The 288358-nt window shown below is 40.4% G+C and overlaps 5 protein-coding genes across 6 annotated transcripts; 2 read left to right on the top strand and 3 right to left on the bottom strand.

The window, feature by feature from the left end:
• Positions 1 to 13911: 13911 nt before the first annotated feature.
• On the bottom strand, positions 13912 to 21650 carry dhrs3b (dehydrogenase/reductase (SDR family) member 3b). The gene is made up of 6 exons (XM_070845884.1): positions 21407 to 21650; positions 16951 to 17094; positions 16490 to 16609; positions 15786 to 16024; positions 14851 to 14976; positions 13912 to 14740 (listed from the first exon to the last, which is right to left on the bottom strand). Exons 1-6 carry the CDS (start codon positions 21599 to 21601, stop codon positions 14656 to 14658), a joined length of 909 nt encoding a protein of 302 aa, XP_070701985.1. The 5' UTR covers positions 21602 to 21650; the 3' UTR covers positions 13912 to 14655.
• A 2504-nt stretch (positions 21651 to 24154) lies between these two features.
• Positions 24155 to 26687, top strand: aadacl4 (arylacetamide deacetylase-like 4). Its single transcript, XM_070851526.1, has 4 exons — positions 24155 to 24331; positions 24775 to 25000; positions 25730 to 25793; positions 25904 to 26687. Exons 1-4 carry the CDS (start codon positions 24155 to 24157, stop codon positions 26685 to 26687), a joined length of 1251 nt encoding a protein of 416 aa, XP_070707627.1.
• A 540-nt stretch (positions 26688 to 27227) lies between these two features.
• On the top strand, positions 27228 to 29030 carry cfap107 (cilia and flagella associated protein 107). The gene is made up of 4 exons (XM_070852227.1): positions 27228 to 27323; positions 27828 to 27938; positions 28300 to 28453; positions 28735 to 29030. Exons 1-4 carry the CDS (start codon positions 27228 to 27230, stop codon positions 29028 to 29030), a joined length of 657 nt encoding a protein of 218 aa, XP_070708328.1.
• A 1971-nt stretch (positions 29031 to 31001) lies between these two features.
• On the bottom strand, positions 31002 to 33284 carry klhdc7a (kelch domain containing 7A). The gene is made up of 2 exons (XM_070851776.1): positions 32942 to 33284; positions 31002 to 32803 (listed from the first exon to the last, which is right to left on the bottom strand). Exons 1-2 carry the CDS (start codon positions 33282 to 33284, stop codon positions 31002 to 31004), a joined length of 2145 nt encoding a protein of 714 aa, XP_070707877.1.
• A 3905-nt stretch (positions 33285 to 37189) lies between these two features.
• igsf21a (immunoglobin superfamily, member 21a) lies at positions 37190 to 209005 on the bottom strand. Of its 2 annotated transcripts, none has more exons than XM_070850545.1 (10): positions 208867 to 209005; positions 155892 to 156004; positions 115873 to 115994; positions 108471 to 108589; positions 66604 to 66719; positions 54343 to 54823; positions 47499 to 47584; positions 44278 to 44470; positions 41313 to 41351; positions 37190 to 37266 (listed from the first exon to the last, which is right to left on the bottom strand). In XM_070850545.1, exons 1-10 carry the CDS (start codon positions 209003 to 209005, stop codon positions 37190 to 37192), a joined length of 1485 nt encoding a protein of 494 aa, XP_070706646.1. The 2 variants fall into 2 exon arrangements, with proteins under 2 accessions (XP_070706646.1, XP_070706638.1); XM_070850537.1 differs by having other exon boundaries at positions 47484 to 47584.
• Positions 209006 to 288358: the final 79353 nt, after the last annotated feature.

The raw sequence follows: 288358 nt of genomic DNA on the forward strand, positions 1-288358 counted from the left end.
ACAACCTATAAGAATACATTTTCCTGTTCACTGGTGTGAACAAATGTGAAGCAAAGTTAATTTCAGTATGAAAGCTCAAATATGCCGTGAGTCCATAAAAACTGTCTCCCAGCTACTATTAATGGAGCTTTGCTATATTTTACATCTCTGTGACAGCTCAATCACAGGCCCATGTCTTTTGGTCCTTCGGTTTCTGTCTCTGAATTAGAGTCACCCCTCTTTGCAAATGGTCTGTTTGAAACTGAGGAAAGATGCATGCTGGATCTGAAAACTGAATAACGTCTCCTTTCGTAACTCCACCAACATCTGCAGAGAGTCAAGAACAGTTTATGTGGATATTCCCAAAGGGCGAAATAAAATGGTGAATTAAAATCACCAACATTAAATCATCAAGAAAGAAGAGCTATTGTTAAATAACCACACGAGATCCTCTCTGTGGCGACGTGTCAGACAAATGTGTAACAATATAATTGCACCACATGGGGGTGCAGAGGCATCATTTAGTCATTCTAAGAAGAAGCAGAGGGTGTGCAATCATGGTGCTGTGCTTGCTCAGATGCTTTTGTTTTGTTTACTGTGATTCTGATCCTGAATGTTAAATACGGGCTTGATTTGCATTAAATGTAATCTCACGAAATACTGAATCCAAGACGCAAACATACTTTCAGATTCACTCTCACTTTCTCCCACATTTTAAAATGGAAAAAAGAAAAGACCTTGCCAACAATTTAGCTTTCCTTGTTAAAATTCCTTACCATAGCCTTTAATAGAAATCCAATTTTCAGGGGGGGACATTTTAATACCTATAAATCCATCAGGCCCTCTCACTGGTATCATAAATGGTGGACAACTAAGGTGAGGATATTGAGTGTTATGGACTTTATTATCCAAAATTGACGGAGGAAGGTTTGCCAATGCCTCTGGAGCCCTGTCTGTCTATAAGCCTTTATAGTACCAGTACTGATGTCTGGTTCTCTGCCAGCCGCTCTCTGCTCTGAGCTCACCGAGGCTCAGGCTGAGTGGAAAAGTCCACGGCTTTTAGTTCTGGAGCAGCACTGAAGAGTTCAGAGTCAGAAGCAAAAGGACTTCAGTTCTTATGTACAATAACTGCAAAGGAATTAATCTCTGTAACATTATTGACTTAAACTGGGTGACTCACTGACTTTGCAGTGTTTCGTGGAGCTCAAACACATGGCAAAATAGAGACGGACCATGTCATATATCTTATCTCCTGGGGCTTGTGAACTGAACTGGTTGAATAGACTCCCTGCCTTTAGAAAGTGCAGGTAGGTTCTGCGGCTGAACGAAACCGCTGCAGGTTCACACCAGTAAGAGTAAAGTACAAGCAGTGATGAGGTACATTTGATAAGGTGAAAATCATCATAGTCGGTCTTATCTGCTGCGTGTTTTGTAATCATTTCTACAGTCTCTGCAACAATCTGCTGATGATGTCATATTACTAATCTATATCTTGCTGCTCTGTTGCATAATTTTAGAGCACAAACCCACATATGTAAAGACACTATGGCTCAGATTCTGTATCTCAGTGGAAGAAGCCAGGTACAATGTAAAAATATAGAACAATGCACAATGTGAACAATAATAAAAATCATTATTATCATTATTATATTGTCAATGGATTAAAACGAGATGGTATTATGTTAGAAGGATCACTCTTATTGACAAACTCACAGGGCACTTTCACCCCACTCTGCATTCCCTCAAAGCTCCACTGAGCACATTAGCATCTTTCAGCTCATTGTTTTGATTTTCTATGCCCACAAACTCTGCTCTCATCGACCGTGTTTCCAGCCGCAGCAGGCGTGCGTTTTAAGCTCTGATAAATCCATTGCACTGCCTACAAGCTGCTGAACACGGTGAAGTGCCTGAAGTGAAGAAAACAGACAAAACAGAACCACGACTTACATTCATCAGGTGGGCAGAAACACGTCATTGGACGTGTAATTAGGCAACGTAGTTATTATCCGAGTCACAGCAGCATACTGATGTTGACGTAATGTAATTCATAACAATGCATCATGATTTATCATAATTAGTAAGTAGTAAATGAATAACTGTTAAGTGTTTTAAAAAAAGTTACATAAGTATGAAGTAAGTATGACAACCTCAAAATAGTATTTATGTAAATATGTACTTGTGCAAAGTATACTTTCTTTCTGTCTCTCTTTCTTTTTTTTCTCTCTTTCTTTCTCACAGAAACGCTGGAAACACACCTACATACTTGATAAGGGCACAATAAACTTCAACTCCCAAAACATTAGGGTGGCAGGTGTAAAGAGGAGGAAGCATCTGAAGGGGCTATAAACATGAAAGGCCTTTCCTCTTTGTGAGAGGAGTAAGAGTTAACTAGGTGACTCTGTTTAAGACGGGGGTGTTGGAGGGGGAGGAAGGGAGGACGGGAAGCAGGAAGGGATGGGGGGGGGGGGGGGGGGGGGGGGGTGATACTTCTCTGGAAAATGTATTGGTCTAGTTGGAAAAACAGGTCCTAAAAAAGAGAAGAGCAGGAAAATTTAGGGGTGAGGGGAACCGGAGCTTTGGCCTGTGGATGAACCCATCGGGGACTTTGCTTGGTGGGGTCATTCCAAGTTCAGGTCTTTCCCTCGCTGACTCTGCGAGAGCGGAGGAGCTGTCCATGGCTGAAGGGGCCTGCTCTTGACGGCCTCCAGCCCCTGCTGCGAGCCCCCCAGGGGCCCTGTAACACAAACCCACTTCCAGCAGGAGTTCTGTGGGGTGTGTGGAGAACGAGGGCATGCCCTGGGTAAACGGAGGTCATTCTGGGGGTGGGAGGGTGAGGAGAGCCACCTTCACCAATAAATATTTTCCTGACAGTCAGATGAAGGTTTGTTTTTAAAGCTCTCATCGCTGTGTGTCTTTGTAAAGGCTCATGTTACTACTCTCACTGGACACAGAAACAGCTCTGCAATGTAAAAAACAACGTGCAGTCACACGGAGACAGTACTGTGGGTGAAAGTGAAATCAAGTAAAATAAGAGAAAATGAAAGCAGTTTATTTAATGAGTTCCATAAATGTATTAAAAAAAAAAACCTTTTTGCTCACTCAGCCCTTCTTGACCTCAGAAAATTACTGTTGGTGAGTGAACTTCAAGTAACACAAGTACCACCAGGTGGATGTGCTAACCATACATATGGCGTATAAAGGCTTTTGAAAAAGACAAATGAGAGACAATCTATCATTCGTCACTCACAGACCAAACAGCAAGTCAGGGGTGGCCAACTAATCAGGCAGTTTGCACAGGCAGCACAGCATGGGACCTTTGAGTGGATAAGTGGTGCCTCCCATAATGTCAAGAGTAAAGCCTGTACCAGGGGTTAGGGAGAGGTTGGCAGGGAGCTAATGAGATGACTGGTGGGGTGATCAGCAATGAGTGGTTTGAAGACCTATGACGAGTCTCAAGACACACATTGATAGAGACGGAATACTTTTTTAGATTTATCAAGTGTTTGTTCATTGCCTATCACATCCGGTGACCGTGAGGACACAAAGGAACAATTGGCCTGTTTTCACCCTGTTCACGTTTTTCAGGATTTTTAATGGCACGGTATCTCAGCTTTTCACTCCTCTTACTGTTCAGCTGCCATTTCAGACTGCAAGCTTGAAATAGTAAGTCACAGGTCAGCATGTGCACAACAATGAAATACGCACTGAATCATCATATTTCCAGGGCTACAAGACTAAAATCAATGAGGGCTATGTTGAAATTGCCGATGAGTCACTGACTGAAGAAAAAACATTGTAATATTACCCAGAGCAGATCAAGTCAACATCAAGACTTCTGCTCTTTGCCTCAAGATGAATAACAACCACTGCGGTTCACCCCTAATGACTAATGGCTTGTATTTCTTTTTCATTTCTGCTGATAAGATTTAATGGAAACATCCCCTTATTCATTTGCGGTTATGCAGCGATCAATCTGTGCCCGATTAAAAATGGATCATACCTGTATTTTTTGTATAAGAAATGTAGAACACTTCTGGAATACTCTTCCAATCTTGCATGACATTCTGTATTGCCATCTGCCCCACTCAAGAGTGGAAAAGTCTTTGCTGCTACTGCAGTATATGATGTGATGCTCAGCATAAGGAGACTGGATTTAATATTTCATGAAGACAGTCATCTCCTCTCAAAAAAAAACCAATGTATGTGGAGATTTAAAAACCAGACTAGGAGAGTTGGGGATAAAAGAAGGTGGTTTAAATAAGACATTGATGCAGTGGTACAAACCCGTGGCTATAAACACAATCTATATAAATGCAGAACATACATATTTCAGTCTGTGGCAAATGAATTATCCCTATTATGTACTTACTTACATAAGTAGGGGGTGTCTGGAGCCAACCCCAGCTGACATTGGGACGGGGTTCACCCTGGACTGGTCGCCAGTTGATTGGACGAGATTGGGCGTGTTCTGGGTGGAAGCTAAAAGTAAAAGTCATGAATTAAAAAATTGACTTGAAAGTACAGAAGCATTAGCAAAATGTACCTTAAGTATCAAAAGTACAAGTACTCACTGTGCAGAATGGTACCTACCTTATATATGACTGGATATTCATCACTGACACATCAACATCAAGATGGAGTTAACTTTAACTGCTTAACATACCTTTGCGTAGTTTAACAATGCATCATATCTTGTGGCCTGATCATACATGTTTAATATGTAAAATCTTAATCTGAAAAGTAACCAGTCACTACAGCTGTTAAATAAACGTGTTACCGTAAAAGGTACAACATGTCCCACTGAAATGTAGTGGAGCAGAAGTACAAAACTGTGTAAAATGGAAACACTCAGTACAGCACAATCAGTTATAAGGACAAATCTGACAAAATAGAGAATATTTTTGTCATCAGCAGTGTTTTATTTCCTTTGAACCCTCAAGATTACATCTGAATTATGCTTGTTGACCCGAAAACTGCCACTTCTGTGTAAAGGAACATTTTGTTACGCACAATGGGTGCTCATTCCACAGGCTTGATAAGGATGTTAGAGTGGTCGGTATTTAAAGACATTTTGTCTCCATGGCAAGTCTGCGGGACCCGTCTCTCCAAGATGCCAGCAGACAGTTTCTGTCTTGTTGACAACAGTGTGATAGAAATAGAGAGAGAAGGGAAAGCAGGAGGGGTTGTGAAAAAACACAGCATGAAGGGAGAGATTGAGAAAAGTTGAGAGGAGAGGGAGGGTAGAGTAGAGAGGTGAAGGAGGGTGCAGGGGGAACAGAGAGGGGATGAGGGGAGAAGGGGAGGGAGGGAGAGAGGTGGGATTGGGAGGAGGGGGTGGCTGTGCGTGAGTAGAGGACCTCCCCGTGAACTGTGCAGTCGCGAGCCGGGTCATTGGGGCGAGGTTGTCAGAGCGTGCCTGAAACAGTACACCCAGGGGTTCAGCCAGAGTTCACACACTCAGTGTGCAAGATCCATGTCCCTCAGTCAGCGCTCGCCAGCCGTACACCAGCATATACACAGCAACACAGGAAAACTCACGTGTATCATTACACACGTATGCGCAAAGACAAGATCAAGAGCAACAACAAACAAACACAGATGCACTTGCGAAACATACAGGATGTTTAAGGTATAATCAATCTTCCTCGCCCGGGCTAAGTGGGAATTCGCACAGATGAGCAAACAGTACAAGTCTCACACACCATCTCTACATGCATGGTGACATACTGTTTTCACATCACTGCAAGCAAAGTTTGTCTAGGGGAGACATGTGCAAAATAAACACGCAGACAGAAAAGTGGAAAGGTTCGCCTCTCGGTGCACACGGATTTAGTGAACCACGGAGATGGTAACCGATGGTGTCCATAGCCAGCAACAACACCAGCAACGGCACCAGTAACGTTGTAACACAGTGAGAAAGATTTTCTTTAATTCCAGTCAGTGTGGTTTAAATAGGAGAGGCCACTAAGCCAGAATCCCCTCTGTGTGACTGAGCTCTTTGTGGGAAAGCTGTCTGCTTTACTCCCATTGAAGACTGGTTGGCCCATTGTCAAACCCAGAGCTTGACCTGGTGTTGAACCCAATTGTCAAACTTGCAGTGTAGTGTGGGACCTTGGTGGGGGAGGAGAGGCACCAGAGTGTGGTTTAGCTGACTGAGGCAAGTGTTTGTCATCTCTTGGTGCCTGAAAGAGTTCTGCAGAGTGATTTCATACGTCTCAGCTAATGTAGCAAAAAGCTGTAAAAAGTGAATTCTCCCATCAAAGTCATCAAAGCCCATATCTGTATATATAAATGTATATTTCTTTATCCCTAACACGCTGTATGTTCTCACATTTCATCGAAGCCCCTTCCAGTCATGTGGTGACCACCCCAGTCTCTCTCTCGCAATTCTCACGCTGGGGATAACTCAGTCTTGTGTGTCACATGAGGATTTGACAGACAGGCCCAGCTGTGGCAGTCAGGCGCCAGAGCACCACGCCCTCCGAGTCCAAGGCAGACAAGGCCCAAACCCAGAACAATTCAGTCTTTGTGGATCTACTGGAAACCATCAACTGCATCCAAATGACCGTAAGCTGTAGATACAAGCCAGATGTTGGAATTCCTCGGCTCAGTTCAATCTCAGTCCAGTCTGGCTCATCCAAGCCCGGCAGCGGAGCAGTGGCAGGAAAGGGGGCGGGTAGTTCTGATCGTTCTGTTATGTGAAACCCGGTCTAATCGAACGGGAGACGTGCATTTCAGCCTGTCCCTTTGCCATGTACGGTAGAAGTGTCTAATTGAGAAATTGTGCAAAATTGCAACTCCTTTGTTCGGGGCTTTGTGACAATTGAAAACAGGTTGCTATGTAGTTTTCATCATTTTGACGAAATGCTTTACAATGTACCAAACTCAGTCGTGTCTCATGAGGGCAGCTGTGTTGCACATTACTCTTCCTCCTTTCAACCAAATTACCCCCAGATGCCCCCATCTAGATTAGTTATACTTTATGGAACGAGTTAGGAGAGCATTAAAACCTATTCAAACTGCTTTCCCACCCCAAGCTGCCCTGAAAAAATAGCGGCTTGTCGATTGAGTTAGATAACTTCTCATGCAAACCAAGTGATCTCAAGACCAGATACGATAGTCAAAGCCGTAAGCGGCGCTTCTTTTCCCAAACTGTTTCCATCCTCATTTCAAGAGCAGCCCATCATGTCATCGGGATCTCTAAGAGGCCATGATAATATCTTGTAAGGTCTTTAGTGGTCCAAATCTGACATGCTCACAGCGATCTGGAGGGAGACTCATTTGTCCTTTTGCAGGCTAATTACAGCAGGCTGTGCGACCACCCCCCGCATTCCACGCCAACCTTTCACCTCCGAGGTGTTGAGCAGGCAATTACTCTTCTTGGCTTCTGTGTGAAGGGTACAAACACAAACTGGCTATTCCTCTCCCTCTCCATCGCACAGTTCTCTCCTTCTCCGTGACGCCGGAGTATTCATAGCGCTTGGACAACATGCAAGCGCAATATAAACATGCTCCCCCGTCCTGAGGTTCAGTAGCGTGTCATGTGTAGGAGGATGGCTGCTGTGTTTTTGCCTCCCACACTCTCTATGCTCTCTTTTATCATCCTTTTTTATCCCTTTCACCTATGTTTGATGTCATCTGGAGATGCAGATATGAAAGCTGTACAAATGGAAAAACAGCTTTAAAAACAGTATAATGAGGGACCCATATGTCTGGGACCTCTGACAGAAATGCAAGCTCCACAAGCAAAGACTTGAGGGGAGAGACGTAGTCCAATGTGAGGGTTTTGAGTGTGATTTTTGCTCAGACATATAACTAAGCCCCATGCTGACTCAATTGTTTAGAAAAGTGCTTTTCAGCCCTCCTGCACTGCTTGATAACCCACATCCTCTCCGCAAAACCCTCAGTAACAGCTCTCCAGAGGGATGCTTTCATCCTGACGCACACTATGTGTTTGGTCTGTTTCCATTTAGCTAAGTTCAGGTGTAGTTCACAGAGGCCGCCAACTCTGGTCATGTGACTTGCATGCAGGCTGTGGGCTTGGGAGGGCTTTTTTTGTGTGTAATATAGAAGTGCGATAGATCAAGAGCTTCTGTGCCAAGACAACTCTTAAAGACTGTCTTAACTGTCAGCTATTTTACATCAGCCAAGAAAATAAGCCTGGTATTTCACCTATTTTTATTCCTGTCAGTCTTATCAGTATGTCTGTGGTTTAGTAAGAGTCTATGACATGCACATCTCAAATCTCACTTCGTCATGGTGAGTGCCATGGCATGTTAAAAAGGTTGTATAACCTTTTGGGATCTGCTCTGTACTTCAGACGAGGGCGCTGAGAGGACGGTGCCCTCCACGTGACCCGCACCTGATTCACCTTGATCAAGGCAAGCTGCTGGCAACAGACACCAAGCCACAGAGTTCACTCGTGCTGCGACATCGTTGCGTAATCTAGGAGGAAGCTGCTCTGTAATAAATAAATCTGGCTGAGGCGGTCCATCTGGGAGAAACATTTTTCAGCAGAGATCTCCTGACATGATGCCTAGTGGGCTTTATAAATATCCTGAGCCCATCCGCGCAATGTGAACTGTGTTTCACCCTCCCACACCCTTCCCCTTTGAGTGTTTGCCTTCTGCTCGCAGTGAAAAGCAGGCTTTACTCTGCTTTTGTTTGTCTCTCAGTGCTTACCTCCCACTTTCTCCCTGTTAACTGTCAGTGTTCAAAAGCAGAACACTGGAAACCACATGTGAAACAGAACTCTCTTGGCTCCACAATGTAGGTGAATGACCTGGAGGGATTATTTATGTCATATGGGAGCTTGGAAAGATCATAACTGAAGTTGCGACTTCTTTCCTGTTGAAAGGCACCGTACCAGAAACTATGCATGGCACTTTCCGTTTCAGACTTGCATCCTGCCATAGCAAAAGCAGAGCATTATTTTTTTCAACACATCTCCTGGTGTTGATCTAGTGTTGTTCCTAATCATATCTGTTGGCATGATATGAAACCTTAATGAAAAACAGGCGATAGCAAAGACAACATTTTCTGTGTAGCTCCAAAACCTTTTTCCCCACAGAGATCACCATATAGATATTCTGTGTTTCTCTGCACACTGAGGAGAAAGGACTGTGTAGATATGGCTGGCAGCCAGTGATGAATAGAATTTATGGAGAGTTCTGCCCCAACTACCAAGTGTTTGACCTTGTGTTGTAGAACTACAGCCCCATCCACCTATGCATATGTATGACTCATCCGCCTGTAAAGGCTGCATTCTTTGAATAGCCAACTGTGGCTGAATTAAACAGGCTGAAAATTGATTTGCTTCAAAATCATCTCTGCCGTGTTTCTTTGCTCTATGCGCTGCCTTTAACGACCTGTATGGACGTGACAGAAGAACCAAATACTTTTCCGGAGACACTATTTGTGTCTTAACGTGTCCCCCTGAGTGTCTTACACAGCTTATTCATTCATTAATAGATTGCAGCTAATTTCCTACATTTATCTTCTGTGTGACTGTGTGTTTTTTGTGGACTGACACCCTCTGAGCTTGCTGCTCCCTTTGACCTTTAACACCACAGTGTATAATAACTCTTACAGTTTGACAGGTCAACTGAGGCGTCACGGCTGGCCCCTTGCTGTGGGTTAGGGCTGAGCCTTTTTATCATACTACCTTCCCTGTGATGGATGAACCCAGCAGCAAACTGGCGAGGGGGCTAACAGCGTTGTTCAGAGAAAGCGGATAAGGCGTTGTAACAAATAACGCCTCACTGAACTCCACTTCACTACCTTGTCGTTGCCCCTGGCTTCAGGCTCACTCAGCTATTCGCTTCAGGCAGCGTCTGCCGGTCAACGGAGCACACAGACTTATGTGGTTCGTTACAGGTGATAGTCATAACTTATGTAGCACTTGTCTGTGTCGCTTGTTAGTGCAAAGCAAAGGGATGTCTAGAGGAGCTTTAGTGCAAATGCGACATGACCTGCTCCACAATTTTGAAATGCATTACGGTATTTTTAGAGGAGAGCAGTAGACAAACATTTTCTATATTTTACAGATATCAAGTGAAAATGGATACCAAGTGTTTGGGAAACACATTCATCATATGCAGCGGAGCCATATTAAGCTTCAAAGTCACAGTGAACCATCTGCCAGGAAACTGGGAGTCACAGGATCTGTAAGCGTATGTGATGTGAATAACGACAGAATCCTGCACTGGCTGAGGTTTTACATGCGTTCAGCATCACTGCACAACAACCCAAATGGACTCCAGATCCCGGCGCCTATAATATATTTAATGGATCATTGGAGGCCGACTTTCCGAGCCCCTGTGTTGGGATTACAAATGCTTGGACAGCATATAGGAAAAATAAACTCAGGGTTGTTGCTCTTTTTTAGAGTATAGAAGCAGGAACTTCTGGGCTGTTCAATACCAACGGTGCAGTATGGGGTAATGACTCATAAACAGATGATACCAGATAACCTGATAACAGATAAATGTATTTAAACATGTTTGTGGTCAGTATAAAAGATGACGCTTCGGTTCACTGCACAGATTTTTCAAATTAACCACACTGAAATCCCCCCCAAAAATGCTTGCAGATTCCTCATCACATGTTTTAAAACAACAGCACATACTTAAATAAAAGGAATCAAAATAAAGCTACGCTGGACATACAGCACAGACACCTGGGAATGCGGTCACAGCTGAGACAGCTCCACTCTCCGATTTCTCCCCATGTGACTGAACCTTAAGTCCTCTGCTTCCACCTGCGCCTGGTCAGTCACCCTGGAGCTGAGCGCCTTCAGCAAGGAAAAGGCTTTCCAAGCCCCCTTTGATTTATTCAGTATTTGGCTAACCTTGCTCTGAACCTGCCCCATGAGATTTCCAACCAGTTTAGCCCTCCTCTTCCAGCATACATGAACTACATGCCTCCTCGACCTAGTTCCATCCCAACATGCTCCTTCTCCCTCTGCTTTCGCAACAGCCCACTCGGAGAATGAGAAACAGGCCCTTGAAGGAGGCTCGGGTTCACTCTCGGCAGAGGCCATCAACCCTCCCCACCCAGTGTGGGTCACCTACTGATCACAATGTGCGGCCCTATCGTGAGTGCACAGGAGGGCATTTATGGTTCGCTGGGATTCAAATGAATGTTTATGAGCCTTGTCTGGCAGCCAAAGGGCAGGCACTATCCCAGCTTTTACAGCCACTCTCATGGGTTTGCCTTTGGTTGCGTCCGCTTGCTTTGACTTTTGCTCAGATGTGGGGTGTCTCTCTGTGTATCTGGATCTGTGATCCCCACATCCCTTCATGTATTTCTTACTAGGGGTTGAAGTGTTACCCTCGACAGCACGGTTTGAGTTCTTCGCGTATGTACTCTGCGTGTGTTTGTTTTACGGAACCCAAAGACCACATAAAATTCACTTGTCTTTCAAGTTGACAGTTCCTTCAATGTTGGCTGATTTCATAATGTTCAGTATTTAGCAGAGAATCTATCTGTAATTTATTGTCATGCTGCACTTCTTCTCTTTCATGTTAAGAACATTGGGTTCATGATTAACCCCACAGTGCAGGAAACAGCGTGGCTCACGGATAAGCGCAAATTTGCACATCACTGCATTTTCACTGAACATTGCCCTTAGTTCTGATCTAAATATACTATTACAGTCTCAGTAAGCAAACAGATGGAATGAAAGTGTGAAGTTTTGTTTCAGGTCTGCAGCTGAGGGGCTTTGTGTGCTCTTAGGACAAGTAAACACATTAATCAAGCTGCCAATTTATTGCAGTGACATTGTTTCGTTTGAAAACACCGTTCTCCTTCAACTGAAAGGGCTGTTTATGATTTGTATTTGAATTTTCCTATTTCAAACATGGTCTTGGCAACACAAAGAGGTTTAGTTTGTTTCTCATGAGGTTAAGAAAAGTGCAGGTGAGTGTGATCTTTCATTGTGGTAAATCTCAATGTGCTCGAAATTCCAATTCACCGTCTACCATCTGTTGAAAAAATAAAAAAATAAATCCATAAACCTTGACCTGATCATTTTATTGCAGTTCATGATCCCTACTTTTCTGGTGCTTGTGTGGAGAACTAAAACCTGAACTATTCGTTTTGCTTCCATTTAGGTTTGGCTCTCTCTGTTGGTTTTTCTTTGTCAGGATGGCCTTCACGCACTGGACAGCTGACTACTCTCAAAATTACAGATGTCACACATAATAGCAAGGACAACAGCTTCAGCATCTCTGACTGGGATGGCTTTGTCTGGTAATGATAGACTTTTGGAGAAAACAGGCTGTTACACTCACTGGTCTCGCAGTAGATTAATGACTAATCAGTCATGTTGTATAACTGAGGTTCCACTGAAGGAAAAACAACTGTTGCACCAAGTTGACTCTCCTTGACATAAAAGCACAAATACATCATGCTAGCAGGGCAGCAAAATAAAGTAAAGCGCCATTACCCCAATGTATGGACGGCACTGAAATGTTTCGAGTTCAGAAATAACTTGCAACACACAAGTGCAACACTGATCAGTGCAGAAACCTTCAAATGTTCTGTTTGACCTGCCTCAGTGAGTCAACTGTATGAGATACAGAAAGTCTGTGGAACAAAGGCACATGCAGATTTAGGCCTAGCTGCCAACTACATGCATGGTGGGAAAAATGCTCTTGGCTCAGAAGTGTATAACTTTAAGTGTACAAGTCTATAATCATAACATTATGTTTTGAGATTTGATTTCTTTACGTATTCTCACCAAATACAATCTCAACACGACTAAAAATGTTACATCTATGCTAAAATATGAGTGGAGAGACATATTTCAACACAGAATTGGGACATGCACAATTAAGCCTTCTCCTAACATCCCTGCCATGGACACAGCTTAGTGTGCAGGGTGCTGTGTTCCCAAGGCTATTTCAGTTTAAGGAACATTTAACATTCTGAGCAATGTCAATATATTGCAATATATAAAGGTAGGAAGACACAGCTAGGCTAACTGTTTAGCCTTTAAGCTAAGCTAAGTTAGGCTAAACTAAGCTAATCAGCTGCTGATTGTAGCTCCATGCTCATTGTGCACATATCAATCAATCAATCAATCAATCTTTATTTATAGAGCGCCAATTCACAACAGCGTTATCTCAAGACGCTTTACATAAAGAGCAGGTCTAGACCTAACTCTTTAATTAGAGAGAGACCCAACGATTCATGAATTCAAAATTAAGGATTCAAGAATTCCCACATATATGAGAGTGGTGTCAGTATTCTCAGGCAAGAAAGCAAATATTTTCCCAAAATGTAAAGCTATTCCTTTAATATAATAAGTTGTTGTTTGCCGTCATAGGGTTTCATTCAGCTCACATAAGATGAAAGATGATCAGTTTTCCCCCTCTAGTTAACGGTGCTCAACAACTACTGTAGTGTTAGATTTGAAGCTCCATGCACATTTCCCACCTGGAGAGACTTTGTTTAATTTAAATTCCACGTTCAAAGTTTTTTTTTTTGACAACCTTTGGTAATTCAGCTGCCAAAATTGGTTTTACCCAATTTTCAGACATGCCTTTTCTAGTTCTTAAATAATGTCCTCAATCAAAAAGGTAATTGTGAGACTCCAGCTTTGATCAAACTCAGCCATTTTGAATTTCCACAGTTCCCTTACTCTGTTTGCACTAAAGCCTTGGAAATCACTCAGATTGATATGCAATAAAGCGAAAGAGGCTCCATATTGTCCCATTATTTTTCTGGAATATTAGTCTCTGGGGTTTCGCTAATGCAAATCACATTTATTTGATCTACTACCACAAATGTGCAGCAGTTGCAAACATTGGAAGATCGTATGGGAATGTGCCGAGCTAACAGAACTAAATTTGATATAATGTCATCTTCGACAGCTTATAAGAGTTTTTAAAAGTTTACTTTAACTTTAATAATCCAGGCCTTAAGGTGACTGCTGTCCTTTCTGCCTGTCCACAATCATCCAGTGCCATTCAGACCTCTCTGCACATGTGAGAATGAGGTCCTGACCGCCTTGTTTTGAGTTCATTACATTTTTAGAGAATTACACCATCCCCCTGCACCATTTTCTGACAGCAGAGAACAAACAATAATACACATGCCCCCCGAAGCGTGTGTTTTATGTTTTGACAACATCGTCTGTCACAGTTACTGATCTCATGCTTGGAATAATTCAAAAGGTGTTATCACGCTGCCGTGGGAGTCAAAACCCAGACACAAAACAATGTCTGCCTCCAAAGTGTTCACTTGTTCTTTTTTCACCATGCACAACGAAAGACGGTGTGTCTCTAGAACTCCATTTTATTATCTTTTTTATCATTCAAAAACACATTAAAAGGAGAATAAAAAAGAAGTGTAAAAACGGACTAAAACAAGTGTCACAAAAACCTCCCAGAATTACTACTGGTACAGACCTAAGCATGGCTTCTGTTCAAAGTAAGAATGGCATTCAGTCCTTCATACTATATACAAACGCACATACGAATGGGACCAAGGTGTATCCTGCAGTTTATCAATTAATTCTACCTGCAGACCCAACCACCTTGCATGTCCTCTAAGTGTTTGTCTTCACACTGTGATGGGACCTCCTCCACTTCCAGATGTCTAAAGGTCCATATTCCCTTCATTACGCCCCAGAGCTGTTGAGGTCGCTCTCACATTGTGTGCGATCCAGGTTCATGTCCTCCCTTTGAACGTGTTCATGCACGTATAGCTTCCGGAAAATTTGTGGATCTCTTCAAGTGCAACTTGTGGCATGAAGCTAAAAGGTACAAAAAGACCACAGAAAGAATGTTAAGTATGCAGCAATTATGGTGATGAAAAGAAGACAAAACAAACCAAAACAACTGCTAATGAAAGTTTTTTTTTTACCTTTTTAGAATGACAAGGGCATGCATAGTCCAGGGCAGGTAGAGGAAGGCCTTGTCAGCTCTGACTGCATCCACAGTCCTCTGGGCAACTACCTCAGGTTTGAGAGGTGGAAAGAGCTGGGGAAACCTATGAAAGAAAAGACAGCAGCTGTGAGATAAAATGATCATTTTGATAAAATGAGGAATCCATTTTCAAGGTGTATCTATTACCCTTAACAAGCCCTTTGACAGACATTTTAATCTGAAATAAACAAAACCTACTGTAGCTAGCGAGAAACGCTTTTTATGGCAGCACGGCGACAAATCTTAGATAAACTGATGGTGTAAGCTGCTAAACTTTATATCTAATGTTTTTGACATTTCCGAAAGCTATTACACAACACTGTGAAAGGTTCAGTGCACAAGAACATTCTGTGTCAGAGCACTTAACACAGTTCAGCACAATTAGAGAGGTTCACAGCGTCAAGGTTCAGTGTAATCTCCAAAGACTTTAAGACAGCCACTAGGGGGCAGACAGACTGACGATAAGTTAAATCAAAGAAATCAAATTCCTTTTTAGGTGACTAAGCAGCAGCTATTTTGTGTTTAACAGATCAGGGCAGTATCTGCAAAGATCCAGAGGGTTGAACAAAGTCTTAAACTCACACTTTAGAGGCTGACTACCCTGAGGCTTTTAATTGTGTCTTTTATTGTGATCTTATTAGGGAGCGGCTCATTACAGAGGAAAAGAAAGGTGAACCTTACTGTCATCTGACTTATCCTCTGGGGAACAAGAATGTACAAAACATGGAAATCCATCCAATAGTTGTTGGCATATTTCAGTCTGGACCAAAGTGGTGGACCGCCTGACCTAAGGACCTGCATTGCCTTCCCTGGAACCATGCTGCCTGCATGGCTAAAAATAAAAAGACAATTACACATAGCATCTATAAATACCTGACTCTCATGCCTTGGAACATCTCTGTATTGGTGTGGAAGGGAAGCACGGTGGTGCAGCCAACACCGGGACAGTCCAGCAAGCCCAGCGTCAGACTCTCCATGAAGGCCAGCGATGAGGCCTTGGAGGTGCAGTAGTCTATGGCCCCAGGGATGGGAGACTGGGACAGAATGGAGTTTATGCACACTACATGGCCGTGCTGTAGCTCCAGCATCCGAGGTAGGAAGGCCTTTGTAGTCTGGGATGAGGGAAAAAAAAAAAAAAAAGAGAGAGAATGAAGGGGGAGAATAAAGACAAGGGGAAAGGAAGCGTGGAAATAGAAGGTGAAATATATTCAGTAGAGTAAAAAGAAGAACAGACAAGAGAAACAGGCCCACAGTGTAACCACAGATTAAATTTCCATTTCCATTTAGTTGATAATTGCATTTCTGTCTGCTTATGACATAGTCTTTTGATCTCTATTCAAAATAAAAATGCCATGAGTTTCAAAACCCCTCTGATGTTTCAGGAGCTGGGAGGCGATTTGGAAATACCCCACTTAACCTGCCATAATAGCAGTACTGATTGACAAGTCTGGGGGTGCCCACTGTAAATACTGCCATGCTATAATCAAAATAGGAAAATGATAAGGATAATGTGCGAGGAGGAATTCCCCTCCTTTTGGCATGCAAACTGCCTCTGCTTTAATTTCGGCGACTCTTACCCAGAACTGTCCCATGGTATTGATGTGTTGAGATTTCAGGAGGGCGTCGTCGTCGCTGTCCATCAGACTCTTGCCGTGGACTACAGCTGCGTTGTTCACTAATATCGTAACATCGCCAACCTGAAATTAAAAAGCATAAGAGTAAGAAGAAACAAAAAAAAAAGCACCGTCAAAGATCTTTTTCTGTCTGCTTCTGTGAGTTGATACAGTTGTGCTGCAGCAGAGCTGTCAGCAATATTCCCTGCTCTTACTCAGATAATTCAGATTACATGTAATCTATACACCAGATGGGAGACAGTGCAGCTCAGAGCCAATATACATACAGGGCAGACAGAGAGGCATCACAGAGAGATATTTTGCGAGCTGTTTTACTGTGTGCAAATGGCATTTCTGTTTGTGCAAGTAAGTGCAAATGCAAAGTGCAAATATTATAAATCTTTGTAAACATTACGACGGATTACCTTTTCTCTAACCACCTTGGCTTGCTTGTAAACTTCCTCCCGATTGGCCACATCACACACAAAGTAATGGCACTCTGTTCCTGAGAGAGAGATCTCCTCAGCCGTTTCTTTGAGGCACTTTTCTGTTCGGCCCCACAAGATCACCTAGCAAAAGATAACATTTTAAAAAGGTTAGAAAACAAACTGAGAAATGGGCAAAAAAAAACAAAAACGGTTGTTTGTACAGTCGGTATTCAACAAAACATTACGTAGGTTTTGCGCAATTTTTCTGGCAATGAGAGCTGGTGTAACTGTGGAGATCTTTGAGCAGCAATGCTCTTTTCATTCAGAGAACAGAGAGGCCATTTTCACTCCAACAAATAGTTTTCAAGCAAGATTAAAGGCTTGGGGGTTGCTGTGTGAATGAACTGTCTCTTCATCCATCCGGAGACTAAATGAAGGCCGGTCATTTGAGCAGGGAACATGGGGTTGGATGGAGGTGGGGGACTAGTGATTGGGCAATTAGATCTGTCAGTCTTTGGGGTCAGGGAAAGGTAATGAAATCAGGGGGTGAGCCCTCCTCATCTCTCAAACACAAATTCTCAAAGAGATTACACGGCCTGTTGGGCAGATGCGCCCCGTCATTTCTGGTCAGGGAGTCTGAAAACAGTGCGTGTGTGAAGTGCTGAGGACGCCAGTGTGGGATTTGGCTCGTCGCCCGTGACCAAGGTTAATATTTGAGCAAAAAGTCTTCTGGAAAGTGATCTTGTGTATGTGAGAGACAGAAAGACTGCATGTGTGTACACATACACACACACACACACAAAGGAGAGTGTGTCTCCTGCCTCCTGCGAGGGTTTCACCGCTATAGATAATCACACATCGTTTTTCGCACATATTGGACCTGTCTTGCAGTAACAGGACACTTAGAGGCAGTGCCAATATCTTGAAATTTACTCAGCATTTGTCTAGAGCCAAACATAGCATGCTGGCAATGGCAGAATGTTAATTTGCACAGCCGCAACCCTTATAAATCACCACATGATTGTGTTGGATTTCTCAATGCAGTATCCATGTGTCAATAGCTGACTGACGGTATAGTGGCGGAGGCAAACCAAATACAGAAACACTGACACTGTAAGGCTCTAGGAACATCAAAGATTACAGTCTGGAATGTGTTCTTCATTTCTTTATCAGATCTGAAGCCATAAAGGCTTGGCTCCCTGTGTGAATGTTCCTTGTTTGAGTTGCTTTTGATTGAGCTTTTTGTTTGCTTCATTTGCAAACCCATTTGAGCAATCAGCGAAGGCAGACAGGTCTTGATAAATAACTGAAAGCTTTTAATAGGATTTCAGCCTTACAAACAAAGCTGACAGCTTTCATTAAAAGTCAGCACTCAAACTGTGTTCTCCTGTTAAATTGTTATTTAATTCATTAGGTTTATCACCTGTCACAACACACAGGACCCTCAGAACAAACAAGCGTGGACCAAATTGCTACAGAAACTGTAAGAAAACAGTTTTTAATTGACCATGCACCCATCACTATCAGTAACCTACCAGTGATTGTTCTAACTTAGCATGCCTAACAAGACTTAATGTCAACACATGCTGGAGGGAAAGGCTTTCTGCTCAACAAATGAACATTGCCAAGCTTGACGTAGGACCTGGAGAGAGATTGGGGATGCCACTCAATTCTGGACGTGGTGCACATCTCCGTGTCCCAGGTAGCCGCAGCTGAATTACAGTGATACTCTATCTCTCGGTCTGAATGTATGGGTGGGTATGAACCCTCCTTTTCACACCCATTGTAAGGGCCAGCAGAGAGGCGGCACACAGAGGGGGCAGCAGGAGTTCAGGAGGCAGTCGCCTGCCGCTGTCTAATTACTGCGGAGACAGCAAGGTCAGTTGCAGGGCAATACCCAGCTGGGAGCGGTGTGCTTCCCGCCTCCAGCACAACACACACGCACACCCACATAAACCTGTTGTCAGTGCCTCAGTCTGGTTCATCTTTATGTAATGTGTTAACAGCCACTTAAAAAAAAAATCTACCTTTCCTGCAAACACTTTCTTCTGGAGTTGTTGTCACGGTGCTGAAAAAACTCTTTGAAAAAAGGGGGGGGCTTTGAAGAAATATGCTGTTTAAAATTGTCAATTGTTTACTGGGATTGTTCCGCAAGCCCCCACCCCCCCCCACCCCCCCCTCGCATTGTCTGAACTTGGATGCCGTTTTAGAAAATGCTTTGGTCTGGTTTATTGTTTCAGAGTTTCGTTCTGCAACAGTTCCCCCATAACAGCACACAAGAAGACCTGGCTCCCCTCCTGAGACCCAGGCTCTCCATCTCGCCGGATTCTTTCATCAACGCTGTAGTTAGTCTTCCTCACACCGTGAAAACACCAAAGCCCAAGCAGAGGGAAAAGGAAATTCCGGCTGCCAGTCACAAAGGGGCTCAAACTGGGGTGAGCGCAAGTTCGCAGAGGTTAGCCCTATTCATAATTACCGTCCTATTTCCTTTTAGCATCTCTTTAGGCACGGAGTAATTGTCATACACATTACCACAGGTGTTGTTTTCAAAGCCTTCACACCTTGATAATGCTCAACAATAGGGTGCTGAAAAGCGTGATGACATCCTTTGTTGTGCAGCTGCGAAGTAAAGCTTTTAAAACCCACTGGTTTCTTCTTGCTCATTCCCCATGGAAATAGCATTGAAAGACAGAGGGAGGCAGTTAGTGTTTCCTTGAGCATTTAGCGACGCTTTCAAGCTGCTAAAATTGAGATGTGGAGCCCATGTCACATGTACCGATAATTACAACCTGCAGCTTTCAGCTGGGCTGCTCACTGCTTTCCTACCAGGGAAATTACCAGCATTTTCTTCCATGTGCAGTGGTGACTCCCATCTGAGGTGATCAAAAATAGAGCTGCTCTGTATTAACACATTATAGCTAAAGAGACACCGGCGGCTCATCAGGCACTCAGCTGTGTAATGTTCACCCACTGGACTGGTAGACAAACTGTGGCTGGAAATGATGATGGAAACACAGCCTGACCTGCAGTGACGAGGGACTGTCTGTGCAGCCACTGGAGCATTTCAGGCCCGAGTGACGGCTCCTTGTTAGGGGAGTGAGGGATGGTGAGGGTGGGGAGAGACGGGAGGGCGCGTGGTTTTGATGGGTGGGGTGATTCTCTGAGATTGGCAGGACTGGATGAGCTACTTTTTTTAAACAGATTTCCAGTGACGATGATGATTTGCAGGGCATGCAAACGCGGCATCCGATGGATTAGGCCTATTTGGCGATATAATCTCGATGTTGGGATCCTCTTAACTTTGAAACCTATAGAATAGGATGTTACACATTTGGTTCTACTATACAAAGTGCTCAAAAAGTAGGTAACAACATGCAAAATTCACTTTAACACCAAGCTGGGGAAAACAATGATGAATCATAACTTCGGTCTAACAGTAAAATTGACTTTTAATCGTATTCATGTGCTATTCTGATCTAGGAAACATAAGAATCTGTCATTTGTATTACAGTTAATCTTAGGAGTTACAATTGCCACCTTTGTGCTAGACTAATCCAAGATAATGTAATCCGTTCCTGCCTGACTCTTTTTGTTCATTTAGTTTTACAGCACACACACTCCATAAAAAGGCATCTCATGTCTCCATGCTTTGCTTGAAAACAAAACTTAATGTGGCTTTTATTAAAAGCATTATGGAGCCTTTTTGTTGTGATATGCTGGCAGATTTTTTACAACTGTGCAAAGACCGCTCAAAAAAAAAAAAAAAAAAATGGCAAGAAAACATAATAGGGTAATAGCAGGACGGTTATTATGTGAATGACTTTGAAACAGTTTCAGCGAGGCTTTGTGCACATACACCCCAGTCCAAAACACACACACACACACACATACACAGAGTCAATGTCTTTATCACAGTCCAAATCTTTGGATAATACATTTTCTAGACATGTTGGTCATGCCAGAATCACCCCAGACCTCTGCAGAATGAATGTCAGCACAACACTGCATTTAATCACATCAATCAGCCATAAAAGCTGCCCAGACCTGCCCTCTGGTTGACCCACGCTGTTGTGCAATACTTGAACCAAAAATTGAGGGCAGTGTCTCCAGTCTCGCTGGACCAACTAGGCTACTTAGAGGTTATGATCCCTGCTTTCTTAGAACAGTGGAACAACAATCCCCTTGGGGCAGGGTAGACAAGGCTGAACGGGCTACCGGAAGGAGGGAGGGAGGTGTTGGAGGTGTGAGGAGGGAGGAGGAGGAGGAGAGGGGGGGGGAGAGATTCAGGCTGCCCAGCTCCTACTGCTGCAGCTTTGGACACAAACTAAACCTACAGCTGAAGCATGCCTTGCCAAAACAAATTACTTTAACACTTAGAAACACTTTTCTTTGGAGGGAGTGGATGGAGCAACATGGGTGCAACAAGTTGTCTGTGGTTAAATGAAATTTTTACCTTTTTGGCCCCCTGCTTGGCAAACTCTTTGGCCAGGTGACGCCCGATGCCTCGTCCCCCACCGGTGATCAACACCACCTCCTTGGCCAGATCCTTCCTCCTGCTTGGCAGCAGCGAAAACAAACTTGCCCTGACTATGTAATAGAGCATTTGAACCGGGAAAAGCAACATACGACACGCGCTCTTCAGCTCCATCTCGGAAAGTGCCCCGCGGGCAGCCGACGAGCAGAGTGTTTACGCTGCAAGTTTTTACGTGCACAAAACGATGTCCTCCAAACGGCGCAGAAAAAAAAAAAAACGCTGACCTGTGAGCTCCCGCAAGTTCAGCCGCATGCAAACGCGTTCATCTGCAGCCTCACAAACTGCTGCATGAGTAATCCACTGGCGCTAAATGGGTAAAAAAGCAGGAGCGCAGGACTTCGCGGAGCTCTGACATGTTAGTCGACGTGCATCACGCTGGCTGAAATGTGTGAGTGATCGGTCATTACGCCTGTCAAGAGACGCAGAGACGTGAAACACAAGTCCAGGCGACGCTCCGTGCTGTGCGCTACTGAAACCGCTGCGCTTTGGTGTTGTGTTTCTGTGCTGCGCTGCGCTGCCTTTATATATTACCGCCTCTGCTCTGGCTTCGGTACCTCCACTTGTGAAAGGACCTGGGTGAACCTGAAGGAGAGGTCTGAAAGGGCATTAATCCTGATTGACATGTTAAGTGGGGATGAATATTTTGCTCCAGTGCCCGTCTGCCCTGAGTGGTTGCGTACTTGCCTCTTCCCCACCCCCTTCATGTGGCTACAGCGGTGGTTCTCAATCTGTGGTCCGGGGCCCCCCAGCGGCCGCCCCACTGTGCCCCAGGTGGGTGCCAAATCTCGTTTTTTTTTTTTTGGGGGGGGGGGGAGTTAAACTTTATTATAATTCCGGTGACTCAAAGTTTGTTGCACAACGCACAGAAAAGCAAAGATGTTGCAATAACTGGGTTCGTCAATGCAAAGTCAACAACCAGACTCTTATATAAGAGTGTCAGATGCAACATTTGGTCAAGGGCTTCACAGAATTAGAGCTCTGGGCAGCTAATCCTTACTCCAGCCCCCCATTAGGTGGAACAAACAAGCAAACAAACAAAGAATAAGATAAGCACAAACACAACTGTGAAACCTGACAATTGTCACCAAAACACTACCCCACCCCACTAAATAAGTAACCTAATACATAGATAGACATGCAAAATCCATTTGAAAACTGGAAAATAAAGTAATTAGCTACAAGGCAGCCTAAGTTCACATCTCACAATGAGAAGTATATCTGCTGCTTAAGGCAGCTGTCGGTCTTTGTTTTTCCCAGCTTCACTATTCCGATGCTGACAAACCTGCAAACACATTTGTAAAAGATGTCAAATTCAATTCAAGGCGATCTACTGTATCAAAAGCTCACATAGTAGATTTCTGCAAATATTGTTCTCAGTTTTAGAAGCATGGGAAGGTTCTTGAATATGTTTTTTTTTTTTTTTTTTATGTGATGGCACAGAGTCTGTCCCTCATTTGTAGCGGTCTCTCATGTCCAAAGCCACATCAGTTGTTTGAACCCAATTTGTTGTGGTAACAGTATTTTTGAAGCAGACTATATCTTTCTGCCTGTGACAGCGCAATTTAGGAAATAGGTCAGCCCAGTCTCAGAAGCTCGGCAGGGTGACAAACAGAAAACTGCATGAATACCTCCTAAATAAATCCGATGAATTCATGGGCCTCAGACAAGATTCCAGTCTGTGATTTTTGGCCCTGGCACTGTGATTTTTACTGGGTATTGCTGAATGCAGGGCTTTTTCAGCAACTGGGATGGGTTTAAAGAGCAGCCTCACAATGGTTGCTTTGTGCTGGGCTCAGCTACTTAGGGAAGGCAGAGAGGCTCTCGGGGGCTGCTAAAAACCTCCAAGACAACAAGACTCCAGATGCTGTCTTCATTTTGGAAATTTGAGAGATTTGCAAAATGCGAACCCACAGTCAAGTTGCACTGGAAGCTTATACCAAAGTGTCCTCGGCTCAAGTGGAACTGAATGTAAGTTAGTGGATTTGCAAAAGCGTGACAAAAGTCTAAAGATATACGTTACAGAGAGCGACAAAATGGGTTGAGGCTGCACACAGAATGCAACGATGCAAATAGTGTATAGTGTTTACTTATACTCATGCTATCACTGCCATCTACAGATCAGCAGTGAAAGTTCAGATAAGGGTGTTTTCAGTCAGCCTTCACCAGCAGCATCTTGGAACATTTTCTTCCCTTTGACACCACACAATGAAAATGCCACTCCGTGCCAAACGCAGCAGTAAGCAGCAATGCTCTAAACATATACCAGGGGCATGAAAGAAAGGCAGGAAAAAAAAAAACAACCTATGAACCTTTAGATATCGGAAAACATGGCTGAGGATTGGAGGGCAGTGTAATGGCCACTATGGAAGTGTATGAGTAATTAAAAACTGCTCAATTAACATAAAAATTTCCTGTGCAATATTCCATAGAGTAACAACTTGGTTTCTTTGGGGAAACATATAATTACTTTGACTACACAGCCATAAAATATGTTGAAGAATATGTAATTAATTCCGGGGGAAACAGGCAACCAAACATGTCATTAAGTGAAACCAAGGTCAGTATGCATGGCACGTGGATGTGGGAGGGGTGGAAAGAGGCTGAAAGCAGGTAGATAAAACATTTACTCCTAATGACTTACCTTTAGCAGAGCACACCAGCAACACCATGGACATCGGCTTGGCAATTTTAATAATTGGCTTTGCTGCTCTTGTTGCAGCCTTCCTCCTTCTCGTAATTGGACTTGTGTACTCTGAGCTGATGAATTCAGACATTCCTCGTGGGGTTGCAAATAGTGGGAAACTGCACACGGTTCATGGCTTGTTTGTTGGCATAGCAATTGTGGTGAGTAATCACAGCATCTATGGAACTGTTCGTGAATATTATTTATGTTTCCCACATGTTATTGTATCTGTTATAATTAACCTTTTCTTAATAACGAGGGAACTTGTTCCTCAGCGTGAAGGAAGATGCCTCTGCCTGTTTAAGATTAAAAAATAAATGAATAAAATCAGCTCCATTCTTTTCAGCCCTTGTCAAAGACGGCTGTCCTTTCTTTGTCCTTCAGCAACTGATAAAGCTTAGATCAGAGAAATTTTAGATAAGAAATCAAGTCTAACAAAGGTGCAAACTAGGCAAGGTCATGTGTTCCCTTTGTTTGATGTTGTCATAGTAAATATGGTTTTTCAGTCAGATTTCAATTTGACTTTAAACATCCAAAACATATTTCTTTTTGTTTTTAACATTGTCTCCCACTTGTGGCGTGTCTGTGGCTCCTCTCCTACAAGGGCCGGATCCTACATCGTTTGGGCATTTGTCAGCAGGTCACCTTTATCCGCTGGTTTGTGGCCTCCTTTCTGACTCGGTTGAATCCAGTCCCCACGGGTCTGCGAGTGAAGGACCTGACGTTTTCTGAGGTGCCAGTGCGAGTCTATGAGCCCACCACTGTGTGTGGTGGCTTGAGAAGAGGGCTTGTGTATTTCCATGGAGGAGGATGGGTGTTGGGCAATCTAGGTATATAAAGCTCAAATGCCATAATGTTTAAAAAAAAACTCAATTACACGTAAAAAAAAAAAAATTCCATTCAAAACTACAATAAGTTCTCGTTTGATTAATTAGATATTCATTCACCTTTAAAACTGAGCTTGATTTATATATGTCACATGATGCAAACAAACCTGTAGTAGCGTCAGAAAACATTAATGAGTTTGTTTATTATTGTTGTCTTGTGTCAGGCCCTTTATAAAGGACAAATCAATTCAATCAATTTGGGCATAATAGTAATTTCCCCTCCTGTGTTTTTTTTTTTTTCCACCGAACAAGTCCAACCTTTATTTTACATTTGGCTGAACGACTGAGCCTTGCAAGGACTCATACATTAATATAATGTGGAAAAAACATTTGTGGTTTTATCTTTTTCCTATTAATATACTTACTAACATGCAAATTCTAACGCTGTATTATATCCCGGTGCTAAAGTCTACTTTCATACTGCTGGCCAGTTTGAGCTCATCCTCATATCCTCATATTCATGAATATAATACGTATCTGCACAGTAACCAGTAACTAATAATGAGCAGATAGCTTTTTGAATCTAGTTAATGTTTTTAACAACATGCTGCCTGAATGTAGATAGAAAGAGAAACAAAACTTGCCCCATTCTGTCTGTGGTGCTTGGTTGCGTCCTACACAAAACCATAAAGTATCTTTTTCTGACTGTGATGTTCTGCTAATTCTGAACAGACTCTGTTGATGAACTCTGTCGACACATCGCCAAGGAGTCGGACACCACTGTGGTTTCTGTTGGGTACTTGAACTTTTTCCCACAATGCGTATAAACATCCCAAACTTATTTTGTCCACCAAGGAGCCAGAATTCAACATATTGTCTCTCCGTCTTGCATCTCATCCCTCTTAGGTACCGATTAGCCCCTGAGCACAGGTACCCTGCCCAGTTGGACGATTGCGAGACAGCAACGTGTCATTTCCTGTCTGTTGCTGAGGCAGAGTTCAGCGTGGACTCTCGCAGGGTGGCAGTCGGAGGAGACAGCACTGGGGCTAACCTGGCAGCAGCACTGTGCCAACGGCTGGCGAGGAGAGAGGATGGACATCTGCCGTTCCCCTGCGCTCAGGTCCTGATCTACCCAGCTCTGCAGATGGCAGATTTCAACCTGCCCTCGTACCAGCAAAATCATGCTGTGCCCATATTGTTTCGTGGCCGGATGGCGTTCTACTTCCTGCAGTACCTCAATGGGGATGTGTCTCTGTGCCAAGATGTGTTGGAAGGCAATCACGTCCCCATGGAGCTCAGGGCTCAATATAAGGAGTGGCTGTCATCTTCCAAACTACCTCCTGAGTGTCTCGCACGTGGTTTCAGTGAGCCCCCAACCCCGGAATATGATGGGGAGATCTATCATGCAATCAAAGCTGGTTTAGAGCCTGAGGTTTCACCTTTGCTGGCAGAAGATGCTGTCATTCAAAAAACCCCGCCCACCTTCATTCTCACCTGTGAGTACGATGTCCTGAGGGATGAGGGGATTCTGTACAGGAAACGGCTGCTGGACCTGGAGAAGGACGTGACCTGGCAACACGTGATGGAAGGTTTTCATGGCATGATGAACTTCTTTAACCAGGGCTGGCTCGCCTTTTCCTCTGCAGCGCAGGTTGTGGATAGTGTTGTTGGCTACATGAAAGCACTGTAAATATCATAAAGAGAATCATGCAATGTACTTTTCCAACTTGGTTTACATCATTAATAACATTAATAAACAGAACTGGCCTCTAGTCCTGAGTTCTTTTCTTTATTAAAAGTAGTAAGAGTTCACAGAAGCCAAAAAACCCACACAAATCGGGTATAAACAAAACCTGTTTTATTCCAAAAGTGAAAAGTAGCCTGAGGACACGAAGTCTGGAAACAATTCTTTGGCACCATTTTAACAATATGGAGTATATTGCTAAAAGGTAAATGTCATGCCCTAGCCATAAGGAATACATGGTTTTTTTTTAACACAGATGTAGGACATCTCTCATTTGCTTCCAGGATACTCTGCTTGCCTTCCCTTTCAGTGTTTGCTGTATCCATAGCAACAGAGCTCTTCTATTTCCCCTCCACTGCCTATGCCATTATGGTGCCGGGTGAATTCACCTAGATGCTATCTGTTTGACTGGCTAACCAAGTCCTAACAGTGCTTCAGATTTCCCCAGTTAGATTTGACAGCAGGCAAAGCATGAACCAGACACCGATGGTGCAGGATAAATGGGCTCAACCTGGCTGGAGAATAGAGCAGAAGTATGCAAACAAAGTGCTGTTAGGCAACTGGGCGGAAGAAAGACTTCAGGTAGGCATTTTGTGTCTTTATTGCCTATTTCTCTTTTATGCCCGTGTCAAAATAAGATGTTCACACAACTTGAATTGAATGTGAAAGCACATATTATCAATGCATTTTCATGCTGCAGATCCAAAACATAATGCAATACCAGTGGCAGCCTGCCAAGGGTTTTTGTAGCACCTCAGATGGTAGTCAAATCTATAGCAAAGTGATTAGGCAGCCTCAGTTCAGCTACATCAGCACAGCCTCCTGGTGGGAGACGCGAGAGCTGGAGACTAATTGCATTGACTTGAGGTTCGGCCACAGGCTGCTGGTTCAGGATCTGAGAGGAGAAATGACTTAAGAAATACTGTACAACAGTGCGGATCGATAGTGAAGTGTGAGCTTTGCTGATCCTTGCGCTGGGCTCATTGCTCAAGTCCCCGTATAACACCCCCCCCCCCCCCCCCCACCTCTCTCCTCCTCCTCCTCCTCCTCTCTTTTTGTGATGTCTGTTTATTCTGTCGGACACAGTTCAGTCGGGAGCCAAAGACAGCCAACAGCACCAATCGTGTAGACTACCGGCCCCACTGGGACTTCAAGCCAGACGTCTTTGAGAGAAGATCTGCCCTGCTGAGAGCTGAGGTCAGCCTTTAACTGCTCATTCATGGCATTAACGCCAATTGAATGCCTGTCGCAGCTCTGCAAGTCAGGGCTTTCTTCTCTAGATTGTGGCCACTTCTGCATAATATTGACGGCCAAGATAAAGGCTTGTGATAAAACTCTTTATGAAAGCAAGTTTCTGGTCAGACTCAGCAGTCATGAAAAATGTGTAAAATCATCAGTCCTACTGGGCACTTAAAGGCTAGTTAGAGCAATTTGCTGCTGTCACATAGTGAGCCTTTTGAAGATTATTGTAAAAGAATAGGTCGTGCCCTCCATATCTTAATCCAGCGAAGGCCAGTGCATACGGGCTCTGTCGAGACGTCTGTGTATTGTCTTCCAGGGGCTTCCATCCAAGCTGCTATCCTCTCATTACTTGGCCACACAGTATGAAGAAAGCTACAAGCCCAAGCACAACAATGCTTTGCCCATTCTGCGACCCTGGCATCCAGACAGCTTGACATGGCAGCTGGAGAGCTCTGATTGGCCAATTTCTAGTAAGACCACAGTTTAAAGTGCTATGCCACCCCCACGCACAACTATAGATTATACACAGGAAATGATATATTAAACCATCCAGGCACCAGTGCTGTGAGTGGAGACCAAATATACTTCAGTGCATTCAATTTTGCATGGACAAAACACATCAGCAGTTGTGCTCATGAACAATTAAATCTAGGTGGCCCCAGATGCCTTTTATTGTTCCAAATCAGTCACCAGTGTAATTAATGGCTGCAGTAACATGGCAGTTAACTTTCTCTTCTGTGTTCCTTTACAGCTCTTCCAACCAACTTTGGCCCGCCGCAGTCCACAAAGCGCCGTTTGGAAGAGCAGCAGTCACACCTCCCGTTACCGACTGTGTACAGGTCAGCGTACCAGAGGCACCCACTTAGTACCTTCTGCCAGAACCGCTTTGCCAGGGCTTCACGCGGGCTCTCCAGCCACCTCCATGCAGCCAATCACAATAACAAGGACCTGGATCTGAGAGATCGCTCGCTATTACAAATCCCAGATCATTGTTTGAGTCTGCGTCCTCAATCACAACAGGTTAAGAGACAATACTGTGGCTCTTGAATTGCCTCACATGTTGCTTGCTAATTTAGATGCTCAAAGTGGTGCTGCTTTGTAGTTCTTCTTTATTAGTCAACTGCATGAAGAAAAAAAAAAAGAAGAGCAGTGCATTTGGGAAATCAAAAGGAATTTTCAAAAATTATACACAATTCTCATTATGTCGCAATGAGGACTGCTGCAATTTTAACTGTGTGTTCTGCAGTGAGTGGTTTTTTGGTCTTCATACGTATGAATATGTGTGTGTCTGTGTGCAAGAAGGAGAAAGGAGGGTGCTATAAATTATGTCCGCCCTTCCAGAGGATAATTATATGCAAATTCTTCCTCACTCTGCGCAGTAAATATCTGAGACTCAGAATGGGCTGTTAGTGTTCCCTGCGATACTCTGTGGAAAAAAAGAAAAGAAAGAGGAAAAATAATAAAACAGGTGTTTATGCCAGAGCTGACCGGGGTGTTAAAGCAAACCAGAAGCCATGAGTCATTCAAGGCAACATCTGAAGGGATGTGTCTAACTCCCATTCCATTAGGTGTTTAGTTACAGGGAATCAAAGTGTTTAATTAGAAAGAATCAAAGATGCTTATGTTCTATGGTCAACCATCTGTGTCTGCCTCTCTGTCTCCTGCCTGCCTGCTGCCTTCCGGCACAGCTGAAGCCCTCTGCTGCACCCACGGTTAGCTAGTTAGTGACTCCGCCGTGCTGCTGATGCCTGCGTGTCACATGACGCCTCAGTGTTGTGGGAAGTCTGGAGCTTAACGTGTCTCACCCAAAGAACTCTGGCGTTTGCCTTGACAGCCACATGATGGTGCTATAGCAGCACGTCACTCTCTGGAAGCTGTCAGCGTGTCTTTGAAGTCATCAGCATTACTGTCTATAGAGTGAAAGCTTTGACTGTAAGTGAGCAAACAATAAGGGATTTAATATTTGTCACATCATTCTTATGCATATTTCCGTTGTTAATGTAATTGCTCAACACTTAAAGAATAAACCTCAAGTGTTTAGATTGTTCCCATGTTATGCTTTCATTATTTATCAGTCACACAAATACTGGCTTAAGCATTTGGCTTAAAACCATTATTCACAAATTGTGGATTAATATGTAATAAACATATTCAAACACATGCATATATGTCTTTGATGCTTATAAAACAATAGATGAAACAAAGAGATTTACTTGGTACAATGAACACAGAACATGCTCAGTCAAGATTACAGCAAATGCAATTCTCGCTAGCCTCCAAAGGAGAGCGACTAAAATTATAAAAATAACTGCAAGTCTGAGTGTTGGAAGAGGTTCAAAAGTAGTAACAAATGCTTTTAGAAGTTCACCTATTTATTTTGTATGACAAACCCATTTACACTCTGTCGTATTTAAAGAGCAACTGTAGATAATGGCATTGTATCCAGGCCACTGTGTAAGTTATATGTGTGCCCTACACGGCGGAGCACAGTGATGTATTATCACTATATTGCCCAATCTCTGTAATATGTTAGAGTTGAATGAACTCATTTACTCCGAGACCCCTTTATGAATTATCTTTACAGCTAAAGAGGTTAAGCATCTGGAATAACATAAAACTAACGCAATGGCAGGAAGGAGTGGCAAATCAAAGAAGCAAACAATTTACATGGCAGCACATCCTGCGTAAATCTCAACAAACAGTACTCTGACTACCATTAACAGTCTAATACTTTACACCTACTGCTAACGTCTGAGACATGAGACGCGTACATTTCTCTGTGCAATATCAAATCCAAGAAAATAAAGTAGAGAAGAGGAAACAGAAGCTTTACGACTTTGTGGATGACAACTCAGTGGGTACAATTTTGCTACAACATCTGGGGTGGGGCAAGGTTTAGCATTAACCTGGGTGAATCAAAAACCTCCCAAGTCAAAAAGAAACTTGACATAAAGCATGCTCTTGTAGGGATACTTCATCACCACCTAATCTTATCATCGATGGAAAACTGACTCCTCGTTACACACTGGTCTGCCGAAGCTTCTTATCGGGGAGTGAAAGTACAAAGGGGAAAAGTATGCCCTTCGCCGCAGAGAGGACACTCAAATTCTCATCTATGAAAGAGGGAGAGATCTCATCAGCCTCAAACCTCATGGTGAACTGGCGGCTGACAGAAAAGATTGTCTTATCCATTGTGACACACTGGAAGGCAGGGCAGCGCACAAGCCGCTTGGAGCTGCATTGGTACCACAGTCGAGCCACTGTATGATAGCGGTACACGCTGACACCCAGCAGAGGGTTAACGTCAAACCGATACAAAAATCTCCCCACAGCTACCATATCTGCAGTTCTGTCTTTGCTGCCTACTAAGAGACTTGGCCTCCAGGTGTTTGTTTTGGGGCTGTAGCGCAGTAGCATATATCTAAGAGTTCCACCAGAAACAAAAAGCTCTCCGCTGCACACTGTGACGTGATGTGCCACAGCAAATGTATCATTAGGCAGTGGAGCCACAAATGTCCATCTGTCCAATCGTGGGTCGTAGCGCTCCACTGAGGAGAGGCACTCCCCCCCGATGGCGTAGATATAGCCCTCCAGAGCTGCCAGTTTGCATCGGGGCCTGGCTTCATTCATTGGACTGATCTCCTTCCAAATGGATGTCAAAGGATTGTAGCAAAAGACTCGCTTTGAGGGTGTCATTTCTCTGTCTGTGCCTTGGCATCCCACTGCCACAAATAAGTAGTTATCCATTGTGCACATGGCACAGGCTTTAGAGATGACCTCCTGTGGGATCAGGCAGAGTGTATGCCAGGCGTCTTTGTTGTCATCGTAATAGCACATTGCACTGGATGTACTTCTCTGCTCCGTTTCGGCTGTATGCCCCCCGGTGTTCCTCGCCCAGTCTTGAGGGTCCATATCTGCCACCATGACAAACCTTCTTCCTCTCATTCTCTGCTTCTGGATTTGTTCCCGCTCACCAGCCATTAGCCGTCCATAAAGGTTGGGGTCTCTGAGCACCTGGAGGTAGTTGTCTGACATGACTCCCAGGGCTGCTTGCTGCACAGAGGTCTGGCCATGTTTCTTGGCCAGGTACAGCGTCTCCAAACAGTTACCCAGATCAAGTTTACTCTTTAACCTTTCCAAATCTGTGCCGTCAAGGGTTTTTGCTGGAAGGTGTAAAAATGGAGCCCCCGCTACAGTCTCTAGACCTGCTTCTTTCCTTTCATTAACATCTTTGCTCTCTGTAGAGGGAAAGACCTTAGGATGAACAGAGATGGAGTCATCACTGGTTGAGGCCAGAGAGTGAGTCAGTGTAGTTGAGGGGATGGGAAGCTCTGACTGCTCAGCTGCAGACAGATAACTCTCCTTGCGTAGGAGTGCAGGCTTTGCAGGGTGCCTCAGCTTTAGGTTTCCCTGCAAGGAGGGATGCTCAAAAGTGCTTTGTGGTAAAACCAGATCACGCATAATGATGGGGCTGAGAGAGGATGGAGACTCTGTGAGGCTGCTGCCGCAACTTCCAGACTCCACTGGCTGTGACTCAGAGTTCATCTCAAACTGACCCAGCATAGCATTCGAGTCTGTGATAGAGTGAGAGGAAGACTCGACATAATAATCATATATCTTTCCGCGCACAATCTGATCTCCTGTTCCTTCCAGCACCACGTTAGCATCCTCCACTTTGATCTCGGCCTTGGAGAAGAAGCTGGAGTAGGCTCCCTGGCGCTCCAAGTCCTGCCTTAGCTCCCTGCCCACACCCACGCTGCCCTCCAGCTTCTGCAAAAAGCAAGGGGAGCGGCGCCCCATTGTACTGGCCATCCCACTTTCTGTTGGATGAGGAGAGTTCAAAGCAGATCCAAATGAAATATTACTGGTGGCAACCTCTGCCTGTATCGGATGAGTGAGCATCTCTTCTTTCAAGCCGATACCTTGGTCACTGTTTGGCGTACTTAGTGCATCCTCACCCTTTTCAGCTTGCTGTGTGTGAGCTTCTGATGGCGTTTGCTTGCTGCTGTCAGATGTCAGGTCATCAGAGGCTGAGTCCGTATGTGAGGGCGTGGGTCTCTCACTCCCATCATCTGCAGCATGTTTCGGTGAGCTTTGACATCGTAGCGTCGTCTTGCAGTTTTGGCAGGTTGTATTTTCTGCCCCTTTGTTGTCTTTCATGCAGAGCTGAATATCCCCTGCGTCCCTGGAGCTGTAAAACCTGTAGGCCCAAGAAACCAGCAGCACCACAGCCACAGAGAGACTCAGCTTCAACAGCAGCTGCATGTCGAACTGGACTCCCAAAAGCTCTGCTATGGGCATAGCTGAAGCAGTGATGGTGGCAACGATTGGTTGACTGAGCCTATTGAATGCTATTGTCAGTGCGTCTCAGCTGACGGTGGCACGCTGTCTGGTTTTCATTGTAAAAGAGCTGCTGTGATCTGATGACTGCTCCTCTTTGCCCAAAGGATCAAGTGTAAAATGATACCTTTAGAGGTACTATTTGCATCCCTGGCTCCGAAGAGGCGGGGCACTGGTCATGCACCACCTGTGGCAAGTCAGATGCTGATTCAGTAACCATACACAGAATATGTAAATACCTCGTAGATCAATATTTGGTTATGCAGTTTGTTGAGTCACCCATGCTCTTCCAATAACTATCCAAATGTCAACCAAATGTTAAAAAACTTTCTGAATACACTTCAGTCATAACTTTGTTGTTGTTGACGCATCTTTTGCTCAGTGTTTATGTGAACAGGAGTGGTTCAGGTCATATTTTATTATGCCAATGTCTGAAAATGTTATGATAGATCAAGCTCTTTAACTTGCTAAAACACACGTCTAGAGCTGCAGGAGGAAAACATGGTTTGAATAAGGGGTGGGGAGTGATGATAGGTGACATTTATCAAATACTTAATAACCAGGATACATCTGTTTGCACAGCCATGCCACAGATCAAAGGTCCATTTTTTTTCCTAAGCCAGTGCAGATGCTTAAATTACTCTCTCCAAAGAGAAGCTGAAGATTCCCGTCGAACAACAAAATGGCAGTCACTTGGTATTAGAAACACACAGAACTGTAAATAAAACAGATGGAAAGCGTGTCTACAGAGAAACCCGACAATGCCATTCATTTCCATGCATCTATGCTGAGATGCAAACATGCATCTGTGTCACGCGGGCGCCATGTCACTCATTCACTGCTGTCAGGCTGTCGTTTGTATCGCTGATAACACACTTGAGTGCAGCTGTGGTCAACAACAAAACAGTGTTTACAGTGGCACTCTGTGCTCAATTTTAAAAGTGTATCACACGGAGAGGCATACAGAGGGTGTGTCAGGTGTCCTAGCTGACATGGGCACTGTTTGGTCATCTGATAGTCGAGCCTACAGACGACACAATGGAAACCGGATTCTACTACTGAATAATTCACAGATGGGCCAAAGGGGCGGCGGCTTCTTATCCTCACCATTGCTCTCAGCTCAGGTTAACTTTTCAGAACACTGCTGAGAAAAAGAAAACATGATTGTCAGCCATGTGCATTGTTGTATACAGGCACTTTCACCCCTTCCTGCATGTGCCATCCATGATAAGTGTGCAATGTGAAACTGAACAGAACAGACAAGCACAAAAGACATTTTTTTAACAGGCGATTCCTACTTTTTTTTTTCTTCCTGTGATAACTATGCAGGTTAGAGAGACATGGCAGGCAGAGAGGGCTGTAGTCAGTTAAACACAAAAATATAAAGCTCAGCATATTGTGACCATTGTATGACTTGAATCATCATCATTATTGGTTAAGAAAGTAAAAGTGATGAAGCTCAGGTGGGTCAAACTTGGGCCACCCAACGTTCTTAATAACATTGACTTACACTGAGCATACTGAACAGTTTCTTAATGTGCGAATAAAAGGTGCACAAGTAAGCTTGCTCTTGTTTTCACATTGATGTCCCTATAATTAAGGACAATTACCACTGAAGGGAACAATTAAATGCTTCACGTCGATGGCTAAAATAGGAAATCCTTCTTTCTGGGTAACAGAAAATGTAATGATCCACATATTTCATCATCGAATTTCAAGTTGCAGGAAATGTTCATATTATCAAATTGTGGACATTTGTAACACAAAGACACGTACACACAGGCGCAAACGCATGATGTTCTTCTTCTATTGAAATGATGATTATATAAAGATCATTTGCACATTCTCTAATGTGTTCAGAAGTTACGATGGACCTGTTTTTCTCTTTCGAATGTGAAGTGAGTGAAAAAAGCAAAAAAGCCAAGAAGTGCCTCTTGAATCCAAATTATGCCATACAGTGGGTGGACAAGGATTCGTGCTCTTTGCTTCCCTCACTGGAAAAAAAATTAATTCAAAACGCATATGACTGTCTGTTAATAATGTTTGTGCTATGCAGCTCTCATCTCCAGAATGCAGGAATATGGATTGTACTTCGGCAAGGTGAGCCGATATCCCAAACGGATAGGTCTATCCTTTCTATTCGACTAAGCTTTAAAAATGTCTCCTCTTACCTCCCACCTGGTTTAAACCATAATCCCTTAATACATGTTGTGTCCTTAGAATAGCTTAAATTGCAATTCTTGTGAAGCCCAAAAAATGCAGGATTACCCTACATTAAGCTACCCTTCACTGTGTGAGAGAATACAAACTGCAAATGGTTAACAGCAATGTCAGAATCTCCTTCAAATCATGTTGGATCAGTACAATCAGAAATATCTGGAACAAAGTAATTCATGGGGCTAGCGTGTGATTGAGCAGGCATAAAAAATGAGCTTCAATTTCTCTTCTACAGTGACATTATCATAAAATTACATTCTAAAGAATTCCTGCAACGATCTATAGGGTGTGCAGTATCAGACACCGATTATTACCTGATCCCAGCAACGAGGAAGACTGGAAAATGCACATATACTACCGAACACGTTGAACACAGTGTTGTAAGCAAAGTCAAGGCTTGTAAGTTTTATCATCTCTCCATTTTAATACAGGTGAAATGAAACAAATGCAACAACCCTGTTTACACACGCTGCCTCAGGTGAGCACCTCCCTGGAATGGCGGCTAAAATGATCCTACTAGTACTGTAAATGTCTGGGTAAGAGTTCCTTTTTTTGTACACAATGTAGGTCACTTAAGATAGTATGTCACAAGTAAATAACTTGATTACAGGCCAGTGACAATGAGTTGCAGTGCTGTCAATTGCAACACACCAAAAGGAGAAAGAATCTTCAAACGTCACATGCACCACAACCCCAAAACAGCAGACATATGTTAGATAACTTTTTTTTACTCTGTCCTTGGAGACCTGCCATATAGATATAAAAAGCCCAAATGAGAAACAGAAAGGCTGTTAATGTGTCTGTCCTTTCAGCCAAGAGTTTTCTCTGAAAACAGTGTTGAATGAAGTACAAACAAAGGTGGAGAAGTGTTAACTCCGACTGTATCAGCAACCATCCCTCGCCATAACCCATATAGCCTCTTTAATTATTTTCAATATTTACACTGATGTACACAAAATACACTCAAAAAGGAGATTTTTTTTTTCTTCTAGTTTCTCAATGCATTTAAATCCTCTTGTACATTCCGAGCCATCAGAAAAAAAAAAAAAGAAATTCTTGTATGTTAATAAAAAAAGAATGTTCTCGTGGATCGTCTGTGTTTGTTCCCCCGTGGTTTATCAGCTTGTTGCTAATCAGGTGCATCCCAGGACATGTAACAGATGGGTGGGTTATATGGTGGCGCAGCCTAAGTCAGTTCCACTTTTCACATTTCAGTCAACACCAAAGACATTTTGACGCATCAAAATAAAATCCAACTGCTTTTTTCTTTTCCATTTCAAATCAACTGATTTTATTGATCAACAGGCAGACGTGGGACAAGAAACAAAAGGAGGTGTAACTGGGCAGGGCTATATAGGAGGTGGTTACTGTCATGTTCGTCACGTTGTTCTTTTGATATCATTATCTTGGTTATTCATTTGTTACAAAAACAGTGGAGGGCCATCCTGTGGTGGCACTGTTTCCTGATCGACTGACGCATGGAGGGCCTGTTGATGACTGGAGAAGGCTTGCAGGATTTGTGGAAAGTGTGTGTGGATGTTGTGTAAGAAGGACCAGTGTGTTTGTGTGTGTGTGTGTGTGTGTGTGTGTGTGTGCGTGTGCGTGTGTGTGTGTATGCATGTGAGTGACAGTGTCTCGGATGAGGGGTTTCACGTCAGTTCCACTGTCACTGTGAGGACAAGTGCCATCCACGTTAGTCCGAGCATGTCCATGCGGGAGGCCCCATCTACAAACACCAAATAAACAGTGTCAGTCATCTATAGTCAGATTTCTAAAAAAAAAGTGCTGAAATGCATTAATCCCAGTTTTTTTTTAATTTATAATCACATGCAATAAAAATGTAGTGTGAAGTAACGTGGTATTTTTCATTGGTTGTTTAAATGAATAACAATGCATATGTTTACTTCCTGTAACCTGTATGGTTGAACTGTGTGTTTTCTCATAATAATGTTATGCAAGATAACTGCTGCGTTGGTCCCCTGAAAACAAAAACAACAATGACAATAACAGACAAATAAAAAAAAAAAAAAGCGTATGACATAACTGCACAACCTGGAGTTGCCTCTCACAGTAGCTTCAGTGTGACAGATCTCGACTTGATGACAGTCACTCCAAGGATAATGATACGAATGCAAACCCATCTTAGCTTCAGTACATTAATTATTGGAAAATCTTCCCTATGTGGTTCTTTGAAGTGCACAATAATGATATACAGTCGAGTTCATTTTATTTTTGTAGCCCGATATCACAAATCACAAATTGCCTCAAGGGGCATTAGAGTCTGTGCAGGATACGGCACCTTCTATCCTTAGACCTGTGATTCTGAGAAGGAAATACAGGGAACTTTAAAACCTTTAAAAGGGAAAAATTTGGAAGCATGGCCGTAAAAATATATGAAAGATATGGATCAATACACCAATGCACACGGACATCCCCGTATAGCACACAAAGACACTCTCACTCTCTCAATATTTGAAGAATCCTCGGATAAAAACGAGGAGTGAAGCCCTAATTCCTCTTCTTTTTTTTTTTGGGCCTTGTTCTAAGGCCCACAGCGGGGATACCAGATTATAGAGGAGTGTTCAGCAGAGACAGCTGCCTTATATTGCTATTGTTTTCTGTAGCTCCCTCATAGATACCTTAAAAGGAGGACTGTGGAACTGGAGCTGTTGTGGGAAGAAAGCTGAGAGTGAGTGCGGGTGTGGCTTTGCTGACATAACCAACTGTTTGCTCAGATTGTGCCAAGATACTAGCAACACCAAGAACCACAGTGGGAGTCTGACCGCATCGGGGTGTGGCTAGACCCATTAAATTCAGTATTTGATTTGATAGTGGTTAGACCTGTCAGGTAGCTCCGCAGAGTGGATCTGGATGATAAAACACTGTCTGCATGCTGAGAAATGCTGATTGCATTATTAAAAATTGCCTCAAGAACAACCTGTTTGACAGGATTGTTTAAAATAACTATCAAGGATTCATGACGACTCTCTAATGAATATGCATCTCCGCAGAACTGTTCACTCTGCCTTTTTTATATACAGCATATTCCACTCTGTTTATACAAATCGTACAACATTAGCCAACAACAACTGGATCTTTTCAATAAGTACTTCATCTCATGCTGTAATGGACTCATCCAACCATAAGATCATCATCTGAGGTCCCCTTCCAGTCTACAATCATAGATGCAAGTTGCCCAGCCATCTGTTTGCTTTCAGATTTTGGCTCAGACCTCAGCATGTTTCTGCCAACCTGAATTTGAACTGGGGTTGAATTCTGTGGCAGCGTGCTCTTTTTTTTTTTTTTTTTACAATACGACTCCACCTCGGTTTGGCCGCACCTAAAATGCCAGCTGAAAACATCATCTGAAAACTTTATGTTCAAATATGACCGCATGACTGCTTTGACTCCTCAGAAGGTTCGAGTCAGGGTGGCCTCCGTTACGGACCTACTTGATATCTCTGACGGTGGCGATGCCACATCTGTTTGTACTCTTTCCAGCTTGGTTCATATCTATGATGTGACCGCTGTTCTAAAAGAGGATTTAAATTAGAATTTTGCATGGCACTGTGGAAAATGGCAGATGTAACTGGTCTGCCAAAAAATTTGAAAATGCAGATTACTCGATTTTAGCTCCTGGCACTAACAGCATTATTATTTTTGAGTCAATAAGTTCATCAGTTGAAACTTTGTTAGTCGAAATGAATTCTTTTTATGATTACACAGCCGTGCCTGAGCCAAGATGATGGCTTGCCCACAATCCCAAACTTTTGACGCTTCCACCAGGCTGGGCTGACAGGCACAGTGTTGTGCAGCAGAGAACATGTCACATTTTGTCCTCAATTTCACTCATCTCTTAAATTCCGTTCATTGCCATACAGTGTGGCTTGACAAGTCGTCTGGGAGACTGGGATTCTGACAAAGATGAATGAATATAACCCCTCATGGGAAGCTTAGTTTTCTTGTCTGCTGCGGCCCCGACTGACTGACAGGGGTGGTCCTTCTCACTCGCACCAGGAGAGGAGTTGGGGTATTCAGCCATTAAGCGATTGGGCACGTGTGCGGTGACCTCTTGGGGCCATGTTGTACACCAATTTGACTTGCATGCAAGGCATGTCTGCGCGTCCAAGCTGACCTGATTCTGTCCTTGCTGTGACACACCTGCTCCTGCGCTTACCATAGCATTTGCATATTCAGATTTGCATCCCTAAGATACGACTAGCAGAGACGGAAAAAGGTAGGGGGAAAAGAAATGGGGGAAAAACAAAAGGCAGAATGAAGAGAGACAGAGAAACTGAGTGTGGAAGAGAACCAGAGACAAATAATGAGATGTTTTTAAAGTAGGAAACAGGAAAGGGGAGAAAAAGAGTGAAGCCTGTGCCAGACTACAAAACTGTTCCAATCACGTCTGACTAGGGCAATTCAGCTAAAAGACAGCTCCGCATGCCATCTGCTTGGGAACATCTTCACACTGTATGCTGGGACAAACATGGGTGTCACATACATGCACAAGGGACTGTACCATTCAAATGCACTTTCCATCTCACTGCAGAAAAGAAAATCTAATACAATACAGGTGTTTTATTGATTCTTGCTTCATGGTACCGAAGCTAGAATTTAAATCTAGTGCAAAGTCCTGATGTACTTTACTGAACAACAGTGAAGATTCTTCCACTAACAACTAACTACTGCATATTTATGTGGACTAACGGTGACATGCTGCCATATTCTTCTATTTTTTAGCTATTTCCTGAGCTACTAGGAAAGGAACCCAGGAGTCCTGCTCACTGTATGCAAATGAATCTAGATGAGCCGTTCAAGGGTCTCCTCCTCTCCTCTTATGGTTCATTCAGTATTTCTTACCCCTGTATCTAAACTCTGATTGGTATTTCTATATGGTCACACTCTGATTTCAGTCTTGGTGAGTCTTGTAGCACTTAATATTTCAGAGGCCCATCTGACAAGACTCAGAAGAAGATCTTCTTTTACAGTGAAATATAATCTGCACTGACCATAAGGCCCGAGCGCCTGAAAATCTGCATTAAAATTGGGAGCCGGGCTGAAGAGGAAAAGCAGGAAGGAGATAGAATAAGCGAGGGAAGGGGAAATAAGGTCACGAGAAAAGGGAGAGAGCAACTAGAAATGGATGAAACAGGAAGAGAGGCTGGCATTGGGAGACAGACAGTGAGCATGAAAAGTCAGAGGCGGAGAGGAAAGGCAGACTGAAAGATTGAAGCAGAAAGAGAGAGGGAGTGGCAGAAAAAAGGGAGAGATGGAAAGGTTGTTGTCACAGCCCTGCGGCTTCTCCTGACAATCCCTCATCTTTACATATGATAATCTCAGAAGCCGCAAATGAGCCACTGCTGCACATATGAAACACCAATAATCTCACACTCAACCAAAAGTGACAGGCTCGGTTAGTCATTGGGAGAAGCTTGCTGCTCCTGAGCATCGGCGAAGATTAATCCTGACTGAATCACTCTCACGAAGTCTATCTGGGAAAATGCATTCAGGACAGAATGAGAGACATCCACCTGTCAATACTTTGAATGCTGAAACCGCAGTCTCCCTTAGAATTTGCCTCTCTGATCAGCGCCACATGTCTGCACACATTTTCTGACTGAACACGCGGCGGTGTCACATTTTGTTTTCATATTATATACGGCGTCTCTGGAAATGTGATGATCAAGCGATGCGGCAGGAATCAAGACATATGTTGTAATGCAAACGCGCTGAAAGACAGACAGTCATTTCTGTGGCTGAAATACTTACTGTTCTGATTCTGTGTGTTTTTCATCATGCTTGGATTTTCTGTTGGAAACAAAGAGAAAAGATCAACTGTGAGATGATCAAAAATGTAGCCATTACTGAGAGACTGAGTGACTCAGTGAATGAAGATGGGATTTATTAAGAAGATAAAGTGCAAGAGAAGGGGAAAGACGGAGAGAAAGAAAAAAAAAATAGTAATCTCTGATAGAGGTTGCAGCTTTCTAATGAAGCTGAACTCCTAAGTTCTTCAAGCACACGTTAAATGGCACATCCCCAGTGAGAAAGACTGGGCCTGTTAATGGAACTGGGAGCACAGAGCACTGCGCCAGAACAAGCAGGACACTTTTAGCAGCAGACTAAGCTACTACAGCTGTGGCCAGACAGTCTGGAAAAAGGGGGTATGGAGAAATCGACTCCACCTTTAATAAGCTGTGCCAATGTATGCCCTGCACAATACACTCTGACAACGTATTTTCAAAGTTCTCGGAGGGATAAAGTAATTGCAAAGGAAGAAGCAGAAGAGCTTGCAGAGCATTAGCAACACCCCTAAATTCCACTTTGTGAGCTATTTTTTGACATCACATACGAGCAGGTGGAAGCTACATATACAGCACAGTGGGAAACTTTTCAGGTCTCGCTGCAAACACATTAACATAGCTGCTCCTCTGAGAGGCACAGGGAAATTAGTCTGTGTACTCCGCATATGCACACTTGTGTTTGCTTGCCCCTGCAAATTTGCATAAGCATACATATCCGTGTTTCTGCATGTGTGTGCAGTTTGGGTGTCTGCCTGTGCATGTGTCACTGTCCGGCTCCTCAGTGGTGACTCACTTCACAGTAATCTCAGAGGGTATTATCACTGAGGGTGGCTAAAGATGTATATCATCAAGATGTGAGCGCTGCTCGTCGTCAGTGAAGAGTCTCTATCCCATGCTGTCATTATACTCTATTATTCCTGATGATGTATATTGAACACTTTGCCAAGCGAGCAGAGCCCCCAAATACTTCTCTCTCCTCACACCCCCCCAGCAGGCAGAGAAGTGTCTCAACTCAAGGCCACGGGGGACGGTGCCAAGGTCACTTAATCACCATTTACTACCCCTAAGCGTGAGTGGAAGCAATCTACAAGGAGCAGGCAGACAGATGGGCCATACTAGGCACGTAGCCGATGACACCTGAGGGTGCATCAGGGTGTTAAATAGACATTAGTGCCCTTCCTAGCAAAACGCCTCCCAAGGTAACGCCTCCCTAAAGTGGCACTTTCCCCTTAAAGTGAGTTCTTATTAGGCCCGCCCAGTAATTTGTACATTTGTGACATACTTTAAACCCTGTTCATAGGAGTGTTTCAGGCAGAGGATTTAAAAAAAAGAAAAAAGAAAAATGATGGATACAATATTCTTTGTTTCAGACTCGATGAAGTACAAAAATGGTGTCGACCTGATTTACGTTAATAGGGCACTTGAGGGCCGGAGTGCATGCGTGTGCGTGCCACACACACATCTCTCAGTTTTATAAAAATATTCCACACGTTTCCGTTACGTGACTTGACTTCCGCGGAGAACAAGTGTCGAAAAGCCTTAACATTCTAACGTTGCTTTCATTGACATTGTCTTTCTCTATCTACAGTATAGTAATATCCTCTGGGCTTTCAAACATAGGTCTGTTATGTAAATGGCTCTATTCAAACCTGACAGAGCCATTATGGATGGAGCTGCTATGCTTGCACGATATTTTGCATCTGGTATGTAAAAAGGATTGGTAGCACTGCTGAGGGACAATGGTGGGAAATGATGACGTCAAGTGAAAAATGTTCATGGCTCTCTTACGGGTTGCATCAGCGATGAATTTTTAAAGTTATTAAGTAGTTGAAACCTTAATTAATGACCATTATGAGCGCCCTCTAATACACTGCACTTCAATTTCACAACTGATTAGAAGGAATAAAGAAATCCTTTACCTAATTTATACAAACAATGTCTGCATATTTAACTCTGCGAGTGCTGGAGCCAGTTAATGTGTCGTATCAGTTCAGTTAGTAATCAGTTAGTGAGACATACTTAAAATCAAACGGATATGCGATGTGAGATGCGATTTTAACAAGCTTATTCAAACATGAGACCAACATGTTGACCTTCAATTACACGTACGTAAAGTGCACGTCCGAAAGGGGCTAAAGAAGCCAACCCTCGTAGCATGAAGCTATAGTAGAGCGTATTTGATTAAAACTCCCTTCATTGATATAGCTTTCTGAAGGAGCACAGAATGGCAGGATCCCAGTTCTTCCAAGAGCGTCCAAGGTAAACAGATCCAGAGGAGCATGGCACACAGATATAATAGAGCCTGTAAGCAATCCAGCTCCCACATCAACACCAGTAAATGAACTACTTCCAGGTTCCGATGAACATGTTACCTTAGTTTGGCCATTGAACAAAGTGCTTTCAAACACTGTCAACAACAAAGATCCTTTGATTTCATCGTGAGTCTTTGATGCCACTGTTGGCGGTTGGTGTTTAAGTGAGAGCAGTGCAAGACATGCCACTGATGGACTAGTCACTGCATCCCATGCTAGAGAATAGTTATCCTCACTAAGTGCAGCCTTAAAAAGAATGTGTTGTTGAGCCAATTAGGGATACAATCTCTTATTAATCACACACTTAGCTGCATTAATGATTCATACCTAAAAGCGGCCACATAAATCTCTAAAGTATTTTTCAAAGATACTGTGGATACATGAAATGAATTTTGTAGAATTATGTAATTTTCTGTGACATTTAACTGTGTAATTGCGTTCCAGATAATTCTTGCGGAGCCCAGTTGTACAGTCACAAAAAAAAAAAAAAAAAAAAAGTTTCATATTCATCTTGTTCTAAATTATTAATCAAACTTAAATGTGATTTTGGTTTAACTGCCAGTGTAGTAGCCACTGCAGAACAGGGCCGGGGTGTGTTGCCGAGCCGAGCTTACATACCAAAGACTATGAGGCGAGTGTGCGTATCCGTGGAGCCCAGAGGATTCTGGGCCGTGCAGCGATACATGGAGCCGTTGAGTTCGGCTGGCACTCTCTCCAGAATCAGCTCCTTCCCCTCTCGCTCGGTGCTGCCGTCCAGCAGGCGGCCCCCTACTCGCGTCCAGGTGAACAGGGGCTCGGGGAACACCTCATTCTATCAACACCAGGCATCGCATAGGATGGAGAGGAAAGAAGAGATGGAGAGAAAGGGAGGAGGGGGCGGGGGTGGGGGTGGTGTGAGAGGGTGGTACAGAGAAAGTCTGTGAGCCTCAGCCAAGAGATTAAGAGCAAGGGATACATGAATAATACAAGCTCCAATTTTTCCCGTAATGCAATGGCAAGTTAACAACATGCATTAATAATCAACACTTCACTTTACAACAGTTTTTGCTCTTCACATTTTCGTGTCCTCCAGAGAATATCCTCCCATTTCCAATTTAAAAATATAACCCTCCATAAAGTAGCATTTCATTCATAAGAGTGGGTTGACATGTTCATAGATAATAAGAGGACACAGTAAGAGGGTGCATCTCTTGTATGATTCCACCTCCGAGGTATTAGGCTTTGCTTCTTTCTTCCTTCTCACACCCTAATCCCTCCCTGATACCAGCACTACACCACGCATGCAAGTGCATACACACACACATGCACACACACATGCACACACACACACACACACACAGATATATATATGTGTGGGGAGTAAAGGCAACAGTGGTGCCAGTGGTGATTGGAGCAGTGGGGGCTGTGACCCACAAAGTGGGAGTGTGGCTCCAGCAGACTCCAGGTACATCTGAGGTCTCTGTCCAGAAGAGCACAAACATAGGAAGAGCTAAGATACTGCTCTGATGCTCTGATATGGCTAATTCTCATTTTGCGATATATTATTATATTTCATTGTTATAGTTTGAAGTGGAGTATAAATTGCAAATAGCACTGCCTTCTAACTTTGTATCTGCTCTTAATAACTTCATTCCTCGAGTCAGGAAAAAAAAAACTTTGAATCAACCGTCTTTAGAGCGTTTGTTTCACACTCATTCATGACAAAAGCCATGTAAGGTAAAACATCCCAAATTAATCTTTCTCTGATATGCGCTATTCAAAACACTACTGAACGCATTTGAATGTCTGTCTTTAAGCATCCATATGTGAAGTGTCTTTAAAATCCCCACTCCACGACTGCAGGGGAAGTGCTGAGCGTTAACCTTAAGACTCACAGGTCTCCTCTTGGCTAAAATTTGAATCAACTCAGTTTGGAACATGGTTTTAGCACGAGGGCCTTCGAAATATCTCGTTAGCTAATGTGTAATGAAGTGCATGCACCTACTGTACGTATGCACTCATGCACCCACACAGGCTCACACAGACACACACAAGCTCCTGGAATACGCCTCAGCAGAGGAGGTTTTCAGCGCATAAAGGCTTGTCCAGAACTCTAGTCTTATGTAAAAGGGGAGATGATCTCAGTGGGACATCAGAGATACTAGACACATGATGAGGACATACCAATTGCTAAAGAAATGCATAATTGATTCAAGAGATTGGACATTTTTTGTGACAAACACAAAAAAGAGCACATTTTGGAATCCTTCCCTTATGCAGGCATTGTGGTGCATTTGGTTGGCAGCTCAAGTTCAAGTAATGTCATTCTCACTTAGACCACAAATAGACCAGTCATTTCAGAATTCAGATAAATTGCTCTAAACATGCCTGGTGCAGAAAAGTGCTCATAAGAGCTTGAAGCGACCCACTGAAATAGTTTGATATGGTAAAAAAAAAATAATCGTCATCCTACTGGTTTGCAATTGTTGCGACAAAGCTGGTGTGAACTGTCGAACCGTTCAAAATAAATTTTAATAAAACAGTTCTCCAAGAGCCTTGTTTAAACAGAGGTTAAATGAGTTAGTAGAGTGAGACAGGTTCTTTGGAAAAAGTCACATTAAAATGAAAAAAAACCAACAAAAAAAACACCAAAACAAAAAACAAGGATGAAACCTTCCCGTCACATAACCCCAAGACTCTGCAGAATCCAAATTAAAAAGGTCTCAGTCCTGTGCTTCTGACACCATGAATGCTCCATTTATCACATGCATAAAGCAAGATGAAAAATAAATGCAAAGTAAAAACCACACTGTAGGCTGATCATCCATAATAAATTCCTAAAACAATAAACCGGAGGGGAAACCAGTGTCTTAGTTTATCCAAAAGGCGGGAGGCAAAATTATCAGTCCTGACACACAATCTTATCTACTTGTGAAAGCCTAAAGCCTGGGTCCAGTGAAGGATAAGGGAAATTTGCTTTCTGATCAGTCTGTACGCACTGATGCCCATGCTGCTGAAGGGCCCTGTCTGGCTGTATGCCACAGTCGAGCCTGTTTATAATAACCGATCTTAACACTGTTCAAAGAAAAACTTCAAAAGATTCCTGAGGTCAATCGGCAGACATGAACACGTGTTCAAACCTGTGCAGTCAATAGCTTGTTGCACTAAGCCGAAAACAATACAGAACATTCATTTTACATGGAAATGTCTCAGAAGAGTGAAATAAATTCAAATAACAAATCCTATTCCTAGAGAGTCCTGAAGTAGTGCCAAAGTGACAAGGGTGATCTGTGCTTTGGGCCTATAACGGGTCCTGTATAAGGATTAGCCCCATCCTCTTCACCTGACTGGCTCCAGCTGCCTGCTTTCAATGTGTCATTCCTGTCACAGATATCAGGAGCATCTACAGGCCATTCACACCAGGGACATGGTCTTTTTTGGCAGGGGATGAAAGTAACACAGAGACAATCTCTTTGCTGTTACCTTTAGCCTCTTCTTTGGGATTATGGAGCAGGAAGTCTGAAAGCAGCACAAACTGCACATAGCATGTTCACCTGCCGGCGAAGGCTCATAAATACCAATATCAGATAGAATTCTGTCATTTCTAAACAAATCAACCTGCTTTAGTTTATTCATTTAAGTCTACATTTTGGTTTCATTTTTTACGGAGTACAAATATGAGACATCTTGGAAAGGTGCATTGGTTAGTATTTCACAACCTGTTTGCTTGAATCAAAATGTTAACATATGAATCAAAATTTTGAGAAAAAATTTTGATTACAACTGCACATATTCACCAGTCAATTCTACTCAACTTTGCCTTTCTTAACGCCCCATGCACTTACCCCAGGTGATCCTACCTGGAATCCTTGCACAGTGATGCGCACCGTGTCCCCTACCTTGGCCCTACTGGGGGACATGAAGAGTTTAGGACCCTTAGGAGCAGCTGAAAAGAGACACAAAAAAAAGACAAAGAGACAAAGGTCATCGTACTGAGCATGGAGAGCAAATCCCGTCGGATACCTGCTTTATCACAGAGGGAGGGAGACAAATACAATTTCCTGTCAATTAAGGTCACGGGGCAAGAGGCGAGGGACCTGCAGGTTCTTTCATCCAAAAGACTGTGCTGGATTTATTCCTCCTTGGAGAGAAAAGGAACTAAATTGGGCACATACTCATTACTAGAGGAGAATGGGAGTGCACCGGGTGGAGTGTGGAGGCAGCGAGATAAGAGACACTCAGAGAGCTAATTCCCTTGTCTTGGTGTGGACAGCAGCCCCCAGATGGCTTTCATTTGGACCCTCAAAGACAATGGGGCGCAAGCAGGAGAGGGAGCACGCAGATTCTAATATTCTGAGATTGTGAGGGGCCGGTGATTGTCCTGTGTATGTAGTGTCATGATAAAATGAGTGATTTGCATAATGTTATAAGAATGTAAGTCATTTCATTACGGCTAAACTGCACAGTATATGCACATTAGGCCCATATAAGTAGGTTCTGCATGGTTTAAGATGATTAACAGTTCCCCTAAAGATAACTGCTTCACACGCTGAGCAGTTCCATATGTTAGACAAATGGACTGAGCAGCACATGCAATGAGACTCAAGTTAAGGGCATCCTATCAATAACGCCTGTATAAGTTCACCCCAGGAGTTCCTCAATTAATTTGGTTTGAACTCTCAATATAAATCACACAGTGTGCTTGTTTTCATTGATGAACTAAAGGATAAATAAATAAGCAGACAAATGACCTCAGAGTTTAGCTATTAATCTGGCAACAAACTGTCCACTGTGGCTAATGGAGCACGGCCTTTTCTTAGGGAGCTGGTGACTACAAGCTCGCAGCAGACTAATGAATTAGGAGTCACACTGTCATATCTGTAAATAGGATCGAGCATGTGGCATCGCACGTGTACTCTATATATCACATCTGGGGATCCTTTCATAAAACTGAAGCAAAAACAATTGGATTGCACCAAACGCTTAGAAGAAACGGGGGAACGAGCAGCTATCACATCTCTTTAAAAAGATTTCAGCAGCAGTTAAAAAGGTGCAAAGTCTAAGAAGGCATTTTTGGATTAGGAGGTTCCTTTTTTAATATTAAAGAAAAAAAAAAAAAGAAAAAAGATCCATTATATTGGCATCCCAATCAAACATCATGTGAGCAGTTTAACATGGCTCCTCATGCCGAACATGGATTGCTATTCACAGGCTAGTTTTGGCATTGCAGCGAGGAGCACTGTCGTCCCACTGCCCACGCACTAACGGAAGGGTATTTTTAAATACTGGTGTCATGGCGTCACATAGAGCTTGCTAGGCATATGGCCGGGGAAGATGATGGCTGATTTCTGGGATTTGCTCCAACAGTGACAGTTGGCGTCCTACGTCACCACCTTTGATTAGGGCAGGATGCAGTGTGATGGACATAACACAGGCTGCCTCTGAGGGTGACGGCCTCGCTGGGGAAATGAGCCACGGTCCCATGAGACCGCCACCTAAGACTGAACTTCTTCAGTTTGCAAGAGGGAACTGTTCTCACTCCAGGAAGGGTCAGAGAATAAACATCCCCTCCAGAAAAACAACTGCACACCCTGCATCAGGTGTGCTTTAATACCAAGCCAAGACATCAACAGGTCTGCCCAGCTGCGCAGCAGACTTAAGCAGTTGGGAACCTGTCACATTTGCTGGGTGACTGGTTTTGTTGAAAAAGAGAAGCTGGAGAGACATGCAACCAAATCTAAGACGCCGACTGACTGCTGGATCGCTTTATCGCGGCGAATTCGGCACAGTGTAATGCCTTTCACGGATAGATGAGGTGACCCAAAGCACGGAGATAAGACAGACTGATGAATGTGGAACTGAGCAGCAGGTGAACAAAGATGCAAACAACATACCGGATACCTGTAACATATTCACATGGTCACACAAAGACACACGCAGACATTTACATACAAATAACTATATAGATATATGCATGCACACACACACACACACACAATACCCTAAAATACACGACACCAGCACACGCACACACATGCACGCATCACAGACACCTTCCTGAAACTGAGCATCTGCTCTTTGATTATCACTGTCTGGCAAAGCAATGACTGGGAGATGTGAGGAAGCCTGGATCTCTCCTCACTGCTGTACATGTATGAAATGAGAATTCTACCACTCGTCTAATGATGCTGAATAATACACACCTTAGCTCATCTAAATCCAAGGCAAAGAACTTCTTTTAATCATTAAGATGCACTATGGTCATGAATACAATCCAGGAGCTTAGAATAGACGAGCCTCGTGATTTCATAGAGGTGTAGCAATTCTTTTTTGGACTCCCAAGGCCCGGCGCCAGCTTCACTTGCATTAGTATTGTGAGCACGGAGCCATTCATGAATATTCACGAGGTGTAATGCAACACTGGGCCATTGTCAGACTGTCACTCCATCTCATGTGGCAATATTAAATCTCTGAAAGATTTATTACTTATGGGCACTACAAAGACCTCCTTTTCATTTCCTGACCAAACACACCTGAGAGAAACCAAGCGAGCGTATGTATGTACAGTAAGACAGACGAGCAGAGGGTGTGATTATCCAGTTATAGCTGCGTGATATAAATGAATAAGGTATGTAAGTGATCGATTAAATATTTAAAAAACAATGTTCAAATACAATACTAAAAAAATAAGCGTGTGTCTTGTCAATATGTGCCAAATTTCTGTTGTAATAACCTCTGACCCGAATCACAACAGTATTACTTTTTTATACTTTTCCATTCCAAGATGAGTACAGCTCCAAGCAGGTCTGTGAATGCTTTGAATTTCAAGTGTGCTCTAATTAGAATCAACCAACACACATTTTCTGTGCTCTTTTCTTTAGGTGGTGGGAGAACAAAAAAAAAAAGAAGAAAAAAAAACAACAAATGTCTGCTGATGCTCCTTCTATCTCTTTAAAAGAACAAAGGTAGTGATAAATTAATGACTTCAAACACAGCAGAGAGAAAAGCTTGTCAAAATATTAGCACCTTTGACATTTAGCAAGAGATTCACAGGGCCCGTTCCCCTCGGGGCTTGTCATCTGTTTTATCATCAACATGTGAAAGAGGCAAAGAGCTGTTAGAATCCTTACCGCAATACTTTGTCTGAAGAAGACAGCTCATGCCATTACACTTTGAAATGTGAAGTTGTACTATATGCCTATCCACTCCAGAATATGGCGATGACAGTTGCTACATTTTAAAAGCGGATATGAGATATGCCCATTTGAAAAAAACTGACAACACCAATTGTGACAATTGGTTTTTAAATAAGGGCCAAAGGGCTTTTTTTTTCCCTCTCCTCCGCTTAAATATGATTAAATGGTTTAAAGGTAAAGGCTTGCAATATTTCATATTTTTCCTAATATCAACAAATCCAGACGAAAACTATCAAGAAAGTTCAGCCTTTCAAAAAACCAAACTATATACGTGTGAACCCTTTTTTTTTTTTTTAAAGATTTATGTCTTCAGTAGGAACCAAAAGTGTCACAGACAAGGCAGGGTTGTTTTGATCTTTTCACTGGATCTCTTGAAGATAAGAAATACGTGGTCTAGTCATTGTGCGGAATCTGCAAAACATTTTTTTAAATCTAAAAATACACCCCTCTTGTCAGTCTGTACTGAAAAATGATTGATTCATAAGGTACAGCTGAAAGGAGTGTCCCAACCTCGCTAATTGAGACCCTGTAGATTCACCCTATTTACCCAGATATGTATATGGATCCTGGCAGGAAAATGTCTTGGCACACAAAAAAAATAAAGCACTGATCCAAAATCTAAAACTTTTTCTCTCAACCAATAATCTGTGAGTGCATCGAAAGAAAGCTGGACTGCAGTTAAAACCGCTGCAACAAGATAATCTGCAAGCGTTCAAAGTTCGGGTCCTAAGTGTCATGTGATGAGGAGCGCTTTTTTTTTTTTAATTTCCAAAAAAAATGAAACCTCTACTTGCCACAAGCAAAGTGAGCAGGCTTCACTGTGTAGTATTGGTTTATATCGTAACAATGAACCACAGTTAAGGTAAGAAAAAGCAGTGGTGTGACTTGTTTACTGAATATTTTAATTTCCCCACTTGTGTCATTCGTGAAACCCATTAAAGTCTTTCCACTTCTAGATAATAATGACAGTTTCTATACATCGACTCTGAGTGACCACAGCTGCTCAACAGAATAATAAGAGGGACATTTTTAATTAGATGAAAGGTGGTGATGTGAGATAAAATACTGACAGCCAGACAGAATGCAGCAAGCAAACATGTACCAGCCTCAGTCTCCTCATTCAGAACCTCTTTCTGCCTTCAACCATTGCTTGAATCTCATGGAAGATAATGTCTCTGTTTATCATGTCAGGATTGCGTGGCTTGTCTCCAGGAGGACCATGCCAACGTATCGCCTTTGAAGTGTTAATTGGATGCGCTGGAAGCCATCTTTGTTTTTAGATTAAAAAAAAATTGTGAAAAAAGTGTGTGTCTCTCTCTTGGATCACGCACCATTAAAACTTAAAGGGAAAGTTTGATGGTAAATGTATTTCGTTGAAGAAAAAAATACCTCGGTACACGCTATATTGACTGAGAAAGCTGCAAATTCTGTTATTCTTCAGCCACCAACGTCTTCATTTGGCCTGGAAGAACTACAGGCTATTTCATCTTGGATAACTAGCCTGGGTGGCCAGGGGGCATTCTCCAAAACAAAACTCCCTTGTTATTTTTGCATGTATTGCAAACTTCCAACAGCATCACAGTATACGGTCAGATGCAGGAGAGAGAAAAACTGAGGCTGCAGCTGCGTCAGCCGTGCAAGAGGATGAAGCTGGCGGGGACCATGCAGAACCCGAGCTGCCAAAAGCAAGCGCTGACTCGTGGTCCCCTTTGCTCAAACTGCCCTCTGATGCCGACAGAAACTCAATCACTGCCGTAAACGCTGCACGTTCCTCCAAACGCAGCAGTGGATGGGACGTGCCGCAGCAGGACCTCATAGCTAGCGTTACCTCCGACCACGGTGACATCCGATGAACATTTATCGTGTGACACAATGAGTCAAATCTTCTCATGTTCATGTTATACACTGTTATACACGAGTATATTTGGTTGTTGTTTTCTGTGTGATAACACGACGTGATTCAGAGCTGGCCGTCAGCGTGTAATAGTACGTCAGAGTTGTGTTTTCTGCTAGTCATGCTTCCTTTGCATTTTGGACGCTATTCTCTGTTGTTCATACCTTTGCGCCCTGAATGCTTGTGGAGTAGTGACTGTTACTGTGACTGTGATTGTTACTGGGACCTTGAATCTTGTTTTTGACATGCCTGTTGACACATTTTACCACTTATGCCAACACTCAGACAGACAGACAGCGGAGCGCAGAGATGATGAGATTATGAGAACTGCACATCACATCGGAAGTTCGCGAGCAATGCATCCTGGTAAATGTAGGCACTGCCAGCGCGGCTCTGCAAAACAGGAGATGTGAGCTTTCTCAGCCACTACAGCATATGTAGAAGATTATTTTACACACCTAATAGTTTGTTGGTTTCTGATTAAGTTCCTGCCTTTCCGTATGACATTATGCTCTGTGCTGACACACTATTTTAGCTTGATTAATAACACTGTATGTGAATACATTGAACTACTCATCCTGGAGGTTAACCTTGAGCCCCCAACAGAGATTGTAACTACTGACAATCAGATTGTATTCACCTTGTGGTGTCATTCAGACATCTGGATTAATCCAGCTCACAACCTATTCTTTTTGGTTGTAATGGTATAAAACCTTGCTCTGAATAATGATCTTCAGAAGAGATTTCATGACTCTCTCAGTGAAATACTCATCAGAACAACCTGTATCCCTCTGAATTTAACAAAATATTCTTTCCCTCAGTCTGGGAGCTGAGGGGAGTGCATGTGTGGAAGACACATTCACTTGGGTAGTTATTGCTTCAATGGACTACATTTACCATTTAACGCTGATTGGAAATCCACACAATACGTGGCAAAACTTCCCTTCAGTGCTTACTTTCCCCTTTAAGTATGACTCCTGTTTTTCAAATTCAGTATCTGCATCGCTACGTCTTCTACTTTGATCATTTGCAGATGAACAAATACATTTTCATCCTTCATTAAAAAATAAAGTAAAGCGTGAGACTGAACAGCTTAAGGAGGTGCTCATTGAAGTTGGTAGAAGGGTAGCATCTCTGAGATTGTCTTTTTCAATGATATAACATTGGTCAGTGTGTCTAAATTCTCATTTGACTTCTCTAATTCAGGTTGACTTTTTCAATAACAGTACTGAGCTAACTCAATCTAGCAACAGACAGCTCCATGAATTGCCCTGTCAGTCACTTGGAGTTTTGCATTCGCAGCTAAACTCGCAATCTGCTCAGCTGTAACACAATTAAGCGGCATCAAATGAAAATCAGTGTTGCTCTGAGTACATTTGCAAAGGAGACATAAGGGGGCCCAGTCGGTTTCCAAGTGCGGCAAGGGGATACAAGGAGACAGCAGGAGATTAAAACGGAGAAGAAATGAGAGAAGTGTGTGTGTGTGTGCGTGTGAGTGTGTAGAAGGAGTGTTTTGGGTGAAGTTGGAGGATAAATAGAGGACAGATGAGAAAAAGGTGGTGGGGGAATGAGAACAGCATGCAAAGACAATGAGTTAGTCTGCGTCCTACTCACCTAGAGTGACCTCTGTCTGCATGGGCATGGACAGTGCTGGGTGCTTGACTTCGCAGCTGAACAGGGCATCATTATCCAGCTGAGGGTTGAGGGTCCAGGTGAGTCGGGCCTGCACCACCACAGAGCCGTCGCTCTGGGGGATGTGAGTGTGGCTGAAGTAGTAGAGAGGGTCCGTGCTGTGTACCCAGCGGGGAAACTCCCGGCTCACCACTGTCTCTGGGATGACCTCTGTTGCAGGGCTGGGCTCGTGGGCCTGCTGGCCCTGGGTGTGCACACGCTGGGGGCTCTCCGTGTACAGACGTGGCGACCGCCCCTCGGGGTCCAGAAGGGAGAGGGAACGCTGAAGTTTAGTGTCATCCAGGTCCCTGCTGATAAGGGGCCTGGCTCCTCTCACCCCCGCTGCACCGCCTCCCTGCTCGTTGGTGGAGGCTTGAGTGTAGGAGATCACCTCTATCAGCTCACCATCACGCTTGAAGTACACCTTAGACAGAAGGAGTATTGAATTAGAGTGAGAAGTAGATATACAGGGGGAAAAAAGGGCGAACAAAGGCAAATTTTGCTACACCAGCAGAGAAAAACAGTATACATTGCACAAACATTGCCATAATAACACCTCATGAAGGTGATATGACAAATATGTATTTACAGCAGACTCAGAGAAACATTAGCATTAATTTGAAGTCCTGTTTCTGGCCACCAGGCTATTACAAACCCTATATTCATCCCTTTTTTAATGCTCTGTTTTAGTAAACACAGCGTCGGGAGCTTAATGTGTTCACCAGCCAGTCGCTAATTTTGTCTGCCTGCCTTTCGGTGCTGGACAGGCAGTGTGCAGTGGGTTTGACTGAACTTTTTCTAAGCTGATAACAGCTGCCTGCTGCACCTGGAGATGTAACTGATGGAAGCAGCGAGAGTCTAAACAAAGCTGCGGATGTAAAACCAAAACAATGAACTGAAAGACTGAGTAGAGCTGAAGGAAAGTGTACTTTAGTCACAAGGAGTGATTGTTTTTTGGGGGTTTTTTTTACCATTGTTAATATAAGTATACAGCTTTATAATAGACTCAGAACTGCTGTGTCAGTCCGGTAGTGGCTTGTGATGCCACAGAGAGGGCTTTCCCAGGATATTACAGGAGTTTCTTCAGCATTTCATGAGTCTATTAACATCTCAGGGTGTCTAATCCCCTGACAGGGAATTTATGCTTCCATTCAGCATATAACCTCCAGATATTAGCTTTGAAATGAGGCAGTAGAGTCACAGCCTGTGGTGTTGCTATTTTGTAAACATATACCTTCTTTTTTGTTGAAAGAAAATTTAATCTGCCGCAATCTTTTGCAAACCTTTGGCCATTTAAATTCTTTTTTTTTTTGCGAGTAGATGGCTGACGCATGCTTTGAGATGGTACCACCTCCAGGGTTGATGCTTTGAGTGGGTAATCAGCGATAATGAGTGTAAACAAGTCAGGATAAGGCGAAGGTCCTGAGAAATAACTCCAAATGACATTTTCACAGTCACTAAAGGGATAGAGTCGATAACACAATTAAGTTTTACAGCATTACAATGTGCGGCCCTTTCTAAGATAAAGTATTGGCCTTTAAAGTGGCTATACATATTTATTTCAGTTCAGATCAACATACAAATATAACAAACTTGAGTATTCAGTACTGAAGGACACGTTTTATTTTTAAATTGTGCAGTGAAACATATTATATTAAAACAATAAATAATATATAAATAAGTAATTATAATTATTAGAACTTATTTACAAAGAAGTGTTTTGTTTTATATGAAGAAAGTCCAGCTGGTAATTGGTAAGCCCTCTGAGATTCACTCAATTTACCCTTTATTTTAGCAACTTTATTTTAAAACACTGATGAATGGGGGCTGTCACCGTGGCCCCTCTTGCTGATGAGGTTATATCTGCAAAGACAGATGCAACATCATTATATTACTGGCTGTGTTGTGCGGCTGGGTTAGATCGTAGTATTTATAGCCAACTCTAAAAAACTTTCTAGCGGCTGCCATCAGAGCGGGCTGGTACTCATCCACATGGGGGTTCGGTGACCTTGCTCAAAGGCGTTCAGCCTTACTGGTTGTTGTCAGTACCATGGATAAAGAAAACTAAAAAAAAAAAATGAACTACTCATCCTCCAAGGCAACCTGCTGACGCTACCTGTGGACCTTGAATTGCTCTATGGCCCCATCTACCTGTGCTGCACTTTCAGTACAGAGTTGGGAAACAAGCTTTTCTTTAAAATTTTGATTCATTTTTTATTTTTTAAGTTTGTTCATTTTAGGATGTGACTTTAGAGGTTGAGGCACAGCCGTCCTTATCCTTTTAGAACATTTCATTTGATATTCATAAGAGTAAAAACAGATTTCAGTGCTTGAAATGGATGTTTGCTTTTTCCAAAGCAGCCTGATCAAGCCTGATAATAAATTGCCCTTGTTGAGGAAATTCTGAAATCACATCAGCCCAATGTGCTTTTGAAGGATGACTTATGACTACAAGTACAACCCTTGTTTTTTATTAGTGCACACACACGTACCAGATACTCTTGTAAAACTTGAAAAATAAAGAGCCCCTCCAAAGAGTAAGTGTAGCAAAGGTTCACTGCACACACAGATGGAAAGTTATTACACTCCACTCAACCTAGTGGATATGTTCATGCCAGTGTAGCTAAGGGGCATGTAAGGGTGTGGTGTCAGGTATTCTTACATGCATCTGCCCACTGGTAAGATAATACACTTGAGCTCATACACAATCTCCTGCCTGTGAAAACGAACAACAGCTCTTCAAACATGGCCTTTACTTTTACATCCGCAACATCTACTCGTGAACCTTTGGTAGTAAACACCTGTATTGATTACACCCCAGCACAGCATAAAGCCAATTTGAAATGTTCCACAGATTAACACGCTTTCCTCTGTTGAGTTGGACATGTGGGACCATTCAAAACCCATCGCCTTTTATCTGCATTTACCTAATGCGCTCTGTAGAGCCAGAGCTTAAAATCCAATAGCGCAATAGGAAGTAGAAACATCAACCTCAGATCTACAATGACCCCATTGCGTCTGCCGCTGACTCCTACAGCTACTCGACAACTTGGAAAGGGAAGAAGCTTTTTCACTGTGTATTAAAGCACCTCATTAATTATCACAGCAGGTGGAGGGAGAACAGCGTGGATTAGACCGATCCATGCACCTGTTCTGTACCTTTTGTTGGACAAAATGGTGTGGGTACACAATAACACCTGTGTTGGCTATGGATTGGTATAATAGGGAATTAATTCTGTAAGCCGAGATAACTGATTTGTTTCTGTAAACATTAGCAGACAAGTTAATTTACAGGCATAAAAGGAATATTGATTAAACATCTACATGACTTAACATAGTGCATGGAGCCGTGTGTGGCGTGTGCTCTGAATGAGTCAGAAATAATACCCTTATTGAAGTGTTACCTCAAGCAAAATACAAAGCATCAGTTTACATATTCATAGTGATCGCACCATGACTAAATATCTTTCTTTGCCACCTGCCGGCTTGAAGTATAAGAAAAGGAATCAATTAATGTTTCATCAAAGACATGAATGAATGGGATAACAGATATGTCGCTGCAGGGACAGAGTGAAGTGTTACTTCTGTGTCATTATCCTGCAGTTCTGCTGCTTCTTCATTTCTCCTTTCATTGCTAAGGAGCAGATCACACATACTGTATGGATATGGACACATAGACACAGATATGTTTAGCCATATATAGAAATTGGATTGTTAGAAGCTAAATGAACTCTGAGTGAGTGTAGACTCTAGTTCGTCATGTTATTGATGGATATCCTCCTAAGAGTCTTCCAGACAGCGCTGATTATGATCGGTGGCCACGCTTCCTCTTTGTCAGTGCATTTTGGTGTTTAACACGTCATCATTTTTGGAACGTTTTCCCTTGATTCATTGCATATTTTTGCAGTGCTTGTGCCTGCGATGTACCAGCAATGTTGGCAGTAGGGAGGTGCATCTCCATCTCTGAGGCCAGTGCGTCACACATCTCGATACGCTGTCAACGATCCGATACATCTATGATACAAATGACGTTACTACCAATATGATTTAGTACAATTCACCTCTATTGTGATGCAGTGCAATTTGACACAATTGGATTCAATGTAATGCATTGACAATATCAAATTAATATGTTGCTATGGAATTCAATATGGCACAGGGAGTTTTATTTCATTTCCTAGGTTACACTTGAAAAACTGCACAAGTGACATTTTTACTTCACATATTTGTTTCTCTAGCTTTCAGTAAGTTGTTATGATGTTTCTTTTTTGACCTCCAAAAAGCCCTTCAGGCTTGTGTCTGGCAGAGAAAATAAATCAGACTTAACAATAACAAAGATGTTAGAAAAGGTAGATCGTGAGTTCATCTCAAACTGTATCTGGCCCAAACCTTTTTTAATCGAGAACATGAACCGTTCGCTAATGCTAATCAGATTATCTTACCATCCCCAGTGGGCAGCGACTACTGAATCATGGTAAATCAGCAGAATGTGTTGGATATAACAGACATCTGATAATGACAATAAATGAGTTAAATGTGAGCACTTTTATTACACTGTTGAATATATCAGGCTCACAAATGCCAACTTGTATGACATCATTCAATAAAGAATTTGAATCACTGCATTGAGGAGACTTGGTATCTGTCTGAGTGGAATGCAGTTCTGCAAAGCCGAGACTTGACATCTTGCAAAAGTGTCAAACTGTGTTTTGAAATGATTTGTAACGGCACTTCTGAATGTACCGAACAGCTTAAAGCAGCCAAAGAAGAGGAAAGACCGACACTTATGACAAAGGTCCCTCGCCATGTGCCTGAACAAAATGGGCCACCAGAGCCCTGTATCTTTGTAAATATTCATATGAATCCATCCACAATTCATCTTAAAATCAAGCACAGTTAAGGAGACATCTGTCATCTCAGAAAACTGTTTTCCTTTAAGCTACGTACTAATTTGCTAAAAATCTCATTTCCCACATTTCCTTTCCTGACAAGCAGAGATAACAGAGAATGCATCACTTCTTCCAGTCTGTTCAAATGGGAGAGCAAACACTGATTAATTTTCTACAAGCGATTATAAAGGTGCCAAAATAACATTGAGGATGTTCATCACTGTGATACGTGTCTCCAATAAATGTTTGGCTTTCATAAAGTGACATGGGCACTTGTGTTAGGTACTGCTTTAGAAGACTTGCATTTCATGCGATGGTCCAACATTGCGTATTGATAAAAAGAATACACTGTGTTTTATTTTGTTATAAAATGGTTGTTGAAAAGTAAACTGTCACACAACAGGTATCTTTTTGTCCTTTACGATGGCGTGAACGACTACATTTGAGTCTTAAAAGTTTGAAATGTCCTAAAACATACATCTTTAGTTCAGCAAGCGTACAGCAGAATGTGAAAAATGGCCGTACAGTCTTTAATCAACACATTAGGTAATAACAACACATTAGGTAATACATTTGCGGTTGTAGAAGTTGGAAAGTATTCCTCGCTCTCATGTAAAAGGGGATTTTTAAGTGTTTTTGGCACTGCTGTTGCATTGTTCTCTTACAGTCAGTGTTACTGCATGGAATAAAGTGATTATCAATCACGCCTCTGTTATAAATCCCCAAACACTTCATAGTCCAATATGTGCAGACAATGAAACCAGACACAGACCACTTACTTCATTCTGAAATGAATTAGCACAGAAAAAAAGAGAGATGTAATTCTATGCAAAAGCCCGTACACAATACCATGGCGGTGGTAAAATTATGCTGGGATGGCATGAGAAGGGTTTTGCTTTTTTTTTTCCCCGTGAATAGACGGGAATGAAAGCACCTGCACTCTGCGCACTGCCAAGCTGCCCCCGCCTCACCAACATCTCAAATCCGAGACCTCTTTGAAAATGTAACAATCATGCGTTGGTCCATATACACCTTTATGTTGCTGCAATTAATCATGGCGATGTCAAAGGGACAAGGCGGTAATTTTCACGGTGACAGAATGATTCAATGAGAGAGCAGAAGCGAGAGAAAGGGGGGAGAGAAAGAGGAGAGAGGCAGAGAGAAGGATCCTGGCCATGACTTAATCAGCTTTCCTTCTTATTATTAACTGTCATTATCTTTCTCCTTTTCAATCAGTGCTTGCTTGTGCTCTGAGGATGTTCTAATGAGTGGCACTGGGAAGCTATTATTGATATGTCACCAGCTTGCTTCAATGACATCAGATGCCTGACAGATCTTGAAACATAATAGCAGACAGCTTTAACACATGCAGTCCATTATATTCTGCTCACTCAAAGCTGCACTACGGGAATTTGGCATGTTGGATGCCTTCAGAAAGTGGTGGGAAGTAACAGCTTCAACTTCAAGACACAAGAATGTACGTTATGTAATACAAATAAACTGCGCACAGCACGATGGTGTGGAAATATGGTGAATCTACCGCGTGTTATGGTAAACGTGAGGTAGGATCCACAGGAAATGCCACACTACTCTGCTGGGCCCCTGGATGGCCGAGGTAGCGTTGTGTGTTATGATGCAAGGATGCCACGATAAAACATGAGACACCTTATTATTTCAGTGACATCTGCAGAGGGTAGATAAAGAATGCAGTCCATTATAGCCCAGCTTTTAATATGATTTTGTCCATGCCATGGCCATCAGAATGCCTCACATCATTGCGCGTAGCAGCCTAGTTGACAGACAGGAAGCGTAGCAACAATATGCTACGCTGGAAGCTCATTGTAATTACAGCATGCAAAGTATTTGTTCTGCCCTCCTCATCCAGTAATGCCTCTGTCCTGCAATGTCATTATTTAGGAGGAGGCTGTTGCCATAGGAGCAATTATCTTTTTTTTTTTCACATCAGATGGAGAAAAAATATTTAAGTTAGGTAGCTAGCTAGCTATGTAGGAAGATGACAACCTTGTGCTTATGTGGGGGGGCAGCTGTCAATGAGCACAACCACAGAGCCTTTCGAATCACAGCACACAGCACACTGATTTGGCCAGAGAAGTATGTGGTTATTCTGAGGCCTGGAACCAGGCTACTGCTTCAATTAAACGCCTAACAAATTTCAAATATTTTCACCTGTTACACTTTCCTTTGTTAGGAGAAAGAAAGAAAAAGCCCCAAAAAACCTAAACCATTTAACATTATTGACTATTGGCTGAATATTTGCATGTTAATGGTTAATTCAACCTTAATGTGACATTTGAAGAATCAATAAAAAGAAATATAATGAACCAGTAGAAGGAGAGTGGGAGCCTTCGTAGACTGCTTTTAATATAAGTGTTAAATACAACGGTAGCAGTATTGGATGAACTTCAACACTTTCAAATTTCTACAGCAAGCCAGAATGAAGTGTCAGACATTGCACTGCATGCTGGAAAGACGCAAAAGAATGTTGCATAGCAACAGGGTATATATATATATATATATATATATATATATATATATATATATATATATATCTTTCCTTTTGGAAACTCAAAGTAAATGTATCAAGACAAACACAAAGCTCATGTCTGTGTTTAGTATCAAATAAAATGTTGCATTAAATGATGTTTACAGCAATTAAGGTTCTTCTAAGCAACGGGATTAAAGCCAAGGCTGCTGTGACCTATATTGAAATTGCGCCTATGGTTTGATCTAAGCAGAGACCGAATGTGACTATACAGCACGCCCAGTTACTAAGCACTCTACTTTAGAGTAAGAGGTCTCAAACCTCATTTGTTGTGTGCACAAAGCTCAGGTGGTAAAGAGAGTGTAAGGCAGCTATTCATTTAGAAGCAGATGCAGATTTTTCTCTCTCTGTCGCTCTCATCTTGTCTTTTTCTAAAACACATCCCATTCTGATGTTTATTATTTTTGTTTTTTGGTTGTTGTTTTTTTGTTAATGGTAATTTATCCATACTTATTTTTAAACATTAAGATACCAAAGGTAAAAAAAAAAAAACATCAATTATGTGAAAACTTGATGATAAAAATAACATCTGCAGCGCAAACACCGCGTAGCTTCACTGGCTGCTTTGTTTTAATTACTTGAAGGGATTCTGGCTGATCTGCAGCATAATCAGCAGCTCTTGTCTTTCCTATCCATTTTTCTCTTCACTTTCTGTTAACAGCAGCCATATTCTAAGCAGCGCTCGTCACCAGAGCTGCGTTTTCTTGCAGCGGAATACAGCAATATATCTTCCCCTAGTTTTTTTTATGTTTGAAACTTGAGTTTGAGCTCATTGTCCACCTGCAACTTCGCAGTTTCACTTCACTCTCACCAGTCACAGCATCATTTTCGGTCACAGCATGAGGCTGTTTTTCAGCTCTGCAAATCTGCTGTACTCAGGAGTTGTTAGAGAGAAGAAACAGAGCTAAAAGAGTTACACCAGGTGGCCAGAAACAAATGAATTATTCTATTTGTTAACAACATATCAAGTAAAAAGACCGTATAAATAATCATTGCAGGGTTAGAAATTATCTGTCTGTGAATCAGCATTTCACTGTTCACTAAGTACCCCTTTATAAACCTCATTTTGAAAAACCATGACTGAAGCTATGACACACACTACATGCTGTAACGCTGAAAAAATAGATACAGAATCTGATCTATTCATGTAAACATGTCACAAGGCCTCGTTTTTATTCCGCGGATTAAAGAATTCATTCATTGGATTCTCACAAAAACATTAAGTGGAATAAAATTTGGAGTAGCCAGGAACAACGCTGATTTAAAATGAGAGATACAACTAAATGGTCATATTTAGCATCTGCTAAACGGTGGCTCAATAAATCAAGCCTGTTTCTTTGTAAGTTGTATTGAGACCGGGCTTGCAATGATATGACATTGAAAATGGAGCTGACAACAGCTCATTTTGCAACAAGCCCCGGGGCAGCTGCACCGACAAAGACTAAATGAGTTTCATCAAAAAGCAAAGAGAGCCGTTTGAAGTTACAGTCACATAACTGGGCCAAAGCAGCAACATTCAAGCAAATACTTACAAACCTAATAATGAGCTTTTTTTTTCCTCTTTTTTTTTTTAGATGCAGCGTGACCGTGGACAACAGAATAAATAGAACAAATAGTCACAGTTTGTGCTCATTCTTATAACTAAATGGGGATCAAGTCAAATGAAATACTTTGTGGGCAATATAATAATTAAGAATAATGCCACGGCAGTGTGTTATTTTTATTATTTGTATCTTGTAATTGTTCTTTTTGTAACATGGAAGAATGGTTAGCTTTCATTATTCTATAGCAGCTACTATTGGCGTACCAAGATTTGAGAAATCATGTCGCAACATTTAGCTAATACATGCGGTTCGCTACAGAGCTAACCTGTTATCATACAACAGTAACAATTTAGACAACCAAGAGCGGAGAACACGTCGACACAACATATGAAAGCAAGCTCCACTTCTCAAAGGACTAAACTTTTTTTTTTACATGTCATTTACAAATTAATGTTTTCTTCTACGTACTAATTACCACAGTGTGAGATCTCAAAGGAGATTAAAGAGAAGTTTGCAGGACTGGGGAGCCTTGTGAGACTCTACTTCCAAAATCCATCCGTGGAACCCGTTTGTTTTGAGTTTGTTTACCAAGTTTTTGATTTAGACCAACAGTACAAGGAAGCTTTGACAGGCCATGATCAGCTCCCCGCAGAGGTAATGCAACTTTCCAAGTTGGAAGTGTTTTCCTTCTCACTTTCCTTGGATCTTGACTTCATATCTGGCATCCACCCAGTGTACACACTGCGTCTGTGTGCCTAAAGGATATATTATGAGGCTAATAAATGACCTCGATATTAGTTTGCATCCAGCTACAGGGGCAAGATGTGGAAATAAATCTCCTCCTATAGTTTTATCTGGCTCGCACAACGAGTCGAATATATTTTTAGCAAATCAATTACATACTATGAGAGCACCAAGAACTTTAAAGGCCCTTCACGCTGCACACTGCTCACTGCTCATTGGCAGGTGTTTTCACTTGTCTGATTAAACCTCTTCTCTGGACTGTGTGGGTGTGTACAAACAGTGCTTCACTTACATCTGCCTCTCCTGTTGCAGTTTTGTTTCATCTACCACAGCGGAGCAACCTACACCCACATAAATATATAGATACGTGGTTATTTATGAAGTATATCAATATACAACGTTTGGCGAGTTCTCGGGCAGAACAGAAGTGGTTCAAAACGCCACTTTGGCAACAAAACGAGCCAATCTGAAGATGCAGGAGACGCATTGGTTATTCTTAGGATGATATTAGATTCAGTGTCTCCCCTAAGATTACAGTCTGGGAGCTCGGTAAATATATTGTAGGTTGCTATATGTCACTGGTGAACTGAAAAATGTCTTGTGATAAAGATTCACAATATCAGTTTCTTATACGTCTGATACTAGGAATACCCACATTCCTTATTATTTTCAATTAATTCCATCGGTCCATTACTGTCACTTTTACCTATTCTGCTTTCACGCTTCACAGCCTTGAACAGAGGTCAACAACAAAAATGCCTTTTTCTTATATTCCTGGTTGTGTTGCTTCACCTTTCTTATACGGACAAGCTTTTAGTACTGATAAAGCTGTCACGCTGCAATGTCTCCTTCACTGAATTCCTCACATCCTGTGCCATTACAAAAGATTTCTCTCTAACTTGATATTTCCTCATCACGCCTTTCCTTCACCAAAGCAATCTTTAGAAGGCCACTAAATCTTGCTGTGCTATGCTTCCTCTTTCAAATAATCTGCTCTGTATGTATGCCTTTATATGCCTCCACTCTTTGTGTACATCTAAAGCTCAAACTTGTGCCCGTTTTCGTATCTTTTTCTAAAGAGTAAGAAAAAAATATTAGAAAACATTTCTATTCTATTTAACACCAGTCCATGCTATGGAAGAAGAGACTTATGGTTTAATAAAGGTATGGGTTGCTCTTCTAGATTGCATTGCATCTATGTACATGAAATTCTTGAGCAAAAAAACAAAACAAAAGATGGATTAAAAACCGCTTTTGCAGCACAAAGCTTCGGTCAATTGTAAGATTCAAAACATTTCAGTATCCTACACCAAAGCATTTTTCTGCAATCTGCAAACACGGCGGCGAATGTAGTCAAAGTGTTTCAAATTTAGTTTTTATCTCAAGTTTGTGACTTTGCTCTCCAAGCCGCTGACAAATCTAATCACCAGCAATATGACACTGACACAAAGACAGCCCGGGCTTACTGACCAGCTGAAACCCTTCAGATCTCTTTCCCTCCATTAAGTGATGGAAGAAGGATCCAGCAGTGCTGAGCTTTAATGGCTTAAGGCTCCCTGTGAAATCACAACAGGGGAGAATCTTCCTCATTACACCATCAACCAGGAAGTACCTGAGAAACGGAAATCGTATTCACCTTGTATTCACCTCTCACTGGGCTCATAATTGCAGGAGATATGTGCGCTCGTGGTCTGGAGTCTATTATCGTACAACTACGGACGATGATTAATGACCCGTTGGGAACAAACAGCGAGTGACCACTCTCAAAGAGCGTCTGTAAGCTCATATGGCACCAGACACAGGAGCATATGCTTCACATATTTGCAAGACCTTGCCTTGCACTTTAAAAAGTTGGGACAAAAAAAAGTTTGTGCAGGTGTTACTCTGAAGTGTTTGACTGCATGCATGTGCACATTGGTGTGTTTCTGCATGCGCATGTATTAGAGTGTACAGTAATAATTTTGTGTCATTGCGATTAGATTAATTTCCCTGACTGTGACCATCAATAACGCTAATGTGTCTGTTTCCTAACTCTGATCTACCTTTTTTAATGACTACATTGTATGACTAAATTAGTGCTGGTAATCAATCACAAGTCAATCTGTAGCCTAATGAATGTAACAGCGGTGCAGGTGACAGCTACATTAGATGGCTGCAGGAATACGCTATCAGTGTGTTTATGTGTGGCAGGGCCTGCACTAAGCTTGTAGCCACCAGCATCTTCCAGCAAAGCACTGAGATCAAGGATTGCACTGTCGTGAAACTTTTGAAATTTTGTTTTAAGAGCAATTTTACTGGTAGTGGTCTGCGTTCTGTATCTTAAAAAAAAAAAAAAAAAAAAAAAAAAGCCCAGCAGCAACATGAAACACAGTTCCTTTTCCTCTGTAAACAACAGGGATCTGTGTGTTGTAAAGGTAAGTCCCTAGTGGACGAGCAGCATGGTGTATCTTCAACAGCAACTCACCGATGGGGCCGGTTTCCCTCCTTTTGCAGTGCAGACGAGAGTAAAATTCTGGGCTTGATATCGACTGAATGGAGCTGGAGTGTTCTCTGCCACCACGGATATGTTGTTTGGAGGCGCTGTGGAGGACAGGGGGAAAACTTTGTGAGACAGTATCCCAAAACATTTGATAGAAAAAAAAAATGCAACCTCAGATATTCTCGAACTCTTAGAAAACATCTGATTTCACTTGCTCAGTGTGCTCGAGGAGTGAATTCGTGATGAAATGTCATTGTAGGGTTATACATTTAGGTGGGCACAGCAGAGTAAGAGCAAGACAGTGACGGCAGAGAAAAGACAATGCTGCTGTGCCCAGATGTAAAAAAAAAACAGACTAAAACAAATCTGCAGGCCCGCTTTATCTATCTACTGTCTATTTTCAAAGGAAAGCAAGAACCTGCTGAGAGAATCTCCACTTAAAATGGTAACTGAATGGTTGGGACAATATGTTCAAAACTCCCCAGGGCTCATGTGAGTCGGATGAGGCTGATAAGGTAGAAAATCTCATACATATCATATCACTAACCCGCCGTCTGAATCTCTCCAGGGATTCCAGCAAGTATGTCATGGCAGTGTAAAGAGAAAACATGTGAGCGAGGCTTCACAGCATTATAGGGGAGCACTGGGAGGAGAAGGAGGTAATGAATGGAAATCTCCCACATCCCCCAGAAAATCAGCTGTTCAACATGCAGCACTCTGGTCCCTGCATGGTGGCTTAAATATGAATGTGAATACCTCATAGACCATATTGTGGCTGATTCAGGGAAACATCAACATGCAAGTTTTAAGTGACAACACTGCAGCAGATGATGGCCAGCTGCACAAAAACCACTTGAATTTGGATAAGCACTGCTGAGTAGCAACGACACTTTTGACCAAATTTTGTGGTTTAAAGATGTTGAGGTTTTTCCCCACGTATTCCGTCTATCAACATGTTCTCTCTTTTTTTAGGGTTGGACCATTTTTTCCCTGCAGATTTGGCAGTGGGATGCTTCAAGAACACTTCACTTGGCGGCCCAAGCACTAATTAGACTGAGAAGCTTTTGTAACATCTGTCAAGGACTGCGAATTTTCTCTTAAGAAGTCACAATTTCCCGAATCCCCGAACCATGCTTTAAGGCAGATAGGGCAACAAGGGAGGTCATGCATGGAGCCGTGCCTTTTCATGTGTCACTTCATGTGTAAATCTATCAAGTGGTTTTAAGCAGACATGCCACAGAAATTAATTGATTAAAGCTGGGTGTGGGGTTGGTGGGGATCTCGCTGCTGGCCTGTGTGCCTCTGTGTTTTCACACCTCTTAATTGCTTATTGATGGGATTCATATGGTAGTAAATTAACCTTAGAACACTCCATTAGCTTACTGACAAGCTTGTCTCAACCTGGCATATGATAAGCTGTCAGAGGTGTCTGTTCCTGACCAATCATGCTCAAGTACTCGACACAGTGTCATGCAGTGAAGTTCCTCTAGTGCTGTGAAGTTGTACCGATATGCAGAGCATATAACCAGCCAATAAAAAGAAATATTCCAACTTTATAGATATATAATATTGATTGCCCTATTCCATAAAACACTGTAATACTCTACTTTGTAAAAGCTTGCTGGAGTCCAGCAAATATATTCCTAACATCATCATTAATTTTTTTTTTGTCTGCAAAGCGCTTCAGGTGCTGCTATACAACCTGGTTAAAAAAACTGATTCATTTTCACAGCATTAGCAGCTGTAAATACAAAGAGATCAGGGGAGTTTGCAGCAATCCGCAGGGAGTTTCAATGCACCAAACCCCACATATTTAATTTAGACAAAGCTAATCTCCTGAAATTCACTTTTATTAGATTTGAAATAATTACTGTCAAATTGCAGGTTTCCGCTTGACTGATAAGTATTGATAATCCCCTGACAAGTACTTCTCCCAATCAGCGGTGAGGAGATGCTTTGTTTCGTTCGAAATAATATGACTAAAACGACCATCTGGTCAAGTGAGTTCAGGAGAGCTGAACATTGATCTTAGTGCTCCATTGTTTTGTGCCCTGTGGGTGGGGGTTCCATCTTTATGGGAGTCAGAGCCAAAGACAGCCCTAAGCCTTGGTGAAATATTTGACATGATTAAAACCAAGACCTTCCATGCACAGCACACTATTTGCAAACACAACAGCCCTGTATAGGATTAAGATGGTTATCAGTGATGATGGAGTATAAGCCTTTCATACCTCATTTAATTGCAGCTCTCTCTTCGCCCACTTGTTAAAGGTTGAGCTAATTTTTTCCCTTGTTTTTCATGTTGCAGTTCTTTGTTTTAAGCTGTCTGTTGGGTGCGTTAAATGGGGGCGTCTGCCTCTCAGTGCACCCTTACCGAGGCCTGCATACCAATCATTTAAAAAACAACAGATAAATAATTACATTTCTCTCTTGACTAGGTTACTGTCGAGCACGGCGATGCTGATGTCGTGCTCACACAAAAACTGGAAGAGAAAAAAACGTATCAATCGAAATGCAAAAAAAAGCCACAAGTTTGCTAAACAATATTTAGAAGTCTTGGGGAAAAATATCAAAAGCAAAGAAACTTTTAGAAAGTAGAAAAATGTCAATATCTTTGACATTCTGCTGGAGGTTTCTTTAAAGACTCAAAAGATTCAAGTACAGATATAAAAATTCGAAATCCTATCCGCACCATCTCTCCATTTCCTTTACATAATGAAAACTGCACAGCTACACAGTGTACAGAAAAGTGTTTCTGCTCTGTGTGCCTGGCATTCTGATTGCCACACAAGTTTTTCTTTTTTCTTCAGGATTGATTGAAATCTGTCGTGCAATGTATATTTTTGGGTTGGGTCTTGAGAGATGGGGGGTGAAAAAGGCTTTTATAAAAGTTACCCCAATATGTCCAATTTTGGTTTAAGTTTTTCACTTAATCATCTCTGGGTTGAGTAATTTTTCCAACCACATGGGATCAGGAAACTCTCAAAAGTTATTGTAACACGCCTCATCAAACCGAAAGGTCCTGAAACTTTCCCATTAAAGTTTTCACCTGACAACAGAACCACTTGATCTAAAATAGAAAATCCTATGATACCTTTGTCTAGCTCTGTCAAACATGTAAAGTATATACTGCTGGCTATGTTCAATTGCATCATATGAATACAGATCCTGAAATTCAAAAGCAGGGCACTGCAATTATGTGAAAATGTGAGGCCTGCAGTCCCATGAGTTCTTGCTTCTTCCTCTGTTGTTCAGAGCTCACTCGCACACTGCTGTATTAAAAGCAGCATTTACTTCCTTTTGTCCCTGGTAGTACTGCTGTGCCAGTTACATCAATAATGATCTCTCTCCCTATCTTTCGTTTACCACCTTCTTCTTGTTCTATATCCTCAAGCACCATTACCCTGCTATCTTTCTCCCCCCCAAAAAAGAAAAAAAAGACAAGAAAAGAAAAGAAAAAACCTGCAAATGGGCTTGGTGAATGTGCAGAACAGGAGCATGTTTAATGCTCCCAAGAGACTGCTTTCCCTGGCCTCATAATTAGGGGTTTAGAGCTCTGGAGACAGCTGAGCTCACAAGAAACGCTCCCAACAGCCCCTCGTACTAAGCACCCTGGCCTCGAGTCCACGTCTCTGGGGGTTTATTTATAGTGGAGGAAGGTGGGGTGTGTATGGGGAGGATGGCAAAGAAAAAGGCACCAAGGTCATCCTTGGCTCACTTTTATTGACAGTAATGCAGTGATGAGTATTTGATGAAGCTGTACTTTTTTTTATTGTTAGCCCAAGGGTCCCAAAGTAATCAGGATGAATTTTGAATGGCTCTACCAAGCTAAATGACAGTGCGAGGCATTTTACTTCTCAGAGTAATCTTAACATAATCTACAGATGTTAGGTCTCATCAAGTTTGTTAAAGTTAGTTAATGCGTTTTGTGTTTCCTGTTTTATTGTGGCATTCAACCTTTCCCTCTTGTTTCAGGCCCCTTGACTTCCTGCCCTCGTGTGTGTGTATGTATGTGTGTGTGTGTGTGTGTGTGTGTGTGTGTGTGTGTGTGTGTGTGTGTGTGTGTGTGTGTGTGTGTGTGTGCGCCATCGTGTGTTTCCCGCTCCTGTGATCGTCTGCCCCGCCATGATTGTTTCCACTAGTGCTCCCTTCCCTGATGTATATATTGTCTCCGTCTTCCCGTCCTGTGCCAGATCGTCTTGTACCGTTGTGTTGAGCATTCCAGCATCCTAGTCAGTATCTCGCTGAGAGTTTTAGAGTCTAGTCAGGTTTGCATTTGTCAGTAAGTATTTTTTGGATTGTGTCTGTGTTTGGTGCCTTGTCTTTGTTGATCGTTTTCAACAATAAACGGCACCTTTTACCATCTGTTTGCCTCGCGACGAGCATTTGAGTCTGTCTTCTTGTGTGAGCTTCAGCTCGTAACAGAAGCAGGTTCATAACAAGCACTGAACTTGTGACATTTTTAATTAACATGTATTATATGCAAACTTTTTTTTTTTTTTTTTTTTTTTAAAGCTTTTTGATAGAGTGGGTGATTAGTGCAAGGTTTACCCTGCCTCTCAATGCATGCTGGGATGCAGGATAAGTGGGTGCAGAAAATGGCTGGAGGAACAAACCATAGCTTTCGCAGCAATCTTATAAATGACATTGTAGATTTAGTTTGAAATGACCTGATACCCCTAGATGAATGCTGGCGTACCTCTGCAGCAGCTAATCTTCGTCCCAAAATTAAACTAGAAGTCCATTTAAATGGCAATCACAAAATGAACATTAGTGCAATCATTTTGGCAAGATTGTCAGCTCACAATCACATGCTATTACCGCTTTTTTCTTTGATTACTACATATTAGTTTTCATGCATGATTTGTGTTCAAGTCACCAACTAACCAATGTGGATGCATGCCATTTATTCACAAAAGAACATTGGTTCTGAATGCTCCACTGCAGAGATTTGCTTTTAATAAAGCTTTCAAACACTAATTTCCAGCTGCATTTGTATGGCTGGATCATTTATTTTCACAATTAAAACGACTTCAGTAGATTTAACTTCTCTTGAAGCAGAGACGGTGAATACAGCAGCAGCCATACCCTGACATATCCCTGCGTTGTCTAGTCACCTAGTTGTATTTCAAGTCGCATTGAAAGAGGGTCTTGAGGTGACACAGTGTCATCAATATGCAAAACAATTTCATGTCTGAATTTGGAGAGGTTCTTTAGAGTTGATATTGGAAATAATAGCGAGAACGAGACACAAGTGGACTCCAGAGAACATCGAAAAAATATTTCCCTCCTCTTAGTGCCAGATTGACAATATCACACTGTGTCTCTGATGAGCAGATCTGTAACAAAAGCCAGAGAGAGAGAATACAGATGGAGGGAGAGGCTTGCAGACATCGTGTGTTAAGGTGATGTAGTGCATTTTGCTAAATTCAGTCCGTGGCAACTAATAGTGGGATATTTTTATTAACCCTTTCGAGAGATTTCTCTTCTTGAATTCCCCTCCACAGAAGAGGTCAGAGGTCAGGGCCGGTTACAAAGCAGCAGCATCCCTCGAGCTACCAAGGACACAATTACTCGCTTACAGACACTTGTGCAGAGCAGATGCTAATGCTGGCTGACACAGGCGCTTGAACCTGTTTACTCCAGCTGAAGAACATTCTCACTATACAACCCAGCCACTTCATCTTCTTTCACCCTCTGTGTCCGGCACTATCACGTGAGGACACACGCTGTACAACTTATTCAGTTGTCTATATGGCGCCACCAAGACAAAATCATGTACATTCGGTGTGCTGTTTCAGTAAGTGTTCAAAATACGAACAAGCCGATTTCAGAAGGACATCGGAAAGTTCAGAGTAAAAGCTGCATATTCCTCGGCTGCTCTTGATGCGATTTGTAATTGGTCCTAAACACAAAGGTAAAGAGATTAAACATGAAGGGCGGATACAAGAATGTCCATGGCACATTACTGTAAATTAAGCAACTGGAAATTCAAAATGTCAATTTAATTGACTCTTTCACCCACTATCCATCCCAGTGGAGCCTGGAATGGAAGTTAAATGGACCATTCCTGATCCAGTCCTATGATCTGAACTTAAGTGGTAGGCTTGAAGATATTCTGGCAGCCAAAAAAAAAAAACATTTGCACTGCCAACTGTTGGCAATGCACACATACAAACATATGCCCCAGTGCTGCTTTATTTCTCCGAGGCTAAGGTTGTTCTAAACAGAGAGGTATATGTAAATTCATGTTTGTATGAGACAAATTGCCTCTTTGAGGACAATACAATTTTCAAAACTAAACACACTCACTTGCATGTGAAACAGCAGCTATTCCTTGTGAAGGGGAGAAACATGCGTTGCACTCCAGCCTGAGTTAAGCTGAGTGAAACATAAAACACTGCCAAAGTGCTTATATCCCTTATTTTGAGAAATCACACAGTTGGATGGGCTATGATTGTGGCAATGGGGGAGATAGAAAGCAGCCTGAAAAACGATCAAAGTTAAGTCCTCTCGAAAGGGAAAAAAAAGACATGTTGAAATGAGCACTGGCACGAGTCCCCAGTACCTAAGTCTAGTCCCTTTGAAAGCCTTTATTCCCCAGCATGAGTAGCACCACGAGATAAAAGACACTGAAATGCTTTTTAATCACTTTTCTATTGTGCTTTTAGCATTTGCATTTACACCCCACCCTGTTAATTTGCATGGGTTATTACTGTGCTGTCAGCTCATATCGCATCCTCCCACCCCAGCCGAGCAGCCAGTGGTGGCTGCTTGCAAAGAGAGGGAGATTCTGCTGGCTGTCATGAAGAGGAAGGGGATGAAACACAGAGACAAAAGCTTGTGTCACATTGAACAAGTTCCCCAGTTCCGAAGGCCATTAATCATACCGATGTTGTTGGAAATGCAGCGAGCACATACTGTATACTACATGCCTGTGTGCTCCGTTCTGTCTGTGTGTTCAAGAGAGTGAGAAATGCGTTTGAGCATTCTTCTCTGTGGAAACATATGGTTTCATTGATGCATTACTGAGTAATAGCAGCTGTCTAGCTAGTGGCCAACTTTCAAGTGACCATAATATTATGGGCTACGCACCACCCACATATACCTAACGTACAGTGCTATTCGGAGCCATCCACATACACACATCTCGCAGGTTCGTATAGCTTTCATTGAAAAAATAGGTGGAAAATGACGCAGAAAAATCTACCACAACCTAAAGAGAGCATTTTGGGAGCTTAGGCACAACCGTGCTTTGTTCTGTTGCTCTCCTCCCATATGATAGGAAATACGATATGTCACGGCTGTATATGGCTTTCCCCACTCTCTCCCCAGGCTGCCGCTCTCGGAGGGTAAACCAGGCTTGGACTTACAGCTTTGTGCTTATAATGAGGACAAGGGGGACAGAAGAGAGGATTTTGCCAGCACAGTTTGAAGGCTTGGTTGAGACAGGACAAAAGGGAAAGCTTTTTTTGTCTCCCAAATAACAGACAGTGGCAGATGGGACTTACCCAGTACCCAGCCCAGCATCAATTATGCTGTGACTGGCACCCTCATCCCTAAAGTCCATTTTTTTTGCTTAAGGGCAGGGGTTTAGGGTTGACAATCTGTTACAATTTGGCCCCTTTACCTCTAGCCCTCTCCAGTGTCACCGATCCCCCTTTTGGCAGCTTGGTAATTCACAAGGCATCGACATGGATGCACCGTTGAGGTCCCCAGTGCCTTGGGCGTCACAGACACATTTTTTGATCAGTGTGGCTGTGAGGCCGGGTTGTGATGTTTTTTCTTTTTTTATGACACCTAATTTACAGACCAAGGGGGTAAAATGAGGCCGTAAAGTTATACGAGGCCAAAGAGAGTCACTTGATGTTGTGAAGTATCCATCATTCAATTCTCAGTTCTGGTCCCAGACCAAATACGAACAATCCCCACAGAAGTCTTTTGAGAAAATCTACATCAAATGCCCGCAGCCAGGCAGCCACGAGCTCCACAAATGTCGATATAGTATACACAGCACTCAGGGACAAGGAGGAGAATTCATATTTCAAGCTGACATGCAAGAGTTGTTGATGGGGCAGTTATGACCAAGACAAATGTGTGACCATGCATCAAGGGTTTCTCTTTTTTAAAAATGGGCAAGAAACACAACGGATTGACTTTCATTACCTTGACATGTTTAACATGTTGTCAACACTGGTTTATGTACAATTTTGGAGTATTTTCAGAGAGAGAAATAGATGAATAAATATCTATTTTGTCCATCACTGTGTGAAATATGGTACACTGATGACATAAACATTCTTAAACCCTGTACTTTCATTGGACAATTGGAGGGTGTGCCTGATGTTTCAGTGACACGCATGAGATCGAACAAGACAGCTGCATTTTCAGCGAGCTCCTAAACCATTTGAGAGGATCCTCTTGTTATTCAGAATGCCAGTGCCAAATGATAAAATTGCCATCACAGTGGCACACAGCACAAAAGTGATCATTTTCCCAGCTATTAAACACATCTCAGGCCCTCATTAATCGACGTATCTATTTCAAACTCCATCTTCTACCTGTTTTCTCTTACTTCTTGTCACAGTTTTAAAAAAAAATATACATTGTCATCAAGTGATATTTGTGATTAACACCCTGTGAAGAAGAGGTATACGTAAATTTTTTTTAATACAGAGGTTTGTTTGTTAAAAAACACACTTTTCCCCTTTTTTATTTACACTTTTTGACACAAAATGCGTGTTTCTCATGTGTGTTTACTTCATGAGATACAATCCATGTTTTTACATAAAAAATTCAAATGCTGAGGTAAATTCAAGATGTCCTGACAACATATTCAGGAGTTATCACAGCATCTCAAGAGTTCTTTCCACAGCTGATACTCAGTAGCATGCTGCAGCCTTGTGAGTGCACAAACACAAGGCTGCAGTACACACAGTGTACCTTCCTTAATGATAGGTTTGTGCAATTACATGCTGCTACACAGGAAATTCTTAAAACAGAATTCAAAAGGTAACCTGGCAGTTGCTGCTCCATTACAGTGTTCTCAGTCTATTTCACAGCATGCAGAAACGGCCCAAAATTTTTTTAAGAATAAAGGAGAGTCATCGTGATCATGTTTAACTATCTTTGCAAGATATTTTGGATAAGGTGTAAAGTAGAGATCAGCTTTTTTGGCTATTGTGACTTTCTCACTTTTATTTTACTTTGTTTTCACAGCCAACACTTACTTCAACTTTAGCTCAAACAAGCTCAGTCTGGGCATGAGCACTTGTTCCCTACTGTTTTTGATTAAATATGATGCCAAAAAAATTCACCATTCACTGAAAAAGTGCCCAAGAGCCACTCTGTGCCATTTTCTGAGCAAGCTTGATACCAGTGCTTCTTTAATAAGACTCGTGGCATTTTTACCTCCATTTACAGTTGACAGAATCGGCAACAACAGGGATAATGGGGGATTCAGGCATGACATGTGACAAAGTCATTTAGTCACTTGTGGTGATGGACAATCTACTTGCGGGTTCTTACACGAGAAACTGCACAAAGAAATCATTTGGTTCCTCACATGGTTCCGCCATCGTCTGCAAAACCTAACTCAATCAATCCCATTCTAGAAATCAAAGTGATTCTGTTAAATGTAACTTACCAGTGACCTAAAGGTTACAACTTCATCCGTGTACATCGCTTGTGCAAGTTGTGCAAGCAGCCAAATTATCCCATCCTACGTGCCAAATCTTTTTTAGTTAACTCTTAAATTAACTCTTTAAAGTTACAGCTTCTCAAAACTGTTAATACCATTGACACTGTCTGAAAATCTGAATGGCCTGTTCTGCCACTTTATTGTAGGCACCGCCCACAAGCAAAGACAGCTCCATGTAAAAGGCCTTAAACCAGGGTCAGGACTTTATTAACAGTGAATTCCTGTTTGAGAAAGAAAGAAAAATGCTAAGTAGCTACCAAATACACTGTGCTCTCCATAGTGTCAGTCCATTCCTTCGAGACATTGGTAGAATGGGATGTTTGAAGTGTCTAACTTCACACATTAAAGGGATAAAACGCTTTATCAAGTGTGAATAATGTCTCTTGTACTGCATTTGATTGATGGGTTCTTTCTGGTGAGTAATCCACTCTGAAAGGAAAGGGAACTTATAGCTGATGGCATGTTTCAACAATGTTCTTTAAAGTGTGCAGCACATTAAAACTCTTAATGGGGCTCGACATTTCTCGCACAATTGTAACAAATGCTAAATTGAGTGAGTACAATAGAACATAATGATCTATAGAGTCCTGCAGTTGTCACGTGGTGGCCGTGCACTCTGCTAATAACCTTACGACACTTCTCTGTGTTACAAAGCAAATGTATTGTGAAGCTGAAATTTTACTTTTATGCATATGTTACATGCTACATTCTGCATTCATACAGTAATGGCTCTATTTCAACCATGCAAGCACAAAAACAAATTAAAGGTCTTGGGTGCAAAGACTGTGTGGGCGTCTCCAAGTGTACCTGCTACTTTGTTGCATCACAGGAGTGCAAGAGGTCTAGCTGAAGTGGAATTGAAATCGGAGGCTGTAGTGGTTAATAAATACGCTCTCAACCAGTCACATCACAGGTCTCGTCACTCTGAAGCAGCTGCACAAATCACATGACAACAACAGGTCAGCAAATGCAAGGATGGTTCTCCCGCGAATAATATTGTTGTCATATTGTCTGGATGGTGCAGAGCAGCACAGTGCGACCACACAGCCCCACAGATCTGCAGCCGCAGTAATGATGATAAAAAAAAATAAATAAAAAATGTTGATGAAGCTGTTCGTACAATCGCATCAATCAGAAACTATTTGGGTTTTAATTCTACTGTATCTCACGTCGTGAATGGGCATAGCATTTGCACAATTACACATTTAAAGAATAGGATATATTTGTTAAAAAGCAAGTCGGAAAAGGAGGCACAGGGTCGATGAGCCAATGCAATCTGACCTCTCTCGCATATACAAATAAATACTGAGTTGTAACAGACCAGTCTGATGTGGATAGAACTGGAGCCTATGGGGTTATTTTGAAGCAGCCTGGTGTCATTTTCAAGTGACTCAATAGAGGCAAGCACAGCGATTTGCTGTGTGTAATCGCACTGCACACTTTTCAAATGACAGCATACATATCCATTCATCTAATTCCAATCCTATCTCGTTGAAACTGTTTGTTTTTGGTTTGTTTGAAGAAAATATGATATTAAGAATCAATAGTAGATGGAAAGGATGGATTGCCTATATTCCGTTTTTCTTTTTGGCAGTCAGAGGGTGGACCATAGATACAGAAAATGATCATTCTCAGCTGCATTATGTCAATGTTATGTGTCTGCCCCATTGAATGTATATAAGAGGATGTTCTTCTCTTAACGTGAGTCTGGGGTACAAAATAGTCTAACCAAAATAGCAACCAGGCAGCTTTATGATGATATAATAGGTACAGAATCTACATTTTTGGAGAAACTCAAAAAAGCTCAACTTCTAAATTACACTTGATGTTGCCTATTTATAGGTCGGAGCCCACATGTCCCAGTGGGAGCTGCTTTGAGAAGGTTAACGCTTTGGCATGGAGCTGATTAGATTCAGCCTCAGTAACTGAATATAATTTACAGGTTTAAACAGGTTTATAGCAAACCAAATTTCACCCAAAATTGGTTCAGAACTTCCCAAGTTACAGGCGATTTTGTAATGTACTCTCCATTTCTCATTGTATTTGTTAACAATAGCGGTTTTTTACCACCCCAATATGGCGGACGGGCAGATGCATGTCAGCGACATACAGCAGCAGCCAATGAGGTATCTAACTTTCTAAATGTATGCTCCACCCACTTACTTCCAATAAGAAAAACCACTTGCAAGTGAGCAGGTGAAAATCTTATGGACAGGAGAGCAATGGTAGTAGCTGTGCACTCACAGTAACGTGTTTCAGATCCTGTGAACAATTGAAAGCATCATTTTCTTCTTGTAGGCTACGATTTTGTCATGTGACCAGACCAGAAATAATACAAAATCAATATGCACTTGAAAGCTCTTTGAGTTGCCCACAGATGGGCGTGGATCTCTTTGGCACTCGCAGATCTCAGCAGTGACACGCCAACATACATGTTCAAAGAGAAATGTGGTGCACCTGTATTTCCTCAACTTCATTACTGCGGTGCATCGATCAATATTTACTGGGCACATTCACACTTCCCCCCAAAAAGATAAAATCCACAAACCAAAGTTGATTTAATTTTTCAAAAGACTAAGCCTTGCCTGTTGATCCAAGCACTTCCCTCTGCTTTGCCTTGTCAGACAACTGTTTTGTTTATCTTATCTTTTTGTTTGTTTGCCTGTGTCAGAGACGATTACATTAAGCATTAAAATCATTCAAATCAAAGGCTCCGGATAAATATTCCTTATTTACAGTGTATTATAGTCAGGGAAGGTTTGATGGAAATAATTTTGTCAGCCTAAGATTGAAATGCTCTTTCCTTTCCTTCAAAACAGATAGAATGCTTTTTGTTCACATCAAAGATAATTGAGAAATACGCTATTTAATGTATAACACAGATGTAGATAAAATAGAAATAAGAAAATCATTGAATGAAAGTGACGAATAAATGCAAAAATGAATAAATTAATGAGCGAATAAATGTAGGTATGATTAAATGAATCCGTCAAACACCTCAATATTTCCTACACACAATACAAATGGAAATCCACCATTAGCATGGAAATGACATTTGATTTCTTCATTGTGACATATTACATCTCCAATTCCTAAATATTCATGAAAGCACAGGTTCGGATTTTGACCATAGAAAATATGAGATTTACATAGAGGCTGAAAACACCTTTCATTTTAAACTAAATTGAACTCTCACAGTGCAGCAGCTCTTTTCAGACTAGAAATGATGACTAACATCCCAGTGATCCTGACCTCCCTGTGTGCCTCAAAGAAAGACATTTTTGACTTCCCACTTCTAAACATTTATTCCGTTATGTACTGCCAAGCTTCTAAAAAAGATACCCAATAGCCAGTGCTGAATATGTTTTAACACCAAAGTACATATCTGTTGGCATCTTTCACTGCAATGCTGAATTGTTCCCTGCTTACATTTCTCATTTTTCTGTTATGACAATTGATTCTTTGAACATTGCCATTCAGAGAATTTGTCATAACATCCAATGGCGGCTAATTCTGTCACATAACTGAAGCCAAAAATCCCATTTTCTACTTGAGCTACTTCACACTCTGCAGATTGGCAAATATTCTTAATTAAATCTGAAGCTTTTGCTTCAAGACATGGTGGGTTTTGTTTCAAGGATGCCTTTAATTGCTGAACTAGTTAGAAATTTCATTGACATTCCAAGGGTGATGACTGTCGTTGAATAGGCCGGCACTGTAAGTTAGCAATGAAAGATCAGGCTGAGAAATATGTGAAGCACTTATGAGAGTGACACTGACAAAATAAAAGCCTTGTTAAGAGTCAAAGCATGCTCTGTTTTTGTCCCTGTGAGGTCCATCTATAATAATAGTACAATATTCCATTCAGCAATATGCTATACAGTAAATCCAAAGCAAAATGAGGATAAAAAATGGGATGAACTATAAAGTCACAGTCTAGTATTTGATATATGTGTTGTGGCCCTTGTTAAAGGCAGGTTAAGCAATTGTGCCACGCTGCACTAAACCTGCCGCTTCAGATTCTTTGTATAATGATCCCGTTCCTGGTATTCTCAGGCAGGGAAAGACCTCTGCAATCTTGCTCTCAATATGAGAAGGCAAAGAGACAGAAAAAGGCCAGGACCTCATGACCTCATGCCTGTCGCACACTGCATTCAAGGGTCATGATTTTGCAATTTCATGCCTTCATATTAACTGCAACATGTAGAGAGACACTTCATCGCAGCACCCTGCTGCCTGAGGTTTTGATTACAGCTTTCATCAAGGACCTCACCAGTTTCCCGTACAGTGGACCATAATTAGGATGACCAGATTGCTCTGACCCTGGAAACTGTTCAGCCTGGAGTTTGGTCTGATTAAGTGCGTTTGTATTTACGTGTGTGAATATATTTTGTGTGAAATGTTTGCGTGTCATTTGCACAACACATATAAACACGTGTGCTTGTGTTTAAAGATGCAAGCATCTGTCAGTACGTTGGTGTCTCTGTATGAGTGTGTATGACAGTTCGCATGCTATAATAATTTAATATTCAGGCTAGGATTTCACTTTTTCCAAACCAAACAAACTCAGAGATCAAAAACACTTCTAAATAAAGAATGAGCATGTCCACATTAAGTACCACACTTACCTCATTTTTAGCCAGGAAAAAAAAAAAAAAGCCTTGCTGGATAAAAGCCTTTTACTTCCATCTTCGTGTGTTTATACCATATTATGGCTACCCATTACACCACAGGATATATGGGGAGCAGGTAGAGCCAGTCAGAGGGCGTGAGCCTTTGCCAAAAACACTTGAACTCTCTTATTTCAGGTCCTAATTATTCATGGCATCAATTTGATGTGTCAAGACTTTGATTCAGGGTTTCTCAACACCGTCATCATGAATATTCATTAGACTGACGTTGACTAAAGACTAAAGTTTGACTAAATTACAGTTGCTCAAGTTGCCGGTGGATATTTAATAAAAGACAAATGAAATCCATCGACAGTAAATATTTCACACTTACGCTCATTAAATTTTTAATTGCCCAGGTACGGAGACACATTCAGTATAAAGGATATCTCCTTATGTTATTAAAAGCCGTAATTCTAGCATCATTACAGTCCCTATGAAACATATTTGTTACTGTAGATGAATTGTATGCTAACTTGGTTTTTAGAAGGATTTTATCAAGAGGGTTTGGAAAATAAGTTGTGCAATCAGTGGCCTTCTGAATGATCATCCATGTTAATAACCATGATGAAAAGAATACCTTTCTCCTTAAACCGTCATCTTCAATTTCATTTTTGTACACATAGAAAAAAAAACAATGGAACAGAATGATGAAGACGGAAATAATCAAAGCAATTGCCGCGACCTTGTTATGAATTGACGTGAAGAGCACCATCTTCATTAGGACTGTGAATTCTGTTTGTATGACTGCCCCATCCAGCGCAATCGTTTGTAGATTACACCCAACAAATACCTCTTCATCCCCATCTTATTGTCTTCATCTTAAGGTTTATGACAAAACAGTGCAAGATTAAAAGGGTTCACATGATGATTAAAAGCAAAGACTAGAAAACCCAGCGGGCTATTTTAAAAAAATGTATTCAAAGGTTTCTTGCTGACTTTGAACAAGAAAAGCGTCACATCTTGAAACTGCGTCACAAATAGAATATTGGTTAATTTCAGTAGAGGTAAAAACTCACATATCACGTTTGTGTTTAGCGGCGAGTCAAGATTCAGGCTTTTTTTTTTTTTGCAGTCTTATGGTGGGAAAAGTAGCAGCTCTTTCTTGTGTGGCACAACTTATAATGGTCTATTCTTAGTCAAGCTATGTGAAGAAACATGACTGTTCCTGAAAAAACTAATCCACATTCTAGCGGGGGGCTTTTAAATTAGCTGTGAAAAGATGTAAAAAGACACAGGTACTGTTGGATTAAGTAAATGCTCAGATTCCTGGTCATCTGGAGGGGATTTTGTGGATTTTTGTTCTAACAAAACTGGAGCTTAAGGAGTGACATGCACTAATCAATGTGAAAAAGTACTTCCACAGTACCAAAACTGGCGCTGTACAGTAACGTCTCACTGGGAGAAGTCAAGCTCAATTCACAGTGTTCTTGACAGATGTGCATATGCAAACCACTCACATTATCATGATGTGTTTTGTTAATATTGAGATCTATTTGCAATTCTGTTGAGTGCTGAAGATTTGTAATCACCCATATCTCTTTGTCCAAGAAACTGTACAGTATACTATTATGAAAATTGAAAATGGCAAATCATGAACTGTTTACTCAAGAGCAAATTCCTTGATATAAAGATACTGGACCTGATTCATTAGAGCCTCAAATAGTTGAGATTAGTGCAGAGCATGCCCTTGTGACTTTCAGGCGTATGGTATTATCATGTTAATGCCACATGTATAACAGCCTGGGCATTGCTTTAAAGACCCTGAAAAATTCAAGGGCAAAAATTGTGAAAAAGATGACCATGATTTATGGTTCTCCGTGTGGAAACTTTGAATGAAGAATTTATAGACCACGAGTGCATTCACTTTAGAGAGAAAAAAAACAACATCTGAAAAAATGCCTACTGCCAATATGAAGGGCAAAATACATTTAAAAAATCTGTTGTTCAATTGCTCAATAGATTCTGTATAGTTTCTGTAAAGGATGCCAAAGGCTCTCAAGAGAAGAGAAGCAAATGAATAAGTGCAGTTTGGTAAGACAATCGGTATGCTGGTTCCAGAACTGGTGTATGTGGTTGTCATTTTGTGTTTGGTGTAATACATTTTCAGGTAAAATCATCCTTCAGATGGTTTTTGAAATACCCAGTGACTCCATCATGATCGCCTTACATCTGTGTGACTTAAGCCTACGACTGAGTTTTATTTTGCTGACAAATCCAACTTAGAAATTCAACCAGGTGTCCAGCTTGCATTCAGACTTTGCTTAGTGTCCTTCGCTGGTGGAAAAACAAGGCATTTATTGTATATGCCAGGAAACCCCATTACTGGCCTCTCTTGACTGTGAGTAAAGCACTGATGGTTAGGTACATTTGGATCATTTTCAATGACTTTGACCTTTACTTTTAAGGCCAGTGACACAATTTGTTGGCATCATGGTATCACAGCTCCTCTCATTCGTAGCAGCCATGGAGACCTTTGTTTGGCTAAGATGGGCTGTACAACATGCAAAAGAGACATCAATACATACTCTCTATGGCCCTCCAAATTTGAACTCACAGTGAGCTGTGCCAGAATGAGTTGATTTCAAATTGAAGCTTACTCTTCACTGACACAGTAAAGTGAACTGACCTCTGCACAATCATTTTAGAGAGGAAAAAGCATCACTTTAACTGAGATAACAAGTCTGGCTGCGTTTGTCTTTATATCACCAGAACAGAAACGCAGAGCATACACAACCTCTTGTGTCCTGGAAGAAACAGCCCAGCAATAATTGTAAGTCAGGTTGGGAGCCTCTTTCTATTCCACAGTCATTCAGTCACAATAGAATAGAACAAGTGAGAATATGCTCCCAGGCAAAGTCACACTCAGCAGCAAGAGCCAGCTGAAAGAGTCTTCATTATATGGAACAAGGAATCATTTATGGAGCACTGTTACTCTGTTCAGGGGCAATCTGACAAACATATTGACTTTGGCACACATGAGGTTGCAGATATCTCTGCACCTTCTTATGGCATTATTTCATTTAGTTGGAACCTTGGCTTTGTTGCAAGCTTTTGCTCGGGTACTTCATGAAATGTTGTATATCGTGCATTTCAAAAGGATATTTTCTTTCCATGTTCCGAAAAGACAGATTATCACACGGCGCTATGTGCATCACCCACCTCCTGGAAATGTAAATTATGATATACATTAAGTATTTTTTTATGTATCAGCATTTCACCACTGCTCAGATAATGAGATTATGAGAGAATCCTCGAGGATGCATTATTCAAGAAATTGGCTCAACTGGTTTTATGCCGTCTCTGGCAGTCCAGCTGCAGTGGTAAAAAAAAATGCTGCCTGGCTTGTCTGTTTGTTTTGAAAGACAGCTTTTCCACCATCCATCAGTCTACATCAAGATTTTATATCAGTTTCTAACTCAAATCTGCTTTTGGCCCTCGGCCACTTCAACAATTTACTCTGCAACAGATTCAATTATCCAAGATCAGAACAGAGATTGAGGCTACCTCAAGATCTTAAATCTCTGCTAATTCCTTAGCCAAAAACAGCCCACATTCCATCAATGTGTAAGTCCATGATGACAACAATGGTCAGAAATACCCAGCATATGCCCCTCGAGATAACACAGAGCCAGTTTATCAACACATGGCTCCTAGCAAGTAAGCTCCAAGCATCCCTACAAATTTAGAGACTGCATCATGAGTGAGGAAGCATGACCCCATGAGTGGACGTGAAACCTCAGACCAGAAACATACTATAGTATGTCTGTCAGTTCATGTGTTCCTGAGTTACAGGTGATTCAGGGTGAGTGTGAAGTTTCCATCTGTCTGTTTGGTTACAGTGAAGCACCACATGAAAGACAATCTGATCTTCAATGACAAACTCCCCGTTGTCACTGAAGAGTACTCATCTTGAGCATAGTCCTCGAGGTCATTCTATCTGTCAATCCACTATAGATAGCAGGCGGCTGTGGCTCAGTGGTAGAGTGGGTCGTCCCTCAATCAGAAGGTCGGGGTCGGGGGCTCCTGTGGGTCAACATGTCAAAGTGTCCTTGGGCAAGACACTGAACCCCAACTTGGCTTCAGTGCGTGAATGAGTATGAAAGAATAGTCTCCTCCAAATTACATATCCTCCTGTATGAATGATGTGTGAATGGGTGAATGAGGATGTCATGCAAAGCGCTTTGAGTAGTTGAAATAACTAGAAAGGCGCTATACAAATACAGATCATTTACCATATCATTTGTGTGAATGAATGACTGTGACTATATGGCCGTGATGTAGTCAGTCTCGCTCGTTGACCAGGGAACGTACAATTCCACACCGTACATCCATTAATCACATTTTGTGGAATTGTTAGCGATGCATGACTTCCGTATTTGAATCAAGAGCATTGAATGAAGAGCTCTTAATTCATCAGCTGCACTGATGTCTGCTTCCTTGTATTTTCTATATATTTGGAAATACAAGCTGAATGCCTTATTTGTCCGCATTTATTGAGGACAGGGTATTGAAGTGATATTCACTGAATATGAACCTGTGGACAGGCGTGGAGTAAAATACACATTGAGTTATCAGGTCACAGTTGTGTGTTTCATTGTGTGAAGGTGTAAAAGTTCACTTGATGACTCATGTTCACTATTTAACAGAGGTGGGACCAAGTCATTGTTTTGCAAGTCACAAGTAAGTCTCAAGTCTTTGCCCTCGAGTCCCAAGTCAAGTCCTGAGTCAAGACAGGCAAGTCTCAAGTCAAGTCCCAAGTCCTACCATTTGAGTTTCAAGTCCTTTCGAGTCCTTTTAACAACAGAGAAATAATATTTACACAGATCATGTATGCTACATCTGTATTTATTCAAACCTTTTTTAGCAAGAACATTGTTCAAACACATTTGAAATTAACAAATGCAAATGTAATTTGCACAAAAAGTGCTGACATAGTATTTCCATAGCATACTGCACTATAACTAGTTGCACAGCAGTTTCTGTCCTGTATTGTATTGATCTCACATCATATTGCAAAACGGTTTTCACCTTCAACTAGACAGGCCCTTTTACTTTACTTAACTTAAATCTAGCCTTAACCTTTTCCAAACATGTCATCACTTAAAAAAAAAATTCCTCAGTCCCTAAAAAATTATCTGAATTATTACTTCTGAAAAACTGCAATGACTTTATGGTGTATGTGTGTGTGTGTGTGTGTGTGTGTGTGTGTGTGTGTGTGTGTGTGTGTGTGTGGAAAGTAGCAAGTCTTTTCAAGTCAAAAGGGTCAAGTCCAAGTGAAGTCACGAGTTACTGATGTTAAAGTCCAAGTCGAGTTGCAAGTCTCTTTACATTTTGTCAAGTCGAGTCTAAAGTCATCAAATTCATGACTCGAGTCTGACTCGAGTCCAAGTCCTGTGACTCGAGTCCACACCTCTGCTATTTAATAAAAGCTTTAAAGCTTGCTACAGGCGTCTGTTGTAACTATGCTTGTCACATCTAAATACGTTCTATTAGAAATATTGCAAATTTGTCAGCTAACCATTTTCCAAATCATCCTTTTTGAGTTTGTTTAACCCTCCTGTTGTCCTCGGGTCAAAATGACCCGCCACTGTGTTAAAAACCAAAAAAAATTCCCCTAAACGATATTTTTTCAACTTGAAATTTGATGACTTTTCCTAGATTGACCCCAACATTAGAAAAAGTGAATTGTTGCCTTTATTCACATTTCCATGTAAGCTGTACAAAAAAAGGTACAAAGATCGTCTTCGGGTCAAAATGACCCGACAGTCAAATTGAGTTGAAATCACAGTCACAGAGTTAGTTACACACCACAGAATGTGAGAAGGTTTTAGTTCTGTCTCAGATCAATCAGTAGCAGACCTAAACAAGACAAGACAGGTGGTCTTCTTGCAGACTGCACTGCCTTTGATCTGACCCAAATGTAACAATATTGCCCCTTTGTCTGTGGATTCCCAGAGGCTATAAAGGTGCTGCAGATGACAGTACCCCGAATTATCTCTGTGCTGAAGCCATGAGTGCGCGTCATAACGTCGAACAGGCTCTAGAGCTGATTTTTTCAGATGTCCAGCAAGACAATTCAGAAGAGGAAGTGGAGGATGTATCAGAAGAAGAAGATGGGGAGGAATACCCTATAATACCCATAATCTTAGCAGGTGTATACAGTCATGCGACTGCAGCTAGTCTATGGGATGCAGAGAGTGGAAGGCCAATTTTCTGAGCCACAATGCCACTCAAACTCTTTCACACCTACTCAAGACTGCTACGATTTGATAACCGGGAGTCAAGACAACAAGAAACAATAATACAATTGACAGTGTCATAGCAACGAGTGGTGTCTTGAATAAATGCAATCTTTCTGCCAGGTGAAGAGGGAAAACTCAGCTATTCACACAATTTGTGGTGAATGACAAGTTGTTTCTTCAAGCAAAATAAGATTTGGTGTTTCAAATTCAATTAAGTTGCTTATATTGGGGGTTTAATGAAGATGGGTCATTTTGACCCGGAGGACACGGGGTGTATACAGAATATGAGGACAACAGGAGGGTTAAGTTAATTTAAGTACAACTACAAACACCTGAAACTCGCCTGCAGTGGATAATCCATTACTGAGTACTGGGTCGGCTTATTGTCATTCTGCCATGTGCTAATGCAGTGCAGATTTACAAAAGTAAAACTACCTGATATCCATCAGTGTGGATATGGATTCCCTAAACCTTCTGCCATTTCATTTTCCATTGGGTATAGGAACGATCTGAAACCAATGAATGGGAGTATTAAAAACACTATAGCAAGCAATAGAACTGAAAATGTTAGCATGTAAAATAATGTAAAAAAAAATATGGGAAGTGTAGTAAATGGGCTGAAATATGCAAACACAGTAGCCTTTAAGGCTCTTAAGTCGAGAAACTCAGAGCAGCATGCAAGCCTCATCAAAATTCCAGAGAACGGCTGTCTCATTTGCATAGAGCTGATCAGAGCCAAGTCAAGGATTGGTTTCCTCTTATGTGTTTCTACCAGCAATACCCTGTGCTGGCTTATAAACCAGACAAAGTATCATGTTTCCACCAGTAAATGACAAATAATGTTTCTGTATTGCGTTGACAAACAGCCTACCTTGTTATTCAAGTGTGGAGACTTGTTGGCTTCTCAGCGCACTGATCCTCACACAACATATACAGGATATAGGGCATTACACACTGCATCGTTTTTTTAATGAAATATTAAATATCTTTGACAATATCAATAATCATCATCAACATTTAAATATGAAATCACAACAACACATGTGCCTAGCTGATTGCCAGAAATGGGCAGCCCTACCGGCTGGTTGGGTGAGGAGTCAGCCGTCAATGACTATCAATAAAATCGTTTTTTTCAAAAATAACGAATCACTGCAACCAATTGAGGTCGTTCAGCATACAGGCATTCATCAAGTGGACCTGACTATTTGTAAGTACCAAGACACTGTTCTCAGCTTTCCCCAAAATGTCCATGAATCACAACATCTTGTCCAGAATGCTGCTGTCCAGAACTGAAACAATGAAAAAGAGTCATTCTTGCTCTAAGTCCTGCTTAGTGATATAGATCTTTAAGGTCAGAGTATTTTTTTCTGATAATCTATGCATATAATTTCCCCCTGACTTTATCACTCATACGCTGTCAGGTGATAGATTCACGAGATGCAGTGTCTCTTCTAGTGAAGCTGTATCCTCTGACCCAAAATCTGGACTTGTGTTCGTCTGGAATCACGGTACTTTAACATAAATTACGTTTTTTTAAATTTCAATTCTACCTTTTCAGTCTTGGTCTTGTTTGTTACTGCAGAATCACAGTGCTAAAAGGAATCTATATCAAATCAGCACTGTATCACAAGGTCCCTGCCAATTTCCATCTATTTTTTTCTTGAGGGCAGTAAGTTCTTTCTGTTGTGCAATCAATCATTTTTAAGAACAGCTACCGTTCTTTTCAGTGGTTGGATATTTAATTTTGGAAAAGGATTTAAGGTCTCTACCACTCTACCACACAGGCAACACCTGTCCGTTACTACAGCTCATGCCAGTGCCACATGTCGTGCCACCAGGGCTTGAAATTAACATTTCCCACCCGCCAAATGTGGGATAAAAATTGGCAGGCGCTGTGTCAATTCTACCGGCCACTTTGGCAGGTGAGTTTTTTTGATCTTGCTTCTGTATAAACACCAAGCTTCTCCAATACTGAGGTTTTGACTTCTGTGTCCTCTAGCTTGCCCTCTATTTTAAAATAAATATTACAGAATATTTTTTTCTTAATTGACTATTGATTCACCTCCGTTACTTTCCTCCTGGGTGTGCTGTGACAGTGACTGTGAGGTCTACTGACGTTGAGACAGCAGCCAATTAAGTTCAGTTCTCCACTGCATGGGAGAAACTTTCTTGCAGCTGAAGCTGTACACTGCAGCATGAGATGGATAGTGTGACCACATTTGCATAAACAGTCTATCCTCTTTCTAGCAAAGCCGCTGTGCATGTATCTGCTATAACGAAGCTGCTCCTGTAATGCAGAACACACCACGCTACTCCTCCTGGAGCTCACATCACACTCACATCACATAACAAACGCAAATTCACTTGCACGCTGTCTGGGTGTGATGTATGATAGTTCTGGTGCCAAGGTGAAAGTAGCATAATAAAACACTATGGCATGGACATACTTCATTTATTCTGTCTTGGGATATGGTTGTGGAATTTCAATTAATGGACCTCCAAACATGTCACACGCGAACATATGTTAGCCATCCTTATATAAATTCCTCTAGCTGTGAATTTTTTCCACCTCAAGAAGCCAAAATGTTTGTGAAAGATGCCCCAATGGTACAATTACTGCTTCTACAATAATAAGAAGTAGAAGAAGTTGGAGAGAATAAAGTGGTGTTAAGTACAGTGCACCAATTAGTGGTTAATTCTTAAAAGCAGAATCATCAAGCTGCCATGTGGCTCCTCTAAAGCTGTCACATTTCACAAGTTTGCACTTTGATTTCTATATTTATCTGTATGAGTTCTGTTTTCTGCCCTTTGAAATTCCTGAATATATTCCTCAACCTCAATTGAATTATTTTTAGAATGTTTTTGTACATTAGCAATTAAGCCAACAACACCTTTCTCTCAACAATGAAACAGCACTATGTACACTATGTAGGTTATAAGTTCTAACTCATTCATTACCAGGCCTGTTTACTCTTGAGACTGAACATCTAAAAGCAACTTTGTTGTAAGGCTCCGAGGAGGACTACTAATCTGTGAATCCCAGGAAGACTATTTCAGATCAGACACTTAATACAGGGTACCCCACCCAACCCTATAATTCGATGGATTTTGACAGGAAGAAGGGTCTCAATATAATATGAATTTCCCATTTCAATTTTCCATTCAGCTTCCCCTCCTCTGATTCCTATTCAAGTTTTTTTTAAAAATGGGCACACTGAGAAGAAATCAATTCGATCCATGCCCAGAGGCTGCTTTCAGAGGCTCCTAAACCTGTATTTCTTCTTTCCCCATAAATTTATCGCCTTTGTGCAGCAGCACAGATGAGTGTCAAATCTCAAAGAGCTAAGACCACAGTGAAAGGTACTCAGCACCACTTTTGGAAATATCTTTCCACCCTGGTGTTGACACTCGAAAGATCAACTTAACTGAATGACATTCGCGAACCATGTGGGAGATGCTTAAAACTTACATTCAAATATTTACTAATATTTAAACACACAAGGTTGTTCACAATATGATTGTAGTACAATCTTTTTAAAGAACAATAAAGAGAAGCATTTTAGAGTCGGCCTTAATTTCAAGGCAGCGCGATGGCAAAGAAACAGGGACACAGTCTGACTTTTACAATTCTATAAAAACAGATAAGAGATAGCAGAAGAGACAATATGTACAGACTTGCAAGGCTTTCAACCACATTGTGTATTGAATTTATCTTCCAAATAGCATAAATGCAGCCTCTGTAAGAAGAAGATGTCATCTTTATCTTTTCTCAACAATGTGTTGTTGTGACAGTGTAAAAGAATTGGAAAAACTCATTTGCTTTGTGTGTTTTTTGGGACTAGATATTATGAGAGATCCCTTCTGGTGAGCAATGCATCAAAACAGGTTTAAGGGAGTCGACATAATGAAATATTTTGATAGAGAGCTCTCATAGACTTTGGGCACAAATACGACACGAAGAAAATTCATCACCGAATAAATGCTATGAGACCAAAGGCTATAAATGACAGACAGGTAAGCTCACATCTATGTATTTTCCTGTAGTTTACAAAAAAATATGACCGTCACATTGGGCCGAGCTAAAAATAAATCAAATCACACACTTACGCAACAGGGCTGGAATGATATTACAAACTAGAGAACGATTTTGGCTCTTTTCATCCTGTCTGGCTCTTTTAAGTTGACCTTTTAAAAGTTACAGATGCCCTTGGGTCGGTCTCTTGAGAAATGACTTAAATCTAAAATACATCACATAACCTCCTAAAGTGAATGAATCGATTTATTTACAGAGACAAAGATATAACACCGTCTGATAAGTTTTGTCAAACTTGCTCAAAAAAAAAAAAAAAACCTGTGAAGTCAGAAACTATTTTTAGGGGGATCACTTCGTAGGAGAGGAGACTTATCAAGCAAGGTGATATTGAGGTAAAAGGTAGGGAGACAAAGAGGCTTTCTCATCCTTTGGTACAATCAGCTTGCGCGTCTCTGGGGAGGCGAAGCTGTTTCTCCTCTGTTGCCTCCTCAGTCAACCACGCTCAAAAGGAGGGACCTTGGCGGGGAGCAAGTGATGAAGACATCCTTAGTGAGGGGGAGTGAAGGGTATGAGGGAGACTGCGCCACAAGGATGAAGCCTGCACTTCACAGCATACAGAGAACCACAAGGAGACATCAGGGGAGACACTTTGTGCGATATCAGACGTGCACGTCTCAGGATGAAGGAAGGAACGCTACCCAAGAAAACAAGAAAGGGCTGTATTATAAAAGACATCACAAGGTTATTCAAAAGTGATGGTTTAAAGACTCTTGGAGCCATTTGAAGATGTATACTTCTGCATTTTAGTGTGGCGCTTTGAAAAAAAAAAAAAAAATGCTGATTTGCTGAAAGTTTCTTCTTTTCAAAAACAGTGTCTCCATGTCACTGACAATTCTACAACTTTGTGTTACCGGATATGGAACAACCTTGATTTGACCATTATTTGATGTGACTCATTGACTTCAACTGATATTTCAATCTCCACCAGGCATAAAGGTGCGTGGAGAGGAGAAAAACTACATGGTACAAAATGATCTTCGCATGATGTCCTGCACTGCTGCTGCTCTCCCATGACTGGGACTATCAATCTGGGGGGGGAAGGCGTTACTCAGTGATTAATGTGTGACAGGCATGAGATGTTGTGTTTTACGAGGTCCAACCCTCTGACGCAAAACATGGGTCACAAGTGATCCGACTGAGTTTTGCCATATTTTTGCAATGAATATATTTTATATTCCAGGCATTCATTAAATATTTTGGTTTTGGTAACCACACATCGTTATCTTTATACTTAATTACTTTATAAATATCTCTCTTTTTTTTTAAATTTCTACATTAATTTTACATACATGGGTCAAAAGGAATAATAAGTATTAATTATGAAATACTATACTTTTGATATTTGGAAATGTCTGTGCTTAGGAACATATTTACTGGAGACGATAAACAGAGAAATACAACTATTCACATGTACCCATGTGAATAGTTGTATTTCATATTCACCACACATTCATAACAGTTCACTACAGTTCACTACAGTTACATTACAGATACACTACAGGGACCTCATTACAGAAAACCTTCCTAACTGCTTGCCTATCTTAGCTGAACATTTAAAGATGGACAAAATCTTATCTTTCCACTATGGAGGCAATCCCTAAACTCTGGCTGTATCCTAAATGGACTGGACTTGTAAGGTGCCTTTCTATTCTAAGTACTTAAACATTACGTTCACACTCACTGAAGCACAACTTGCTGACTGGGGGAGCCGGTGGGGTCGAACCCACGATCTTGTGATTGGTGGATGGCCAGCTCTACGTCTGAGGGTAGCTGTATCTTATCATAAGTTGAGAAATCCTGACTAGAAACTTGATTCTTCAACTCGCACTCATCCTGTCGTGCCTATATCGTTGATTCAAATGTAATGTCAGCGGCTGTCTCACTTCACTTGTCACTGGCTAGCTAGCTGGTTAAAACAGGCAGGCGTTCCATTTTAGCTTCAATGAGTCGGGGTATTAATCACTTCGCTGAATAAAAGGAAATCCCAACCTTTTGGGAAGTTGTCTTCCAAATTATCCTCCCAGTATAACGATTTAATGTGGCAAGAGGTGTCAGTATGCAGAGTTTTGGGGGGCTGAGGATGCAGTAAAATGAAGTGGTCCACCATCACCAGAGAAGCCAACAATCTGTTCATGTTGTTCTCCATCCTCACAGTCATTGCCATGTAGACCCAACAACAGTGGTTGAATTTAGGACAGGGTCTATGCTATCCTAACATGGGATTCCTGACTTGGGAAATTCTTTAATTCTTCATTCCAATTAGGATGGTTCTGTAAGATAACTAAAATCCTGTCCTAAGGCAGGACAGGATTTTGTCCTTAATGCAGTGAAGAAACGTGGTGCTGTAATATCAAAAATCCTGCATTTCATCCTGAACTGAAATAAGAAAAGATTTCAGACTTAGGAAGTTTCTGTTATGAGGCTCCAGATCAAAATGTTGTGTTATCGGTATGAATGATAAAGTGACAAACATTTAAATATTAAATGCAATATTGTTTCATCCAAATCACTGCTAAAATAATTATTCATGTGATAATCTAAGACAAGATATTTGATGAATACCTGGACAACTAAATGATAAAATAAATTAATTAAGAAGGGGTTTGCATAGCTTGTGTATTAAAGAACCAATAAACGTTCCCTCATATCATGCAGAGTAAAAGTTGGTCATTCTAGCAGCCCAGTATAGTCGACACAGACCTAATTTGTGCTCTTTAGCAATAGTGCCATATGGTGGTGGAAGCAGCAGGGGCTACTCAGGACATGCCTACATTTAAAATGAGAAGCCAAACTTTTAATGTGCCTGCAGGGACTCTTGCCATTATGTGGGTGTAGAGAGAAAATGCCTCTTAGTAATAACAACATAAAGGGCTTAATTGCAGAAAATGAAAACTAAACAGGACATCATCATTCTCCATGAAAACAAAATGATAATTTGCCTCGTATGCTTGACTTTGGCCTGGAATACATAAGCACATATGTCACTGACACTGACACCAGCTTCATGCATGGTCACACCAAGCTGCTAGTAATGCATTTCACCCTTCGTCATGACACATATACATCTAGCTCTCCTAATAGGCCCTCATGATACCGTGTCACTGTCCATGCTGAGTTTTTAGCCACTTTGGGCCAGTGGACTGCTTTGCCAGTCGTTACTTCTCCGAGCACAAGGTGTCATTCATGCAGATTCCTACAAAAACATAGTGGTATTATGATGGCTTTCCCTTGTACAAGCGTGTCATGGTACTGGCCACGGTAAAATTTTACATGGTAGGGCATTGCGTAATTAGAAAAAAATGGTATTCATGTCTGGAACCACATACAGCAATATTCAGAACCTATACAGTATAATATCATATACTGTAAATGAGGGCTGGTGGTATCAATAAAGTTGTTAATACACAACTGATTGACTGAAGTCATTTAGTCATTTTCTTGTTCCAGCTTCACGCTTTGCTTGCTTGTCTTTGTCTTAGCAGCACTGAGCTGCAAGGCTTTAGATTTGGACTGGATAATTTTAGAATGTGATTTCAGAAAAAAACATGCCCACATGTCCTTTTTGGGACTCCATGAATATTTGTCTGTTTTGGCAATGGATGGCGATATGGGGTGGGATTCCTGTGAAGTAACATGGAAGCCCAGCATGGTGAGCTTGTGGAATAGGCTGCTGGGTTTTGCCAACCAACAGGGTGGCTAGTGCAATGTTATATGGGGATTCGTCTGTTAGTGGTGAATAAGACCTGAAATACTCGATTTACTAAAAGAGTGTGGGTTTGAAGAGAATTGTTTCCAAAAAGCAAAGGTAGAGGAGACGAGACAGGAGGAGAAAAGTAACGTGTGACAGACACAGCGGTGGTTTACGAACTCAATCAAATACACAGTGTTTGGCACTAATGGATACAGTTGTGGTTTTGTTTTTGTTTGGATTTTTGTTTTATGCCTTTTGCTGCAGTGCTGTGTTTGTGTGTCTGTATATTTGTTGCATTCCCATTGTAGGATATCTCAGTGTTATTGTTCGGAGGTTTATGTACCATGGTTGTGCCGTCCTTGTCCCAGGTTTACGTTTGTTTGAATCATGTTTAAGTTTATATTTGGATGATGTTGATTGTATTAATGGTCCAGGAGTGATGGGAATTTCTCACTATTTTTCAGACATTTCATAGATTAAATGATAATAAGATCGATTAATCCTACTTGTTAAGCATCTAGGCTGTTAATTTACTGCACTGTCTAAATTCAGAGGGCGTTTGGCAATGGCCTAATAATTTCTGCCAATGTTTAAGTAAATAAATTAACAACAACAGTTTTTTTTCTATTTTTCCCATCATCTCTGTTTAATTTTTAATTTGAAACTGTAAAAGCAACATTCGTGACTTATTTAAAAAACGTTTAGACTTTATTTTGGACTCACCTAAATGTAAAATGATGGAAAATGTGTATAACCTGAGCCTTAATTTGTAAATACTGATACATGCTAATGCTAATTACTCTATTGATTACTTGAAATTTATGGTTTACACTAAACTATTGTTTTCCAGACTGAAACTCCATAAATTCGGGTCAGACTGTGTGGTTATATATCGAGGATGTTATTAGTTGTTATAATGATGCTTGAATGTGTATTGTAAAGGATCAGTTAACAGGGATGATCGAACCACATGCATTTTCGCACCCTGTCTTCATTGTTATCTCAATTTGACATCTGTAAAGTTTTGTTTCGTGACTGCTTCTTGCACAATTGCGAGGCTATCGCAGTTCTTTAGCTATCGCAGAGTGTGTGTGTGTGTGTGTGTATGTGTATGTGTGTCTGTCTGTCTGTACACTGTCTGTGGCCAGACGCACACGTACATACACAGACTGTCCACAGACACACACGCACACAAACTTACAAGGTGAAAGCAACACCCGCCGACAAACGCTGTCTCAGCTGGTAATCATACTGTGATTAAACACCTTTGCAAGCATTCCTGCTGAACCTGCGTCTCAGTAGGTCAAATGGTGACATTATACCACAATAAGCAGCCATGTAAATGATTTGCTATGTCAACAGTCCCGTTAAGATATGTGGCATTGTAAAACTTATCCCAGCTAAGCCGTTTCAGAAAGTATCTCTTCATTCTCTACGGAGTGAAAAGAAAACATAATTAAAGCCTCATATCATTTTAACAAACTTAGTTTATTAAAACAGTCTGACTCCTGTGAACGCAGCTGTTTTTTTTTTTTTTAGGTCTCATGCGCTCTGGCTACCATCAGGTAAACATATGCATAAATTATCACAAGGCCAAATACTTTGTTTAATTACTTTTATATGGATTATTAGGTCATACTGTTCGTTGTATACAGGGCTGGTCAATGTCACCCGAAATCAATGCCATGATTAATTGTCACATTTACCTCAGTAACGATTCATAAATGATATCTCATTAAATACACACGTGCACAAGGTTCTCCGTCCTCACTAAGGCTCTTCTTATTAATTCTTTGTACTCAACAATAAACAGGAAATCGTGGTACCACTAATTTAACATAATCAGTCAGTTAAGAACTCTTGCAGGTATTTGATTACTAAAACAGTAAAATCAGTAAGGGGCTTTGATTCACATCTCTTCTCTCCTGTAGAAAATATATGATTTATATGTGCTATTAGATTAAATACTTTTATGTGCTTCTGTTATCTCATTCCATCTGCCCGCTGTTAAATGGGGTGACAGTATTTTAACATTATGATGACATTATTTCACACGGTTGTATAACAGACAACCTGCTTGCCCCTCACGCAGGTCAGGGAGCGCAGGGGACACCGTGTCACAGCTCCGTGGCTCAAGGTGTAGCTGGCTTCGGAGCTAACCTCCGTCACCATACTCAGCTGCTGGTAAACACAAATCGACAGGTGCTGCAACATTGATTTTCTGACCGTCTGTGGCTCATACGCAACATTCCTTGAGTCACCTCCGATGAGCTCTTCAGGCACAGTGTCTCACTTATTAGTCATCGCCACACACACACACACACACACACTAGACTGTACTCTGTGAAAAGGAGCTGCACCACTTCATATTATTTTCCCACAATTTTTAGCTTCATTTTAATCTGTACTTCGCTGACTGAAGCCAATGTGTGCCCACACAGCTGACATGACATCTCTTTTCCTACTAGTTGTTTTTCATCTCAATGGCTAAATAATGATTAAACATAAGCTTTTAAAGCCGTAGGTTAAACCATACCGACTCCACTTACACACTAATTCACAGTCAATCAGAGTCACTGTTAATGCGCTCTTCTTAATCGCCCTCTTATATCTACATTGTCTAATGACTCTTATTTATTACCTACAATGTTGTAGGTGGTGCTACAGCTAACGTGGCAAACGGTAACTGTGACTTAACTTGCTACATTAGGAGAAGCTAACAAGTCAAACTTATTCTCCAAAATGTCATAGTTAGTGGTGGCTACATTAGCTGTAACTAACAAATGGCTGCTAAGGTCTGAGCCTTCCTTAACTCCAGCGTAGTTATGCTACATTTTCAGAAGTCAATAGTTTGATTCACAGAAATCAACATAGTGACACAGGATGGGAGTTTTAAAACCTGGCTTGAATTCAAGGAGTTGAAAATATCACTTCACTTTCAGCTGTACAGACAGCAGACACTCCTGCATGTCAACATCCGCTGTCTTCTTGTTCTTACTGTTGCAGTTAACTCTGCAAATGCATTCTACTCGAGTAAATGTGAAATTATTGGTGTAAAAAAGTACATGGATGAAAGTAAAAAGTAGAGGCTTTAAAAAAAGTACTCTGAAATGTCACTGCCTTACATTTTTAAGACAGGCAAGGGAGCCTTTAAAATCAAAGAACACATTTAGTGCATTACCATGTCAACCTGCAGACTAGTGCAACAACACCGTGGTGCAGTCCCCAGGTGTGAACTGCACCACGGGGCCCTGATGTCCAGTAAATAAATTCTATACACAGACATTCACAGCCTCTGAGCGCATGTTATAAATAGCCTACACAACCTCCTTCGTCAGTGTAGTCGTACTGGAGTTAACCAGAAAACAGGCCAAACCCAGCCAATAAAACAAAAATGACAGACAAATAAATAGGACTACGGACACCACGGTGGGTGTCACATTAAGCCACATAAATTAAATACCCTGCCAGTAACAGCAGAATAAAGCATCATCAAGGCAGACAACACAGAGGTGTTTCATCCATTAGAGACTTTGTGGTTGCACTCACCTGTGTGAATGACATTCTGTGAGTTTTGTGCGCTGTGAAGTCCTCTGTCTGTTCTAGCTTTAACTTCTCTGCCCATTCATTTTCAGTGCATAATATAACCAATCCACCCAGCTTCTGTCCCACTGTGCTACTCAAAAAGTTTTGAAATATTTTAAGCTAAAAGAGCAACTCAAAGTCAAAGCAGGTGTTGTCGAAATCAGCAGAAATGGTTTACACATTTTGAAGGTATAAGTTCAGTGTAGAAGTGTAGAAGTCACCACTGGAGGATCCTCCATGAGCATGTTAGCCAGACGCAACATCCACCTGTTGGTCACACAACATTGTAGGCGTGGTTCACGGGGGAGGGGGGTGATTGATTGAAGTAGATACAAGTTATTTTTTTCTTTTTTTGGTTTTACCTAAACTGAGTTAATGCTAATCTTAATTAATGCTTATCTCGCAATGACAGCATTGGCACAGTGTGTCAGCTGAGTTTTAAACATGGAACTATGTCCAGGTTTGTCAGGTCTGTATGACAAAATCAACCCAAAGGCCAACCAAAACCAGCCCAAAACCAGCCCCAAACTACTCCAAAGCCAGCCCAAAAGCCAGTTCAATAGCAGAACTCACAATATGCTCTTGCAAAACCATATGTATTATATCTAAAAAGTAACACCATGAATGTTTAGAGTGCCAGAATTAAAAGCAGTTTTCCCTGAACAGTTTTTTTTTTACTTAGGTCAAAAAATGACCTTATTTTACTAGATACTGTATATTATCATAAATAAAATATAGCTCTGAATGTGAATGTGTAGACCAATTCAGTGATGTACAAACTAGTCTGTTGCTTTACCATTTGACAGCGTGAACTTGATTTGTTTACTTGCAAGAAAGACGGCAGAGGTGAGGATACAGAGGAATTTATCCCGAGGGATACATGACAAAAACATGAATTTTGCATGAAGAATAAGCCTACCCAACGAGTGGACAAAAAAAACAACCATCCACCAGCAACAACACTTGAAATGCAGTCCAATTCGAGAGGAAAAACACAGACCTGGCAACCCGTGGCTCTGCCCTCTTGTGGCCACAGACAAAACTATGTTGTTACAGTAACAACAGCAAATGGAATTACTTTAACAGCTAATTATATGAAGAATATGTAGCATTGAGTGAAAAGTAATTTATAAAATCAACATCAGGGATGTTAACATACCAGATAACACTGCTTTATCATAGTCTGACTGCAGTTTAAACATTGTAACTGCAAATGAAGTTGTTAGATCTTATCTCATAAAGGTTTAGTAGATGGTATATGGAACATTGTGACAGTTTGCATCCTTGAAATTGATTTCTAGAAAATATTCATTGATGAGCACATGTACTGTGCACTATGTACTCATGTGTTCAGGCATGAGGGAGTTGTGCTGCCCTCCCGTTTTTAAGGGAGCATAGAGTGAATCCAGGCTGTAGCTGATAAACAGCATCTCTGGCTCCTAGCACATTTTAGAGGACAGAATATGAGCAGACGATATGATGCAACCATTAAATGCTTGTTTTTTTGTGTGCTGTGCAAAATCTGCGGGTATAAAAACAGGCTTGCTCTCGAGACTACAGGCGCTCATCGGCTGCCCTGCTGATGAGTGCCTGGTTAATGTCAGCTGAATGAGGCACTGAATGAGCAAAGGGGGGGAAACTGGCGTGTTGCTAATGCAGCCTCAAATGAGATGGAGAGAGAGAGAGAGAGTTCACTCTTTGTCCGACAAAGGTTTAAAACTCTCCTTCTAAAATAATGAAATAACCCATTCCCAAGTGGGCTTTGAAAAAAAAAAAAGTAACATCAAGTTAAGGGAAAACATTTTTCTGACAAAGCTCTGACAGCACGGAAGGAAAAAAAAAAAACAGACAGAAGTTCCTTAGCCTAGACTAAGTGATGCGCAGACTACCAGTTCAATGCTGGGTAGAAAAATCCTTGAGGAAGCCGATGGGTTGTTTATCTTTGCCTCAATTATCACCCCAGGGTTTAGCTCAAAGACAGTTACTTAATAATTCATCTGCTCTTTGAATTCATTTCATTCTTTTTTTTTTTTTTCCCTTCAATGGGCTCCTAGCCAACACGTTTTATTGGCGCTGTAAGCTGCTCGCAGTCAGCAAAACTGAATGGTAGTATTGGTAACGAGTGGGAAGGAGTCACGCAATTTCATTAAAAGAAAAAAATCGTTAACTTCCAGATAAAACTATCTCCGAGGACAGTCTGCACTGTTAATTATGACCAAGGTACAAAAGAAGATGAGGCTTATTCCTTGTGGACAAGAGACAAACTACATTGTCACAAAATGAAACAGAGAATGTTGTCGCCTTCTGCTTGAAATGTTTTTGCGCACAATCAATTGAACAGGTTGTGGTGCTGATAGCACTCTGTAGGACATTAAGTGTGATGAGCAGGAAGGTGACACGGGAGATAAATGAGAGAATAATGGAGAATCATATCAAGGACTCTTGAACAATCCCTTACGGTGACCCGAGGCATGCTGAAAGACAACATGGCAAACACTTCACAATGCATCTGATGAGTCTGACAAAATTGGCATTCTGAGAGCTCAGAATTAGGCAACAGCGTTTGAGTCACGCTGTGTGACGATTCTGGCCAAGATGTTCTCTTCACTTCCCGAACAAGTACAGGACACAGAGGGAACAGCCGCTCCCTAGCAATCCATCAAAGCCCGCCACCCAAACAAGCCTCTCTGCACACAAGCACACAAAATTGCATGCATATACAATCGCACAGAAACTCTTCCTTGTTGTACACCAAACTGCTGTGTCTGCAGGCGTTGCTGTCTTTGGGCTTGGCTCGTACGCCATTAATCCCACCCATTTATAAAGGAGCGCCTAAATATACACAGCGCTTAATTAAAGTTGGGCATCCATTATTGAAGCGAATCCTAGTTTTATGGGATGAGAAGGTAATTAGTCCCTCTACACCTAAGCGCTCATCTCTGATTCTAGGGGTTATAAATACCAGACCTGCCACCTTATGAAGGGTATCCTTTAAATTACATCTTCACGCTTAACAAAAGGTTACAAGAAAGGATATCTGGAATTACGTGACATGATGTTTAAACACAAGGGCTATTAGGATGTTCTTCATCCAAGGGAGTCGCGGCAACCCAACGGTCATCTGATACAGACAACAACACAACAACCTTAGTTGTCTCGGACACTGTGCACAGATCAACCCGGGCCTGGCTTCCCAAGGTCAGGCTCTGCTCTGAGGAGACAAATAACCTTTCCTTGTAATCTTTGGAATGTCGCATAGGAATCACTTTGGGTAATAACAAATAATGACCCTATCTCTACCATTGGGAAAAGAGGTATTGATTTCTTTCACCCACAAAAGCCTGAAATTATGACCTTAGCTTTACAGGGATGGATACGTCAGCGTTAGCAGAATGAAATATCTATTTTATGTGATTGGTGACGGCACAGAAATCTATCCCTCAAGTGTTGAAATCATAATATACTGAATCTATTATACTGCAATAAAATCACATATTATGTGCTCAAAGGATATCAGCCTGCTCGACGTGTGTACCCTTTACGTCCATTACTTCATACGCAACTACCACAGAAAATAACTGCTAAACAAAACGTGACTTGTTAAAGGTGAGCAGATACAAATATCGGCTCTTGCTCGAGCGAGCTCATGCACTCGAGGTGTTTCACACTGACATTAAAATTGCAGCAGCAGAACTTTACTTTAATTTGTAGAACTATGGTTTACAAAAAGTTAGAGGCACAGAAAGGAAATTATGTTGTTGAAAAAGTTGAAGCTGTTTAAACATTTTTGTAATCATCTGTAATCTTTGCAGCTCTCCGCTCAGCATCAGCATTCATCTATGCAGACTAATTCTGTTTGGAATCTTGCATGTAAAAATTAATCTATGTTGAATGCGAGCTTGACATTGCATGTGTAGTTTCCTGTATAACACTGGGCTAAGGGTGATGAATATTACAAACCTGTCCTTTACAATTTTCTGACACATATTTTAAAGTTTAACCAAACTAAAAGAACACATCGTTGAGATAAGTAACCTAGCCTTATTCTGCATGCAGACCCGCAGCCAACAGCAGCAGGCAGTGATTGTTGTGTATGCAATGTATCATACTGAGCTACATGCACATATTTTTCATTTTATGATTTCTTGTGCATAACTTGTAAACATGATACTATCATTGAAGTTTGTAGTATTAATAGAGCTGAATGTTTTGTTCTTGGATGTCATTCAGCGGAGCCCTCTTCAATTTAACTACAGCAGAGCGGAAGGAGGTCAAAAGGCTAAATTCTATTGCACTGCCAATTCTCTACTGCCTCTGTTTTTACATCTTGTTGAATGCATTCTGTGCAGGCCGAGACTGAAAGTGATTTGACAGTAAATTCGATAGCCTAATAAGGATTCTGCCCATCTGCTTATTTCAGCATTTTCTCACACTGAACTTCTCATCCATAACCTTTCTGCTCAGAAGTTGATTTTGACCTTTGATAACAACAGAGTGCCTAATCGCAAATTATCATACAGTAATGCGTCACCGATCACATGTGCAGGCACAAAGCTCCGTAACAGCTCATTCGCGTTAAGGGATAAAATTGAGCTAACATGATACATAATAAAACGGCCTTGTTATGTGAACATGGTGGTACAGCATGTTCCTCATTATCAAGATATAAGTTGGTCAGTGCAATTACCCAGGGGATATGGTAAATAGCGTACATTGAAAACCTAAAACAGACTACCCCCAAATGATTTCATTATTGCACTTGTAAATGTGAAGAATATTGTGCATGATGTATTGCCTGTGACTCCAGAAATGAGCAATTTATAGTTATTTATTTCATTCGTCGTCGGCTGTAGCTTGAGCTAAACTGATCTTCACAGTATTGCTATGACAGTCTTTGGAGAAATTCTCTAGGCCTTTGGGTTTATTAAAGTCAACATATGTTCATGCGGTGCAAGAAGAAAGGCAAAGACTTTTCAAACTTTCCAGAGAGTGAAGGACAGTAGCGGAGATACCAGGAGTTCAGGGTTTAGCCTTTTAAAACTGGATGATTGAATTTCTTGGCAGGGGATTCATTAAAATGATAATTCTTATTTATGAAGCCCTTTAAAAAATTAAAATACTCTCCGTGTACTGCTTCCTATTAATTAACTTTTTTTCCTCTCATTTTCTTTCTTTCTCCTCTCTACTTTTTTCTTTACTTCCCACTGAACTTGACACACTAATAGGTTATGAATAATTCTTTTTCAGTTTAGACGGCAATTAGCCACAATGCCAGAGGCCATCCTTCTTCTTCTCTTGTGTAGTGGTGATTTAAGACCCAGCCGAGTTAGGGTGCTCCAGCTACCCCACGACTACACCATTCTCTTCCCACCCGACGCTGAAACAAACAGTTAACTGAGTAAACCCCCTCCCATTGATAAAGTCTTTCACTGACGTCAGTGCTGGGGACCACTTAACCGGAGGTATAGAGTTGGGCATCACTGGGAACAGAGCCGAGGGTCAGTGGCTTTGTTAAAAAAAAGACAGAAATAGCTAAGCTAAAAGAAAAAAAGAAACATGACAACTATAGGCAGTTCTCAGAGGCATAAAATGTGATAATGGAGTAATATTGTCACGTGGTTTCTCTCTCTGATGTTCCACTGAAAAATGTTCCACCATTGCTAATTAGCCATAGGACCACATGGAGAACAGCATGTCTTAGCTGCCGAAATTGATACATCAGAAGCAAGCGAAGCAGCTGTCATTAGAGGGACTTAAATACAATAATTACAGCACAGACTGAGCAATAGGCTACAGGCACACCTCCTCTAGTGATTGAATGAGATATCATGCAAACTGAATAACGGTAATAGGAGTTGTTTGACAGAAGGAAGATTTGAAGCAAATGAAAGAAAGGAAAGACTGATCAATATTAAAGCTCTGTTACCTTTAAACATGGGCCCTATTTTTTTTTTTTTTTACATATTTTGGGCACAAAATGACTGGTAGATACAAAAACCTTTGGAATTGGTTCAGTATATCACCACCGCCAACAGCCAAGAACAGGAGGTGAATGGACTGTAATGGGTACGTTGTAATTCTCTGGGGCAATTGCGCCCCAATCAAAGTATGTCCACTACAAGTGCTTGTTTTGCCACCGGCAGGCTCAGATTGTCATTCGAAGTGTCTGACAACAGTTTTGGAAAGGATCCTTACCGGGTAGACCTGTAAGATCATTTTCGTTGTACTGCGCTATTCAAACCTAACAGACTCCATTGACAAATACAGTTATTTTACCTCGTTGCAGTGGCTGGTTTACTGTTGCCTAAGTTTGTTTGTGTTATTGTGTGTTACGCAAACATTGAACTGAGTATCATGGGCACTGCTGGAGCCTCCTGCTCCTCTTAATCCCCACCCTCCTGCTGCTTCTCCAGCACACAACCCTCTGCTTATCCTCCAGTCAGCACTTGCCAGCTTTTACCGCCAGTACACCATCCACACCCACTGGCGCTTCCACATATTGTCTGTTAGCCTATCAGCCGCCAGCCTGCTCATTCTGCCCAACACCTGTTGCTGGTTTGCTCATTTACTCCTCAATACTTATACTAGTTAGTTTGTCTTAGTTCTTCACCAGATCATCGATTGCCAATTTGCCAATTTGTATGTATTGCCTTTTGGATTTCTGACCTTTGCCTGTTTACCTGATTTGTACCTCTGCCTGGCTGCCTGGATTTTCAGTTTTGACCTCTGGAATGGACTGTGCTTAACTCTTATCACTGTGTTGCCTTACTCCTGCAGGGGCCTTGAGCTGACTCAGTCAGCAGTAGGCCACCAGTTACTGTTCTTGTCAGTGGAATCTGGTGGCTGATAGTGACATGATGGCTATTTCTGGCGAGACAAAAAGGATCTTAGAGGTCTAACTCAGTAGGGATCTTTTGTGTAATGTTGTCAGACACTTTGAATAACAACCTGAGCCTGTCAGTGGCAAAAAGCAGCACTTTTAGTGGACACACTTTGATCTGGTGCAATTACGCCAAAGGATTACATTACAGCCATAGTAATTAATTCGCTGAGCATCTACTGGACCAAAAGGTTTAAAACTATGGGAGTTATCATTTAAATCTACACGGTTACATAAAGGCAGATACATATATATATATATATATATACACACAAAAAGATACACACATAACTAGCCTACACAAGAAGTGTTTTGTCTAAAAATATAAATCCTTTAAAAGTAGATGTCAGAGAGATAACCCATGCCTCTGCCAACACTAAACACTTCTCAAAATTCGCTGTTACAGCAAAGAGGCAAACTTTTCATTTGGATTGATTTCTTGACATTGCCCACATCCTTAGGATTTGGAATAAAGAGTCCATTTCTATCAGGTTCATATTTGAGGGAAGCAATAAAGTTGTAATGGCAGATATTTCAGATCCAGATCGCCACTGAATTATAATGAGTTCTATTAGTCGACAAAATTTTAAGGAAATGTGCTCATTAATTCTCGATGTCATGCAGATAGTCGTGCCTGCAGGATGGAAAGATAGCCACAGTGGAGAGGCCAAAAATAAATAATAAAAAACAAACACTGTATCAACCTGAAAAATCACCTCTGTGCAAAATATCTTTGATATTCATTGGGCGAGGGTGATTAATCCACTTGTTGCCTGTAGTGCTCTTGTTTTCTTCTCTGAGCCAGCATCCATCTGAGTGGCGTGTCATTTTTCAAATTTTTCACACAAAACCTCAACATGCAGCAGAAAGAGCTGATGGATGTTCTCAAATTCATCCCAGTCTGATGTGGGGAAACTGATCACTGGTATTAGAACAATCATAATAATTAAACCTTCGTTTTTATCCAAACGTGCACGTGCTTGAGTCCTTCATACTTCAATACCCCAAATGAGAGCCAGAGAACATAGATGATGAGACTGTGTAGGTGATTGCTTTGTACACTGACATACATTGCATTTTGGGCTGTCAGGATGTCAGACTTTCATCACACGATTATCATGGCCAAAAGGATTCACAATAACAATATTACAATAGCTAATACTAATAATAAAAATTGAAAAAAATTGAATTTTGAATTGAAAGTTTGTCACCATAACTTTAACCATAACTGCACAAAAGTGTAGAAACATAGCAATGGATGGAAAAAGACAACCAAGCGGACTGATGAACAAAGATCCACAAGGCCAAACTCTGATGTACTGTGATTTATACAATGGTCTGGGTAAATTCTTGATTCTGACTGGCTACAGGGTGTCCATTGACCGATCTAAATGAATGTGTGTGCTACATTAAATCAGTAACCATAGCAACAGGGACTCAGTCAAAGCCTCTGTTTACAATTTATTACAACACGCTACCAAGATAACAATGAATGTCCTCCTTCAGATCCTCATCCTCTGAACACGACAGGTTGTAACAACACAAGCTGCAGGAAGAACACTGGATCACATCATCCCTCTCTAATAGTGTCTTTGAACACTTCACACAAAGTGATCGTCAGTCACGGGAGCGAGCCCGAGATGGGGCCTTTGTTGGTGATCTTCAAAAAGTGTTGGCAACTCGACATAAGCAACCATTTCACATCTCACCTCAGGACGATGGAGGCAAGGGTTGGTGTGAAGACGTTGGTGGTATCGGTGGGCTTTTCCTGCAGACTTGGGTGTCTGCCAACACTCAAAAAATCTAAAAAACTCCCACATCGGAGAGCTAACTTTTGTCTGGGTCCGGTAGACTGTCTCGCTTCTCTTCAGTCTTCTCCTCCAGCATGATTATCAATGGCAGTGAGATTAGTAGCAGCCACACAGCAGCAGGAACCAGCTAGCTATTTCCTCTGTCAGGTCGATATGTCTGGTGCATGTGTGTGTCGTTGGGTGAGGAAAAATGTAACCGTACAGAAATGATTTCAAAGGCGCTGGATTATTTACACAATATTATCATGTGTGTATTTTAAAGATAATATCAGTATTTCATTATTTAAATGTTGCAGTTATTGCCAATACCGGTATATCGCAACACCCCTAGTTGCAGCTTTGGCTAAGCAATAAATGAGACCCTCTAATGATTAATTTAGTTATTCTGAAGATCTGGCGTGTCCGCTCCTTAAACCTGCAATAACAGATTTTTTTGGCCACTTGGGGGCAGCGGAAGACAAGTTGTGAACACAACATGGACGTATCACCAGTTGACATGGCACAATTTGGTGAGCGGTTGCACTTACACACACATCCAGGAGCTACAGAGCAACGTTAACATTCATTCGGAGTCGTGGTTATGGCCAGCTGGAAAATGTAAGTCCAATAGTCACTGTTTTTTTAGCTCTGTTGGTCATCGCTAACTCCTGAAGGAAACGTAAGGCTCTTTAGCTGCTGCACTATTTTTCACCAGCTGGCCGCTAACCATGTCTGTCTGCTGTTTGGTGCTGAGCAGGAAGTGTGCAGTAGGGTTTTTAGAGAAAGGCTGCCTGCTGTAGCCTAACAGACAGCTAAACAGCGAAACCTGTCACATTGTCAATTGGCACATTGTAATTGTATATGTGATTATAATATAACAAGCTTAATACTAAAGTTGCAGTAAGAGTATTTGCATTACTACTTTTTTTTCTACTAGAATTGCTTGTTACTTGCCAGACAACCTCCCACTTTTTTGAGTGATCAAGACGGCTCTGTCTGCTGTCTGCAGGCCAGGTTTTCAATCTTTGTCATACTGTCCGATCCACTGACTTTGAAAAGTCCTTCTCCATAAACTCTATGTCCCACCCAAGCATTCTGTTTTAACCACAAATACATTATACCCTGTGAGCGAGAGAAACCACTGAAAGGAAGTTTCTTAGGCTTTAAAATAAATGTAAAGTGCAGCGATGGTACTCACACATAACAGTAAGAAAAACATTCCCTGAAGCCAGGACAACCTTCTCCCTCGTTGCCCGGTCGTAGATGCCCACGTGGCATTCGTAAGGCCCGTTGTCTGAGATCCGCACCTCTGGGAGCCTGTAAAATACAAAAGTTGCTCTGTGAGTTGATACTAATCTTTGCATTTTAGCAGCGTTGACGCAGTGACGCATAAAGAAGACATTTGATTAGGAAGTGCATAGGTGATGGTGGCAAAAGTTCAACTCATAGTCGCTCATCATTTTCACCCTCTCTCTCACTCAACCTCTTCCCTCTTCTAACATATCAGCTGCTTGTGGGTGTTTACACTTTTTGCACTTAACCAACCAACCAACTTCTCGCTCAAACCCTCATAAGCCAATCATTTCAAAGCTGTCAACTTTTAAACCCATCCCTCTCTCTCCACGCTGTCAGCTGTCATTTCAGGCAAATTGATGCGAACCTCCTTCACCCAGTGCTCATCACATTCGGCTGCCATAGGTCCCTCTGCTGTGCTCATCAGGAGTCTGCTTTACATAATTCAGTTCAGAATTACATGTATATAGCGTATACGTGTATCTATATTTATGTCATTTTGATGGTTCTAACTGCCAAAGGCTTTACATGCCCTATCATGTACTTGTCAATAGATCTTAATCACTCTTAAAGCTCTAGTGAAATAAGACTCTTTTCGACTACTACTACTTGATATAGAGGTAAAAGAATCCCCACATCTCCTCCTAACCTGAATAAGTCAGTTATTTGGCTTTGATTTATCCAACAAGCTTAGTTTTGTGCAGAAATGTAAAGTATCTCACATGCTGAAAGTGAAAAAGCCGAATGTGAAACATACAACAAACTTTATGTGACATGACATGACATTAGTGCACTGTATTGTTGTTTTACATATTCAACAGTTTGAGAAAAAGCTAATGTTTACAATACTAAAGCTTACTCGACACCAAAAAACAAAGACAAGTTAAACGCAAGAAATCGGAATTATAATAAACTATACAAACAAAACAACCAAAACTATAGCAAAAAAAAAGTCCATATTAACTATTAACCCAATTGAAATTGAATCAAAATATGACAAATATAAAAACATTTCTAAATCTCACAAAATCTGACATCCTGAAATTGTAGAGAAGTTTCAGCAGAGGAACAACAACCAACAATAACTCAGTCAGTGACAAAAGATGAACAGTTTTGAAAGCGCTAGGGGAGCGCCATCTGTATTCTGCACTTTGCTACTATGTCAACAGTGATAATCAAAGTGAGACACCACTAGTCACATTTAGCCCCTGTGATTTATTCCCACAAAACAGGAACAATTGTCCTTGCCGCCCGAGTGTTTCCAATGAGGACCTCTGTTGGAACAGCGGTAGGACATTCAGAGACGCTGGCCTTTAATGAGTTGTGTGTGTGTATGCGTGCGTGTGTGTGTGTGTGCGTGTGTGTGTGTGTGTGTGCGCGCGTGCGGGCACCTTTTCTCTATCCGTACTGGGACTGTTTCCGGTATGAACACCGACCTTGTCAGTACAACTAGTGTTTGTCTGTGTGTTTGAGTGTGGAGGAGAGGAGATCACTCTTTTGGAGAGCAGTCAAAACTGCGTGCCAACAAACATCTTTCCACAAAATACATCTATATATTCTCTCCTCACTCAACAACTATCCTTGAATTTCCCTTGAGCAAGGCACTTTAACCTCAACTGAAAAGTGCGAAAGATGACGCTGGACTAAATTTAGCTTCTTCCTTTTCCTAGTATTACTTGTATTAAGTCTGACTCCATAAACTTATTTTCACTTCTAATGTGCTTTTTGTTTGGCTTGATGTACTCTTGAACATTGAATATTTAATAATCAATGCATCCTTGTGCTGGGAGGGAAAGCCATTGAAATGTCTGTCAAGTATCAATAGAGCAAGACTTCACATTTAAGCCCCAATGATGAGACAAAGATTTAGCCTTTTATGAGTTCTGTGTTTTCATAGCTTTCATTTAACAAAACCAAAAACCCTGACCAGGAATTACATCATTATTTACCCATTGTTGCCCTGAGAGCTAAGACCCAGCCATCAGCGTATTAACTTTAAGCAAGAAAGTAGAGGTTTTTTTTTTCTCTGTAAGAACCACTCATAAACAAATGTTTGAAAAAGGCAAGTATATATTGAAAGAGTGAGCACCTCGAGATATAAAGTGAAGTTGTCTCCACCAGCGCTTCCTAGAGGGATAAGCTTAAAACAAGTCTTTTTTTTCAACACAGTGCAAAATGATGAGAATAGCACAGTGAATCTCTCTGTGGTGGCGGGTGGGGGAGGTAATTGGCTTTGTCTTGGCTGGCTACATTATAGTAAATGCTGATGTTGCCCATTGCTTTGTTTTTACAAACAAAGCCGTAGTTCTGTTATCCACGGTTCTGACTGCTGCATTCATGGATTCAGACCAAGACAAGTGCAGAAAAAGGAACCCGGAGATAAGATAATTCAAGGCATGGAAGTATTGCCGGAAGAAGGGTGAGGAGGCCACAAAGAAACCCCCAACCACAGCATTTCTGAGAGGCTGCCTGCTTCCGAAGTCTTTTACCAGCCTGACAGCAAGAGGTAAGGTTGTACTCCTAACACCGAGACTTCTGTTAAATATTAAGACGAGTGGAATTAATGTTTCAACACCCCCTCTAATCTTTGATGTCGTGCAATTCAGAGGTGCGATAGTCCATTGAGAATCTGTCCGCAAAAGTGGTGCATGTGACTCAGAGTACTCAAGCTCTTTCTTAACAGCTGTCTCCCATTCACTATTAATGGGTGATAGCTAATGTTTGAAATCTTAATTGGAATAAAATCACCAATGTACTAATTGAAAACCATGTATTATAGCTTCTTCTCCTCACAGCTATTGCTACTGTTGCTATGATCACCCCTATACATTTGCTATGCCTTCTCTTGCCTATAAATGAGGACTATTGACCGTGTCACGCAGTCAAAATCATGTGATTTCATCTTATTCTTACTGCAGTTTTGTATGTCTTTCTATACCTCTATAACAAAGAGTGCACAGACAAACCGAGGAAAGATTACATGTACATTGCCTGGATTTTCTCTGAATAACGTTCCTTTGCCCACACAGACCCACAAGGACAGATCCAGGCTTGGTTACCCAAACATATAAAAGATACATAGAAGATATAAAAGTTGATATGAAATGATGAGGAGAGCACACATACAAAAGCACACAAAATATAATCATCTCTGGCCAGCATACAAAAACCACCTACCAATATTTCACCAGACTATTCCACCTGTGTCCTTCACTTGCCCTTCTTTCTGGGCCCCAAACTCCCTCCTGTTAATAGTCCCCCCCCACACACACACCTCCCTCTTTTATCACTTTTCGTGTTTCATTTGAGACAAGTCATGAATCCCTTTGTCCTTTACTTTGTTTTGAAATTACAGAACTCATTAATCAGTGAGTTAGAAAAAGCTGATTAGCATTGACAAGGTAGATTCTGGGACAAATTAAAACATAATGCAAAAAATACAAGCCTTTTCCAAAGCCTTGCACAAATTATTCATATTAGCACAACTTATGGTAAATATGTAACAGAGTGAACAAGTAATTAAATAAACAAGCAATTTCCAGCAAGTAATATTAAACACACCACAAAATCTCCCCCGCACACCAAAAAAAAAAAAGAAACACTGCACATACACGGTGGAGATCGATAGCAATGGGCCCCCATGGAGGAGCAGCAAAAACAGCACACCGCAAAGAGAGATCGATTGTCCCCTAGGAGTTGCATCTGAAAGCTCTTTCCTGTTATGTAGGCCGTCCTGCAGAACTCATCCTGCCTACAAATGCAAGCAAATGCAACTGCCTCGATGGAGAGTGAAAAAGAGCAGTCTTGACAGAGCGGCGTCTGATAGCTCATCCAGTCAATCTCTGCATTAAATTAACAAGCACATTGTCAGATACTCTTTCTGGCCTGAAGCTTTACAGTTGAATAGGTCGGGACTGGCAAATGTAATTCAGTATACACTCGATGGAAAGCAGAGACGAATTGCCAAGAGGAGAGGATGCAAAGATGGATGTTTAATCATTCCTTAATTTCTTAAGGAATGAGCAAGGAGCAAAATGACAAGGATCATGCTGTGATTCTCTGAGTGCCAAGGGAAGTGTGAATGGCTTTGTGCTGCCTGGTTACACTGTAGTAAGTGCTGATGTAGCTCATCTCTCTGTTCTTATCCAAAAAGCTGTAGTACTGTTGTTTTCTCTTAAAAGTACCGCATCTATGGATTCAAATCCACACAAAAGCAGGGAGAACAGCTCAGTGATATAAAGGTAGAAAGCATGGCGGCAGTGCAGTATTATTGGGGGAAGACAAAAGGCTCACAAGGAAACCTCACAAAGAAGATGTTTTGATGATATGAAGTAGCTGTAGAGCCGCATTTTGTGTGCATTAAATAGGTTATGTTTTATTTATGATCAATTACCAATTTAAGGAGGACAGACTACAGTACGTGTTCAAATGATTTTCTTTTACACCACAAAAATAGAATCTTGAAAAAAATCTATATTTTGTCACCCTTTTGTGCCACAGACTTAAATTACCCACCCACCCACAGAAGTAAAATCTTTCTTTTTCATGTAGGATGCCTAAGTGGACACATTCACTGTCAGATTGAGAGGGAAGATATCAGAATGAAAATTTTTAATTTATATATAAAATTATATATAATCAAAATGAAATTGAAATAAATGTTCGTAAAATAAATTCCCAAAGGAAATATTTTGGACTATTTTTACGTTAGCTTGCCAACCCCTGGCAACGAGCCGAAAAGTCTGAATTTGTACTTATACTCTCAAACAACTTTATCATCCAGCCTGTAAATCCAATAGCAAACCGCATGGCTCCCATGCTGCACATCCCTGGGAGCTGACTTCAGAACACTACTAAGCTTTGCTTAGCTTGTTTATTAGTTGCAAGATGCATTACATGGTCTTGTTTTTGTTGGCCAAGTTTCGCATTAGCTTTCAAACTGAGTATTTTTGGGCTACTTCTAAAAACAGTATCATAACATTTTCATAAAATCTCTTGTAAAGAATTCCAGACTGTGCTTTGTTTGTGGTAGTAGCGGATAGCTACTTGGGATAGTTAGTGCGGATAACTAACTAAAAGCATTGACTGGAGAAAAAATGGCACAATCAAAGGCACTATCCTCTTCCTGGTTTGGTTGTGCAATGGCTGACGCACTTCCTTTGTGCCGTAAATCGATCCTTCATTTTCTTTGGAAACTGTGCCGTGTGGTATGCAGACTTGCACATTGAAAGCTAGACTCACACAGAACCAGTCTGAATGCAGATGGTGTCATTATTCAATAGCCATTACAGTGTGCAATCAATATTTACTTCATAATTCTGAGTTAAAAAAGAAAAGGGTGTCTATTTTTCCTTTAAAGGAAAAAATGTAGGGTCTTGCTCTCACAATTTGAGCTTGAATACTGGAGGTCCTTCACACTTCAAGTGTCGTCAGCTACATGCAAAAATCTGTCATTTGTCTTACAAGGACTAATCTATGCATTGGCACTGAAAACAGAGAAAGTTACAGCTGCTTCCATTCTGTGAAAGATTACGACTAATAGCTCTCAAAGACAGACAAGGCTAGGCAATCTTAGATGAAGTCAGCATCAGTGTCACTTGTGAAACTGTCTAATAATTGAAAGCCGACATGTGAGTAGAAAAAAATCACGTCAAATTACTGTTACTCTATTAGAGCCCAGTAATCACTTATTACTGTCACAAAAAGTACTCTGCAAAAGGAGAGAAGGAAAAGCTAAAAATATTTTTTTTTTTTACAAAATGCTCTGAGTTTATAGAAGATACAGAATATTGAGGCATTCATTTTTGGTTGTACAAGTGGATTTGTCAGACTGCAAAGGCTTTGTACAGAAGATTTACCATTCTCAGGTGGAAATAGGAGATTATAGCGAGTAAAAATTCAGCTTTTTGGATTTCTTAGTAGTGTCGAGCCTCTGTGTTACACCATGAAAGTGGGACTGTGACCAGTCAGAGGGATTTTTTTTTTTCTTGACTGGAAGAATGTTGTGACTCTGTCAGGAGTCCACATTTCTCTCTGGTTGACTAACAGAGGCCAAGTATTCTGATAAAGATCCAGATACAGGTCAGTGCAGGTAGCATCCAGCTGTTTCTGATTGTTATTCATTTGAAGACATTCCCCCCTCTGGTGTATCGTATTGGAGTTTCTCTCACTTTCTGTCTATATGTATGTGTGTGTGTGTGGGCGGGCGTCCATGAGTGGGGGGTTCTATTTTCAGTTTGTGTGTGCATTCATGTTTACATGTCTGTGTGCATGTAAGTGTGTACACCATTCCATTGTGATGATGCCTACTCTCCCAAAGGGATAGTAGGATTGTCCAGATAAATCATCCTCAGCTGGGCAGCCAAACCACACATGAGAAACAAAGAGAAGAAAAAAGGAGGAAAAAGAAAAACAACAAAGCGGTAGGAATGTACACGAGTGGAATCAAAGAAAAAGAGCTGAAAAATGAAAGGGAATGATGAAAGTAGGATCATTACAAAAGGATGCAAAGAATGAAGCTTTCCAGATTTAAATGAAGTCATAGGTGCTGTGTACGGCTTGCACTTCCTTTGTGTTGTTGAACATTCAGACAGGGATATCTGCAGTAGGATGAAAGCCAGAGCAGGGGGAGCAAGAAATGAGGAGATGGGCAGACAGCTGCCAGCCGTATTGTTGAGGCCTCGGGTAAAAGAAGACAGTCCCCAGGATGCCTTAAACATGTAATCAAGCCAGCCGGAGCCAGATGACTCCTCGTCCTACTACTCTCTCTTTCTCCATCTCTTGCTCTTTCTCTGGAAAAACCAGCTACTGCATACACAGTGCCGCTTGAGAGATGGGCGAGGCGAGTCTCTGCATGTTCTCCTCCGTGATAATACGCCTGAGGAGGGCGTTACTACCTGGGATAGATGCGCCACTGTGGCTGGAATAAGGAATAGCCTGGCCAGATGTTAGCTAAGTCTTTAACACTGAACTCTTTATCCCGAGCAGAGTTGCTGATTAGAGTTCGCCAATGCCTCCTGTCCTCATGTAATAATGCACTGACCCCTTCACCCAGCCACTCCGGTCTGGCCCGGTCTGACCAACAGCAGATGGCTGGGAGAGAAGTTGTGTATCGCTGAGCAGGAGTTCATCTCAGTGCATTTACTAGCACAGTATCAAGAGGTTGTTTGATTAAACAGTAAAATTTTGCAATTCACTAGAGCTGCAAAACAAATTGAGTAAAAGCATAGTAGATAACACACTACAAGCAGAGTTAAACAAATAAGAAGTCTTGTTTTAAATGAAAGTTAATTGATTTTGAGGCTCACCGAACGGTTGATTGGTACACAAGGTCTTCACGTCTGCGGTAGTCCTCCATGTGAGAGTAATTGGTATTAAACATAGCATCGTAGGTGAAGATTTTCTGCTTGATGGTTCCTCCATCTGTGACCTGTGAAGCAAAAAGAGGGAGCATTAATAAGATGATTCCTTTAATGATGGATGGGACAGGGCCTACCTCTTTGCCCCTAGAGCAACTCCTATGCATAAACTGTTGTCCCACGGCCTGGACTGCAGACAGCGCTGCTGCATGCAATTACCTCATTGATTCATTTGCAGCCATGATAAGCTCAATCTTTATAACGTCTAAAAGCGAGGGAATGAAAACCTGCTGACACGATAACATCGGCGAGACACTCTCTTACGCAGCTGCCAGTATGTGTTCATGCACATGGTTAAGTCTTAATGAAGACTGACACTGTACGGTGTTCTGTATGTGTCAAGCAGTCTGCTTTCTGCAGAGGTAATGGCTTGTGACGAGATACTGCAGAGGTAGGGAGATAGGATATTCAAAACACTGGTCTCATCTTTTTTTTGCCGTGCATGGTAAATGATGGAGTAGTTCTTTCCTTTTGTAATATTCACAGGAGTGTTAAAGTCACTTAGCATTTGAATGACTGTGATTTCTCCTCTCCTCAGAAGCCATAGACAACCATAAAGGAAAAGGGGTGACAGGATTTTAATGGAGCCACTAATGCTGCTTTGAAGAAGGAAATTGTTGGTGGGCAAGGGATCCTTCTTCCGTTTGCCAGTGAAGATGCTATCACCCTGATCCAATCCAATCCCTGCAGTGAGGTAAACAACGGCCAAGCATTTCATGATTAGCCCGTATAATGCATAATGTACACATCACCTCATGAAGAGACAAAGGTAAATTGTATTTATGTGAGCAAACAATTGTTCCCTGTGAATATGTGGTAACTCATATAACCTCTCGCCTCTGGAGTAAGCACACCGCCTTGGGCTTCGTTTGCTAAGTGGGGCTGCACAGGGAGTTGACAATGCTGAAACAACCAAAAGCACAAGCATGAAAATAAATTACCTTTGTTACCTGTTTTTTTTTACAGATTTAAAACTTTTTTTAAGCATTCCTCCACTTGAGCACATGTTTTTTTGACTTTGGTGACACCATTCAGGCTAAGACATGTTTTGGCACCCTTGTCAAGTGCTTGAGAGTATTGTGGCCATCTGCTCATTTTTAATATCAGTTCAGGTGTGTAAACACTGAGCACTGATGTGGCTTTGTTTTGACCTATAGAACAGGGAGAGGCAGCGGGAAAAAAGGTCAGCCTCTAAAAGCAAAACAATATTTGAAAATTGGGCTTTCCAAACACACAGACTTGTGCCACCGCTGCAGTTACAGTAATGGACCTTTTAGAAACGTGACCATAGGGAGTCAAAAGACATTCCTGTCCAATGTGGCTGTACTACACCAATGGTACGACAGAGCCTAAAAACAACACCAGCCTTAACTGTTTTGATGTGCAACCTATATGGAAAGCTGAGAGGCAGCACATCAGGATGTCAGAGATACAGAAAGTGACATATGCTACAGATAAGTACAGTATGAGGCAAACATTTATTAAGACAAATAATGCTGCAAAACTGTCAATGAAATTAGAATGGTTCATTTCCAGTTCCTTGTTTCTATCTTTCCCAATTTCACACAGGCATAGTGCTTGAGCAAACACCTGTGGGATTAAATCAAATATATTTTCATACTTCAAAAGTATTTTGCTCATTTCTATTTGCAGTCTTCAAAAATAAAAATCTGCCTCAGTCTCTGAATACTTTGCTACCATTAAGTATAGACAACTAGTCAATCATTTCCTTCCTTCTTTGTTTTGAGCAACCCATTAGGACAGCCACCTCAAGTCCATTTTAGTTTCAGATCTATGCATCATGAGGATGTAAGCAGCTGTTGAAGTTTTCTATTTCACATTTGGTATTTGCAAACCAAATGTGGGTTTGGAGGAGCCGTGTTTATCATTGAATTCGACACACAAAACTGCATTGAACTTAGATACTGAGGAAAATAGATAGAAAAAAATATTGCAAAAGCTGCATCTTTGCAAATATACAGCCTTACATGGCTGTAGCATGTGTATGTGAATGCACACGTGTTGTCATGTACACATCCTGCAAATCAACTGTAGCCTTTCAACTGACACGAAGCAGCCACTGACATGTTGGGCCCTGAGGCAACAGTGGCTGTGAACAACTGGCCGTGTAATTTTACACATGATGCATTTAATTCAATTTTGGTTTGACAACATTTAAGCTTTTTAGAAGCTAACCGTTATGTCAAGTCTTTGTTAATACATCCCATCAACATGTCCACTAACAGTTTAAATATACTTTGTCTAATTTAGTATTTAGTAACATGCAGAAATTGCATTGCAGTGGTTTGTTCAATTATCCTGCTGGGAGTGAGCTAACAATATAGCAAAAAGAAAAAAAAAAAGTTTTTTTTTTATGGCCAGGCTGTTACATATTTAGGCATGAAAGCACTCGAGCAATTCTCCAATGGACTTTTATCAAAGGCGCCAGCATTGATTCCCCTGAGATCTGAGCTACAACTGCATCACTTCAGCTGGAGCTACATCTCTGAGTTGGCACTACCACGATAGCCTGAAGGTAACTGTTCAAAGTCTTCACGTAGGTGTTGTCAGGTCTAAGATGACACAGACCTTCCATAGCAGTGACCTTCTGTATGTGTTTCTGAGCTAAATCAAATGACCTTGCCACTGTGACAGCTTTTCTATAATTGAAGTAGAATCCTTAGATGCGCTTTAAAAAAAAACAAAAAAAAAAAAACACTGACTTACTGCCCAGTGCAAGTTACTGTAGGCAATTAATGAAAGATGCTAGTAAGTGAACATTTTCCACCAGCAGAAATAGAACTGGGAAGTTAGTGCAAGAAGCAGTAACATTAGCCAGCAGAGCTGGAAAAGACAAAGCCGTTCACAGATAGAAACTCAAACGTCATTATTACAATCTAGGAGAAAAAGACATCAGAGTGTCTAATTGCCAAGTGATCTCCTCGAATGGCAGCGGAAAAACACCACAGCAGTGAAGAAGAACTGAAAAAGATGCAAGAGCTTGTGGGTTATCTATCTCTTCAAAGGGGATTGTATATTTGTAAGTTTTTTTTGTTTTTTTTTTAAAATTCCATTAGTTTAATCATTAGTTCAGATCAGATGAATAGGCATGCCGAAGACTGCCTGTGACATTTGCATTATCAGTATTTCAAAGTCATTTATTTAACAAAGTGACAGTGAAAGATCTTATGGCAGAAAGGAAAAAAAAAAAGACATGACTGTGCTTATTTGCACAGATGAGCAAGAGCAACTACTTTTAGCAGTGACTGACAGATCCCCTGCAAGAAAGCTCACTTCCCCGCTATCCAAACATATTGCAGTTGACTTTAAGGCTTCATAAATCGATGCAAAAATGCTCTGCTGGCCTCAAAGTACTGAGGTGAGTTGAAGACATTTTCTAGTCGTCTCCTCTTTCACAGTCCATCTAATCCAACAAGCATTACAATTGCTTCCATCCTCCCCCTGAAAAACCTGGTGGATAATGCAAGTGTCAGGTTTCTGGTTGTCTGGAAGCCATAAAGTCCAGAGAGGAGATTTCTGCCTCAGACAGGTCATCCCTGTGGCACCCTCTCTTTATCTATCCCTCCTTAATGATTTCACCTCTTAATTAAGACTGACCCGTACACCCCTGTGTAATAAATCTGAAAGAATCTGCACATCAGTGGATGTCTCCCTATCCCCACAAGGGGACCTGTTTGTGGTATAAATGACTATGGAAGAAATAGAACAGTGAGAAGGGAGAGAGTGGGAGGGGAAAAAGAGAGCCAAACTGTGCCAAAACGGCTGTACAAGAGGGAGGGCAAGAGGGAGATGAATACTCTTTGATTGCAGAAAAGCACCGATGGGGAAGCAAAGCTTTGCTACAACTGCTTTGTTGAATCCAGGCCATGCAATGCATATGAGGCACAGAGGCACCAAACCTCTCCAACATTCGCCATCTGGAGATATGAAAAGACAGGCATGGGTGGTAGAGAGTCAGCAAACCCCTCCCCTATCTGCATTGTGGCAGATTGGCTGAGGGAGTAGCCGGTGGGCGAAGGAGAAGTCCACGACAGGTAGCTGACAATGGGGTGAGTTTGACGGTGCTCAAAGCAGGTTCCTTTGCCTCTCCTGAGATGTGATAATGCCAAGATCTTTCCAGACAGAGGAGGCCACGTATCCTTCCTGGCCAGCCAGCTGAGCTGACTCTCTAATGATGCTGCCTATTATTGGGGTCAGATTAGGACTGGGTCTCAGGGGTTAACCAAAGCCCTCCTCCCTCTGCCTGTCTGGGGTGGGCCTATTTATAGGCTGCAGCTGCATCAGCAGCCACTGGAGGAAATTCAGCTAACACACTGCAGGCCAACTGTGAGAGATTCAACCTGAATCCTGCTTCATAATTTCAGACAGCACTTAGAGAATCGCTACAGCAAGTCTTTTTATAGTATTTTTTTCAAGTTGGTTACAGAGATGAAATATGGAATGCATGGCTGAAGATATTCTAATCTCCACCTACAAAGATATGGAGAGCCTCATGGAGTTTAATGTTTGGGCTGAGTAATAACAGCATGCTCTTCACATGGTATCTTGTAAGTGGATGATAACGGTTTTAAAGAAATGTGCATTCATATTTCACTCACATTTCACTGTGATCTGAATCTACAAGTGTAACACTTCTATAAGATGGACAGCAGCATGGCTCTCAAATTATGTCTTAATGAGATTTATTCCCATTCAGTCGCTCATTTAAAGACTTAGACAAGCAGCAACAAAAGAGATGATCAGAGCATTGTCATGAACCGGCTTGGCACTGTCCTTCATATCCGTGCTAATTTGCCTAATGTTATTATCGTGTCTTTATGAAAAAGGGCAGACGCGTTGGGAGACATTGTCTTACTTGTAAAATTAGTATGTACGAAAGAGCAAAACGAACACAAAATCCATAAGAATGCCCCTTTTTCAACTTTAAAGTCAAGTTACTTTGACTTTTAATGGATATTTTTGTATTCATCAAGTAGTGTTACCACGATGATTATATTTTTTTTCTTCTTTAGTTCATCATTTGGATTGTTTTTCTTTGACAGCACAGAATACTTTGTGCATTGTCAGGATCTTGATGAAAACCAAATAATGCTTGTCAAGGGGCTTATCCTGTGAGCGATAAAATTGGCTCAATATCTTGACAAATATACACAGAATGCACAGTGAAACATAAGCAAAGAAAATATTTAGAAGATAAACGAAGAGATGACGTTAGGTGGTAAAGCACGGGGCCTCTCCAATCCATTAAATATAGAGGAACAACAAGCTACGCCTGAGCCCTTGAGCGACTGTAACAAACTGGCAGACAACGGCACTGCACACTGGGAGATATGCAGTATGTGAGGTAAGGGAGTGCTAACGTACCACCATGCCCCACTGAGGTAAGAGATTAAATTTGCTGTCATTGCTTTTATGGAGCACAGAGCATTATATACTAGCGACAATACAGGAGAAAGTGTTTGCAAAAGCATGGACCTAAAAAAAGTGTAATAAAACAAACAAAATACGATGCGGCAGGATAAAAGTGCATCGTGTATTAACTTTATTAGTCTGCAGCACTTAGAGCTGCCAATTGTAACAAGGGGGAATGCTGAGATGTTGATACGGCATGCCTGCTGACAGAGGAGGTCCACAAGTGATAGCTACATCTGTAGATGTGCTGTGCAATGTTGATCTTCATTCAGGAAGCAGATATCCAGATCCATTGGTGGCCTTGCCTTTTAACCTGTGCGTTTACAGCTCTGCATGCTGCGCTCCCCTGCTGGCTGCTGAGTGACAGAGGACTTGGTTAAAGGGATTTCATGCTTCAAATGACAGGCTCCTCTCCTCCCTCTGTCTGTCACTACTCTCAGTGGGGAACCGCAGCTAATTCAGGCTGGTAGCTAACTGATGATGCAAGTATATACAGTACCTTTGATGCTCGGATTGGCTCATCATGCATGCTAATTTAAATGGATGCTGAATTTGCAGGAAAAGGAAGTTTAGCAATACTTTTACAGGAACATTGGTTCAAAACTTGGGAGAGGAATTCAACAAGCTTCAGCACATTCGGTGTGATTTTGGGACATGTAATAGAGAGATAGTCAAGATGGTGCATGGCAAAATTATGTTAATCTCTTTTGTTATGTCTCGTAAAATATAATATAATATATTAGTAATCACCATTGTGTCAATTTTAGGTTCAATAAGGAGGTTAGGGTTGGAGTTAGACTTTGTGTGTGTTTTCAGTTTCATTGTCTATATGAACACCTAGGGTGAACGACATCATCATGACGGAAGAGATTTTATCTGGCATGTTACTGGCGTCACTTGCCCCTGCTCTGCTGTCAGGCATTTTCATTCCAATATTGCACAGCACAAACAGGTTGTGATTGGCTGCTGCTGGAACTGCCAGATTACATACAAGGATTAGAGTTTGGCTTCATGAAAACTGTGCCACCAACAGGAACAGACCAGCTGCATTCAGCTGCACCCAGGAGGTAGCGGGGTGAGGGTCAGGCACAGCCAGGGTATAAATTCAGGCAGTTAAGCGTTATGCAAGTGTGTTATCTAAAGCCATGTGAGACAAGGCCATCCAGAGATGGTTATTATGGTTGTCATTCTAAGGGAGACAGGCTGTCAGTGGGCTGACAGAGCCTGATGATATACAATAAACATATATACAGGCATATATATATATATATATATATATATATATATATATATATATGTGTGTGTGTGTGTGTGTGTGTGTAAATGCTATCAGTGTCAAAGTATGTTAAATGCTAACAAAGGCACAGTTGAAAAACACTATACATGCTTAGGAAATGTCCCCTGCTGGAAAAAGAAGATGAAGCTAGTACAGGGTGCGTTGGAGAAAAAAAACCCCATCACAAACAGAAAAGAACTGCAAAGAAAAATAAGTCACATTTATACACAGTATAACTACAGAAAAGCCAACATTCAATCTGAGACTGAATAAAGAATCAAATCTTTGCAAGTTTATAAATCAGAGGTACAAGAGAGGATTACATAACTTCAGCAATTAGCGACGCATTATGTAATAACAGAGACTACGACTATCAAAGAGTTCCATCAAGGACGGGCAGGTAATGAGATGCAGCATCGAGGGAAGAACATCATTGTGGGCACTTGTCCTTAATCTGTTTGATCAATGTGCATTAAGTGAGTCCTCATTCACGCCTTCCTTTGAAAATGTCTTTATTAGACAGCTGGCAGGCTGAACAAGTACTGTAGGACACAGAAGGAGAAGTGAAGAGAAACTTGAAGTTGCAGTACTGAGGGAAAAAAAAAAGAGCCTGAAAACATTAGAAACTGTTTCCATTATGTTCTTTCATAAGTCCCTGAAAATTTGTATAATTCTGATCTAAATAAGTTACTAAAGAATGGAGGCTTTACAAACTCACCTTCTTCAGGTGTTAAAGCACAGTGTATGTTATCTGGTTAAAATCATGACTTTAAAATGCTCAGTATGTTTTTCCCGGACTCTGCACAGGTTGCTTCGCATTGCCAACCAATGGCTGACATTTGAACAAAGATCTCTCGGTGATTAAAAGATCTCCCTGTGTGTTTGCATTCCTCTCCATATAATAATCAGAGTTACCTTGACTGAATGCAAAAAAAAAAAAAATGTGACCACTGTCTCGAGACATGTGCGTCTGGTTGTATGACTATTTTTTTTATGAACATTTTATTCTATTTTACATATTCGGTTTTAGTCATTACATTCCCAACCACTCGTCCATTCTCTGGGCCACTGCTTTTCTCTATCTGACTCGCCGGTTCACCCATCTAACCTCCAGGCTACTGCAGCCTTACTTCGCTCTCAGACACTTTGTCCTTGTTAGTGTATGTGCATTTTGCTTGTTATGCAAATGACATATTTCAAACAAATAAGGATGGCTGCAGTCAACAGTGATAATGTGTCACATGACATATAGATACAGCTAACACAAGTAAATTCAGCTAATTTAGGGTGACAGTGTGTGTTGCTAGAATGTCTTTGTGTTACTTGATGATGATGATGATGATGATGTTAACCATTATGTCACCACAAATGTGGCTGGTTACCAGTGGTGGAAATTACATTTACTTTTTACAATTTTGAGGAACTCGTGCTTTACTTGAGAAATTACATTTTATGTTACTTTATGCTTCTACGCCACCGCATTTCAGAGGAGAATATTGCACTTCAATTAGTTACTTTCAGATTACTTGCGTTCCAATTACAAAACACCATTAACTGATAAAATTGTACAAATTATAATATGAGATACACAGCAGTTTATAGAGAGATTAGAATTAGAATCATCTTTACCAGCTGCAGCATAAAGTACATTAACCTATCAATGTCTACCAATCTATGAATAATATGATATACATTATTCTGAAATAGGTCTGTTTTTACTAAATTTTAAGGAAACAGAGAGAAGAATTTTAGAGTTTTTCTTTTATTACCAAACTAATCAAACAGTTTTGCTAACCGAACCTATGTCAGACAACGTTTTTGTCATTTACTTCTTTACATCACAGATGGCCATTGGCTCACAAGGGCACACAAGTTGGAAAGCAGATGGTTTCAGAAGACATCAGGGCCACTGTGGACATAACCGGTCTGCATATGTTTGCAGCTTCACAGTCCTCTTTCTCTGCCTTTTTTTTTTTTTTTTTTTATTCCTTATCCTCCAGATTACTGGAGCCACCATCTGCATCTGCTGGTTGATGGATATATGGGGAGTGTTATTCAAGGCATAAATCATAAAGCAGGTCGTGAGCACACAACAGAATGCTGAATTTGGCAAAATGCTAAAATAGACAAAAGGTTTTTGTTTTTCTTCATAAATTTTATGAGTGAGTTTATTATGATAAAGCATTTTCTGTCTTCACACTGTGAGAAAATTTATCACTGCAACAGCCCTCTGACAGAAATTGGTTGAAAGCAGAACTTCGCATAGGGATTACTGTGCAGGACAAATTTAAAAGGTTAAAGCAAGATCCCTCTGAAGGACTGATTCACCAACATAAACACTGCATTCCAGTTAATGTCACTACTGCTCTCCGTGCAGAAAAGCATTTGACAAATGTTGTTGAATATTTTTTCATACATGTTTTGATTTATTCATCAAGGTGACGACGGGTTAAGAAAGTTAGGAAGGATCAGTGTACATATTTGAACCAAGTGTTCCTATGTTTCAAGCAAATCCGCAGAATATGTTTTCGGGTTGGGTCGAAACATTTATCCGTCTGTACAGCGTACAGCAAAGGGCTCATTTCATGCCTAAATACAAATTTCTAATCCTTAATGTGGCATGGGCCCTTTTTCCATTTTTAATAAGACATGCTTGAGTTAAATTGAGGAAGCAGACAGTGGCTCATATTATTTACTCCTAATGCTTGTTTCCAGGGTGACTTTGTCTCCTCATTCAACTGCGCTAAGTACTGAGGAACAAAAATTCTAATTTAATATTAAATCCCTCTATTTTCCTCATTTACTCTACACGACTAATCTCATGTTCCACTGCTTTATCTTTTTGTCTTTACGTGTCTACGGCACAGACAGGATTTGACGGTCGTGTGATACCTTTATTGTACTCAGGCTCTAAATGTATATCCTAACTTAAATGTACAACTTATGACTCAAGATTAATTAAGACCCAAAACTCTGTTAATTTTGGTGCATTGTGAGTCCAACACTTCTGTTGACCTGATGATTCTCAATTCAGGTGCTAATTAGCAACACTAGCAGTGAGTACAAGGAAGTTGGAGCACCAGAAAAATCCCAAAAACAAAGATTTTACTTTCAGTCAAATAATGGCCTTATTAGCCATCGGAAATTTAGTAATTTACACTTTCAATAACGTTATCAAAATACACTGCGAGACAGTTATGGTGAAATGAAATGTAATAGCGACTATGCGTTTCATACGATACAGCTGCATTTTACTGAGCACTTGTCGTGTGGGAACAAATCCTGCTATGTAAAACAATGCTGATTTGAGAAAAAGGAATCCAATCTTAACATAACCTCAACATATATAAAAGGTCAAATGGAGAGTGGTGCAGAAAATTATATGTAATGTGTCAATTAGCAGGGGCATCAGGCACTCACAGGAAAGGCCAATTATTTGTTGAAGTGTTATAAATGAATCTGTGCTCTGTCAACATGTAACCCCACCCAACACACACACACACACACACACAGTCACAGAGATAAATTTCCCTCAAGCCATTTAAATTAAGAGTTGTTGCTCATATCAAAATATTATTAGCAGTAATAATTGTAATATAAAATGATTCCCCTGTGGGAATGTTGACACCAGCTCTGTTGACATAAAACGGTCTCCAACGTGATAACAGAATAGTTTTCCGAAGCAGCACATTTGTTCCGCATTTCCCTGGTGTGGTGTAACAGGAGGTAGTGTCCTGACTTTAAGTTGCTCCAAGGGTGAGATATTTGACTTGCTTGAAAAAAAAAATACGAATCTCGTCTGGCTTTTTGCTAGGGTGGACAATTTGCTGGTATTAAAGCCAGACGTTCAGTGTGTCGCTCAAGAATATTTAACCAGGCAACTTTAGCAATGTCATCACTGGTTGCATAATGTCTCTTTGTTATGACCGTGTTAACTAAACAGCAATTTCTTTTGTCTGTTTAATGTGAATACATTTCAGAGGCATCAAGAGGTCAAAATATCCAGAAATTCACAGGGGAAGAGAGCTAACTTTAAAGTCTGGAAAAATATGTGTGATGTTGTGTGGCGTTGATCTTTTTTTGCAACTTCTGTTAATCATTGTTCTGTTAATTGACTCACAGCCCCTGAGATTTGTCTTGGCAATTCCTTGGTGGTCCTGGCCGCCACAGTGGTTACCACTGACATCTACCAAGGGGTCTTGAAGCAGTGTCCTCTACATTACAGAAGACGTCGCCTTATTTCTTCATCACCAGTGTTAATAGGTTTGCATCATGATTCTAGCAAAACCTGTGAATTTAAACACCTGAAAAATCACAGTAATGATTGATACTAATGCACAAAATCTTCCTCGCCAGCAGCAAAAGCAGAGTTAGCTCTTCTCTAGCTTGTATTTCCTACCTAACAACTGTAAAACACTGACTGAAATGGATCCACCTTATTGCTGGTTTCCCATTGGGCCAGGTGACCAAACACACCTCTTGCCACGATCAGCTGATGTGATAACCTGGCTCATGATGTGGGGTTCTCAGCAGACGATAAGAGCATGGGAAATGATGCCCCCGGGTGCCAGAAGTGTATGTCATTACCTTGCATCATTCTTGGTGCTGAGATGGACAAGCAAGCCAAACCCAGAGTGCCCCTCAGTGTGAGGCATCTGGACGGAACGTCTAATCAGACAAGACGTGGGAGCACGGCTGCCCATTTGATCTCTGTCCTTTTCCTCCTGGGCACATTCTCCTTGCAATGAGCCATCAGCTGGCCTAATGACAAGCACCAGATACATCTCAGCTCAGCAGTGCTGTATGAAGCACTTTGTAAGATAGGGTATCCCTCACAAGCTCATCCCCTTCAAGCTTTTGGACTCACTGCCCACTCCTGTGTCAACAGAAATCTGCAGTCCAAGGAGGTGCATTCATTAGCACAGTTCATTTGAAAGGGAAGCGGCCTTACGAGTCACCAAAGACAATGGTTTCCAATTAGAGAAGAGAAGCTTGCGAAAAACAATGTGAGCATGTCAAGGTATAAATGTTTACTTGCTTGTAGCAATGAAACAAGAAACCACAGCCTTGCCACGCAAAAGGGAAAAGTTCTCTAGTGCCAATGAGACCTTGTTATCATCTGGGGACTCCAGCAATATAAAGCATGTTTAAAGGAGGTTTTTGGTCATCTGGTGAGGGCCGAGGGATTTCAAGGCTGTGTGATGAAGCGACACTGGCTAATGAAGCAGCAGACAATAATAACGCAACAAAGACAGAGCCGGGTGTAGCAGAAAAGAGTCAGTCTCGTCTCCCCATTCCACAAATCTCCGCTCATTAGTTTGTTTCCTTCTGTTGTGCGCATCGCTTCAAGTCTGCTGCAAGCAAGAGCTGTCAAATGCACGTGTGAAAAAAAAGCTATTGTTTCCTTGCAGAGAGAGGCCCGTGAAATCACAGGCTTCTGCTACGAAAACCTATACAAGGCACTTGGGGTTAAACAAAACTAAGAAGTATTTTTCTCTATCACACGGGTTAGAAGCCTTGGTCCTACAAGTGCAAGTGATGTCTGTTTCTTTCATGGAGGCCAGTGTTAATTGTGTGATACAGGCACTTGGAGTCACTTAAAATGCTTGAGGCTAAAACACACTCTTAATAGTCTGTGATAGTTGAGCAGTTGAGTTGTTTGGAAAACTGAAATGAAAAGCCGCCAAAGGTCTTTGCTCATCTGATGTCTATAACCTTTATGTGCAGTTAACCATATGCCTGCCTATCTCTGTAAGTACAAGACTTGTACTTGTGTGAATTAACTAAGCAAAAGAGCGAAAACACCTTCAATTAACCCCTTTGACGCACAACATGGGTCCAAAGTGACCGAACTGAGTTTTTATGTGCTATATCTTTGCAATAAATTAATTTCATCATTCAGTATTCCAGGTATTCCTCAATTAACTTGTTTTTGATCATAATACATCCTTCTTTTATTTTTTCCTTTCTTACTTTTTTAATAAAAACACTTTTTGTATCACTACCCTTCTAATGCACAACATGGGTCCAAAATGACCCATACCCATTTACTATGTTAATTCATGTATGGCTCAGTGTTTCTATGCTATATCTTTGAAATAAATGTATTCTATCATTTAGTATTCAAAGGATTCAGTAAATATTCTTTTTTTTGTTTAGCACAAATCATCATATTTATTTTTCCTTTCTTACTTCATGAACTAGCATAGCTTTTGTATGTCTACATCAAGTTTACACACGAGTCAGAAATGGCAGGAATGTCCACTAGAGCTGTTGCCCGTGAATTGAATGTTCATTTCTCTATCATAAGCCGTCTCCAAAGGTGCAGACCATGTGTAACCACACCAGCCCAGGACCTCCACATCAAGCATGTTCACCACCAAGATGGTCTGAGACCAGCCACCCGGACAGCTGCTGCAACAATCGGTTTGCATAACCAAAGAATTTCTGCACAAACTGTCAGAAACCGTCTCAGGGAAGCTCATCTGCATGCTCGCCGTCCTCATCGGGGTCTCGACCTGACTGCAGTTCGTCATCGTAACCGACTTAAGTGGGCAAATGCTCACATTCGATGGGATCTGGCACGTTGGAGAGGTTCTCTTCACGGATGAATCCCGGTTTTCACTGTTCAGGGCAGATGGTAGACAGCGTGTGTGGCGTCGTGTGGGTGAGCGGTTTGCTTGATGGCATTTTGAATGCACAGAGATACCGTGACGAGATCCTGAGGCCCATTGTTGTGCCATTCATCCACGACCATCACCTCATGTTGCAGCATGATGATGCACGGCCCCATATTGCAAGGATCTGCACACAATTCCTGGAGGCTGAAAACATCCCAGTTCTTGCATGGCCAGCATACTCACCAGACATGTCACCCATTGAGCATGTTTGGGATGCTCTGCATCGGCGTCTACGACAGCGTGTTCCAGTTCCTGCCGATATCCAGCAACTTGGCACAGCCATTGAAGAGGAGTGGACCAACATTCCACAGGCCACAATCAACAACCTGATCAACTCTATGCGAAGGAGATGTGTCGCACTGCGTGAGGCAAATGGTGGTCACACCAGATACTGACTGGTTTTCTGACCCCCCCAGACCCCCCCGATAAAGCAAAACTGCACATTTCAGAGTGGCCTTTTATTGTGGCCAGCCTAAGGCACACCTGTGTTTGGTCACATTCACCACATCACAATAGTTACACTACAAATACGGTTCAGTTAGTTCAGCGAATTATTGTTATAGTATGAAGTCATTTGATTCAAAATCATACTTAGATAAATGGGTCCTTTTTGACCCATGTGTGTAAACTTGATGTAAAAATACAAAAACCTATTTTTGTTTATAAAATAAGAAAGGAAAATGGATAATAATGACCTGTATTAATCAAAAACAAGATATTAAAAGAATACTTCAATCATAAAATAATTTGATGAAGATAAAGCAAAGAGACACTCACCCAGCATGAAATCACATAGAAAATGAATGTGGGTCATCAAAGGGTTAAAATGGCTCTTTTGCCACGTATATAATATTATTTCAAATGGCGGATTTGGTGAGAAAATGATCTTTTTGTTGACAGGCTATACAGCTGAATACAGTAGATTCTTTATTTTTTCTAAATAGAAAAAAAAAAGGCAGAAAATGAAGGGAAGACTTTCAATGGCATGCCTTTTTCTAGCATGATAGATTTCTAACCTTTGTCAGCAGAAGGAGAAATCTTGCTATGAAAGCAAAGAAAATAAATCTCCCCCTATACTGTGGGTTTCTGTAACAGAGACCATGTATTTTTTGCCAACCACACAAGTATTTAGGTTTGATGAGCAAACCCGAAACAAAGAAACAGCCGCGGGATATTGGTGTGTGAAAGTGCCCACACAGTCACCTAGTTTTCACTGAGCGGGGTAGCTCATTTCACTTGGCACGGTATTCTACATGTGCATATTAAGGACTGCAGGGATGAAACTGACATGTCAACACATTTTCTAAGTACAGAAATGTTTCAATCAAATGCCAAGCTGCCGAGGAGACTTGCGTGGGAGGAGGCGGGGGGGGGTATGTGGGGGTGTGGGAGGGCTGAGTCTGTGTTTAAGCCACATTGATGGATCCAATCAGATGTTTTTATCTTTTAAAAAGTGTCCCGGTGGACATGTTTGCAAAGGACTGCTGGCGTCAGAGCACTCTATCAACGCATCACAGCTGCTTTACAATTCAGTTTATCTCTCTGTCACTGTTCTCAACTCAATTTATCAGGGTGTTCGTTTGAGCTGTACATTCAGTGCATGTTTTCTGATACTGAGAGAAAATGGCTTGCCTCAGAGATATCTTAACAGCTTTCAAAAGATGCATAAAGAAAGCCTGTGACAGATTTATCTAATGCTGTAAATTCCAACTGGTTTTTATGTATCCCTGCCTTTTATGTGCCCATTTGAACGGTGTAATTGAACCAGTAAACAACAAGACATTTTAAATACCTGATCTGCACTGGCAAGACACTCCACTGCATGTGAATCAAGTTGTCAGCAGGTAATTTTAAATCAAAATGATGCATTTATTTGGTTGAATTAAGCGAAGGCATTCAAATAAGGTTAACGCACATATATTTTGTTTCCCACAAACCATACCACCAATTAACTCTGGTGTGTGTCGCGTATAAATCCAAACACTACACAAGAAAAAAAATCATTCAATATTGCACACTATGTCTAATCTACTGCAAAAAGGAAAGACACCAAGGCACATTTAGTGCTTTGTAGTAGCTGCAGTAAGGTTATCTGATAGTCTTGATATTTGCTGTGTATGTTGCCTTGTAGCACTGCAAGTAATCTGGAGCCAGGTCCCCAGAGTCGACCATCTATGGAAGTCTATCTGTGAGTGATTTACCGCTCGAGTGTACATGTCAGGACAGCTACGTCAGGGCTGCGTCAAACAAGATTAGAACATGTTGCTTTTAATTGAGAATACTCCTGCAAAGGCATTCTCTGCGAGCTTCCTTCATAAACCCAACGTATGCTCGGATGGTGTCTGCCGTGATTATTTCAGCGAGGTAAAAAATATCTTAAGTAAAAGAGGCAGCTGATCAGACATGCCAGACTTATCACGGAATCATGTTTTCCGTCAAAATGCTTAAGAGTTGAGCTATCAAATGTTACCAGATAAACATGACAGGACACGGAATGAACTTGCATGAATTTTTCCAGAACCAGAAACACAACTTCCATAGATTGCTCACATGGAGACTCCGGTCAGTGAAGCTGTATCGCTGCCAGGGGTTTTTGGCTATGATTTCTGTGCTCTTTGCATTTCTGGCGTTGCTCAGCCTACTGTGACTTGGTCAACAAGGGTGAGCTTCAGTAAGCTTTTTTGTTAACAAATTAGGGCTATGCTAAAACAAAATGCAAATAATCTAAACATGTTTGGCAGACAGTCCTTTTATTGGGAAAAAAAAGGAAAATGAAGGATTTAATTTTGCATGATTCTGCCTGGCTCAGAATGCCTCAGTCATTAGCTCGGTGAGGAAAAGGGTTTACCTAGACCATATAAAATCCCAGCTGAGATGCAGGCCTCCAAATACAGCCCAGTATCACAGCTTTCTCAATAATTATGAAGAAGACCCTAGATGAAAGGGAGCTCTTGGACTCTCAGCACATTTCAAAGGCGATACCATTGAAATTTAAAAGAAAATAAGATATGAAAGCCTTAACTTGGATGTTATTAAAGATGAACTGTGACAATGGCACAATGCCCAAAACTAAGATAATAAAAAAGAAAGCAGGAGATGTTGTGGTTGCATGAAGAGTTCATTATTTCAAATACAATTAACAAAAGCACTTCTTATATCTTCTTTCTTCATATACCAAGGCTGTTGTCATACAAAAATGTTTAATGTTTAATGTGTTTTCCAAAGAATAGTGTGTTGAGGGAGGACAGACAGTCTTCTGTGTGCATCACCCAGACTGTATATAATAAAATGCATCAGTTGGCAATGTTCTGAAGCCTCTAACTCCCTTAAAAGAGAGCATAGCTCAGAGGATGTGCTGGCATTTAACAGAACTGTATTTTTCAGTTGATTGAGGCAGTGAATTAGCAAACTCGAAAAAACAAATGTCTACCATTCTTTAATGCCAAGGAGACTCAAGAGGTACGTTACGCTAAGTGTGTGGTGCTGCATGAAACTAAAACTAAACTCGAACTGCTGCTTTCGCTACCCCATAGTTTGTGATTTCGACTTAACCGATTTTTGACAGTGGCAATAACGTGAAAAATCAACCTATAAAATGGAAATGTAAACAAGTATACGTCATGGGAAAAACACAGCCATTGCCACTTGCAGAGAAGGCAGCAATGATCTGAAAGGCAATGGCTCTTTATTTCAACTACACTGGTGCTGCATAAAATAAAGGAAAGAAAAACTTCCCACAGTTTTCTGAATCCAAAATCAAGGCCCTGAAACAAGCTTTTATCTTAACTAGGACACCTCAAAGTAGCTTCACTCTGTGGGGCATGAACCTTACTTATTACTATCAGCAGGGATTGTCCTCTTTATTCATTGCATAGTTTTCAAACCATAAACTAACAAAGCCTTGCTGTTCAGGTATATACACTAGCACAATGCGCACCATCTAAACTTTTCGTTAGCTGTAAAATATGCCATAGTTACTCTAATGGTCTACATCTGCAAACATGTTAAACACACAAGGACCACGAAACTCCCTTCAGACTGCCGTGTACTGTTTGATGATGTGCCATTCTTTGATCTCGTTTTGCCCTGATACAGGTTGGTGTAGTTTGCAGTATTATTCAGTTTCAAGTCTTCCTCTGTTTCTTTTGTATTAAGACCTAATTAGACTGTCTAGCCAGGTCTGCTTGGCCCAACCGTAAACCTTACTGGGAGGTACGAAAAAGGCAGAAAAACAGGATTCAGCTCTATTTAACTATCCATCAATCCAGCTATCTGCCTATGATTCATCTCTCCATCCATCCACTAAGCAGCCATCACTTTACCAACAATTACAGTCCATGGCAATGTAAGGCTATAGAGGGAGAATATGTGAGCAGTTTTGTCAATACCTCAGTTTGTTTAATGGGACCACTAACCTAACACTTGGCCTTTGTGGCTGATCGATCAGGGTCCACCACACGTGCTGCATCAGCAGGGGAGACAGAGACCATGAAAACCTAAATTACACAGATATCTCTGTTGGCTTTTGATTTTAAATTGTTGGATCGTACCAGGATAAAAGAGGGATTAAACAAAGTGTTCAATTTGTAAATCAGAGGGTATTGGACCACAAAGTGTGTGTAAAAGGGGGAGATGATCCAGGCAGGTTCAAAGTTACTGAAGTGTGCCTAAACTGATAAAACACAAAAAATGCTGCAGATATACTGTATTACCACTATGTATCATACAGTATAAAGACTTCACCATGCAGACATGTCATGTTCACATCCCTACTTCAAAGCAGAGCCTTAATGCTCTTTATATGCATCCATTTTTTTAAATTACTGTTTGCACTCATGGTAAGTTGCAGTGTAAAAACGTGTCAAATTAAAGGGTTCTCAGAGATGTACAGAAGCCTCCAGAACATCCAACAGTAACTGTCATATCCCATTTGGTTCTTTTAATGCAGATAAAGCCAACTGAGTTATAGAGTCATGTATTGAAGTGGACATCAATCATTGCACAAGTCAGCTCTAGTAGATACTTTATGTAAACAGCTAATTATGCAGAAGAGATTGACTGGACAATTCAACAAAATTTCCACCCCCACAACTACATGAGTCATTTTATAAAAAAGATGAGGAAAAACAGTGTTTACTTGCTTTTCAGTAGATGAAACTGTTAACATAAGACAGACTAACATAGGCTTGCTGACCAGAAAAACAGAACATTGCTTAACTGTTAAGGCAAGATGTCACACAAAGTTTTCTCAGACCTTTGGCGAATGTTTGGTGGCGGCATGCTTTCAATCACGATGAATTCATGAGATGAGAAGAAAGCCCTATTCATAAACAATATAAAACATTATTGGTATTCTAATAACTCAAGCTTAACTGCCCACACAGGTAACCACATCCAGACATAAGGAAAAAAAACATTAGTTAACTCACATATAAGGTTAAACCTTCAATAATTGATAGTCTATCTAATCTATTTAAGTTGGCAAAGTTGTTGTCAAAGAGTTGCTTATTTACACATCCAGCAGTCGTGGAGCAACGTTGTCATTGTGATTTGGAGCCATGGTTCTGGTTACCTGATGAATGTAAGTCCAACAGTCACTCTATTTTAGCTTTGTTTTTGGTCTCCACCATCTCCTGAGGAAAATATCTGGCTCTGGAGCTGCTAAACGCTCCATTATGCTCACCAGCAAGTCACTAGCTTTGCCTGCCATTGGGTATCTAACAAGTATTGTACAATGTTTTTTTTTTTCTAAAGCTTTTTCACTAAAAACAGCTCCCTGACACTGTCAAAAATGATGATATGTAAACAGTGAGAGTGAACCAAAACAGTAAAGTTACGGACCGTACAGCTAAACAATCAACTGAAACTCACTATATACGTCTGTACGAATTCAGGTGCATTACTACAATTGACCTCTTTCACATTATCACATTGTTCTCATATTGTCATTTGATGCATTGTTAGTATGAAAACAGTTGTTAGAGCCACCTTATTTTGAGGTGACATAATAGCGGTGCTCTCCCAGGATTTTGCAGAAAACAAATCGCCAATGAATGCGATGGTCTCATGGATCAATTTCTTCTTCATGTTTCTACATTTGCATTAAGAGTGTAAACAACACATACATGATAATATAAGCAATCTCCCGGTCTACTCTCTGTTGCATTGGAAAGATGTGCGTGGATTTTATGCTAATATCATGTCTGCCTACAAGGATGTAAGCTTTGATCAAGATAAAAGAGATGGCAGGTACGGGTTAAGGGTGATTTGCATTTAGTATAATGTGAGTGATCTGTAATTTCTGCAGTTAGAAAGGTTTTGTGCTGTAGCTGGGTGGGGGGCACCATCATTGCCAGGACCACCACTGAGTTTGTGACATCTACCAAATGTGCAACAACTTTCTCCTAAAAGTTAACATTCTCTGTAGGGTGCGTACAAACTGGACACAGGTGCCATGATTTTGCTCTTAGCGCAGTTCCCTTAGTCTGTTTGCTTGGACTCAAACAGTCCAGTTTTATTTCATGAGAGACTGAATAAAAAAAACTACATTTTTGTTGAGTTTGAGGAGGACAAATATTAATACTACTACTATTCTAAAACTTGATTCATTATGCGCCTATGGGCGGCTTCAACAAATGAACAATCCATGTAAATTGCATAAAAATAGTACTTCAATATATCCTGTTTTATTGGGAAGAGTCAGATTGTTGCAGACAATCTAGTCAGTGTTAATTTGAACAAATAGATGATTAGCCAAAGGTGATCTGTATTCCTATTACACATAAGGACCATTTATTCTGTAACATGTACATATGCTCATTATCAATACTTCTAAAGTCACTAGTCAGATTAAATGAATCATTAAAAACAAAAAGAAATAATAAGCAATTATGAAATAGACTATAAAACATAGAAATTGACATTATAATTTTAATACAAAAAACTATAAATAAAAATTCAGTGCAAAGAATGTTTGTGTCAATAAAACAATAAATGTGTGTTCATTTTATCAATCATCACAAAACTAAACTAACTAGAATATCCAGCACCCTGTGCATGCATAACAAGCCAGATTTTGATTTGATGTAGAGGTATAAAATGATGGAGTTCTGACACAGTTGGGGACATTATAATGGTTTCATTAGAAACACCATGTCAAAGGCTGCCCAAAGGGAACAAAAAGATCACAGCTGAAGAGAGGACAGGAAATTAAAATGAATAATATCACTGACAGGCACACCGCTAAAGATAATATGAAGGTAAACTGTTTCACATTTTGCCAGTCTTTTCTCAAAAGCTTAACACAAAGCAGTTCAGACCTGGCAAGGTAAGTTTTTACCTCATTACCTAGATTCAAACACACCTTCATTTTCTAATGAGGCACACGAATTTTAACAAAGATATAAGGGAATCAATGAATGTGCCTAAATAATGACCAGTGTTATTTGTTTTTTTATCAAAATTTTGAAGCAACACATAGTGGTGCAAGTTGTTCACATTTGAGGATATATAGATAAAGAATAGAAGAAAAAAAATCCACAAAACTGTCTGATAAACCCACAGTTTTTATAGTAATTTTCAATTTATTCAGGAACATTACTGACTAATATGTGAAGAAAACAGATGTTAACTAAAACCCAACAAGAACGAAGAAAGAATTAAAAATATTTTGCTTTTCTAACAAGATTCACAATCTTTAAAAACTGTTTTTCATTAATGTGTCAAGATGACATGATTAACAATGCAGACTCAACAGCTACAGAGGGGCTGAAACAGCCAGTGTCGGGGTCTCATGACATTTAAAAAAGAACTTGATTGCATAGATGCAATCTCGACTTTGAACACCCTCAGAGGCTCTCTAGTGATAACTACCGTGAGGAGTAGCTGTCATGGCTGGTAGTGTGACTCACACCGAGCGCGAGAATGATGTCCTGGATGAATATCCTTTAGCCCCACTGGGAGTGTGCTGTCCCGCTCTTCTGATGTCTTTGAGTGTCTTGGACCTAGAGGTCAGCATCTCATTTTACACGGACAAAAATCTATTACAAAACCTATCTCTCTTCACTTGCATTAAACCCACAGGGGGAAGTGAGGCTTTTCTCTAATTGTTTTTTCGTGTCTGCAAAGCTGGCCTGGTTATGAGTGAACCTAGTCCATATTACATTATGGCTCTGATTGGTGAGCGGGTCATTCAGAGCCATCATTTATGCTATATACAGTATGTATTGCTATGTAGAGTATGGCATTATTCAAAGTGTTTCCTCGGGGAAAAGTGTGGCTCTGATTGTGCATTAGACACTGAAAATGAATTGAATATTTATGAAACCATTGCAATTTTATAAACATTACAACATGAGTTTACACTGTGCAGCCATTAACTACCTACTGCAATTTTGAAGTAGCTACAAGTAAAGCTGGCATTTGGCACAGCATGTTTTTTGTTAGGTAAGTGCAGACCAAATGTTTCCCTCTTTTCACAATAATCTTAAAAGAAATAGTTTTCTATTAGACACACAAGCATCAGATAAGAAAAAAATTAAATGATAACTCCAGTATTTGTAAAACTGGACCCCTCTTTTATATATTTTGTGTATGAAATGACTGGTAGATACTTTTGGAAATAGTCCAGTAGATCATCTCCAGTTGTAGCCAAGAAAATGAGGTGAATGAGTTTCAGTGGATGTAACATAATGCATCAGGGAAATTGTGCCAGATCAAAGTTTGTTCAACTAAAAGTGCTTGTTTTTGCCACTGACGGGCTCAAATTGTTATTTAAAGTATCTGACAACATTACAGAAAGGTTTGCTACAATGATAGACCTGTAAGATTGTTTTGTTTAACCAGAAATAGGCGTCATAAGGCTTGATTCAAAGCCAACAGAGCTCCATTGACAAAAACAGCAATTTTACATTGGAGTTGCTGGTCTACTGCTGTCGCGATCAGTTAGCTTGCTCGTGTTGTGTGACTCGAGTGTTACTAAAAGGGTTAGTTTGAATCCAACACGATACTTGTGAGGCACACAATAACACAAAAACTAAAAAAAGAAATGTGTTTTTAGTCAATGGAGTCTGGTGGGTTTGAACAGCACAATACAATGGCTGTTTCTGGTTAAACAAAAAGGTCCTTAAAAGTCTGTTTCTGTAGGCAGTCGCAAAAAACAACCACTATTAGTGGATGTTCTCTCATCTTTGATTGAAGGATTATATTACAGCTATTTCAGCCGATTCACAACCCTGTATGCCAGTGCGGGAAATCTACCGGACAAATTCCATAAATTTTTGTACCTACCAGTCATTTCAAACCCAAAATAAGTAAAAGTAGGCCCGTTTAAATATACCAGAATTATCCTTTAATGTGTCCAGTGGCATTAAGATCTAGTTTTTCAGATAAGTAGAGGAGAGGGGGGAATAGACTGATATGGGAAAGCTAAGAAAAGAAACCAAAAGATGACATCAATTTCTAAAAGTGTCACTGTAATGACAACACTGCTATGGCTGCTTAGCAACAACGTTGTATGCAAAGTGGCTGCATGTACGGTGAAGCACAACTTGAACGCTCCTGTGCACAAGGTCACATTGTTGGGAGCTGACAAACCAACTGATATGCATGTTTATCACTGTTAAATGTTGTTACATCAGTTACGCCATAAAGGTTTAAAGGCTATTTAATAAGTTCTCGCTTACCTCTTCTTTGCTTTTTTTGTGTTTGCACAGAACAAAGCATCACGTTCAAGGTAATGTTTAAGTCCCTTTGAAATCGGCAAAAGCCTCAAGCCGATCTCATGGCAGTTCACTTGTCCCTGTGAAACATCAGGGTGCAAATGTCCATGCTGAAAAGCCTCTTCTAGCAGACTGTTACAGTGAAGCAGCAGTGTCCTTTTATAGCATCTCTCTGCACTTGCAGCAATCGTCCGAACAAGACAGGAAAAACGGTGGAAAGAGCACCAGTATGTACCTTTTTTCAGTGTATAAAATACGTACAGACATTCAGATATGACCATTTTGTTCTGTACACTATGCTCCTTCAGAATACTTCTTTTTTTTTTTTTTAACCGAAAAAGACACCGCTTCATTTGATGCAGTTGCAAGACTGCTGAAATCCTCAACCACGTTTCCTCTATCATGTCTAATATCCAATGAAATATAATCTGCATGGGCACTCAGCAGGCAAGATGAAAAGATTATTTCCAAACTACATCATCTCCCACACTGTGAATGACAGTTTGCTTGAAATTAGTATTTTAAGAACAACCTATGCAAGAACGTCATTAACCCTAAACCTAGTAAAGGGGTAAAACAAGGTGGATTTAATACTTTTAACGGAAAGGACCGGAATAAAGCTAAAGATATCTGAAAAAAAATGAAGAGGGCTCTGAGAAAACAAAAAAAATTTAATCTATGAAACTCGTACGTGGAAACAAACCTTTGCTTACAGATACAGCACAAGTATGAACCTCACCAGTGGTTAGAATCTATTTAAGCATTGGTCATCTTTACATGTTTAAGGATATATGTGCTTCAGTGGATAAATACTAATCTCTGATCTAAAATATGTGCCCATAACTGTTGTACTGGCTAACCTTATTATACTCGGATGACCTATACAGTGTTTTTGGGAAAGTCTCAAGCTGCCTTTTGGAACTGAATAAGAAATTGAGGAAAAATGGTGGATGGATGAGTGAGTAGAAGCACTGACCACAGCCTTAAAGCAAAGGTCACATCTCAAAAGGAAGATGTGCAAGAAGCTTGTTGCTGTGACTTCAGGGTTCTACCCGCTTGCGTGCCTGCGTTTAAGGAGAAAACAAAGGGTAGCTGGTCTTATACACGCACATTAAGCTCAGGTTAAAGTCACATTAAACTTCACCATAAACAAACCAAAGCAGATGTAACATATTGCTCTTCGTAGAGGTAGAAGTATTGATGTGAAACCTGGCAGTGTGCATATGGGATCCCACAGCACAGACAATTATCACAAGCTAATTTTAATTACCATCAGGAGGATGGTTGCAATTTTTTTCCTCATTAAGTAGCTAATACACCCTCATCAACCTGATCAAGTAATTTGCAACCGCAAATATGTATACAATATTGGCTCGTGACAACAAAAACATGATTAAATGTTTTCTGGTTATGTTAAAGCATTTGTAGCACTTGAGGTTAAAAGTAAGGGGGAAATTTGTGTTCTTGGTTTCAAACAGAATAAGTCTGCAGCGACTTGAAGTACAAAATGCCCCATTTATCAATATTTAACCGAGACCACAATCTTTCACTAACCTTAACTCTATTACCTCACATGGGACAGAGAGGAGGCGATTATGTTTCTCACCACAGCGTAATTCGGAAAACAAATTAAGTTCTGTATAAATGTGATTCCTGGGAGAAAAAGTTGAACCTGATATGTGGCATTAGCAAATTTCACTTTATTTACACACAAGTATTATTTAATTGGGAACATTGCAATTTGGTTAGGGGTTGAGGTACTATGAAGATATCTATAATTTCAATCTCATTTTTTTGAATCGACAGCCTAATGCTGTTAAATGGCCACCCAAGGAAGGGAACAATACCTGGATTGCAGTATTATTGTGTTACTCATATTGCTGCAAGGTTGCAGAGTAGTGGAACATGTTGTAAACAATTTATTATGGATTGCCAAAGAGAATCAGGATTTCAGACAGGGTCTTTTTGGAGACAGGCAGTTCGGCCCCGGGCTTCTTTTCAGTAGGGTCAAAGCCTTGTTTGAAAGGATCAAAAAATAATAATAATGATAATAATAATAGGCCTGCGGTAGATCATAGTTCAGATGTTACTTTGTGGTAATAAAACAGGGGAAAAGAAGCGGAAAGATACTTTGCTTGATGGTTATTAATATTTATTCAAATCTATCTTGGCAAAAGATGTTTCACTTTCAAGATGTCACTGATAATCACTTCAATTTGAATTCTACAGATGATTGCTGATTTCCATTTTATTTCCACATTTGATGGCTTATATTGTCTGCACCAAACTCAATATGTAGTGTCTGTGCCCCTAAAGTATTAACCCCAATCAGTACTTATTAACTCCTGGTCCTTATTAAGCGTTGATAACTGGTCCCCTTTGATTGGTTGGTGACACATCCAGAGTGTTGTGGTGCCGTTTATTCAATGCATGCTGCAATGCTGGCATAGCTGGAAAAAAGAGGATACAGAAAGGCATGGGATGACGGATGGATGGACGAGAACTGTTGTTCTAAGTGATTATGTCTAAACGTGTAAATAGCAGTCAATATTTTCTTTCTCCATGGACTAATTTAGATAGTGCCAATCAGTGGTTACTTTTTGGTCGCCCCGTAGATTTATTTTGTGTTGTGATGCAGTTTCTGTGATGCTGTGATGCATTGATAAAAAAATGTCCAATGCACAAGTATTGACCTATTTCTATATAATCTAAAATGTTGTTCAATGGTTTTCTGCTCCCACACTGATGTTACATCATGGACTGTTAATGCTCTGCGTGAATGCAATCATTACCAAAGGAACAGGCCAGCACATATCACACATGTCTAGTTGAATACATACAAAATTTGAAATGGTTGTCACATGTCATTACATTAGTTACACAAGATACAGTATATCGCTGGAGTCATTTGAACCTACTGCAGCTGTACGCAAAGAAAAGATGAACTATAATTGCCTATTCCCAGATAACTTTCACAATGCAACTTCACAACTGAAGTTTCTGCAACTTTGGGGTCACTGTCAGTGACTCCAGTGGTGTCACTACAGTGAATCCAGTGACGCCACCTAGCAGCGATAAGCTATTTGTTTGCCAAGCTAAATGTATTCATTTTTGATATATATATATCATCAGCTTCTATTTAGAGCCCCCTGCGTGATCTTGAAAACAGACTACAAAGGACTGCCGCACTCAAACTGAGATTACAACTGATATATCAAACTGCAGCAGTTGTAGGAAATGCAGAAATCAAACGAGGGGCATTCTTATCATGGCTCTACACTATTAGAGTCACGTAGCAACGTATTATCACTGATAAAGAATCAAGTAAAGTAGTATCAACTATAATAATGCTTAGACTAATACTAACACTGTATATATTCTACCAGAACACGGAGTGTTACACTGATATAAAAATAAAACATGAGGAGATGTCTCCTTACTGCAGCCGGAATATGTTTAAAACTGTCAAGTACGCTGACGGTGAAATAAAATATTACTCACTGTGATTGTTTGAAAGCTCTACTCTATATGCAAGTCACCAGTGCCCAAGAAAGCCGAAATTATATGCACTCCTAGAACATTTCATTGCATGCATGCTTACAAAGCACCGATGCCGCTTACACTTAAGGGTCACGGGAAGCACTGATATATAGTGAGTTACAAATAAATTCTTTCTAAATAATTTCATTTAACAGCTGGGTAAGCTACCATAGCTTTTAGCAGGCATTAGTCAAACAGAATGTATTATGCATTTATTGGTTTCTATTTTCAACTGTGGATTAATACACATTTTGTGGTCTAGTGAGTATTTACAGCAGCAGAACTGCGTATGTGGGATCAAATCAAAATCCACTACAGTGCCCATGTTCATGGTTAGGAAGAAGCATGTCACCCAGTGCAACAGCTTGGCTCACTGATGTATTTAATAGTTTCTGGATAGAAATGAATCTCTATGGCAAAGAGGAATAAGCTATATCAGGCTCCAGCTATGCAGACAATATTTATGAATAGGGCTAATTAATTGCTGGTTTGTTGATAATAAGAAAAATGTAAAAAAAAAAAAAAAAAAAAAAGAATAACATTGCCAGACAGACCTTTTCTGTTTATGTTTATTTCCTATTTTTCTGACTTTGCAACTCACAATGAAATAAATGAACACATGTTTTAATTTACAAGGCGGTCAAGGGTCACACTGTGTCATTTGTCAATTTTTATGTATGTGCTTTTTTTTCCTCCTTGGAAGTCTTTCATCACACCGCATATCCAAATAAACAAACAAAGAAGTAAACAAGTAAATAAATATATAAAGAACCGAATAAGTAATTATTTTGTGCTCCTGAAGGACCTCACAGTGTGCTGTGTTGAGATTGAGTAGGGGCCCTTGCTAAGACTCTCCTGGCATGGAAATGACTTCCTCCTCTTATGCAAATGCCACAAAGAGACTCTGATCCACTCTTAATCGCTAAGTAATCACTTTCTTGTTTGATCCTTCTGTGACAGTAAGAATGGATTTCAATGAATCTGGTATGATTCTGGTAGGGAGATTATGAATTTTCAAAACATGTTGAAAATTGGAAGAACTACAGTAAAAAAAAAAAAAAAAGAAAAAGAGTGAAGCAGAAACAATGACTCTGCTTTAAAAAATGATAATCTTCTCTCAGATGACCATTGTTGATGAAATATGAGATCCTTCCATCTTCCTTCCATCTTTCCTTCCTCCAAAAAAGATATTACATTTCTTTACAGTGTCTGTCTGTTCCAGCATGAGCATTGCTATCGCATATAATAGTCTTATCTTAATAATTTCTGGATAAAAAACAATGAATGAAGAGACTGAAAAAGAAACATGCCATGTACACTTTGGTGATATACGATACCCTGATGCTCGCATTCACCACAAAGATGAAAAAGTGTAACGTAACTATTTGAATGTATTTAATCCTGTTGTCACGAAGAGAAAATGAGTCAGCAGGGAAAAACTAAATTATCTCATGGAGAGTCTTCTACATAATCACTTGTTGAATTACCTAATTAATTAGATACAGAGTATGCTTTTGATAGATACCTGGGGATCTCTGGGAGATGCTAACAATGTGGAGGCATCATTCACTATTAGCGGCACGGAAACAAAATATCCCATTGTCATTACAGTCTCGCCATTAGCAGCACAAGATCTCAGACGGGCACCACAATGATCAGTCCCTTTGTTGCTATTAGCATTTGTGATAAAAGGGGACTCATTTTGTAGTTTGCTGACATGAAGTGTGTAATTATCATTCCATGTATAACAGGCTGCTTATTTGCCCTAGTGGCTTCCTCAGAGGGGAAAGTTGCAGTGCAGTGATCCATATCACCTTATCTCTCATTCCCCTTGGGGCACCACATTCGGCATGGAACAGCAGGCTAATAAAGATGACAGAGGTTTGTGCCATTATTTAAAGGGACAAACCCACATCTTTTTCCCCATGAAAAGGGGACGTGCCAATATCTTTGAATTGAAATGTAAGAAAAGTGATTTCTAATGTTAAAATTTTAATTTGGCTGTCCCTTGAGGAGACTTGTCGAGAGTCTTGACGTGCTTTACATATAGAAACGGTAACCCCTAGCATTTTCATATATACACTCTGAATTAAATATTTATTTAGTTATATCATCCAGTCGAATACAACTGGGCTGAATAAAAGGGAGAGGGACAAGACAATTCATTATTCCGTACATGCTGTTTTGGTTGTGACATGACTGATGATTAACAAAATGTTTGAAAATACTCAAGCAAGAAAAATCAAGCAAAAAAAAAAGTTAAATACAGAACTATTCAAAGCGCTGAATACACAATGGTAACAGGAGCTTAGGAAAATCGTGTCTTTGCCAGCGCCTCCTTGTGCCTACTGCACATGTGCGAGAAAAGTATGGAAAATGCGCTACGATACTCATAATTGAGCTCAATGTCTTCTTGCTTTGATTGTCAAAAAAAGTCATGTCATTGAGTTGCTTAACAATAAAGCAACTATGCAAAGCAATTGACATCCAGTTTTGATTCTTAGAGAGTTGTATTAATGTAGCACCTAAAATTCTACAATGAAAAGGTACCATATTATGCAAAATGCATTTATTAATTTCTCCTCAACATAAATATATGTCCCTGGTGTACCTACAGACCGCCAAACTATTAAAAATGACCGTCCTCTCTCTTTTTCTCCTGCTCCATCTTTCAGTAAATGTGTGTGAAAACGCACTGTTTAGATTTGGTTACCTCTAATGATGTCATAAGGGGATCTGAACATGTGACGTCTTCCAGCCCTTCCGCAGGCTGACTGGTTCCGCCCACTGAAAACCTCCTGAATCCACCTTGTCGTCTGCCATCTGTTTTTTTTTCTCACCAGTTCCCAGTAACATGAAAATGTCAAAGGCAAGAGCAAAGCTTGGACAAAACAGAGTTTGCAGAAAGAAGCTGGAAACAGCTGCAGCAGTCACGTCAGGTATGAGAAAACTAACGTATTTTTGGAATGTTAGATAAAGTAAACCTGTTCGAGTGGGTCCTCCAAATACAAGTATGATGTTGAAAATGCACAGAATATGGGACCTTTAATGTAACATGTGGAAGAGCTCTCTTGTGAGATCTCGAAATAAAATTAGATTTGGTTGAGGACACAAAATTGGAGAAGACAATGACCACATCAGGAAGTAATTACCTGGGCTGCTGATTGCAAAATGTATTATCATTGAACTGCATATGGCTCGAGTGGGCAGACTTAAAACACAAATTGTTTTTTTTATCAAAAAAAAAAGAAAGCATCACATTTCGTAAAATGTAACATTCTGATGTGTAGTACGTTACCAGCTGCTGCCCAAATTACACATTTTGCTGAATAACCACATTAACACAAGCTTTTTTTTTGTGTATTGCAAGCAGAGACTAATTTGCCATTTATTTTTTAAAGATTTGTAGGGCATTTTAGAGTGTTTGGGGATTTAATGCTTTCATAGGGCACATCAGTGTAAAGTTATTCCTTCAGATGGACTCATGATCAGGGGTTGAACCCAAGTGCAGACACAAGAAGAAGGCAGGGGAATGCCCAATCAGTCCTTTTAATGATGCTACAGTGAAACAGGGAGCCTACAGAGGAAAGCAACAAACTGTACTGCCAAGTGGGGCACACTAACTAAATAACTCACTCTGCATAAGCCCTAATAGCAGACAAAAGGAAAACTAAACAGTTGTCACACTAAATGTTCTCTAAGTAGATACAAGTTATGTTCACAGTTGAAGCTGGCACACTTAAAAATAGAGGACAGTATTGCCTGTCATGTCAAGACACAGCAGCCTGAAGGTTGGCTACATACAATTTCAGGAAAAAAGGCACTGTGTACCATTGTTTAACAAGTAGGTTAATCCTCACAGGGTGCTGAATTATGGGGGATGATGGAAGCAATGTGCACATGCCCCGAGAGCCACAGCCAGCTCAGCTCCATGGACAGAGGCTGAGGAAATCCATTGGCACAGACCTTACAGCAGCCCTTCGGTCATTAGAGATCTGTCTATGGTACTTATTTTTGTTGATAAGAGGCTCTAGTAGTCCGTGCAAGGATTTATGTTTAAAGATGAATAAATAAGAATAAAATACATCACAAGCCGTATCTTATACATAACAAGGCAGAGTACAGCGCAATGCAAGTGTCATTTCTAGTTTCTGACCAGCGCAGTTATCATTTTCATGCCCGGGGCCCACAGAGTGTAAGTAGCAAATGTATATACACCCATCTGTTTGCCCGGAGGCATGTTGGTCTTAATATGACGTGTGGTCAGGTGGATTGTTGGCACATTGCTATCTTGAGGTAGAGGAACCTGATTGAGCCATTGACCAACAAAAAGCTGGTCTAAAGTCAGTGGTGCAGCATCAGCCAGGCAAACGCTCCCCTTCTGAAATACACACAGTGGGATTTAAAGCCACACAGAGGATGGAGCGAAACTGGACTGCAGGCAGAACACAATGTAGATGAGCCCTGTGGGTTTTTCGGGATAAGATGCGTCTACATAGGTGGATTCACATGTGCACTCTGCTTGTTACACCTGCCGGTGACACCCGGCTGTAAATGGGAACGGGACATGACACATTGATTTAATTCATGTTCGGCCCAAAACTCACCTATGATTAATCATGAGACTAAATACAACTCGTTTGAGACTTGTGGCCATATTACATGCAGTTTAACTGGTAAAAATGGGGTTGGACACACCTTAAATGACTTGCATCATGCACATTAGACCATGCACTATAGTTAATTTAAACAGGGCCCTCCAAGTTTTGTGGAAAACTGAGAGTTTCTCTTAAAATCATCGCAGGGCAAATGATATTAAATAAACCAATATTTTACAGACAGTTTGTACAGTCACTTAGGTGGCCCACAGTTTCTTGGACATCATCTAGGTCAATGGTTTACAAACGGGGAAAATCACCACTTCATTACATTTGATAATGGTGCCTAAGATCTAAAACTGGAAATGTTCCCCCAAAGATAACGCAAGAAATTCTAGGGAACAATATTACTTTTATTCTCTTAAAAATGTTGTCTTTGCAACCAATATTGAAATGGAAGATGATATTTTTCATAAATGGTACTTGCAGAAAGACAGACAATCAGACAGACTTATAACCGACGCTGTCCTGCATGAATAGATGTGCACGTTGTTTATTTAGGACTATACACTACAAGCTTTTGAACCTACACAATTACAACTGGGGATTTGTAAGCGGGAAGTTCGTCACCCAAAAACCCCACAGGAGTGTGCTGTGCATACACACTCGGCGAGCTCTTTTCTGTACTCACAGATTCCAGTTGCCCAGGCAACCTGTCTTGAAGATTTTAAACTTGGATTTACCATATGACGCCTCCTGTGTCTCTCCACAGTCAAGAAACAGGATTACTGGCTAGAAAAACAGTCCACTTTTCCATCGAGTGTCCACTAACATACTCCATCTTTGCCACTGCATTTGGAGGCAACATTTAACCAGAAAAAGACAACAGTAAATCCAGTGACACACAGCCCTCAGGTGATGCACTCCTATATTTCTTGGCAGACTGTGACAAGAGATAAGTCATTTGCATAGCTGTTATATTGTGCTTTGACACTGTCAACAGCTTTAATGGGATTTGTCAAAATGTGGGCCACAAGTAAATCTGAGAAACACTACCAGAGGCAATGGAAGAGTTGGTGGTATTAGAATAAGATGTGGCGCAGAGTTTGTGTGGGCACCAAGTGTCTCACTATTATCTCAAAATAACTTTCTTGCTGTAAGTTACACTGTACAGTTGTAGCCGGGCCAGTGTTTTACGTGCAGAGCTATTTTCATATTTCCAAATATAACCATCATGTTCTCCTCAAAGCAACTATGGCAGCTGGGCTGTCTCCAAACACAGCTGGCAAACATTTAAGTACACATGTACAGCACTTCTGGGCTGTTAAGATAATGGCAATATGTTGAAAGGGAAGAACTGCATGCAGCATTTGGATATGGAGGTCCAACTAAGTCCCAGTCCCTACGTCTGTCGGTAATGTGTGACCAGTGGGTGGATCAGTTTGGAACATACAATTTAAATACCATATAGAAATCCGAGTAAATACATATAAATTATTTGCTCACTGTGAAAAGTCAAGACACCAACATCCCCGAATACTCGTATTCTTGTTTGAACTTTCAGAGAGAAGAACACACTCAAGGGAGCTACTCCCAGTAACCGCATCAACAAATCTCCTTTGTAAAGACAAAACAATAAAGAGAAAAAAAAAAAAGAAAAGAAAAATAGGCTGTTTGTCAGTGCGTCCCAAAATGATCCATTAAAAATGACTGAGTCTAGTGGCAACTAGTGGTCTAGTAGCAACCTGTAGCTTGGCAACTAAAATGATGTGGTTGAATTTAGGGATAGGCAGTCATGGTAACATTAGCTGGTCTGAGATCACCATCTCATTCACTCATTCTTTAATAGATGTTTATTTTTCTGTATTCTGAACAATAAAATGAGTTTCTGGATATTTGCACCACTTTTTTCCGCTTCACTATTCACATGACATGGACACAACTTCTTTCATGCTTTTGTGGTATTGAGACTTTTTTATAGAATTGCAAAGGGTAAATGTAGTGCACTGGCTAGAGAGAAGCTATCACTTTGAAGTATTAGAAGTAAAAGAGGTAAAGTAGCCAACAGAGACTATTGACATGACACAAGACATTAACCCTGACCTCTCAACCTGATCTCCCCTTCGTAGCTTCATTTCAGTTACTTAATGCTATGAGATGTTGCAGCATAGGTTGTGAAGCTAACTATTACAGTTGTGATGCTCTGATGAGAATCTGTGGAGGCAGATGGCTTCATAAAAACTTGACAAGCTTTCAATGATATTTAGCTGATGATTGAGATTTACGACTGTCTTTGGTTATTGTCCTCTCTCGAAATTAAAAAACTATTGATTGTTTATTGCTCCAACGCGTACACCAACACATTCACATTCGAGGGGAGGGATACATGTTTTCCTAAGCTCGTCTGGGGATTTGAATGAGAACTCTTAAAATAAAAATCACTCATCTCTAACCTTCCGTCTCCATTCTTGTACTGTACAAGACTACTTATAACAAAAAAAAACTAATTTTTACATGTTGAAATTGACTGCCAGTATTTTCTGGCTGGCTCATGCTCACAATAACCCACAGAGATTATTTTGCAATTTGTTAACATGAAGAAAACAAAATGTCTCTGGGACATTCGCAATTAATATTTTCCTCTTTAGTGGTCGGTATTGCATTTTGTATTGTAAAGCCGTGCACTCATACTGCACATGGGAGCGGGGAGAGTGGTGTTCAATTCAGCAGAGAGCAGGATTATAAATACAGGTGAGTTTGAATCATAATAATGAAATGGACAGAGGTGGATACAGCTGAATGACGAGAAGAGTATGAGAGAACCAGCTCAGCTAGCAGACAGGCCAGCGGTAAATTAGGAGAGCGTCTTAGGGAAGACACTTGCGTTGGTGAGAGAGAGACGATCCCAGAAGAGTTATGTTAGGGAGGATAGAGAAATTCTGTAATGGGCAGAGTGAAGGAGGAGGGAGAAGAAGAGAGCAGAGACAGCTGACCCAGTGATTAAAATTAACCACAGTGCAGAGCAGCACTCAACAGGCAAGCTAACAGACGCCGCTGACTCTCACACACTTCCAGCAGACGTTCTTCTCCCAAACAGGCCGCACGTCACCGCCACCCCATCTAATGATCCATCATTACTATTTGATATGCAATTAAAACATAATAGACAACTTGGTGGTATTATGTACCCACAGTGCTTAATCCATGCCCTGCCAGTATTCACCACTCACTAAAAACATTCATGCGGGCTGGAGTGCAATATCCTATACACTTTAGAGTGTTTCATTTATCTGCTCTTGAAGCATTAGCTGCAGGGCTATACAACATCCATTACTGAGGACTGCTCTCACTCTCCCGCAGTCACTCCCTGGCTCTGCCCGTCTCTTAATCTTGTGCGATCTTGAGTAAACTAAAATGAGAGTCATAATAGAGGACCCAGTCCTGTGTATATTGTCGGAAGGTAACAGTAGGAGGGGAAAAAAGAAGCAGGTCTGAAAATATTTTATTTGGCATTTTTTTTACTGGTTGAAGCTACAATTGGTTAGCTGTCATGGTTTTTTTTTTTGTATCATTTCCTTGTTTCTTGTGTCCTCCACTACGTGAGTTTGATCAGAAATCAGAAAATCATCCACACGAGCCACAATGTATAGAGGGAGTAGACCTCGTAGAGTGTGCGGATTCATGACACTGGCCAGACTGAGGAGTTGAAAATGTTATTCACATTTCCGTACCTCATCAATTATGTTTCCTCTTCCCCTTTAATAGCTCAAAACATATTCAACATCATTTTATCACCATGATACTTCATGAGTTTTGCCTACGTTTTATAGAATTGCTCATCAAATGAGAATTGCTTATATATGTGATCTTGAACTGATGACACATTTCTTACGTCAGCCACAGAAAATGATACATTACTTCTGCATTACTCCTGTTCTTCTGTTTGGGGTCCCAGAGACCACAGCTTTACAACATGGTTAAATACAATGTATTTTCATAAGCAGCAATACACTCAGGGTTCAAGTTATGAGGGAGCTGGTGGGACCTGAGCTCCCATAAGGAGGGGTCTGAGCTCCCATGACAGCAGTAAAATCATACATCTGTAGGTATCGCCAGTACATTACCCGCAACCATTATCTTAATCATGGCTACTTATTTTTTCAATGTAATGAGTATTAGTCGTGTTAAACAAATAAATAGGTCAAAGAAACATGTTTCCTAAAAGAACCATATTCAGTTGTGAATAGTGTCATGACCGCACTTCACTACCAAGTATACAATAGTTGTAAGCAGTGGGCTGCTGCTGTGTGTGCATGTGTGTGTGTGTGTGTGTGTGTGTGTGTGAGAAAGTTCGGACCACATAATGAAGTCTCTCCACGTTCCCAAATCTAATTCCAAAACCAAATCAATTAAATCAATTGAATTAAATTCTGTTTTACAACAGTTTGTTTATTAATGTGCAACCTGGACGTCACTATGCCAAACGTCCTTCAGTGTGCTATGAAACAAAGGTATGATGTACATATTTGTTAATCCATAGCCTATATAACTTGAAATATTTTCTCATGTGATAACAATCTCTTATTGTCATTTACGTATTCGATCACCTCTTAAAAAATCTGCAGGCTCAGTTTGTGGCAAGAGGAAGGATTACTTTTTGAACACTTCTGTTATCTGAGGCAAATTCACAATTCTGATTATGGTTATTTCCCTTAAGATGATGATTATGGTGATTATTATTGTTGTTACTGTTGTTATCGTTGTTGTTATTATTATCATTATCGTTATTACTGTCGGTGTTATCATTTTTGTTGTTATTATTATTATCATTGTTATCGTCATTATTATTATTATTATTAGTATCATTATCGTTATTATTATTGTTATCGTTTTTGTTGTTATTATTATCATTGTTATCGTTATTATTATTGTTATCGTTTTTGTTGTTATTGTTACCGTTGTTATTACTGTTGTTGTTATCGTTATAGTTGTTATTGTTGTTATCGTAGTCGTTGTTGTTGTTGCAGACATGGACATAATGTATGAAAATTAGTGGTGGGTGGATCGATCCAAATATCGATAAATCGATACCAACGTTGTTATCGATATTGATCGATACCAATGTAATGTACGACTGTACGACTGCAGCGGTTTCATTAAAGAGGTGACCTGGCTGTGTGTCTCTAAGTGCTGCTGCTGTCACAGCGCAGAGCAGGCTCACTTTGCTCCTTCTCCCCCTTGCTTGTGTTCGATGTTGTACCGTCACGTGACTCAGCGGCGCCGGCCACCACTACCAGCCCGGCCCGGCCAGCAGCGGACATACACAGCACAGAGAGCAGGAGAATGGCAGAGAGAAAGAGGAGCGCTGTTTGGTTGTATTTTCAGGCCGAAAATGAAACAACGGCAAGTTGTACGATTTGTAAAAAGGCTGAAGATACAGCGGTAACACAACAAATTCGTACAAACACATTGTGGCGTCGGCAGGGCCGCGCAGCAAGGACTGATGGGTAGGGTTAATGTGTTTTGGGGAGAACCATAACTTAGATGGGCATTGGGTTCAATAACATGCTCTGATTTATTCTGTTATGTGGTGTTCAATAAAAAACAGTTTTCTGAAGCAGTAGAAGTTGTTATCACTTAAGAGTTCAGCCACTTCTGCTGTCAGCGACCCTGATGCTCTCTATTACATGAAAGATCATTCAAATTTAGATTGATTCACATTGATGATGCATCCACCTAAATTTTAGTATCGATATCAGTATCGGTATCGGTATCGGTGATACCGGCCCTGTATTTACTTGATATCGGATCGATATCAAATCTAGCAGTATCGCACACCACTAATGAAAATGATGAAGTGAAAATCTTACTGAAAAGGGAGGGCGTGGCTTTAAAAGAAAAACTGCCATGTCCCTCCCTCCACACACCCTTACACTCCGCTGTGAAATGATTATATTAGCAAGGTCCCTAAGAAATAACTTGTTCATGGTTAAGGGGGATAAAAGGAAATATAAAAGCTTTAATATTATAGAAGCCGTGAGGTAACTCATATCAAATCCATTACTTTTATCTCTTCAGTTTTGAATATAATGTTGTGGAGAATTTGAGTTAGTTTGGCTTGAAAGGCTCTCTAAAATAATCAGGTTTATCTTAAGTACATCCTAAGACATGCTAATTCTGACTGCAGCCCGGATGTGTTATGCATGAAAAAAATCCTCAAACAGAATACGTCAGGATCTACAGTGGCACCACAAATGAGCAGTGGCTGAAATATTCAGTTCATTCAGCCCTCTGTCTGATTGGCCAGGCTTCGATGAGATACAAGGATTCCCCAGGTGAGTATCAACCCCAGTTCCATTTGAACAGGAGGTAAAATGAGAAGTCAACAGTATTTAGTCAAAAAAAAGGCAGAGATTAAAGAAACTTTGGCAGCCTAGTGTGGATAATTGATTTATAATTTATCAACGCTTGTGCTGAGCAGTGGCCACCGGAGAGATGGGGCTGATTTCTGCTACAACCTTTTTGTTTTCCTTGTGAGAACATTTAATATGGGCAGCTGTATTCGCAGAGCGGTTATTTAAACTATGGCTATCAATAGACACCACAGAAATCTGACAGAATATAGGCAAAACAATGCTCCGCAATCCCTGCCTGATTAAATGAAATTGTCACAGCAATGAAAGTGATCTATGATACTAAGGTGAATGCGTAAAGTGCCATAAATCTCTTTTTGTCCTACCTTGAAAGGTCAGCATTTGCTAAGATGAGTCCAGAGACACTGTTTTATTTCACAATAATAAAAGTGAGAAAGCAGAAGCTACTCTAAAGACAGAGTTCCTGCCTAAGCAATAAACCGCTGCTCGCTTATTAATGAACAGTGTTCCAGCACAGGGTGGAGGGTGAAACCAAGGTGAATGTCACCATGGCGTTGTACTGCACATTCGCAATTATTAATATGATTTTTTTTTATTTCTTTATTTTTTTTTTTATCATTTGTCAAGTTTGATGCAGAATTCACCAGTAAGGACTGCATGCTGGCAAAAGGCCAGTGGATTGGGCAGTGACCCAAGATGACGAGGAGCTCAAACATGAAAACCACTGATGTTGAAATTCTAAAAAGGGAGAATAAATAAATAAATCCTGCCTTTGAAGTTCATAATTTTTTACTTTTTGTTGACAGCGGCCTCTTGTTTTGGTAGTGAACTGCTGTTGGTAATGCACCAGAGAAAAGTCTTCACTCAGGTGTTAACAGAATAATGAATTATAATATTAATTGTGTCTTCTTGGTAGAATGTTTTTAAATTCCCCTTCCTCACCACCACCCGCCATACCTGAATGCTCACTCGTCACTGTGAGTCAGTTACTAATTTGGTACTCAGTGACTTAGTGCTGCACTTCCCTAAAGTGTAGGAGATGAGGAAGAGAAAACGTTTTAGAAGGAATCGTTAAAACGGATGCCGTGCGTACTGAGATGTCCCGACTTTGAATCCAGCATGGGTCAAGCTCCAGCATTGCAGGATCTTACATTTCCCAGCACCTTCTGCCCGATCGCGTCATCAGGATTATTTTTAGGACATTGGAAAGCTTCCTCAAGAGCCAAAAATAAGTACACAAACTGTTTCACAGACTGAATAGTGCTCCTGATGATAAGAAATCTATGCTTTCCCATTTCAAGTCAGCGGAGTGCTCCTCTGAGCCACATATATTGTACAGGAAGTCAGAGGAGCACATTCTGGTGTTTGCTCATCAGCGAAGCCACCCTTGAATGCATCTGTCTGCGTGCTGTCCACTTGTTTGCTTTAGGAACCCATCAGTGTTTAGATGATATTGCAAACATCACAAATGACACAAGACTAAGCAAGAATGCATTTGTGGAATACACAAAAGGCTCGGCTGATTAATCTCAGGCTCTGCAATTTGTCTGCAGCGCATTATTCAAATCTAATCACCAGTCAGCAGCTTCACTTACAACTTGGTGAAGAGTCAAGCAAGTCAAAAGCAAGTCTGCATGGCTCTCAACAATTATCTCAGAGTTAGTTTTTATTTATTTTTTTTACTACCAAATGGACAGGCAAGGGTGTGATCGCGGCAGCTGCTCCTGCTTTCCAATTCAAGTGCTTATCAGTGACTCTTTTGAAGTGAAACAAATGCGTCCTCTGCGAACTGTAATATTTAGCGGATTTGTTTCGCAGATCTTTACTTTGACACATTTTAAAACAGTTTTATTTGGCCACATAAACTCCATCTCGGGCACACAAAGATTTTCTCCTTGTTTTTGTTTTTTTTTTCCCCTCCTCCTTCAACAGCAATCTAATTATTGGCAGCACTTAGGCAGTGTAGTACAGCAACTGGGATTTTAATAACTGTTGAGTCGCCAGCTGTGAACTATTAAGAGATGATGGTGATGACCAGCGGATTGAGAAATCAAATTCCCAAGCAACAGCCAGCGATGCCACCCATACAGCTGGCCTGAATAATAGCTTGTTTCCTAACAATTGCAGTTTGACAGTGCATGGTTGTTCTTCTATCACAGCCATAAACCCGCGATATGACTATTGGCATTGACCTCCTCAGATGCTGAACGGCTGGGAATGAAAGAAATTGATGCTCAAGAGAGCATCTAGTGCTTAATGGCTTTGAAGGTATAAACAGATTTACTCACCCTGTACCAGACAATCTCTCGAAGCCTTCCGTCAGTTTTGAAGTTACATTTGAGTGTAACAGTCTCTCCCACAACGACAGGAGGCAGCGGCTCTATGGTAACTGTCAAATATCCTAAAACAAAGACAAAAAAAAAAAAGTTTCAGTTACAGTGATAAATCAGAAAAATTCAAGCAAAGTTGTTGTTGATGTTGTGTTGTGGTTTTATTTTCTTCTCGCTGGCGTAAATGAAGGAATAAAGCAGCCTGTGAATTCACAGCGTAAAAATCATTTTAAAAAGCTCAAGACCGACCGAGTCCGCATTCTCTCACGCCATAATTCATCCGTATGCAATTACATTGCAAGCACACTCCCACATAGGGGTCAAGTATCTCTATAAATAGCGCGTCAGTGGTCGTCTCTTAAGCATTCATTTGTCAGTGACCTTCTGCGATTTCTTTAATTACTTCGGAGATTCAAACAAACAAACGTGAGTTACAGTGCAACCATGCAAGCCATATGATGATGCGCGCTGTGTATTTCATCTTCCCTGAAACAGAAAAATGAGCGAAATCTGAATGATTGTTAATAAAACATAATTGGCGAAAGACATATCAACATTGCCATGGATGTTTTCCTTCATATTTTGCTATGAAAAGTCCATTCCACCAGTTGTTTGGCCCTGAAAAACCAGCTCAGTCAATAAACCTCAGAGAGAAGCAAAGGCATTTGAACAGCACCTCAACTCTTACAATTGTGTTAGTATGTAACGTCTTATTTTTAAAGGGCTGCCACAGCTTGTGTCAAGTACAGCTCAGTCGCAACTCTATATACAATAACATGTTGATTTTCTTGGCCACTTAGAAGTGAGAGTATGTGAAGTGTCTAATTAGTACCATGCAGTACATAGTCAGGAGCTTCCCTGTTGTCAAATAATTGAAAATACTTATATTTTTCCATTAAGATTTAATAACTCAGGCTTTTTGACAGGCAGGCAGTCAGCAGCAGCAGCACACTAGCAAATCACGTGTATACAGTCGCTAATGAAAACAACAAAAGGAGCAAGTAAAGGAAAAAGCAAGTGATGGAAGAGCTGCCAAACATAAGAGCAAAGTATTCGGTGATGATAGTTAGACAGTCTTGAAGTTCAGCTTCTCAAAAAAAAAACTAAACAAGAATCCCAGATAGAGTCTTGACCTTGCTATATTATGCCTATCATTAGCTCTTCATGTAACTATCTACTGATCACAGACCTGCAGGCACAGTTCCGCTGTTCCAAAATCAAATTTACAAGGTGATAATAGTATAGCATAAGCAAAGAAGCACAGGGAGAAAATAAACACACCCAGAAACTGGAAGAGGGGAATTAAATGAAGACTGTATGAAGAACACATTCAAGTGAAGGTAATGCGTAACCTAAAATCTGGGGGAGCTTCATGAAGCGCCCAAAAATACATTTGCTGTATCTATCTAAAATATATCTAGTTTACATATAAGTGAAAGGAACATCTCTTTATGTGCTGCCATTCTGGCTAGCAGACTGAGCCAGCGATGGTGCGTGGGCTGACTGCCGCTGACAGACAGCAGCCCTCTGCCCAACATAATAGAAGTTCCAACAAATTCAGTATTTAATGAGGGAATTGTATCTTGTAAAACAGATGGATATCATAGCGGAAATATAAAACCGGGTAAAATGGGACCTCATGACCAATAATTGTGTTGGTAAAAGAACATAAACCAGTATGAAGGCATCAGTGTCTCCCAGATCTCAAGAGGTGATCACTGCAAAGGAAGAAAGACTATGCAAACTATACAAAGCTCAAACTCCAGGCAAATGTTAAATATCTGACAGACTTCTTTCTGTTTTTTTTTTTGTTTTTTTTCCAAATATGTATTTCATAATAGAACAAATTGCATAGCAATGATGAAATCACAGAAATAAAACAAACCAGTGAAAGGCTGATGAATATCTAAAACCAACACATTCTCAGAAAGTGCACTCACAGCATGCACCCTCACTGTTAATTGTACTCAGTGTAATAACTGTCTCTCTCCATCGCTGTAACCCTTTGCACTCTATTGAAAATTCCTAAATTCAAAGCTCTGACACCAAAAGTGCCTCTTCAACTCGACTGCTGAGCTTGCTTTGGTTTTTTTTTTTTTTTTTTTTAATCGAAGTTTTCTTTCAAATGTAATCTAACAAATGTATTTTTTCCTGACAAGGGCATGCAGTGTAGGCACGCCCTGTGGGACGCCTTTGACCAGAGGAGCATGGCTTAACTGCTACATTGGTGGAAACCATTTACAATTTGTAACCAGCGCCTGTCATACCAAATTATATCGATGTTTCTCCAGTCATGACCAAGTAGCAAACAGTATTTTATTTCTCTTTCTGTGTATATCTGTTTGAAAGTGAGCCCACAATCTTAACAGAGGCTCTTCTTAAGTGATGTACTAGCATTAAAAAACATATTTCCATCAAATACAAATACAGTCTTAGTATCATTTACAATAATAACAATAAAATGTACTATTAAATAATACTTTGGGCATATCACCAAGCTCTAAGCTACTGAACTGATGACAGAGAATTTTTCTATCGGCCTGACATCTTTCAAAAAAACAACCTGCTGTCTTCACGATCCCCACTATGTGTGTCCCAATGCATACTGACAGTTTTATGTTAAATGGCATTCATTTCCACAGCAGCCACAGACTTTATAGGTAATTAAAATGAAAAAAAATGTCAGTTTAAGTTTTTACTGCTTGAGGGGTTTGTATCAAAGTCAAATTACACGACACACATGACACAACATGGGTTGATTAAAGAATAAGCTGAAAAGCTGAAAAGTAACTGTGCACTGTCAAAGTTGAAATAGCAAAGTATAGCACACAACATGACTGTTTCCTTCACCTTTGACAAACCAATGAGACTCCTGAGAACAATTTGCTCTGGCTATTAGTGACACACTCCCCAGTGAGCTTCTGCTACCACGTGGATGCGGTACATGTTCACCATGAGTCATCATAATATCTTATTTATTATTAGTAAGTCACTCACATACTCATCCATTCATTCGCTCCATCTTTTTAACCTGTGTGGCCCTTTGTGTCTATCAGATAATATCTACAGACATCACACTGAACCAGGGAAATTCAGTCATCTCTCTGAAATACTGCTGAAGTGAGCATGTTATTTCCTTGTTAGGTTCTAGTAAGAACATTGTACGGAGACCGTTTATCCTTTGCGAGACCTTCTACGCAAGAATCTGTGTCTGCATACTACGTACGCCAAGCTCTGTTGCTCACAACAAAAAGGTTCAGTTAGAACCCGAGTGTAGAATAAAATTTGAGTGAACAATTCAGAAGCATACATAGCAGACTAAATGTACAACAAATGAAAAAGTGCACACAGTGGACTTCTCAGACTCCAAAACAGCTGTGAATTCGTGTGGCACCGTGAAGTACAAGCAGTGAATAATCACCAGCTAAGTGCGAGACAAAGACATGTCACTGCAGAAATTCAGTGTTACTCGCCTTTAAAAAAGATCTCGAGTATCTGCATTGGTAGACACAGATCAGCATGTCTCTTGTGTCAGTGCACCTAGATATGCTTATTAAAGAATCTTAATTTAATCAGCAGGCTGAAGAGATCTTCTCTCTAGAGTCAAATTGAATGGATAAACCTTTCCGGAGACTGCATGTCATTAACACAGAGCTGATGCTCTTAGAGAAAATCCTAACCACTTACTGCGAACCCACAAGAGGAGCAGCCTGGCCTTGTAAATGTCTCCCTGTGAGTTTTTCAGAGAGGTGGCGGAAATGCATATTACAAGAAAAAGAAAGAGAGAGGAAAAAAAAAAAAAAAGTCCACTGATTCTGTGGAACACAGTGTTAGTCACTCACCGGGGGATAAACATGTGCCCGCCTTTAAGGAGAGGACACATTCAGTTACAGGTTGTAAAATGTTCCTTCCTGTGCTCTCCACTGTGTGCATTTGCTTTATATAATTACATTTGGATTAAAATAATTATATGAACATAGCAAGTAATTATGGCACATTATTCAGTCAATATAAACAATACAGTACAAGAAGCTAGTGGTCTTCGTGTGTGGTTGTAGGGATTAATTGTGAACAATTCATTGACGATGTGGTACAGAGGAAAATCGCCAAAGACAGGAAAATGCTCTGGAGCGTGTGGGGAGGGATGAGGAATTTTTAAAAGAGCAAATTACATGGGTTATGCACTCGTGCCAGGGAAGTTCACATTTCAAATAATCCCTACGAGAAACTGGAACGGTTGCAGGCTGCACATACCAAGACATGAGGGCATAATTCCCACGCAATTCAATATCCATCGAATGCCATCCAAATGACTTCATAAATTAGACACATTTTATTTGCCAATTCTCTTTTGAAAGTGTTCCAACGAAGCAATATCTCTTGTTATGCTTGATGCCCTTGTTAAAAGAGGGGCTAATGTGGGCCACATTCACGCAGCGAAAAACTCCGGTGTTAATTCAACTCTGAGCATAAAAATCAACACTGTGCAAGTGTTTGTGGAAGTCATCACCCATCAGAGATAATTCAACACTTGTGATCATTTAGACAGCTGCCCCGGAGCTGTATCAGCGCTGAGTGGACACACAAGTCTCCAATCAGTCCTTGTCAACGGAAAACTGGGAAAAAAAAAAATCAACATTTAATCTACCGTGCAGGCTCCGGCAGGTTATTTGTCTCTTCAACCAACAGAGATTCTCCTTTAATTAAATGTAAAGCATACAGAACGATTCTTCTGCCGTTTGGCATAATTTCTTTTGTTTGTTATCATTCCAACGTATTTAAATGATTACAATAGAAAAACAACAACACTGGTGCTTTTCTTTTTTGCTGAAAGCTCCGCTAAGACGAGCAAAACCCAACAGCTGGAAGTTAGTCTGATGCCTTTAATACACATGTTGCACAGACTGTATGTAACACTGCAAGTGATTCTTGAGTAAAAAGAAAAAAAAAAAACAGTCCATTAATCATCAATTATTATCAGCAGTGTTATTAGTTTTGGTTGTTTTTACTAAAAATTGGATGTAAGTAGAAAAAAAGTGCTTGAATCCACAATATGCACTCATGTATATATCCTTTGAATAGATGGCATTTTGAGCCTTTTGAGGAAATATGACTTAAGTGTCAGGGTGGATATATCCAGTAAGCCCTAACAAGTTATGTCTGGCACCGAGAACACCTCCGGTTCAGCTGAGCTTAAATTCAACCGACAGAGAGACTTGCATTCTGTTTTCATGCTAGCGCTGCACAGTATCGATCCTTCCTGTGTTGTATGCCGCGCATTCGAAAGAAGCTCCTGGTATATTCATGTAACGCTCACAGCCACCTGCTCATAAGCTTCTTCTGCGTGAATCAGACCCTCTGCGAGGCCGATGTTACCTTGAAATCTATCACTCCCAAACACAGCTGTGACTCTCACGAAACCAGCTTCTGTCACAAATAGCTCCAATTACTGAGGGGAGAGATTTAAGAAGAAGAAAAAAAAAAAAAACGTGGATGAAAATTTTAAATGTGCTTGATGAAAGGGAAAATGTTTAGCATCCTCACAGAAACCTACTGCTTTAAAGGCACATAATTTATCATCATGGAATGTGTGGGTATAAGCACACAGTTTTTCAGAAAATCTTTGAAATAAATCTACTTGTCTGGAAACTATAATCCATTTGGCCATGAAGCAGGATACTTGGATATTATTGTTCGAGCACATAAGCCAGCGTGGAGTGGCCAGAGAGTGCACGGCATTTAATTGCCTCATATTAGCTGGTTGTAGAGGCAGACAAGGCCTCCGGCTTGTCTTAATCCATCAGAGGCGCTGTTGGAACAACATCTAATGAGGGCTGCAAACTATGCTTTCTCCCATTAATAACAGCAATTTGCCAAGATGCAATGAGAAAACAAAACACCAGCCGATGATGGACCGGCCCAAAATGTGCCTGTTATTGTGCTCTGTGATTCATGGCTATGGCGTACCTTTGCTTAGATGTCAGTGCATCTAAATGTATGAGAAAAATGGATGGCTGGCTTTCTCAGCTCTCTTCCTCATCTGTGCCTCTGAGCAGTGTAAACAAACAGAGCTGATTTGTAGTGTCTAAAACACATTTAAGCCTTATCACTTCCAGAAAAGGGAAATATTTGTGGAAAAATTTGGTACTTTTTTTTTTTTTTTTCCAAAAAGACAGGATGAATGTAGTACCTCCTGTTGAAACATTTTTACCATCACAAAGACGGGATGCGATGGCACCAATTTTCAGTATTTTTGTTCATGTCTTTTAGCAAAACGACACTGTTGCATACATCTGTCATTAAACGCATGTAATATGCCTCGTTTAAGAGTTTGTCGACTCCTATAAGAGTCCAGCAATGTGGACACGTGTGGTAATCAATAAATTCAGCTACTAACTGCACTGTAAAAGCCAGGTGACTGATTTGAAGGCAGCTGCTTAAGGCAATCAAGCAAGTGGTATGCTGTTAATGTTACGAGAGGCTCTTTGGATAAACCACAGCTGACATATTAATGCCTTACATGTTTTGGTGGATTTTTTTCTTTCCATTTAGTCAGTGTTCTGCACTATAGGTCCCCTCTGAAAAATCCAGAGCCTAAGGCAAACAGGAGTATAGATTATGTAAATGGGGACATGTTATATATCTTATTCACATTATTCAGCATAATAAATATTCACTAAGTGAGGAACTTAGTGGCTATTAAAGCCTTTGAGGAGCCAGACAGATATTGTGGAAGCACCTTCACTTGCCTCATCCTTTTATTCCTCAGATCATGAATAAAAGTGAACAAACATAGTGGGAGCAAAAAAAAAAAAGAAAGTCATTCTTGAAATTCTTGATGTACAGCCCCATCAACAGGTCTGGATAAATGGCTGAGGAAGAATGGTGGAAATAGTGGAAAAATTGTGTGGATTCTTGTTAATATGTTGCCTTTCAAACCCACCTGAGAAAGTCAGGGCCTTGATTGTTGCACAGAAGCAACAGTGAATATTTTGCAATGTATTTCCTCTATTTAAGTTTAACTATTTTCATTGACTTTAGCTCTGCTTAGCCGTTTTCTGGCTCATAGTCATGTTTTTTTTTCCTTCTAAATATGACAACATTCCGCCCCTCATCATTTGCAAATATTGGAATAAATCACACTTTGAATTTGAGGGTAAACTAACTTAACTTTTATTTTTGTTATTCTGGCCTTCGTTCTCTTCCGTTGTGTTACAATTTCGCTGCATCGCTGACATGTGGCCATGTGGCATCTCGGGTACTCATGGCTTTACAAGCAGAGTGCTGAGAGCAGGCACACAAGCAATTTGTTTGACAGCTTGTGTTGCCTTATTGGTCTCTGCTGTAAAGCTCTACCTACCTGTGCTGCTGCATCTCCAGATCTCACAAACGAACGAATGGTGTTGTAACCAAAAAAATGGCAGCCCAAACGACCAAAAACAGGGTTGTAAAGAAACTGAGATTTCCTTTAACTATATTGACTTTATTTCCCCACCAGGAGGCAACATGCACAGATGTATACTCATATAGTAGATTTAACGACCTTCATATTTGTTCATGCTCAAAAAAAAATTTGATTGAAGATGCAAAGATTATTATCACCATCACCTTCAGCAAACTAACAGCGTTGACAGCCACTGTGGATGGATGAACATTGCGGTGAAGAATGTTTTACAAAGTCAACACATCTCTGCTAGTGATTTGTAACTGCACATGGAAGCTGAGCTCGGGCGGTGTTACATGGGAGGAGAATGTGGATGACCGGTTGTTGATTTATTCTGGCCAAGAACACAATCTGCGCCTGGGGAGAAGGTCCTCTTTTGTAAACAGAAATCTGGGAGCTGATGCGTTTTTCAATCAGAGTGATTTACTGTTTAATGACATGCTTCAGCTTCAAGAGTGTCAGCACCCGTCCGTTGTAATCCACCCGCCCTCCCACAAGCCCATACTGATATAGTGGATAGCAATCACTGGGAAACCTTTCAGTGGGTCCTCATTCTGAAAGGCCTTAAGCATATGGCATTATCATGTCATTGGTGAGAAGAGTTGGAGCCAGGGAGGAAGTGCAGCCAGCATTCCCACATGGAGTTAGTCAGATGCAGTGGTGTGTAAACCATTGGCGCAGTCAGCTGGCCAACAAGAACGCAATGACTCTCTGACCCGTGTTAGTGTTTCTCTGCCATCAAATGGAACTGTAAAATTGGACTTGGTGGTTGTCCTTCTTTTTCCTGTCTTGATTTGAAGTTATTCATTTATTTGCTGAGTGAGTTTCATGACCCCCAGGACCACAAATCCTGTTAAAAACCCATCATGTAATTTCAAAAAATAAATACGTTTTTTTTTCTCTCACTCAATACATAAAAAAAAACAACACTCCTCTGTATCACAGAGGATAAAAGGTTTTAGTTGAACAGCATCCACATAAGGCCGGAGGATGACCACTACTGTAGCGTTCAAGTGGCACCCAGGGGACCAGACCCTCCGTGGCCATACCACCAGGAAAAAAAAATGATACACACAGCCATGTTTGGTATAGCTTATCCAACTGGGAACTTATATGTACAGGAATAAATGTGCCATTAGCTTGTGTGCTCTCTCTTGAGATTTTTAAAGGCTGATATAATCAGTGTGGGGAGTTTGCCATGCATTTGTTTATTCACATTCCTCGAGTGTATGGCAAAACAAGGAAAAAAAATACATAACTTTAAAAAAAAAAAAAAGACCAATGCAGCACTCTGCTCTCAGCACCAATACTAAAGACTTGGCAAGGATGTGCTATGGTCTGCAGAGTACTGCATTTTATCACCAAGCTAGGATTACAACAGGCACATATTTGACGGCATGACAATATGTGAAAATTTTACTTTGTGGCTGTGAGATGCCAGCGAAGGCACTAAAACCTGAAACTCACGGACTGACAGCTTTTTTTTAGTACAGAGGATGAAAAAAAAAAAAAAAAATGTGAAAAGGGGAGAGTAAGGTTTTGGACATGACAGCCAACTGAAATAAACTTCATATGTTGAATAATATGATCTGACAACTATTGAATCAAGAAAAAAACTCCCAATTTTTAAACTACAGGATGTTAAATGGGTTCTCACAAGTGGGTCTCTCTTATGTCTATGTGGGTTGGATCAGAGCACACAAAGCCAATGATGCTGTAAATGGTGCTGAAGTACTCTAATAGCAATCTGCCTAGCTAAAGGTAGTTATTATAGTGACATATCCTGCAAATTTCATGAGAATAGAGCTAACCTAACGACATGCCAGTGGAATGAAATCCATTTTTAGATACTGAGAGGATAGTGCAAACCTGCATCACTCCTACCTAAATATAGATCCACCTGCCTTCTAACTTCATTATAGCAAGTGGAAATTATTTGTTATCATTGTTCGGAGGCTGCCAATCTCAGTGATTCATTTTTGCTCGTGGAGGGCTATACCTCTGCTTTTTGAAAACAGCTGCACTCAAAAAGCCTTACATCAGCAAGTATGCGAAAGATGTTTCTCGGTGAAGTGGTTAAAATATGCTCGGACACGATAAGAAGTTTTAATAACAGGTTCTGCCTCACCTTTTGTGCCCCCTTTACGGCCTTGGAGTAACATTTTTTCCGATACGCAAACGATGCAGTCATGTAAGTAAGATTGTAGTGTCAGCCATTGTCTGCCTAACCCAATGTCCTCCAGGAACTGGTGTTCCTTTCATCAAACACAGGCTCAGTTGGAGCTGCAGCTCGGCTCTCGCAGTCAACAAAAACAGTTTGTTTGAAGAACGCTTGCATGTCTTGAACCTTTAACTCTGGATGGGGCACACAGCACAATGAGCGAGCACAGCCTTCTGGCACCGTGCTTGCAGGGTGACACACCAAGGTGTGGATCTGTCCAAGCTTTCAAAAACAAGGAGCAGTCAGCGGGGTAAATATAGGAGGTAATGAGGTAAATGTGGGTCTTTTCAGCTGACGGTGCAGTTGTTTGTCCATGAAATATTTGAATTTTGCAACATCACTGAAATTGTATTACTTTTTGACAAGTCTGCTCCCTTGACTTTGGAAGGGCAAGTGCAGGGACCAATTCACGGTGTGTTTGGTGGTTGTCTGAATTTCTGAAGTAGAGATGACACATTTTTTTGCATACTGTTTGCAAACTGTTTCTTGAATTATAAAGAGCAACATTTGAGCATAAAGTCTTGTTATTATTATTACTTAGGTTCTATCCAGCACATCTCGAGTGAGTAAATCAGCTGCAGGCATGAAGTGAAGCCAGAAGTGTCTGCTCTGCTTAAAAGTGTTTATATTGCCTGAAAAAATTAAGTGGATACCTGCAGTGGGAACAGAAAATGTGCTCCCAAATCCTGCCTCAACAACTCAAAAAAAGTAATCTTTCAAATAGCATTTTATGATTCTATTTGCTTGTCTTTATTCCTATTTCTGTAAAAGCCTCTGGTACAATGACTGTGGGTGTTCGACGTTAAGTAAACACATTTAAAGCTGAGCAGGAGTCACAGTCCAATTTTTACTGTCACGCAAACACACACACACACACACACACACACACACACAGGCATTCAAACGAAGAGATAATAGGTGACGAGATACAGACACGGATAAATAAGAGAACATTCAAATATTTGTTGAGTATAAAGTTTTCAAATTCTATATAAATGTCATGAATAGCCTTACATGAAACCGTGGGAATGCTACACCCTCCCTTTGTACGCATGCATACTGATTTTTGGGAATATATATCACAATTAGTATATGAAATATGAAATGAAGAAAGAAAGCAGGTGATGTTTTGTTTTCGTTTAAAGCCATTATTTAAGAATATCGAACTGTGCAAACAATCTACAATCTACAAAATGATCTGAGAGTTTTCCTCCAAGCTGCCTGGCAGTTTGTTAGTGTTTTTCCATTACTTAGTAATAAATACAACCAACAACTCAAGAGCTCAGAGGAATTAAATACCACGGAGCCTTGGAAATGGCTATACCAATCTGTTTTTAATAAAGTAAACAGGACCTGGGTGCCATATTAATAAAGGCCTCAAAGAAGTCATGATGCCGTTACCAAGGAAGCAAGTTGTCCCGGTAACCCAGAGACAGACTCACTAGGGTATCAATCACTGTTTGTGCATTCAATCTGTAGACCCCTGCATCACCACAGGTCATGAGCAATGGCAGGAAACGAGGGAGGAGACTGGGGCAGTGTGGAGAAATGGCCATTCTGAATGTCAAACGGTTAGATTTGAGGAACGCATCCAGCATGCAGGGACCATAAACTGCAGAGTCAATTTATTATAGTAGAATTGCTGCTGTTACAAGAAGGCCATTTCGTGTTGTTTCAGTTACTGTTCACAACATCTTTGCACTGGTTTGCTCTTGTTTTCTTCACTTTGAAGCCTAACTCAACCACCTGAGAAACACAGCCTCCCACAGGCAGCGTTTGTTTTTACTCAAACCATTTTAGTGTTGAGGCCAGAAAGAGGAGATTTGTATTGATGTTCCTAAAGGGAAAAAAGGAAGAAAACGTATTGGCAAAGTGACCTCAATTAAGACTTTGTCAATTGGGTATATTGAGCTTGCTTGACAAACACCACCTGCAGGGTTGTGCTGGGGGTTCAGCTGATTTCTGGTATTGTATTATCTATTTCTATTAACTCTAGTGGCCTTCAAAAAGAGTCTCGCTGCTGTTATATCCTCATCTTTTTTCTTACGGTGAAGTATATTTTTCCCCTCTTGAAATACAACAATGACACATAAAACAAAAAAAACATGTCATCTAGATAACTACCCTTAAGGGCGGACGAGTCATGTTGTGCATGATGCAATGGAAAACTGGAGTGCATAATCTTCAATCTATGCTTACACAATCATCATACAGCTTAGAGGCAAGAGGATCAGTTTGAAATTTTTTCGAATGAAAGCACGGATGAGTGAAGTGACATGAACTGACAAAACCCACAAAAAGATCACATTTTTGTTACGTTCTCTTCAAAAGAGAAGTCATAGATGTCAAATTTGTAATGTACAAGGTGAGACTGTGACAAAAACTGCAGTGATCTACTACAAGAACAGTTTAAGGGCTACATCAAATTCTTCACCGTATGTATCACTGGAGGTTCAGCGGCACATAAGCACATAATAGTTTTGACTCATAACAAGGCATTGTGTTCATAGAATGTAGAGAGTGATCAAAGTGCTTATTAAAAAGACTGCTGGTTCGCCTGGTCTCCCCTATTTGCTCAGAAATGCAAGTTATGTTCTGTAGGGTTTCATATTCATTGTAGTCCAGTTACAAGCAGAGAACTGATACATACTATCAATGAAGCTCTCTGACTAGACTGCCGTTCTCTCCCCAGCGATCCGACTACTCTGTCTGTCTGCCTGAAAGCTAACTGGACTCTGAGTCCATCCACCTGTTAGCCCCATGCCTCAGCACCAAGCTGGCCCAGTGCAGAGGGCGAAATCCACAGTTGGATATTACATCAAAAGGCCTCAAAGGCGAGTGGGGGTTTGTTCATCACTCAAGAGCCAAGAAAACTGGTAAGGGGGATAAAAATGAAACTCGCATGCCGATTTATCAGCACTGCGGTGAGGATTAAAGGACTGCCAGACCCCTGCCTGCATCACCAACCTACTGCCTGCATGCTTTGTTTCAGCAGCTTTTAAACCCCCTCTGTCTCTCAAGATGTGCTTCATCACTTCAATAGAACCATGCCTTTGTCTGACCAACATTACTGGATGAAAAGTGCTGGAAAAGAGACAGGCAGTCCTCCACTCATTGATACCATTCACCTCTATGGAGGTACACAGGCATGTAGGCGAGGTAAGCAAAGCATCCATTTTTCCTTTTACAATTCAACCTTTACTGTCAAACAAAGGAGAAAGGGGACACACCCAAACCCAATTACAAGCTTTGTTTTGTGTGGAGGACTGAGGAGGAGGAGGAGGCCACATGACTGCTGATAAAGAAAAAACAAAACATACATCTCTATCCCCCACTCGCTTTCATCTTCGTCTTCTTTTTTCTTTTGGTGGGGCACAGCCATGCTGGCTCTGCCATGCTTTTGTACTATGCGGAATTGCATCCCATTTTTTTTTGTACCAAACTCCACATAAAGTAACTACTCAGCTCAGCACCGGAATTATTCATCAAGGGTGGGGTGGTGAGCAGACCTGTATTAAAAACCGCCAGAAGAGGAGACAGCTGTCCCTGCCCACGTTCTTATGTGATCTCTGCTTAGGGAGCAGGCTGGTATTCCAAAGCCCCATCTGAAAACAAATTAAAGAGGATTAGAGGCTGCCACTGCAGCTCCTCTCCTCTCTGTATTGGGGACTAGAGTGTCCTGCTGGCCAAAATGGTGACCTTCACACTGACTTCCTGTCCTGTGCACAGGTGCACCACGGCAAACATTAAGGTCATAGTATGGATTCAGCAAAAATGTCACCAGGGGTACCTTGAATGTAGAAGGGTCAAAAAGATTACATGACCAGCTCAATAACTGAGTTAATGTGTCAAGGCATCAACAAATCTTTTTTTATAATAAATACAATAAAAAAAATAAAAAACATACACAATAGAGATCATGCATGTTTGCACATTAACACACTTTTAGGGTGTGTTGGCTCTTGACTCCTGCATGATCGATTTGACATTAAAGCATGAATATGTGGATTAAGTGCGAAATCTCAGCATCAATTTGAGGCACTTTACATCCACATCGGATGAAGAGTCTAAGAGACTCCTTATCTGGAGGATATATTTATTATATTCTGCCAGGCATGCACTGCCATTAAAATAGATATTCAGCTTAGGAATGGATGGATTGAGGTGAGGTGAGGTGAGGTGACGGACCTGTCCATACAAAAACGTTCCAATGTCTGTCGATTGAAAAACTCTGGTTGCCTCGTCTTGAGTTTTTAAGATCATTGTTCCAGTGAATTCACCTAAAGTTAAAGCAATGTCTCAAATGATCTTTGAGTCCTACACTCTTTATCTGACACATTGACAACTGAGCTTTAAGCACAATCATCTTCACAGTCATGTCATATTTCACATAAGCAGAAAACAGAATGTAACCACTGAAATACTTAAATCATACTGTGTAGGCTATTTTTAGCCACTTTTCACACACACGTTGTTAACCCAGGGTTAACACAAGCCCAGGGCTATACAATCCATTGAAACGTGCAACATTAGTGTTTACATTCTAGAAACAGACGCAATATCACTACTCTCTAACAGCAAGAACGTGACCTCCAGTGTTTACTGCAGCCCTGTTTCACACTAGGGCTTCTCACTACACTTAGCCAGGCTAAGGGACCTTTTAGCTAAGAGAGCTTTCACACTGGCACAATCCTGGCACTCTCCGAAGTGGGCGAGCCCCGACTGTAGCCTAGGACTGGCTCCGCTCCAGAGCCTGGTTAGCCCTAAATTTATGGGATTATCCCCTGAAAATCAACTAAATATGGGGTAAAAGGTACCAGCGTGAACAGGGGCTAAAGGAACCAAAGGAATTTGCATTCTTGCTGTTGAAGAATTGTAATGTCCCGTTTCTTTCAACAATGTAAAAATCCAATGTAAAATACCAATATGCATGTGTGAAAAAAAAGGGGGCTAGGACTATGCAGGGTGAAACGACCTACTAGCACCTTTTTACCCGTGTTTAGTCGATTTTCAGGGACTGTCCCTGCTACAGAGCAGGGCTAGTGAGCCCTGGGCTAAAGTTATGTTTAGCCCACTTTGGAATGTGCTGGGGTGTGAAAGCTGTCTTAACCTGGGGCTAACAGCTTCCTTAGCCTGGGGATAAGAGAGGTGCAGTGTGAAAAACACTAATGAGTGCACTGTACATCTCCATAATCATATTTCCACTTTAGTTCTAGCACCTACTATTGATACCTTTTTCCGTATGACCAAAAATAAGAGGCACAAATTTGGTACAGACATTCATGGTTCCCAGAGGATGAATCCTCACGACTTCAGTCATGTCCTGACTTCTTCTTGTCATTTGTGGTTGTGTGTAAAAATGTCTCAATATTGCCATAAAACATCCATAACACATTGGACGACACATTTACTGTTTGTCCCAAACAGGATCAATTGTAAATAAGTCTGGTTTCATGCAGCGCTTTCATCAGCGTGAAATTTCAATTTGTCAAGACTTTCATTTATGAGCAACTACCAGCAAAATAATAAGAACATTCCCATCAGCCCCAGTGCTTTACTTAGTGCTTGTTAGCAAATTTTAGCTTGCTAGCATGGTCTCTCAGTCTTGATACTCTATCAGCTTGTCATGTCAGGTAAGCACAGAAAAGCAAAGGCATGGAACTTAACAGCCGTGACCAAACTGAACAAAGCTTCATAAGGCTGATGAAATGACTTCAGAACTGCTCCACTGTACTCATCCTGTACTGTGTGACTTTACCTTCTGTTCGAGGCCGTGCTTTTTTTTTTTTTTTTTTTTGGGCTAGGCCAAAGTCAGCCCCTCTTCGAGGCTGCCCGCTGTCGTCTTTGACTGAACCAAGGGCATTTTTACTGATTAGACAGACACTGGTTTGATCATCTTTCAGCACTGTTCCCCTGTGGCTACACTTATGCCTAGCATTAATCAGTCTTCATTAACTCTGGTGTCACCTGTATAATTCTACTGCTGTCATTTTACCCACCTATATGTCCCCTCCCACTGGCAGCTAGTGGCAGGTAGGACAGTCAAAGGAGCCACGCTGTCTATCCTGTGGCTATTTCCCTTTAGTCATTTTCATATCTTGCTGGAAATGTGGACTCATAAAGTCAGCTGGGGGAGGGGGGGGCACTGGCAGTGAGATGAATGTCAGGATCTACAGATCAGAGTAAGGCACATTTTGGATTTATATGGCACTGGATAAAATGATAAAAGCCACAGAAGATCAGTATGATTCTGTCCATTCATTACAATGACAAGCAGGGGTATATTTGGGCAAGGCCCAGCTACATACATCTCTCTGATTTTTAGTAAACTACTGTTTCCCTGGTGTCAAGCATCTTGAAGATCTCGTATCTAGAGGCGTGGCTCAACCCGTTCAAACATTGCCATAAACTGGAATGACCCAACCATCCCTAAGGACACCTATTCTTGTTTAAGATCCCCAAGGGGAAGAGCTGATGACAGGAAGAGAGCAGCAGAGAATTATGTTGATAGTTTCTCTGAAAGTGCATGAGACTGAATGGGAGATTTTAGAAAATTACACAAATTAATCTAATCTCACTGTCCTATTATGCTTTTCACTTATTCCTCTAATAGTGCACTCCTGCATGCCTTAATGGGTTATTTTTTTCTCATCTCCTCCTTTGAGCTAATGTATTTCTATAGTGGAATGAAAGAAACATGGCAGTCGGAGGAAAAGAAAGCGAGAGGAACAGAGAGCAAGAGAGAGAGAGAGAGAGAGAGAGAGAGAGAGAGCACAACCTATCACTCGTCTTGAGTGAGGGGAAGTAGAAAAAATTGGTATTCACAGCAGTCCCTCCATTTTGGATCTCGCTCCGTACTTGGCTGCAGCCAACTGCAGCTCTGACACATGCACATCTCCCCCTCGCACTGTTAGTAAAAGAGCCACTGTGTTAATTGGGCTAAACTGTGTTAGGGACGGGAGGGGAAATTAATGCACGGCTGTAAACAGGCATGGATGAATCACATCTGTCAGGTTTATGAGATCAAAGAAGACGTACGGTGCATGTGTCTCTAGCATTTTATTTCCTGTGCACATCTGGTGAACTGGGCAACATGCTCTACTTAGTGGAAAGCAGTTAAATGAATCACTATGTTCACTATCTATATTGCAAATCACTTCCACTAGTAACATAATCTGCGTTTTCTCTTCTTCACCGTCTTGTCTCGCTGGTTGAATTCCATGGCATCTTTCTTTTAACTAGACCCTGACTAGACTAGACTTAGACTCAGCTTCCACGCTATGAAAGAAAGTTAAGTTGAAATGTCTGGGGCACCGGCTTCCCAAAAAGTACTAAATAAAAAAGGATAGGTATGAGTTATAATCCATACCAGTCTTGGCTCATAAGTTATGTTAGGGAATTCTTTGTTGCATGTTTGCAGTGGCCTCAAAGAGTTGAAATGATCACACAATTTAGGTTTAGCATACATACCAGGCAAAATTCAGGTGGGTCAAATCAAACAAACAGTAAAAAGTAAAAAAATAACATACACTATTTGTCAAAAACAGTGCACTCTTCCTTGCAACATACATCTAAGCCAACACCGAAGGTAAAGTCCCCTGTCGACCACAGAGGACCGATGAATTATTGAAAGTCACCCTGACATCTTTCCTTCCAACTGTAGCCACAGAACTATCAGACACAGTTGTAAAATTATAGTATCATTATTTTTGTGCTCTGCTTCCTCTCTCTGAGTCTGCACACACACACACACACACACTAACAAACACACACAGGCTCCCAGTTACATTGGTGCGAATCAAATGAATGTTTTGTTAACCCTCACAACGCAGGTGGTGTCTGTGAAAGGAATCAATCCTAACTAGCAACAATTCACTTACATGTTCATTAGTATTTGCCAATGAACCCGGAGCAGTCAATAATAATTTTCATTTAATGAATTAATTAATGGGGCAATTCTGTTCATTGTTAAAAAAAAAAAAGAAAGCTGCTTTATAACTGCTTCATGACTCCAATGATCTCTTTCTCTTTCTCCCCCTCCCTGAAAACTAAAAAATGCAAAGCCAATGCTGAAAAGGGTGAACCTTGCAATGCACCGTATGTCTGGTCAAGTAATACTCTGCAAGAAACAAGAAATCCTTCGGGAACTAAGCAGAAATGATGCAGTAAAAAATGCCTACTAAGTGTCAAACTGTGAGTTGTCAAATGTTTTCCGTTCCGGCCTCCATGAGCTGAATTTTCCATGCAACAAATTGCACTATATAGTGTCACACTGTACCATATATTAAAAACAAGGCTAATCTATATGCATGTATACTGCCGTTGTAATTCACAATGACTAAATCAAGCAGGTCGTGTCGTGCTGTAAAAGAACAACATACAAAAAAGCCTGGTGGCTGAAAGACAACCAACGCAATTTGGATCCAATAATTGTGCGATGGTGTGATAAAAATGAAAATCATCACAGCCTGGACAGCTCAAACTGCAACTGTCCCATACTTGGGTGAGTATAGGTATAAACTGGTCAATAGAAAATAGCTTAAAAGCTTTCTTTACAACAACTTCAAAAGACAATATTATTCCTGACAGCTCCTTTCACGCCTCTGAGAAGGCAATAATTGTGTGTAGCGAGTGGGATGAGGGAATTTCAGCCACAGAAGACAGGTACATGTGTCACACAGATAGAGGCTGCTAAACGCTTGGATACTTTTTCTGGTTACTCTCCCGGTATTTTATTTGACTTGTGTTTGTGCATGCAATTATTCATCTTTTTTTTTTTGTTTCACTTGTGCGTCAAAAATAATTGAATTTATTTCAAACAGCATATATATACATATACATACATATATATGTAGCTGCCAGGAAAAACAAAAAGTCCCTCTAAATAACCATCGAACAGCACACAAGTAATTCAGTGACCATGCTAATTGCTAGGAAGGTCAGGATGGCAGCTTCCTGATCGGCATCACTGTGTTCCAGTGCCATGTGTGCCCGTCACTCACTGCTGTGACAGACAGGCACTGTTCCCCCGCTCACACATAGGGGTGCAACAACACTAACAACATCTTCAACTCATTATTCATATAACTTAATAACTGGAGATATGACTGGACAGAAGCAGACAATATCTAAGAGCAGAGATTTTTCATGATTCCACCCATTATTACTTGAGAGGCATACAGTCATGGTACTCCTGTTAACTGTTTAATCGCTTGTGTCTCATACTGCAGTATACACAATTGGGGTTTCTCAGCGAATGTCTGTACGCACGCATATTTCGACTGCATGCACTGCATGAATCTGTGTGTCTATGCTATATGTGTACCTTTACTGTAGCTGCATTGTCACTGTAAATCTCATGTTAACAGTAAGTGTGATTGTTTAATCACAAGCCAGTAGGGGTGGGAACGATGGGTGTTGTGGAGGCAGAGCAGTGAAGGCATAAAGCTAAATGATGGAAATCCCTGCTGTCACCCAGGGTCCCTGCAGCATGTTCACTCAGGATGCTCATCTGTCTCAGCTTCCCATTTTAGCAAAGCGGTCTAAATAAGGAACACGAGAGGCATCCTTGGCAAAACCCTGAACCTGTCCACAAGGTCAGCTATCCCACCAGGGCCCTGGGTTACCATCACGGAGGACTGGAGCAATCAGGTGTTAACATCTGCACTAAGGGAGCCTCCACTTCTGTAAGGCTCCAGCACCACAGGCAATGGGGATTGCACTGAGGCTTGAAAAGCTGAAAGAGCAATGCTAGTCAAGACCTTGATGAGGCAACAGATTCAAAGCACAGTTCCATGACGCTGACATTGACCTTCCCGGTGAAAAGAACCCACAAACATCATTTCAGTGAACAGATCTGACAATATGAATAATTCAGTTTAATCCACAAAACCGCAAAAAGCAAGATTTTTATGTACACTAACACCTTGTCTAAACCCCAAAGCTGCAGCAGAGCATTGTCTAAATCCTCTAATTTAGACGATGAAGATACGCCATATTTGCACAATTAAGCACGACAACCTACATGTCTCTGCCTGATGAAAGGGACGAATTTAACTTGGACTGAAACATAAATGTATTTTTCATGTCCATTAGTGAGAATGCCAAGCCAAGAAAGCTGAACTTTACCTTTTTTCTAAAAGGAACATGGACCAACCAAGTTGGTAAATGTCATCTCGTATGTAATTTGCCGCTTTGAAGCTGCAAATGTTTTGTGTTGCATAATGCAGGTTTAGGCTGACATACGTCTGTTGGTTTGCGAAAATATCCATCTCGAGTTGGCGCGACTTTACTCACAAAAATATGCAGATGGAAATAGAAGCCTAAAATGTTGCACTTTCAAGTCATCCTAATGCTGGGACTTGTTACAGGCATAGACCAGCGCAGAAAGTGATGCTCTGTGAAAACTGTGTGTGAGCTTGGTGATGGTTGCTGGGGTGCTGGAGAAGACAGAGGCCCTGTCATACGGCGCCTTTGTTCTCAACCTGCTTCTTTCCCAAGTTGTTCTACTTGTCTGCAAAGTCACAGTTCACACATAGCTGTCTGAATAAAAAATTGTGCTGCATTTTCAAGTCTCCTCTCATTTCATTATTCATTTGATTTTTCATCTAATTATTATTCAATGGCGGCCCCACTCTCCCAATGACAGGTGATATCCTGTGTCCCAAATATTAATTTTAATGTTGTTCCCTAGCTACAAACACATCACACTGACTCATGGGTTTTAATAGATTATTTTGTGAGCTGTCAAGTACAGGGTCTGTAATAATGTGACAACGGCTCATTGACTTTTAATAGGATGCAATTTGAGCTGAAACTCAGTGTTTAAAGCAGCAAAGTGGAGGAAGACAGCAGAGTGATGCCCCTGGTTCCCTTAACTTGTGATGTTTCCTTGGGTTTTAAACAAGGCAGAGGGAGGGGAGAAAGGGAAACAGTCAATGGAGCTGTAAATCTCAAGAAGACACCGAGGGGGCCGTCACAGAAAGGGAGTGAACCTCGACTTTGTAATGCAGGCATCAAAGTCATTCAATGACAAGGAGACAGATGCAATAAATATTAGGTTTGAGCGGCATGTGATGTTGGATGATGACGCAAAGCTGTCCGATGTGGCTGTCGCTCAGTCACGGATTGAGTTTGTAAATGCTGTACATGGATGTGTGACCCATGGATGAACTGAGAGTTTTTTTCTGCTTGGATGAAGACCAAGATGACAAAGAGATTGTTGGTAAAGGGAGCTGGAGAAGGGTGGGATGAAAACAGGATCATTTTGACATTGCCTTTTCTGACATTCATCATGCTTAAAGGACACAGTGAGCATCCAGCGTCCTCCTCCCCTGTCGTTTTATGACAAGCTCAGACACTCCACAATCTGGTGGCGCCCAGGTACCATCACTCCAGTCATTATCTCGCAAAACCCATTCCATTTGACCTCTGTAGTTGATGCGCATTATTCACGACAGGAAGAGCTCCAACATGCACCTCAGCTCTGGTGAAGGAGACACGGGAGCAGAAGAGAGTACAAGTGAGTGAATGGCAGAAAGAAGGGAGGAGACAGAGACGGAGGGAGGGAGAGGGGAGCCGAGACAGAGTCAAAGACCAGAGACAAGGAGACAATAAGTTTAAAGAGACAAAGCGATGAAGAGTTTAACAACTCAGGGGAGACAGAGCACATGCGTGTGGTGCACCTCCATTTAATACCGTGGTCACCTTCAAACAAAAATAAAATGACCGCTGTGCGTCTCCACCCCATGGCTGACACCCCTCCTGCTTCCTCATTAGAGCATAAGTATAGCTCTAATGAGCAGGAAAAAGCCTCTGTGTTGTGGGCAAGATGAATGAATGCAAGGGACCACTTCACACCCCTCTGACCGACGCGGGGCAGTGTGTCTATCTCTGTGCTCCATGGGGGAGAGCCTTCTGCTGAGTCCTTCAGGACCAAAAGGCCCTGAGAGGCCCTAATTACATCATTCAGATAATTATACACAAAGCTGTTGTCATGGATAGCGATTTAGTTTGGGTGAAAGCCTCAATGCAGAGAAAGGAGCAACCTTAAGGAAAGGTTTCCAGACTAGAGTGAAAGCCTTGAAGCAGATTTTTTGGCACATACCACACTAACAGGTAAAGATCTACTACGAGATGAAGCGGTAATCTTATCTCTTTATGCCATGAGGACTTTTGCTTCTAAGATATTTTGGCAAAGCTTTGGAGAGCGATTCAGTGGTGCACTGTGAATGGCATATTTAGAGGTCTAAAAGACCGCTGGCAGCTTGTGATATTTAGACCTGTCACTTTGCAAAACCATGCCTGATATCTGAGAAAGATTTTTCTCTTAGGCTGGCATAATGAAGGGGCTCAAAGCCATAGCAGGGGGCACGGCCAGTTTTACATAATTCAGCAAGTGTCAAACTTTGAAGAAGGATGAACATTGAACAGCCTTGCTTATGACTTTCTTTTAACAGTGTGTGCAAAATGGCATTTCACATGGGCAGGTATTTCTTCTCTTTCCTCTTCTCCATTCACAGCAACAGTGTGGGCCATGTGGCTCAGAGGTAGAGGTAGACAGTCAATCAGAAGGTTGCTGGTTCCATCCCCGACTCCTATGAGTCAGCGTGTCGGAGTGTCCTCAGGCAAGACACCTGAACCCCAACTTGCTCCTGAAGCTCATGGCTTCAGTGTGTGAAAGAATTGTCTCCTCCAACTTAGATACCTCCTGAATGAATGGCCTGTGAATGGGTGAATGAGGATGTGATGTAAAAGCACTTTGAGTAGTCGAAATGACTGGAAAGGCGCTATATAAATACAGACCATTTACCACGTACCATTTATTTTAGTGTTTAGTCAACCTAACCTGCCAGTTTCAGCTGGCAAACTGAAGACTGCAGGAGGGTAAAGATCCATGTTTAAACATGCACACCCCACATAGGAAATACCAGTGTTGACATTTGAACACATTTCCTGTGAGTTGAGAGTGCTACCCATCCAGCAAAAGGCTTCCTCAAACATAGCAGTTACACTATACATTCTGCCCCTACGGTTTAACACATTACATTTCACGAGCCGCAAGTCACAGCACAGATTACAGAAACAGAGATAACATCTGAAGACGGCACAGCCAACACAACTTGTGTCTGCAAAAGAAGAATGTTCCTATCCGAGATTGGTTTTCCAGCAATTCAAAAAGTAAAGAATAAAAAAAAAAAAGAAAAAGTCCTATTTCTTTAAAGCGTTGATTATATTACATCTAGCTGTCTAGCTATCTATCTGAACAGTGTGTCTGACAGCAACAGTATGTGGCAATGATTATTATACAACAAGATTATTAGACAAGTTTACGGATTGCATAACAGTTGGATTGGATAGGATTCTGGCACGAAAAGTGATGGTAAAAGTAATTGTCTTTCATGAGCCCTGAATCTGTGTTGTGCGGAACAGTTCGGGCATCCTCAATATCCAAAACACTGACTTATTGCTGTTGAATGCTCTGTCGTTAAGAGTACATTCTTTACACCGAAGGCTATGAAAATAAAAAGAACAAGGCCTGCAAAGTGAGAATTGAACATTAACGGCAGTAAGTTATGAGGTTCCTGGAAAAGGTGGTATAGATTCATCAAGGCCAGCAGAAACTAGAGGAAGAGAGTAGTTGCTTGAGCCCAGTGATGGATTAAGCTGTCTGATGCCTCTCATGACTCATATAGAATAATCATTGTTTAGAGCAGGAGTGCATAGTATATTACTTTTGCGTGCTGAAAAGTTCCTAGTACAGTAAGCTACTTTGGCAGAAGATTATTGAGTTTATCTTTAACCATCTTAAATTGTGGTCATGCGATTGACTATGCAGAAAAAATAGGCTGCACGAAAAAAAAAAAAAAAAAAGGACTATTAAAAAGCTCATTTTGAATAGCTTCAATGTATTCCTGTAAAATATCACAGCAAAATATGCTCAGCAGGTGCAAGTCTCCTGTTCAGATTGTCAGAATGTGTTCGTAGAAGCATCATTTTGAATGATTTAACTTTAAAATATGTACCCCGGTTCTGGTTAAATTACTGCAATTTTGCTTTTCAGTACATTTAAAATGCCATCAGGTCTGCCCCAGTGTGCACAATGAAATGGACAAATGAATATAATGACGGGATAACAGATCATTGGAGCTCACCAAAATAGCATCTGCACATCCCATGTTTGCAAACCAGTCAATTGGAAACAATGATGTAATGCTCCTGGCCACTCAGAATTCATTGAAAAGCCAATGGCTTTTTCAACACACGCACGAGTCTACTGTAACAACCTGTCTTAGAAAGCTTAGAACATGAAGGATTCGGATTACTAAGGACTATTTCTGGCAGAATCTAATGGACCCTTAGTGCATACAAAGAATTACCTCCTATAACTGGGATTCAAGTTGCATTTCAAGGTGTGAAAATAAATGTAACAAGAAACAGCAGGAGAGCTATGATAAAACATCTTCTAAATGCTGTCAATTTGGCAGTGGATTTGATTATTTGAGTCATTTGACACGCCTGCGCACTTGCCAAAATACTGCTTTTTCACCATGTCTCCAAGGAAATCATTCTTAACTAAAGCTAATTGGCTGGAACACTTTGAGAGTTAGTGGTGTGAGAACGCTCATAAATATGTGCCACTCAATCAGACTGTACCCATCACGCACACTGTGTATCCTACATAGGCTGAAGCACGGTTCAGGGCGCGCACAGACACTGACGTATCTTAGAGTGACTGACAAGCCACACTGAAGTTGTGATAATTCTTAAGGTTCAGCATGGCACTCGCAAGCCCTCTTACCCCACCCCATGACAATCTGAAACGGGTGACAGTCACAGTGAAGACAGGGTGCCAACACAAGAACAAATTCCGCCCTCGTGTGCACTTCATACCTACTGTATGTCAGCCATGACAGCCGCTCCACTTATATGGTCTAATGAGGTGGCTCAACAGCAGCATGTGACACATGCTGGGAAAAGTGAACGCTCTGGAATGCATGGCCTTCTCTGGCATTTTTTGAGAGCGTGACATTTTTTGTCACTGACTTTTAGAAGGGTGTGTGTTAATAAATTGCAGGGATGTTTCACAGTGGGTGTGCAAACTCGGTTGAAAAATAAGTTTGTGTTCACGGGTAATGCTTTTACTTAGTCCGCTGTTTCACTCCTATGTTGCCTGTAAGATTAATCACCTTCTACATGGCAGAGTAATAACTAAGTGATCAGTGTAGACCCAAGTGGAGAAAGAGAGACTGTTCACTGTGCAGCTTTTTTCAATTTTTTAATCTGCCAAACATTTTCCGTTTCCTCTCAGGACAATACTTTTTGTTTTGCAACTTCAGTCAGAAAACAGCTATTTTAGACGTACTCAAAAATCTCAAATAATCTGTTGACAGAGCATGAGCCATTTTATTACCACAAAATGAACAACAAAGGTAAAACCTTGGACTCGAAAAAATATGAGGTAGTGTTTATATTTTTATATGTGATTGTGGGGTAGAGGTGCCTCTCTACCATAAAAGTGTTTATTCAATCTTCATATCTTCCAATTTAAAACTTACATGGAAAATGTATACTTAAGGCAAGAAAGGAAAATAAGGAAAATATGAATTGCAGACTTGGGGTTGTATTTCCAACTAACGTGCACCTTGAGATATCTTCAATTTTCTCTACTATCTATTTTCAAGGGTTTTTTTTTTTTTCAGAAAACACCCTTTTATGATTCCTCTGTTTACACAAGCCACATGACTGATAAGAGTGGATAATCTTGTAAGAGGTACAGTTTTCCAACCAGCCTTTCCAACCAATTTACTTCCTCTGGCTGAATAGACAAGTGGCCAGTAAGGTCTGAGCATTGCCACTGTGCATCCATACGTGAGGAAGTATATTTCAGCGAGACACTTAACCCCTCTACCCGCTGCTCTTAACTGGCAGGCCCTGAAGGCAGATAGTGAAAAGGGGATTTCATCCTTAGGCAATGAAAAAAGTGAAAAATATATTTGTGCAATGAAAAGAGGACTTGTTTAAAGATGTCTGTTGATGTTGTAATATCCAGGCTACAAAATAATCCGTCATATGTTGCAACTGTGAAAACACGTTGTAGTAAAATCGAAAATCTCCAAAAATCCAAATTTCCATTTAATATTTTAATAACTCTCGTAACATTAAAATATTCCTGCATTGTTGTTGCGCAAAACTTGCAGTGCCCCAACACTGAACTGTCCAAGCTTTAACCCTGACGTGCTGTAATTGCTGGACGAAAAGGCGTATGCAGGGTTTGTGTCTCTTTTTCTCTTTGTGCAATGGCTTGAAATTCTTGCAAGCGTTGGCCCCTTCCCTGATCTACACTCTGCTATGTGCTTGATTGGAGTGGAGTTCATATAAGACCTTCTGCGTTTGATGTTGAAGTAACTTAAGCTGCCCCATATAGACAACATTATGTCAAGATCTACTTTTCTAACTTTCTAAGGTCTACTTTTTACCATCAGATTTCACTGAGAGAAAAAGAGAGAAGTGCCCACTTGTTCCTAAGATATACTAATGGAAATCACAGTATAAAGGTTGATTGGACTATTTAATTAAGGTAGTTAATCTAAATAATAGTATCTTTTGTACTTTAAACCTTTTGTAACCCGCGTCGTCGTTGGTAAGAATGGCAGTGCTGCAAGAAGAACAAAAACGCTACAGCGTGTGTCCTGCTAATGTGCTAGCATGCACATCTTGCTTGCTTTTTTTTGACTATAGCCATTTTAATCATAATAGCAACGCAGCTGCTTCACTGCACAGAGAACGCACTTAAAAGAGCACAAGAGAAAGAGTGCGTTGAATATGCTTTTGGTTTTCTATTGCACTTTAGCATACTACAGCAACACATCAAGCCTTAGACTTAGACTAGATTTTTTTCAATGGGTATTTATTCTTTCTTTCTTTCTATTTCTTGGTTAAAAACACTCATTAAAAACTGCAAATGCATTTATCTAAAAATACTTTGTGTGAGTCATCTGTTGATCCCATACAGCGAATTTGTTATGCAACTGATAGCAATGAAAACCAGAATTTGCGTCGGTTCTATGGTCACGGACACATGCTCCTCAATTCCACCAAGAAATTTTACAGATTTTAAGGGTAGATTACTTCAAAAACTGAAATAGCTTGTAGATTTTGAATACGAACAAGGTTATGTGCAACGCTCATGAAAGAAATCTTCAGAACGTGACTTTGCGTTTTTTTTTACGTAGGCCTATTACAGATGGAATCACATTAGAAAACTACAACAATTACAGCCACGTTTTCAAAATGCATTCTTCTATCCAGTGGACCGTAAAACTAACAGAAATTGATTGTCCCCGTCTGTAAATTACTTAGATTAAGTAAATGTATTGAATTTTAAGGGCAGCCATGGCACGTTATTTCAGAGGAAGTAGCTCATCATTTGGGGCAGGAGTCATTATGAAGCCATGTCATTTGAAATGATCAAAGGACATGGTACACTTAAAAATGGTTTGTCATCCTCTGTTTAAAAAAAAACAAAGTCAGCTATTAATCTCTCTTGTGTAATGCAGCAGCAGTTAGTCCTGAAATGATACCTCGTTTTTTACTCAATTCACCTGCAGTGTGTGAAAGTTTCTGTGAATCTCTAGGCTAGCTGAACTACCATGGAGGCCATTTTAATTACAGCCAATTAGACCCTAATTTAAACAAGAATGTGCTGCATTTTACAAATCACTGTTCAAAGCCCTACAAAATTATGTTATTCCTTGAGATGTTAGCCAGTGGTCCTGAAAATAATTAGTGTGCTTTCTGTAATTTAATGACCGCCACCACCAGGAATGACAAAGCACCTTGGTTCCATTGCTCTTTAAGCATGATTACCTCAACTGGAAAAGCATTTATAAAACAACATATTGACATGATAAACTATTACATCAATACATGTGTGCAAATATATGAGGGGCAAAAAAAAAAAAGTTAAGAAAAGAACAACATACTTATTACCAATTATCATCAGATAGAAAAAGTGAATCAGACATTAAGACGTAAGCAAACAATAGTACAAAACAAGATATAAAAGACTAGAATAAAAGAAATGTAAGGGAATGTTGAAATTTAGGCTATAAAAATCTGATTAGCATATGGTGGAAATGAATGACACATTGTTTCAATAAAAACTTCTGTTTCTGTTGTTGTAAAGGGCAAGTTAAGGTGATTCCAGCAGTCTGTGTATGTGCGTTACACTGGAACTGACACATTACAGTCATAAAAATAAATGCAGTTTTTGAACTATTCATTGGGTGCAATAGCTCGGACCGTAGCAAACTGCGTGCTTTTCTTTCAAGAGAAAAAAAAAAAAATTCTCACCCCCAGTATTATTCTGTCTATAACTGGAATAAAGTGAGTGCTTCAACCTCTCTATTCCCAACACCCCATTGGAAAAGTATTTTACCGTGCTGAAGCTCATTAATATATCTGTATCACGATAAGCTTCATTTCTAATCCAAGCGCAAGTACTTGAGAGATGGATGGCCGCTGCTTCCATTAGTTCCATCATAATGCCGAAACATCTCTAGTGGTGACCTTAGTCTCGAAATGATGGCTCTATTTCAACATGGGTAGTGAATTACTTACAATTGTCCCTGTGCATAATTTTCAGTATAGCCTCTCAGCCATTGAGTTTGTTAGGTTTTCTTTAAACAACATACAATTAATGGAGATATTTGGAATTTTGTTGAGAGGTACGGGTTTGAGAGTTGCTGCAGCACTGTTTTTAATATTTGATAAGATGCTAAAATAAAACTTGCTTACAGATATATATATATATATATATATATATATATATATATATGTATATATATTTGTTAGCTCTGTTTGGCACATAATTCTGAACCACACTTGCATATTTGCTTACAAACATTCACACCTGAAAACCTACATTCACACAAATACACAGCGCACACAGCACACACACACACACACACACACACAGCCAAGTGCACACCTGGCCCTTGTTGCCTGCATAACAAATTATGTTTACGCCTTCAGCACTGGGTTAATAACACTTAAGTAAATATAGATAGTTTATGGGTAGTACATTATAGAGTCACAGCTCTGTCGATGTCTCTCCTGAGACACGGGCATGAACCTCAAACAATGTCTGCTTGTGTGCCAGAGTTCCTAAAAAAAAAAAAAAAAAAAATACATCTGTATTTATTTGCAAATGGAAAAAGTTTATCTTGTGGATGAACTTTTGTGGGATGAATGATGAATTTCACTGAGTTATTGGCTTCTGCTGTCAAGGTTGCCTGCTTGTCTCAGGCAATTTTATTCAACTGGCAACAGCCACCAAGAGAGTTCATTTCAAATATCTGCTCTCCTTATTATTCTAATGATCACTGTCAATCTTGATGGATTAGTGTATGCATTATCGACCTGAAAATATGAGAGAGAGACAGACTCAGCATGCATCACTGAAGGAACAGTTTGGTTTTATGGGCAAACCCATTAGGCGCGTTAATCAGGATAAAATGTCTATCTCATCTATTTTCAGTGGCTGACCGCAATAATGAGTCATTAAACATTGTGTTTCAGAGAAATCCATCTCCATCTTGGCCCAAAGATATTCTGAGATTATTCATATTATCTCTTATCCTCCACCAAAGTGTGGTATCAGATCAGATTTTAAAGACATCTGCGGAGGAAGATGGACAAAGATTAACTAAATCAAATAAAATATATTAAAAGGCTAATCAGGAGGTAAGTATTAATACTCACCCTCTGTGCTTATTGAATCATCTTCTACAGAGGACGTACTCTTGTACTGTGCCAAATCATCCTGCCTGATGAAAGGACCGTCTCCGGTTTATTTTATGTGAGGTTCAATGCTATTTGCAGTCATCTGTTATGACATTGGCTGTGCTTACATACACACAGTATCCTGGAGACATCACATTTCCCGTTTGAAGTTATCTCCGGAATATACTATTGCTACAAACATTTTCCAATACCCATTTCTCCATATAGACGTGTGAATAATGAGAATACTGCTGTCCATATATTTGTTGTGGTGAACTGAAACTCTACATTTACTGTGACTTTAGACTTCATGTCAAATATAGGTGATTTTGATGGTTTTATGTTGACATGCCTGTACACTGACCACCAGCATTTCATGCATCTTTAAATGCTTTTATCCACCCATTTATGTCTTGATATACTGGGAATACAAGACATTAATTTAGAGAAATCCACTCACACAAGAACTGTCCTTGAAACACTGCAACACTACTGTGTTAAAAACACATATACAGCAAATTACATTGGCTAATTCAAAATGTTTTGCATGTAATCGGAGCTATCTGTACTTTAACGCTACAAAAAATGAACAAGTAGCTTAATAACAGTAGAATGACAGCAACACACAAAACCATATGTTACCCAGAGGCTGGAATAAATCAAAATGTATGTAACTGTGGGTGGCAATCTTGAAACAAGCCCTTCCAAACATGTAATCTGAATGATGAAGCTGTCTTCATCTAACAATGACAACAGGAGATAAGAGCAGAACAGTAACCACAAAGGAGGAAAATGCCATCTCCTCGTATGCAAAATGAAGCAAAGGCAGCAACATCTGCGACCACGAAGAACCTGGGGAGCATATTGATTTAGTTAATGAAAGGATTTCCTATTGGTTTTAGCTGCACCAGGGAGAGCTGAGCTCATCACAATTTCACGTCCTTACATGCAATTGCTTAAGACGACACAGCGAGAGCTGATGATTGTCCAAAGATTCTCTGCGAGAGTGATGCTGTATGGCCCTAACTTTCATTACAGCAGGTTTGCTAAACGCCAAAAGTAAAAAGGACAGGAAACAGCCATTCAGAACACTTCCTGTGAAAATAAGAATAATGGAAATTGAACACGCATAATAAAATATATTCACATTCACTGTAAATCAAAGTGATTTTTCAAACTGGATTCAGGCTTACAAAATGAGGCACTGGAATATGTGTCACAGCTTAACAAATCATCACTTATGGGTCTCATGAAAGCCTTCGTACTGTTTCACTGTTTATTGCAGGACCAGGTCTACTAAATGACTGAATCTTGCAATTAACATTTTAAAAAACATACTAAAGATAGATACTACTATGGCTAGTGGGGCTCATGCAGTAAAGCAGTGCTGAGAAATACTGATTGTACCTCATTTGACGTTTACAGGAACGCATGCTTGTTACATTATACATTTGGGAAAGCATAGCAGCTAATTCTGTTAATAATTAACTATCATAATTAAAACATAGCACTCAAATTCTAAAGGGGGAAAAAAAACAAAACAACTTCAGGGCTTTATCTTTCACCTATAATTGTCAAATATGGTCTATTGAATACAACCCTTAGAAACATCAACATATTATTCATATGTTATTCTTTCATTTTCCTTGTCAAAGCTCACTTTTATCTCATCAAAGTTAAGCAGCACTGTCTCCGCAGGCCGTGACCATGTGTGTGGTATTTTGTAACAAATGTATGGTTAATGGGAAAGCGTTGTGCTTCAGAATCTTTTGAACATAGAAAGTGTGCCGTGGCAGAAAAAAAAAGGTTGGGAAACACTGCCTGGGGCTGTGTACTTGCTGAAACTCTCAAAACTGTAATCCTCAACAAAATATGCTCTGGCCTGTTGTAAAGCAATTTCCATGTGAGACTGTATGGATAATATGAACGCTCCTTGATTTGTTTAAATTTCATGTGCTGGCTCTGTGTGGATTCATATCTCTGCTGTGAAATGGAATTGCTGGAATTTGTGTCTCTTTGTATGTGCACTGGGATGACTATAAACTATATGGTTTATATATACTTAGTTTGTTCGGTGTTTGTGTGTATAAAGGTGCATTAGCACAATTGCGTGGGCGCGCGCATGTGTGTGTGTGTGTGTGTGTGTGTGTGTGTGTGAAAGGGCGCATTAAAGGCAATAATCTAAGAAACAAGATTATTTGCATTCGCTTTTGAATTAGGATGCCAGACTCCTCCGCCTAGTGTTTAATCGAGCATTTAATCAATTCACCACATACTGTATAGATATGTAGAAACCCTCATTTCACTCGCACCAGCGTTCTAATCCCACAACCTTTCCCAGCACACAGGCCTGCAACATGTTTCAACAGTCATTTTTTTCAGTTTTAACCCATAATACATTTCTGTTGTTTAAATACTGGATGTTCACAATAATAAATTCACAATAATTACTTTCATCCTACAGCCAGTTCATGAAAGCCTTAATAAGTACATAATAAGAGAGCAAACATAGAACATCATAATAACGGGAACAACATAATAAAGCAGCATAAATTATTTCCAGTGTGGCCCTCAGAAGAAATACATTAAGAACTTTCCCTACTGTGCTACACGGAGTAATTCATGTTTCTTTTATGCACAGCCTTGTTAACTAACTTAATATGGATAGTTAGAATTAGAGTGCAGCCTGCCTGGCCCAGTTAAGATGTGTGATGACTCGGGAGACCCCAAAGAAATTACTGTAGCCCTACAGTTGAACTTTACTGTTTGTACAGTCAAGTGACAGTGAAGATGTCACACACTGATGGCTGGGAAAAGTTCTCCTGTAAATCTCTATTGATTACCTATTGCTGACTCTTAGCTGCAGAGCACTTGGCAAGAGGCTGGTTTTGTCTGGGTGCTGTTCAAAGCAGAAATACATCTGGTGATGGAGGAGCATTTTAGGGGCGCAAACCTAAGATGGCATTTTGCAGTGAGCACAAACTACACAGCCAAGCAAGAGAGCTTTGGCTATAGACCAGAGTGTCCCCTGTACTCAGACTGCATCACTCCAACAAGTAACACTTGTTCTACTGCCTTATGTAATCTTCTAAAGAAAACCCAATGGTGAGAACATGTCCAGATTTCAAAGGCATATAAATATGCTACCTGCTTTTCAGATAACACAACCGGTATTGCAGTGTCTTCTCTATGGTCCTCACGCTGTTATTTGGAGTGTATTCAATGAGATAGCATTAACCTTTCAAATACATGGAGGTCTTTCCAAGGCCAGAGACTCACTAACTAATAAAACCGCATGAGAAATCTCTTCACTGACAAAAGTCTGGCTTCCAAAGAACTGACATCATATTCAAAAAAAAAAAAAAACATCCAAGTTGACAGAATCTAATAGATGCAGGTATCGGCAAAGTAACTAGTACTCCTCAGTTAATAATTCCCCAGGTATTAGACATAACTACAAGAAGAGACTGCTTTCACTGAATGTTGTTGCCTTAGTGACTGAACTGCTAGGGCCTGTACTAGTCACTCAGGACAGCCTGAGGAAGCCTACCCTTCTGAATATCAAATAGTCTTCAGCTTCGTCACCTGCCCTTTTCTCTGCCAGCGACTTCATACATCACAGCGTTGTCTGAGCAGAGCCCTTGGAACACGGAATTTATTTGAGATTACGCTTTTTACAGTCTCTGACTGCACAGCGCAGCGCTGAAAAGACTAATTCCTGTGGACTCAACAGCACAGGTACAACATGTTCAACACGGTAACTGCAGATGTTTTGAACAGATATCGATCTAAAATCTGATGCGAAAGTTGTGATAACCAAATAACGATACCAATGCCACATTTTTAGATGTAGTATGTTGTAGGAACAATACTGATAGCACTGCTACTACTACTACTACTAATAATAATAATAATAATAACAATAATACCAATGATAATAATAATATACAATAAGTCAATAACTACATTCTATTTTATTCCCCATGGGTTCATTTATAACGGATTGCTTCACTGCTGCTTGTTCAGTATGGAAGCCTTACAGTAAATTAACTACTTTGTAGCTTACATCATGCTGAGTGAACTGTGTGAGTAGCTTTAGAAGAGACCAAGATGAAAGAGCAGTGGGTTTTGGACTAATTATTTCTGCTTACTTGATAAGGATAACTCACCATGACCACAGGGCTAGCCCAAAGTCTGGCTGTGTGACAACCGCAATCACTAATGTAAGAAGCAGCGCGCACATCCAGACAAATCCAGAACAGGTGCAAAGGAGGAAACTATATATTAAACTGCATTTATATTTTATTTATCCAGAGAGGGTTGCTTTTTTTTAAGCAGCAAGTATCCTTTCACACATGCCCACTCGAGATTGTAGCTGCTTTGCTCTGAGGAGCCTCAACAATAGCTCTTAAAAGCTCAGGTCACCCCTCAAAATATCCTGCACAGAGGAAAGTGCTCAAGCACTCATGGATAAAGTGTATGCATCAGTGGCAACGCTGCAGTGAGTATAAGATAAAGGGCAAGATTATCGTACGCAGAAGATGATACCGCACTGTATAGTCTTCAAGGTATTTGTTCCCAAAGTCTGTGTGAAATTAGCATCTAATTTACCAAGGCAGCAGTTAATTAAGCAAAAAGACTGCCTTCAGGGCAAACTGAGGCAGAGCACAAACATGCCATACAGTGGTAGAATCTACCAACTGAAGAGACATCAACGAGCTCTGAAAACAAAAGAAAATCAGTTTAGCGATACTGAAATAGAAACCCTCAACAACGCTACCCAAACTTTTTACAAGGCTGCAGTTCCACTGAGCGAACTTATCTGGACGTTTAGTGAGCATAAAATTAATGCAGTGGAAGTTACTACACACTCTTCTAATTAAATGAAAAAAAGAAAATGGAATGACAAACGCACAAAGGAAAAAGGTGGCTCATGCCTTTGGAGGAGGCAGATATCACTGATACAGCCGGTGTCACTCAATAATCTCAAGGTAAACAGTTGTAAACAGTTGTAGTGTGTAGTAGTGTGGCAGTGTGCTCAAAGAGTGGAAACACGGTGGCAGCCATTGAACATCCCGTCTTCGGTGGTGGAGGACGGACAAATATTGTATTCAATTGCTTTATATTCAAAGGTGAGATAAGAAACTGTTGTTTTTTTGTTTTTAAAAACCACTTCAGTGCACTTCACTTACCAATACTTGTTACTACATGTTACCACAAATTAAGCCCCCTCCACCACAGCTTCCATGTAGTACATGAAGGAGTTTGTGCTTTATTCTGAGAGGTAGAGAAACTTCATCACGACACTGACCCTTTGCGAAGTTGAGAGAATGCACAACCAACCATGTCAAATGTTTATTCTGGCTCATGTGACACAATTTCTATACTTCACCACAATCAGATTGAATGCTTAAATGACCCACGATAAACTGATTGAGCCTATGTAAGTCTTATGTATTTCGTGAACAACAAAATATGTTGCTCTTCATTGCCTTAGCACCCGTTTAAGTATTTTCTGATCTGAAGCCCTCGTCGACGCCATCCAAAACAGTTCAGAAGAGAAATCACTGTGGGAAAAAAAAGGGTTTCATATGACATTTTCTCATCTGAAACCACTGTGGTTAAGTTTTGGTTCGGTTTAAGGAGGAAGCGTACTCCACCACAAGTGGCTGTTGGATGATTCGCACAGCTTTGGAAGCTCCTTCCCCCCACTGCTTTCCGACATCAAATTGGGGGGATTTTGACAGAACATTTCTGTAACTTTTTCCAAAAAACGATGATCTGACAGTCACATCCATTTCACGCCGTGGCTGGCCAGCTGTGCAGAGGTGAGAAAGGATCTGGGGTTTGAACTTCTTTAAAGCAACCCTTTGTCATTTGTTACACAACTATTTCTTTTACTTTTCTTGTGAACAGCCAAGTGCAAAACTGTAAATCTCTTCCAGGAGTTACTGTCTGAAAACGTTGGCCTTTAACCCTCACGTGTGGCCATTCGGAACGACTACAAACACTTGATTCCCGAAATGTCACGACAAGACATCATACACACTTTTGGATAAAGTAATTACTCTGTATAGGTTGTATAGCAACACCCCACTGTTTCAACATTTACTCCTGATGGACAAGAGCCATATTTCACATCACACTATAGGCTATTTAAATGTAATGTCACAAGCAATGGATTCTGCTGTTTTTCTTGCAAGAGCAGTCTCATGATACTATTAAATGCAGGCAGCATCATCTCATTAGTGAATCAACAGTTAAACTAGATTAAAGATTAAATTATAGTTCTCCCAACACTAAGAACTGCTTTACATATTGCATGACTGCTAATGAATATGACAAACTTGGAAAACCTACAGTATCTGCAATTCATTGTGATATAAACAAAAATTGAATTGATGCTTTTTTTATTTAAAAAAAAAAAAAAAAATGCGACATTTGGCAGCGTTGGTTGGTCAGATGTTTTGCCATTCAGTGCAGTTCCTCTGCGACTGGGCCATCTCATTCCCCAAACCCTCTGTTAAGAAGCATACAAAAACGTGAAAAACAATTATGCCTAAGCTTCTTTTCCATAATGAATCCAGCTCCAACATTTGTGGTAATTGCTGTCATTATTATGTGCTGTTCATATGTAATGAATGTGCGATGGCTGCCTCGGCACAGTAGAAAGAGAATGACAAGAGAAGATTATGTTGAGAAATTGTTTAGAGATCATAATGATTTCTGACCATTAATGGTGTGCACTCTTTAAAGATTTCCATTCTTAATATCTGTGCATCCTCAACATCTAACCCATGACATTTTATTAGCAACACATTCTGCAAGATACTCCCCAATGTTTCTCTTCCCTCAGAGTGAAGCGCTACGTTTCATTTCTTGAATGCACATTTGATTTGTTCTCCAGCTATTTGCTTTTATTATTTCCATATGATGAATAAATGAATAGAATTTTTAAAAAGCAAATATGCCGACGAAACTATAAAAAGGAGCAAACCAAAACTAACATGTAATGATTATTCTTATTTCTGCGATTATACAATATTAGTTTTGTAAAATGCAAAAAACATATATTGATATAGACATTTTATCGTGGTTTTTTTTTTTCCCTCACGCTGCTTGTGAGGATTGAAAAAAACGATTTCTCACAAGGCTTTTGGCAGTGGCTTCTAGGGACAATACAATCATTTATTAACCTTGGAGCAAAATCACCTTTATTTTGCGAAAGTGGCAGTTGAGAAGAGTCTCATCACACATGAAGGAACTCACAATGCTCTCTTTGTTTCATTCAAACATGGAACAGCCAAGATGAACTCACAGCCTTCCATCACTTTACTTTCTTCACAATTACATCCACTTATCTCGCCATTTTTTGTCCTTAACAGCCCCTCAGTTTCTAATCTAGTGTATGGATTTTACTGTCTTTACTGGGCTGTGAATGGGCGATTTGATAGCACGTTGTAATCCTGTCTCTGTCCACCTCCTTTGTTCCTTTGTTGCCTTGTAATAAATATATTGTGTTGATCTTGTAACAAAATGTGATTTTTAGTACTAGAGTACAGCAGGTCAGCATATCAGAAGCTCATTTTAAAATAAAAATATCATTTTAATGCTCAGATTAAAGCACTGTTTAATGGGGGAAATGTGTGGTGAAAAGATTTATGGGGAATCTGTTGATAGAAATGTAATAAAGTACTATATATAACATTTATAATTATATATTCAGTAGTGTATAATGACATGAAACTTTTGTAAGCTCAGAATCAGCCCTTTACATAGGGAGCACTCCTCCATGGAGTCCGCCATGTTGCGCCCACATGTTTCTACAGTACCTCAGAACAGACAAATTGCCGGCTGCATTTCTACATTGAAGTAGCAGCTTGAATTTGGTGGCATAAATGCGCTGGTTGGAAGACAAAGGCGATTGCCATCTGTTACCTCACTGCTAGATGCCACTAAATCCTACAGACTGCACCTTTAACTAGACCCATGTTGACAGACACTACCAAAATCCTTGTGCCAAGTATTTAATGTAGAATATGTAGCTCAGGATTAGGGTCGGGTGGGTGGGGTGGGGGGGGTATGGGTTATTTCCCCTCATGAGCAGCCTCACCATCACTACCTTTTAGAGAATTTGCAATTAAATCAGCAATAAGTCATCTTTTTAAAAAAGCATTCAAGTAGTTATAGTTAGTAGTTATAGTTTGAGTTCTTAATAATTATGATTACATTAGTATAAGATAAGAACCAATTAGTGTTGCATTAATGGAAATACTTTGGTGGAATATATATTATAATGGAGATTTATACAAAATGCAAGATGTCTGTATTTCTACCACACAATATTCTTGATTATGCCTCATTACAGAGACCACAAATTGCAATGAATATACTGCCATTTCCGTTCTTTTTGCATGAAGCCTCGTGAGCGGACTCACTCATAATAACAAACTGACCAACAATCATTAGCTCTACTCTTAGTACCACTATTACCACAGACTGGTATGCTGGAAAAAGAAAAAAAAAGCTATTTAAAGCTGCCATTTGTCCTTCTGAGAAGCCATCTGTACAGCAATTACATCCGAAGATGAGAGATGGGTATGGGCAGGTACTCTCATTTTACTTAAGTCTTTGCTCTTTGAAACCCATTTCTTGTGAGCAGCGGCAGAGTATATCAGCCACCAAATCCTGCATTCTGTTTTGCTTCATTCAACCAGGATGTAAATGCAACACTGCGAGACAGGACTGAAGAGGGAATACTGATTCAGCCAGCGAAGGTGGGGCAAGCTAGCCGGTGTGCACTGGACATACAGTGCATAACACGTGTGCATGCGTTTTAGTGGGACTCCTTGACGAGGCCACCAAAAGCACTGATGTCAACGAAAGATGAGTTCCTCTATGTATCTGTAAATCTATCTTGTACCTTTCTATAATATGAAGGGATGGAAATTGGCAGAGACCTTCTGGACCTTATGGAGCTGATTCATCCATCATTCTGTTAGGTCTTAAGTTCTTTGCAGAATTAAAACAGAGACATACAATAATAGAGCTCCATTGAAAGGTGCAGGGGGGAGGAAACGACTCCCAAATAGAAAAAAAGAGGAAAAATTTGCTCAAATGCAATCATAAACAAGTAGACAACAAGATAAAGCTCAGACGACAACAGTCTTGAGAATTGAAATCAATTATTGCCATGTCACCTCGTAATATGTTGTGATTTTGATGCAAGATTGTGAAGAATAGTTACTGTAAATATTATGGTCAACTCTATCCAAAATAATAATTTAAATGTTTAAAAAGAGAGGCGGTCTGTGCCTTTTAAGCGTGATGTATGAGGCTACATGTTTGTCTCCTTCCTTGAAGCCATATTTCTACAGCATGTGTTCACTGTTTAATGGCAGGTGAAGCAGCAGGTTGCCTCCTGTGCGTCATGATCTGCTTCTGTCGTCTTCTGTGTTTAGTAAAGGCTCTTAGGACTGTTTTAGTTCTCACGTCTCCGGTTATGTGGTTACGTCCAGTTAAGAGTTTCCTGTGTTATTTTGTATTGCTCTTGTATTTGTTGTACCTTACTTCCTGCACTTCCTGTCTGCACTGTGCATCCATGTTCGATTGACCTTCATTCACTTCCCTCGTAAGCCTTCCCTTTATGTACTAGCCCTGGTCTTTTGTCAGCTCGTCGTTAGTTTGTCCTCAGTGTTTAGTTTTGTCCTTGTGATTAACCACTGCGCATTTTGGTATCTGTTCTGGATTTCCACCTGCCTACATTTTTATTGAAAGGCTTTTTGTGCTTAAATTCTAAATTTGGGTCCATTTCCCTCTGTTCCCGGCTACCAACCCACTAAATGACACTTCCTTTCCCCGCAGGCTTTAATGCTGCATGAGTGAGTGAGGCTTTCTTGTACGTTTGCTTGTACTGCTGCAATAAGTGACTTAGTTAAGACTGTGTTTAGAGCAGCTTTTGCCAGAAGCTCTGGTGTGTCTTTTAAACTGAGATTCAAAATTGTGCTAGAATGTGGATTTAACCTGAGCAGGTGTTGTCTGAATCTCCAGCGGGCGCATTGTTATCATCTAGAGTTATCCTAACTTTCCATCCCACGAGCGCACGATCATGAACGAAAAGAACAAATCTGTTGTTTCAGCCAGATCTTTTTCTGGCTCAGTATAGTATAATCCTTTTGTCAGATGATGTCTTTCCTCATGGGTGGAGCTTAAACACTAGAATTAATATTAACCACTGTGTAGCCTCAGCTGGTTAAAGAGTAGGAATTATGAATAGTGCAGCCCTCCAACTGGCACGATTCATTTTCCTCTTTATTCTGAGATTATGATCCTGAACGCTCATAACAGCCAGTGTGGTCCCACGATGAGAGTGGCCGAATGAGATGGAAAAGAGGGATAGAAGCGATGAGACATAAATCACTAGACTCTGTCTCTGGGTGGTGACAGATGTCTACTTCACAATACACAATAATAAAAAAAAAAAAAAAGAGTCATATCCCAATCTCATAGAATCTATCGTGCCACACACAGATGATTTGCATATTCCAAAACCAGCTAATGGCCCTTATTTTTACATTTCATCTTGACTGTGACGACAATGTTATTGTAGGAATCTAGCGGTGACCTTTGTTCCTTCGCCCAAAGCACATGACAGAGAGATTGTCACTCTAACATGATAATCTCCCAGTGATTCATGCTCAGCTGTCTGGCATATACAGCACTGCCCTCTATACTTTGAAACAAAGGAATAAAACACAGCACAGGGTTACTTTTAATTACATAACATCTGTTTTTGTTGCTGCGGCATCAGATGTCCAACATCTGATATCAAGGACAGTTTACGGAGTTTAACTCAATTCGAGTGCAGTGAATTTTTCTCATTTTTCATACTGCTAGGATGCAAAATTTAGTCTGGTCATACATATTCAGCGGCTTTTTTTCGTGGAAAAAGGGATCCGATAAAATGGCAAACAAAACTTCTAATACACTATTGAATCTACAATCTGACTACATCCTGAAACTGGTGTTTTGTAACCCTCAGTGTTACTAAGACATGATGGAGGTCGTGCTATCCTGCACAATGTATCCTAATGTTCAGTCAGTTGTGACGGGAACTAATGTGAGCTTTCTCTTACATTCAACTCCCCTTGGAAGAGGCAGCCACATGAGGAATCTGAACAGCTGAGTGGGTGCGTAAATCAAACTGCTGAAATGACAGGAAAGCAATTCAATTCAACTTTGACGCTGCTTTTTCCAAACAGGTGCATTACCAACATTTAATACATACGCTAAAATGATCATACAGGCGTGACAGGATAACAAAATAAATACATAGTGAAACAAAGTCATGGATGTGAAGGCTGTATAACCCTTAAGGGCCAGGAGCTAGATCAACATTTGTGTCGCCAAAGCACTTGTTATTTTGTTAACACCATCCATTAGGAATGTCCAAATAACTTCTTTCGATCCCAATGCAGATTCTTTAATATGAAAATCTTCCTCCCCAGCATGAATAATAAAAAGTCCACTACTGAGCCTCAGACAGAAAGCCTCAACCCATCAGTGCTACTTCAAAACATCTCAGAAAATAGATGAAAATCAATTAGTTCAACCCAATACGTACATCTTTACATTGCTTGAGAAGTGTGTATTTAATGAACAGAAAAATCATGATTTTATCAATCCGGTTCACTCTGCAGTTCACTCATGCACAAAACAGATAAGGCTTTAAAGTGTCTACATGCATTCGTCAAAAATGGCTTGATGTGTGCCAGTCTGGATCCTGTGGATTTCTTATTTTGCTCATTAACAACCTTTACTTAATCAAAAGAGTTTAGTTTTAGGAAGCTTGGCTCGGAAAGAGAGATTCCCAGTCTGCCAATCTACTTATTACACACTTAAAGTGCACAGCTCTCCAGGCCAGTTTTCTGCCTACTCCCTTTCCCTATTACCACCACTTCCCCATGCTGCTCTCTAAGTTTGATTAAGTACAATCCAGTGGGGGTGTTTCAGCACAAGCTTGATCCATGGCCGAGGGCTGACTTTACTCTGCAGCATCAGAGCCAAAGTTTTGCACAAGCGTTCCTTTTCCCTATTCCCACCTCATATTCATCACTTTCATTACAGTCTGGATGCGAAGAATCTCAACCTTAGTGAGAGGTCTAACAACACAGGGGAGCTTGTTGGGCTCTGCCACCCATTGTCTGAGGGCAATCAGCACAAGCGGCATGCATGATTGACATGATGTTCATCCACAGAAAATAAAACCAAAAAAACAAACCAAACATAACCTACATAGACTACAGAGGTGACATTTTGCTGTAAATGGCTAGAAGTTGTATTGACAGACCCTCTGAAAAACAAACGGAAAGAAAAAGGCTAGTATATGGCACAAGATTGATTTGTTATCGAGGTATGCAAATAAGCACATACTCTAGATGAACCAGCATTAATCAAATTCTATGAATTAGAAATCAAATGGCATCCGTGGGTAGCAAAGTATCTTTGGGGCACTGTATGTTTTTACAGACAAGCAGATAGCTGTCAACACTCTGAGGATTATTATCGAAGAATTAAAAAATAAACGCGCTAAATAATAGACGTGACAAATGAAGGCAGACAAACTGCTAAGATGCTGCGGCAACCCTCCCGAGCAGCACTTCCTCCTAAGCTTTGCACAGATACGTCTTAGGGCTTGAGCAGGGCGGCATATTACACATGACGTTAATTGTTATGGACATTCACCATCAGTCAGCCTAATTTTGCTCCTGATGATATGTTCAAGGAAACTTAATTCACCCTGTGTTGACGTCTACTCCTACGCCTCTGCTCTGTCTTGCACCGTTTCACAACAGCAACGCGATGAGCTAAAATGCTAATGCTTCAACAGTTTTCTGTTGATTAGATGAATTTGGGATTCAAATTTTGTGAGCTCTAGCACAGCCTGCGAGCCCCTGCATGAGGCAAGAGCTAAAAGTGATGTAACACACGGCCTCCATATCCGAGCAGTGCAATTGTACATGCACAGATGTAAAGATGATTGACACAGCAACAACTTATGAATCTTGTACCAGCTTATTGTCATGGCTGAATATAAAGAGGAGCACGAGATCTGTTTTTTTTTTTTCTTTACCATCAGTCAAGCTAAAGCTAAGACATGAGCAGAAGGTGTTAGAAACAGTTGCTCTTCATTTCAATTACAAAACTGTCCAAGCTGAAACAAAATGAAATAAAAAATTAAATGAAGAATTGGGGCTTCAGTATAGTTTAAGTTACTGGCTAATGGCTAATGGCACTCATGAAAAGAATAGAATGGCTGATAAGCTTGCACAATGTGTGCTGTGATCTACAAAGATAACTGTATAAAGGTTACAGTACGCACCAGTGTTTGGAAGTACAAACAGCTTGGAGCTTCATGCTTGCATGCCTCAAGAGATCACAATCGGAATGGGACAGAATTACACCATGACCCCACATCATAATGCTTTCATCCTACTACAGGTCAATTCCTAAGTATTGCAGCAACACAAGAAACCTACAGTGGGAAGTCATTACAGCTGCTCCCTGACAATATTTCACCCCACTGTCCTGGGAACACCGCACAGTGCCAGAGTGTTACCAAGTAAAACGCACAAGCCACACTCACTTTCAGAGTTAAATTAACACTGACAGTTTTATTGGGCAAGAATAAATGAGATCATCTATGCTTTATAGAAAAAAAATTCAGAACGGAGGAGCAAGCAGCATAAAGTTAAGTGTAATCACCCCAGAAGATGAAGCAACCTCACAATATTAAGCTTCATCATGAAAGAAGTAAAATAATCATGTCTAACGCAGGCTATGATCCATGTGCAACTGCAGTTTCTGCCATTGTATAATTCATGTCACGTGTTCAGGAGATTAATTCCCTGAACTTGCAAGACAAGTTCTGCGGTGGATCAAAGGTTTGCTGATAAATGTTATCACAAATGACAGATGTTATAGGATGACGACGGAGACTTGTCCTATCATAGACTGTCTGACTGTGAAACTTCACTAACACCTGTGACTGGACATTGATGTCTCCATGATTTTTTTTTTTTGATTTTTTAGGTGGTTGAAAGTGTAGGGATGCTGTCCCGAGGGAAGAAAGTCTCTGTGGCTCATAAGAAGGAAGTCAGCGTGCATAAATGAAAATAATCTGTTGTCATGAGATGCATAGCCCACACAATCCTTCCTTACTCCCATCTGTACAGCTTCAGCCCATCCAGAGTGACGTCAATGTGCAGATTAGAGCTTTTTTTTCTTTTTCTTTCTTTTTTCCCCTCCTTTCGCATCTCCTCCATTTTTTTCACGCCTAATCTGGACTTTTCATGAAACCTCTGCGATGCCGCATTCACTGCTTAGAAGACGCCTTTGAATAGCTCTGAACATAAGACACAGACGAATCAAACAAAACAGGCGAAGCAGTGATTTGCGGTGTTTACAGTGACTACATACTGAGAATATAAGGGAATGTCAAAAGGGGGCTTTTAAAATGAAAGTAAAAGAACAGGATTCCTTGCGTGATAGATTGAAATATTGTTGTCCGTATGTATGAAAGCAATCTTCCATAAGGATAGATCAAGAAAAGATAGCAGGCTTTTAATGTAATGGTAAAGCATCAGTTATAAAAACTCTCTACACAATAAGAATTCTGTAGAAATGAAGAGGTGCATTATTATATTTGTTGAAGAGACATCATTTGACTTTAATCATTCAGTGTTATGTCTGGATTTAGTTTTCCTGATACTGTTTTTTCCATCTCCATTCTCAGCTCAGATTTGTTATATTTTACTGCTGATGCAAGTCACGCTGACCCTTTCGTGTTAATCTACAACATAACCTTGACATTGTGTTCAAACTGTTAGCTAACACAGAAAAACACAAGGACAGACAGTGTTTTATCTTTTCAAACTCAGGTCGCCGTGACGTTGAATAATTCCACCTGCTCAGGTTCTCTAAAAATGCTCATCGCTAGCAAAAAAAAAAAAAAAAGAAAGCAAAGTGCAAGGAAGCTGAATGTCTATATATGAAAACTCATCTCTGCACAGCAGTGTTACTCCTGGAAACTTAAGCCCCCTGTTGATGAACCATGAATGCAGAGATAAGTGTCATGTATAGTATACAAGGCACTTCTCAAAGGCTTTAATAAGGAGGCTAATGTTGGGACACAGTGGCAGAGCAATTGTTATTACTCAGCAGCCATGTTTGAACACGATAAGCAAAAATCGCATAATCCACATTAGCATGTAGGAAACAGTGAGGGGAGAATACAGTAAAACTCCTGATAAAGCCTGTCAAGACATCCCTGCTTATTCTGGCTGCTAATTTCAGGAAAAATAAGGTTATCCATGAATAAAACGTGATGCATGGATAGCATTTCTGGTAAGACGACCTATAACGCTATGTGACAATACAGCCTGCTGACTGCAGATCACAAAGAGGAGCGTTACACTTTCTCTAAGCAGCCGGTCATGGGAGACCTGTCTTAGCAAAGCCTCTCTACTCTTTTTCCTATCTCTGCAAACCACCAGCTGCTGAGAGAACCAAGAGTAGTTTCAAACTCCCACGCAAGCCGAAGACATCAGCAAGTTAGCCTATATATGCGTATGAAGAACTTCAGGGCGAGAAAGGGAAGTTAGTGTGCTGTTTGAACTTCCTTGCCCCAAGCCTTTAGTTGCCCCTACTAATCACGGGCTTTATCATTTGATCATTTGGAGCATCACTGCTTGAGAAGGCGAATATATTTCATCCATACAGGCAAAGGAAAATACATTTGTTCAGGACATTCTCCTCGATTTCTCTCCTTTTACCGCTCCCGTGAAAGAGCCCGTTGCGGCGGCAGTGGGGGGAGGACAGATTTGTCGTGATGGTTACACATTCTGCTGCATTATTTGCATTGTGGGAGACATACACCCCGAGGTCAACCCCTTGGGCCTGAAGCTACTAGGCAACGAGTCATCTTGGATGCAGACCCAAGTGCTGAAAATGCTAGCCCTTAATAAAATATGTTAATGGCTTTGACTGGTTCAGTGCAAACAACGCTCTTAAGCTCACCCAAAATGTCAAAGAGATGATTTGGTTTCACACATTTACCTAAAAAGCGGATAGTTGGCATGTATGCTAATGCTCAGAATATGTTATTCTCTCACATGTGGCTTATCACTGTCTCAGACATTTCAGATTGTCACGCTATTGGAATGGATGCCTTTGAAGAAACTAAAAGCCAGAATTTCTTTCAAGATCAACACCCGTACCTCAATGTGAAAAGCAAATGCATGCATGCATGCAAGTGTAAAAGCCTTTCAGACCTGCTGTTGGAAGATTTGTAGCCTAACTGTCTGGGTTTTGTTAAATAATAGCATTTACAAGTTTATTCAGCTCCACTGTAAAATAGCACAATGTGATTCTCACAAAAAAAAAAAAAAAAAGGTTTAAACCAAAGTTAAAAGATTACTTCCACCCTTAGAAATAGCCACTGCAGAGACTTCTACCAACACAACAATAGAGGTATCAATGAGCCGATTGCTAATGATAATCAGACCTGACAGTTTTCATGACTTCCTACCTTTGGTATAATAATATTATTTATCTTCATATGAAACATTCACAATAAAAACTGTAACCAGTTGGTCACAGATTTCTCTGGAAACCGATGAACTTGTAAAATTTATAGACAATTTTAGGGCGCTTTTAGAAATAAAGTTCCACTTCAATTGTACCAATATTTTGGCACAAATGTTACTAATAGAGATTTTTAAAACCTCACCAGACAAACCAAAACTATCCTCACTGGCAGCTACCACTAGGAGTGAATGGGGAAAATGAAAATGCTTTCTTAGGATGATTTGGATGAGGCGACCCATTAAAGACATAGTGAATCTGATACGTAACCCCGCCCCTCGCCTCTCCTGACCATTAGTCTCTGCGTGGTACGAGATAGCAGAGCAAATATCATGAGACAGAGGCGCGTGTTGGATCTTGGTCGGCAAAAACTTTGTATGCATCCCTAAAAGTACATGGTTGTGCTCCAATTTGTTAATTTCTCCTTTGTTTTCCTCCTCCTGGCTGAACATTGAGGGAGGTGTGGGTGGGTGGAAGCAAGCAGTCCTCTACTGCTCTGTATTTCTTTGCTTCCCTCAGGCCAAACCAACTTTCCTGTCAAGTATAGGTTTAACCAAATCCTTGCCATATCTTGCCCACACATCAGCCAAAGTCTCACTTGGAAATCCTGCACGTGATCACGTGATGGAAGCTAAAGATGCTCCAGACATGAGCGGTTGACATAAACTCCTGACAGTTGAAGTCCTTCTATTTAATATTCATTATCTAATACACTCAAAATATTCACTGAAGTCCTGCGGGGGGACTGCATGACACCACAAAGACCTTTTGAGGTCATTTTGATTTTTCAGTAAAAGCCATTTCATTTGTAGCACAGTGGTCTGCGTGCACAAAGCTGGCTGAAGCCCCTCAACAAAAGCTGTCATTTCTGGGTCACCAACCTGTTTCAAGTTTTAATATGGCTCTTTCATCACATTAAATGGGATTTCAAGTGACAAAAGATCCAGACTAAAAGGTGAGCATAACAAAAATTATACTCTAATTGAGGGTGATCACTGGAGGAGACAATTGGTAGCCATAACCATGGTACCTACTGCGACTGCTGTACAGGATTCTGGGTTTTTTTTTTCTTCTACTTCTTCAGTGAAGCAATTAGATGCAGTCTTGCCACCTTTGTGTGGTGTTGCTGCACTACTTTAGGTCAAGGTACTCTAAACTGCCGTCAACCAGGGGTAAACCAGAGACACAAAGCTGTTTTGTGTTGCTGTGTTGGATGCCATTGCTTTCTAGTGAGCTCTTCTATTTTTGAATTTAATTTCATTTGCTTTTTTTTTTCAGTTTGCACTCACTTTCGCATCTTAAATATCAGTAGAGCACTAGGAACTGTTTTTTTTTTTTTTTTTAGAGAAATGAGATCCTATCGGCTGCAGAGGATATTGTGATATTAAACTCATCTCTATCTGAGGCGGTACAGTATATTGAGCCCAGGTCAGTCTAGGTGAATCAAAAACCATCTAGAAAGGAGCCGTGCGCAATAAATCAATAAACATATCAAAACGCTCTTCAAAAGTAAGTGTAGGCGCGCCAATAGGAGCACATACTGTAAGAAAAATATAAAATGCATTTAAACTGCCACAATGACTGCAGACACAAAAAAAAAAAACAACAACAGTGGAACAAAAGAATGAAGACAGCTTCTAATCTGTGTATAATCATTTTATATAACTGCTGAAAGCTGCAGTGCTGATGCAAAGCCGGGTGATTGTTAGATAGTGGCATTACCACAACCCATTTTCCAGCCAATATCTCTTCTCACTTCCTGTGAGTCAAGACCAGCCATCAGTCGCAGACAGTCACAGTGCACCGGAAACCATCAGATCAAACAGAGATCCAGTGCCTGTTAAGTCTGTCAGCACAGCTATGATCCACAATCTGCAAGTCAACCTACAGTACTGTGATGTGAGGCAAGACATTTTCTTAGATGCTTTATTTAGCAGGTGGAACAGAAAGGTTTACAAAAAAAATGTGTGCTGAATGAATACGTGACATGGACTACTGTTTTTTGGGGTTTTTTTTTTTTAACTTATAGTGGATTTAAACATAGAGGCAGCAGTAAGTCTTTTGCAGCTGTGTTTGTGACATTAAATGTTTAGTTGACGGACAAGCTATAATATCACAGTCAACCACCTGTAGCTGCTCTTAGATTTGGACATTTCTATACTGACGTTTTCTACATTTTTAACTGCAGTAACTATAACAGCCACGGCCCGTGTGTTAGGCTGTACTGTTTCAGTTTGTTGTCCTTAATGCTCAGTATCCCTTCCAACTTTGACACAGTGAACGTGAGTTCCATCGACAATGATTATTTCACTCCTTACCCCTGTAATATTCCTACCAGACTCTAGTGTTAAGAGCCCAACCTGTCCCATTTCCTGATCTACATTGAATCAGAGCACCTTGTACTATACTGCTCCTTGAATCCAAATCTAGCTCCTCAGTCCAGAACCTACTGCAGCTCCTACTCACAATTTGCATTTAGCATGCAAGGACGGCATATCAAAATGTTGTTGTTTTGTTTTTTTTTTGCTTTTATTCACTGCAGCACTAATTGGGAAAACAAGATACGGTGTATAAATATCAGCATTTGAGGAGAGTGATTGTACCGGACAGCAAATTGTCAGTCACTGTGAGGGATATCGAGAGGGACACTATTCATGTCGCTTTAAAGAAAGGCATTACCCTCAGTAGGAATTATGCAAAAGGACGTATTTAATATTACTCTGTGAGACACTTCATCCACAGATTTCTCTAGAAAGTGAAAGGCAAATGAGATACAGCATTAGAGATACTTTGATTTCTAGGTAAGACTGTTAGAAAATGGTGTAGGCCACAGGATGAATATGATTGGAAACATGAAGCCACGGCTCTTGCCAGCAATGAGGCATCAAAAAGCTGCGGTTTGATATAATTTCAATTCAGCGTCTGAACATTCTTATCTATAGATCATAATCTGTTAGAGAAATCTCTGAAGCCCTGTAAAGCAAGTCTGTTCTTCCCTAAATGGCACTGTACCACAGACTGCAATACCGCCTCGTGCCAACTTATTAGGCTCGTTTTTTTTCTTTTCTTTTTTTGAGGTGGTGAAGTCAAAACAAAAAAAGAAAAATCTAATTACCCTACACAACACTTTAATGTAAGAACGTGCACCCCCTCGTATCCACCAAAATCACAAATGGGACTGCGAGGAATAAAAACCCATCTAACTGAAACCCAGAATAGCAACACCATTCGCCCAATTAAATTCTAGGGGTGTTAGCATATTAATTTCTCCCCAACAAGAAGTCATAAATCAAAACAGTGAACTATAAACTATCTCCTGAACAGCAGCGAGTGAGCTCAGAGCAGCAATTGTGATTGGTTACTCTAGATGAAGCGAATACATCATCTGCCTCGCACATTTTCTGGGATGCTTTAGTGTCAATGCATCAGGCCACCACTGTAAAACACAAGTGCCACGTGCTCAATTCGGCGGCATCACCTTACGTGATGGCTTAGGGTTGATGCTAAACTGTAAATGAGTGCTGTTTTGTTCATGTTGGTGCATTGTCTCGCTGTCCAAAAGGCAACAAAAACTGCCAATCGGCGCCCCTTACATCTCGCTAATGAACAGGTCATATCTCGTTTGTTTAATCTACACAAAACCAGAGCCAAAAAATGACAAGCTGTTGTTTATGGAGGGGGTCGTGTGCTTGGCTTGGAGCTGTGCTCTAATTTTCTAAAGACGCGTTGTCACTGTGAGGTTGCCAGGCAACCAGCAAAAACTTCAGGAAGTCGCTCCTCCCCATAACCCCCCAGAGTACAACCACAAATTGAAGTTTTCTCACTTTGGTGTTTGTAAGAAATAAGAAAGCAATATATATATATCGTGTTGATTTGAGAGCTGTAGAAGTGCTAAGAGGCGGATTTTGTCACAGAGTCAGGCTAGCAGTTTGCCCCTGCTTCCAGACTCTCTGCTACGCCGAGCTAAGTGTCTGCTGGCTGTGGCTATATCTTCACCAGACAGACATAAGAGTGGTATTGATCTGCTCATTTAAGTCTCGGCAGGAAAGTGAGTAAACGTATTTCCCAAAATGCCGAACAATTTCCCTAACCAACACAAGCGGTTTTCCTGATTCTTAACTATGTCTATAAGGTCTGAAGTTCATAATAATTCGATTGTCAATTCAGGAGTCAATGCCTCTTAGCTCTCTTGGATTGGATTGGATTGGATTTCTATATGACTGCTAAACCTCCAGGGTAAGCACTGTGGTGAGAGCCGTCCTCAGATTGGTGTGTCTGCACTGATGTTGCTATAGTCAGTCAGGTGTAACACTTGGAGGCTGTAGACACATTGGGAGCTCGGACATAAAGCCAGCGCTTTGGAGAAGGTGCAGGTACGACTCTTTACTGTCACAGTTCTGTCATGGAGCACACAACATATGTATAATGTAAAATATGTATAATATACTAAAGATTTTAGATTTGGACACGTTATCATACCCCGCTGTGTACACGCATGTAGCCTAGAGTAGATTTATAAATGTCAATGAATAAAACATGTTAAAAAAAAAGAAAGAAAGACATGGAACTACTGTAGAAGCATGCTAAGCATACGGCCACTGAATATGAAGCCTGCTCTTGGAGCAGTGACACTGTGCAAAAAAAAGAATCCTGCACTACAGAGGTTCTCTTGCTAGTCACTTAGTAGGCACAGCTGCATTAAGCAGGAAGCTGTTAACTGATTACATGAAAAAGTTTCACTCCAAAATGAGATACTCTATGTATCATTTTGCATCAGGTTTATTTTTATTTTCATTTTTTTTGCTGTCATGAAAGAAACAGTTGGGGGAAATGAAAATGTATGGCATTTCAAGGTAGAGATGAGACACTGGTGCACACGCTGACATAGAGACACCTCGGTCTTGGTAGAAGACAGCCAAATCGTACACCGGTATGAGTCGAGCATGATGTCCAGAAGACAGCTGACATCAGTTTGTGCCAAGAAACTGCTTGTGGGAGGGAGAAAAAAAAAAGAAGCAGAAAGTAAAGGTGAAATCCTGAGGTGTATCCGCAGCATACATCGATTTCGTGAAAAACAGCGGTGACAAAAACAGCCGACAACCCTTGCAAGTCCAACCGCTAGTCAACTCAAATCCTTCCAATTGATTAGTTAAATTCCACCTCTCAGTGTTTGTTTGTTTACTTGGCGATCAATGTTAACTCCTGCGTGGAAAAGTCCACTCACTCAGCCACACAAAGCTAAGTCATCTAAGCAATTCACACATTTCAAACCAGCGTGATTGCCTTATTGAGGTGGTCCTAAATACTTTGAATGGCGCAGCAGGGCCTGCGTGCAGTTCAGCATCATACGAGCTGGCCGCACTCAGGGGCATTTTATCACTATGTTAAGCACAACTGGCATAATGATTTCCTATATGGGTCAGCGCAGGTCAGAAACACTTCAAAACAGCGAAATCCTCAGCTAACAGCGCAGGTTAACAGGTTAGTGTGTAAGATTGTGCTGCTCTGGTGCTGTGGCCAGGAGTGAACTCTCCTCTGACACCACAGTGTTGTGCGAGTCCAGCTCAGGCGGGATGAGATGGAGCCGCACACATGCTCTGTGTATTCCTCACTGAGGTGGGGGGGGGGAATCAAGTGCTTGCAGTGCAGCGCTTTAATGCAAGCTCTTGATGTATGACACCATGCAGGAGACGAAGATGCCACAGGGACCGTATGTGCTTACGAGCAGTATCCTCATCGGTGAGGGGGGAAACGTGCTGAAATGACTGCCGCCAGGTCATTATGTGCTGCAAATATTAGAATAATACCAGCTTCTCCTAAATTGCAGAGGGCTACAGCATCCCCAGTCCCATCACACCACTGCCTATCCAAAAAATAAAAAGGAGGAAACACAATCCAATGGAGGACAGCCTAATAATTCTCAAGCATCCACATGTTGTTTCATATCCGAATTCGCTGTCATGAGGGGGAAAAAAAGGATTAGTGTTGCGTGTTCATCCTCTGACATGTATAAAAATAAATAAATAATAATAAAAAAACGCGTCAGGATGGAGAGACAACACGCGACACTGATGTGCCACCGCTGTGCTGAGCGGGTCGCGCTGGAAGCAGACATCTGCATTCAAAAACAACAACAACAACAACAACAGCAACAACCCAAAAAAAAAAAGGACGCACTTTAATGTTTTCCGAGGCAACAACTTTAAAATCTGTTGAGCTCCGGCGCTAAGTGATGTGCAAAAGCCGCGATGGCCGAGAACAGAACGCCGAGAAGTGCGCTCGGGCATGTTTCAGTAGTGGGGGTGCTCCCAAGTAACGTTGTGGGTGCTGTTATGGGTGCTGTCATGCGTGCTGCTCGTGATAGTCAATGCAGAGGAATTAAGACTTAATACATGACCAGGCCTCCTGCTGCCCCCACCCCTGCACCCCCCCACCCTTTTTTTTTTTTTTTTTTTTGGTTTTTTGGGGTGGTGGAGGAGGAGGAGGATGAGGAGGAGGAGGAGGAGGAGGGGGGGTTGCTTTGAGCATCCCGACAGCACGCATTGTGCAGCCTGAACTGAATCCGGCCATTATTCATTGATTTCTCTCCTCCACGACTTGGATGGCACGGAGGGGGGGAAAGTTGGCATGAGGCAAGCATGGCACCGATCGCCTCCACCCGGCTGTCCTGTTAATGGCCAGTTAGTATTTCGCTGTCACACGAGAATCACTCCACTCACTGACACTTCGGCTACTGACAGACCCCCACGCATGGATCGGGGAGAAGGAGAGGAGAGGAGAGGGATGGAGGGGGGGGGCTCCGACTCTGTGAAAATGATAGTACGGGGGGTCAGACTTACCGACGGCTAAATCCAGTAGATCTGCGCACAGGAGCAAGCACAATGAGAAGACGGTCATCTTTCCCTTATTTTGCAATAAATCCCAAACTCCATTTGCGTTTACATGCTCTCCGGGTTTCGGCTGTGTAATCCCCGCCATTCCAGAGGTATGCGATTGAAAGGTGCCCCCAAACTATTCATGATGCAGCTCAAGTCTAAGTGGAGAAATCGGAGAAGTTGACAATGAATACAGCAGTCGGAGCGGCGAACATCGAGCATCTGATGAACAACCAAAAAAAAAAAAATGACTCACTGGCTGCGATTACAGATCAAGCGGACTGTTGGTTGGGTTTTTTTTTTTTCCCTCCCAGTTTAAACAATAGGGAGCTGCGGTGAGCCGCGGAGCAGAGAGAGATAGGCTCTGGAAAAAACGGAGGTTTGGATGAAAATGTGTCCCCTCTCCCTCTCTCCTCCTCTCTCTCTCTCTCTCTCCTCTCTCTCTCTCTCTCCTCTCTCTCTCCTCCCCTCCCGCCCTCTAGACAGACGCACAGTCATTCCTGATCACTCGCTCTTTTATTTCACACAATTTTCCTTAATCCCACCCTGGATTCAGACCACTCTAATTCTGCCCATTAAGCCGATTTATTTCCGTAGGATTTTTTTTTTTTTCCTTGTAGAAAAAAAAAAAAAAAAAACGGGCTTTAAGGATCCCTACACTCTGGTATGTAAAGCATGTGTAACACCTACAACAATATGATACACAAATAAAAGCAGTGGACAAATCACCACCAGCTGATAAAACATGTTTCACCACATTTTATTATGAAGGACTTGTATTCTGCTTTATTCTCCATTATAAAGTCCATTGGATCCAAACTTTAACTCCAGAACACAAACGTGTTGGATATATTTCGTTGGAGCAACATTAAAACCCACAAAGGCTTGTTTGAACTTAATGAGTGGCTGTGTAATGGACCCGATCGGGGGGAAGGTTAAAGTCACTCCTCTGGTTCGAACTGGCTGCGATCATTTGTCTCATTAAGGATCATCTATCATGCAGACAGGCAAGTGTGGATTCAAATGGAAGGGAGGATTTCCCGGGGATGAAGTTTTTGACTTGGCAGAGTGATAACCTGTGTGCTCCTGCAGATTACAGCAGGGTTATGAATGGCTGCAACACAACCGTTTTAGACTGTAATGACACACACACACAAAAAAAAAGCTATTTGTAAATGTCACTTACAGTAAAATAATGTACATGTAGGTTATTCTCAAACAGCACAATGATATTTCCTGAAAAATTCGGATTCGCATATCCATGCTGTCACAAAGATGAACCTTCACAGTTGGTTGATAGATGTTGACTTCGTTATGATGATGTCCTTTTGACAAAGACGTTGACTCCGTTTTCGATAAATGAATGCAGAGGTGAAAAGTGCGTGTGCGGAAATAAGCAGAATTCCTGGAAATGTTCTGTGTGGATTTTAATTCCCCGCACGGCAAAAGAGATACAGGAAGTGATGATGATGATGATGATGAGAACACGCTTCTGCTCAGCTTGTTCTGTCATTGTGGTCACCTCCAAAATCATAACAGGAGTTAAAGCGTAATGGGGCCCCCCCAAGTATTGTCAGGACTCCCAAACTTCGACGGGCGCCGCAGGCTGTGTCGTTCTAAACAGCATCACCATAGCAAAGTTAGCCCCGGTGTGCTGCTCTCTTTTGGTCTCAAATAGTGTTTGCAGCTCTATGAGCCTTTGTGAAATGGTCCTCTGAGTTCTCCTTCAAAGTCCGGGCAATAAGTTATTCAGGAAGACAGCCACCGCCATGCCAAATCCATTCCCCCCCAAAAATATGAATTCAGGTGAATAAAGTCATTGGTTTCCCATTTTCAGCAAAGCCGACTCAATATATCAAGGCCGTAAACTCCTATTGATCTAAGCAGCAGTGACCCACTAAGACTTTTACCTTTACAGGAACCCCAGGAAAGCTGTTTTGTAGCAGGTGGCGATATGGTGGTCCATACACTCTACTCATTATCAGAACCTTGTCACGCAGTGCGACAACACCGAGCTGAATAATGAGTAGAACAAGCAGTTCCTCAAAAAAAGACAACAGCGTGAAAAGGAGCAAGGTGTCACAAACGTCTGAATTCAAACTTTAAAGAATATGTAAATGCATTGCCAGAGACTTTGCCACACTCCCACACCCCTCCCCTCACTACTGGCGGAGTAGACAGGATGCCTCCTCGGTGAAGGTCTGCAGTCCTGATGCACTATCACACATCTCTAGAGGGCAGTGTCAACAGCAATTTATTGGGCTAACATGGCTGAACGTGTTGCTGTCCATACGGCATCCGACCCACTAACAAAGAGGGGGTTTCGGCCTTGTGGGAATCCGCATTCTGTTTTCATGTGCTTACTCCTCTCTTTGTACCATAGGCACAAATCAATAAGCCTTAAATGGTCTTTTAGCTTTTTATTTAGGATCTAAGAATTGCAAAAAAAAAGAGGAAACCTGACACCCAGATAGACTCCGTCTTGGTGAGGATTACTCCGTCTCCTCTCATTCTTCTCGTCTTCCCAGTTATCCTGAAGTACTTGTTCCTTTGAATGACTTTGCTGTGACGCCCGTTATCATCCCACTAATCCAGAATCTATTTTGTGAGCATATGCAGTGCTTCTGACTGCCGCTCTGCAGATAGCAGATATACATTTTGGTGAGTCACATACTCGTGGCAAGTGGGCGGATACTGTTCTTTTCTCTAATAGCGCACTAGCATGTGCATTAGTTTGTTGTGCAGCACGTTGTCTAATTGCATGTCTTTTTATTTAAATGGAGTTCACCTAAAGTTCAGCGAGCCCAATGAAACACTCAACCACCAAATGCAGAGGTGTGAACACATAACTGCTGGCTACATTTAACTCGATGACATGAAGTAAATACGTTTAAACACAGACTAAGGAATAGGTTAGGCCATGTGACTGCGTGATTTGTGCTTGTTCCCATGTGGAGCCTTGAGCGACTAATCTGGCATCCCATTGAAAAACATTTATACATGAAATCAAAACTGTCCTACTCAGAGCCGCAGCATTTCTCCAAACCTTTTTTGTTTCCGCTCCCACAAGCCTCCAAGCTGTGCGAGTTTTCCTTCCCCTCTCTTTGTCCTCTTTCAGGTCTCCATGGTGAAGAGGAAGTCGCGGGGCTCGGGTCCTACTTGGCGCCACCTGATGTTGCTCAGTGTCCTCCTGGATCAACATTCTGTATTAGAAATTTTGCAATTGTAATTTCTATATGTACCGTAGTAATGTTGGTTTGTTCTGTACAGGTGACATCTATTGCATGTCTGTCCAGAAATGCTAGAAGATGGATCACTCCTCTGTTTCTCTTCCCTGTTAAGGTTTTTGGGGGGAGTTTTTCCTCATCCGAATAGAGGAGGACCGAAGGACAGAGGGTGTCGGAGGCTGTACAGATTGTAAAGCTCTCTGAGGCACACTGTGTTTTGTGATTTTGGGCTTTATAGATAAAATTTAACTTGACTTGTTATGTGCATCCTTTGGGCTATGTATTTGTCTACTTTTGTATTTTTAGAATCATGGGAATCATGTCTTCTCTATGGGATATAATCTCGCATTTGGGAGATTCGGTGAGATGTGATGCTGTGCTGTCACATCCTAGAAATGTCAAAAAAGTCAATAAAGAGTCAGAAGAGTATACGACAGGTGCAGGTTGCAACGATAAAAAAAATACATCTGTAACGATGTGAAGCAGAGAAAAGAAAGCAAAACTTATATTTTGAGAGGTTGTAAGCGACAAATATTGGTATTTCTATTGATATAATTTCAATGACTTGGCAATGAGCAAAAGTCTCATTGAAACGTCATTAATTTTCTGTCACTTCACTAATTAATTATCTAACAAATTGTTTCAGCACTGCCCAGCCATTGCTGATTATGGTCAGTGTTTTAATTGTACATCAAAACACAGGACAGTGTCAAATAATCAGCTGCCTCTCTCTACACGTGTTGCCTTTAACGCTCGGTCATTTCATTGAAGCATGGAGTTGCAGGTGTTTTGTTGAACTCACCAAGTTGTTTGGAATAACTCCACAATGACCACACTTCACATTTTCTGCATCTTCAGACTTGCACTGGCTGATATTGTAGCCTGTTGCTGAACTGCCCATAAGTAACACTGAAAATGGCCAATCAGACCGAATCTGTTGCTTTGTGCTTATTGGCTTATATTTTTTTATTAGACGTGAACAAAAGAAAAAAATTAGGCTCTGACAAAGCCATTTGAATTTCGCTATAACTGTTGGCAAATAGTGACAGGATTATCAACAAGGAATCTCACTGCACTGAAAATTCAGTGCTGCTGCATATGTAGTAGAAACACAGCATGTGTGCGTTTATAGACTTTAATGCTTCAAATTTAATCAACATACTAATTTATATCGAGTTTGCATACTACGTTTTTCTTTGCTTCACCGACAACCATATAACTGACCAATCAAAAAAGTGCATTTGCCGAAGAACAACAATACACAGAATAGAGCTATTGTAAGCTAGGCAACATTTGTCAAAAGAAAAAGTTAAAGTGGCTTGAAATCAGAATACCGACACGGACAAATGGAAATTCAGATAGTTTTGCACAGCCTCACACACGTGCCATTGTCTAAGAAATGTAAGCTGCTCTATGCTTTCCGTCCACCACACCTGGGCCCTCGGTTGGAGCGAATCAGGCAGGAGCATCTGTCAGTAATCACGGTAGCCCTGGATTGCACAGCACCATTGTGGTATGCAGGACTGACCCAGCTGATGTCGCTGACAGCAACAGAGGCCAGATGCCATGTCTGGAGAGGCCGCTCTTGGTTCCTGGCCATGCTGGTGAATTTGGGTTTGTCCCCCTCAATATTTCTGACTGTCCAGACTGCAGAGGTTCAATCCAGCCCAGGCCTTTTGTACTTAACAACTACTAGGTGTTGGGTGGTGATTCAAAAAGAGCTAAGTGCATTTTTTGCCCCTCTCAATGTTGAGGAAACTGAGCACAAATTATCAAAAAAAATGTCTCTGATTTGTTAATAGTCCCTTATTTGGTTTTATTTTGGATCCTTCTCCAGAAATGGCCCAATAAAAATCGAAAAACAGACGAATTTACCATATGGTTGCCTAAACAAAATCAGTGCTTGAAATAAATTGCAAATTCTGTGACTTTAGTTAAAGTTGTATCCTTCATTGTTGGCAGTGGGAATTTTTATTTGTTTGCGCATCATCGATCTTGAGCACCCCACACAGATCCTGCATCCTTGGCAGATGCAGATCAGCACCATGAACAGCAGTCGTGACACTCACTGGTGCAGAACATCCAAAAATGATGTTCCCAAGCTGTACAGGAAAGCAGGAGGATACCAGAGGTTTTTATTGATAGATTTGAACTTTCATCAACAGCTGAACAACATTGGACTGATAATCTGGCATACCAGGCGTTTTCCTGTTGGTCTGACAGCTAGAATTGTAGTTTTTGATATCTATAATATTGCTAATGACCAATGGCCCATTAAACAGGGGCAGCACCGCATTAGTTCATTTTCTATAATGACGTCTGGATGGCCCCACCCTTTCCCCTCTGTCCTTACTGTTTCTTACAAATATGCTCAGAGCCAAACCTGTGTGGATGAAGGAGGGTGCCTTTGTCAATTTTCATGATGGATAAGCAAAAACAACAGAAGAGTGGGTGCAGAGAAGTTGCGCGCCAAAAAAAACATTAATCTAAATACGAATGCCACCAAATGTGTAAAAAAAAAACAAAAAACAAATCACAGATACGTTTGCTGCAGTGGCTGCAGCAGTAGCTTCAGCATCACCCGCCACTATGCATCAACAGGTGGAAGGAGGAGAGGAGGCTGGCCGTGGCCACTGCCAGGCAGAGGAGCAGGAAGAGGAGCAGGGACTCCCAAGACGGGCGCAAGGAGGTAATGTGTGTGCCATGATGATGATGATGATGTATGGCGTTTAATTCAATTAATGACAATGATAATAAGATAAAGTACCATAATCCTAACACTATCATAAAGTGAGACCATAAGCTGCTGCCGGTGCTCCCTCACTTAGTCAATGCCAAATGGCACAGTATAAGCTATTTAGCATTATTTTGGTGGCCTAGCATATAGTGCACATTTGTATACTTCAGTTTTTACTAAATCGTTTGAAAATGATACTTCTACTTCTAGTAGAGCTTTTTTTAAAAAATTTTTTTTATGTCTTTTATGTAACACTTAACATTTTATTGAAAAACACTGTCCAGTGAATTTAAGATTGTATACTTAAATTTTATGCAGGATGACCAACGCTTCACCTGGCTGAATCTTTGCTGAGGTGCTGGAAGCATAAAAACAGCAAACTGATGAAAAAGGTTTCCGCACACGCTCCAGTGAAAGTCTGACAGACCGAAAGCTTAGCATTTAAAGTTGTTGACTGCATGGATCTAAGTGTGCGGAAACCTATTTTCATTAGTTATACTTACATTTTATTAAACAATTTGAAATGATGCCGTGTATTACAGCAGACATTTTCTTTGATATTTATTTGTACTTTTATTTAAGTGTAGATACTGTGTACTCCACAGCCACCTCTAATTACTGGGGAGTCAGTCAAGAGCGAGTGAGTACACTGGTCCACTTACACTGGTACACTTGTCCAAGGCTCTTAATACTCAGCTTTGTAGTGGTTTGGGAGAATAGTACAGAGCAGGTGGGGAGTTGGTCTGGACCACAAATGCCAGAGATGCCAAAATTATTACTTTTTTCCTCAGTTCAGTGAACCAATGTTATTTTGGATCAATTAAAAACAACTTTGTTCCCCCTAATGTGGTAATCTAGAAACCTTTAGACTGATAAAGTCACATAAACCTCTGTCCTGAAAATTTCAAAACTGCCAGGAGAGAATAGGCTCATGTCAGTTTTAATAATACACACACCTACATTATAAGTTATACGTGATATTTCAAGCGTGGGATTCCTTTGTTGTGGAGTTAAGGTGGCTGGCATGTGTGTAGCATAGTGAGCGCATAGTCCTCACTGGTGTTGGCCGCGTTCAATGTTGTAGAAGTAAAAGGGGCTTATGGACCACCAGAAAAGCCAGATCATCTCTGTTGATTATTAATACTAAACACATGCCTAAAGTACATATAGAAGAAAAAAAAAAATACTAGAAAGAAATACTTAAATATTGGCAAACCCTCCACTGATTAACAGTGGCTGGAATTCCCTCTGTGTGTCTCCTCAGGGCACACTGCCTGTGGCAAAATAGGCATGCAAAAGAAAACACAGCTAAAATACCTTTATGACAAAATGTTTAACAGCATTTGTAATGCTGGCTTAAAAAACAGCCCGAATCTCAGCCCTAATTCTACAAACGCCGGGACAGATATGTGTCATTTACAACACGTGCAGCTCGAAGCTTGTTGTGTGGAACAGCACACAGTGGGTCTGTCACTGGAACCATCCAGCAAAATGACACAAATCAATTGGCTCAAGCGAGTTGTGCACACAAACCAGCGATGCGACCTTTGTGTTTGTTCCACAGTCAGACACCTGTGAACAGCAGTAGTTCAATCACATGGGGATTCATGAGGGAGCTGTTGCTAGACGACTTCTAAGCATTAGGAACGACTGCCTGGGCATTTTGTTGGGTATGTGAGATTGAAAATAAAAAGGATATTGTCCACCTTAGGCAAAATGGACACTGACATCCAGAGTGACTAATACTGCAGCGTGTTGCAGTTTTTATGCTGCTGTGGCATCAGCTAAGAGACGAACAAATTTGTTTGTCTTCGGCCGCTGTTTCATTAGTTGTTCAATATGCCTCAATACGTTGACTTCACTTTGGCACCGAACCTCGGGGGAATCCCCAACACCAGTGTCATTTCATTTGTCTGGAAAACTCAAGTGAGCCTCTTGAGATCAACCCTTTAAAAGGACTGAGAGAGCCAGACATCAACGACGGTCACTCGGCGCGGCAGATCAACCACTGTGCAGCGCAGTTTCTCGTCATTTCTGTTTTGATGTCGACAAGCTGCTGGCTTACACCATTTCAAACAGATGTTAGTGATTCCAGCAAACAGAAAGAATGCCTGAGCAAATAATCTATACATGTAAGCGATAATATCCAGATTGTCAGAGTCATGTCAAAATGTAATTTCTGTCATGCATTATGAATTTGCTTTATGCAATTACTTTGCTAGAATGTTACATTTCCACATTATTTGCATTTAGAACTAAACATGTTACTGAATTAGGGCAAAATAAAGTGATGAGCCTACAACTGGTTGACAATCCATCCATGACAACTGACTACAAGGGCAAGTGCATTCTATAAAAACACCCCCCCCCCCCTGCCCACTTTCCCTCTGCTCCCCAAATGGCCTCAGTGCGGCATATGCTGTTATGTAATACCAAGGGCTGAGGGTAAGTGAATGAGGGGATGTGGAACTGCTAATGAAACACAGCTTTAGTCACTTAGAAATCAATTGTGGCATGAAGAGAACTCTAAAATGAGCACAAGGCCGGCCCCAAATCCGTTCTTATTCTGTGTAATGCAGTTGTCCTTAATGTGAGTTGATATTTAAAGACAGAAAAGCATCTCCCCGTCCTGATCTGCTGGTGACAATACCGGCATCTCCCCGCAGAATTAAAGGTTATTCTGAATGGCCACACTTTTTGTGTGTAAACTCTTTATGTCACCTGCCAAAGAATCTTACGGTGATTGAAAATTGTAAGTGAATTGGGAGCCTCCTCAGTGTCTAAGTCCTTGCCAATACAAAACTATTGTGTGATCACAATAAAGGCATATAATTCTCATTTGTATAACAGAAGAGGTGCAGAGAAGCTTTATCAGACCAGTGTTGGACATTCTCGTTTACCGAACATGGATAATGAATAGTAATGCATTCAGACTGGGTCATTCTGGGTGATGCAATGCATAGCATGCATTTAAACATTAGTAAATTCATGTCTTGGATGGAGGCTTTCTCTAACTGTCTGCATCCAGCTCACTGATAAAGGCCAAGCAGAGAGCTGATGGTGCTGGACACACCACAAAAACTACATCTGAACATCAGCCACACACAAAGCAACACCATTGGCTGACTGTCGGCTTGGTGTGCAAGGGCCCCGACAGCTTACATTCCAGTGCAATGAACATGGACTCATTAAGTGAGTGGGGTGGGGGGCATTCCTTTAAGGACGTCTTGGTCGTAGATGAATATCAGATATCACAGCTTAAAGCTTCTTTACACGATTTCTCAGCATCCGAGACCAAAAACAAATGTGTGTCTCCTCTCTCTCAGCTCCGTGGCCGGGTCACAATTGCTGACTGACGACCTCTCTTAGCTGTTGGCTCCTGTGTTAGCTCAGTAGCATAGCGGAGTCTGCTGCTGGGCAGCGTTGCTGCCAAAATGTTCGGCTCGGTCTCACTGTGCTATGGGTTTGCTCACCGAGTGATCCACAGATCCGCATGCACTAACATGCATGTGCGGCGATCAGTCTATAGAACAAATGGTTGTATAATGCACTGAATGCTGTAATGATAACCTTTAAGACTACTCGTCTCTCTCAATAGTCCCTATGCATTACTCAGAATGAATTACTATTTGAATGTTCATCAGTGGAAGTGCCTTTTATCATCTGCAGAGTATAAACTTCTCCGTCGAAAACGTCCTGCCAGCAATTAACCATCTTTCCATTTTGACCAATTTAATTGCACAGGTACTGTAGGATTGATGTTAATTATCTCCATCACTCAGTCTAAATGGTGTCCATGTTTAGATTCTCATGTGAGGAATATTTAACAAGACATCTGAAAAAGATTTCACACTTCCATTAGCGAAATGGGACACACTAAGCAGTTGTAAAGTGCTGAGGAAGAAACCATTACCAAAAATTTTTGATCAATTTGATCATTTTGCTTGCAAGCATTCAATGCGTGCTCACAGACAAGCAAAAACATGGACTGGGATTAAATATTGAAAAGACAAGTTAAGCTTACTTTACGTGGCCTTCAACTGCGTTCTCTAAAACGCAAGGATGAGCCTTATGTGAGGGTTAAAACAGATTTTCTCTCTCAAACTGTGAGCTGCAAATATGTCAGATGGAACAGATGCATCTACAGATGCTGTACTTTGATGCAGATTCAACATGTTTCCAGGTGAGATAAAACATTCGTTTCAGTGTCTTAACGCACGCTGAAACGTGGTTTTAACAAGGCTGCCTCACAGTATTTCGAAATCCACCTGGTCGCCATGTTAAAACGAATTTGCAATAAATTGTTAAATGACCACTTCCGCTGTCACTTATTGAATCATTTAAAGTGAGAGATGTTTATATAAGAAATGCATTATGCCAACTGCTTTCAAAGAAATTAATACAAAACTCTGTATGAAAACATGAATAAAAGGCCAGGCTCAAGGCAGGGATTTTTTTTTTTTTTACATTGCAGTTTCTATGTCATTTTCTCCCTCACACTTCTCAGACCCACAGCTTTGAGGCTCTTACATGTTGCAAATGCTCATTTTCAAAGAGATTACAACACATATCTGTCAGAAGCAGAATTGCATGGATATTATGCATGGGGACGACTCAGAAGTCTGCCAGTGGGGAACACATTGCAGTGTGCCTGAACCATCACCAGAGATTACGGGTGACTTCTTAAAATGGGACAAGACCAGGCTTGCGGGGTTGACCAGGTTGGAACCAGCTGCGGACGTGCTTTAGCTGCACAATTTGCCTTTATTTGCAGTACACGTAGGTAGGGAGAAATAAAACATCTATGTCAGCTACAAGTATTTCCTAAAGCGATTGGCCTCATATGACTCACAAAAAGAGTGATACCCTGTAGTGGCTTTGTATTGCTTGTGGCCATTGATAGAGTAACGCCATACATACACACACGCAGACACGCTCACACAAACATGTGCACACTTTTAAAAAGGAGGGAGAAGGGTCACTCACAATAGATTCATTATACGCATTTTCAAAACGCAGTAGCAGAAAGAAAATGCTCGTAGAACATTATCTCATTAAACTTAAAATGAATGTTAATGTACTAAATATGTTTTGCTCTGTTATTGAAAAGGGTTCAATTTCACCGACAGCTTAGATTCTTTTTCTTGCACCTTGTGTTACTATTAATCCTTTGTTCATTCTCATTTAAAGTGTAGAAAAGTTTGTAAAACTAAACAAATCATCAGTAAAAGTACAACATTTGTATGTTATCATACAGTTCTATGGAATCCCAGCTGAAAATGCTGTATGAGAGAAAAGAGTGTGAAAGCCAAATGGAGACTTTCTATTGGATTGTGCAATTACAACATAGACCAACGCAATGTTTACTTTTCCAAACTTACTTGAGTAGTCCAGGGTCAGATCTTTAAATTCCTGCTCGTACCTCTGACTTTGTCAGAAGCTCAACATGGTCTGGTGTTGTACAGCAGAGCAGATCCTTTGTGGTCAGTTCAGACACTCCTCACAATACTGCTCATCAAGTGGCTAGCTAAAATGTCCATGACTGCATTATCATTATCAAACATAAGCTAATGAAGACAGCCTGCATGTGAGAGCTTGCTAACATTTTGCTATACTGTCCAACCATTTGGTTTTTAATGCTGTGACCTGTTCCTTGAAAGAAAATACTAGAGGCACAAAATAGCCAAAACAGGTCAGTGTAGTACGACAAGCAGGCTCTCGCTTGTTCGATGATACACCAACTGCTACAGCCGTTGAAGTATCTATATGATGTCTTTTCTTTGGTATTCACCTGCTTCCTTGTCCTGAAAGGTGAAAGGTTACGCTTCTTCATCTTTGATTTTATGGCAGGCAGCAACCAGCATTATAGTGAATTACTGCCCCCTGGTGTGTTGGAGTCTGGATTCAAATAATTATCCCCCTGTCAATCAATCAATTCAAATAAAATAAAAAATCAAGAGCCAATGCAAAAGGGTATGCTGTAGATCCCATGTCATTTCTTTGTGTGTTTAAATGTACTGTACTCACATTGTAAAGTGAACCCCGCTGACTAGCTGAGGTGTTGGGTGTTTCTGCACATGGCATCATAGGGCTCCTCCTGGCTTATCCTCATATAAGCAATTTCCCCCTGGGGATTATTAAAGTAATTCTGATTATATAAATGTCCTGATCAGCTGCTTGTTTTGGGACGTTTCTCTGAGATACACTTGCGATCAAACCATTTTGAAGGTAAGTTAACATCAAACAATTTGTTCAGAAATACTTCCAATAAAGTGTAGCTCTCACCTTTGAATGGTCACATACTCACACACTGCCCCAGCGAGTTCGTGGAATTGGCCATTTTGAAAAATGAAAACATTTGTTTGACCTTTTACATGTTTAATTATGCTCATTATATCATCCTCTATGTTCCTGATGCTGCTTTTCATGAGCACCTGGAAAGCATTTATTTTCTTTGTGGCAGCAAGGTGTGTTGCTAACATGAGCCAGTGCTAGGTGGGGGTTTAACAACACTAACTGTAGCTAACACTTGTAATGTAACAGACTCAGTCTGTAACACAAGCTGGTACGGTTCAAATGGAGCATCTGCTCTGATGATGCTTCTGTCTACTCCACCAATGTGTGGATCACATGGGCGTGTTGACCTAATTCGACTTCATGGTCCTTTTTGGGGATGATGCATTTGGGTGCTGTTGAACTGCACTAGATTATCTTCACAGGTGTTTCTTTTGTTTTGTCAACCCCATTTATATCAATAATTGTAGGCTAAATAACACAAGCACTTCTCTCTGCGTAATGCACTCTATGTGATTCAGCTCAACAGCACCAAAAACTACATCCTCCAGAATGGTCATGAGGTTCAATCAGCACCCCTCAAAAAAACTGAACATATAGACTACAGTATATTTCACTTTCACAAAGGTGGGGTTTGCTACAGGGCTGCTGTATTAGACTGCGTTTGTTTTAACTAGGTGTGGTGTATATGAGTAGAGGTGTGACTTCCTGTGTGCCTCTGCCAGGAGTTACCTGACACACTTTTAGTGGCTAACTCCACCAACACCGTCTACATCTAGCGACTAATGAGCTCAATCTGTAATGACACTGGCTTTTTGAAACAGAGTACACAGAAAAGGAAGTCATCTCATATTCAGGCCAGTAGTAAAACAAAAGACATAACAAAATTACCTGTGAACAGATATGTCCAAACCTAATTAGCTTAAGAAAATTCTTCACAAGCTTGGGCACACATAATCACTTCTATTTTGTCACAACTGTGCACTGGCATGCTTCCTTCTCTGCAGCGACAGCCAGTTGGCAGGCATACTTTGATGAAAAATAATTCTAACTGCTCCCAATGAGTTGTGTGGATTATCATGAGTAACTGTGTCATGATTCAAATTGCCCTTATATCAACTCTAGCTCAGAGAAACATACTGTAACAAGTCATGCTCAAACACATTTTGGCCATGCTCCGTCTGTCAGAGAGAAGACAACCATCCATTAATTAAGAAATTGATGAAGTTTAAACCGTTTTGATTGAAACCCAAAAACCCTGACAGTTGTGTTGCACATCAAAGCACCAGAAATAATCCATCTTCTGGGTGTGATTTTGTCATCCATTTGCCTTTGAATATGAACACGCTGTAGCACATAAATGCAGCTCTGTTTAGGGGCCCTTCAAGCTGAACCTTCCCCACTGACATGTGAGCACAGCATACTCGCTATCACTAAAACATGATAATTATCCAGTGGCAGTCATCCCAGACCCAGACATCACCAAAATCTGATCAACTGAACCTTGGGCCCGCGGCCATCTGCTACCAAATTTCATCCAAATCCACTGATTAACTTTTGGGGATATCTTGCTAACAGACAGACGACAACATATGAGTGAAAATAAAACCTCATTTGCTGATGGAGGTAAATAGCTTTAGCACAATATTTTAGCAATATTGCACAGGCTAACAGCCTTCTATTCCAAGTGTCATCTGAATCATTTTGCCAACAACAAGACTGCCACAGCATCTGGGTCACTACACATCTTAAAAAGAAAATATTATTTTGTGTGTCAAGATGTGATGGAGGGATAAAGAGAGAATTTTCAATTCAGTTCCACCAAAGCAACACTGTAACCACTTTGCTTCCTTATGCCTGAAAGCATGTAATTATGCTCCCACCCCCATCTCTCTTTCTCTCCCTCTCTCTCTCTCTTTCTCTCCCTCTCTCTCACACACACACACACACACACATGCTGTATGTATGCACATGTTGTTCACCACATTTTGCAACTGGCCAGACTCAACATTTCCTCATTATGTCGATCACCTCTACAGAATATTTACTGTTGCAAACCACCAGCACACGCATGTCATTTCTGCAGGGTCGAGACAGGCCGCGCATCGTCCAGCATCATTCCACCGCATTCACAATGAATCCCTCGACCCTTAAAACTTGTGTACGTTAATGGCAAATGTTTAACCACAGAAGCACAAAATTGAGGCTTGTGCCATTTATTTTACTGTTTTGAAATTCATATTTACCTCAAATTAGTGGTCCTGCATACAAAAAAAAAAAAAAAAAAATCACTCAAATTTGACATACTCCCTTCAAAACAATTTAATCAAATTATTTTGTTTTTTGCAATTTGGGGTGAGCTGCCGCAGTACATCCCATTATTTGCTTAATGGATACGTTGCCGACTTTTATCCATTGGTGCAAATGGAATTTGAATTAAGGTGAAATGCCGTCCCCTCTCTGCATTCAGGTTCACGCATGAAATATGTGCTCATAATTATTTTTTTTCTACTGTAAACTTATTTTCTCCTCAATAAACTCCCTCTTTGAGGATTACAAGTTACACAAACAGTCCTCATCCAATAACTCTAGATGGGGGAAGATCTCCCACCCACTGACTCATTACTTGGTAATGCGTTTAGTCAGCTTTGATTGCTTGCCTCCATTTCAGATCTTCATTGCAAATGGGACCCTTCATCTTACCCTGCATTCAGGGATGGCATCTCTGACCACAGTTCACTTTCAGTGTTGTTGTTTTGTTTTTTTTACTGTGCGAAATGTATACATGCAGTGACACAGACACAACAGTCTGAATGCCATTTGCTTCTTATTGATTGCAAACAGCAGATAAGGGAAGTTTTCACTGGACTGCACCAAAGAAAACACTGGAAATACATCTTTTTTCAATTTTGAAGTACTAGCAAAATGACAAATCATATTAAGCCATACATAATAAGCCCAAAGCTTATTTTCATATTAAATGGACGCACACTGTGCTCATGCTGTGGCAGAATACATAAAGACCAAAGCATAACTGAAACAAATATAACACACTTAACATGAAGCCATATTAATGTAATCATTAAAGTTTCGTTGGATTTATGGTATCTTGAATTGCATTTAATGGAAACAAGAAAGACCTTCAGAATTTACAATATTTCATAGATAGAATTTTGCAAATGCTGGATTTCATAATTGCTTTTTGCAATATACTGAAAACAGTTACAGCTAAATCCAGTTATGGCTCAAGCCAGGCCAAAATAAAAGGCACATTAATTGCTTGTTTTTAGCCAGTTTTGATTGTTTGACGTATCGTTAGAAATGCATGACTCATAATTCAGAGTTGTTTAAGTCATAGTTAGTCAGTTAACTCATACAGTTTTCCATGTAGCTGTGCAACGTTCATGGTATGATTTTTCTTAGAAAGTTCAAGAGAGCACCTCGTTGGCAGGTGAGGCTTATGATCTCCAGCTAAAATTCAATTTTGCAGGAGGAATCCAGCTGTTTAAAGTATTTTCAGACAGGAAATACGAGGAAACACAGAAAAATAACAAATTATGAAGTTGTAATCTTGCTCTTATTTTAAATCTTGGTCAGTTTGTCTGTGATCACAACAAGAAAGCATGCCATACAAACTATAAGAAAAGCCTGTAGCTTGCAGTTTATTTACTGTTTATTCTACTTTGCTCTCTGTTTCCTGAGTTTAAGACATTCTAATTTAAAGTGCACTGACCACAGCTGCAGAAGTGGACACATCAATTCCTAAGGAAGATGGATTGCTACTTCCTCAGGAACTAATTAGCCAGTGTCTTCCAGGGCCCATGTTCAAATGCCAAGTCCTGAAGCTCCATGACTGCAGGGGAGACGGGCAAAGAAGGATTCACGAAACAGCCATATACACAGACGATGCTAATTGTCCATTACGAAAGCTCTTCGGAGGCCATTTGAATTGTCTACTTTGAGGTCAGTTGTTCAAATAAACTCAGTGTCTTTCCATTTTGCCCCTTAGATATTAAACTCAACACATCACGGAGGAAGCGCTATGAAGTAGTGGTCCAATTTTGGGCTCCAAAGAGACTTCCTGATGTTATAGTTCCTTAATGCGATCCCACTACACTCCAGCTGCTTTTCAGTATGATGCAATTTCATGAAATTGTCAATGACCAAATGCAGGTCAGAGAAATTAGAATCTGTCTTTTCTCCAAGGTAGAGATACAGTTTGGTCTATAAAAAGTTTATATTTTATAACTGTTCATCAACCACTAAGCCTGAAAGACACATATGATCCAGAATGTTAAAAAGTAAAAACTTGATATTCAAGTAAAGGCATTCAAGTGTGTGGATTTTGAAGCCATACTATTTAATTGGATTGCCAGTCTGGGATAATTGTTGCGTTTTTTTCACTTTGTTTCTTTTTAATAAATGTCTAGCATTCACACGTAACCTCCACTTTGCCTTCCTTCATCACACAGTAGAGGATGTGTGATGATCCATGTGCTGTAAGTGGATTTGCCGCTTTGTGGAATAGTGAGGTAGGCTGCTGCAATAACTGATAGTGTTTTCTGACACACTCCGTTTTGATTTCTCTCTAGTGAATTTGAATAGCACGCTGTGAGACTCAATGGCTAATTGGCTGATCCATCTCAACATTAAAGGCATTTCATTGCACACTTAGAGTCTTTTCAATGGCATTCAATATGCCATTACAAGAATTCAATTGTAGGTAAAAAAAAAAAAAAAAAAAAAAAATTATTTAAAAAAGTAATGGAATTGCAGAGAAATGAATAATCATCAAGTACGCCCAAGTAAATCTCTCTCAAGCTCTCTCTGAAAACTGTCAGTGTAACAATGAGCACAATTTGACACTAAATTATATTGTGGAATACATTTGATGATGCTTGTGTGTGTGTGTGTGTGTGTTTTTTTCCCCCTGTGCATCTTTAAAATGAGAGGGCAGCGGACAGCACAAAATGCACACACACACACGCACACACCCACGTATGTGGAGAAGTAAATGACACGCTAAGGATGGCAGTTTAAGCGAGTTAAAAATCTATTACTCCTCTACAATGCATCACAATGATAGTGGTCAGAGGAGGGTTTCTGTAATATATCAGGACCCACTCCATATTCAGAGGGATTGTACTGTATGTTTAAGGGATGAGATGAAACCTAACCTTGAGTGTTTACTGAGTGCCTCTTAGTTTCCTTTGCACTCGTCAAATCTGCAGCTCTCACTCATTTTGCCCCGAGGCCGTGTTGATGCTGAAGGTGGGGGTATACAGCCCCAGAGACAGTCACGCTACCCTTTCATTCATTTGTGTTTCATGTACAGATTCTTATCCACCTGTGCTCCCACTCACAGAAGACACATCTAAGACTCGTCTGTTGAATATTAATGGGGAGAAAATAGAAAAAAAAAAAAAGGAGAGACAGAACCTTTGTTGAAATGTTTTAATGCTATAATGTCCAAGAGAAGCCCACTGTGAGATTGTGTTTGCGAGGGCCACAGGGAGGATCTTTTATTACGTTCGCCTCACCTGAGAATAACTACCGCACCGGCTAAGTTACAGGGACAAGGGACGGTCCACAGCTTTTATTTTTCTATCCATAGGACGAGCTCTTGTCTCCTGGTTACATAAGGGGAATTGCACCTGTAAGTGTGTTTCCATGTAAGCGTATGTGTGGGTGTGACATCGTATATGCGTGTGTCTGCATCCGTGCACACGAGCCTCCGTGTGCAAAAGTATGTGGGTGTGATATGGATTAGGTTGAGTGAATACTGCTGTGCACACTGTAGCTAAACCCTTAAATGGGATTAATTCAAGGTGGGCTCGTGAAAATTAAAGGTGCCATGTACCTTCACTTTGTGTTTCCGCCTAGGTTTTTTTTTTTTTTTTTTTTTTTGCCTTCAGTAAGCTCCTCTGTTAAACATAGCGTATTTGTATATTGTACAGTATGTCTGCTTGTGTTTGTAATACTGTAATATGTGTGCGTTTGCATGTATAGAGGTTAGAACGTGAATGTGAATGAAGAGTAAGGTAATTTACTTTTGACAGAGGATTCTCAGTATTCAGGTGCACGCGCTGCTTAGACAATGCAAGGCAATGAAGCTATTTAGTGGTGGTGTTTTATAACACTGTCACAGGGAATGTAAATCCATACTTACTTTAGAAACGACCTCTAGGTCCATATTTTAAAACATTTATTGCCAGACAGAGGGGTCGGCCGAAGTCAGAGGATTTTACAGTCCCACTTACCATGAATATACTCTACCTCTTCTGACTCTATGACTCTCAGTAGAATATTACTATAATTTTTGCATCGCCCTCCACTCTTTTGTTTTGCCATCACTTGAGTCGCTACCCTCAAAATGGACAAAATGACTATGAGAACGGGAACTTGAGCCAAAGCTGAACCAATAACGGCAAGATGTGAACCAGCTGCACTTGAGTGTGACTGCAGCCATTTACATCACCATTCATCCATACAGCGTGCTGTTAGCGCGAATATGAGTATCGGTACGGCCCTGCGTGCTTGTTTTGTTTTTTTCATTTGATGGATTGTTAGTTCGGCGGCGTTGTTCAGAGCTGCAGAGATGAAGCTTGAATCGTTTCTAACAATATCAAGTGAATGTGGCTGAAATGGCTTTCATATGGAGAGTTCAAGGAAAGTGGGATGTGGTATTTGTCATTTCCTCTTTTATTCTCTCCTTTCACTGAAACAATACCAGAATGTAGATAAACAACCACACAGCTATATTTGGTAAGTAAATTGCAAACATTTTCACTGTGTTTTTTGTCAGAGAGTCAATGTATGGATGTCTCCACTGCAGGAACTAATATTAGTGCTACAGCTGCAGTGCACTTGAGCTCACAGCTGCATGCTGTGCCCTCGCTGTATTTGATTGTGGTGACATTGCATTTTCTTTCCACAAAGTTGTGCGTATCACTGAGCTCTCTGTTTAGCTGTGACAGACCAACCTCTGGTGATATGAACATAAGGCATGTGATCAGTCATTTCCCTATGTAATTTATTGGCAGCCAATTTTGCAGAGGTTAAGCAATTAATTTCATCCACTGAAGTCTGACTTCCTCTCTGGTGACTGACTTGGCTGTACAGGAAGGAATTTAGATGGAATTTAGATGAAGTGACACATACAGTGTCACTGCTCACAGAACAATCTGAGTCAACATCAACAACCTGAGTTTAAGATGAGAGGAGCTGTGAAAGCGCCTCAGTTTCTTACTGCACCATCTGGAATAGATGATGAAGTGCTTAAATGTCCAGGAAGTATTTAATGGGACTGTGTAATAGTTGTTCATGAAGAGAGAAACCTAGACCGCAGGATTTTCTTTTTTCTTGCAAAGTCAGATATCTGTGTTTTGCCCTATACACTCTGCATGTAGCCAGGAGACAATAGAAACTGAGGTGAGGTATACGAGCACCAGCTCCTCTGAGGCAGTTCACCACTCAGACAGGGTTGGTTGTGGACTACAGTGGCTTATGCTGGTGTGTCATGCCCCCTGCATGGATACTTTGACATTCACATAAAGGACAGGCTCAGTAAAGCCAGTTATCTCTCAGTCCAGTGACAGCAGCGGTTGTGTGGCTGGGAGGAGATGGGGATGCGTCCTTCAGCTGTGTTTGTGATTCACTCTTAGACAGGACAGCAAAGATGGAAGCTCCTCGGGGGATGAGTGTCTTCATTACCAGAGCCTGCCACTGGTGAAGGATGGTTTAAGGTCTATTCCATCTGGCCAGATAGATAGATATCACAAAAGAGCATTATGGGACCCCCCCCCCCACATCTTGTGATTTTTCTAATATAATGAAAGCCATAGATTGCCTTCATATTTGGCCATGCTTGGCTTGTAGAAACATAGACACAGCAGACCTCTGATTATGACAGTAAAAGTTGAGAGACCACACATGAGATGCAGTGAAACGATACAAGAAATGTATCTATTTGACTATTTATTTATGTACACGGGTGGTTCACAGACCCTTTTCTCAGAGCCAATATTACAGTCAGTGTTAAAGGTTTAACAAGCAGCTAACAACATGTACATTCATTAGTCAAAAATACAGACTTTTCCTGTCTGCTAAATTTTTTTTAAGTTTTAAGTTTGTTTTTTTAAGAAAAAAAGCACAACACAGCCATCAATTCAATCAGTATCAACTTTTTCTTGTCCTGCCTCTATAAACAAAATTCATAACCGTGCTAATATTTGCGAAGACAATGACAATAGAGTGAGATCTGCTACTTTGATCAAAATGTGGAATCATGTGGAAATTTGAATCTCATATGTGCAACATGCAAAATTGAAAACAGAAAACCATTTTATCTTTGGTAACGTGTGCTTTCTTTGGCCTAGTTTTGCTACTAAAAATGTTCTGGCAAAGACTTTTCATTTATTTTAGAATAACCTGAGTGGGGCATGTCCAGAAGCAGTGTTGTGAATAACAAGTGACTGGTGTGAATTCACGACAGGGGAAAATATCAGCAGTAAAAGACTATGGTTGTGGCAGCGACCGTGTTTTAATTAATGAATTTGTGTTCTGCCACTCCCCACCTGGTCTCCTTAAATTTCCTGAAATTAACACAATGTATTAAAATGTAAATAAATGATATGAGTACCAGTGACTCCACCTCCGAGGAGATTATGTAAGAGGCGGAATTAAGGCAGCAGTTTGAAGAGTTAGGCTTTAATTGCCTTGAGTAAAGTTGACTAAAACTTTTGAATCTAATCCCTGACCCTGGCGTGTTCTTTGGCAACGTCTCAAACTAAATAATTGCTGAAATGCTCCTTTCCTAGAATGAGACGCTATGACAAATTCTATGATCCACGCATCATAAATCCTATATTGTGACCTTTACATTGTTTACAAAAACTGGGAAACTTGCATCCATATAGACGTACAAATGCATTGAATATCTTGAGCATCACATCCAGCATGTGAGCTCTTCAGGCACTGCATGCATAATCAAGAAAAGAATAATGAAAAAAAAACAAAAACACTTGTGCTTGTGCCTCATCCAAGAATGATGCAAATGCAAATGCTACAGTGTGGGAAGGTGTGAAAGCAATTCTGGTCAATTCAGATGCCGCAGACCATTCGCTGTCATGAAAATAGGCTTTTTAGCTGATATGATCCTGTTAGCCACAAAATCCTGTGATGGAGTAACACTGATGCAAATGGAAATGGTCAAGATGAGGCACCCTGCTCTCAAAAACACATATTTATCCACGTGACAGCTGGTGTGTTTAATGATATGCAAGACTCGCTGTGCTTTCAATATCTTGCATTGTCCCTTTTGCGATGAATGTGACACCCCATTGTTATTGTACTAAGCTGCATCTTCATTGTATGCTGTATAAATACAGCGTATTAACGTGTCTCTGCTGTGACATTAACTTCCGTATTCTAATAGCATTAAGTCATTGGTAAAATGTCACAATACAGTGCACAAAATTGTGAATAGTTACAAAGGAACGGGCGAGGAACGAATCGGGAATGACCTGACAATTAATGAATCATTAATAAGTAGTTCCTGAATAGCAATCAACCAGGTCTAATGGTGAAGTACTAGAGAACAGATTGGGAGATACTATACTATACTATACTATACTATACTATACTATACTATACTATATTATATTATATTATATTATATTATATCATACTATACTATACTATACTATACTATACTTATACTATATTATATTATATTATATTATATCATACTATACTATACTATACTATACTATATTATATTATATCATACTATACTATACTATATTATACTATATTATATTATATCATACTATACTATACTATACTATATTATATTATATTATATCATACTATACTATATTATACTATATTATATTATATTATATTATATTATATTATATTATATTATATTATATTATATTATATTATATTATACTATACTATACTATATTATATTATATTATATTATATTATACTATATTATGTTATATTATATTATATTATATCATGCTATACTATACTATATTATACTAAACTATACTATATTATATTATACTATACTATACTATACTATACTATACTATATATTATATTATATTATATTATATTATATTATACTATACTATACTATACTATACTATACTATATTATACTATACTATACTATATTATATTATATATTGTATTATATTATATTATATCATGCTATACTATACTATATTATACTAAACTATACTATATTATATTATACTATACTATTACTATTAATCAATCTTGAGGTGATCTGTAGTATCTGTAAATACTGATATGGTGAACGACCACTTTCTTCATGAGAAGCTCCTGATTAATTATGAATAAGCGACAGACTAGATAGTAACTACTTGAAGTTACTAAGTATTTCCTCATAGCGCAAAGACTTCACTTCACTTAACCTGAGGTTCACAAAAACAGTATTTATTAGTAATGACTCGGTTAATTGAGTTGCTACTGGTTATGTGACGCTCAGTGGCTGATTCATAGTTAATCGGCATGGTCAGTATGTCAATGATTTATGGATTAATCATTAATCATTGATAAAGTTTCTCCCAGTCTGTTCTTTAGTAACCCATCACTATCTACTTTAAAGTTATCAGGTCGTTCCTCAGTCGTTGTTTAGTACCTTGTGCTAAAGTGTTAGCAGGTTTATATAGTCTGTCATTAAAATGTCTATTGATTTTTTCACTATCATTATCTTTTTCAGTATTATAATTAAGATCAGCGATAAAGTTGCAAAGACTGTTGTGAAGCAGAGATTCTATTTTTTCTTACACACCAACTTTTCACTATGACACATTATGTTACCTGATTTCTCATTCATTTGTTTTCTTTGGAGAAAAGCGTTCGAAAAAAGTAATTATATCCTCACTTGTTTCAACTAAGCAGCGTTTGAAGCCTTGAACACAATAATGTGTCACTGCTTGGTAATTTGCATGAGACAGTGATGGCTCTGTAGTTCTATAAGTTCTGTAACAATTGGAAATGACGCCTGTTAACTGCAGCATTGAGAGAAAGAACCTTCACACTTATGATAAAACATGTTTTCCAGTGGGCCGCCATCCACTGTGCTCCATCATTATTATGATAATCTGTCACGGTACATCAAACAGCTCCTGGCTTATAAATTATAAAGATAATTAATGGAAAATGTTTGTCAGAGTGCACCAGCAGGACCCTGACATCCAGTGTTTTTAGCCACAGCACCACTAGTGCAAGTCACGGAAGATGGTAAATATTTACCACCCAATACTTTTAATCAGCCAGCTTGACTCGCACTTTGCGGCTTGAATACTTAGTCTATAGGTCAAGGTACGAAGTAGAAGGACAAAAAGACATAAATCCATCATAAAGTACATTTACACAAGTGCAATAATCAAGCACTATTTTTGTGGTACTTTTACTTGAGTATTTCCATTTTCTGCTACCTTATACTTTCCTCTTCTGCACTTCAGAGGGAAACATTGTATTTTTTACTCCATTGCATTAGTTTACTACCTTACCCTACAGGGGACTTTGCAGACGGAATGTAATCAATCAAATAAACTCTACTAATATCTTTTAAGATATGATTTTATTGATCCTGGAGAGAAATTCACAACCTACACAGCTGTAAATAAAGAAATTAAAAAACTTTACTGCAACATGAATGTGATTTACACATTAATGCATCAATAGTTATATTCCAACAATATAATATATGAAATGGGCCATTGTGCATGATGAATACTTACACTATTCATGGCTTGTATATATTTTGATGCTAATACTTACACTTTTACTTAAGTAACATTTTTACTTCCAACAGAGTATTTCTGCACCGTGCTATTGCCACTTTCACCGAGGTAAATGATCTCAGTACTTCTTCCACCACTGCATCAATCAGGCTTCCCAGTAAATTCCATTTATTGCATACATCCGACACGTCAACATGGTTTATCTGAGTAATTGCAGTGTCATTACTCTAAAAGGATACAACGACAAGCAAAAGTCCTAAACCACCCACGAGCACAATCAATACAATGAATAATATATTGTGTCTTAAATCAAATGCATTCAATGGATCAGAAACAAATTAATATATATGCTGCCGCTCGTGATTTAAATACTTACGTGAAACAGCGTTATCGGAATGTGTATACTGTAAACACAGTTTAGAGATTTACAGTTGTGATCAACACTCGTCGTTACTCTTTGACTCCGGATTGGGACCTTGTGGCATCAGAGATGATGTTTGAGCTTAGAGAAGTGAGGATGTGGGGAGTTCCTCCTGTGTCCAGTGTCACAGTGTAGAACAGGAGATAATGTCAGCACTGTCGGGATTAATCTGCCTCAGCTAAGGGCAGAGATTAAGGCCATCCATGAAAGTGGGACAACATGGCATCAGTGCTTGGCTTGATGGAACTGAGCCTCAGCAGCTTGAACAGCGCCGCCCCGCGTGCTTAGAGAAGATGCATCCATCTTACGACGGGATGCCATGTTGTGCTAGAATGGACTTTTCGGAGCATATACAATATCTCTTTTAAGTTTCCATGTCTGTCATCTGAAGCTTGTGCGTGTTCAAATCCCAAGTGTTTTAATGTTTTGCTCATATAAATTTAGGACATCCTCATGGATAATTAGAAGTGTTTGACTTGTAAATTTTAAATAACGTTATTACACCCTCCCTGGCCCATCGTAACTCAAAACACAGCCTCACATTGAGCAACCTTTATCATCTTTGCTTCTGCTCTTTCCAGTGACTCACTAGTACTCATACACCAAACCCTTTAAATTAGAGGTAATTGCAGTGAGAATCATAAACAAGACACATGCATATTAAGAGCGGCTAATGACTACAGAACCAGCTGATAATTTGTGCGTAATAAACACTTTTACTGCTCATGCTGACTGAAGAGACACGCCTTCATTACACTCTCACATGTCGAGATAGCCCCAGTCCATGCATTGATGCTGCTAGAGAGCACCTGAAAATCAACCGGATAATTACAGAGGCAGCTGAGGCTAAATCGGTAGCAACTGTCATTAGTGGAGCCAAGCCACATTTCAAACAGTACGAGTGACACGTTTATTAGTTCTTGCTGACAAATTAGAATGAGATCCGCGTTTGCTAAACACAGATCATTCTCTGTATTGTGAGTTAGTTTCTGCTTATCTGGTCAGCTACATACAGTACATCACAGTATTGTCATCATAAATATATGCTATATATATATATATATATGTATATATGTATATATATAAATATCTTTTGTGCATATCCAAAAGAAACCAGTGACTTATTTAATTTTCACTCAGTTTCATGAGATATCACAGGCACTCCCTTTTGTCTTACCTTCCTCTGATCAGGGACACGAGGGAAATTATTTACAGCACTCTAAAACCAGAATATGTTTAAATATGGCCCATAATAAAGAAAGCTGTAATGTAAGAGGTGATTGCTGCTGAATTTAAGCTTTTTGGTGACTTTTTCTCTTGCTGCAAACAAGGCAGACCATAAGTCCAAACCATATTTAATACGTCATTTTCATTGGTGAAGTTGACGTGCACAGCACAAGAGCTACCTGTGGCTCATATTAAAAGCACGACATTGGTTTTACTTGTTCAGACATTACATGAATGTAATGCATATGGTTCAACGTCTTAAAAATCCCATGGAGTGATGAATACTGAATTCCTAACATGTATTTCTATTGCATAGGAATCTTACGTGTGATTATTATTCCAGCGTCACTTTTTCTTGCCATTCCTTCCACATTTTTCAATATACAAACTTTAGTCAAACATCAAAACATTCAGCTCATTCGGGGCATTATTGCTTCTTATCCATACTCTTTCAACATTTGCAAAAATTTCCCCATTAAAATGAACTGACTGAATGTGCGGAATTTCCAGTTTTTACCCTGTTTCAAGCATATTAAACTCTTCACCAAACATGAATAGTTTCAGCTACAAATTCTATTTAAACATTAAAACTTTCAGAAGACTTGGGACTTTATCACATTAATATAACTTTTTCATACCATTCTTTCATACCAAACTTTCTATAAAATCACAGCTCAAAATTACTGTAATTTTCAGTTCCTCTGAGATTTTTGCTTTAGTATGTATGGGACATAGGGGGAGCTAGAGTGGGTGACATCATCAGCAGCAGCAGAGTGCAGAGGAGCTGTAAAATCATCCAAAAACTTTCTCTTTAACTTGCTTTCAATCCCAAGATTTTCACTTCACATACAATGTGAAATGTAGGAGAAATGTGTGCAGGCCACAAAAATGTGAGTACAAAAGCAAACTCCAACCGACGGCCTCTTTGGCTGCTGTATCAGTTGAGAACACGACTTTCAAGAGGGAACAGAAACAGGAAATTTTGTTACCTGATTCGTATTCTCACATTTTTAACACCACAGACCTATTATCTACATCAAGTGGTTCAATAGAGTCTTTTGTCACATTAAAATGTGCCTAAAATGTAGGCAATAGATCACTATATAGGAAGTATAGTCCTTTATCTATAAACTGGTCTATAAGTGTGTCTCACCTCAAATGTCTTTTTCCTACCTTTACCAGCTACATTGATGCGAAGTTTTAGAATTATCTTTAATATATTTTTTAATAGCTAGTAAACATGATTTAGCAATTAGCATAATGTCAGCTAGTTGAATAACACACTACCAAACTTCCATCCATCCATTGTCTATACTGCTTATCCATCAGGTTCACCCTGGACTGGTCGCCAGCCAACCACAGGGCCAACACATAGAGACACACAAACACTCACTCACACCTTTTAGAATTAACCTAATGTGTATGTCTTTTGACATGCTAGCATGGGGAGAACATGCAGACTCCACACAGAAAGACCCCAGGTTCAAACCGGGATTCGAACCTGGAACCTTCTTGCTGTGAGCAACAGTGCTAACCACCGTGCCACCATGCTGCCCTACTACCAAACTTGCTACGGTAATTTAAAAATGTACGTTACATATATGTTATATGAACATTATTCTCGCAGTAGGTTTCCACCCTCTGCCTAGCTAAATTTTTTGTTAGTGTTGGTGGATGACACGGTAGCGTTAGATAGCCAAGAGCCGGCTAACGGCAAAGGTGAAACAAAAACATATGATTGGTGGACGGTTCACTGTGTCACTGGACACTGCAAAAAACTGAGGAGCGTAGCTTTATTTGCAGCGTGTCATGCCCGTCACACAGCAACAAGTGTTGGGCATCAGTTTGAAGTTTCATGTCGGCCTTGAAAATGACAGCACTTTGTCACTCGAAGCATGAGCACAGCATTTAACATCCTAATACTTTTTCAAGCTTTTTTCAACTCTAATCGGCTCATTCCTATTTTCAGAAACTTGATTCAAACCTCAAAATATTCTGTATCTTCTAATGCAATATGGCATTTAATCAGCTTAAAAATCCTGTTCATACTACTTTAACACTTCCTTGTGTTTTCAAGTCTTTATAGTCCTTTAGCTACATCTTCATGCACACACAAGCCAGCTGTGCAGTTCAGCTTCAGCCATCAATAAAGCAAACCATAGCAACCTTTCCCACCTTTCCAACACTTCCTACATCATTTTAAGGTATCATTCAACTTTAGAATCATGTTAAAGGTTTTCAAAATACTTAGCTTTGATAGTTAAGGTCATTTTCAACTATGATCTACTGATTCATAATTCATAATCCAATCAAACTCTGAAATGTGCTACTTTCATATTTTCTGGGTATTTTTCAATCCCATTCAAAGTAATTAGACCCACCCATTTTCAATTTCCTACTTTCCCAACTCATTCATATTCCCTCAGCTGCTTCTTAAAGCAAATTCAAGCCAGCAATACAGTTTATCACCAGCCTTTCAACAGCCAGCCACAATTTCTTCAGAAATTGCATTCAGCACTATCGTTATGATTATTATATCATATTTTAGATTAAACTGATCAGTTTAATCAAATTTCTATTCACCTTGCACATCAACAGTATTTATGGAAAACTGAAATCTCTTGGGAATTGGTGTCTCAGTTGGGGGTATGCTTTCCTTAATGTCCTGTAGGTTTTTGTTTATCTACACTGTTGCCCAGAAAGTTGGAATAATTGTTCAATACCCCCAATTTTGTTAAAGCCTGAATACACAGTTTGCAAAGGTTAATTGTGGTTTAAGTTTCACTGTGATATGTTTGGAAGTTAAAGTTGAGAAGATATACACTTTATTTATCAAGAATAAATCACATTGTCACAATCATTTCATGAGAAGAGGTAAAAAAACATTTTATTCCAACTTTATGGGCAACAGTGTATTTACCTGTGAATGCCACAATGAATGATATATCCCCGTATTTGCTTTTTAAAATGTTATTGTGAGCTTGGAAACAAATATATCGTAATTAACAGTGAACAATACCCAAAGGTTCATCATTTCAGCCCTAACCCTAAACCACTCAGAGAGATTTTAAATAGAGATGTATTAAAATTGTTCTGTTTCTTTATTATTATTTAAAAAAAAAAAAAATCTAAATTCAATGACGAGATACAGTATATTGTTAAAGGCACATTTTGATATAAAATGTCTGAACAATCAGTTATTCATCAAAGCATACAGCTTTTATATTAGATAATGGTTCAGCCATGAAAATAATAAACTGTGCACTCAGATGAAACTAATAGACTGAGACACTTTTACAAATTACCAAAAGCTTACCTTTGATATTTCTATAATCTTTGACAGTTCATTACGGTCTCATTTAACATGGAGGAAGAAGCCTGAGCCGAGACTCATGACAGAAATGTTTGAGTTGAACTAACTTTATAGAAACAATGTTAGTTTGTGTGGCAATTTAAAAGAGATACGGGAACAACGTCTGGTTCTTAAATCTCAACTAAAATTAATGAACTGAGGATTACTGTCACATATAAACTCAAACAGGCATTATATAATTTCACACAGTGCCATCATCTATGAAGAGGCTACAGGTTTGTCTCTTTATGACATTTCATCAAACTTTCCTCCTTGGTTTGTACCACTAGTGTTTGTGGATAAGTACGCTCGGATAAATACATGGTTGCTATGGTTCTAGAGACATTTAATGACATCCCTTTGGACAAACTCTGCTTGGACTGATTCCTTTATATCACACCCAACTGCAAGGTGCTGAGTAACCGGTGCAAAGCTATAAAACTGTATATTTAGTGGAGAGCCAGAACTTGCACACAGATGGGATAGCTACAGGAAGCCAGGCAAGTGTTTCTTTTCATGATACATTCGAACATTAGTGGCATTCAACAGTCTGCCTTCCTATTCATAAGGAGAGAGGCCAGTCCACTTTACTAAAATCTTTAAGTAGTTTTATTAGTATGGTGTATGGGCATGTGATAGCATGAAGTGTGTTTCAAATGAGCCATTTTCAGTCATGTGGACATGAGTTCAAAATGACATTATTTTCTTTTTCTGTATGTTCTAAAGGTTTTTACTTTGGAACTTGCAGAGGAAAAATAGCAATATCAGTCATTTTTCTGCCTAGCTAAAGAGTAACCAGGGGCATATTGACATTGCACTATGTACAGACTATGATTGGAAATTTTGCAGGTTAGTTTGCACAAAGGACGACGACTGCTCACTAACCAATTGTGGGTTTTTTTTTCAGTCACTGCAGTGAACTATTGGAAAATTATATTTAGACATTTGAAATGACATTTGTCTTTCCAGAGACCATTTCTTAGTTACTATGTATTATCGACAGACCTTGCTTTGAAGTTTTCATTAGACTATTTTTTCACAGAAGAAATTGTTTGAAGATTTTTTTTTTACATTCATGACTATCAATATTTTTGTCACAATCAAAAGCTTTTGATCAGATTGAACAAAATTCTATATGGCTCAATTTTGGTTCTGCAACTTTTTCATCATTATGCAGATGACACCTAATTCAATATTACTGTTATTTCTGGCACCACTGTTTATATTGTTTTATTTTTCCCCCAGTTATCTTCACTTAGTTTATCCTCATGTAAAACACAATACTTGTGGGTGCTCTGTGAAATGATATCTTAATGTTAAATTTACAAGTGTTAGCATTGAGACTATCATTTATTATTATAAACTATTATGTATGCTATTATGTCTTGTGAATGTTCTTGAGGATAAATGTTACCAAGCATGTATCAAATAACTATTTGAAGGACATTAGTGCTATTCTGCCCTCACACTGCCACTAATAAAATGCATCTATGATGACCTTTGAAGACAAGAGTTGTGTATGATCGGAGTTACAGGTGGAATAAAGGTGGTATAAAACATAGATGCTAGTACATAATACATACTGTATAACACCAGCTTGCCAGTGCATGCACGTGTCCAAAGAAGTTACACCAGAAAACTATCAAATAAATAAATCAAACAAAGTATCACGGCATACTAAATGGACTCATGGTTATGACTGAAAATGAAGATGAGTTGGGAACTGAAGAGTTAAAGACGTCAAACACACTGTAGCAACATTCACACTGAGATGTTTTTATATTCATTTCCAAAATGCAAAATGGTAAAACTATTGCCGGCTCTAAACCCATCTCTTTCTCCCATGATAAGAAAACCCCTTTCATGCATAGAGCATGTTGTTATTTGCTTTTGGCGCTATTGTGCTCATTTCATGAAATATCTGTAACTGGTTAAAAGAGTTATGGCATTTTGTAAAATAAGCATCTTGCAACTGTGTTAAACATGTTGTGCTTGCACGCATTTCTATCATCATCCAGATGGAGATTCAGTGCATAACCTAGATGGCTGATGGACTGTGTGACTTGATCAAATGTGACAAGTGATACAATTAATTTATGAAACAAGACAATGCAAATATTTTAACAGGGCGACTCATAATTAGATGGCACTATTGCATGCCTTTTCTGTCTTTTTTCATTAGATGTTTTTGTTATTTAAACATATTATGTGGTAGAATTGAAGTCTGTGACCGGACAAATCTTTACATATGATTTTTGGTAATTGTCAATGCTTTGTGTGGGGAAGGATCACATTGTCTGACATCTAACCGAGTAAACAGCTATATTTGTGAACTTTTTTGTCCTTGCAAGCCCTCAAGACAATGGCGGGCATAAAAAAAATCGAGAGCAACTTTAATTTTTCATATGTATGAAAGTTTTGGGGAGAAAATATAAAAATGAATATTAAAAGAATCTAGAAACTGTCTATGGCAATTGAAGTTAATTATCTTGGAAATATGCTTGAAACAATCAATATCCAGTCAAACTGTTACACAATAACCTTCAGGTTATGATATAATTTAATGCTGTCGTATTAATAGCCAGTTTACTCAAAACTCTGAATCAGAGATAAATAGAAAAGACAGATTTGTAAATTCCAGTTTACTTCTGCAGCAACATTTCTTTTCGTATCTATCATTTTTGAGTTCTTTTGTAATACTTTTACTGGCATGGTTACTGGCGGGTTAACATTGAGGGAGTTATTTACGTGACATTAAGTCTAAATTTGAAGAGTACAAATGGAATGGCATTCAGATACTGTGGTTATACTGTAAACTGAAATTGTCATGATACTTTTATGTAACAGTTTGCTACCTGTACACTTTCAAAGACGGGACACAAATTCAGTGAGTATGTTTAATGTTGAGAGAAGCGAAGCCTTTTCAAAAGAAACATGAGTGTCAGCACAAATGCTATTGATTGGTATATTGCTGACCAGCAATGATAGTTACAGCTTAAAGCCACTGCCTGATCTGTTTGACTTCATGTTGAAACAACAAAATAAAGGAAATCAAAAGTTACCACCTTGGCTGCCCTTGGCTGTGTATTGTCGCATAAACATTGCTTCATGCAAACATTGCTAAAGCCAGTCAAAATTCACCCATGCTTACAAAAAAAAACAATTACACAGTATGTCACTTCCTCATGGAGCATTTAAATTTCATGCCAAATGTCTTTGGTGCAGATATGGGGGTGCAACATGCTTTTGCCAGATGTTAATGGAATTTCTGCCAGCATCCAGGGTAATCTATCCATTTCCAGATGGATTTCCTCATTTCATTAGCTCTTGATTTGGTCATAAGCCACCTTGAGCAACCTCCGAATTATCGACATGACTGATATGTTGGTGGAAAACCTAATAATGGTATGAGTTCAACCACCTGACATGTAAGATTATACTATTCTTTATATGTTTGATTTAATGAAAAAAACAGTGTTCAGAGGTTTTTTCTAATGTTATGGCAGTCTTTTTCAGCACTCTTCAACCTTTTGCAAGCCATCTGATTTATGCAACATTATTTTTAGTTTCTATCGGCCATGTTGGGGTTTGTGTTGACACACACAAAGAAATCCTTCCACCTGCAGAGGACCTAAAGCTACTTTAAGCCATCTACAGCAGAATGATCCATGGGCTTGCCACCATCTCAGATAAGCAATCCATGTTCTTTTATTGAAGCAAGAGCCTTTTTCCACTGTATAGAGGTTTGACTCTATATTGCAAGTCCAGATCTTTATGAGTAATGACCTGTTACATTGGTGATCCCCCCTGCGGCTCCAGTCACTCAAGTGATGGTACAGTGGGAGAGTAGTGGGATAAACTAGCTGTGGGCAGTAATTACACAGGTCCAGTGTCCTGACTGAGCTGATATGTGCTCTGTTCACTCTAAAAAACAGAAAGCAATGAAGAAGACAGAGCAGAAAGAACTCACCCAAGCAATTAGATCCTGGTGGAGCTAGAAATAAAACCGTTAAATGCAAAAGGAAATGAATGAGATGGTGATGGAGACACACTGCTCTCCCACAGCGGCCTGTCCCTCATGTTTGAGAAATCTGTCAGCGAAGGTAAAACTCAGACAGGCTGAGCTGCAACACAACTGTCTGTCAAATATTTCTACCACAGACAAGGAACATCAGGATCCATTAGAATATGAGTACTTAAAGAGCATAAAGATGCTGCGGTCACACTGGGATTAATTGACAAGCAAACGTTTGTTGAATTAAACGTTTTTTTACATTCCGTTATATTTAACCCATTTACAGTCTTTGAAATATGACAAAACTATCATTTGAGTTAAGTCAAAGAGCTTATTCAATAAAAATAAGTTGCCTACATCACACTTCTACATTATTCATATTATTATTGAATTAACAAATTCCGAGATTATTTTATTTTATTCTATTATTGTTTTTCAGGAACAATGCACATTGCTAGAATGAGTATAGTTTGTAACCCTATTCACATTTTAAATTGCCCTTTAAGCAACAATAAAATGCACAAGTAAAGTTAGTTAGCTTTTTAATTAGATTTTTAATAAGACTGCAGCATGTGTTTCCATGTAAACCATTCATCTGAGTTGTTCATTTTTATGTGAGAGCTAACATTTTTTACCAAAATTGATGATAGCATCTATAGTGGCAAAATTCAGATTCATATTATTCATATATAGGCACATACTTGTGCAGCTTTTGGAATGATTGTCAAAAAAAGATACAAAAACAAATAACGTGTAATTTTATCAACTGTCATTAAATTGACAGCTTAGTGAAATAAAAAAAAACACATGCAATAATACAAGAACACCGGCATTAGTATTCAGTGTTTTTATCCAGGTTCCACTTATTTGTTTATAAATTGACTTAGTACTTCCCAAGTATTCAAGTTTCACATTACACCCGACAACATTTTATTAGTGGAATTCATATTGTGTCCATAAAAAAGTGAGAAAAATTGCCTGAACGTTTTCAGGTCTCAGAGCACAGTCTCCTGCTAACTCCACTGCAGGTTTAAATGACTCCCCACCTCCATTTATCCTCCCTGTCTCTTGTATTCTCTTACACGTTTTTCGCATTTTTCTACTGGGGAGATTTTTGGCTCCCTTTGCCATCGTGACATAGAAAGTAGTTGGTTCACTTAAATTGCACACAGGCGTGCAACTAGTCGCATTTATTGATTTTAATTGTCTGTCTCCTGGGCTATAATGTTTTCATTCACGATATTTACATTCCGGACAAACTCGTGCGCTGCTGTTTGTGTTGTTGCTTTAAAACCACAGACTGTGAAGTTCATGACCAATTTTAATGTATTTTTCTCGACAATGAAGCCCACTCAACATGAACTCAACCAAATTGAATTCATCTGAATTAAAGCTGCAAACTTTGTCACCACGCTGCTACTGGTGGTGTTTAGTTTTGTGAGTGAGTGGCCAGAGCCTTCCTCTCTTTAGCTGTTAACGCTCTCTTTAGCTGTTAACACTTCAGTAATGAAATGTTTACAATGCAGAGGGTCCATTCAGTAAGTAGTAGCCTATTCACTTCCTTTTTTTTTTACTGTCACTGCTGACTGCTAATGTGTTAACACCGATTAAAGTGCAGTCCGAGAAAGGTGTGAGCAGTGTGAAGTGAATGCGCATCAGCCTAGAACTATGAATAAGTCTAAAACACACTACCAGGAGAAACTTAATTCCCGGCTGACTGCAGGTTGTATCAGCTTCTTGTACAGCTTGTTACTCAGTCAGTTCCGAGGTCAAATCTTGGCCTTAGCCTTACTCGGCCAGTCAGGTGGACACGGACTGAATTCCCCGTTCCCATAGGGCGAGATGCTGTGGTATTAGAGAACAAAATATGTCGGAAAAACAACAGGAGTCTCTGTTATTAGACATGCACGCTGTTTATCGCGCGGGTTTAACAAACACTGCTACTGAAAAATGATCATCCATGGTTGTGAAATCTCATTAGTGGCCTGGACACCCTTTATATATTAGCTCATGTAATGATCAGTCCATCAGTTCAGCAGTGTTACACCTGTAGAAAGATGTTAGAGAAACTGTAGACAAGACAGGACATTGATATGATCTCTAGAGTCTGACAGCTCACACTCTCAATGTGCCGATCATGTCAGTGCTGCTGTGAACAGCCGCTTACTGCTGCAGTACCGTACTGAAACGGCATCCGTGAAGCCATGTTTGGCTATACAATCTACTACATACAGTAAACAGGCTACACATTATCATCCTTTTATTACAAATGACTTTGCTGCAGCAGATTAAACACATGCAAAAAATGCAGACCTTGCAACTTTTTATTTTTAACTTAAAATCAAACATTGCATTTTTAGATGAAGGCCAGCACAGCACATAACCTTATGCCAAGAAGTGTGGACAGCCTCTTGGGAACACAGATCAGAGTTTGGACTTGAATTAGTTGGTTGATTTAGATATTTGGATAAATTAGAGACATTTTCTCCCCCAGTCGATTGACCAGATGTCTTTTCCAACTTCTTACAATATTAAGTTCAGTGGAATCTGTTGTTTAAAGCCAAGAAATACATGTAGGACACAAATTTTCAAAAGTGAGATTTTAAAAATGTGTTCTGTAACTGGGTGCAACTTGACATCATCTGACCCAGTTTATCAACCAGCAGACACAGTTCTTCAAAGCAAATCAAAATATCTTAGAATGACATACATGCCCAAGAAAATAAATTCCTTTGATTTGTGTTTATAGACTTATTATGCCACGCTAGAGTGTAAAGTGTCAGGTCAAAATTCACCCACTTCTCAATTTGTTTTAGATTAGTTATTTTACGGGATATAATTGGTCCAACATTAAACATGCTTTTTTTTTTTTTTTTTTATTAGAGAACAGACATCTTGAAGACACACTCAAGCTATCATTGATTACACTTTCATCTGCCAAGAAGGAAGTCAGTGGTAGTTTAACACAGTGGAAAGTGTTGAGGTAACTAGGAACAGTGATGGTAAAGCTGCGAGTAAAAAGGAAGTGACTTTAAAATGAAACGGCAAGTGAGGTATCATTAAGGTTAAGCTAACTGCAAAGCTTGCAGTCATCGTTAATAAAAGCTTTAATAAAAATTCCTTTCATCAGTTCGACCTTCACCCACTTGCCTTTTGATGTTATTACTCGACAGGTATTTTGGCTGAATCGACGTGTCGGTGAGTGTTTTTGAATAAACAAATCAGTTGATGAGATTATTAAATCAAATTGTAATTTCTGTTATGCCTTATTGCTCAGCTGAAAGTTTCTGAGACATGTCGTGTGGAGAGTTTCAAAGATAATAACTTGCTCCTGGGCAACACCAGTATGCATTTGTAAATTTACATACAAGTATTTAGACACCGCAGAAAAACAGCTGTGCTTTAGTGCTTGTTTAGACATAAGCCTATGCTAATGGTTGCATTTAAACAAAGACAAGCTTTAGCCTTGACCCAGTCTTGATAATACATATTTGCTGAGTTAAAGTGTCATTATTTTCCACCAGGGTTTCATTAGGCTCACTGAATGACATTCACTGAAGTGTGGCACTGCCTCTTTAGTGTCTATAGTCTATAAAATTTGGTCGTTTCAGTTCTTGTGTTTTAAAGAAAGAGATTGTTTTTTAACTACATACTGTATTTGTGTGCACTGAATAAGCCTGTGGGTGCCTTTCAAAGATTGGGCATAAATAGTGGAAATAGCCACTGTGATGTAGCCCGTTTTGTATGCAGACTGACATATTCAAGCCTCAAGTTTGGTATAATTACAAAATGAACATCACGCTGTACTGAAGAAGACTTGAAACAAGCGACAGAGACCATAAACTAATTAGGAAACTAATTTGGTGAGGTCATAAATCAAGTGAGAAGTAGAGTCATTTTCTCACAGGCTTCCATAGAACTGGACTTGTTTTTTTGCGACAAGTGGAGTCACTCTAACCCTGCTGATCTTCAGAGAGAATGCAGGTTTAAGGCATTTTTGCATTGGCTTCACTTTTCAGACCCAGAAGCTACGTACGTCCGCTTCCTCGATACAGTCGATGTTAACGTCTGCGCCCGGAACCGATAGGAAATGTCGTTTATAGTTTGCTTCACGTCATTTCTATCCACGATATGGATTCTGACTGACATCAAAACCGTTGCATGGTCTTCAGTCCAAAATGAGAAATTTTGTGCACGGCACACCAGGATTGGGCCTGAAAGGAGGAGACGGCGACAAGGAGACAGTTTGCCAAGACTTTCACACTTAATAGAAACAAGGCTTCTGGATTCTATGCCATGGATATAAGGAAGTTGTGTTTATTTCAAAGTTTTGAAAGAAAATCAGTTATGTTTGCTTTTGCTTCCCTGGAAATAGATCAATATCAATTTATTGTGGAACTAAATTCTGATTGCTAATCTGCACCTCAAAACAGCATGACCAAACGTTGCCAGTTGCATTTTGTGAATGCTAAATTAAACACCACTGGCATCTTTGATTTCTTTTTTTTTCTCTAAATCTTCCCAACTTTCTACTGATCCCATTATCCAATAACCTTTTGTGCAACATTGCAGAGATACTTTCTGCTGTTTGTTTCCCTCACGTAACGCAATTAATTTGTTTTGATGTATGTCTTTTGTCAGTGAAGGTTTCCAAACCACGCAAACAAATACGTGTAGCCATGTAAATAACTGGAGCATAGCAATTGACCTCCCCTCGCTCTCTTTCTCTCTCTCTCGCTCTCTCTCTGCCAGCTTGACTCTTTTTCTATCTGCTGAAAAGAGAATACAAAATAAATAAAACACTATAAAGCTGTGATAACACAGTAATAGATGCAGATTGAAGAGCTTGTTTAATTCATCCATCCAGATGGTTGGGTTGAGGCTTCAGTACTAAATCAGGACAGGGGGAAGTTTGTGTTGCACTTTCTGTTCTGGTCATGAGTTACCCATGTACCCTTTATCTTTATAAATACTGTGTAATGTGCTGTATATGAACGCAGTTTCAATCTGTTTGCTTTGAGCATATTTTCTTATTGGTTCATCAAGGCTTTGCAAGTCGCCGTTCTCTTGCATTTCCTGTAGCCCTAGAAATAATCATTTCATTGGAAGGTGTCGCTGATGCTTTCCCGCCCATCGCATGAACCTGAAGTGACTCGACCACTGAGCTGTTGACTTTGAGGTTACGAAGGAAATGAATATTGATGCAGCCGCTATACAACAGTGCTGCAAGCGCCGTAATGAGGGACAAATATCTCAAATGAGGTTGACGCATGCTGAATGTGCAAAAGGAGAGAAAGCCACCAGCCGCTGCATTGACAAATGATTTCACTCACATAAAATTGCATTGCCACACATCAAAAATGACACATTTGCATATCCGCTTAACATAATGCAAAACACCCAACTTCTGCATCACTTAAACTATATGGGAGAGTTCAAATATCATTGTTGCCTTGTGAGGTTACATTGCAAACACTCTTTGCATATGAGTCTCTGTTGATTTGTGTTTACAGTCTACTCATATCATTATTGCCAAATGCAGACATCTTGTAAGAGCCTCAGCATCCCATGGTAGATATAGCATTATCGTCATTTACATGCTAATCGCAAATGGGAATGCATTATCTCTGGATGATTTGTGTCAGTAATTAGATGCTAGGAGGCAGGATGGCTCTGGATGTTTGGTATGGCAGACCCACAGTCTCAGTCATTATGTAGCAGGTAAACTGGGATATGCTTCTAATGGCTGAAGCAGACAAGAATAGTATCAGGTGTCCCAGTGAAGTCTGGCTCCAGATACTTCTCCTCCATAATGTGCCTGCACTTTAATCTGAGTGCTGTTATTGTCCGAAGCATTAATGTCAAACGCATTAACTTGTCACTGGTAAAAATAGGGTGCCCCCCCCCCGTGAACTCTCAAAATATAAATGTGCATTTCCATATCGCAAACGAAGCATTACTATTAAGCGTTTGGAGTGACACGCACAAGTCTGAAATCCCTCGTAAATCACAACAAGAACACATGCTATGAGAGTGTTGATAAGGCACCGAACTCATCTGCATGTTGAATTAATATTTATAAAAGCAATGTAATGTGTATCCCACTGATAGTCTAATGTTTATGTCCAGGAGAGCATTAGAGGAATATGCCAAGTGCCTCTTGTGCTCTCAGCATGGGTGCTCAGCATAGACAACGAGCTCGACACATCATCTTGCTTCTGTGGCATTTACTTACTGTTGGTAGCAACAGAGAAAACTGACTGGAGTCGAGCTCCTGTTCTGTTCTACTCTTCTTCTCTTCTCTGACGCGTCGCGACGGTTGACCATCTAATAACAGGCTCCGTCTAAACTGCACCAACAATCAAATTTATTGACTGTTATCTGTTCAATAATGTACGAAAACGTCAGGCACAACACAGAGCTGAACCCCCTTCTGCTTTATATAAAATGACCACATAAAACTGTGCTGGAATGCTTATTACTTTAATTAAATAGAAAATTTTGAAACTTCTTATGATGCCCAGATCAGTGATGTATTATAGCTGCCTGTATACTGGATTATACGATTGTCTCTCTGCTTTAATGATAGATTATGATGTCTCATAACAAAAGTCATTGTGATCACTGTAGTTTATGAGTTCAAGTATCCCAATTGTAGGTCATTCCATACAGTCTGCATGGAAGCTTATGGTGAGTGTGAACGTGAGCGTGTTTCTTTCTAGAGTGTCAGTGTGGCATTACGTGCCATCTGCTCTTCAAGTAAAGTGACAGCACATGTTACCATATTGTAACATAATGATCATAGCGCATAAACTACAAGAATAGACGACTAAGTCACTTATTTTAAGTTAAGAGAAGAATATCCTCCTGGTTAAGGTTAGGCAACCAAAGCCTGTAGTTAAGCCCCGGGGTTTGGTTATGATCATTTTCATGGTGAATTATATTACATTAAATTATATTCTAATTTGAATTATTTTATTAAAAAGCCAACACTGAGTGCTGGTGGGAGATGGGATGAGAAGCAAATTAGTCTCAGGTTTACTGAGTGAAAAGAAAGAAGGGAGAACAATCACCATAGTTATGGGCTGCGCTCCTTTATTAATGATTGAAAAGTGCGTCAAGGTGGAGCCATGCTGAGAATAGCCAATGCAGCATCTACTGTTTGATGGTAAACTACATATACCACAGAGAAATAAAGCTGAGGAATCACGCACCATACGAATGGGTGATATTTAAACAACTCTCATGCGTATTGATGTTCAATCATGGAGTATTGGCTTCTTGCATAAAATCCTCACTCTGTAATAAAAAAAAAAGCAATTCTGCTTAAGCCCACGTGTTATCAAAGCACCCAACTGTATGTGTTTCAGTTAAATATGTAAAGATGATGGATCTAAATATTTAGGATGTTTGCTCCAAAGTGTCTCATTTGTTCACCTCAGAATGGATGTAAAGTCCTGCTCTGTTTGTAAGAATCTTAAGAAGACCTGCAGGATGTGAGGGAAAGTCGATTTCTACATGTATTAGCACTGCCTGAGCAATGTTTTTCGTCTTGTCTTCAGGGTTATTTAAAAAGATATTGCTCTTCTGACTGCTATAAGAATAAAACATCACATGAGGTAAATGATTAAAAATATAATTTAGTGACTGTCAGATAAAGTGCAAACTGCAAAATTGAATTGCAGTGTGGAATTATGAGCAGATGGTTTGTTTGTGACTGTGCGTGTTGTTGTCTGTCTCCTCTTCCAAAACATGGATACATTAACAGCTGCAGGTAACTACTGCATTTAACTGTACTTAGTAATGGAAGAGCAGCTTTTGCTATTTAATCTATTTACTTATTTATTCATTTACATACTTATTTTCAGCAAACTACCGACGTGTCTATTTGGATGTATAAGTGTTTATTTTTTAAATTAAATCCAAACTAAATGGAAAAAGCTAAATAAAATAAAGAAACTCTTTAACTTAGTAATACTGAATCATAATGAATGCATTACATTGCTGCATGTCTTGAAATTGCTGCACAAATACACATACACACACATTACACTGCTTATGCCTTTTTTAAAAAAATAATTTCAGTGTATTTACCAACCTGGGGCCCGTGCATGGAGCCGTGGGAGTCAGTTAACTGGTTGGTGTGGCTCCACTGCATTTGCAGAGAAATTCTCTATTTTCAATCTAGCATAGGGTTATTGGCACCTGCCCTTGTCACTCATCTTCCACATGATGCACTGACTAATCTAGCGTACCCTTCCCTACCTGCAAATGTGTTTAGTGAAGGGCAGATAAGACCTGTCACATATGAAATCTATTTTTCTCCCCACCTCACCTTACTGGTAATGTCCTGACTGATGTAATAGCCTCAGCTGATGTTGAGACATGAATAGGGGAAGGAAGTTAATGGAACATTCCAATCTCATTGCATACCTTGAACTGACTGATTTAGAGTTGTGATGCCAATTCCAAGGTATATTTGCATATTCTCGCTCATGGCTGATCTGATATTTAGCTGTGACCAGCAGCTCTATAGCTCGCTCTATCGGTCGGTTGGCTGGTTGGTTGGTTGGTTGGTTGGTTGGTTGGTTTGTTCAGAAATATTTCCTTACTCCTTGGCACCCATATTTTTCACCCTGAGAGACTGATGCCACAAAGGTCAAATGTGTCTGTGTGTGTATGAATATATGCCAGTGGGCTTTAACCCTCCTGTTGTCCTCGGGTCAAAATGACCCGCCACTGTGTTAAAAACCAAAAAAAATTCCCCTAAACGATATTTTTTCAACTTGAAATTTGATGACTTTTCCTAGATTGACCCCAACATTAGAAAAAGTGAATTGTTGCCTTTATTCACATTTCCATGTAAGCTGTACAAAAAAAGGTACAAAGATCGTCTTTGGGTCAAAATGACCCGACAGTCAAATTGAGTTGAAATCACAGTCACAGAGTTAGTTACACACCACAGAATGTGAGAAGGTTTTAGTTCTGTCTCAGATCAATCAGTAGCAGACATAAACAAGACAAGACAGGTGGTCTTCTTGCAGACTGCACTGCCTTTGATCTGACCCAAATGGAACAATATTGCCCCTTTGTCTGTGGATTCCCAGAGGCTATAAAGGTGCTGCAGATGACAGTACCCCGAATTATCTCTGTGCTGAAGCCATGAGTGCGCGTCATAACGTCGAACAGGCTCTAGAGCAGATTTTTTCAGATGTCCAGCAAGACAACTCTGATTCAGAAGAGGAAGTGGAGGATGTATCAGAAGAAGAAGATGGGGAGGAATACCCTATAATACCCATAATCTTAGCATGTGTATACAGTCATGTGACTGCAGCTAGTCTATGGGATGCAGAGAGTGGAAGGCCAATTTTCTGAGCCACAATGCCACTCAAACTCTTTCACACCTACTCAAGACTGCTACGATTTGATAACTGGGAGTCAAGACAACAAGAAACAATAATACAATTAACAGTGTCACAGCAATGAGTGGTGTCTTGAATAAATGCAATCTTTCTGCCAGGTGAAGAGGGAAAACTCAGGTATTCACACAATTTGTGGTGAATGACAAGTTGCTTCTTCAAGCAAAATAAGATTTGGTGTTTCAAATTCAATTAAGTTGCTTATATTGGGGGTTTAACGTCATTTTGACCCGGAGGACACAGGGTCTATACAGAATATGAGTACAACAGGAGGGTTAAGGGGACATGGAAGTGTCTAAATGGAGTCACTGACTTGCACAAGATTTTGTGGAACGTTTAGTAATGAGCCGAAGGACAGCTGAATAATTGCACATGCCAAATGGTAAAAAAAGGGGGTGTGGCAGTGGGAGTGGCCAACATCAAAAAGGCATATAATTGCTAATGTGCCAAAGCTTTTAGAAAGTCTGTAACTCATGAACTGTTTCTCATAGACTCTTGCGGAAGGCACTGTGCGTGTTTGAATGCATGTGCACACATAGATACATTAGTGTTCATGGTCGCAGCTTTTGCAAATTCATGTTTGTTACATTGTTATTTGGGCAATCTGATGCAAATTTGACTCATTTAATAGCAAACTGCACCTTTTTCCCCCCTTGTGTCAGAGTTATTAGGTATAAGGATGCATTGTTGTGCGTTCTGTAGTTGGAGACTTTGAGCAATCAGCAGTCAGATGGTGTCTCCAATAGTTCACTTCATTTGGCAAACTGCAGATTAGATTACAGCTGTCATATTGATTTTTATCCCTCACCTTCAAATGGGTTCTTTGATTGTCACCGCTAAAAGTATACTTAAGACCTGTAATTTACTGGGTTGACATTTTTTATGTATTTGGATTAACTGTCCATTTATCAGGTCTCACGTAAGCCAAATTTAAGCCATCCTTTGATGTTTTTGCCCAGAAAAATGAGAGCTACCACTTAAGCTACTTAATGAAGGGGAACATGTAGTTATGTCAAGTTAATTTTAATCACTGCTAATTGTTGACCTTAGAAAATAAATCATTATGCAATTTTCAATTATGAACATGATTAAACAAGATTGTGGAGGACACTTGGCAATCACCAACAGAATGTAGGCTGTATGCTGAGCCACAATTCTGCCACAAACTTGTCAAATCTAGAAATACTAATAAATAAGACACAAAGGAAAAACATAATGAATTCATGTATTCCGCAAAGTTTATGGGTGTGTTTTTTTGGATGCATCATTAGGGATCAAAGTATTCTTTTATATATAAACAAATAATTCTACTTCACTAACAGAAATGAATCAGAAATAAACCATGAAGAATCAGTCCAGAAATATGTGTGATTTTTTTTTTCCTCAAGTCTAGAGGACAAATCTAATATAAACAACACTAGGCAATTCTGGCTTTGTCGACACTATGACACAGAACACAGGCTGATTTTCCAGGGATATGGTTGCATTTTCTGGTTCAGAGCTCTCCGGGCTACAGTGGAATGACACTCATTTGGATGTTAAACGCTCAAAAGCACAGATACACAAAGTGATAGTCATCCATTTAGTGTCTGGGTCACAGTTTTCTGTCTTGTTAAAAGGTCTGTTCTTGTACTTGGCACATTGATCTTAATAGAAAAAGTTATAGGCATATTGGATTCCTTCCTTTTTCTTTTTTTTTTCGAATCAAATTTGACTCATAATTCAACATTTTATTCATCAGCTCAGTGCTAAAAATGACGACTGTAACAACATTCTCTCGTGCTTTTTTAATATAATTTCTGAACAATATTTTCTCAGGCCCCAAGCTGGTATGATCTGAGTCTGTTCAGTACCGAACACGCTTACGTAAATGCCAATAAACCCGCAAGTCAGTAAACAATGATCACTTTTCACAGAGCAAGCTATATTTACTACAAGGTGTTCCTCTGCATCTGCACGGTCCAGTGAGAAAACCAGAATGCACTAACTGCAACAGAAAAGAAAAACAAAAAACACAAATCAGCATTTCATTTGTATTATTTTTCTGATGGCTATGAATGAATGTGGCGAGAAAATATTTCCTCTGCTCTTTGACAGCTTTCCTCTCTTTGTGTCTCAGCTAACGAACAACAAAGGCAGGCAACAAACAGTCTTACAGGCAAACATTTGGCACTATGATCAAACGCATATCCAGCCATTCAAAGCCTAATCATGAATAGACAAATGGAAAACCAACCTGAAACAGACGGCATGAAGGGAACACATTGTCTCAGCAAAATATACTTTTCCTATTTATATCCAAATAAACCTCTTAGAAATTAAGATTAAGGTATGCAGGACAGATGGGCGCTGTGTTAAATTGCTCCAGCATTTGCAAAAACGAGGGGAAGCGATAACTTACACGAAGTTTAGCACTTTTGCGGCTGACACACTACAAACCACGAGCAAAAGCATCGGCACTCACTTTTATTTCAGCTGTAAAAAGACACTATGTGTTGTGAGCAGCGATGCCTTTTGAACGCTTTAAGTTGCGGCACCGCTTGCAGCAGGAAAGTAGAACTGGGTCCATTTTTCTGTTTTTGTCTTATGCGGTTGGGAGATGGCTGGCCAGTCACGTCCAAATCTTGAAGCAAAACGGTGTGCTGCTTTTCAAAATTCAAGTCAAGCCGTGAACGGTTTGATGCTTTGACTTAAGTTTTTGCAATGTGTGTCAGAAAAAAAAAAAAAACAACCTACAGGTGCATTTAATTCCTGAGCATATTTTTGCAGCAGTGATTAAATGTGTGATTAAATTTGTGACTGTAGTGGTGCAAGTGCGATGTCGCTTCAGATTTCCAGCCAAAATTCCACACCCAAATCATTTCATTCATCGCAATCAAAGAAGTTGACTGGAGGGGCGAAGTAGATTTGCATGGTGATTTCGCACAGAGAACTCGCAACGCGAGATAATTACAAAACATCTTGAAAGTACTGACCTTTGAGGGAATAGAGAGAGCTGCAGAGACTAAAACAGAGAAAGCAATCTGCAAACTGATTGGGTGACTATAGTTTGTCCAAGTTGCTTCTTCTGTCCCAAGTTGCAGGCCTGACTGACCAAAATAGTTTAAAAAAAAAAAACAGCTGTGCTCAGAGGCTCACACTCTCCCAGAGTTCAGCTGGATGAATCTGTGTTTGTTAGGCTCTCTTATGTCTTTATACCTTGAAATATCAAGTTCTTTTTAAATGACATACAGTGATTATGCAATAACTTTATTTAGGTTAGTTAAGTCTAGTCACAGGATCAATAGTGCTTTTGAGGCATCACAACGCTCAAAGACTATTTTAGATAAAATTCATTAAACTTTATTTTACATTACATTCATTTTCATAATACACCCATCGGCTGATTACAAGCAATATTGTTAAATGAATAAAATGTAAGACCAGTGAAAATGAATTCAACATTAAACAAATAACCAATTTTAACCAAAAATATTTCAACTATTCATAAAGCAATCTATGTTCCTCGGCAGTCCAGTCCAGGCTCTTCCAATCCTCCTCACACACTCACACCCACATCAAATAAACCACCAGGGACATACCTCCCACTGGAGCTCCTTTACAGTCAACTGTGGATACTGCAAGAGTAAATTAGTGACCCAAACCCACAAACACCAGGGAATTTGTTCCTCCTGCAGGGCAGGGAAGAAATTCAGGCGCTCCTTTACTTACCTTGCATGAGGCCCATCAACAAATCAGGGTGGCATCATCCCACACTCTGTGGCCACTGCCAGTCTTTTGCAACTGAGTGCTTCCACAGTGCAAGCTGGTCACTCCAGGCTACATTAGTTGGCATGAAGAGAGGCGGGTGGCAGGGATACACTTATTCATTGGCAGAAGTTCTGTGGCTAAAAGAAGGAAGCCACAGCACAGAGGCCAGTCTGTGCACTAATGAGCTCAGTGTAAATATTTCCCTTTAATAATGAAATGACTTGACTAGAGTTAAAGCGCTCGATGTAATTCACTCTTTAGAATTGCACAGCTGTACTTAATGTAAACACGCTGTTTTGTCCTTTTCTGTTTGAGTTAAGAATAACATCACAGTGAAAGAGTCTCTATTTATGGATAGCAGCTATTTTTCAGAAACTGATTATATTAATACCCTTTTGCATAGTTAAAATGTGCAGGATTCAAATTCTAACTGCACTTGAATGCAAATGTATGCCATACATTTTGCAAAAGGAAGTATGAATTTAGTGAAAACTAAAATATTATGTGATTTGAATGTTATCAGGCTACTGAATAGGCATTATCATCAGACATCTGTCCCAAATATATGGGACAGGGGCCTACTAGACCTAATAGTATTGTTCAGGATGCTGTTCAGCAAAGCAGAAGTCAACTAACGTGGTATACAGGGCAACACAGGCCACTTAGGGAGAATGGGAGACTGCTGTTCACGTCCAATGTGAAACCACAGGTCAGTGTTGGGCTTGTTTTCTTTTAACCACGTGGTTAGTTTTAGGATAAGATGATGGTTTGGGTTGAGATAAGTATGTTACAGAAGGGAAGTAAAATATTTTTTTAAACCTAACCATGCAGTTGTGGTACCTAAACCGTAATGTAAATGCCACCATTTCACAATGTTAACAAGGTGGTTTTTATCGTCACTAACGGTTCAGTATGTCTGTCGCTGGTACTCTCCAACAGCACTGATCTGTTGCAGCCCATTGCACCAGCTATATGTAAGCTAGGGTGCCAAGTCCACACTAAACAATACTACTTAGTTTGATATTAAAGCTGTGCCAATGTTGGGTTGCTCCATGGAGATGTAGAGTTCATCTTAGCCACTCTTGGCTACTAACAAAAATATTGTCACAGAAATGCTGCGTTATAATGCAGTGTTCCCGATCACCACTGTGCAGACTCCAAATGACACCACCAGTGCAAGATGGCAGAGGCTGTATCCAGGATATCTTGGCTTCATTTTTGTACAGCAGGAGGAAGCAGACACACGTCGTTCATCTTTATATACAGTCAGTGGATGTAAAACAGCTGGAACAGCTGGTATAATTCACTCCTCCTTATCTGTCAGCCTATCCCACCTTTCATGTGACTTTACACCACCTAGGGGCTAAGTGTAAGATTTAAACTGTGACTTGCGCTTAATGGAACTATTTTAGCTGGTGTAACCCTTAAAGTGTTAGTAGTGCGTCAAATGTCACCTACAAATTATGTTTGAACTAAGTTGCATTTGAACTTACACATAGCTGGTGCCATCCACTCGGAAACAGTATACAGTAGCTCAACTAATTTGGCAAAATAGAAATTATGATCTAATGCTGAAAATATATAACCGCATATGGAATCCGATGTTACACCTGAACTTTGTTGTGATTGAGAATGTGTAAAAACAAAAACAAAAAAAACAAGTGAAGTAAATAACAGTTAAATGAACACACGGAAGATGACAGGTGTCAATGAGCGGTGCCTGGTGGAGTGTGGAGCGTTGATAATAATAGATGATATGCTCCTTCTGGTAGGTGCAGTAGGCCCCGTCTGGAGCAGTCTAGCATTACTGTTGTGATAACAACTGATAACGGGCCATTTAATGGGCTGACAAGGGTCACACTGGATGAAAATAGCCTCAAACATATTTCAAGCAACTTGTTCCCTGCAGCACCCCGCACCTTAATTGGCTGGTGGCTCTCAACACTAGCACGGTGAGTGTTAAAGAAGTTGTTGCGTACCCAGAAAATGTGTAACGTGACTTCTGTAATGCTTGCATCTGAGATGAGTGGCTACTTGGTGGTGTCGCTCAAAGGAGAGATGTATTTCTAGGTAAAACATCTTGTCTCGTGCAGCTTCACTTCTTCACCACATTATATGACCTGTAAAGAAACTATTTTTACCTGCAGTGTGATTTTAGATAAAAGTCATACATTTCAAATGGACATTTCATTTTAGAATGATACTTTATGCTGTAGAATCAAATCAAATAACTTCAAAGCATGATAAAGTGCTTAGTCACACAATTAAAGAGTATAGTATTTAATATAGAGTTAGAAATAGACGGATGATATTTGTTCTGTTCTGTTTTGTTTCACAGGTGACTCAAACACTGGTGATAAAAGGAAGACGTGACTTTGTAAAAAGCTTTGTGAACTCTTTTTGCAGCCTTAGTCTCACACAGCTGTATTTATGCTGGTTTCAGCGTGCACTGTGACAGCAAGAACAAGCACCATGAGAAACTGAGGATCCACTGGCAAGTGAAGAAAATACATCTGACAGGGCTCCAGAAAAAAAAAAATCCCCATCATTAGCCTTAAATCCTAAGCAATTAGTAAATGTAGCTAAGGCTCGGGGGATTCTATACTCTGCAAAATGGTTGATGGGCTGTTTTTGGCTAGTATGAAACAGATAATGAATGCATGCATTTAAAGAGAAGAGAACAGAGAATTTGCTCAAATGGTGTGGTAATGAAAAGGAAGTGAAGGTAGCCTTTTACTGATGGGAGAGGTTTTATACTGCAAACTATGCACTGTGAAAACAGATAAAAGCTCACATACATTTGAGAGGTGCAGTAATGAAAGGACAGGGCTCTTTTTCTTACGGCTTTGATGAGGCTTGTACCCACTGCAGTTCCTGATCAGGGGAGGTTTGGTGCCCCAGTGTTTCTCTACTCTAAAATAGAAATCCTATTATAACAAATGTCACTCCTCTGCCATTCTGATCAGGCCGTACTGCCTGTGAATCTGAACGTATAGGCACAGGTTTTAATGGATCGGCATGTTCACGTATTTATTTCAACTTTCAGCTCAGAGAGGGCTCCCGGTAACGTGTGTTTAATGTACGACAACTTTGTTCATTCTGGTTTTTTATTAGTTATTATTTTCAATAAATGGGGACAGTGATGAAGTGAAATTAGAGCACTCCCATTTATGTAGATTGTTTTGGGGATTATAAAGTCACATACAGAGCGCTTTACAGTAAAGAGAACGACCTCCAGATTTACCTTTAAATGTGCTCTAATTCTGCTATGCAGTGACTTTGTCTGAATTGCCTGCCTGGAGTTAACATCCCAGGGGGTTTGTGCTGTCCATTAACATTTTCCAAAGTGCTGCCATAACTAAGAAGATTCATTTTATTACAAAGTGTAGCACTCATTTCATCCCTAAAAAGCAATTATAGCACACATTTGGTGTAAAGCCACTTTGTCCTGGACAGGATTTAGTTTCAGTGAGGATAGAAACTGAATGCTCAGATAAATAGTGCTGTCAGTTAAGGGCAATGATTGACAAGTGCTTCTGGTAATTCTGGTGTCAGAATTCACTACCAGCACAGACTGTGGCTCTTTGAAACGGATGCTGGATTTTACTGACGTATCTTGGGGATGTTACTGGAAATTCAAAACTTCAGAATAGAAAAAAATTTTTTTATTTAATACATCAATAAAAATACATCAATAAAAATAAAAACAAAAAACACTTTAACTTCAGAAGACACTGCTCTATAGTTTAGGGCTGTGGTGTGATATCTCTCTATGTTTAGATATATAGGGACAGATATATGTTAGAGAAATCATACATATAGTGGTGGTGATGCTGCTGCACAGATAAAATAATTCATACACTAGTACCAGAACCTCACAACCCCACCCCCCTCCCCAACACTCCCTCTGAAACTATTAGGGGATGGGTAGGCAGAGGAGCTGCTAGGGGATGACAGGTTAACAAGGGGGATGTCTTTTGGACATGTTGCTGACAAGGGGGGGGATGGCATCCGCACTCAAATCACCCACTCAGACGAAATACACGCAATTACGCACTACAGAAACAAATACCATAAAACAGAAAGAAGAATAAGTGTTCAGCTAAACTAGATACATTCCAAAGGAAGGCCATCTGATCGTGTCTGATTGCTCTTCAGGCATGCAGCAGTGGAGGTGTGCTGGTGCTCACCAAACGCCCACAGACACAGCTCAGTTTGACACTCGCTGGAGCTTGACAGCAGTAGGGCGTGTGATATCTCAGCCACCCACCTCAGTAATATTATTCCGACCCAACTGGGGAGGAGTTGAGTGAGTGTCCTACGGGCAGGCAATGTGCTGAACTAAAAAGCAGGGCTCCGAGATCATATCTGCACAGAGCGTCTATAACAAACTGTGCCGACATTTGCTCTCAGCTCCGCTCAGAGGTGGTTGGCATGTGCTGTTAAGTCAATCGTGGGTTGCGGTGAGCATATTGATTTTCCTGTGGAGTCTCACATGCATCAAATCAATCCTTCTTCCCACCTTCTTCACTCAGACTCTGTCACTTAGGGCTGCAGATGCCACAGAAATGCTTGGCTCATTTCTGTTTGATGTAATTCCTCATGACCTGTGCAAAAATAAATAAATAAAGTGTGAGAGAGACTGATGAGTCAGTGCCGGCAACATTCTGCACGTAACCACCAAGCAATCAGCTGAGTGACAGGGTTGCTACGGGGACTGTCAATAATGTCATAAACATTTTGTGCAAATACATAATGAAAGCAAATAAGCATGAAACCAAGAACATAAAAAATATCCTGTATTTTTGGAGAATAGATACTCAGGTAGAAAGTCTGAAACTTTTCTAGCCTCGCTGAATGTGAAATGCTTTATGTTCTAGGGGGTGAGATGTCTGAATTCTGTATATCCTGAAGGGGGTATGACCTTTTGGAACAACTTCACCATGGAAGGGCCTGAGAACCACCACGTAGCGAAACAAAATCAATAACTGCAGTGCAACCATAAGACCCACAGCTTGTCAGAGGATCAGCACAGTGTGGTATAGAAGCATGCTGTGAGCCTGGAATCCATATAGACAGATTTGTTATATCACGAGGAAGTCATTACCATAAAAATAGCTGATTGTAAAAGTAGCTGTACAGAGATACACTGTGCATTTTGGAGATGAGATGAACGCTGGTATCTTGCTATTGTCTAAATAAAGTGAATTTCCTCTTGGCCTCCTGGCTGGGTAATTGCAATGTTTCAGCAACTTAGCTGTGGCTTTTCACCATTTGCTTGCGTATGTTGTGACAATTAAGCTCAAGCGTCATGCTTTTAACACATAAATGCTATTCAGACATTTCTATGAAACACATGAGAATGTGAAAAGGGAGTTTAAAAAGTCAAACTGTATTTGCAAACAAACTCACAAAAACTTTCAGCTCCATCTGTATGTTATGTGCTATGTGCTACAGTGCTGTGAAATATAGAGGCTGTAATAATGTTATTGATCCCTTTCTACACACTTAAAATATCCTCCTGAGACCTGGGGGAATAAAATTGTTTTGATTTTGATTTTTTTCATATAAATTCAGTGTTGGAGTGGTAGAAAACACATTGCAAAGATTGTTTTGTTTTTACTTAATTTTATTAAAATTTTACAACATGTGCAGTATAGTGCACAACAGGGCGTGATTGATCTCGAGCGTGAAACATTAAGAAAATTCCAATTCATTTATGATACCACTGTAATTTTTTGGAGACAGAGGAACATTTCACACTTCACACATTTCACATAATGTTTTACTGTTGCACCCAGGCATTCTGCATCCGGAAGGACTTGTACTATTGACCATTTCGTGGCAATTGGATTGCACCATATTTTCTGATTCTCTCATCTGGGTGGGGCTTCCTTTTCTTGATTTCCGGAGAGAAGACTAAGATAATATGATAGTCCTTTGTTGTTTGCAGGAACACTACTGTAAAGCTCGGTTTCCTGCACATGCATTTAGTATTTTTCAGGAATCTCACTTCCTACATATTGGTGGGCATTTCCTTGTACATTAAAATCACACTTTAAACACACGTTAAAATAATCTGTCACAAGGTTACCAAACTGGAATTCTCCGTCACTGTCTGAGTTTCTAGATCGGCAGAAATATTCCAATAAACATACTGTGACACCACTAGCCGTGGTGAGCTCTTTCGTGGGACCTCGTGTGACTAACAAAAGGCTTTGTTACTCACACATCAATTAATCACAAGGCCCAAGACATCACAACAGTTGGAGGCCAGTTTCATTCAAGCAACGTGTTGACATACACATATCTTATTGTCGTGCCATCACCTGGGCACACCTAACCATCTGCTCATTACCACATTCTCCCCTGGTGGCCAAAGAAAAGCAGCTATTATGATAAAATTAACAGCAGACTGAATTGAAATCATTTCAATATGAAGTGCAAAAATAGAATTTCTATATGTACTCTGTTTATGTATTGCTGTATAGTGCATATAGTCAATTGTTCATACAATCTCCACACATCTACTAAAACGTAACATGGGAGTAATCCTTCCCTATCTTGCCAAATCTTGATTTTTCTTCTTTCTCCATTTCTCTTCTCAAAAGATGATTATTTCCAAATTCATTCAAAGTCATTATCCAAAGAAGCCATTGCATTCTCCGCAAAGCTTTCAAGCCGTCTTACAAAACTTTTTCAGGTCAGTGTGCTTCCAGGTCAGTCGTTACCATGACAGCCACAACAATGGAGCATGTGAGCTCGAGGGAGAGCTGCCAGATGACGTTCGTCTTTTGAGAAGTATGGTATGGCACTCCTCTGGGATCCAGCTTCTTCAATGCCAAGCGCACATCCTCTTTCCTCGCACGTAGTCACGCATGTTGTCTGCAATTAGCATACACCGGCTCCCGTGAAGCTATACTGAGTACTGCAGTTGGTTGCAAATGAATTCAACCAGGACCGCCAGGTGAGAGTACGCTGCTCATCGAGAGTTTCCCCTGTGTATTTTCCTCAGATGTCTCTCACTTATGTGAAAACCATGCCTTCAGCATTGATTTAATAGTTTTATATCTAAGGCCAATCTCAAAATAAAACTCTATGAACCTCTGTAATGGGTGTGTGCACTCCATTGTTGTTGTTGCCACGGCGCCGAACTGACCCAGAAGTACACTGGCCTGAAAGCATTTTAGGAGGGAGCACAAAGGTTTTGTCAGAGAACGCAAAAGCTTCCTAGAAGAGTATATGAGTATTTTTATTCAGTCTTTCCGAGTGGAGTTTGCATGTTGGCCCTGTGCTTGCGTGGGTTTTCTCTGGATACTCCGGCTTCCTCCCACAGTCCAAATGTAGGTTAGGTTAATTGGTCACTTTAAATTGCCTGTAGGTGTGAATGGAAGTGTGCCATGTGCCCCCCACCACAACCCTGACAGATAAGCAGTATAGATAATGGATGGATGGATGGATGGATGGATGGACATCCCCTTAGGAGCTACATAAAGTTTGGTTTTAGCCGGCCCCTTCCAATTCTGACCCTGTCACTCCTGTCCTGTCTCACTTGCAGGTTATTATTTCCCATGATGGCTTTTACAAAGCTTCTCCTCAAAACGCCTCGCTAAATCTACACAAAATAGGCAACAGCTTCAACTATACTGTATTGGACCTCCCTCATCTTCTTTTTCCTCACTGATGTGACTGACTTTATTAACAAACTGTCAGCAGTTTTCGTTGGCACTATTTCTGTATTAGAAGGGGACCGAGGAGTTCAGGTGCCACCATGGCATGTGACTCCCCATCCCTCTCCTACTCCCTCATTTCATATTGGCTTTATAATAAAGGCATGCCTTTAGAGTGAGTAAAGGCCGTTTAATAGCTCCACACAGTATATACATCACATTGTATACATATAACATGACTGCCAGGTAATAACTGATAATTCCTTGCTCTCCGGCCTTCCAGGAATCCCATGCCACCTATGAGACCCACCCATCCTCACCAGGTGTCACCCTCTCCTCCATGCTGCCTGTACAATAAAAGAGTAGGCCTCGGCTGTGGAGCTTTGAAAGGCAGCAAACAAAATAAATGTCATGATAATTAATTGTGCATGCTTCAACCAGAATCCACATCTTTGTTTACTGATTTAAAAGTCAGCAGTGTAAGCTTATATTATCCCTCCACCCCCAAGCCTACCTTGTAAATATGAGAATTACAAAAAGTTAATTCTACTCTTCTTCACTTAGCCCACACAAGAACATTAAAACTGACAGATTGACATCCACTCAAAACTGATATCCAGGCAGCTGCGGCGGGTCATCACCCAATTTTCATCCTCTTCCTGAATATCTTGCAGCCCATTACTGCCAACCACAGTGGGCAGGCTCACTGTTACCAGCCTGCAGTACAAACAGTTTAAATGTTTATGCAAACAAAATGGTGCGGCATGATTCTTTTTTCTTGCTGTTTGGACTGCCGGAGTACTAATTTGCAAGAGACTTATGCAAATAACCACCCCTGATGTCTGACTTCACGACCCTATGGCACTCACGGCGGCATCTCATAATCAGGCATTTATGTCATGAGGTAAGAGTATACGCATTGGGTCAGTATATTCATCAGAATGATGAGACAGACTTCACCTATCTGTGCCACTGAACTGAGTTGGAGTCCATTGTCCTCTTGTTACATGCTAGAAATCATACTTAAGGTCTAAGTTTGAAAAAGTAAAGTTGCACCAACAGTATTTCATTAAGTCGTTGGTCATTTCAACTGTTCCCTTGACCAGCTGGACCAAAAGGACCAGTCTGTGAGGACTGGGTATACAGCCCATCTGGCCCAATACATTTGGGCCAGAATTAGTCTGGTTTCCTTTTCTCAGTGTTTCTCAGTGTTATGATTTTTCTCGTAGTTCTTGAATTCCATTTTGTTTTCTTAGGACGGACAACGGGAAAACTTTATTTCAGCCTGACACATTGAGACAGGATGCAGAAGAGTAGTAGCACCTGCAGTGGGGGCGTCATCTGGGGTTGGATGATGAAATTAGCTAATGAACTCATATCAACTTTGCCTCAGTCTCAGCCCAGACTAGTTTTTGCACAACTAGAATATGCTAAAAAATGCGTTCCCCTTTTCTCAGGGTACTTTCAGGTCAAAATGTTAGCATGCTAGGCCTTCTACAGTACGTGGCAGTCTTCTGAAAATTGCCTCTTGGGGATTCTTGGCCATTTGGTTGAACTGAACCCTGGAGTACTTATCATTTTCTCAGTATGCCTACTAACATAAAGATAGATTAATAAACATAAACAGCATCATTTAAAGAAATAGAAGTGTAAAAATGTAACTGGTTCTTTCAGAATTCTTTTGGGACGTTTTCTGTAGCCGAGGTATGATATGCATGAACATGAAAATATGGACAAAATATAGAAAAAAATGGACAACCATGAATAACAGGAACATCGAAGTTGCTAACTAATTTTAACTCAAACAATTATCTTTTCCTAAACCTGAGCAGATTTGGTACCTAACCCGAACAACTTTTGGTGCCTAAACCTAACCAAACCGTGACTGTTTCACAATGTTAACCGTGTGTTTATTATTGTCACCATGACTAAGATGGTCTGGTGCATCTGTCTCTGGTACTGTCCAATGCTCATATATGAGATATTATATAAAATGGCTTCTGTGGTGCGACATTCAATCAAAATTACCACTTGTTGAAATGTTGAAAGTTTTCTCCCTGGCAGTTATGTTCAACCAGCATTACAGCTCTTCAGGGTGGAAGCTTCAAGCTTCAGCTCTGTGCACGTCCTCCTTTCATCACAGGAACTAAATCAATACAATACAACATATACCAAGGTAAAACACAAGGTACAAATCACAACACACACACACACACATATATATATATATATATAAATAGTTAATATACACTCATGAAAGCAGACCTTGCAATTCATTTAGCTTGTTTTTTCATATTTCAAAGCAAGTGAAATCAAAACAAAGTGTTCTCACATTGTTTTCTGTAGTTACCAGGTAACTACATAGTACACAGGCTGAAATCTAAAGCACTGCTAATTTTTCCTTTTAGGAGAAGCAGGTCAACAGATTTAACCACTGGACTATGCCACAAACCATATAAGAAATGGAGACATTTAAAATGAACACTTTTTCATATAGTTGTTAAAAAAGAATGATCTATTTTGATATTGTTGCTAAGCTGGACATCAATTTTATGGTGCTGGGGTCAATTATAACACAGCGTTACAACTGCCATCAACCATACCACCCATGACACAATAGTTTAAAGTCCATTTATTTACTCTGCAGGTCATATATAACGTAATAATAGAGGAGTTAGCCAATAGATAAATAATAACTACAGAATAAATTCTTTGTTTGGTCCCCGATTGTTACTCCGTTATTCAATAATTTCACATCTTGCTCCTCAGTACCCACATATATAGGTATGTACTGTAAGTATGCTGGTACACCATAATCAGCAGGCGTTACCTATGTGTCTTTTATTCATCTATCAGTTTATTACAATTTATTGTAATCACGATCACTATAAATATATGCTCACTTCTCTCATTGCATGAAACACGCTGACTTGCAGTAATTGTCACAGAGCTGAATCGGAGTTTTTGCAATATGCTTCAATACGCTTTGGCGCTACATACACATTTAAAGAGGTTGCTTCCCCAAACAAAAGATTCAAAAGAGCACAGAAGAATGCCCACATGTGTGTTGACTCAGCAAGGATAGCATTACATGAGAACTATTGCTCTGTAGGAGAATAAGTATTTGAAAGCATTGCAGAATGCAGAGAGCCCCTGCCTAATATGTGTCCATCCTAAACATAAAACCTCTTGGACAGCTGTTCAGCCTAGTCAGTTTAAAAAAATAAATAAAAATCAAAAGCACTTGTTGATTTTAAGATAATTTTTCTTGAAAGAATTGCTCCCCTCCAATAAAACTTGCAGAAAATCCACAGTATTTGAAATCCAAATAATAATAAAAACTTGCATCAGTTCTTTTCGGGCACATGAGGGGGGACTGGGGCAGGTGACTCATGACTTATTTCTGAAAACCTCGCTACAGTCTTGCTCCAACGTCTAGTTCCTTCTGAACCCCATCTCAGAACTCAGTTCCCCCCTGAGTCTCTGGGGGTACTGGTATTGTACACCATTCTCCCTGCACTCGATCTTGCAGGAGCCTTAAATTAGTGCATTGTTTGGCATTGAGCTTGACCGAGGACATCCAGCCTCCTGCTGCTTTAAGCAGGAAGCCTAATCCTTGGCAGGTGTCAATTTCTCATGGAGCTGTATATACGGACAGAATCGGCAGTGCCTGATGCCGCCATGCAACTAAAATGTAACATTTATTTCGTTGTCATACAATCTTGAGTCCACACACACTCTATATACTTAAAGTTGCAACCTCAAAGATTTTCCTTTTGTTGTCTTTCTTTGTTGAAGTAACCGTTCATTGCAGGTGTGTTCTTGGACCTCATTCCAGAGAAAGCAGTGTTGACTGTGTGACATCAGCCACTTGGCATATGGTTTACTCACAACACCAGCAGAGACCGGAAAAAAACAGTATGCTGCATCACACACAAGTGAGCTGAAGTCATGGATGTATTATAAGAGCAAGTCTGTTGTGTGAGCTCCTCTACCCTCTCTGGCAGAACAACCACTGCTGGGAGATGCGCCACTTGTCATTTTTTCCCATTCATCACAAGCACCTAGTTCGTAACACTGGAAATACAAAGACTTTTATCAGTAGACCGTAGTCACCATTGTGTTACCTTGTTCGGCGATAGGTAGTTATTTAATACACATTTATTTAAATGAAACTTGAGATTAAAACTTTCACTTGTAAAAATGCTGTCCTGGTCCACGTTCACAGATCGTTTAATTCATAAAGTGACTGCATGCAGCAGACTTTGCCAGGCATTCATGGCACCTGTGAAATTGGCTTCTTTTACATCTATCACACGTTTGGTGAAATCTCACAGCTGTCTGTGTCTGTGTCTGCCCACAGGCGTCTCTCCCACCGTTCATGAAATGTCTCAACTCGGCTCTAAGTTCCTGTGTAGGCTTTATATGTTATGACCTCTTGCTGCTTTTTAACAGATTACCCCTGCTGTCCCTGCCGCATCACCGTTGCCAGTTGTGACTGTAACTGCGGCCTCATAGGCCAAACGCCCACGACATGAGTTTTCATCTGAATCCATGTCCCATTAGCTGAGCAAAATCCACACCTTGGTGCCAAAACAGCAGGTACAGTGGAAGAGGAGTTAAGGACATGGAGTAGCACATTATAAGCTGCAGTTTGTTTGCCAGTTGAGTGCACAACCTAGTTCAAAACTCATGTATGTTTTAATTCAAGTATGTCCTCTCTTTCTTACTCCTATTACACCTTGAGGTAGTCAGACACAAAGGTATTCCCGACGAGCAGAGTTTGTTTGTCTTTATAGGGTGAAGTACATTTTCTATTTCATTGCTCATGGTACATTAATGGGTTTTTAAAAGGTAATATGTTGAGTTGGCTTTTTAATGAGGAGAGTTAGGAGGCACCATCTCCCATTCTAACCATGGAGCCTATTGAGGATTGATTGAGTAGAAAGGTGGACATGCAAGTTTGATTTTCATGCAAGTTTTGAATAGTTAAAGACAAAGAATCGTCCAAAAAAATTTGTGAGAGACATTCATGCATAACTGTTATTTTATTCAGGTTTTATCTGAAGTTCTTTTGGCACACCTCAACGGGAAGGGTGTGGGTAAGTGGGATCTCAAATTTGATCGGATAGTGCTTGTGTGATGAAATAAAAATTACTTGAATTAAATTATGAATAGTGTAAGAATATATTTAATTGAATATATATGTATGTTTTTTCAATTTTTCAATCTTTCCTTTTTTTTTCTTCGTTGTTTTTACCATCCTCCTTCTCTGTGCCATTGCATTCCATTGCAGCTTAAAAAAAAAGGAGGCTTTGGATTGGGAAATATTTATACAAAATTCATATTGCGACTTCTGTGTATCATTCATCATAGGTCATTTTCTAACTGACAGCAGTAGTTGAGTCTTTCACTTTGATCCAGACTGAAATGTCTCAACTGGATGGATTTCTATGATGTTCAGACATTTGAGATGCCCTAGAAGATAAATCCTAATAACTCTGGTGATCCTCTGACTTTTCATCTAGAGCCACCAGCTGGTCAAAGTCTTCACTTATACCATGAAATAACACAACATCTACTAAAGGGATTTGCACAAAATTCGTGCTTCCCCTCAGGATGAATCCCATTAACTTTGGTGATCATCTGACTACTAATCTAGTACCATCACCTGGCCAGAATTTGACCAAATCTGACTAAATACCTGCAAAAAACTAATGATGTCTCTCTCATCCTCAGCTGTAATTTTGTTTTGGGCAAATCAATGTGAAATTTTAGTTGGCTCTCATGCTAAGCTAAGATCACTACAATGGTTAATATTATACCAATCGTGAACTGTTACATGATCATTTTGATTGTTGTGGTTTTGGGTTTTGTCAGCCGATAGAGGCTGGGCACCATGTGGTGCAGTACAATCTACCCCATTACCACAATTACTGTCTGTCAATGATTTTTCACCTTGAAAAATGTTTTGTATAACCAAATGAACCACATAAAATGTTCCTGTGTTGATACCTACCTTCGGGAGTTTGAATCACTAAACAGATAGTTTTTCATGAGGACAAGTATAAAAAACACACAAGTGACTTTTGGCGGTTCATGGTGATAACCGATCATAACCGATGCTTCTGGGGTAAATTCTCTGCGGCCTCCAGGATTCTGAGCACAGCACAGAACTTCCTGTTCACCTTACTGCTTAATTAATTAACATTTTTGTCCCTTGAGTGGTCCATGCTCACACTATCTATTTTGAATTGTGCTTTCCCGTCACCAACCTTGATTATCAAAGCGATCATGAAACCAAAAAGGACATTCTCTGAATGCCGAGGGAGACAGAGAGAGCTTGTCACCCAGCTTGTCTCTCTCCTTTCGATAATGGAGCACTGGCTGAATAATCCGCCAAAGCAGGCATCACACTGCTGTCTGGAAGGGATTGTGGTTGACCGCTGTGTGCCTCCATCGGACCAATTGCGAATAAAGTTGTTTGCTCAAGGGCACATCAACAGCAGTGGTTGTGGTTTTTGTCTGCATAAATCTGTTTTCCTTCCTAGGCTGTGGTATTATTCTAATGTCTACAGATATCAAGTCACATGGAAAATGCCTGTAGCCAGACACAGAATTTTATGCTTACATGCACTCCTTGGTGCAAGGGGGAAAAAAGATTCAGTGGAGCACAGAAGCTGCTGCAGTGCGGTGAAGAGCACATGGATTACATGTGTACTCCCTTTGCAAGAAGATGTGAGTAATATGAGATGAGAAATATGACACAGTGGGTAAGGTTGGTTTTTTTTTGTAGTTAATGACAGTATCTATTACATTTTCCTCAAAACAGCTCTCTAACACACAAAACCAGCATTTTTAGTACCCTACCATGGCTACAGTATGCTTACAACAGTGTGGTCTACAAGTATTTTCTCTGTAGGTATAAATCTTTAAAGTTTGCTACAGTTTTCTAACCATAATATTTCCAAATGTTGACATCCTTTTCATATTTTGCATGGAGACACTGCCTCTGTACACGCTTGTGTCACTGTCACAATCCATTTGGATGTACTGACACTGACAGCACATCTAGTCTCCCCCTGCTGACTTGAGTGCTTTATTGAGCTATGCTCAGTATGGGCTTTGGATCTAAAATGTGAAGCAAGTGTGCACAGTAAGCCAACCATGAGTGGCGTAAGCTGTCTTCCTCCAAGATCTCTGTCTCCCTTTATCTCTCTCTCCCTCCCTCTCTCTCTCTCTCTCATTCTCTGTTGTTGTGATGAGCCACTGCAGTGGGGAAAAGGACTTTGATCCACTGGCTTGACAGCAGCCTGCCAAATTCCCTCTCCCCACGCAAAAATGCACAGATCCTGCCTTCCAGCAGTAGGGCCCACTTATTTGTAATCTCATAGATTACTGTCCCCAGGCTTAAGTGTAATGAGCCACAAACATCCAAGAAAAACATGTTATTTTTCACTCCAACTTGAAGGTTTAACTTGCACATAAAGAAGTCTCACAGTAAGCCGGGACATACAGTAGATCTAACTTTATTTTACAGCACACTTTAGCATAAAGACAGACTCACAGCAGGGGTAAATTAATCAGTGTGCTGAACATCATGCTTCTTTTCTTCTCAATTAGTTTTTTATGCTTTTCTTTTCTCTCTTGAGATATATTGAATAAAGCAGGTCGGGGGAAGCTGGTCAGAGAATCCATTTACTTTTGAAGACCTTGAATTATACAGGCCACTGCTATATAATCAAAATGCGGCTCTCAGATTGGAGTTGCTGTACATTTAATTATAAAGTGCTTTAATCAAAACAATTAAGCACAAAGTCTTTGACAGCACAACAAAGGACACACCGAGATTGAGTCAAGAGAGAACAAATACTTACCAGAGACTGCTAGAGGTGGATATGAAAATCCCTGTCAGACTGATCTGTCTGCAGGAACACCAAAAAAATAAAAACTAGCAAAGGAGGAGCTTGAGGTCCTCAATGCAGAGAAGAAAAAGAAGTTAAAGGGAAAAGTTGTGTGCAGAGCCGAATGAGATTTAGTCAATACATTCGAGTCAAGTCTAGAATTAAATACTGGGACAGCAGCCTAAACAGGATGGCCAAGACCATTTTGGTGCTTTAAACACAACGTTTTGATGAGCCATGTGGTATCTTTGCATTGAAATACATAAACAGTAGAAACAATACTGTTATGTCTTCTGGTGATTCTTTTGTAGCAGGCACAGGCACAAGCAATATGGCCCTGACCTCTGTTATTCGTTTTCCCAACCCTTAACTCATGAGGACACACAGTTTCCTTTATTTATTTATTTCACTTGAATGAAAAAATCTCATAAACTAGGAGTTAGCATTTTTCATTTTCCCTCAGTCCTCTCAACCGTCTACAGTACGTCCCTTGGGAAAAATGTCTCAATAATAAAAATTAAAAAATAAAATAACACCCACAATACTTTCTCCTGTGTATGCCTGGGTTTGTAAAGCAGCATGGCTGAGAAAAAAGGAAAGGAAAAAAAAACATTCAATAATTCAATAATTCATTCAATAAACAAAGTCTAATATTTTCTTCACTATGTGATTTATTTTTCCACGGGCAGTTGCCCTGTAAGCAATGCAAATGCTGACTGTTCACTATCATATAGTCCAGCCTCGTCTGATTTCACCACATTTTCCATTAGTGGTTGAATACCTTGAAGTCACACAGCACCAAAACATAAATAATAGTTACTTAGGCATCTCTCACACTGCACGGATTTACCTCTGACAAGCTGTAATTTAGATTTACGTTCAGTGCTGATACTAAAAGCAGCTTTCCGCCTTTTTTTCAGAGCCTTCAACCGTTGTTTTTGGAATTTCAATTAGCTATTTAAAATTAAAGTTCTTTCTACTTGGTTTGGAACATAGTTTCCATTGTTTGGCGATGGGCTTAACCCGCTTACTTTTAATAATTAATTAATAATACGTTTGTTTGTTTGCTCCTTTCACTTTTTTGTTCTTTGCTTTAGGTTGACAGCTGAGATTCCAACATCCTCTCATTCCCAGGTCGTCAAATACAGCAGCTTTGTTAAGTTCCTTAGCGTCTGCGACAGATGCACAAGGCTGTAGCCAATCCCAGCTGACATTGGGTGAGAGATAGGGTACACCCTGGACTGGTCGCCAGCCAATCACAGGCAAGGCAACCTACCACCACAATTTTAGACGCTAATAATAACAAAAATGATGGTTTGGGTTAATATAAGTGCATTATTTATGTCTCCTTGGTGAAAGCCTTGAGTTTGACCCATCCATCCACCCTGAACTCCACCCTATACAGACTTTCTTGCTCTTTAGTGTCTCATACAGTTTCTTGTTTCTCATACAGATGCCGAAAGGTGCCTTGTTGATCAATTGCCAAAGGGGGTGACAAAGGGGCGGTATTTGACACCGTGGGAATGAGAACTGTAGATTCACAGGACAGATGTGTGGAGGTTGACACTTTGTCAACATCCACTGACCACCGATCTACCACTGCCAATCAGACCAGTGATTGTATGACTATCAGAAGTGCCAGGGTGAACCAACATGCATTAACACTGCAGGGTTCAAGTTAATCTAACACAAGAGCGGCCAAAGCAAACCAGCCACCTCCACCAAGCATCCAATGACCCCATAACCGAAGCAAACCAGGCCATTTCTATAATGGATAGTCTTAAAAATCATGCGTAAGTGACTGTCAAATTGAGTGCAGTAATTCCAGAAGTAGCAGGGACAGGGAAAGCATAATTGGAAGGTGGTTTGACTTATTACAGTGTTGTCTCGTGATAGGAACACCAGCCATGACCGCTCAGAGGTCTCCACCATGCATGAGAGCAGTAAGAGCAATTTAATAAGAGATGCAGCTACCCCTTACATGCTGAGTCTCTCAATTAACGCAGTGGGCTTTCTCCTCTATGATTGCAACACCTCGCGTTGCATCATCCATGCTTGTGTGGGATTCACACAGCATGAGAAGGAAAAGTTCCCGCAAATTGTCCTTTTACTTGCACTGAACATTGTTAGATACAACATTTCGGACCCTTTGCCTGATTAAGCCCGGCTATAAAGGAGAGTCTTGAGAATTATGTGCAAATGACTGGGAAGTATGACACTTTCACATGAGTGCAGAAATAACAGGAACAGGATAAGCATAATTATTATTGATTATTGCAAGTATACAGGCAGCATGCAGGAGCTTTCACCTCACTCTTGTCAATGGACATTTCCTCCAACACACTTGTCTGCAAGAAACTGGAAATGTTCGTGAGCTTTTAAAGTCAAGATGCACACAACACCCTCAGCATCCGCTTACATCGACAAAACCTGCGGTATGTTTTAGTGGCGCGGTCCTTGAAGCTTAGTTAGCTGCTGTTGGTGTGTACAGTTCTGGTAAATACTATATTTGCAGTCCCAGTGTATCGATTTCTTAAAAGCCCCTATAATCCCAGCCCTTGTTTGGTAACAAATTTTGTCCCTTCCATTTCATCTTCTATGTTATGTGTCTTCCAGCTTTAAGAGAAGATCTGTATTTCATCACTACTTGGGGCCATTGCTGTAAACCTCTTCTCATGCTGACCTGTAAGAGACGGTTAAATAAGTAAATGCATTGTAAATACGTTATGAAATGCAAATCTGGAGTGCATTTCACATTTCATTTGATGGATTGTTACAGCAAGTTATCACTGCATGCGCTCTCGTTCAGTAGCTTGGCCAGTCACATAAATGAAATAGATGCGTCGGTCCCAGTGAAGGAAGACAACAATAGCTCGACAAATGGAGGCACACTTTTTTTTTTTTAACAGCTAAATTGTACGACCACAATTAAAATGAATAAAAGAGACGGTTCTTGTTTGCTGAACCAGATTATGTGACCGAGTGAACACAACACCAATTTTTGTCTAATTCTGTTTCATCTTACGTTGCAAATAGTGACATCATGTTGTGAGTAATGGGATGCAGCAGAGTTTGCATTGTAGTGCTTTTGATAAAGCCTCCCTAATACGGGGTATAGGCTGCATGAACTATAGCATTTATTTTCTGTATTTATTCAAGAGTTTGGTGATCATGACTCAATGATTTCACGTTCCTATTTTGCAATGTTTTCCCTCAAAACCCTGTCCTGGCACTCAGACATGGCCATGCCTGGCTTACACTTACATTTGCTCTGCTTCTGCTCGAACTGTATACTTGAACTCAGGTCTATTGTTGCTCTCACAGATTTCCTGCACTTCAGCTTCAGCCCTGCTTCTCTCACTCGAACCGCTGCTGTGAGCTGATGAATCCTATGTGGTCAGATCTCAGTCAAAATTCCCCAACCAATAGATTGCCAGGTGTACTGTCGGCCAATGAAATGATCCCTACCTAATGCAGGCACATTTGCTTCACTGCTTAGCTAACGTTAGCTCTGTAGCACTCTGCCATGTTTTTCAAATAGTGAATGAAGGTCTCGGTACCATTGTATGTATCATACTGATTGTCAGTGGGTTTTCTCTTGACTGTTGTAATTGCAGCACACTGCGGCAGTCATAAAGCACCTAAAACAGCATGTGAAAACAGAGCTAACATTAACTACCCATCATGCTCCCGCCATTCTATTGGTTGGGGGAATTTGAAAGGGTTATTGCACAAAAAGTCAGCAGGCAGAGGAGGAATCCAAGAGCAGATATTTCGTGAGCCCACAGCAGCAGCCTGAGCCCTGAGGGCTGAAGCCGAAGCGCAGGAAATCTGTGCAAGCAACAATATACCTGAATGTAAGCATAAAGTTTAAGCAGAAGCAGAGCAAATCTAAGTGTATGCAGGGACTATTTGAGCATAAGGGCAGAGTTTTGAGGGAAAGCATCACAAAATATGAACGTGAAATCACTGAGTCATGCTCTCAAATTTAAAGAAAAAGCTCTTGTATACAGATAGGAAATAAACTCCATAATAAACAAGCAGAGTTATAACCGACCAATCTGTTGTGTGTAGAAGTGTGTTGCGTTATTTTGTAGTTTTGCAGCAAATAACTCGTCAAAAGGGAGGCTGCAGATTTATCACATGTACTGTTTGCATTATTTGCCTCAATATGCTTCAAGTCTCCCACAAATTTAGAATTTGATGCAAGATTGGCAAATGCGAGCGTGCCTAGGGCCACTGAAATGCATAGAAGACCAGCTGGTTTGATATATTCTCAGTGTGTGTGTGACAATATTGTTTAAAAACATAATCAGTGAGTGACTCTTTGCAAAAATACAAGACGAATATAATTTTTTAATATGTATATTTTTATTGAAAAGAGACTTTGGGTTTCTAATCAACTGCACCTACCTACCTACCCAAGTGCTGTTTAAAAATAACTCAGGCTCAGCAAATCATTACTGTCTGTAAAGTGAGCTGTAAAATGAACTATTTTATTACATTACAGAGACTATTTTTCCACAAATCTCACTGACAAAAACAAAATGTGAAATGCAACAAATTCAATTTAGTTTTTCTCTGAGCTTCTTCTAATTTGGGACTGAACTGAATATGAAATTAATTCATAGTAACAGTCATAAAAGTATGAACATATTTATCAAAGATTCTCATCAAAGGACTTGCATTAAAATACTTGTTCTTGGATTTTCTAGCTCTTATTCTACGTTGGTGTTACAAGTCATATCTTTGCTGCCCTCTAGCCAAACAATAAATGATAATGATTCCAATTTGGAACAGAGATAAACATTTTATATTTTATATTTACCGAGGGGCTGAAGACCGCTGGTGTACTGGATACATACCAAATGCATCCAGACAGTTTTAGACACAGACACTGTGCCACAGACCAGTCTGTTAACTTAATGCATCACTTTTTTCACATCCGCTGGTCTGAAGTGAGCAGAGGAACCTCTTGTGCTATTTTGGATGGATCATTTTGCAGGATGTTAAAGGTAAATATTGTCTCTCATGCTGTTGGTCACTTCAAGAGTGCACACTATTAAATCAGGAGAAATATTATATAGAAATACAAATATACACTGTTGCCCATAAAGCTGGAATAAAATGTTTTTTACCTCTTCTCATGGAATGACTGTGACAGTGTGATTTATTCTTGATAAATAAAGTGTATATCTTCTCAACTTTATTGATCAAACTCTTCCAAACAGATCACAGTGAAACTTAAACCACAATTAACCTTTGCAAACTGTGTATTCAGTCTTTAACAAAATTGGGGGTATCGAACAATTATTCCAACTTTATGGGCAACAGTGTATTTAGACTCTAACTGTGACAAATTTAATGGACATTCAGTATTTCCAGAGGATGAATCTAAATTATTTTAGCTATCCTCTGACCTTTCCATTAGAGAGCTCCTCGGACCAATTTGTGAGCTTCATCTCTTTCCATACTCTCTCCTTCTCTTCATACATTTCTTTATTTTCTTTACTCGTTGCTCCATTGTGTTTGTTCGCTCTACCTATCATCATCATCTTCCATTGTCTCTTTTTCAGTCAATACTTTTAAAAGTTATATGCAAGGCTTAAATTGCTATATCTCTGTTCTCCTTACTTTTTTCTTCCTTTCTTTTACTCATTCTGTCCTTACATCCTTTTCATGTCTCTCTTTCCTTTCACTGATCTTTCATTGCCTATTGCTTTTTGGAGGTTTCTCTATGGTATTTCTGGTTGGAAATTGGTGGTAAATTGTTTCTTTGTTGTTTGTTTGCTCGTTTTTTTTGTGTGTGTGTTAGGGCAACAGGGGCCGTCAAAGCCAGGTAAAATCCGAGCCTTTGCCACAGGTGCAAGCGTCATCCGTCCAGTTGGCCTCTCCTGTCAGCCATCAATTGATTTCACGCATGATCAGCCCAAAACGATGTTTACCTACAGTGAACACCTGCATCAAATGCATTAAGTCGCCATTGCTTGACACATGTGAGGAGCGCATGATATCCAAACACACAGATTTTGGTACAGAATTACTGGGGAACATTATGTTCCAAGTACCCTGTTGCAGCTGTTTCAGTTAGATAGGTTAGGGCGCACTGTGAGCATATGCACTTCTGTTTTTTTCCCCCCTTTTTTGAAAGATTAGCAAGGTGCAGAAAAAAAAACTGTTTGTCCCTGGGAATGAGATGTCAAAAAATAGCTGTATGCTTTGGAATCAGCTTGACCCAGTTGGATGGGCCAAGCTGTTGCCGGCAGCGTCTCATGCACCAGTGTTGTATTCTGATGTTGCACAGCTGAAGGACTCCTCACACATACGTTTTTCTCGCATTTGGGGTGTTTTGAAGAATCGCACTAAAATGTCAGTCAAGACCTCATCAGTTATGCTTCTATTAGTCAGTGATCCAATTTCAAATTACTATCTAGGCCTGTGCAATTCCCTCTTGCTGATTCCACGGCATACAGCTATTCTTGCCAACTCATTCCTATGGACAAACAGTAGGTCATTTGCTGATGTAGCACTGTATGTTGTGCTCAGGCCAACCACTTGTGATTGTTAGAGGTACTTTTGAAACATTCTCACTTATACTGATTTTCATTTTTTCACATGAATGTAGCTCCAGTTTATCTAGCAGTGCTCTGAGCAGGTACAGGCTCCATTTTCAAAGCTTCAAGCCAATGAAGGAAAGAAGATTTTCCTGCCTTCCTGTTCGATCAAACTAACTTCCTTTTTAATTACACCCTCTCACACACACTACAATTCCCTCTCACATAAACCATCATAATTTCTCAAAAACACAATCATTGTCGCTCACTTAGATTATTCTACTCTGTCAAACACATGACAATTTTCTTTTCACGTACATTGTCATTCTTTCTCAGACGCGCACGCGCACACACACACACACACACACACACACATCCTCCTACTGCATCATGCACACATCATTATACTAATTCACACGCCCAACCATTGTCTCTCACTTACACTATTATTCTTTTTCACACACATTATTACGCTCTCTCATGTACGCTACAATTTGTCACATGAGAACAGTATCATCCTTTCTCATATGCACCGCTAATCTATCTTGCATTCATGCGCAGTATTACAGTGTATGTTAGGGAGAGTGAAGCCCAGCTGTGCGAGAGTACGACTGCGCATGTCAGGCGATATAATGGTGTGTGTAGGAGAGCGTGGTTGTGTTTGTGTGACATTACTAATGAGTTGGTGTGAGAAATTATGAATGACAGCCAAAGCGGTCTTGCATACCTTTGCCTCTGTTACATAATTCTTGGTGGAAAAGCAGAACCATCATGGGACATATAGGCAGAAAGAAAGTGGTGAGATTTATGAGACAAAACAAAAGTCCTGTCAATGAATATACAGCAATTAGTACTAATATAAAATACATTTTGCTCTCTTCGTGAGGCACCGGTTTGAGCTTTAATTTGGTTCCTTCAACTGAAATAGGGCTACAGTTGCAGAGTAATTTTAATTAAAAAGAGACTCTAATAAATCTGCCATAATCATAAAACACTAAAACTTCTGAAAAGGCTCTATTGTATTTGTTCCTCCAAAAGTCATATCCTGTAGAAGTAAGAATAGGTCTACAAAAGCAACAGGAAGCATGAAATGATGGTGTTAGCTGACAGCAAAGCCTGTCACAACTTTACATCCACTTTTCAGCGCATGCCATCATCACACATAATGAATCCCGTATAGAAACTTCAATTTTCATCTGGTGCAATCAGTGCGGTTCTAGCACATATCTGTACAGTTATTGACGTGTAAAATTGCTGAGAATAGTGCCAGTTTTGGATGTAGCAAGAAAGGGTTGCCTTTCTATTACTCTCCGTTTCAACATAATTACAATATGCTTGCTATAATTTCGTGCACTTTTAAATTGCAAATCTAAGAGGAGCTGCAATGTAATTCAGAAGTGGAACTGACCATTAAATGTGCTACGAAATCGAATGCTCTATAGCAATGCTGTCCGGACCCCAGACCCAGGGCTCAGTTGGCAGGACTGACGTTAATAGATGGCTAGCCTCAGTGGCAGAGCTTTACTGCAATTACCCATCAGTCAGCTCTCAATCCTGGTCTGGATGTGCCCACCCTTACCCCTTTGCACCTATGTGACTGATGACTTGTGCAGCCCTGCCCATGCAGAGCTGCAGTAAAGAAAGCTTCGTCATTTTCTACTCAGGAGTGAAAGCTAGCTTCAAACCACCATTAGAACCCTAGGTTTTCTGTGACCTTCTGTCGCCTCTGGAAAATTCACCTCCGCAAGCTGAGAGGCACGTACTGGACTTTGACCTCAGGGGTTGGAAAAGTTGGTGAGAACAAATTCAAAACTTGCTGGACGACAGTACAGGGCACAAAGTACAAAGACTGCAACCCCTTTAAGTTTCCTGTAGGAGCAGTTAGCTTTAAAAAGGTGTTAAGTAATCCCTGCCCCTTATTTCCTTGTATCAGCAATTGTAATGAAACGCTACATCATAGATTTTTCTTTTCATCTTCTGCATGCCTCTGATAAGAGTAGGACATTTTGATGGGTGGGTTTTCTCAATTACACAATATGAGCTGGAAAATTTGTTTTGAAAGCCCGTAGTCTGAGAATCTAGCAAAGCAATCAGTGAGTCATTGATATTGATCAACAACCTAATTGATCCCCAGTAGATCTATTATGGCCATTTTGTGCAATGAGGCAGCAGAGATCATATCTCATTGTGGCAACCTATACTTTACATATAATGTCCAGGGCAGAAATGATGCTGTCATGAGGCAGCCGCTGTTTATGCAGCATATGCAGCTGATGAGTCACAGGTGCCGATCCTTCGACATGGTCAAGGTGTGAGGTATTAGGGGATGTGAGAGACAGGATGTATTAGAGAAAAAGCATGACGCGTGTGACCCTTCCAGCAGAGACACAAAGCGACAACAAGTACTTGGCACCAGCCCTCACACTGATTGACTTGTCTCCACAGTGGGTGAGATAAGTCTCTGTCACCGTTCAGTACCATGTGCCAACACTGGACCATTAGCGTTGTTGTTTTTTCCTCACAGCATTAAAATGCAATCAGTGTGACTTATTGTGGTCAGTTGCGCATTAAGACAGGATCACCACCAACTTCTCAGACCATTTGCTTGATGCTGAACTCCAATTACCAAGAAGGTCACCGCGATGCCCATTTTTTCTGATGTCTGTACCTGCTGTGGACACGGCTAGGCAGAGGAGTTCAAGTCAGATCAGATTTATGTTGCTACTAGTCTTTATAGTTGATGGTGATTTACAGAATATTACTTAAAAAATTGTTATATTGCAATATAAAAGCAATTGTTATTTTCATTGTTGTTACATTTAAAACAGAAACACTGGTAATACACCACAAAAGTAATGTGGAACACTTCAAAAACAAAATCGGTAACTAATAGCCCATTAAAGAATATCTGACAAATAGTTAATTGTGTGAAGGATTACATTGCAAATGATAATATGTCAGTATGTTTTGAGAACAGACTGTCTGATGTACATGTTAATTTGATAATTATTTCCTAGATATCTGATAGATCAGCTGATTGGCATTTTCAGTCTCTAGTCTGTAGAAAATACTTTTCAAAGGCTGCTGAAGAGAGTGTCAATTAAACAACATTAGATCACGACTCTAAATATTACTCTCCTTGTCTGGAAAAGTAGAGTGAACTGCATCTATTCAAATGTGCTGGTCTATACTTTTAAATTTAGTCTAATTCTAAACAGCATGAAACAATAACTCATTGCGGCACCAGCCCTCAATAGCAACTGTTTCACACTCAGTCCTGCTAATGCAAGGTTCAAGAGAGCATCATATGTGTATGAGTACGACTACAATCAGCGCTGATTATAATTTTACACCACAATTCTTCTGTGTAAGCCTGTGTTCTGCAAGTGGCTGGCCGTGGGCGTTGGTCACTGATACGGTACAGTAGGACTCCATACAGCCTCACAGACTGTGACAGCTACATATGGCTGCAGGAGTCGTTTCAATTTAAGCCTCACTTCAAAACTTAATAGAGATTTGAATGTATTTTTTTATGGATTCTTTGCCGTCATTATTGTCAGACAGTAAACACATTTACGTGATTGAGTTATTCCCCAAGAAAAAGCGCTGTATGATTCATGCTGGATGAGAGAGATTTACTGGGACATATAGTCCATTTAATTGACATAATTCAAAGTCTCTTATTCTTACTGTATGGCCTTTACTCACAGACCACAATCTTGCTTGAAAAATGCTGATTGGTGTTATCAAGTCTAGGTAATATGTTTGCTTATTTTCCACCAATTTCGCCTGTGGTCGTGCTTTACAGAATTAGGCTAGTCATTTTGATACTCCTAAGAAACACCAATAATGAACAGAGAGAATGGCAAACATATTAAAATTGCACTTTATTTGTAAAAATAGCCTGAGGTTCTACATGCACTGCACCCAGTGTTTGTTTAGCAATTTTCTTTCTGTGGAATTGTAAGACAGGGAGATTGTACTGTACTTATGCACCTACAGCGCACATCACCACTGCTTGTATTTGTCCATCCATATAAAGCAGAATTGATGTGGCAAGAAAAGAAATTGTTAATTATGTTACCTTTGAAAGTATACAGCTGTCGACTATGCGTTTCCATCGCGCTTAATGTTCGTCCAAGCTCTTTGATTCTAAATTGTTTTACAATGTATTGTTATGAAGGCTTAGTTGAGTTAATTACCACAAGGATATGAGTATCAAAAGGCTCCCAGTTCGACCACAAAATGTTGAAGGAGCTATGCTGTAGTCAGTATCTTCAGATGTCTTTAAAAGGCACCACAGTAAGAAATACTTAAGGGTCTCTCTAGAGATTGTGAAAGATGCCACAGATTTTCAGAATCAATAGTACTGTAGATTATTTTCCTTGGTGGTTCAGAGTCATTGATTTGCCAACCAAACATGCTGATTTAAGCCTGTCATCCCTGAAGGAACTAAACCGAAATGGACTCCTTGAAACATGAGCTCTAATTATTATGTAAAGCGTTTCGGGCTTACACAGATATGTTTTTGTGTCATTTTAAGTATGTATTGTATGTGTGTTAAAGAACTGCTGTTACATCAATTAGGCACTATCTGATCATTCAGAACTAAATTAGCCAGTCTTCTCAATATCTGATTTGTGCCTTTGCTGTTTTGTGCATACAGTATGTCATGAAACCTAATTACAGGCATCAGTATTACTCTGAAATATGAGGAAATGTGAACCAATAACAGTTCTAATAAGTGGTATACTCTGTGATGGGTTTCCAATTACCTTTCTATTGGTCTTAAGTAACAGTCAGCTTCAAAGTGAACTGTGAACTGGGGGGGGGCGCCTTCTCCCGAGAAGCTTTTGCATTCTCCACCAAACCTTTTCATTTAGGTCAGTTCATTTGTTGGTCAGTTAGGCACCATAGAAACAACACAACATTGGTTCATAGAATTTTATTTTGAGATTGGTCTAAAAAATTAAGACATTAAATCAGTGCTTTGCAGTAGGCATGGTTTTCACATAGAGACATCTGAGGAGGAGGGGGGCAGATTAATCAGACCTGGTAATCCAGGTCGAATTCATTAGCACCCAACTGCAAACTCTAAATTATGGTGGATGTACACTAAATGCAAAGAACATGGACACGATATATATAAGGAAAGAGGACTGGTGATTGGGTTGGTGAGGTCCAGGAATATATCTGCGACTCCCTCCCATAGCTGCCAAAAACTTCATGGAGTTTTTTTATATCACAAGTACAAAACTGCATGGCATTCTGGACATGTAAAAATGTAGTCAAAGTATTACAGTAGGTTGTGTATGAGAATAACAGACAATTTCATACGGGACAATTGACCTAAATGAAAAAATGTTGAAAGAGAATGCAAAAATTTTCCCCCATGTCCCCTTAGTGACTTCATACATTCCCACTGATGACTTAAGACAGTCTGTAAACTTTCATTTTTCATCAAGGCTCGGTAATTTCCTAAAACAATTAGGGACTGTAGTTTTTAGCAAGTGCTACACAAAAAAGTGTAAACTGTGCATATATGGAGACTATTTTCAGCTTTGGATTTGGTGTTCCAGTGAGTGTTTATGGCAGCAAAACAAGTGTATGTTGGTGATCGCTTATGTTCAATGAAGGGAGTATTTATGAGGGAACATGTCCCATTGCAATGGTGTGGTTCATGGATGTGCTTTAATACGGTATACTAGCCTTGGGATACGCAGCTAATAATTGTTAGTGGGATCTATTCCATCCACTGGCTACGGCTGATGGATACTGAGCTGTGAGTTAACCAAGTTGAGCCACCTTAGACCTAAGATTGTCTGCTAAATCTGCAATATGCTACAAAGCCTTAGTTTTTACTCTTGTTTCATAATAGGTAATGAATACAGTGTCTAGAGGAAATGCTTTGATAAGAGTTTTGGTTCAAAACTGCTAAATTGTTATTATTGTAGTTGTATGTTTTTGCCCACCTACACATTAAGCATTCATTTCCAATAGAGAAGAATTCCTCCATCTTTTCAATAGGAAATAGAAATAATTTACTACTTCCGTTGCACTGCTTTGCCATTATGTTCCACACAGAGTATTCCCAGTTGTTTTCTTTCCTTAATGGGATGCCTCACACGCCTTGTCTTAGATGACACCGCATGCTGCTCTCTCCTCCCTGCCTACACTGTTGATTCATTGGCTGGTGGATTGAGAGGCTTCACTTGCAATTTGGGAAAATAATGTAATCTCAGGATGGGCAGAATTGCTGAACCCTCTCTGAGATTACTCTCTTCTGTCTGCCTCAGTGATTACTGATCACAGGCAAAAGAAAGAAACGAAAGTCTTTCCTCTATTGTATGCTTCTATTTTCATTCTCACCTCATCCGTCTGGCAAGAGTTATTTTCGATAGGTTTTGAGAATTGGCACTCTCTCTACTACTCCCCTTCCTGATTTTCATTGCTTGCTGTGTGGCAGTGTTTTTAAGTCCAAGAGAGCAAGTTTTTGTTATTTCTCGTATTTACTCGGGCTGATTTGCAATCAACACATTTGTCAGTAATACTGCAGCAAATGCACAGAGCTATAAGAGTACTTCAGCGTGATCAGAATTATGTTCATCAACCATGCAAAGAGTTTAAGAGTTTGTGAAGAACATTTGTTTGTTATTCAGAGGTGCAAACTGACTTACATGTCTGCACATTTGTGGATATGCTTTTGGCAACAACTGTCACAAAACAACTGCATTCAACTCAGTGTCTGACAACTCAGGTGTGCATCTTTCACACACACTTTGTAAAGGATACAAGACCATACAATAGGATCAGGACAGGCAGTGTAGGGTAGTCTCACAGCATTGTCCATGTTTCACAATAATCTTCACCAATCTTTTCCTACCTCTTTTATTGAGCCAGATGGCCTGAAACGTGGCCAGTGTGTAATGCACTTGGGAGAAAAAGTCTCACACAGTAATAGGTGGAAATGGTGCGTATGAAGATGTTGTCTGAGGTGTGTGTAAAGGAGTGAGTTTGAGTTTTGGATAGGGGAGAAAAACTGACTCACCAAGATATCTGTAAGAGTCTTTCCAAAAGTTAATGGTCCAATTAAAATGTCCGTCCCAGTGACAAATTCCTTTGAAGCCAGGTTCTGAGCTCCAAATCACAGAGGCTCCTTCTTTAACAGAAGGAGAGAGTGCACATCACCATTCACGCCCACTGTTAAACGATCTCATCTGTTGAGAATTCCTGTGATGAATGGTAAGAGTAAGGGAAGGATGAGAGGGGAGTAGAGGCTGAATGGCTGTCTTGCATCAATGTAGACCAAAGTGTGAAGAGAAACTGTTGCCATTACTATTTCTGACATGGTGAGATAGATGTCACCCTTATTTGCCATCAGATTAGGGAAGCCAGGCGAGGTGTAGCTCTCTAGCCAGTACATCACATGGGCGTAATTAAATGAGAGAGAGCAGTGACTGCTCCTTTGAGCCCAGTGTTGGAGCCTGAACAAAAAGACATGTAACATATTTGCACTCAAACAAGGAAGGAAACAAATTTAGGAACATTAGCTGAATTTACCAGCACTCAGTGAGCTGAACCACTGCACGATCTTCCGATAAGGTCATCAATCACTAAATGTTTGTGAAATATACCATGGAAAAAAATCAAAAATAGCCGGACCTGCACTGTTCAGAGTAAATTTATAGCTCTGCACCTCAATCTGCATTCACATTTGTATCACTTGTTTCTTAACATTTTACCAGAATCGGCCGTCATGTTTTTGCGATCCTAATAACGTGACATGGTCTCATGGTGCCTGTGTTTGACTTTATAGCTGCCCGACTCTCCCATTTCATCCACTCTGTTACACGTGATATTCTGCTAGCTCTACTTATCGAGGATTTCCTTGCTGGTCTGCGGTATGATCACCAGACTCTCCTATGGTGGATGACATTGGTCCAAATCCACGAGATGCTGTTCTTTAATCCCTGTTTCCCCTGTTTGTGCCAGCCCCCAATAATCCCAACAGTGGCCTGCACCACTAAGGTCCTGCAGAGGCTGGAGGGAGAGAAGGAGGACTGGAACCTTGGCCTGGCTTTTTTTTTTTTTAATGCTCCTTGGAATGAATTTCTTTTGTCCCGGCAGTTCATGGTTATCAGCCAACCAATCCTCCTTGATATTCCCTGTGGGCTGATAGTACTTTACTTGTGCACTGGGTTGAGTCCTTTGCACTTGCACCGCTCTGTCTTGCAAGCTGAGGATCTGTGCTGGCTCTGTAGAGTCTGTGCTCAAGAACTTTTTTATTTCTTTTTTTGCTTCCCGCTGAGGTGAGGAATGGTCCTAGCTGTACTGTGACCGGCAGGAATCTCTTCAATAAAATTGCCTAACCATGGGCCACAGTGACACATTCTCACATTATAGCTAAATCTTTCTCCTCAAACGTATTAGCCCCTATATAAATCTTCCATTAGCCAGAAAGGCTCTTCATTCACATCACAGAAAGAAAGGATGAACTGGTGCACTAAGAGCTTTTTATTAAATGTGTACAAGCGACTTGAGACAGTCATGCCAGCCCTGTGTGACAGCATCTGTCAGAGCTGAGTTTGTCACACTGGGTGGCTGATTAAGCACTGAGCAGGCCAGTGTGAAGGCATATAGACCACTGCCCTCTTGGGTTTCTTTTACTCTGCCACATATTGGGCAGTATGGGGCTGCTCTCCTCTGTGTACAATGAGTGGTACCTTGTACCTTTTCCAGGATCTATAGCCTTTATGTTATGGCTGACAGCTGTCTGGCCTAAACTATTATTCCAGTGCTTTCAACTTCCAACAACTAGGTGTTATTACTTGTGACACTGCTGGCATATCCAACAGCTTTGCACAGCCTGCACATAAATTACGTTTCTTTCTTTGTGCTATATAATGGTAAAATATGCATTTCAAAAAGGAGAGAGAAGTGGCAAAGGTATAACAGTATTTGTTTAGGTTAGCTACCGAAAAATCCTTTTGCTATTTGACTCTATCAATGTGAAACATCATCATTAAGAATAGGGCCATCTTAAGATAGGATAGAAAGGACAGGATCCCCCAGGGTCTACACGCTGGTGGTGATAGAGTAAAGCCAGCAGGTGGCTGATGGAAACTTGCAGCTGAATCTCCCTGGACATCCTAGACATCACGATGGCAATGCACATCGGTAAGTCTGAAATACAGGGTGACAATTGCACAATTGCAATGGATTGAATTGCAATGATTTAATGAATTAAAGAACAGCACCTGAGGACTGATTGACTCGTGTGGCGTGTGCAGATCCTTTGTCGCTGTTGGAATTTTGAATGAAGGGAATTTGATAGCGTGGGAAAGCAGAGGTGACTGAGAAAATTAGAGCAGGAGCAATGAGCAGAAATTCATCCGTAGAGGAATAAAGCTAGAGCAAGAGAAAAAACATCTTCCTTACTAACTTTCACCAAAGCGTCTTACATTATAGTAGGGGCATCATCAATAGGTGATAACCAAAGAAAAAACCTTTTTCACAAATATCAGTTTGATTAGTCAAACACAGGTGTAACTATAAGTAACAACAACAATCAATGTATTACATTGTGTGTCCCAATGCCATGGTCCTGGTGAAGCATGCTGACACACTAAAGAGAACTGACCCACCATCAATATCATGAGGTCACTGCCAGTCTTTTTATGCTGTGCATGGACCTGATTGTACAACTGCAGCACTTGCTGGCTTTGCTGTCCTTTTTAATGTTTTTATTTTTTCATGGCAGACGCTTTCAAAATTGTTTCCTCATAAATTTCAGGCACAAAATAAGCCACACAGTTGTCAATTCACACTTCACATCTACAGCGCATTGTTTATGCAGATGTTTGCAAGGCTCCAAAGTCAAAGGTCAGGAAGTCGTGCAGCGTCGAGCGTGGATTGTAGAGAGGGGAAAGATAATCATGTGAACTACTTGTGAGCATTCACGTCATCAAGACAGTTGCCAGTTAAGGGTTGGTTGTGTGAGGATTTAAATACTGTAGATTGATTGTATACATTTAGACTTTGCACTTCCTTATTACAGTTTTTCTCGAATGTTTGAAATATGAAAACTGATCTCTGTAGCACAAAAATACAAACCTTTACTTCATTCCCAAAACATAATTTTCCGTAATCGTAAACACTATTCACCTGTTTCACACATGTTTCAGGATTAACTCTTTCAGCAAATCCTTACACAACAGTGCATGTATCGTGTTCATTCCGCAAACACACGCTCTCAGTATAATTAACTTAAGCCAAAGACCACACCTTCCTTCCAGTTCTAACACTGACCCTCAAAATTGTTAACACATCAGTCAGAATGGCAGGGTCCATAGATAGGACCTGAAGGCATGTCCATGAGCTTTGGAACAATGTTTCCTAACAATGCCGGACAACAGGGAGGAAGAGGAAGAGGACAATAAGGACGATGATAGGCAAGGCAACAACAAAGACAAGTAATTACAGATGAAATCCGTGCCACCTTAGTTCATCATGTGCACATACATGAGAGGACTATGAGAAACGCTGGACAGCTTTTGCAACCCAGCCTATGCCGTTACACGGTTACATCCAGTAATTTGCTTTGTTGTGAAGCGAGGTAATGAGAACACTGATGCATTTGGAAATAATGCTTTTGGAAATTGGATATTGTTGCCGCATTTGAAAATAAAGCTCTTGAAAATTGGCTATTTTACTGTGTGTGGATTCTTCCTTACATGTTTTGTCAGTGTGACATTGCAGAGGTCAGGTTTTTAACCAAAACAATAGTTTTTCCTTATCCACTAAGGTAAGAGGTATTTATTACAGTACCATTTGAAATTCTTCTCTACAGGCTGTTCCGGAAAGGGTTATCTGGGTAGTCAGTTCCCAATTATTTTTTCTGAAAATCCACTCCAAACATTTTGGTAGCGCTGTTTTTAATTAATCCTTTCTGTTTGTAACAAATAGTCGTGTATCCTCAAAAGGATCCAGAAGTTAGGAGTTTGTTCAGTTGGATGTAAGTTTTAAAGTTACATCCAACTATGCTAAATTCGGCTGCATGTTCCTATTATGTTAATATATGTGTAAATGTTATTTTTAT

This window comes from Pempheris klunzingeri, chromosome 2, assembly GCF_042242105.1.
Source record: "Pempheris klunzingeri isolate RE-2024b chromosome 2, fPemKlu1.hap1, whole genome shotgun sequence".
In the NCBI taxonomy this organism is placed as follows: Eukaryota; Metazoa; Chordata; class Actinopteri; order Acropomatiformes; family Pempheridae; genus Pempheris; species Pempheris klunzingeri.

Bases quoted from the DNA above. Each gene is read 5' to 3' on its own strand.
- klhdc7a (XM_070851776.1), bottom strand. From the start codon at position 33,284: ATGCCCATAGCAGAGCTTTTGGGAGTCCAGTTCGACATGCAGCTGCTG. The intron at 32,804-32,941 runs GTGAGGATGCAC...CTCATCCAACAG, and splicing joins CACACAGCAAGCTGAAAAGG to AAAGTGGGATGGCCAGTACA.
- igsf21a (XM_070850537.1), bottom strand. From the start codon at position 209,005: ATGGCGGGGATTACACAGCCGAAACCCGGAGAGCATGTAAACGCAAAT. The intron at 47,585-54,342 runs GTGAGTAGGACG...GTCTCTTTTCAG, and splicing joins GCAGACAGAGGTCACTCTAG to CTGCTCCTAAGGGTCCTAAA. The intron at 37,267-41,312 runs GTAAGTATTTCA...TGGTGTTTGTAG, and splicing joins AAACACACAGAATCAGAACA to ATGGGGCCTCCCGCATGGAC.
- cfap107 (XM_070852227.1), top strand. From the start codon at position 27,228: ATGGTGCAGGATAAATGGGCTCAACCTGGCTGGAGAATAGAGCAGAAG. The intron at 27,939-28,299 runs GTCAGCCTTTAA...ATTGTCTTCCAG, and splicing joins CTGCCCTGCTGAGAGCTGAG to GGGCTTCCATCCAAGCTGCT. The intron at 28,454-28,734 runs GTAAGACCACAG...GTTCCTTTACAG, and splicing joins CTCTGATTGGCCAATTTCTA to CTCTTCCAACCAACTTTGGC.
- dhrs3b (XM_070845884.1), bottom strand. From the start codon at position 21,601: ATGGAGCTGAAGAGCGCGTGTCGTATGTTGCTTTTCCCGGTTCAAATG. The intron at 16,610-16,950 runs GTAATCCGTCGT...TTTTAATTTCAG, and splicing joins CCAAGGTGGTTAGAGAAAAG to GTTGGCGATGTTACGATATT. The intron at 16,025-16,489 runs GTAAGAGTCGCC...CCCTCATCCCAG, and splicing joins ATACCATGGGACAGTTCTGG to ACTACAAAGGCCTTCCTACC.
- aadacl4 (XM_070851526.1), top strand. From the start codon at position 24,155: ATGGACATCGGCTTGGCAATTTTAATAATTGGCTTTGCTGCTCTTGTT. The intron at 25,001-25,729 runs GTATATAAAGCT...AATTCTGAACAG, and splicing joins ATGGGTGTTGGGCAATCTAG to ACTCTGTTGATGAACTCTGT. The intron at 25,794-25,903 runs GTACTTGAACTT...CATCCCTCTTAG, and splicing joins ACCACTGTGGTTTCTGTTGG to GTACCGATTAGCCCCTGAGC.